The 224258-nt window shown below is 63.4% G+C and overlaps 28 protein-coding genes across 48 annotated transcripts; 15 read left to right on the forward strand and 13 right to left on the reverse strand.

Moving 5' to 3' along the window:
- The first annotated feature begins 6530 nt into the window (after positions 1–6530).
- NUDCD3 (NudC domain containing 3) lies at positions 6531–31253 on the forward strand. The gene is made up of 6 exons (XM_084221826.1): positions 6531–6754; positions 8271–8563; positions 20767–20899; positions 25037–25180; positions 29498–29686; positions 30225–31253. Exons 1-6 carry the CDS (start codon positions 6563–6565, stop codon positions 30333–30335), a joined length of 1062 nt encoding a protein of 353 aa, XP_084077952.1. The 5' UTR covers positions 6531–6562; the 3' UTR covers positions 30336–31253.
- Positions 31254–32735: 1482 nt separating this feature from the next.
- Positions 32736–50663, forward strand: CAMK2B (calcium/calmodulin dependent protein kinase II beta). 11 transcript variants are annotated; one of them, XM_084221675.1, is made up of 20 exons: positions 32736–32842; positions 35492–35586; positions 37164–37223; positions 37372–37426; positions 37507–37572; positions 39491–39563; positions 40178–40280; positions 40571–40654; positions 41112–41206; positions 41404–41526; positions 41607–41690; positions 41952–41994; positions 42434–42508; positions 44755–44795; positions 44876–44947; positions 46331–46375; positions 46599–46647; positions 49227–49302; positions 49386–49480; positions 49859–50663. In XM_084221675.1, exons 1-20 carry the CDS (start codon positions 32778–32780, stop codon positions 50089–50091), a joined length of 1632 nt encoding a protein of 543 aa, XP_084077801.1. In that variant the 5' UTR covers positions 32736–32777; the 3' UTR covers positions 50092–50663. The 11 variants fall into 11 exon arrangements, with proteins under 11 accessions (XP_084077801.1, XP_084077804.1, XP_084077811.1 ...); XM_084221678.1 differs by having other exon boundaries at positions 44758–44795; XM_084221685.1 differs by lacking the exon at positions 44876–44947 and having other exon boundaries at positions 44758–44795; positions 49464–49480.
- A 1399-nt stretch (positions 50664–52062) lies between these two features.
- On the reverse strand, positions 52063–57237 carry YKT6 (YKT6 v-SNARE homolog). Of its 3 annotated transcripts, none has more exons than XM_084221912.1 (8): positions 57170–57237; positions 56398–56519; positions 54478–54560; positions 54064–54164; positions 53505–53609; positions 53278–53343; positions 52887–52988; positions 52063–52463 (listed from the first exon to the last, which is right to left on the reverse strand). In XM_084221912.1, exons 2-8 carry the CDS (start codon positions 56499–56501, stop codon positions 52428–52430), a joined length of 597 nt encoding a protein of 198 aa, XP_084078038.1. In that variant the 5' UTR covers positions 56502–56519; positions 57170–57237; the 3' UTR covers positions 52063–52427. The 3 variants fall into 3 exon arrangements, with proteins under 3 accessions (XP_084078038.1, XP_084078039.1, XP_084078040.1); XM_084221913.1 differs by having other exon boundaries at positions 57174–57231; XM_084221914.1 differs by having other exon boundaries at positions 56398–56468; positions 57170–57219.
- Positions 57238–58725: 1488 nt separating this feature from the next.
- On the forward strand, positions 58726–64248 carry GCK (glucokinase; the record flags this gene model as incomplete). The annotated part of the gene is made up of 10 exons (XM_084221769.1): positions 58726–58770; positions 60789–60951; positions 61057–61211; positions 61513–61632; positions 61721–61816; positions 62092–62191; positions 62629–62812; positions 63025–63180; positions 63779–64012; positions 64104–64248. The coding sequence occupies 10 exons, from the start codon at positions 58726–58728 to the stop codon at positions 64246–64248; spliced, it is 1398 nt and encodes a 465-aa protein (XP_084077895.1).
- A 1555-nt stretch (positions 64249–65803) lies between these two features.
- Positions 65804–67733, reverse strand: LOC311163110 (saposin-C-like). Its single transcript, XM_084221830.1, has 5 exons — positions 67275–67733; positions 66752–66822; positions 66510–66674; positions 66258–66430; positions 65804–65902 (listed from the first exon to the last, which is right to left on the reverse strand). The coding sequence occupies exons 1-4, from the start codon at positions 67309–67311 to the stop codon at positions 66263–66265; spliced, it is 441 nt and encodes a 146-aa protein (XP_084077956.1). The 5' UTR covers positions 67312–67733; the 3' UTR covers positions 65804–65902; positions 66258–66262.
- An 89-nt stretch (positions 67734–67822) lies between these two features.
- On the forward strand, positions 67823–74724 carry POLD2 (DNA polymerase delta 2, accessory subunit). The gene is made up of 11 exons (XM_084221822.1): positions 67823–67947; positions 69627–69866; positions 72028–72149; positions 72665–72788; positions 72864–72978; positions 73143–73341; positions 73446–73526; positions 73797–73954; positions 74060–74187; positions 74263–74364; positions 74442–74724. Exons 2-11 carry the CDS (start codon positions 69647–69649, stop codon positions 74597–74599), a joined length of 1407 nt encoding a protein of 468 aa, XP_084077948.1. The 5' UTR covers positions 67823–67947; positions 69627–69646; the 3' UTR covers positions 74600–74724.
- Positions 74725–75048: 324 nt separating this feature from the next.
- Positions 75049–82958, reverse strand: AEBP1 (AE binding protein 1; the record flags this gene model as incomplete). Its single annotated transcript, XM_084221717.1, has 22 exons — positions 75049–75602; positions 75687–75786; positions 75860–75999; positions 76089–76428; positions 76506–76685; positions 76949–77145; positions 77219–77342; positions 77621–77709; positions 77798–77942; positions 78020–78104; positions 78193–78332; positions 78429–78538; positions 78617–78691; positions 78770–78838; positions 79241–79330; positions 79436–79552; positions 80103–80189; positions 80272–80343; positions 80719–80790; positions 81010–81399; positions 81514–81944; positions 82711–82958. 22 exons carry the CDS (start codon positions 82956–82958, stop codon positions 75055–75057), a joined length of 3849 nt encoding a protein of 1282 aa, XP_084077843.1. The 3' UTR covers positions 75049–75054.
- A 56-nt stretch (positions 82959–83014) lies between these two features.
- On the reverse strand, positions 83015–95306 carry DBNL (drebrin like). 2 transcript variants are annotated; one of them, XM_084221879.1, is made up of 14 exons: positions 95194–95306; positions 94841–94896; positions 93082–93194; positions 92458–92532; positions 92051–92197; positions 91526–91603; positions 90075–90226; positions 89434–89488; positions 88873–88941; positions 88670–88772; positions 86342–86452; positions 85168–85271; positions 84228–84333; positions 83015–83966 (listed from the first exon to the last, which is right to left on the reverse strand). In XM_084221879.1, exons 1-14 carry the CDS (start codon positions 95274–95276, stop codon positions 83827–83829), a joined length of 1392 nt encoding a protein of 463 aa, XP_084078005.1. In that variant the 5' UTR covers positions 95277–95306; the 3' UTR covers positions 83015–83826. The 2 variants fall into 2 exon arrangements, with proteins under 2 accessions (XP_084078005.1, XP_084078006.1); XM_084221880.1 differs by lacking the exon at positions 86342–86452.
- A 3545-nt stretch (positions 95307–98851) lies between these two features.
- On the forward strand, positions 98852–114803 carry TCF7L1 (transcription factor 7 like 1). Of its 3 annotated transcripts, XM_084221813.1 has the most exons (12): positions 98852–99127; positions 99206–99266; positions 100152–100282; positions 109895–109978; positions 110427–110559; positions 111053–111155; positions 111411–111494; positions 112163–112306; positions 112387–112546; positions 113042–113149; positions 113684–113759; positions 113827–114803. In XM_084221813.1, the coding sequence occupies exons 1-12, from the start codon at positions 98927–98929 to the stop codon at positions 114225–114227; spliced, it is 1686 nt and encodes a 561-aa protein (XP_084077939.1). In that variant the 5' UTR covers positions 98852–98926; the 3' UTR covers positions 114228–114803. The 3 variants fall into 3 exon arrangements, with proteins under 3 accessions (XP_084077939.1, XP_084077938.1, XP_084077937.1); XM_084221812.1 differs by having other exon boundaries at positions 98868–99266; XM_084221811.1 differs by having other exon boundaries at positions 98868–99266; positions 113684–114803.
- Positions 114804–120630: 5827 nt separating this feature from the next.
- TGOLN2 (trans-golgi network protein 2) lies at positions 120631–125738 on the forward strand. Its single transcript, XM_084221762.1, has 4 exons — positions 120631–120736; positions 121090–122447; positions 122989–123072; positions 123551–125738. Exons 1-4 carry the CDS (start codon positions 120667–120669, stop codon positions 123554–123556), a joined length of 1518 nt encoding a protein of 505 aa, XP_084077888.1. The 5' UTR covers positions 120631–120666; the 3' UTR covers positions 123557–125738.
- A 2621-nt stretch (positions 125739–128359) lies between these two features.
- Positions 128360–134706, reverse strand: RETSAT (retinol saturase). The gene is made up of 11 exons (XM_084221789.1): positions 134451–134706; positions 133827–134009; positions 133076–133320; positions 132446–132647; positions 131934–132131; positions 131736–131855; positions 131104–131242; positions 130847–130956; positions 130423–130589; positions 129588–129747; positions 128360–129195 (listed from the first exon to the last, which is right to left on the reverse strand). The coding sequence occupies exons 1-11, from the start codon at positions 134623–134625 to the stop codon at positions 129050–129052; spliced, it is 1845 nt and encodes a 614-aa protein (XP_084077915.1). The 5' UTR covers positions 134626–134706; the 3' UTR covers positions 128360–129049.
- A 511-nt stretch (positions 134707–135217) lies between these two features.
- ELMOD3 (ELMO domain containing 3) lies at positions 135218–140666 on the forward strand. Its single transcript, XM_084221767.1, has 11 exons — positions 135218–135260; positions 135395–135466; positions 135743–135812; positions 136098–136160; positions 136344–136435; positions 136539–136662; positions 137273–137395; positions 137961–138091; positions 138512–138588; positions 139089–139216; positions 139671–140666. The coding sequence occupies exons 2-11, from the start codon at positions 135398–135400 to the stop codon at positions 139820–139822; spliced, it is 1029 nt and encodes a 342-aa protein (XP_084077893.1). The 5' UTR covers positions 135218–135260; positions 135395–135397; the 3' UTR covers positions 139823–140666.
- Positions 140667–141545: 879 nt separating this feature from the next.
- LOC311163142 (glycerol-3-phosphate acyltransferase 2, mitochondrial-like) lies at positions 141546–148051 on the forward strand (the record flags this gene model as incomplete). The annotated part of the gene is made up of 21 exons (XM_084221876.1): positions 141546–141756; positions 142280–142396; positions 142468–142541; positions 143409–143519; positions 143651–143779; positions 144404–144503; positions 144575–144708; positions 144785–144884; positions 144968–145174; positions 145387–145497; positions 145690–145775; positions 145863–145957; positions 146066–146136; positions 146235–146478; positions 146830–146978; positions 147061–147138; positions 147219–147344; positions 147423–147543; positions 147644–147694; positions 147802–147857; positions 147935–148051. The coding sequence occupies exons 1-21, from the start codon at positions 141742–141744 to the stop codon at positions 148049–148051; spliced, it is 2292 nt and encodes a 763-aa protein (XP_084078002.1). The 5' UTR covers positions 141546–141741.
- Positions 148052–148062: 11 nt separating this feature from the next.
- Positions 148063–150310, reverse strand: LOC311163143 (oxaloacetate tautomerase FAHD2B, mitochondrial-like). 2 transcript variants are annotated; one of them, XM_084221877.1, is made up of 8 exons: positions 150206–150310; positions 149633–149814; positions 149017–149233; positions 148889–148948; positions 148655–148817; positions 148437–148545; positions 148282–148369; positions 148063–148205 (listed from the first exon to the last, which is right to left on the reverse strand). In XM_084221877.1, the coding sequence occupies exons 2-8, from the start codon at positions 149809–149811 to the stop codon at positions 148143–148145; spliced, it is 879 nt and encodes a 292-aa protein (XP_084078003.1). In that variant the 5' UTR covers positions 149812–149814; positions 150206–150310; the 3' UTR covers positions 148063–148142. The 2 variants fall into 2 exon arrangements, with proteins under 2 accessions (XP_084078003.1, XP_084078004.1); XM_084221878.1 differs by lacking the exon at positions 150206–150310 and adding an exon at positions 150142–150195.
- A 504-nt stretch (positions 150311–150814) lies between these two features.
- On the reverse strand, positions 150815–153497 carry LOC311163137 (calsenilin-like). Its single transcript, XM_084221864.1, has 8 exons — positions 153353–153497; positions 152374–152498; positions 152218–152287; positions 152067–152137; positions 151731–151838; positions 151549–151653; positions 151408–151470; positions 150815–151105 (listed from the first exon to the last, which is right to left on the reverse strand). The coding sequence occupies exons 1-8, from the start codon at positions 153453–153455 to the stop codon at positions 151058–151060; spliced, it is 693 nt and encodes a 230-aa protein (XP_084077990.1). The 5' UTR covers positions 153456–153497; the 3' UTR covers positions 150815–151057.
- Positions 153498–155061: 1564 nt separating this feature from the next.
- COX5B (cytochrome c oxidase subunit 5B) lies at positions 155062–156489 on the forward strand. The gene is made up of 4 exons (XM_084221902.1): positions 155062–155212; positions 155307–155380; positions 155841–155940; positions 156206–156489. Exons 1-4 carry the CDS (start codon positions 155119–155121, stop codon positions 156316–156318), a joined length of 381 nt encoding a protein of 126 aa, XP_084078028.1. The 5' UTR covers positions 155062–155118; the 3' UTR covers positions 156319–156489.
- Positions 156490–157794: 1305 nt separating this feature from the next.
- PURB (purine rich element binding protein B) lies at positions 157795–162648 on the forward strand (the record flags this gene model as incomplete). The annotated part of the gene is made up of 1 exon (XM_084221904.1): positions 157795–162648. One exon carries the CDS (start codon positions 157795–157797, stop codon positions 158797–158799), a length of 1005 nt encoding a protein of 334 aa, XP_084078030.1. The 3' UTR covers positions 158800–162648.
- A 2362-nt stretch (positions 162649–165010) lies between these two features.
- Positions 165011–169561, forward strand: LOC311163149 (histone H2A.V; the record flags this gene model as incomplete). Its single annotated transcript, XM_084221886.1, has 5 exons — positions 165011–165199; positions 167884–167961; positions 168491–168604; positions 168677–168806; positions 169241–169561. The coding sequence occupies 5 exons, from the start codon at positions 165011–165013 to the stop codon at positions 169300–169302; spliced, it is 573 nt and encodes a 190-aa protein (XP_084078012.1). The 3' UTR covers positions 169303–169561.
- A 1212-nt stretch (positions 169562–170773) lies between these two features.
- Positions 170774–175813, forward strand: MAT2A (methionine adenosyltransferase 2A). Its single transcript, XM_084221950.1, has 9 exons — positions 170774–170935; positions 172343–172420; positions 172498–172620; positions 172754–172866; positions 172944–173087; positions 173165–173383; positions 173657–173839; positions 173930–174063; positions 174415–175813. Exons 1-9 carry the CDS (start codon positions 170845–170847, stop codon positions 174515–174517), a joined length of 1188 nt encoding a protein of 395 aa, XP_084078076.1. The 5' UTR covers positions 170774–170844; the 3' UTR covers positions 174518–175813.
- Positions 175814–176194: 381 nt separating this feature from the next.
- Positions 176195–182872, reverse strand: GGCX (gamma-glutamyl carboxylase). Its single transcript, XM_084221949.1, has 15 exons — positions 182844–182872; positions 182545–182757; positions 181823–181981; positions 181182–181347; positions 180711–180789; positions 180531–180637; positions 179904–180067; positions 179424–179683; positions 179097–179228; positions 178288–178439; positions 177811–177980; positions 177422–177552; positions 177089–177236; positions 176513–176702; positions 176195–176437 (listed from the first exon to the last, which is right to left on the reverse strand). Exons 1-15 carry the CDS (start codon positions 182863–182865, stop codon positions 176281–176283), a joined length of 2250 nt encoding a protein of 749 aa, XP_084078075.1. The 5' UTR covers positions 182866–182872; the 3' UTR covers positions 176195–176280.
- A 144-nt stretch (positions 182873–183016) lies between these two features.
- On the forward strand, positions 183017–184785 carry VAMP8 (vesicle associated membrane protein 8). The gene is made up of 3 exons (XM_084221673.1): positions 183017–183215; positions 183691–183870; positions 184585–184785. The coding sequence occupies exons 1-3, from the start codon at positions 183213–183215 to the stop codon at positions 184726–184728; spliced, it is 327 nt and encodes a 108-aa protein (XP_084077799.1). The 5' UTR covers positions 183017–183212; the 3' UTR covers positions 184729–184785.
- A 732-nt stretch (positions 184786–185517) lies between these two features.
- Positions 185518–187899, forward strand: LOC311163192 (uncharacterized protein). 2 transcript variants are annotated; one of them, XR_014616768.1, is made up of 4 exons: positions 185518–185602; positions 186212–186343; positions 187157–187451; positions 187547–187899. XR_014616768.1 is itself a non-coding variant. In XM_084221951.1 (3 exons), exons 1-3 carry the CDS (start codon positions 185600–185602, stop codon positions 187379–187381), a joined length of 360 nt encoding a protein of 119 aa, XP_084078077.1. In that variant the 5' UTR covers positions 185518–185599; the 3' UTR covers positions 187382–187899. The 2 variants fall into 2 exon arrangements, 1 of the variants encoding a protein (XP_084078077.1); XM_084221951.1 differs by having other exon boundaries at positions 187157–187899.
- A 492-nt stretch (positions 187900–188391) lies between these two features.
- On the reverse strand, positions 188392–190347 carry LOC311163009 (UPF0561 protein C2orf68). Its single transcript, XM_084221674.1, has 4 exons — positions 190175–190347; positions 189952–190070; positions 189122–189261; positions 188392–188571 (listed from the first exon to the last, which is right to left on the reverse strand). Exons 1-4 carry the CDS (start codon positions 190285–190287, stop codon positions 188449–188451), a joined length of 495 nt encoding a protein of 164 aa, XP_084077800.1. The 5' UTR covers positions 190288–190347; the 3' UTR covers positions 188392–188448.
- A 114-nt stretch (positions 190348–190461) lies between these two features.
- Positions 190462–195398, forward strand: USP39 (ubiquitin specific peptidase 39). Its single transcript, XM_084221900.1, has 12 exons — positions 190462–190788; positions 191078–191147; positions 191218–191312; positions 191503–191639; positions 192066–192218; positions 192829–193054; positions 193229–193306; positions 193380–193447; positions 193959–194290; positions 194737–194872; positions 194952–195038; positions 195148–195398. Exons 1-12 carry the CDS (start codon positions 190479–190481, stop codon positions 195193–195195), a joined length of 1740 nt encoding a protein of 579 aa, XP_084078026.1. The 5' UTR covers positions 190462–190478; the 3' UTR covers positions 195196–195398.
- Positions 195399–195522: 124 nt separating this feature from the next.
- SFTPB (surfactant protein B) lies at positions 195523–199458 on the reverse strand (the record flags this gene model as incomplete). Its single annotated transcript, XM_084221718.1, has 8 exons — positions 195523–195611; positions 195694–195798; positions 196182–196547; positions 197028–197117; positions 198154–198301; positions 198620–198663; positions 198748–198893; positions 199410–199458. 8 exons carry the CDS (start codon positions 199456–199458, stop codon positions 195576–195578), a joined length of 984 nt encoding a protein of 327 aa, XP_084077844.1. The 3' UTR covers positions 195523–195575.
- An 839-nt stretch (positions 199459–200297) lies between these two features.
- On the reverse strand, positions 200298–208562 carry MXD1 (MAX dimerization protein 1). Of its 4 annotated transcripts, none has more exons than XM_084221747.1 (6): positions 208427–208562; positions 208245–208341; positions 205409–205438; positions 204263–204377; positions 203161–203320; positions 200298–203079 (listed from the first exon to the last, which is right to left on the reverse strand). In XM_084221747.1, the coding sequence occupies exons 1-6, from the start codon at positions 208497–208499 to the stop codon at positions 202895–202897; spliced, it is 660 nt and encodes a 219-aa protein (XP_084077873.1). In that variant the 5' UTR covers positions 208500–208562; the 3' UTR covers positions 200298–202894. The 4 variants fall into 4 exon arrangements, with proteins under 4 accessions (XP_084077873.1, XP_084077872.1, XP_084077871.1 ...); XM_084221746.1 differs by having other exon boundaries at positions 200298–203082; XM_084221745.1 differs by having other exon boundaries at positions 200298–203317.
- An 888-nt stretch (positions 208563–209450) lies between these two features.
- On the reverse strand, positions 209451–212026 carry SNRNP27 (small nuclear ribonucleoprotein U4/U6.U5 subunit 27). Its single transcript, XM_084221756.1, has 6 exons — positions 211792–212026; positions 211032–211152; positions 210598–210707; positions 210402–210481; positions 210255–210319; positions 209451–209766 (listed from the first exon to the last, which is right to left on the reverse strand). Exons 1-6 carry the CDS (start codon positions 211826–211828, stop codon positions 209712–209714), a joined length of 468 nt encoding a protein of 155 aa, XP_084077882.1. The 5' UTR covers positions 211829–212026; the 3' UTR covers positions 209451–209711.
- A 695-nt stretch (positions 212027–212721) lies between these two features.
- On the reverse strand, positions 212722–223076 carry ADD2 (adducin 2). Its single transcript, XM_084221841.1, has 14 exons — positions 222883–223076; positions 222002–222140; positions 221319–221470; positions 220784–220864; positions 220558–220707; positions 219913–220056; positions 219750–219848; positions 219377–219562; positions 218329–218577; positions 217434–217553; positions 217248–217337; positions 216094–216241; positions 215924–216013; positions 212722–215147 (listed from the first exon to the last, which is right to left on the reverse strand). The coding sequence occupies exons 1-14, from the start codon at positions 223054–223056 to the stop codon at positions 214849–214851; spliced, it is 2121 nt and encodes a 706-aa protein (XP_084077967.1). The 5' UTR covers positions 223057–223076; the 3' UTR covers positions 212722–214848.
- Positions 223077–224258: the final 1182 nt, after the last annotated feature.

Below are 224258 nucleotides of genomic sequence, written 5' to 3' on the forward strand. Positions count from 1 at the left end.
CTGAACTGGCACCACACATGGGCCTTGTGCCTGCACCAGCCCAGGGGTCCCCACCGGCCTGAGCAAGGACCACACGTGGGGACTGAAACCCGTTCCCACCAGGATCAACCATGGCACCAGTTGGTGCCGTGGCAGCTCAGGGGATCCTGCAAGGTCCCAGGAGGTTCCCAGGAGGTCCCGCAGGGTCCCCCCAGCCCCTCCAGCCTGGGTGGCACAGGCAGGGGCGAGCCCCTCGGTGTGCAGCGTCTGTGGACAGGTGTGCACACCCAGCCCCACGTGCCCAGGCACACGCTGGGGGCACACGTGTGCCCTGAGCAGGGGGAGCCCCACTCCCATTCCCATCTGGGGTGATCATTGCCCAGCAGGAACCACGGCTCAGTGCTCAGAGGCCACGGGCAGCCCCGGGGCAGGGGTCAGCCGGCACAGGAAGCTGGGGTGTGTGGCCAGGGGCTGTGGGGCTGCATGGGTCAGTGGCTGGAGCTGGCACGGCCAGGCCATTGCACACCACCACGTCATGGGGACAGCAGTGACAGGGGGCTGCAGATGGCCCCTGGTACCGGGGGAAGTGGCCAGGGTGCCCCAGCCCTGCCGCACGGCTGCCCCTGCGTCACCCGGGCAGAGTCCGCCCTGTGTCCCCACGGGCCCTGTGTCCCGGGCGATGTGCACTGAGACACAGCACAGCCCAGGCTGGGCCTGGGGGAGGAGGGACGTGTTCCTGGGGCCTGGGGACCCCCTGCCATTCTCAGCTCGCCAAAGCATTAGCAGGGGTGAGCCCACACCTTTCCCCTGTCCCCACTCCACATTCCTGTAACCACTGGGTGTCCCAATCTGCCCTAGGTGTGCGTGAACTGGGGAGGAAACTGGCAGGAGTCCCTGGATGAAGCTGGTAGGATCCATTTTCTGGGTGCCCAGATCCCATAACCCTGTATCCCCAAAGCTGAGAAGGGATCCTGGTATGTCTACACCCCTGCAGGGGTAGAGGGGAGCAGTACTGAGCAGACAGGTGCAGCCACACGTACATGGGACACAGCAGAAAGTGTGCAGGTGTGGGGCCAAGCGTGGAAGGCTGTAGCCCTGAGCCTTGCAGGGGGTACAGAGGGGTACAGAGCCTTGCACAGATCACAGAACTGAAGAGATGGACTCAGGGCCAAGGATGTGCTGGGAAGGAGCAAGCTGGGTGGCCCCAGGACAATACACTGCAGGTTCCCAGCACTGGGAGGGGATCCTTAGACCTTTGTCAGCTTCATTCCTGCAGTGAGCCCCACCCCTGAGCAGTGGGACTGTGACACTGGAGGCAATTAAGGCAGTGAGGAAGCACTCTGGGAGCTGCTGGGAAACGCCCTGGGAAACACTTCAGCCTGTGGCCATCTCACCTGCAGAGCCAGGGGCTACATCCCCCGTCCCAGTAACACCAGTAAGTCTGTAACTCCTGCGCTGGGAGTCTTTGATGGATGCTGAGTGTGCCCTGAAATCCACCTGCTTGGCATCACCACTCCCAGTCCTGGTGCTGGCTTGGACCTGCAGGTCCCTGGTGTTCAACAGCATCACTGGGCATCCCAGCACTCATTGGCACACTCTGGACCTCTTAGGTGTCGCCAGCAGTCTCCAGAAACCCCCAGCACTGCAGCTGTTTGCATCCCTGCCTACCCGGGCTCCACTCCTGACTGATCCTCTTACTTCACGTTGTCCTACTCGGTTGTTAATTGGTAATAAATTAAAATTAATTTTCCCGAGTCAAGCGTTTTGCCCATGACTTAACTGTTGAATGATCTCTCTCTCCTTACCTCACCCCAGCCGTTGTTCCGTGGCTCTCACCCCTGCCACATGTGCCTCCATGGCCCCTCCCTGTGTCACCAGTTGGGCACTCATGTTCTGTTAGAACTTGATCCAGATTCATTAATAGTTTGGTTTGTTGGAACAACAGGAAAGCAGGTTCAGCATAAATACATGAACCACAGAGTGTTAATATGTCATGACAAAAGGTATAGAACAGAATAGATATAAAATATTCCTGAGTCTGAGAGTTGCTGGAGGCTGGGAGGCACTCAGTGCCTGTTCTGGACAGCAGCCAGACACAGGCAGAGCTCCACAGGGGACACCTGCACAGGCAGCCCACCTTCTCCTGGTGTTCCAGTAAGCTGGGATGGAAAAAGCCCTGCCAAGGTCAGCCCCAGCTCACTCAGCCAGCTCCTCTCCTTGCCATGTATTTGTCCAGGAGATGGTGCCCAAGCATATGAAACAATCTCACCTGCATGGGAGACCCACTCACTGCGTGCTGGCGGATCACTGGCAAAGGCATTAGTGAACACAAACTTGAATTACATTGTGGGTAAGGTTGAAAGCACCAACAGTGGGATCATCTGGTCCCACCTCCCTCCTCAAGCGAGGTCATCCAGAGCACATTGCACAGAATTGTGATCAGACAATCCTGGAATATCACAAGTGGGTGAGACTCCACAGCCTGGGCAATCTCTTCCAGTGTGTGGCCACCTGCACAGAGAAGTTCTTCCTCACGTCCAGCTGGAATTAATATGAATTTGCAAAAACACAACAAAGGGTCATGTCCAGGGTCACTGTATTGCTTACATCATGGATAATACATACAGTGAAAATCAAATTAGAATCAATTAGAATCAGTGGCATTGTGGGGCTCCCCGCACTCCCTCAGCACCCAGGGGACCCGCAGTGGCACCCATGTGAGTTTGCTGCCAGTACAACACAATTGATTGTGCTGCTGCTCTTTATTTATATATACAAATATTCTCCAAACATTCTGCTAGCTCCTGTCTGGCTGCCTGGGCCGTCTGAACTGGCTCAGGCAGCTGCAAGGCTGCAGAGGAAGCTGCTGAGGCGTGCTGGGGCGCAGGGTGGGTGTGAGGGTATGGAGCAGCCTGGGCACCCCTGGGCTGTGGGTGCCCGCTGCACAGGGCACAGAGAGAGCTCTGGGCCAGCTCACAGCACCAATCTCCACTGACTGGGCACTCAGAGCTCGAAACACCTGCTGCCACCCAGTGCTGCCTCAGCAGCTCTCCTCCACCCCACCAAATCACTTTCTCCTCTTCCTCCACACATGGATCGCACAGCACAGCACCATCCCCAGCAGCATGGAGCCGAGGATGGCCACGATGCCTTCGATGCAGTATGTCTGGAAGGAGTTGGCATCCACGGCGTTTGTGTCTGCCCTGCCCAGCACGGTGTTGGACTCTGCCTCGTCGTCCGGCTCGGCCCCGCTGGCTGATCTCCTGCTGACAGCGCTGCTGAGCCTCAGGCTCTTCACACCTGCAGCACCAATGATGCATGTCAGTGTGTCCTGCACACCGCTGGCCATCTCACCAGAGGGCTGACATTGCCAACAAATGTTCTTTGCCACTTTGCTAGCAGCTCTGAGCGAGGGACTATCCTGTGGTGGCAACATTTCCACGGCTTCAGGAGAAACCAAGAGAACTCCCAAAGGCCTTGCAGGTCTCCACTCTTTGCACCCTCCCTCTCCTCTCAGCTTTGCTAACACTTTGGAGTGGCCTTAATCCAGTTCTTCCAGTGTCTGCCTTTGCTCCCTGCTCTTGGGGATTTTTCCCACAATTTCTCTTGTGCTCTGGCCAGGGATGATCTGACTGGGGCAAACACGGTCCCCAGGACTCAGCTGGAGACACAGCTGGCAGTACAGACTCTGCACCACCCTTGCAGCTCACCAGTGCCCACAGGGCATGACATGGAGGGTCCCTTGGTGAGGGTCTGAGTGTGGGTGGGGGCCGATGGTGTGCCCCTACAAGCACCTGAAACCTCAGCTGCCCTACTGTGCTGCTCAGGAATGACCTGTACCCACCTCCTACTATCATCTTCAGCTCCCTCAGGATGTCATGCAGCACTTTGGATGTCTCTGCAGAAGATTGTTGCCTTCCATCTTGATACTCTCGACCTTAATGCAGAGAATAAAGTTGCATTTTGCCCCCAGCAAACCCTGGGAGCAGCCCTCAGGCCGTGCAGTCGGTCAGGACTGATGAGTGACTCTTGCAGTGCCAGGGGAATTCCAGTGCAGGGTCCAGCTGAGAAGTTGGAAAAGCCCTGCCTGTGCCCACAGCTGCAACCAGACTTCCCCAGGGAGCTCCCCTCATAGCCTGGAGCACCATCTGTCCTGATGGAACAGAACAGGGAAGAGGATCATGGAAGAACACAGCACACCCAGGCTGTGCTCCCTGATCCTGGGGATCCTTCACATTTGCCCACAATCCCTCTGGCACTCACCCATCTTTGCTGAAGGATACAGCTGTCCCCATGGTCAGGACTCAAGGGGCTGGACAGAGAGTATGGGGGGAGCACAGAGAGCACAGCTGGACACGGGGAGCACAGCTGGACAGGGGGATCACAGCTGGACAGGGGGATCACAGCTGGACAGGGGGAGCACAGCTGTCTGACCAATCGACCCTTGGAGTGAGATGGACAAAACCCACTGCAGGGTGAAGGAGAGTGCCCCCCTTTGGGCCCCAGCTGTGAGAGGGATCCCCTGTGTTGTGCTGGGGCCCCGGGGGGCTCACAGCCAGGCTGCATAGCTGAAGCACGGCCATCCCCACACACCTGCTGCGTGCACGGTGCTCTCCCCGGGGCCTGCCAGGCCTTCCCCAGGGGCCTCCTCCTCCTCCTCCTGTGCTGCAGAGAGACAGAGAGTCAGGGCATGCCGAGCCCCTGCTGCCCGTGGGGCTCTGCAGAGCAGACCTGGCCTGGCTGCCACCTACCCACGGGCTGTGTTTGCCACGGAGCAGCCCGAGCGGGCAGGGCCAGCAGGAGCAGGCTGAGAGCCAGGGCCCAGCGTGCCTGTGCCATGCTGCAGCTGCTGCTGCAGCTGCTGCTGCCGTGACACCCACCACAGCTCCCTGCACTGCACCCCTGCAGGCCTGGCTCTGGGCTCCACAGGGCCCTTTGTGACCTCAGGGGCTTCTACCAGAAACGTTCTGCCATCTCCACGGCAGTGTCTCCTGTTCTCCATCTCCACCCAAATGTTCCCCAGCTGCTGGAGACAGCTCAGGCAGAGCCACCAGACTCAGCCCTTCCCCAGCACACACAGGCTTCTCTGGAGTTGCTCTAGAAAACTCTGCAGAGACCACGTGGGACTTTACCTGTGTCCAGAGCAAGTCCCAGTGCTCCTGGGAGTGTCTGGGGGTATCAGGCAGCTGCTGGTGTGCACCTGCCCTGAGCAGGGACCAAAGGCTTCTTGGTGCTCCCCTGGAGGAGTCAGGAGCTGGCACCTGGGAGTGATGTCAAACCCTTGGTGCCCACATCAGTCACCAAAAAGGACTGGCAGCTGTCAGCTGGCACAGGAGGCTGTTCACTTATTTGGCCCCTCAGGGAGTAAGGAGCACACTCCAGAAAGCAAAGGAAACAGAACTTGTGGGCTGAGATTAAAACAGTTTAAGAGTTGAAATAGTAATAGTAATAATAATAATAATAAAAAAGGACTTGGTGAGAGGGAGACAACAGACAAGAAAACAAGTGATGCACATTACAACTGCTCAGCACCTGCTAACCAATGCCAAGCCAGTCCCCAGATGTCTGGGGGGCACCATGCAGCTGCTCCTTCACCAACCCACCTCTGCTGGCCACCCCCCTGCTGGGCCACTGCGCCACTGCCCTGGGCTGCTTTCAGCCAGCTCCCTCGACAACTTATAAATGACCTGAAAAGTATCTGCAAAGTTGTAAACACGTGTTTTACAGCACAAAGTATGTTGTTCCGGTGTTACTACAGGCATTAAAATGCTCATGAACAGGATCTACGCCTGACTGAAAAGAAATACCCAGACTCTGGGAACTTCCAGCTCCTCCGGCTCAGCCCTGCGCCGGGGAAGATGAGGGAGCAGATCCCGTTCTGGGGAGCTGCGGGAGCAGATCCCGTTCTGGGGAGCTGCGGGAGCAGATCCCTAAGCTCCTCCTGGGAGCTCTGCCGAGGCCCGGAGGGCACGAGGTGACCCAGGACAGCCAGTGTAGCTTCACCAGGGTCACCGTGGCGGGGGGTCACCCGGCCAGAGAGCGGGACCGGAGCGAGGGGACGGCTCGGGAGCTCCCCCAGTCCCGAACGCAGCCGCTGCGGCCGGAGCCGCCCCCGCCCGCCCCGGCGCCGCTGCCGCGCCCGCCCCGGAGCCGCCCCCGCCCGCCCCGGAGCCGCCCCCGCCCGCCCCGGCGCCGCTGCCGCGCCCGGCCCCGGTCCTGCCCACGAGCGGCATCCGCGGGGCTTGGGCGCCATCTACAGGCGCGGAGCGGAGCTGCAGCCCCGCCCCGCCGCGGGCAGAGCCGGGGGTGGCGAGGGGAGGGGGCGGCCGGGGGCACGGAGGACATGGAGGGTACGGGCAGTGGGACCCCGGGGACACGGGGCCGCGGGGTCTAGGCGCCCGCCGCTGCTGCTGGGAGGCGCCAGGAGGTGCCAGCGGTGCCACCGGGGGCCGGCAATGCCCTGGAACCCTGAGCGGGCGGGAAGGAACTCCCGGGCGGCCGGAATAGATGTGCGCGAGGCGGGTTCCGGGCGGACCGGAAGTGCAGCCGAACCCGTTGCCGTGACAGCGGGCCCGGGGCCGCCATGGAGGCCGCGCTCACTGACATGTACGACCAGGCGCTGCTGGGCATCCTGCAGCATGTCGGCAACGTGGAGGAATTCCTGCGCATCCTCTTCGGCTTCCTCTACCGCAAGACCGACTTCTATCGGCTCCTTCTGCGGCCCGGGGACCGCCTGGGCTTCCCGCCCGGCGCGGCGCAGGCCATGGCCCTGCAGGTACCGGCGGGCCCGGGGGGATGGAGCTGCCCGGCCTTGCCGGCGGCCGGGGCTGGCGCTGCCGCGGGGCCGAGCCGCACGGGCCGTGTCTCCCCGGCTGGGCGGTGTTGGTATCGGGCCGGCCGCGGAGTTAGCTCCGGGCAGAGCGGGGGTCCGGCAGCACAGCAGCCCCCGGGGCACCGGCGCCCGGAGGAGTGCAGACGAAGGCAGGAGAGGTCCCTTGAAGTGGGGAAAGCGTCACCCTCGTAAGAAGACAAGGAGCCCCGGAGGCAGGCGGGGACTGCGAGACCCTGGTGGGAAGAATAGCCAGGCTGTGACATGAGCCCGGACCTCGGCTGAGTTTGGGTTCCTGGCTGGTGTCCCCTCGAGAGCTTCTGGGACCGGGCACAATGCAGGAGGGGTAGCGTTCCTGCCGTGGGAGGGTGTTGGGGCAGCCTCATGACACAACCAGAGGTACCCAGCGTGTGGGGACAGTGTGGAAGGGGCTCGTTCCTCCTCATCTTCACTCAGCTGCTGTTGACACAGTTCTGAGGTGTTGCTTTGCATGATCCATGGAGGGCTGGTACTCACCTCTCCCACACCCTCCCCTGTGCTCACTGCATGGGGAGGAGAGCTGGGCTGAGTGGCACGAGCTTCTGTTGTGGTTGTGCTGACAGGAGCCCTCCTTGGGCCATCCTGCACTTCCTAGGCCCAGAGGAAGACTCAAATCGAGCAGGTGTGCCAGTCCCCTGCTGCAAGCACTAAATTTGCCTCCAGAATGTTCCTGGGAAACGAAGGAGGGCTGTGTTGGATGCTTGCACACTTTTTAGAGCACACACTTTTACAGCCCCAAAGCCCGGCAGTGGGGTGGGAGGACTCGCAGCCCGTCCAAGGAGCAGGTGCAGGGGCTGAGTGGCCATCGCCCCTTGCTGCAGGCGCAGTTGTGGGTCATATCTGACCTCCAGCCTGCACTGGGCAGGCTGGGCAGGATGCCAGCTGAGGGGTAGGATTGCATCTCCTGGGATCACATATTCTCCTGCACCTGTCTGCCTGGGCACAGCCAGTGCCAGCTCAGCTGTCCTGCAGCTTCTCCTGGGGCAGCTCGTCCTGCTTGCCTGTTGGAGATTTTGTCTGAGTCCAGGCTTGCCAATGGTCCCTGGGTGAGCCTGAAATACGGAGTAAGGGGAGGCTTTCTTGGAGCCCCCTCCAGCCAAGAGCTGAATCTCACTGCTCTGCTTTTCCCTGGAGTAACCAGCCCTCTTTCCAGGCTAGGGTGTGGATGGCTCTGAGAACACAACCCTGGAAACAATTCCAAAATGCCCCCAGGGGTTTCTGGGGTGTGCTTGACGTAGCCATTGGACTTTCCAAAGAGTCATCAGCTGCTTTTGTGGTGACTGCAGCAGCGTGGTGCAGAGAGAGGCGGGGCAGGAAGGAGCAGGTGCCCAGGTGTGTGGTGCTGCTCCTGGCCTTGTCTGGCACCAGGCAGAGCTGCAGTGCTGCTCGCTGTGCTGCTCACTGTGTTTGCTGTTCCCCGCAGGCGTTCCGGGTGTTCGAGCGCATGGCCAGGCAGGACGATGAGAAGAGGCGCCGCGAGCTGGAGGCCAAGCTGAGGAGGAAGGAGGAGGAGGAGGAGGCAGCTGCAGCTGCCGAGAGGGTGAAGCTGTGTCCTGCAGCTCAGGAGATCGAGGTGGAGACGACGGAGCACATCCCAGCAGCAGATGCTGGGGAAGCTGCGGGCACGCAGGAACCAGCTGCAGCCCAGGGTGCTGCAGCCCCCAGCCCGCCGCCAGTGGAGCCTCCAGGGGCTGCTGCCCCAGCAGAGCTGCCCACGTAAGGCTCTCTCACTCTCTTCATGCTCCTGGTGGGGGGAGGCAGAACTGTGGACAGGGCATCTACTGTTCCCTGCACAGCCCCTTTTGGGTTTTGGCTTTCCTCTGCAGGCACTCAGCCCTTCGGGGGGCTGTCAGGATTTCCCTTGCAGCCTTCCAAGGCTGGAGGCATTGTGTAATTCCCCACAGGGAAGATCGAGCAAGTGCTGCAGAGTTTTCTCTTTAGCTAGGCTTGGTGGCTTTCCAGCAGTGCCAAGCAGCCTCCATTTGTGCAGAAATGGTTTTCTGTCAAAGTCCTTCCTCACCTTCTGGGACACTTCCAGTCTGGCTCTGCTGAGCAGCAAGCTGTGGACTGCAGAGGGCCAGCATGGCCTCTCTGAACCATGTATGTGAATGCAGGTCCTGTACAGGCTTCACTCATCCTTCCCTGGCATCACCCTGACCCTGAGCCAAGTCAGAGCTGCCCAGCCCTTACTCAGGGCCCTGATGCCTCACTGAGGTTTAGACTCCTGTGTTTCTTTGCTGACCAGGTCAGGGGTGTGATGCTGTGAGCTGGCTGTGCAGACTCCATCTCCTCCATCTCCTCCTCTCCTCCCTGGTGTGTTCTGTGGCCAGACCCGTGTGGTGGCTGCGCTGACCCTCTCTGATGGCTACAATGGTCCTGACCACGTGTGGGGCTTTGCTGTGCCTCGTCCCTGCTGTCCCCTGGTGCTTGGTGAGGAGGGGAGCTTGGGCTGGTGATCCCTCCTCCCAGCCAGTTTTGGACATGTCACTGGGGAGAGCAAGCTGTCAGAAAGGAGTGCACCCCTGGAGGATTCCCAAATCCTGTAAGGACTGGGATGGCTGATGCCCCTGAGGAGATAGAGAATTCAGAGCTCAGACTTTGGGGCATATTCCATATGCCTTGGCATATGGAAGGGATAGTCTGAGGACCAAAATCTTGGGAGCAGGGGAATGATAGGTGGCAGGAGTGGAGAGGTTTGGTTCTTCCCCCATGAGTTGGCTGGGCACTCAAACAGGCTCTGTGGTCACAGCTTCAAGGCTGCCAGAGCTCAAGGAGCAGTTGGACGATGCTCTCGGGCAAATGGTGGCATTGTTGAGGTTGTCCTGTGCAAGGCCAGCAGTTGGACTCGATGATCCTCATAGGTGCCTTCCAGCTCAGGATATTCCATGATTGCATTATTCTGGGACAATGTGGAGTCAGGTTCTGCAGCCTTGGCTGGAGCCGTGTTGGAGAAGAGCCTGAGCTCTGGCTGTGTTGGGGATGGGCCTTGGAGTGGCCACCATTGGGGAGGAGGAAAGGGGACAGGCAAGGTGCCTGCTGAGTCACATGGCCCAGTGGGAGGAGGAGAAAGGGCTGGTGTGTAACTGATGTGCATCCCACGGGGTAAAGGTAATCCAGAAGCCAAAAACAGCATCATCTGCAAGGCCTGTGCTGGAGCTTTCTTGGTAAAGGTGGGTTGTCCCTGGGGTTGCCGGTCTGATCCTGACTCCTGGGCAAAATTAGCAAGTCAAAGAAAGCCCTGCCAGAGTGCACAGCAGAGGCCTGGGTGTGTCCAGCCCAGCTTTCTGCCAGTGGAGAAGAGAGGGAGAGATTGGAGGCCTGTGAGCAGAGGGAGCTGGGCTGGGCTGAGTGCCAGTTGCTCCTGTCCCTGTGCAGGCCACGTCTTCTGTGGTTTGCCCTGAGAAGTTTCACTTCAGGACTTTGGTTGTGGGGCAGCAGCTGGTGTGAGGAGAGTTCAGTTGCCTGAAACAAATGTCAGAGCTGCAGGAAGGAAACTGGAGGGATTGGGGAGGAAGGTGGGGCTCGTGTGAGAGCAGGATTGGTCTGACAGCGAGTGTGGTGGAGCCAAGAGGGATGGTTTCTGCTGTGTCTGGTGAGAGCCTGGTTAAAACTCAACCCTTGCAAGCACCACCCTCTGAGTGTGTCCTGGCACTGCTGCAGCTTGGCCCCTGACAGACCTCACACTCAGGTGCTGTTCTGCAGCCTGCGGCTGTGGCATTGAACACCAAGCCCTGCGTGGCAGCTCTCCCCTGGGTGTTGCCACGAATAGGAGGTGCCTTCTACTGCATAGAGCTGCCACTGCACCTTCTGCCCTCCCCAATGGGCTCTTCTCCCTCTTCTCTTACTGCTCCCACCACCCCAAACTCGCTGGTGGGGTGGAACACCTGCAGCCCCCTCGGCGCCCACCCAGTTTAAACCCGTGGTGGGTGAGACCAGGTGCAGGTGGCCCCGTTCCAGTCGCAGGAGTCTCGTGGTTTCCAGGCCAGGAGAGGGGGGTGCGTGCGGGTTGAGGGAGGGCAGAGGAGCCCGCGGGTTTGTCAGGGCGCTGTAGTTGGTTTCGATGCCTCTGGGGGGCACTGGAGCCCCCGGAAAGGCACTGGGGACGGGCGGGCACCCCCCGACAGACTATTAATAATTTAACCAACTGCTTAATTCTCCACAGCCCCTTCCTTCTGAGCAAAACCCAGAGCTACCAGCCTGGCTACGAGGGGCGCATGAGTAATGCACAACTCTGGCAGCAGGAATGCAGAAAAGAGCTTAAACAAAAATATTTTCCATCTCCCTTCCTTCCCCCCGCCCCTCCAGCCGCTGGTGAAGAAAACCGCTGCCACTAGAATCTATATAAAAACTTGCTCATTCTGTCAACCTGACGGCTCTGGAAATGTAGGGCAGGTACCATCCCAGATCTGCCAGCTCCCATCAGAGCCTCGCGCTGCGCCCGGATGCTGGGAACATCTTACGAAGCACAGTGAGATGGTAGCAGATTTTTCAGGGTCGATCCAGATTAATCCAGCCAGTTTTGCAGGTGTGGAGGTTTTCAGGGCTCAGTCTGGGGCCCAGCCAGGTCTCCCCAACTCCCTCACCTTCCCCGCTTGGGAAAGGCAGGTGAATCAGTTCCTCTTAGCTGCCTTGCATGTTGCTGTGCCAGATGGGCCAGCAGCAGCTGGTGTAAATACACCGAGGACTGAGGTGTCTTTGGGGAGACACCCGTGCCAGGAGCTGTGCCGAGGGGGACAGAGGTCTCTGTGCCACAGAAGAATCCAGGCTCCTCTTGCAGCTGCCCCAGTTGTTGCTGCTCTCTTGCTGTCCTTGCCTTGCCAGGAGGGTAGCAGGGCACAGCCCTCCTCACACCTCGCCATGGGGCTGTTTTTCCTTGCGTTGCAGCTGCACAGTCCCAGCTCTGGCTCTTCCCCCATCTGCTCCCAGAAGCCATCCTTGCCTGAGCTCAGCTCCTAATTTTGAACACCTCTGCTGCCCAGCACCCTCCCCTTCCCCCAGCTTGGATTCCATCCTGCATATATTTGCCACACAGCATTTAAAATAGAGCCTGGCAGCCCACGTGTGGCACTGCGCAGCCCGGCCTGTGCTTGTGCTTTATGACTTTGGTTCCTGGCTTCCCTCTGCTCCTTGCTTTCTCCCAGTGTGAACTGGGGAAGCTCTCATCCCCCTGTCCTGTGAGTCCCTTCTCTTACTCCAGGTATGGGCAGGAGGTAGTGCAGGAGGCTGGGAAGGGCAGTCCTGGAAGCCTGTGCATGGTGGTGAATGTCTCACCTTCATGTGTTTCTCCCTCCAGCTCTTGTGTCTCTCCCAGGTGCTCCAGCTAAGTGTGCTCAGGATGGGGCAGCTCTGGTCTGTACTTTAGTGATCGTCTGGGCAGGTGAGGTCTCTGAGAGGAGGATCTTTGGGTGTGGACAGCACAGCCAGGGCTGGAAGCAGGGCCACTGGGACATGGAACACTGTGCCAGGTGGGGCCAGGAGGATGTGCAAATGCCTCATTCCTGAGGAGGCCTTTGGCTGCTGCTGGGCACAACAACATGCAGGGCAGAATGAAACCTTGGGGTCTCTGTGGCCTCAGCCTTCTGTGGTGTGGAGAGGAAAGGGGGAGTAAGAGGAGTGGGCTGAGGTGAGGAGGGGACTCTTCGTGGCTGCCCACTTTGTGGGGCCTTGAAGGAGACCCTTCAGGGATTGTCACACCTTCTGGAGTCTGTGACTGGGGAAGGGGCTCCACTCACCCTATGCACACAGTGCCATTGTGCCAAGGAGGGGGGCAGACTGGCTGCTGCTGAGCAGCAGAGCCCTGGCCATGCTGAGTGCCCCACTCACCTGGTCCAGGTGAGCCCCCACCGGGCTGGTCTCCCTGGCATTGCTCTGCTGTCCCTGGGAGGGGTGTTGGGGCTCAGCAGTGACTTACAGAAGTCCCTGGGGTACTCCTGGCTGGCTGGACTGAACTGAAGTGCATTAATCTAGTGAGCTGACTCCTGACATTCCAGCTCTCTCCTGAGACCCACCACTCCCATTCCCAGAGCCCCTGGCGACCTGGAGTTAACCCTTTCTGGGCCACACCGGGAGCATCCCTGGGATGACACAGCAGTGCTCTGGGAAATTTCCATGAGGCGCCTGTGTGAATCTAACTCAACTTAGCAACGGCTTGGCTTTGCTGGAAGCCCAGATGGCATTTTGTTGTGAGGTGCCTGCAGGATGGGCTTCCTGGCATGGCTGCATCCTCCTTGAGGTGCTGGGGACAGGAATTTCACTGCTGGTCACCCTCTCTGGGGGAGCAGGGCTATGAAGAGGAGCTGTTGCTGCACACTGCTAACTTCAAGGCTGGTTTTGTTTGTCTCAGAGACTGCATTGTCCCAAGCTTTCTCCTCTCAAGCCTTTTCCATTCAGAAGGGAGGGGAACCCTTAGGTTCCCCAGTTTTGTCTGGGACTGTCCAGACCAGAAGCCAGTTAAACCTGTTTCCTTCCTCACTGCCCCTTTGGGCTTTCCTGATGAGCTCACCTCAGAGTCCGTGCTTGTTTTTCCAGCCTGACCTAGAAAAGAGCTGATCTTGATCCATGTTTAAGGAGAATCTGTCCTGGTTCCGATTCCTCTTATGCACGTGGGGCTGTGCACAGGGAATTCCTCCAGCACGGCCAAGGCCTGTCATGAGCAGGAGTCAGACAGAACTCAGAGAACGGCCTGACCTGATACAGCCGAGCTCCATCTGGCCCCGTATCCTGTCTCCATCAGCAGCAGATGCTGGGGGAAGAGAGAAGAGCAGAATGAGCGGTGCAGTGATACTTTCTCTGTGCTTTCCCCCTACCCTGATACATAGTGGCTCAGAGGCTTTCTAAACACTTGTTCCTTCAGCCCTTTGGGGGGATTATTATTAGATGATGAGGAGCAGTCAGGGTGCAGTTTTCCAGTGTTCCCACGGAGAACCAGGCCCCTCCAGTTGGGTAGCTGAGATCAGCACCAGAGTGCCAGCTTCCCTGTGCTGCACTAAGGCTTTTGGTTGCCCTGCCAAGGTACTGAGCTCCAAAATTAGGTCCTGGGACCAAAAATAACTAAATTAAAACCTATAAATTTTTCTTTCAACAAGCAGAAAATCCCAGGGCTGGAAACCAAGGGACAGCATGTGCCCAATTCTTAGGTAAAAAAGCAATTGCTGTTTGGTTGGTTTAATATTGCAGTGTTCACCAAAAGGGGCCTAACATGGAAAACTACCTGGATTGGGCCAGGTTATGTCGGTGGTGCAGGAGTCTGAGAGGCCACCTTGTCCTGTATTCTCACAGCTCAATCCCCTTGGCTTCCTTTGGCCTTATCCCCCTTCCCCAGGCTGCGTGTAGATCTCTCCCTCAGGAGATCTCTGAAGCCCAAGGCTGTATAAGCTCTGTGCAAACAATAAAGATCCCAGGGGTCTTTTCCAGATGGTGGCATGTCTTGCTGTCCTTGACCTAAATATCCCAGCAGTAGTGAAATTTAGCCCCCTGGTGCCAGCACTCCAGCACTCTCTGCAAGCCGGTGGTGGCATTTCAACTTGCCTAATGTCAGTAAGTTGGCGCTGTGGAACAGCTCTGTAAATAACTTGGGACGCAAAAGGGAAGGCTCAAAGCTCTCCTGAAATGAGTGAGCTTGGAAAAGAGCAAGGCTCTGCCCCAGCAGGGAGGGGGGCAGAGCATCTCGGTGGGGCTGGTGGGGGCTCCAGATGCAGAGGAGGCGGATGGATTTGTTGGTTGGCTGCTGAGTAGAGCAGCAAAGGCATCATGTGGGCACCTGGTACCCAGGAGCCTTGACCCCTTCCCACTGCATCACCCGGGCTTGGTGACACGATGGGATCTAGGGGAATGTGTCTTGATGGGCTTGATTTTTGGTTGTTGGTCCTATCCTGGTGGTAAGTTGAAGCTCTGAGGCTTCCTGAAGGTGAGGTGACCTTTGAAGTACAAGTCATATAATGAGCAGCTGAGAGAGCTGGAGGGGCTTATCCTGGAGAAAAGGAGGCTCAGGAGGAACCTTCTTACTCTTGACAACTGTGTGACAGGAGGGGATCTGGCTCTGCTCCTAGAGAACAAGGGACTGAAGAAAACAAAACAGCCTCAAGTTGTGCCAGGGGATGTTTAGGTTGGATATTGGGAAGATTCCTTTATGGAAAGGGCTGCCCAGCCCTGGCACAGGCTGCCTAGGACCATGATGATGGAGTACTTATCCCTGGGGGATTTGACAAACGTGCAAATTTGGCATTTGGGTACATGAGTTAGTGGTGGCCTTGACGGTGCTGGAGACACAATTGGACTTGATGGTCTCAGAGGGTTTTTCCAACCAAAATAATTCCATGATTCCATGATCCTTGTAAGGCTGATGGTGGGCACTGCAGGCTTGAGCCTGGGCTGCACTTCCTGGCTGGGCTGTGCCTCAGGTTTAAGAGTGAGGGGGAAGCCACTGGTTGCATTTTTCACCTTCTGTTTTTGAAAGTGGGATGACCAAGCTGCACAGTGCAGTCCTGGAGGTGTGTGCGGAGGACCCCAGGGATAATGGGCTGTGGGGAAGTGTTGACAGACCTCTGCCCACTTTGGGGGTGAAGAAGACTTTATAAAATTGGATTTGGGTGATTCTCCCACAAACCAAACACACCTGGGTTGGAAGAAATCCTGAGGATTGGGAGGGCCCTGGACCACTGCTGCTCAGGGCTGGAGCTTGCTGCTGGACAAGGAGTGTCGGAGAGGATCGGGATGGATCAGAGAGGATCCTGAAGCTTATTGACTGCAGTGTGACTTGAACTGTAAAGGAAGGGATTTGGCATTCAGCTTGCTTAGTGCTGTGCCAGGGCCCTCATTAGTTGAAGTGCTGGTACAAAGAAGCCTTTGTGGAGCTCTGGGTGCCTCCTGGACCCCAGCGAAGGTCTGGGAGCTGCAGTCTGCGTTTTCCTACCCTGGCACTTCCCAGGCAGAGCCCAGAGACAGAAAGTGCAACTGTCCTGATGTTTTGATGCCAAAAGATGTTAAATCTGGAGGTGGGGAGGAGGCTCCTTTGCAGCTTGCTTGCAGAAGGAGTGCTAAGCTGGGATTTTCCGTGCACACAGTCCCTGCAGCTTTGGGAATGCAGCTTGCTGATGAGGTTAAACCTCTGGCTTCCCTACCTGTTGCTACAGCACCCACACTGGAACCCCAAGGAGCAGAGGGCACACTTTACCCTCTTCAAAATAATCTTAGAAACTGTTTTTTTTAGCCTTGGCTGAAGCTTGGTAGCAGCTTTTTTGGGGTGCACAGACTTTCCTGTAGCTTGAGGCACTTTTGGTTCTCATCTGAAGGGCTAGTAGGCAGAAATTCTGGAAATCTGTATTCCAGTAAATCTGTATTCTGTTGTGTGTGCTGGTGTCTTTGGGTGAGTGTGGCTTTTCTGCAGTAATGCAGAATGGGCTCTGCCATCCCCCTGCCTGCCTAGCTGGCATTGCTCTGTGGTTTCTGCCCTGCTGGGCTGCATGCAGCCCCTTTAGTGCTGGGAGGGCAGGATGCAGGTGTGGTGCAAGGTCCTTCCCCAGGAGGGAGCAGGGATTTGTGGTAGAGTGAATGCCTGGAGGCTGCCAGGGCTCTGACAGGCCACCCTAGGTGGGTGACCTGAGTGTTGCCACGGCGGGAGGATGGTGGTTGCTGACATGGTGCTGGTTCCCAGCAGCCCTGTGCTACCTGCAGTTGAACTGCTCCAGGCTGAGAGGATCACCTTCACTGAGCTGTTCTCAAAATCCTTGGAATTTTTTCCTTCTTCTTATGGGGGAAAAAAGAGGTCCATTGGCATATGCCATATCAATTCCCTCCCATGACACTTTCCCACCTCTGCTCCTCATACTGCTGTGTCTTTTCCTCAACTTCTGCATGCTTGCTCCAAAACTCCTCAGTGAAGAGGAACTCAGTGAGCTGCGCTGCTTCTTCTCAGCTCAACCAGCCAGATCCTTTGGTGTGTTTGGTTCCTGCTCTTTGTGTCCAGCACTGTGTTCACAGAGTTGGTGCTGCAGCTGTTGAGCTCCAAGGACAGAAATGTGTTCAGCTCACTGTCCACAGAGCAAGGATTGCTGTTGCCATTTCCACATTGCTCAGCTCATCGTGCGTCACCAACCCACGGGGCTGGGAATCCCGGAGTAAGAAATGCCCAGAAATCTGTGTATGGGGCTTGACATCCAGCATGTCGACCGAGGACAACACTGCCACCTCTTAGGGAGTCTTGTCCCCTTGTGTGGCTGCCCAGGGTCTCGCCCGTGTGTGGAGAGGGAGTGGCTCCAGTCCCAGGGGCGCGCAGCGGCTGCGCCATGTGGCTCTGAGGAGTGGGGAACAGATCGGCTGCTTCTCGACGGTGCATTGTTAAAGGTTTCACCTCCCCCAAAATGACACATTGCGAGCAAAAATAGAACAAGACAGAACACATAGACCCACCCCCACCATCCCCACCACCCGGCAGCCAAGTGCACGCAGTGCCAAACCCTTGGGTTTAAAAGCTGGTGCTTTGTCACCCTCCCTCCCCTCAGTCCTGCCACCACCTGCCCCAGCCCAGCAGGCGTTCGGGCAGTGCGGTGAGTGACCGTGGCACCAGGAGCGGCCGTACCGCTGGACAATCGCCACCCAACCCACGCTGTCTGCTGGATCTGACCTCTCTCTCCAGCTGCGGGGTCTGGGGATGGAACCGTGGTGTTGGTGCAGGACGTTCTCTGGCCCCCTGCACAGTGGTGCTGTTGAGACAACATGACGGATGCCTTTGGCCAGGAGAGCCACCTCTGGCGTGGTGGCATGGCTTGGCCCAGCCTGCTGTGAGCCAGAGCTGTCTCCTGTGAATGGTGAGGGAAGCTGCCTCCCAGCCAAGGAGCAGGGTCCAATTCTGGAGTGCCACTGGTGTGTGCTAAGCACAGTTGGACCAGGCAGAGATCTGGTTGGAAAACGTCCAGGAAAGGAAGAGTTGCTCCAGGAGGTGGTAGAGCTGTCAGCCGTTTGTCAGCAGTGCCTAACAAGGCTGCGGCCTGCCTTCACCACCCTGGGTCCTCCATGGCTCCAGAGCTGGCAGTTACACTGGCAGTGAAATTATCCAGCTTCGTGAGTCCTCCAGTCATCCTGTTCAGGGGTACAAAGCCCATTGCATGGATTTTTAACATTGGAAACGGAGCTGAAGCAGAGGTTTGTGTTGTCTTGGGTAAACATCTGGAGGGATTTGGGCTGGGAGTTGTGGAGGAGAGGATTGGAGAAGTGATGGCACTGGAACTCACACCCCCAGGATGAGCAGCCATGGCTGGAGGGAAGTTTAAGCACTCTTCAGGGGGAACTTCTCCCCCTGAAGCTGGATGAGGGGCTGCAGGGCCGAGGCCGTGGGGCTGAGCTTGTCCAGTGAGCTGTGCGTGATGGCAGAGGGCAGTGACATGTCCCTTCTTCAGCTGGCCGTGCTCCAGTTTTGGCACAGTAGCAGCTCTGGAGAATGACAGAGCTGTCCCACAGGGACAGGTGGGCTGGGAGTAAGGCTGCTGTCACCTGCACAGTCCCTGTACTGTGCAGAGAGATTCTGGACAAAGTCCCTGCAGAGCAAGTCCTGCCTCAGTTTCCCTGTTGCACAGTTAACACTGGCTGTGGGGCTGGTGAGTCCACTCATGCCCTCATAGGCAGTGAGATTGCATTTGGTAATCTCCCAGTGGGGCTACAACATCCAGAACTGCCTGGCTGGGATCTGCTCTGCCCCGTGGTCTTCTCCTGAGGAGGAGAAGGCGCATCCAGGGCAGACCTGGTGGCTTTGTGACAGTGAGTGATTGCTGTATTTATCCGTGCTGAGGCTCTGTGGCATTTGCAGCTGGCATCTCACCGTGTGTGCCTTTGTACCAGTGGATTTCTCCCACCTTTGATGATCTGCATCTGGTCTCACAAGCCTTGGCTGGGCATAAGTCCACTGCCTCCTCCTGCTCCCTTTTGAGTTTTTCCCAGGAGGGGTCCAGGGGGAACAGGCCAGGGGAAACAGCTGTTTGGTGGTTCTTGTCTGGTTCTTTTGTGATTGCGGGGAGCCACCGACACTTGGGATGGCAATTCCCAGCTTCCTCCAGGTGACTTGCTGGCAGGTTTGGGAGGAGCCAGGTTGGGCTCTGCCTTGGGTAGCATGGCCACTGAGCCAGAAAGCTGAGCTTGTCATGGAGGGAGGCAGGAGCTGAGGCAGGGTGGTCTCTGAGACAGTTGTGCCTTGAGAGCCAGGCTGGGTGCCACCACTGTGCTGTTCCTAGGTGGGGACCAGGGGACACATGCGGCAGTGCCTGGGGCCATGCCTCTGCATTTCAGCAGGTTTCCTTCCCACGGGGGTGAGCGCTGGGCCCTGCACACCCTGCCAGCACAGCCCCTGGTCGCCTGCAGCGTTCGGCTCCTCGCCCTCCAGCCTGTTCGACTCCTCCAGTCCGGGGGCGGCTGGGAAGCGACAGCTGGAGCCAACGCACCAGCCGGGTGCGCGCTGCCATGCCAACCCTGTTTCCATGGCAATGGGCACCCAATGGGCGACTGCCAGGCAAGGCCAAGATGCCCGAAAAATGATGCGATGCCCCCTGAAATGGCCAGCTGAGGCTGGCAGCCTGTGAGCTGCCAGTCCCAGCAGTGCCTTCAGGGCCTGGGAGCGGATCAGAACCGCCCCGGTGCACAGCTGGACCAGGGCAGGTGAAACCCTTGGTGCACCCGGTGAAGCCATAGAGAAAAAAAATGGGGAGGTGCAGCCCCCTCCGGCTGTCTTAGAGCCTAATTTAATTTAAATTGATGGCTCTTACATAACCCTCAGGGCGCTGTGCTGCTGGAGCCAGCCCCACCCCATACTGGTGAGGGCCCCCCCAGAGTGGGGGGGCCAGGAAGGCAGTGGGGCACAGGAAGATAGGCTCTCCAGGGCTGTCTGTGCCCTGGGGCTGCTCTTCACCCCCTTTATGTAAGTCCCTGAGCCCCATGTTTATCCAGCTCTACATTGAAGCCTTGGTGGATATCAAAACATTTTAAAATAACTCTGCCTTTTGTTAGCACCACAGCTATCTTTAGAAGAGATTTGATTTTATTTGAAAGCCCTCTCTCTGAGGGTTCAGTGGAATAGATCCCCAGCCCAGTGGTTTAAAGGGATATAGGTGTGGTGATCTCCTTTCTTGTCTGGAAACACTGTATTAATTATTGCTTATTGATCTGATAAACTCCACCTTACCCCTGCAGCCATTTCCTCAGCTTTCTGGCATTTCCACAGCTGGAAGGGGCAATGTTGTGCTCAGAGTGATGTGCTCAGAGTGTTGCTCGTGATTCATTTGTCCAGGCACCCTTGTATGGCTCTTGAGGCGTCCCGGTCCCCAGCTCCATCACCTCCCTGTGAACAATTGCCCTGCTCATAAGAGCTGGTGGTTTTCCCAAACGTTAAAATCGGGGTGAGGAGAACCAGTGCTTGCTGTGTTTTCAGGTCACAACCATAGGCCACCACCTCTGCAGCCATGACAGTGGCTTGGGGGACAGCTCACACCCAGCTCGTGCCAGTGTCCCTGCTCCAGCTGTGATGGAAAGTGGAAGGAATTAGGAACTCTGCACTGGAGCAGAGGGGGCCAGGAAGGTGCCCTGAGCCCACTGGGGGCCACTCTGCACCTTTTGGGCAGCCAAACCATCGTGTGTCCTTTCAGCAGCCTGACTGCTGCTGCAGCAGACTGGGGAGACAGGACTGTAAATCACTCACTCTGGGCAGGGTGGCCGTGGTCCCTCTGTCCTGCGGCTGCTTCCTTGGACCTGCTGCCTTCCATACAGCCAGCAGTGAGGGAGAGACCGGGCAGGAGCCCAGCCTTGGAGATGCTGTAGGAGGACCAAGCAGAGGCTATGCCCTCTCTTTTGGTTTCTTGCATCCTGTTCTCAGGCTTCCTGCTCTCTCCAGGCTCTGATCTTTCTGACATTTAACCTGTCTCCCCTTTCTCCCCCCACAGGAGACAGGAGCAGTTCCAGACAAACCCCGACAGCTACAATGGAGCTGTGCGAGAGAATTACACCTGGTCCCAAGATTACAGTGACCTGGAAATTAAAGTGCCTGTGCCCAAGCATATTGTCAAAGGCAAACAGGTAAAGTGATGTGAGTGATGTCTCTTCAGCATTTCCTTTTCCACTGGGGTGCACAGCTTTCCTGGGAGACTGTGTTTTGTATTGAAGGACCAAGATGTGGTTGTGCCTTATTCCACAGTGTGAGTCTTGTGAGGACTGAGATCACAGCCTGTCCGTGTTCTTGTTGTGCTGCAGTGTCCTCTGCTCCATCTCAGCCAGGCTCCCTGGCACTGCCTCATCCCTTCTGTGCTTTTTCTTTCTGCTTCCACTACCTGCATACTCACACGCGTGTTTCGGAGACTGGCTGGGAATGGATGCCCTTCCTCAGTTGTTCCTCTGGCTCTGAGTGTCTTCTGCCTTCTGTTTGGAAGCAGGAGCTGCTGGAATGGCTCCTCTGGCACTGGGGAGCTGGATCAGGCACAGCCCCTGTGTGGCTTGACCTGCTCTAGATGGAAGGGAGCCGGCCTGGGGTGGAGGCTGCGGGCCAGCCCCTCCTCCTGGCTGGCTTCGTGCACAGAGAGGTCTCTCCTCTCTCTTTGGCTCAGGCAGGAACTTCCCTGTTCTGCTTGTGCTCACGTTGTTTTTCCTGCAGCTCTTCTGTTCCCTCCTGGTCAGAGACCCAGAAGGAGCGTGCCCATGGCTGGCCTTAGCTGGAGCTAGAACTCCTTCCCAAGTGCTGCCATTCCCTCTGTATTTTTCCATTTGGGAAGCCTGTGCTCCCCCACCTCCTGCTCTCCTCTGCTTCCAGGGTGGCTGAAAGGAGCACGCTGGAGTTTGTCACTGGCTTCAGCCTACACAGCTCCTCAGCATGCCAAGGAATGTCACTGGCAGCAGCAGCAGCAGCCTGGGCCAGAGGGGTGAGGGGGCACATGGCTGTCACAGGCACAGCAGGGCACCAGGAAGATGCATCCCTCCCAGTGGGTCTCTAAAACAAACCCACTCTGTTTCTTGAAAGGATTCTGGGGTGTCCAGATGGATATTCCATCCCTCTGCATCAAACTTCGATCACGATTCCTCTCCCTGACTAGAGAAGTTTCCTCCATGCCAGGGAAGTTGTATTCTTGCCAAAAACTCCACACAGGGCTCTGTCTGCTCCATCCTTGGCCATGGAGCGGTTCAGGAGCCTGCAGGAGCTCACAGGAGTGGAGACAGGATATGGTTTCCTGACCTTTCCTTGGTTCAAGACTGTGCCATGGCTGTGGAGGAGTCCCTGCACCTCAGAGCGGGCAGAGGGGCTTTAAGACACCCCCTTCCCCTGCCAGTGCCCCTGGCATGGCTCTGCCTACCCTTGCCCCAGTACCTGCCCACGCTGCCCTCTTGAAGCAATTGGTTGTTCAGACGCTGGACTTCCCTTCTCTTGCACTCTTTTTCCTGGTGTTTTGTTCATCCATCCTTGGGCCTCCTCTTGGCAGCTGAGTTTCCATTTCCAAATGATTCTGTGTATTCCCAGCCTTGGGGGAATGAGAACAGACAGGCTGGGTCTTGGGCCAGAGCAGGAGGACTCAGAGCAATTTAAAAGCTCCGTGTACTTTGGACATGTTCATGGGTACTTGCACAAGAGCAGCATTCTCTTGCATTCAGACAACTTCATATTTTAAAAAAATTACCAGGTTTTTGGCTTCTGCCTGCCAAGGCAAGATTAAAAATTTCTCCATTTGGTCCCTGGGTTCAGAGTGCACCCAACTCTAATCCTGCTCACAGTCTTCCTTATGACACTTTCTGGGTTTCAGGCTGTTGCTATGGCATGTTTTGCTCTGGTGAGCTTAATGTTTCCTTGTATGGAGCTCAGGTGTCCTTGGAGCAGGAATGGGGGATTGGGTAGGTGAGAGCATCTTCCTCCATGGTCCCCCCTCTCTGATCTACTTGTGGGCGCAACAGGCCCATGGATCTGAGCACTCAAATAGAGATGATGACTCGCAGGCCTCTCTCTTTGCTGAACTCAAAAGGAGACAAGCTTGATTCCTCTCTCAGTTTGTGTTTGCTTGTTTGAGCTGCGTGGGCGGGCGTGGGCGTGCAGTGTGCACAGAAATCACTGCGGTGAAAAGGCCACAGCACACAATGAGAGCTGGCTTTCCTTGGGGGCCGCCAGGTGTTCTGGGGAGCAGAGGTGCTCACAGGGAGCACATGGGGAGGGCCAAGAAGCTTCAGAGCTGCCAGAGTACTGTGGGTTGCTCTTGCCCTTCCCCAGGTGAGGGCTGTCCACAGGTACCACCTTGTGCACACTTGAGTCCTCTCAGACATGTCCCTCCATGCACAGAGAGGCAGGGCTCTCCAGCAGGGCATGTGCTGCCCCTGTCCCTACTCCTGGGGGGTTGGTGTGCTGAGTGGGACCTTCTTGCTAGGTGCAGGTAGAAACAGGTGTTGCAGTTGCTTCTCGTGTTGTCTTCTTGCACAGCAAAGTGGCCGGGTGAAGTCTTCCCAGATTGTATCTCTTCTTCCATTTGGGTTTCTCTACTCCCTCTCCCAACTCGAGCTACCTAAAAGGTGTCCCTGGTCCCCACCAGATATCTTGTGCAGCCACCTGTGAATAAAACCCTCTCACATTTGGTTGTTCTTGTCCATGCAGAGCCCACAGACACAATGCCTGCCACAGACGTGTGCCTCCCATGTCTCCAGCGTAGGAGTCACCTTGCCTTTTTCCCCTTGGTCCTTTCTGGGCAGGCCCTGTCCCGTGCTGAGAGCCCAGCATCAGTAGCTCTGTCCCTGGACCCAGGAGCAGATGATGGAGGGTGGTGGAGGGCAGAGCCTCATTCCCATGCCTCTCTGCAGTAAGGTGTCATCACTGGGCTGAGGGAGCTGCTCCATGGAGGGAGCACCTCCTTTAGAGGTGTTTTCATCCCAGGACAGCTGCTCTTGCAGAGGCTGTCCACAGCCAGGTGACAGCCTGCTCTCCTCTGCCATCCTCCTGTCCCTTCCCCGGTCCCCTGTGAGCACAGTCCTGCTCCCAGCTCCCACTGGAGCTCAGTCCCTGTACTGTGTGTGCTGGGCCTCCTGTGCCCCTGCCGGAGCACACAGCAGCTTCGGGGGCTGTACCCTGGTGACATCAGTCACACACAGCCGCGTTCCCTCCCTGGCTGGAGCAGCTCTGCCTGTCTTTTGCCTGCGTGGAGCTAGTGAGCTGCTGAAAGTCTCCTAGGTAATGGATAATGTAATAACATTTCAAATGAGATCTGCAGAGCAGGAGGAAGATCTGGGGGAACTCTGGGAGAGAATGCAGGCAAATCTCACTGCAGTCTCCTCCTCTCGGGCCAGCGCAGGGGGCCACAATCCTGCCCCTTCCCAGCCAGGTCCTCCCCACATCCCCTGGCTTGGCGCGGGCTCTGCTGGCAGCACCTCAGGGCTGGAGGGGACAGGAGAGAACATATGGTCTCTACAGAGACCAAGAGAACTGCGTGCCTCTCACAGCCTGCCTCTGTCTCCCTGGGGGACAGCCGTGTCACCTGCATGGCAGGTCGGAGCAGGGTTCCCCATATGGCTGCTGTGGGCGGGAGCTGGCCCCGTTCCTGGGGACGGAGCTGCCCCTGTAGCAGGGAGCCAGGAAAGTGCGCTGCAGCATTCCTCCTGCACACAGCCCCTCCTCACACACCCGATGGGAGGCCTGGGCTGAGCCCAGGGCTAGCTCCAGCAGTAGAAGCAGAGCCAAGGAGCAAGCTTTCAGCACGGTGCAGCAAATAGGGGATGACCTGCTGCAGCCCTAGTGTAGGAACCCCGACACTATCAGCCCCTGCTCAGCTATCAGGATCACACACACTCATGACCAGCTTGGCAGAGTGGCAGACAGGCACACCCCTAAAGTGCTCTCTCACAGCAAGTAGATGTCCAACCTTTGGATGCTGTTTGGAGGCCTGTAGCATTACTGGTCTTCTTTGAGGGGAAACTCCGGCACGGACTAGAACCAGCTGCCTTGAATCCTTCAGGGGTCCCCCCCGATTGCTGGTCTGTACTGCTTTTCTTTCCCTGAAGAGGTTCCCTCTCTCCTCCAAACTGTTGCTCTTTGCTATGAGAGAACAGTGGGATTCTCGCCCTGCTGCTACAGGCAGGGGTGGAAGCTCTTCTCTCTCTCATCCCCTGCAAGTGCACTTGACCCCAAACCCCAGCTTGCACAGTGAGAAGGGAAGCAGGAGCCTTCTGGATTATTGTGTCTGTCTTTGTTTCCAGGTGTCTGTGGATATCAGCAGTGGTGCAATTCGTGTAGCAGTGCTGGAGGGGAGCAGCCAACACGTCCTCATGGAAGGGAAGCTCACCCACAAGATCAACACAGAGAGTTCCCTGTGGAGCTTGGAGCCTGGGAAGTGTATTTTGGTAAGGGTGGTCTACACCAGCTGTGTCTCCTTGGCTTGCAGCTCTGCCATGCTTAACCCAGGAAACTGGAGCAGCTGGAAGTTTGAGCCAGCTTTAGATGTGTCTGGCTTTGCCTGTCCAACGTCTGGCTCATGCTGCCCTTGCCTGTGTGCTGTGCTTTGCCTCCTATTCCTGACTTGCCTGTCAGGGTGTGGGCTGGGCAGCACGACTGTCAGGCTGGGCAGAGGGGTCCCCAGCTCCAGCTGAGAGTGGGCAGCACAGCCATCACTTGAGGGTGGTCTCTGCCCTCAATCCCAGCATGGGGCCCTGCACTGCAGTGCTGCACACCTGGCCTTGCTGACTCTGCCCTCCAATTCTCCTGGCCCCACTCTGACCCCAGCATCTTGGCAGGTGCCTGTTCCCCGCCATTCCTTTCTGTCCTGTCATGGGATTCCTACTTGCCCTGTTTGAGGTGGGCACTGTGGCCCCTCTGCCTCCAGCAGGCCTGTGGTTTGCTGTGGGCCTGTTGTCCCAAATCATCCCTGTCGAGGAGGTCTCAGGGCAGCTGATGCCCAGCTGTGTATTATTGTTGGCTTCCCAGCCCCAAGCCTCAATTCTGAAGTGCTTCAGATGTTCAGGCTGGGGGTGTGAGTTCAGCTGCATTCACAGCTGGAGCTGCTGCAGAAGTTCTGCCCTTCACCCTGGAATCTTGAGTGTCAAACAGTTTCCAAAGTTTATATGCCAGTTTGGGGGCCAGGATTGTGCTAGGAGCAGGATTTTGCTACCTGTGACCATCTTTGCCCTATCTTTTTCCACCCAGAGGCTTTTCCAGGAGAGTTTCAGGAGTCCCAAAACTGTTGTGAGACCCAGGAGGGGACACATGCTGTATTATGGGAGGGAGTGAGGTGGCTCTAAGCCTTTCTCCCTGTGGCACGAGGGTGGCAGCAGATGAGCACCCAAATCCAAGCCCTCACAGTGGAAAATGGAGTGGAAATGTGCTGCCAGAGTCAGGAATCCTGTGAATGGTGTCTGGGGAGGGCCACTTGACCACTGCTGATCCACAGGGGTGTACCTCGAGTCACAGGCTGGTGCCAGAAGGTTGAGTGAGGTCCCTGCAAGGGAGAGGAGCTTCTCTGATGCTGCTAGGCCATTGAAGGGATGTGGTAGTGGCATCCTTAACCTGCATTTTGTAAATATTCATAAACATCTTGAAAATTAGCTTTTATGGGGCAAAGAAACAATCCTGGAAAGGCATGAACCCGTTGAAGAGGAGGTGGCCCAATGAGTGGCTGCTCCACAGTGTGGATGGAAGTCTGGAAGTCCCTGGTGGGTGTTGCCAGCATCAGCAAGGGAGGCAGTGTCTCTTGAGTGCCCGTCAGAGGCTGGGAATGGTGCGGGCGGAGCGAGGTTCGGTGCCTCCCGGAGTGGCCGTGGGGAGCAGAGGGGGCCCATCACCCCAACCCCAGAGCTGGGTCTTGCCTCGAATAGCACGAGCCCAGGCTTGTGAGGATCTCCAGCTGGCTGCCAACATATTGATGGTGGGATGAGCTCTCGCTTGAAGAATTGTAAGGTAACTGGAGCAGAGTGAGTAATCCTCGCCCAAGAGCAGCTCCTTTTTCCATGCGCTGAGTAGCCAGGAGTGGTTTGCGCCTCCTCCCGATTCATTCATCAGGGGACACCCACCCTTGTGGGAAGGCATTGCTTCATTCAGTGCCTGGATGGGGCCGTTGGGGTTCATTTGGAGCTTATGGGGCATATGGACCCTTTCTGTGCCCCAGTTTGTGCATCGCTCCATGTGAGCTCCAAATGCGGCAGTTGGGCTGGCTCCCTCCTGCAAGGTGCTGCCCAGCTTCCCTGTGAGACCCAGGGGTGGCATTCTCTGGCAGGGTGTGGATGTAGCCAAAACTGAACTTACCCACTGCCAGCGCTGGGGTTGTCTGAGGAGATCCTGCCTGCCTTGGGGACTGCTTGGGGCAGCTTGGTGGCCCTGTCCATGCTGCATGTTCATGGTCTGTGAATTGAGGTGATCCCTGCAGCAGAACTTGGTCTTGGTGCCAAAGAGGTGGAATCTCTCTTGCTTGGTCCTGTCTGTCTGAAAAGGGCTCAGTTCTGTGCAGAGAGGCTGTTGAGTCCTGTGTCCTCTTGCAGGGCGTGTCAGGGATCATCAAGATCCCCAGATTCTTCAGGTGGCTGCAGTAACAGCTTTCTCACTGTCCTCAGCCTCCCTGGCCTCCTCCTGGCTCCCTTCTGGGGTGCCACTCGAGGCTGTGCCATGAGCAGACTCCCTTCGCCTCTAGCTCTTATCTTGCCTTACAACCCAACCTAGTTCTGCTTCCCCCATCCTGCCTGGTGTTCTTATTCATATATCATCTTCATTATGTCACTCACACTCCAGCAGCCTCAGAACTCCCCTCACCAGCATTCAGAGACCACTCTGCCTTCCGCCTCCTGCTCCATAGAGCTCTCCCAGCTGGAGCCCAGCCTGACACCAACATGTTTCTCATCTCATCCTTTGGCACACCCGTGTGCACGGCAGCAGAATCCAGCTGGCATTGTTCCGCAGTGCTCTGGTGACGTGGGGTGGGGGCCTGTCCATTCCTCCTGCTCAGGATTTTGTCCCAGGATCGTGCCCCTGCCTGTGGCATGCTGCACGGTACCCTGGTCCTGGGTGTCATCCCTGTGCTCTCCCTTCTCTGTCACACCCGCTTGCTTGTTGAAAGTGAGATTAAAATAACCTCGCTGTTTTTAGCAATCCCCACTGGGTGTTGTGCACAACTCCTTTTGGTATTATTTTCGTTGTGGAGGATTTTTCTCCCATTCCTTCTCTTTTTCTCTTCCTCTCAGCCTTTGTTTTCCACGCTTGGGCTTTTGTCAGCAAGTCCTGCCTTGAACATTTATTGCAGTCGTGGCTTGCCATCCTGTGAGCCATGAGGCTGAGGGGATACAGTTCATGGTGCTCAGCCCTGCCCTCCCCATACTGCTGAGAGCCCTCACTGGGGAAATTCACAGCTTGCCAGCAGCATCACGGGGTCATCCCTCCTGTTCCAAACCTGAAGAGCCTGAAGGGTGCTCCTGCTGCAAGTGTGGACAGTCAGGGCTGCTGCCTCTCAACTTTGCTTTCTGTCTTAGGGTGACGTTCTGGGGGCTCCTCCACTCCCCCACCTGCCCACCCAGGGTTGGGAAGCCCAGGAGCAAACCGTCGGTGGCTCTCCCTCCCCTCCAAAGTGGAACTGTGCAATTAAAAAGAGAACAAGCATGCCTGTCTAGCTGGAAAAACTAACGCCTTCCCCAAGCTGGAATATTTTACCGGCTCTGCTCCCAGAAGGATTAAACCCCAGCCACCCCCTTCCTGTATTAATTGGTTCCTTTTCTTCACACCACGGAGAAGCTTGGCTCCGTAACAGGAATGGCTGTCCGTGTTCTCCCCTCCGGAGCTATTGAGCTTCCTGGGAGGTTTGAGCAAATTGTATTGTCTGCCTTTATTGATGATTTTGCAGAGGCCGACGAATGCCATAAATCTGCCCTGCTGCTGGGATTAGTGCTAAAATAACATGGGAGGAATCAGCCCACTCTTCCTGGAAAAGCTAAAAGCAAGTTGGAGTTCCCATTGCAGGATGCCCCATGCTGGCCTGAGCACAGCCCCTCTGGCCAGCCAGCTCTGTTTGAGGCACTGCCATCAGGATGCCTGTGAATACAGCGGGTGGCTTTTCCCACTGAGGGTGTTGGCTGGAGCAGGGAGGTATCCCCTCTCCTTGTCCATCCCTCCGGGGCTGCTGCTGAGCTGCAGTGCCACGGGAAGCAGGTGCTAGCAGACAGCAGGGGTGGCACAGAGCAGCAGGTGATGTCCTTGCCTCCTTTGCCACCCGTGCTGCCACCCACCAGCCAGAGCCAGGGGAGCTGAGGCCAAGGTTCCTTCTAGGTTAGGGAAAGGTAAGATGGCTGCACTTCCACACCAGGGTCCCTGGCCCCACACTCCACCAGACACAGCCTCCTCATCCCACAGTCCTGGGCTCTGCCACTGCTGGGGGACGCTGGTCCTGACTTTGAGCCATAGCGTGGGCTGAGATTTCACCCTCAGGGTGTGAGCTGGGACTGTGGGGGACCACAGCAGGGTTGTGCAAAGCTTTTGGCCGCTGAGGGAGGGAGGCACAAGCATGCCACCCTTCTGCCAGCTGGATTAGTGTGAGCTTGACTTCCACTGGTGGGCAAGCGCCATGCTGCTGTCAGCCGAGCTCTGCATCCCTGCCATGGAGCTGTGAGGTGGGCAGGGGTACCAGCCATATCCTGGGCAGGACAGGGACTGCTCTCCCCATTCGCTGACCCACAGCTTGTCCCCAGATCAGCCTGAACAAGGGGGATGAGTACTGGTGGAATGCCATCCTGGAGGGCGAGGAGCAAATTGACATTGACAAGATCAACAAGGAGCGCTCCATGGCCACGGTGGATGAGGAGGAGCATGCTGTGCTGGATCGCCTCACCTTTGACTACCACCAGAAGCTGCAGGGCAAGCCCCAGAGCCATGAGCTGGTAGGTGCTGGCTACCTTGTTCCACCTCCCTTTCAAGGGTCCCATCCCCAGGAAAAGGGGCCTCATGGCTCTGCTCCTTCTCAGAGCTCCTCATCATGTGTTCCCCCACACTAACATTTGGGATTTGGGAGGGTGAGGTTCTGCTGATTGATCTTTTGCCATGCACTCCCGCCTTCCCCTTCCTGGCACCCTGGCAGGGGCCTGTAAGCCCACATCCCCTGTACCAGGGATGGGCCCCACATCCCTGAGCCTCTCTCCCCAGCTGGCCCTGCTCAGGGCTGCACCCACATGGGTCTGGGCTCAGCCCGACCCAGGAGCCGCCTGGTGCTGCCCTTTCCCAGGCACAGAAATGGTGTGTGCCCCTGGAAATGACCACTGCCGGCCAGGCAGGAAGGGGCACTGCTGCCCACACCCCTTCCCATGGGTCAGGTGGCCACGCAGCCCCAAGGCCTGTGGGGTGAGCTGCTGGGAGAGCAGGGGGTGTGGGGAGCAGCGTGGCGTCACCCCGGGCTGACAGATGCCTGCGGCCTCTTTGCAGAAGGTGCATGAGATGTTAAAGAAGGGCTGGGACACCGAGGGCTCACCATTCCGCGGCCAGAAATTCGACCCCTCCATGTTCAACATCTCCCCCGGCGCCGTCCAGTTTTGACAGTGGCAAAAACAACTGAAAAATAAAGCAGGGAGAGGCGACCTGCCCGCCCCTGGATGCCCACCAGGATCCTCCCAGCCAGCGCCAGTGCCCGGGACTCTCTGATCCACGCTGCCGGCACCCATCCGTGCTGTGAGGGGAAGCCTGAGGAAGTGGGCAGATTTGCATCCTGTCACCACAGCAACCAGGGCACCAGGACCCCTCTCCTCCCCTCCTCTCCCCTCCCCTCACCTCGAGTTGCCGATGCTCCGTTTTTCTGGAATAGAGGGAGCGTGTTGGGTCGCGTTGGGTGGCATAATTATCGGTTTTGGTGGAGGAGGACACTGCTTTTGGGGTTTCTGGGGATGCGGAGCCCCCCCTGCCCTGGCACAGGGCAGCTTTGACCCTCACAGGTGGAGATGGGTGCTGGGTATGGGCAGTGGGGATGGGGAAGCCTGCCCCTGCCTGCCTCTGCCAGCACCCTGCCCACCTGGCACCCCCATATCCTCTCACCAACCCCCACTCCAAGGGGGCTGTGCTGCCCCTGCCCTCTTCCCAGCCCCGGGAAAGGCTTTCTCCTGGCTTCCTCCTCCTTCACTTCCTCACTGGATGGTTGTCAGGACACCCGGGAGTAGGCAGAGGCCGCAGCCATCCCCTAGGGTTTGCTCCCCGTTTGTCAGGGAGCAGCAGGGGTGATCCCCACAGCACTGGTTTTTGGGGGGGCTGCAGGCCCACCCCTCATGGCCAGCAGCTGGGCAGGAGCCCCTGAAACATACGGGTTTCCCTGGCGTGGTACTTTGGGGTCTGAGAGTGGGGACTGCCTGGGAGAGGAGGCCCCAGCAAGCCCAGCCTGGCTCTCACAGCTTCCCCCCAGCCCTCCCCCTGGGGTCTATGGGCTGGGGGTCCCCGGCCGGTTCCCCACCCCTCACCCCCCCTGCAATAAACACATGTACCGTGGGGCCTGTGAGTGACTCGGTGCCACCCTGGGGAGATGAGTGTGCCCAATTCTCCACCATCACCTTGCTTAGGGGACAAGGATGGGGACACCGAGCCCAGGGTGTCTGTCTGTCTGTCTGTCTGTCAGCACGGGCTCCAGACACCGGGGTGGGTGTTGTGGTGGATATGGGATTCCTGGGGGAGAGTAGAATTTGGGGGTCCTTCGGGGTGTGGGTATAGGATTCCTGGGGGTGGAGGGAGTGAATTCTGAGATCCCTGGGAGGGGCTAGGTGTAGGATACCCTGAGGAGGGCCAGATTTATGGGTTACTTGGGTGCGGGAGTGTTGGAATGTGGGATCCCGGGGGAGGGGGGCTAGATTTTGGACTCCTTGGGGTGCGATATGAGATCCCTGGGGAGAGGTGCCGGATTTTTGTGTGCTCGGGGCAGGGGGCTGGATCTGGGATCCCCAAAGCTGGCTGGGTTTCACATGGTGGGTGCGTTGGGGATACCACCCCCGAGGTGTCACCCACCCCTCTACCCCTCCGCCAGTGCCGGCATCTCCCGGTACTGATGCGCTCACCGGGCCCCCGGCCCCCCCCCGGCCGCCCACGGTCCCCATGGCAACGGCAGCGCCAGCCGCCCGCCGCCCACCCGCGCCCACCCACCCACCCCTCCGGGACGGGGGGGACACCCACTGTCCCCGGGCCCTGCGGCTGCCGCTGCCCTCCAGGGCGGCCCTTTGTGTGTCCCCCGCAGCAAAACCCACCCCCGCATTGTGCTGCTGGCACTGGGGGGCTTCAAGGTGCCCTTGGGGGAAGCAGGGGGGTGATTCTGTCCCGCCCCGACCTCTCCCGGGTGTTTTGCTTGGAAGGGTTGTTTGGGGTGACAGTGGTGCGGGAGGAGGGAGCTCGGTATTGGGGGGAAGAGGGGGGATTCCCCGAGGGGGAAGAGGGGAGGGCATGGATGTGGGGTCTTTGAGCAGGTCGTCTGGATACTGGGGCTGTTTAGGGGGAGAATGTGGGATCCGGAGGGGGCGCGGGTTTGGGGTCCTTTGGGGGGGTTGTGAGATTCTTGAGAGGGGTCTGGATCTGACTCCTATTGCGGGGAGTGTGGCTGTGAGTCTGGATTTGGGGTCCTTGGGGGGATCTGTCGGAGGGAGCCTGGACACAGGGCTATTTAGGGGGGGAATCCCGGGAAGGGGCGTCTGGACATGGGGCCTTTAGGGGTGGGGGCTTGGCATCCCACTGCCGTCGGTAATTTGGGATAAAGGGGTCCCGGGTCGGGGGGTCCGGTTATGGGGCCCTTGTGGAGACCAGGGGGATCCCCCCGGCGTGCGGGGGCAGCTCCGAGGTGGGGGTGCCCGCGGAGGGGGCTGGGGGGATCCCGGGCGGGGGGGCGGCGGGGGCTGTCCCGGGCTGGAGCCTCCCCCGGCCCGGCGCCTCCCCCCGCCCCCCCGCGCCGGGCGGAGCCGGAGCCGAGCGGAGCCGGTGCCGGGGCGGCTCATTGCGGCGCGGCGCGGCGGCAGCATGGCCACCACCGTGCCCTGCACCCGTTTCACCGACGAGTACCAGCTCTACGAGGAGATCGGCAAGTAAGGGCGGCGGCACCGGCCCCGGCCCCGGCTCCGGCCCTGGCCCCGGCCCCGGGGCGCGGCGGGGGCGGGGGGCGCTGCCCGGGGCTCGGGGAGCCGCTCGGTGCAGACGTGACGCATCCCCCCCCCTCCTCCCCCCCCGGGATGGGACACCCGGGACTGGCCCCCCCCGCCCCCCCCGGGACCGGCCCCCCCCAGCCCACCCCCCCGGGACCGGCCCTGCCCAGCTTCCCCCCCCCCCCGGTACTGCCCTCCCCCCGGTATTGGCCCTGCCCCCCCCAATGGCCCCCACCCCTTATACCGCCCCCCTCCTGGGGCCTTCCAGCCCTCCCCGGCAGCCCAGACCCCTCAGCTTCTCTGGGCACCCCCCTCCCCGTAGCCCCCCCTGGTCCCTCCAGCCCCCTTGCTCCCCATCCTTATGGACCCTCACCTTTAGGCTCCCCTGATCTGTCCTCATCCCCCAGCCCTGGTCACCCCAGACCCCTCCTCCATCCCTACAGATTCCCTGCAGTCCCCAATCTCCTGTCCCTAGAGACCCCCACTCAGTTCTTACAGCTGCCCTTGACCCTATGGACACTCCATCCTTACCGACCCCCCAATTCCTCCTCAACCCCCCCAATTTTTACAGATTCCCCCAGCACTCCTAATCCTGCCCCTGCCTCCTGCAGACCCCCTCAGTCCTTAAAGCCCCCTTGCCCCCATCCCCACAGACCCCTCCCCATCCTTACAGACCCCCCAGCCCCCCACATTGCCTGGTCCTTATAGATCCCTGTCCTTCCAGATGCCCCCCAAAGCTCCTACAAACCCCCACCCCCTCCAGTCCTTATAGCCCCCCCGGTCCCTTCCAAATCCTCCACCCTCCTCAATCCCCCCTCCCTAGTCCTTACAGCCCCTATTTGGACGACACCCCCCCCCCCCCCCCATTTTCCAGACCATCCTTGAGTATTTATAGGCACCTGCTCCTTTTAGATCTCCTCCCTTTTCAGGACCCCCTTTGCCCCTTACCCTGATGGATTTTCCCATCCCTCCAGCCCCCCCATTTCCATAGGCACTCCCCCATCTCCAGAGACCCCCCCTTACCCCCCCATCCTTCTCCCCCCTGGTCCTTTTAAACCATATTACCCCCATCTCCTATTAGACCCTTTTGGGCCTTATATAACTCCCCAAATCCACTCCCCCTTTGGGTCCTTACAGATTCCAGCCCTTCTGGGCCCCCCGGGCCTTAACGACTCCCAGGGCCCCTCTGGTGCCCTGAATCCCTCCAGGCCCCCCATCTGTGGCCCCCCATCGTGCCCCCCTCGGGTGGGTGTTGTGGGGAGCAGGAGAGGAGCTGTTTTGGGGGGGTTCATTTGCCCCCAGGGCCATGGGGGGTGCAGTTTCCCCCCCATGCACGGGCAGGGATTGGCTGGGAGTAAAATGAGGGGAGCGGGGAGGGGGTCAGACCCTTGGTGAGGGGGGTGCACCCCCTCGCTAGATGGGGGGAACATTTTGCAGGGGTGGCTGTAGTCCCTTTGGGGGTGCCAGCAGGGGGAACATGGTGCCAATCGGGGGCTGTTCTCTCTCTCTGCCCAAAATCCAGCCCATCCTGGTTGCCATGGCAACGTGGTCCTGTTTCCCCCTTCCCATCTCTTGGTGTAGCCTGCCAGCCATCGCGCATGTGTCCCCCCTCATCGGGGTGGGGGGGTATTGCTCTTGCCGGGGGAAACTGAGGCATGGCTCAGACCAGGACAGTGTGCCCCACTCAGGGACTGGCATCCACCATGTCCCCTGTCCTGGGGGCCACGTGGGGAAGGGTGGGTCAGGGCCCTGGGAGCCCCCCCTTTTCCTTGGTGGTGAGAGGGTCGCCACTGTTCTGGCCAGCTTGGGGCGCTTGGTGCCTGGGGACATAGGGACGTGGGGCGGTGGCAGGAGACAGCCAGGCCCTGCTTCCCTCCCAGGGCACACGTCCCACACGGCTCCCTCTCCGTGGCAGGCCTGGGGTGGTGCTGGTCCCAGCCATGTCCCCAGCCTTCCCGGGGATCTCCTCTGTGTGCCCTGAGGCTGCCTTGGCCCCCCAGCAAGGGACAGGCAGGGGATGTGCAGGGACATGGGTCCTGGAAGGGGGACAGGAGCTGATGGCACTTGAATGGGCTGCCAGTTCTTCTGCCTGGCATGGGCACAACCCTGCTTTTCTCATCTCTGTCCCTGTCCCTGGGGGGGACAGCTGGTGGCTGCCAGCTCCCCATACTCGGAGCTGGGTCCTGTGCCCCCTGCTACCACCACCGCTGTCACCACTGTCACCACCACTACCATCATCACCATCACCACCACCACGGCCACTGCTGCCATCCGGGCCACCCACTGTTCCCATGGCAACGAGCTGCCGGTGCTGGATCCTTCCTACGACCCCCCCCTCCCGCCATGCTGCGTGGCACTGAGCCCCCCCCCCCCCCCCCCATCTCCTTCCCCAGCCACCCCCCGCTGCCCCCCCAGCGCCCCCCCGGCAGGGCCCCCGTTCAGGGCCCTCCCTCCCACCCCCGAGTCGGGGTTCACCCCCTGGTGCTGAGTCACGGCGGGTGCAGCCCCCTGACCCGGGTGCTGAGTCATGGGTGGGGGCCGCCCCCGCGCCCCCCGGGCGCTCGGGGCCGTGCTGAGCCTGTCCCTCCCCAGGGGAGCCTTCTCGGTTGTCCGGCGCTGCGTCAAGCTCTGCACTGGCCATGAGTACGCTGCCAAGATCATCAACACCAAAAAGCTCTCAGCCAGAGGTAGGACCCCCAGGAGCCTGGGGCTGCCCAGCACCCCTCTGCCACCCCCGGGGGGACTCCCAGACGGGCCTGGTGCCTGGGATAGCCCCTGGTGGCCATGGCACTGTGACACCTCTGATGCCCCTGGTGCCCCGACAGCCGGGCTGCCTGTGGTGCCCGTGGCAGGTGTGACAGCTGTGACCCCAGTGGCGCCGGTGGGAGGGAGGGCTGAATGCTCCAGGGGTGGAGTCTGGCCCGGTCCGTCCCCGTTATCCCCCTGCTGCCTCCCCCGGGGCCCCTGAGGGGTGTCCTGCAGGTACACAGGTATAAGCAGATTGGGGGGGCGTGTGCACACAGGTGTGAGCCCTGTGTGTGCAGTGTGAGCTGTGTGTGCACAGGTGTGTCTTCATGGGGGTGTGTGTGATGGTGGGTGTGTGCAGAGTGAGCAGTGGGGGGTACCTGAGTGTGTGTGCACAGGTGTGTGCGTGCTTGGTGTGCAGGCAGGTGTGAGCAGAGCATGTGTCAGCCGAGTGTGCACAACAGTGTGCGAGTGTGCGCTTGCACACGAGGGTGGGCCCTGCTGTGTGTGCACATCTGTGAGCAGAGTGGGAACCTGTGGGGTGGGGTGGGGTGTGCTCACAGCTCAGCAGTGGAGGAGTACAGGTGATGCAGGTGTGGGATGTGTGACAGCGTGCGGGGGTGTGGATGTTTAGGATGTGCACCTGGATAAGAGGCAGCACAGAGTGGCACAGGGGGTGTGTGTGTTGGGTGTGTGCACACCTATGTGTGGCTGTAGCTGTGTGCACAGGTGTGAGCAGTGAGTGGTGCACACACGTGCGTGTGAGCTGTGTGCACATCTGTGCACGTGTCTGTGTGCCGTTGAGTGCAGACACATCCAGAGGTGCAGCTGCACACACAGGTACACGTGTGCACTCATACAGTGGCTGTTGAAGGCACACACACAGCGGCACACCTGCACACACCTGCACATGCAGGAACCACCTCGCACAGGGGAACAGCTGCACACTCCACATCCCATACAAACACAGGTACAGCAATGCACGTGGGGCAGCCACACACACATGTACACCTGTGCACACAGGTACAGCCACGGAGCTGTATGGCACACAGAGGTACACGCAGGTACAGCCACACACAGTCACATTCACCTGTGTGCACAACTGCAGGGCACGGACACCCACCACACGTGCACACCCACACACAGGTACAGCCACAGGTGCTTGCACACGTGCACTCCCATCTGTACCTGTGCACAGGCATGCACAGCCCCACACACAGGCCTACAGATGAACATGCACACCTGTGCACACCTGTGCACACCTGCAGCATGTGCATGCCTGTATCCACATGCACTCCCCACCCATACCTGTATGCACTTGTACACACGTGCGCACCCAGGCACACGTGCACGAGCCCACAGGTGCAGCCCCCAGCCCTGCCCCCAGTGCAAACCTGCACTCCCACAGAGCCACGTGGCTCCCACATGGGCATCTTCAGCTCCTCTGGCTGTGTTGGGCTGGGGGCAGGTGAGGGGGGTGCAGGGCAGGGCAGGTGCCCCCTGACCTCTGCCCCCCCAGACCACCAGAAGCTGGAGCGCGAGGCGCGGATCTGCCGGCTGCTCAAGCACTCCAACATCGGTGAGTGACCGGGGACACCGGGGGTGTCAGCACTGGGGACCTGGCTGGGGACACCCCGAGTGACACCTGCAGCAGCTGGGAGAGGGGACCAGAGGGTTGGTGGCGGGCTGAGACTGAGCCTGTCCCTGGCCCCATCTGGTCCCCACAGTGCGGCTCCACGACAGCATCTCCGAGGAGGGGTTCCATTACCTCGTGTTTGACCTGTGAGTGTGGCAGGAGGGGCTCGGGGGATGCTGGGGCCCCCGGGGCTCTCGGGCTGATGTGGGTTCCGGCTGTGTTTCAGGGTGACGGGCGGCGAGCTCTTTGAGGACATCGTGGCACGGGAGTACTACAGTGAGGCTGATGCCAGGTGAGCCTTCCCCCCCCGTGCACCCCCTAAAGCCCTGGACACCCCCAGCCGCCCTGCCCTGTGCCCTGGGGGCCTGCAGGGATGGGGCAGCTCAGCCAGGCAGGCAGGGGGCACCCAGCGGGAGGGGGGGCGCACCCCCTTGGCCCCTGTGTTATTGTAGCCCCTCCATCCTGCTGCTGGGTGGGGTGGGGCCCCCAGCTGGGGCACCCCCATATTCCACTTCCCCCCCATGCTCCCCCCTCTGACGCTGAGTCCTGGCACTATCGTGACCTGTGCTGGGGGGGCTGGTGGCAAGTGGGGGGCCCCAGGGCCCCTCGTGTGCTGTCCCAGCCCCCCAGTGCCCTGTGTGCCGCCGTGTGCCCCTCCCCGTGGTCTCTGGGCTTTCACAACATTGTTTCTCCCCCTCTCTCGTTCCCCCCATCTCCGCCCCCTCCCCGTCCCTGTGCCCCCCGTGCCCCTCACCTCCTCCATCCATTCCCCCATCCCTCTGTCCCTCTCGTCTCCCATCACACGTTGCTCGGGCTCTGTGCGTGTCCGTGTGTCCATCTGTGTGTCCGTCCGTCCCACCGCTGCCCTCCGCTCGCTGCCCCCACGGCCCTTGCCCTCTGTTTTGCCTCCTACACCCGTCCTTGCCCCCGATATGCCTTCTATCCTCCCATGCCCCTCTCCTGCCTCTTTCTCCCACCCCTCTACCCCCAACTTGTCCTGGCCCTCACTTCTTGCTTCCCACCCCCTTACCTCATCCCACCCTGCCAACCTGCCCCCCATTCCCACCCCCTTTACCTCATCCTGACCCCCATCCTGCCCCTGTCTCCCACCCCCTACCCCTCCATCCTGCACCCCTTCACCCCATCCCGCCCCCCTCCCACCCCCTTTGCCCTCTCCTGCCCCTACCCTGCCCCTCTCCCACCCCTAACCCTCCATCCTGCCCCCGCCCCCGCCCCCCGTTCTGTTTTGCAGTCACTGTGTCCATGAGCTCTTTGCCCGCGTTCCTCCCACCCATCACTTTGCCCCTGAGCAGAGGGAGCCGCAGGTCAGTATCTGGGGGGGGCCGGGGGGGCCATTTCCCCCTCGCTGCCCCCACCCGCGCTGCCCCCGCTTCCCGGCCCCGCTCCGCTCCTCAGGACCCCGCTCTGCTGTGGGGCTTTCTCCTCACTCTTTTTTCTCCCTGACCCCCCTTTTTTGCCCCCCCCCTCACAGGGAGGTTGCCCCCCCACTGCCCCGCTCCCCCAGCTAGCGGGGCCCCCCTTCACCCCCATTTCAGGCTCTCATCCCCTCGCTCCTTCCCTCTTTCTTTCTTGTCTCGTCTCCATCCGCCCCCCCATCCCCTGTTCCCCCCTTCCCCGTGAGTCCTGTCTGGGGGATCCCAGTGTCTGGGCGGCAGCAGGGACGGGGGGCTCCTCTGGGGGACAGGGGTGGACACAGAAGCACCACTGGGGTGGCTCTGTGCCAAGGGTGGAGCTCACCTGGTGGGCGCTGAGGGGTGACCCCCAGGCAGTGACCCCAGGTAGTGACCCCCTTGGAGTGACAACCCTGGGATGATGGCCCAGGGGTGATCCCCAAGGGATGGCTCCCAGACAGGGATGTACCCCCCAGGAAGGAGTGACACCCTCAGGGATGACCCCTCCTCAGGCAGTGACATGCCCACAGGTGTCCCCTAGGCAGTGACCCACCCCAGGTGGGACTCTCCCCAGGGGTAACCCCTCTGTATGACCCCCCCCAGGGGTGATGCCCCAGGGCTGAGCCCCCGGGCAGGGGTACAGAGGGGTTGTCATGCACACAAATCCAAGGTCACCACTTGTTCTTGTCAGTTCCCCCGGGTGCAGAGGGGCAGGGGCTGGTTTGGAGGTGCAGGCTGGGGACAGGGTGAGGCAGGTGGGGGGGCAGCGTACCTCTGACCCCTCCCATTTGCACGCAGCCACTGCATCCAGCAGATCCTGGAGGCTGTCCTGCACTGTCACCAGATGGGGGTGGTCCACAGGGACCTCAAGGTAAGTGTGTCCCCCCCACCCCTCCTCCATCCCTCTGCTCCTCTCCCCCTGCCCAGTTCTTGGGGTCCCCACAACCCGGGGTGGCCCTGCCCGGTGGGTTCTGGGGACTCACTGAGATCTTGCTGGCTTTGGGGATCCTCTCAGCTTTGAGCACTCCCATCCGCCTTTCCTGGGGATGCACACGTGTCCCCCAGTTGTGTCACGGTTCTGTGCTTCTGGGGGGGTCTCACTGCATCCCCTCCAGTTGCCATTGCCCCAGGGGGAGCGTGAGCTGTGGGGATGGGGGCATGGGGGTGGGAGCAGCTGGAGCTTGGCTGGGGGTCAGGGCAGGACATGGGAGGGACTGTGGGACACGGAGGGACAGTGGGACACAGAGGGATGGGGGGATGCTGGGATGAGGCCAGTGAGACAGAGGAAGACCCTGAGCTGGCCAAGGGGCTGTGCCATTGGCACCCTCGGCCATTGGCAGAGGGCACCCACAGCCACAGCCCCACAGCACGGGGGGCGGAGGGGCAGGACCTGGTCAATGGCAGCAGTAAGGTCCCTCTAGTTGCTGCATCCCTCCTCTCTGTCCCCTGCCGTGTCTGTGCCTGGTGCTCCCTGTGCCCCTGCAGCCGGAGAACCTGCTCCTGGCCAGCAAGTGCAAAGGGGCAGCAGTGAAGCTGGCGGACTTTGGCCTGGCCATCGAGGTGCAGGGGGATCAGCAGGCCTGGTTTGGTGAGTGCTGTTGCCCCCCTGTCCCCCACAGCCCCTGCCCACCGTGTCCTGCTCTGGGCCCCTGTGCTGTGTCTGCTGTGTCCCTGCATGTCCCCTGAGTCCCCGCTCAGTTCCTGCTGCGTCTGCCCTGTGCCCACCCCAGCCCTATCCCAAACCCACCGTGTCCCTGCCCCGTGCCCACCCCTGCCCAGCACATCCCTGCCTCGTGTCCCAGTCCCGTGTCCTGTCCTTGTGCCCCTCCCCTTGTGGCTCACCTGTCTCTCCTCACGCTCTCTCTGTCCCTGTCCCAGGATTTGCAGGCACACCTGGCTACCTGTCCCCTGAGGTGCTGCGCAAAGAGGCCTACGGCAAGCCCGTGGACATCTGGGCATGTGGTAAGAGCCAGTCCCTGCCCTGGCCCTTCTCTGCCCCATCCCAGACCTGGACCTGGTACCAATCCTGAACTCTGATCCCTGCCCAGCCCCTGCCCAGTCCCATCCTAATCCCTGCCCCATCACTGCCCAGTCCCTTTCTGATCCCATCCCACTCCCATTCTGGCACTTTCCAGACTCCATTCCAGTCTTATCCCATCTCCATCCTAGTATCACCCTCTTTCCCATCCTATTTCTGTGCCTGTCCCAGTTCCTGTTGCAGCTCTGACCCCATCCTGGGGCCATCCTGTGCCATGTGCCCGGCAGTGCCACACTGTCCCCTGTCTGTGCCATCCTGCCAGCACAGGGGACAGCCCACGCTGGGAATAATAGCTTTGTCATGGGGACACTGCAGGGCTGGAGGGAGCCAGGGGTGGTCTGGGATGCCTGCACTCCCCTGACCCCACTCTCCCTGGCCCAGGGGTCATCCTGTACATCCTGCTGGTGGGCTACCCGCCGTTCTGGGACGAGGACCAGCACAAACTCTACCAACAAATCAAGGCTGGGGCCTACGATGTAAGTGCCCGGTGCCAGGGCCCCTTAACTCCAGAACCTTCTGGGACCTACGGCTGATCTCCAGCAGGCAGAGCCCGGGGGTGGCTGTGGGCTTGTCTTTGGTGGCTAGCAGGGGATATGTGGGCACGTGGAGTCACACAGATGCCGTGGGACTGCCCCTCCTCAGCTGTCACCCCCGTGTCCCTGTGCTCCCCCAGTTCCCTTCACCTGAGTGGGACACGGTCACCCCCGAAGCGAAAAACCTCATCAACCAGATGCTGACCATCAACCCCGCCAAGCGCATCACAGCCCACGAGGCCCTCAAGCACCCGTGGGTCTGCGTAAGTGCAGGGTGTCCCCCCAAGCATGGCACCCAGCCAGTGCCCCTGGCACCTGGTGCTGACCCCCGTGTCCCCCGCAGCAACGTTCCACCGTGGCCTCCATGATGCACAGGCAGGAGACAGTGGAGTGCTTGAAAAAGTTCAATGCCCGGAGGAAGCTCAAGGTGAGGGGGCTGGTGGGGAGCTGTGGGCTGGGGATGCTGCTTATCCTCCCAGCACCACCCTGCCTCTCCATGGGGCTCTCCTGTGGGACCCCTGCCCCCCCCTGCCCCAGCACCCCTCCGTGGGGCACAGTCCCTTCCATCGGGTGTTGCAGTCCCAGTCCTGTGGGTCCCATCCTGTACCACCCCATCTGTCCCCCTCCATCTCGCCCACCCCATCCCACCCCAGCCCCTCTCCCTCGCTCACACCTTCTCTCCCCACAGGGTGCCATCCTCACCACCATGCTGGCCACCAGGAACTTCTCAGGTAAGGGGGGGCTCCCCCTGGCCGGGGGGGCCGGGGGCCGCAGTCCCCCCTCCATGCCCCCCCCCCCGGGCCGGTGCCCCCCTCTCTCTATCTCGCTGTCTTTCTCTCTTTCTCCCCTCCCTTCCTTAACCCCCCCACCCATTTTTTCCCCATCGGTGAGGACGGGGCATGTGGTTGCCAAGGTGGGGCCGGACGCGCCCCCCGCCCCACGCACACGGCAGCAGGTAGAGCCCGGTCCCCGTGTGTCCCCCCCGCCCCGCTGGCTGCGGGGGGCGACACGGGGAGGGGGACGGACAGCACCAGCCCCCCCAGGCCTGGGGCCAGGGTGATGGGCGCCCCGAGAGCTCTCGCTGGGGGGGGGGAAGGCGGGGGTCCCGGCCGCAGCCCCTGCCGCCCCCTAACAGGAGCTCCGCTCCCTCTCTCTCTCTCCGGCCCGCAGTGGGCAGACAGACCACCGCTCCTCCCACCATGTCGGCGGCCGCTGCCGGGGCCCCGCTGGGGCTGGTGGAACAAGGTAGACGCGTCCGCAAAGGGCCCCCCGGCCCCCCGGCCCCGCTTGGTCTCTGTGTGTCCCCGGATCCTTCATCCCCACGTCACCCTCTTCTCCCACCCGTCTTCTTCCCTGCCTCCCACCTCCCCAACGGGTTTCGGGTGCCCTCCTCGGAAATCGGAGCGCATGCATGGCCCCCCGGCACTGCCCCCGCAGCCTCTCCCCCGCCCCCGCTGGCACCAAGAGATGCGACTGTCCCCCTGCTGTCACCCCGCACCCGGCCCCGGGGAGGGGTCCCTGCAGCAGCTCCCACCCCCAAGGCGGGGCTGCTGAGTGCCTGACCCTGGAGGGGACACACTGGTGCCATCCCCAGGTGCACAGTGGTGCCATCCCCAGGTGCCCACAGGTGCCATCCCCAGGTGCACAGTGGTGCCATCCCCAGGTGCACAGTGGTGGCGTCCCCAGGTGCAAGCTGGTGCCATCCCCAGGTGCACACAGGTGCCATCCCCAGGTGCAAGCTGGTGGCATCCCCAGGCGCACAGTGGTGCTGTCACCAGGCACACAGTGGTGCCGTCCCCAAGTGCACACAGGTGCCATCCCCAGGTGCACACAGGTGTGCCATCCCCAGGTGCACAGTGGTGCCATCCCCGGGTGCCTATCTGGGTCAACACGGGGAGCTGGGGTGGGGGGATGATTTTTGGGTGTGCCTCCCCACTGCTCCCACCCCTCCTGCACACAGGGGGGGCACAGCGCTGCATGAAGGGGGGGGCCAACAGGCTGCATGTCCTGTGTCCCCCCGTGCCCCCCCTGCGTCCCCACCCCGCATGTGTCCCCCTGCATGTGTCCCCCCCCGGCATGTGCCTCCCCACGGCTTCTGAGAGCTGCAGCCAGTGTTTGTGGCGCCGCGAAACACTCGGCGGGTCTTAAACCACCCCACACCAAGGGCTACCACTGGCCCCCCTGCCGGGGTCCCCCTCTCCCGCCCCCCAATTTGGCTCTGGTTTAAACCCCCACCTCTCAGCGCCCGCCTGCTTTCAGAGGAGGGACCGGGACCCTTGGGGACACCCTGCTAGGGACTCCTGAGGAGACACAGGGCCACGGGGGAGGGATGTGTGGGTCATCTCCCCCTCCTTTGGTGCCGATGGGTGCCCTGCTGTCACTGGACTTGTCACCACACATCTCCCCCCAGCCTGTGATGCCAACCAGGGGAGGGGTCTCTCAGTGTGGAGGAATGACGAGGCTGCTCGAGGTGACACCCCCTGCCCTCCACACCCCCACAACCACTTGTGCCCCACCACGTCCCCATCACGCCCCATTCCCCCACTGGCCAGAGATCGTGGTAGCAGTGACAGATGCTCATACCCGTGTCCGTCCTTGTCCCCCTCCAGGGAGACAGGGGGGGCACAGGCGGCTGTCCCCGCCCCCTGTACTCAACTCATCTTTTTTATGTTCTTTTTTTATGTTTTTCCCCTTTTCCTCCTTTCCCCCCTCCCCGTTTCTCTCTTGCCCCCCTCCCCACTCCTCTCTCTCGCTTTCCTCTCTGCATTTCTCCAAGGTAAGCCAGCCCTGCCCCCCCACGTGGGGGCCACCAGGATGGGAACCCCCCTCAGCTTGGGGACACCCCCTTCCCCCAGTCTGAGGACCCACTGAGTTTGGGGACCCTTCCCTCCAGGATGGGGACACCCTGCCTGGATGGGGATCTCCATAGGTTGAGGACATCCCTCCCAGGGAGGGGACAGCTCCCCAAGGTTGGGGACCCCCCTGAGTTTGGGAACCTCCCACTAGGAGGGGGACACCTCTCAGGATGGGGATGGTCCCACAAGGTTGGAGAAACCCCTCCCTGGGTGGGGACGCTCTCCTTCCCCAAGATGGGGACCTTCCTGAGACTGGGGACTCCTCCAGGTGGGGGACACCCCTCCCAGCATGGAGAACCCCCTCAAAATGGGGATTCCCTAGGATGGGGACACCCCACCCAGCATGGGGACTCCCTCCTGTAAGGGAACACCCCCAGCATGGGGACACCCCTCAAAATGGAGCCCCCTTAGAATGGGGACACCCCTCCCTGCATGGGGACCACCCCTCTAAAATGGGGACCTCCCCCAGGATGGGGACAGCACCTTTCTGCTGTGTTCCCCCTCTCTGGCACTGGAGTGGCACGTGCTGCCAGCAGCCAGGGTGGGATCAGGCTGGGTGGCTGGGAGGAGTCTGGGTTTGGGGGGTCCTGCAGTGCCCCTCGTGCAGGGGGACACTGACACAGTCTCCCCCCGCAGCAGCTAAGAGCTTACTGAACAAGAAGGCGGACGGCGTCAAGGTGAGGGGCCTGAGGGGCCGGGGGGCCCGGGGGGGCTCCTTCCCCCCAAGGCACTGAGCCCCCCCGTCTGTCCCCTCCAGCCCCAGACCAACAGCACCAAAGGCAGCGCCGGCGTCACCAGCCCCAAGGGGACCCTCCCGCCCACCGCTCTGGTATGTGCCCCCTGCCCTGCGCCCCTAACTCCCCCATCCCATGGGATCCATCCCACAGCCCATCCCATCCCATCCCATCCCATCCCATCCGGCTGCTCCTGGGGAGGGGGTGTCCCGAGGATGGAGAGGGGTGTGCAGGACGGGGGCACAGGGGGACCCCGCCGGACAGAGCAGGTGGGTGAAGGGACAGCCCCGTGTCTCCCTCAGCCGTGGGCACAGTGACGTGGGTGAGGACACGCTCATGCAGGTGTCCCATGTAGGGACAAGGTAGGTCCAGGACACGGACACAGAGATGTTCCTGCCATGGGGACAGCAAGGTGGGTGCAGGATGAGGGCATGAGGATGGGAACAAGGTGGGTGCAGGGTACGGGCACAGGTGCCCCATAATGGGGACAAGACACAGGCAGGAGGAGCCTGGTGACACAGATGGACAGGTGGGTGGAGGGCTGGGGTGGGGACGCCCTGCAATGCCAATGGCAAGGCAGGTGCAGGTCACAAGGATGGGGCTGCTGACCTCGCAGGTGAGGTAAGTGCAGGATCCAGACACGGGACTGCCCAGCTGGCACAGTAAAGTAAAGGCATGGCTGTCTGGAACAGCAGGTGCAGGATTTGGGGGTGCTGTGGCAAGGTAGGTGCAGGATGTGGGTGCAGGTGTGCCCATTGTGATCTTTATGGCACAAGGGGTGCAGCACAAGGTACAGGCAGGGTGATGCCCAGCTGGCACAGAGTGCCATGCACTGGGGAAGGTGTGCCTGGCTGGTCAGTGAGTGCAGGATGTGGAAAAAAGGGTGCCCACATGGTGAGGGTGGGATGGGCAGCAGGAAGCTGTGGACGGAGGTGCTCAGGATGTGGGTGCTGAGATGCTCAGGATCCAGACACAGAGACAGCTGGGATGTAACCCAAGGGATGCTTGGGATGCAGGCACAGCAGTGGCCTGGGTGCCAGCTGAGGGATACGCAGGGATATGGGCAGTGCTCGGGATGCAGGCAGCAGGATGGTTGGGATTCAGGCACAGGGATGCCCAGGATGCTCAGATGCATGGTGAGTGGAGCCCCTTGGCACCGGGATGCAGGACAGGGGCACAGAGCTGCCCCGCAGCCCAGCCCAGCCCAGCCCATCCTTTTGGCCTCACTGCGTCTCTCCCCTGGCTCTGCCCACCTCTTTCCCCCCTTTCTTCCCCCTCCATGTCTGTGAATTAAACCATTTGGCTTTGCTGGACTAATGACTCTCTGCTTCTCTCCCCCCTCTCTATCCCCTTCCCAAACCCGGTCTGGGTCTCTCCTCGCCCCTGTCCACGTGCTGCTCAATCCGTCGTCCCCCCTCGTTGTCCCCTCCGGGCTCTCGCTTCCCCCACCCCGCCTGTCTCTCTCCCTTCTCCTGTAGGAGCCTCAAAGTACCGTAATCCATAACCCCGGGGACGGCGCCAAGGTACCGCTGCCCGCCCTCCGCCTCCATCCCCCCGCATCAGCCATGGCCGGGGGGGTGACAGGAGCGCGGGGGCCGCGGGGACAGCGGGGTCCCCCCGCGGCGTCCGGCACCGCCGGGGTCCTGCCGAGCCCCGGCCGGGCTCGTCCCCCCTCCCCGTCCCCCCCGGGGCCAGGTCTGACCCCCTGTTTGTGTCTCCCCCCCACCGCCGCCGCCCCGCGAGCAGGAGTCCTCTGACAGCACCAACACCACCATCGAGGATGAGGACACCAAAGGTGACGGGCGTGGGGGCGGCTGGGGTGCACTGGGTTGCACTGGGATGCACTGGGAGGGAGCTGGGATGCACCGGGTGGTGCTGGGATGCATTGGGTTGCACTGGAATGGCACTGGGATGCACTGGGAGGGTCTTGGAATGCACTGGGGTGGTGCTAGGATGGCACTAGTATGCATTGGGGTGCACTGGAATGGTACTGGGATCACCTGGGATGGCTTCAGGATGCACTGGGATGGCACTGTGATGGACAGTTGTGGAATGCACTAGGATGGCACTAGGATGCATTGGGATGCACTGGGAATGTGTTAGAATGCACTGGGGTGGAGCTGGGACGTGCTGGGATGACACTAAGATGCACTGGGTGCACTGGAATGGCACTGGGATGGCACTGGCATAGCACCAAGATGCGTTTGGTTCACTGGGATGCACTGGAGCAGCACTGAAATCCATTGGGATGGAGCTGGGGTGGCGCCAGGATGCATTGGGGTGCACTGGAATGGCACTGGGATACACTGGGACGGTGATGGGATGCACTGGGATGGCACTGGAATGCACTGGGATGGCGCCAGGGTGCGTTGGGGTGGCACTGAGGATGCACTGGGAGCGTGCTGGATGGAATGCATTGGAATAGAGCTGGGATGCATTGGCATTAGGATGCCTTGGATTGCGCCAGAATTGCACTGGGATGAACTGGGGTGGACTGGCATGGCACCAAGATGCAGTTGGTGCACTGTGATGTGCTGGGGCAGCACTGGAATGCACTGGGCGGGATTTGGGATGGCAGCAGGATGCATTGGGATGGCACTGGGACATTTCTGGGATGCACTGTGAGAGTGTTCAAACTCACTGGAATTGATCTGGGGTGTGAATTGACTGGGCTGACACCAGGATTCACTGAGGTGGCACCAGGATGCACTGGGAGCATGCTGGGGTGCACTGGGAGGGTACTGGGAGGCGTTGGGGTGCACTTGGATGGAAATGGGATAGATTGGGACATGCTGGAATGGCCTTGGAATGGCAGCTGGGGTTAGTTAAAAGGGCACTGGGATGGCATCAGGATGCACTGCAATGATACTGGGACATACTGGGATGGTACCAAGAGGTGCTCTGGGTAGAACTGGGATGTACTGGGACAGCAGGGAGACAGAGCGTTTGCACTGAGATGTGGTGAGAAGTCACTGACACAAACTGGAGTGTACTGGGACATACTGGGATGGAAATGGGCGGTGTTGGAGTACACAGAGGTGGCACTGGGATCGCTAGGAGGGCACAGGAGTGACGTTGAGATGCACTGGGACAAACTGGGGTGTAGTGGAGTGGCACTGAGGTGGTTGGGGCACATTAGGGTGACAAAAGAATGGACTGGGGAGTGCTGGGATACAGTGGAATGGTACTAAGATTAATTGAGATGCACTGGATGGAACTGGGGGATACTGGAATGGTGCTGGGACGCACTGGGATGCACTAGAATAACACTGGGACACAGAGATTGGCACAGAGATGCAGTGAGATGTTACTGGGATGCACCTGGGCAAACTGGAGTGTACTGATATGCTCTGGAATAGCACTGGGAGATACTGGGATGAACTGGGCTGTGTTGGAATGCACTGAAGTGGCACTGGGATGGAACTGGGGTGAACTGGAATATACTAGAAGGGCATTGGGACACAGTAGGTTGGCACTGGGTTGCACTGAGATGCAGTAGGATGTCTCTGGAGATGTACTGGTGTAAACTGGGATATGTTGGGATGCCCTGGAAAGGTATTGGAACGCTCTGGGATGTGTCTGAGATGTAGTGGAATGGAGCTGGAATGCACTAGAGTGCACTGGGCTGGCACTGGAATGCAGTAGGGTTGAACTGGGGTGTATTGGAATGCACTGGGCTGGCACTGGGATGCACTGGGATTCATCCGAGCACACGAGCAGCTCTGGGATGCACTAGGATTGCACCGGGTTGTATCAGGATGCATGGAACTGGGAAGCTACTGGGGTGCACTGGAATGGCACTGAGACACAGTGGGATGGCACTGGGAAACACCAGTATGAACTGGCTGTTCTGGGATGTGCTAGAATGGCAGTGGGATGTACTGGACTTGAAGGAGTGGTGCTGGGAGGCACTACTGGGACAGGCTGAGCAGGCACTGGGATGCTTGAGCATGCTGGGATGGCCCTGGGATGGCAGGGGTGGCACTGGGCTAGCAATGAGACGTGCTGAGAGGATGATGCCAGTACTGCTGTGGCAGAGCTGTGGGGGTCCTGGGAGCACAGTGGTCCCTATCTGTCCCCAAGGGGTGTCTGTCTGTCCCCATAGTTTCTGTGTCTGTCCTCGAGGTCCCTGTGTCTGTCCCTGTGGTCTGTCCTGTCTGCCCTCATGGTTGGTCTGTCTGTGCCAGGGTCCCTGTGTTTGTCCCCATGGTCCATCCCCATGGTCTGTCTGTCTGTCCCCAAGGTTTTTCTGCCCCCAAGGTCTGTCTGTCTGTCCCTGTGTCTGTCCCCAAGCCTCCCCTCCTGTCCCATGTCCACCCCCCCACGGTGTCGCCAGGGGCTGGGGCGGTGGCGGTGACAGTGGCGTGCCCCCAGCCCGCAAGCAGGAGATCATCAAGATCACGGAGCAGCTCATCGAGGCCGTCAACAACGGCGACTTCGAGGCCTACGCGTGAGTGGGGCGGGGCCGGGCGGGGCGGGGCGGGGCCAAGTGGGGTGGGGCAAGGCGGGGCCACTCTCACCTGCTGCCTGCAGGAAGATCTGCGACCCGGGGCTCACCTCCTTTGAGCCCGAGGCACTGGGCAACCTGGTGGAGGGGATGGACTTCCACCGTTTCTATTTCGAGAACTGTGAGTACCCGAGCTGCCCGTGCCACCTGCCCGTCCTCTCCTGTCCAGCCCAGCCCGATCCCTCCGGCCTCCTTCACTGTCCTGGCTCTTGCCCACTGCCTGCCCATCCTGGTCACCTCGCCTGCGTGTCCCCAGCCCTCCCCTGCTGGGCCATCTGCCCCCACCTCTGCCCCATCTCCTGCCCATTCTCTGTCCCCATCCTAGTCCCCATCCCTGCCTGTTTCCTGCCCCATCCCTGTCCCCATCCCTGCCCCTTCTCTGCCCCTTCCCCTGCCCATTCTCTGTCCCCATCCCTGCCTGTTTCCTGTCCCCATCCCGGTCCCCATCCCTGCCTGTTCCCGTGCCCGTGCCAGCCCCGCTCTCCTCGCCGCCCCGCAGTGCTCTCCAAGAACAACAAGCCGATCCACACGACCATCCTGAACCCGCACGTGCACGTTATCGGCGAGGACGCGGCGTGCATCGCCTACATCCGCCTGACGCAGTACATCGACGCGCAGGGCCGGCCCCGCACCAGCCAGTCCGAGGAGACCCGGGTCTGGCACCGCCGCGACGGCAAGTGGCAGAACGTGCACTTCCACGGCTCGGGGGCCCCCGTGGCCCCGCTGCAGTGAAGGTGAGCCCGGGCTCGGCCTCGGCGGTTCGGGGACCCGTGGCGGTGGCTGACGGCGGTGTCCCCGCAGAGCTGGCGGTGGCTGTCCTGGTTCCAGCCCGATGGAGACGGCGATGGGAGCCGAGGCGGCAGCCGGAGCTGCGGCCCCCCGAGCACGCGTCCGCATGCCTGTCCCCCCTACCCCGGCCCCGCTCCCCCCTCCGGTGCCTGTGTTTGCAGAAAACAAAAAGACAAAAAAAAAAAAAAAAAAAAAAAAAAGCCAAAATGATGAAGACCACAAAAAAAAAAAAAAAAAAGGAGAAAAAAAAAAAAGGGGGAAAACCCACCCCAGTCCCAAACCCCCACCCACACCCCCAAACCCAACCCAGCCGCTCGGCCACAGGCGAGGGCGCTGGGGGGCTCAGCCCCCCCCCTTGGCCCGTCTCTGCTGGGGGGGAAGGGGGGTCCCGGCCCCCCTCCCGGCTGTGCTCGTGGCGTGTTGCTGTCGCTGGTGGTGGATGTTGTTCTTTGGGCTCCGCTTTGCTCTGTCCTGCCCCAGCCCCTGTACATAGAGAGAGCTATTTATTTTTGAATTCCCACGGGGGTCCCCAGCAACGGGGGGCTGCCAGGGGGTGAGTGAGGTGGGGGGGACACGCAGAGACTCTCTCCCCTCCAGCCCAGTCCAGTGCCTCCCCAGGAGTGCTGCCCCTGGGCACTGCTGTGCGGGGAACACGGGGGTGCCTTGGGGAGGGTCCACCAGGGGCACCCCCGTGTCCCCACCCCGCCGCTCCCCACCCCAGCACCCCCTGTCACAGGTGCCAACTCGGGGTGCTGGCAGGTCCTGGCAGGGGGGATGTGGGTGCCACGTCAGGGGGCAGAGGGCAGCTGGGGGGCGTTGGGTTCGGGGTGGGGGGCTCAGGACGATCCAGCCAGCACTGACGCAGCATCGAAAGCACTTTAGACTAAGAGAATGGGTCTCTTAGGGGGCACAGGCTGCTCCGCCGGGCACCCCAGCACGGGGCACCGGCAGCACACCCTGCACCCCCCTCCCACGGCCAGCACCCGGGGGGACCCGGCACCCCCAGCCCCCCAGCCCCGGGGAGGCTCCACTCCACGCCAGGCACTCCCCACCCATTCCCCAGGGCATCCCCACCACGCTGAGGGCTGGTTTTGGCTGGGGGGGGGGGGCGGGGCGGGGGATATTAATTATTTTTTAATTATTCTGATGATTTCTCTGCATGCCCTTTGCGCGGGAGCAACCCTCGGGCGCTAACGCTGTATGTTGAGGAGCTGAGCTGTTCCTGTCCCATGAATGCTGGTGGATCGTTGCCAAATTTTTCTCCTTCCTCCCCTTTTCTCTCATTCTTTTTCTGTCTCCCCCTCCCCAGCATATCCCCCCCATGCCCCTCCCCCCAAAAAAAACCCTTTGTCTTTTCTTTCTGAGCCTTGTAAGTGTAAAAGATGACTCTGATTTCGTTTTTGTCTCGGGAAAACTGCAAATAAATTATGAGGAAAAACCAATGATCATTAAAGTAAGAGATGGAGAGAAGGAAGGCCAGGTGCATCCATCCCTGCTGGGGGGCCCAGGACGTGTCTGTCTGAAACCCCACCCGGGACACCGCAGAGAGGAGCGGGGCTGCAACTGCCAAAGATGAGAGCAACAGGGAACAACTGCCAAAGACACTTTATCCCCTGGCCGTGCAGCCAGGGCACAGAAACAACCCCAGGTACAGCCCAAGCCCAACCTTTCCCTTCCCAGCCAGGAGGAGGACGAGGCAGCGAGGGCTGCTGGGCCCTGGCGGGTGCTGAGCCCCCCACCCTGGCTGAGGGAGCAGGGCAGGGGCTCTCAGCTGCAGGGGGGTGAGCTCCCCCCTCCCCAGCACCAGGACACAGCTCCGGGCTCAGAGTGTGGGGAGGGGCTGCCCAGGGAGGCAAAGAGCACCCCCCACCCAAGAAACCTCCTTCCCTTCCCCCTTGTCCCACCCCCCAGCTCACCCTTAGGACACAAATACATAAAAGCTGCCTGGGCTGGCAGCAGGGGCTCTGCCTGCCCCCTCAGCCCCCCGGCCAGCAGTGGGGGGCTCCTCCAGGCTCAGGGGGCTGTGAAGGCAGGGGAGTGCGTGGCCAGGTGCCCCCTGGTCCCAGCCATCACAGGGACAGCGAGGGTGGGGGGTCTTCGGTGTGACCACCCCCCGGGTGCTGGCCCGGTGCCAGCCTTGGTGTCCCCGCAAGGTGGAGAACAGTCACATCAGCCCAGGGGGCTGAGGACCCCCGGCCCAGCCCCAGGAACAGCCCTGGGGGGGCTGTGGAGGGGGGTGCAGGGCTGGTGGTCCAGAGGTGGAGACCCCGGGCTCCACGTCACATGATTTCACAGCAGGAATTCTGCTTTCGGGCCTAAGAAGAGAAGGAAAACCATCTGTGAAGCTCCCTGGGGTTCTGGGGGTCCCAGGGCCACCCACCTGGGGTCCCACACAGCCCCGAGGAGGCCAAAGCACAGAGGCTGATGGCCCGGAGGCTCCTGCGCTTGTGGCCAGAGCTGGCGCCAGGAGCTGGGCTGGGCAGGGTGCAGGACACCCCAGGGAGGGGCTGGGGGCTCTGGGGCTGGGGCTGGGGGCTCTGCAGCTGGGGCTGGGGGCTCTGCAGCTGGGGGCTCTGCAGCTGGGGCTGGGGGCTCTCCGGCTGGAGCACCAGGCTCCCTCCAGGCCCAAAGCCTGCAGCAGCAGGGGGGATCCCTGCCTGCCCCCCTGAGCTGTGCCCCCCAAGGATGACCACCCTCCCTCCCAGCCCCCTCAGGGAGGGCTCACCCTCCACACCCACCGTTTTGTAGAAGGCTTTGGACTGTGCCCCCAGCACCTCCGACTTGGAGACCAGGTCGTCCAGCTTCTCCCCACGCTCCAGCAGTGATTCCATGGTGTTGTGCTGCCGGGAAAGGTGTGCTCAGCCCCAGCCCCAGCCCCAGAGCGGCCTGCAGCACGAGGTGGAGGTGCCACCACCCCTCACCCCCTTCCTAGAGCCCTGTGCTCGTGTCCTGCCAGCTGGGAAAAGCCCAAGGAGGAAAAAGGGGGGAAGGCAAAAGAGGGAAGAGAAAAGGGAGCTCCCACCCCAGGGAGGTCTCTGGGGAATGGCCTGGGGGGCTCTACCCTGCCCCACAAGGTGCCCCAGGGCCCCCCAGGCCTGCCAGGCACCAGCAGCCAGCCCTGCAGCTCACCAGGATGATTTTGGTCTCGTCCAGCTCGGCCTGCACTCGGGTCATGGGGTCAGCATCACGGGGGTTCTGGGGACAAACAGCACGGTGACAGTGCTGGCACCAACACGGGGACACCAGGGGGGCACAGGGTCCCAGCAGGTGCCAGTGCTGCCCAGATACCTCCCCTGCCATTTCCAGGGCTGGGGCAACACAGGAACCCTGTCCTGTGCCCTGCAGCAGGTCCATACCTGGTATTTGCTGAGGTAGCCATCCAGGGCAGAGTAGCTGATGGTGGCAGGCGACCCTGAGGGCCAGTCCATCTTGCTGACCTGCCTGGAGAACTCCTCCAGCACCTGCCAGGTGAGGAAGCAGCAGTTAGGAGCCACAGCGTGGGGCCACGGTGGCTGGAAGGGTTTTGCTCATCAAAATAGGAGATCTGGAGATTCTGGGGAAGGGACCCCACAGCCCATCCACAGCCCTGCCGTGGCAGGGACAGAGCTGGGGAGTGTGTCCAGAGGGGAACAGAGACAGGAGCAGAGCTGGGGAAGGGGCTGGAGTGTGTCCAGAGACAGGAGCAGAGCTGGGGAAGGGGCTGGAGTGTGTCCAGAGGGGAACAGAGACAGGAGCAGAGCTGGGGAAGGGGCTGGAGTGTGTCCAGAGACAGGAGCAGAGCTGGGGAAGGGGCTGGAGCCCCAGGAGGAGATGTCAACAAACAGTCTTGGCAAGCAATGCCCAGGCCAAGGTGGCCAGCCCTGAGTGCCCAAAAGCCCTTGTGTGCCAGGGCAGGGAGGCTGGAGGAGCCCTCACCTTGTCCAGCAAGGTGAAACAAACCCTCTGGGGATACTCATTGTCCGCAATCACCACTCCAGCCAGCCCGTCGCTCCGCACATACACGTGGCACAGGTACTCTGCCAAGGAAACTCCTGTCAGGGAGGCAGCAGCCCCCCAAACCCTCCCCAGCACCCAAGGAAGCTCCTGTCAGGGTGGGAGCAGCCCCCCAAACCCTCCCCAGCACCCAAGGAAACTCCTGTCAGGGAGGCAGCAGCACCCCAAACCCTCCCCAGCACCCAAGGAAGCTCCTGTCAGGGTGGGAGCAGCCCCCCAAACCCTCCCCAGCAGCCAAGGAAGCTCCTGTCAGGGTGGGAGCAGCCCGCCCAGGCTGTTGCAGCCCCCAGGCTCTGTTTGGGGGTGCCTTTTCCCGGGGGGCAGGGAAGCTCTCACCTTGCTCCTTGACGGAGGCCCTGCTGCCCAGCGCCGAGCGCTCCGCGATCAGCTGGCTGGTGAAGGTCATGAACTCCTGCACGCTGTGGGGACAGGGCAGGGCTGGGGACACTGTGGAGCCAGCTGTGCCACAGCCCCCGCTGTGCTGGCTAACAGACCCTGCCCCTGCCCCCCAGGAGTGGCACCTCCAGGCAGCCAGAGCCCCCCGGCGCAGTGACAGCCTCTGCCCTTGGGCTGAACCTGCTTTTTGGGTATTTAGAAAGCAAAACCAGCACTGAACCTGGCTCTGCCTGGCCAGCACCTGGTGACCAGCTGCAGCGTGGCCCCAGCTGGGCTGGGAGGGCTGTCTGACCCCCCAGGCACTGCGAGTCACAGCTAAGGAACATCCCTAAGCCAAACTTGCTCTAAGTTGGGAACATTCCTGAGCCCAGGCTCAGGCCCGTCCAACAGGCTCCTCAGTGAGCCCTCAGCATCCCACAGCAAGGGAAAGGAGGCCAGAAATAATGAGCAGGAGTCAAATCAAGCTGTTTCCAGGACACCCCATCCTGGGCAGGCTGGGATTATGTGAGGCAACACAGTGCCCAGCCCAGCTGGGAAACCCCAGGAAGGGATTTTCACCGGGGTACAGAGCTCACCAAACCCCAGGGAGGGGGACAGCTCCTGCCTGGGAGGTGATGGGTGCCAAGGAAACCTCCCTGGGCACAGACTGGTGTGGCTGACTGGTTTTCTGACGGCCTCCCACTGCAGGGAGCAGCTCCAGAGGGGAAACTGCCTCCCAGTTTGCATCCCTTGAGGGGTCTGCACTGCTCCCAGCCCAGACACCAGCTGCACAGAGGGGGAGCACAGACAGCTCTCCCCACGTGGAGGGCCCTGCTGCCAGCCCCAGGGTTTCACACACACCATGGAAAAACCATCCAGGACCCTGAGTCCAGCCAGGTGCCAGCTGGGTGCCAGGATGCGTCCCCAAGGGCTGATGATCTCCACTGGGAATTCTGGTTTTATTTCCCAGGGTTCTGGAAGGAAGTGGGCACTCAGTGCCTCCCTCTGCTCCCTGACCCTGCCCAATTCCTTGGCAGGAGCTCAGCCCAGCCCTGTGCTCCTGCCCAGCAGGTTCCACAGCTCTGCTAACCCTAACCCAGACCCAGCTCTCCAAACCCCAGCTGAACACACCCCAGACATCACACCTGGCCCAAGCACCAGACCCCGGGAGCAGCTGCTGTCAGCAGGGCTGACAGGCACTGACCCCCTCCCCAGAATCCCAGAGCTTTCCCTGGGCACAGACACGGCCTGCTGGGGGGAGCCCACGGGGATTTCTGGGGATTTGGGGGAGCAGGAGCTGTGTTTGGGCCTGAGCTGCACATCTGGCCAAGAAAGAGCTTTGTCAGCCAGTCCTGCCCCAGCCCTTCCCCTTCGCCCTGCAATCACAGAGCCCAGCCTGCCTGGGGCTCCACAAAACCTTGGCACGGAGAGTTTGGGTCCCAGAGGAACGTCCCAACTGCTCTGCATGTCCCACAGCTCCAGGGGCTTCTCAGGAGCTGCTGCAGCCCCCTGCCCCCGTGGGCTGGCCCCTGGGGCTCAGCCAGCTCCCCCGGAGCCCCTGGGACAGCCTGAGCAGGGTTCTGGGGGCTGGGGGAGCTCCCTGGGCCCTGACTGCATTGCCTGGCTGCACGGGAGATCCGTGGGGTCACCCTGCTGCCTGTTAGGGTCACCCTAACCCTAACCCTGGGGCCCCAGGAGCTCCACTCCATTCCTGAGGCTGACCCAGCACTCCAAGTGCTGCAGCAGGTCCGGGGAGCAGCTCTGGGGTATTTCCCCCAGGAAAAGCCTCTCCCTGCTGCCCCTGCCGCCCCAGCGGGGCAGAGCCCCCCCTGCCCGAGGGGCTCCCCAGCAGCACCCCCGGGCCAGGCTGCCCAGCCCCACCTGGATCTCTGGAAGAAGTTGAAGGTGGACACGTCGTAGGCAGCTTTGAGCAAGTGCACTTTGGGGTCACCCTTGTAAAGGACACTTAGGCTGTAGAGCCTCATGGCGGCGGCTCGGGGGGCCTGGGGAGAGCAGGGCTTGGGCTGGGGGGGGCCAGGACACCTGGGACCCCCCTGGGGCTCCCCCCGACCCCCCTGGGGCTCCCCCAGACCCCTCTGGGGCTCCCCCAGACCCCCCTGGGGCTCCCCCAGACCCCTCTGGGCTCCCCCAGACCTCCCTGGGGCTCCCCCAGACCCCTCTGGGCTCCCCCAGACCCCCCTGGGGCTCCCCCAGACCCCCTGGAGCACCCCCAGACCCCTCTGGGCTCCCCCAGACCCCTCTGGGCTCCCCCAGACCCCCGTGGGGCTCCCCCAGACCCTCCTGGAGCTCCCCCAGACCCTCCTGGAGCTCCCCCAGACCCCCCTGGAGCTCCCCCAGACCCTCCTGTCCATCCAGGCCCCCAGAGTCCCCCCTGGCTCCTCACCCTGACCCCTGCCCAGCCAGGCCAGCCCAGCCCAGTACAACCCACCCCATTATAACCCAGTATAACCCAGTATAGCCCAGTAAAACCCACGGGTACAGCCCAGTTTAACCCAGTATAACCCACCCCAGTATTAACGCAGCCCCTCCACCCAGAGCATCGTGGCCACTCCCCAGTACAAGCCACTGCAACCCAGCCCTCGGCCCCCGGGAAGCCCAGCTGCCCCCGGGACCCCCCGGGACCCCCCGGTACCGACGCGGCGGTCGCGGCTCAGCGCGGGCGGCGGCCGGGCGGCGATGGGCGCGACCCGGAAGTGGAACACGGCCGCCGGAAGTGCCGGTGCTGCCACGGGACGCTTCCTGCCCTGCGCACGCGCCAAACTCGCTCCGCCCCCTCAGCCTGCTGGCCAATCAGCGCCCGCCTCCCCGCATTCCGGTGTCAGCCGGGCGACCAATCAGCGCCGCCCGAGGAGCGGCGCTCGTTCCTCGGAGCGGACAGCAGGGGGCGCTGTGCCCGGCGGGGCCGCGGGGGCGGGGCCCGCTCGGCTCCGTGGGGCGGGGTCTCTCCGTGGGGCGGGGTCTCGCCGTGGGGCGGGGTCTCTCCATGGGGCGGGGTCTCTCCGTGGGCCGGGGGTCCCTGTGTGGGCCGGGGGTCCCTGTGTGGGCCGGGGGTCCCCTGCGAGGGGCCCTGTCCCCGTGGTGTGGTGACCCTCCCTGAGAAGCGGGAGCAGCCTCCGCCAGGTGCTGGGGGCTGCCCTGGGGAGTGGGGACCCTTCCATGGGGCGGTTCTGCCCCGCGGTGGGGACCCCTCCATGGTGGGGGCGTAGGGGCTGAACCCCCCGCGGGTTTCGGACCCCTCAGAGATGTGGGGAGCCCTCGCGGGTGGTGACACAGGGGCAGGGCTGCCAGGGCCCTCCTGTGACCCCGGAGGGGCAGTGGGGCGCTGTGGGGTGACCCTGCATCCCCCAGGCCCTGCCCTGCCGCCAAAAACCCTGTTCCCGCCCAGGGCCCCCAGGGCTGTCACCGTCCGGGCCTCCCGGGCAGTCCCAGAGCGGCACCAGGAGCTTTTGGGGTCCACCCATCACCGGGGGTGCTCCTCATCCCCCTCGGACCTCCCCTATTTCCGCCACACCGGGAGCATGACGTGGCTGCGGGGCTGCCGGGGTGCCCCATCCCCGTCCCCACACCGGCGCCATCCGGTCCCCGCGGTGCCGGTTCGGGGGCGCTCCCGCCGCCCTCGCCCCCGGCCGTGCCCCGTCTCCATGGGAGCGCGGTTGCCAAGCCGGCCGCTGGAGTGCTTGCCGCCACCATCGAGCCGTTGGCACGGCAACGGGGACACGGGTGACCCGGGGCGGGGTGCGGCGGGGAGGGTCCCGGCCGAGCCCGGCCAGCGCACCAGGGGTCCCCAGGGCTGCCGGAGCCCCCCGCGCTGGGCTGGGACCCCCAGGCAGCCCGGAGTCCCTGAGGGAGCCCCGGAGAGCGCGAGCGGAGCCGCCGGAGCCGAGCAGAGCATGTGGGGCCGCAGGGCTGACCCCGCCGCGGCCCCGGGGCCCGCTCGCTGCCCCTCCGCCTGAGGGGGCCGGGACCGCCTCGCCGGGGCCGCTCGGGCCCTCGGATGAGATAAGGCAGCGAAAGTGGAGCATCCGCGAGGGACGGAGCGAGGGACGCGGCACGGAGCAGCCCAGGGCCCGCCGGACGCGCTCCAGGCCAGGGCAGGGCGCTGCCCCGGGCCGGGCACCACGGTGGGGACGCAGCGGCCGAGGGGGGCACGGCTCGGCCCGCAGCCCGCCCCAGCCCGCGCCTGCCCCCATGCTGGATCACCGAGCCAGGATGGAGAGCAGCAGGAAGGAGAAGGTGAGGTGCTGCCGGGGCCAGGGGGGCCGGGGGTGAGGGATGAGTGCGGAGCCTCACCGGGCTCCAGCCTTCCCTGGGGCGAGCGGCCAGGTGCTCCCAGCAGCTCCCAAGGCTCCAGCCCCGAGGATGGTGGCTGCTGGGGAGGACACCAGGGGCAGCCCTGGGGGTCCCCATCCCTCAGGTCACCCCCCAGCACAACACAACACAGGCTCTACAGCACGGGGGGCTCATGATGGAGCTGGGAGTGTTTGTGGGACATTCTGCTGGTCTGGGATACCCCTGCCCTCCCAGCATCGCCCAGCTGCATCCCCAGGATGAGATGGGGCCTGTCACCTCCTTCAGCTGGCTGTCATCGCTGTCACTGAGACGCCCAGCAGGGTGGCACAGGGCTCATCCCCAGCCAAGAACCAGCTGTTTGTGGGAAGCATCCTCTCCCAGATGGATTGAGCTGAAAGGGTTATGGGTGAGGACAGTGGAGACATCCCCTGCTGCCAGCTGGGACACTGAGCGGACACCGAGGGGACTCATCACATGCTGGACCAGCAGAGATGGGTGTCACTGGCCACTGCAGCCAGCAGCCATAGGGTTCCCAGCTCCATCCCTTTGGTGGGATGTGTTGGAGCACACCATTTCCATGGGAAGCTGAGAGATAATGTCATGTGAGAATAGCCAAATCCTGCCAGGGAAGGGCCAAACCCATGGTTTTGAAGGCGAGTGGGGAGATGAGTAGGGACATGTGGTGCTGAGATGGGAAAAACACTGGAGAAATCAAATTCAGACTCCCAAGTGCCAGCCTTGGGATGAGGACCCTCTGGCTGTGCCAGATTGGGGTTCCCATGCCAAGTGGTGCCATGGGATGGATTGGCACTGAATACCTGCAGCCAACAGCCCAGGAGGGCTGATCAGATCAAGCTCCATGCTTTCCTGGCAGGATTTTGCCAATCGTTCTGGCCAAACACTCTCAGGATCGGGGCAAACCTTGCCACAGTGCTGCCGTGGTGCCCAGCCCCGTTCCGGGGGGCTCCGTGCTGCAGCCACGGCACTGGGGGCCGGGTGATGTGCCAGGGCAGCCAGACTGAGCCACGGCAAGGGGTGCCCCCAGAGCTGGGGCGCTCCAAACCACACCCCAAATGCTTTCCTGAGCTCCCTACCCCAAAACCCGTCAGGAAACAGCAGCAGCCTCCAGGCAAACATCTGCGTGCCGGGAAGAGGCGGTGACTAATGAGCCCTAATGCTGCCGGCTGCAGCTGGCCGAGAGGGAAAGCCGGCCCCGCTCCATCTGACAGCCGGGGCACCTGGCCCCAGCCCTGCCGCCTAATGGAGGCTGCGCCGAGCCCGGGGTTGCTACGGAAAGGATAAACACGGATCCTGCTTGACAGGTGCTTCCCTGGAGTGGGCCCTGCGGCTCTCCCTGGCAGCGAGACAAGGCAGCAATCCCCAGGAGCATTCCTGCCTGCCTGCCCTCTGCCCTATTTTAGCCCCACATTTGTGGGTGAAAAACGGTACCCACGATTCCCAGTGGGACACAGGGAGAGGGATGCTCTCAGGGGAGCAAGGGGGACACACCAGCATCTTCATCATTAAAGAATCCCACATCCTTGGTGGGAGATGCTGTGCTCCTCAAGGGCATGGCCAGGAGCACTCCTTGCTGGGAGTTACTCTGGGATTCATCGGGATGGGAGGTCCCAGGTCACTGCTGGAATGGTGACGGCTTCTACACCCAAACAATTCAGCTGGGTGATGGGGGTGGCAGGAGTCCAGTGCCAACCCCAGCCCCCAGGGACACCAGACCTGACCGTGACACCCTGCAGGCAGCACCAGAAGGGGCCTTGGTGCCTCATGACAGTCCTATGGATGCCCTGCTCAGCGGGAGGAGGACAGCAGAACGATAGGATAAGTCATTTCAAGGTGTCCATGTGAAAACAGGGCTGGGGGAAGGGAAACTTGGCTATTTCTTGTGGTTCAGGCCCCTTGCATCCCAGATTCCTGGTCCCTGGCTGAAGCTGTGCTGTGTGCAGGTGGAGCAGATCCTGTCAGAGTTCCGTCTGAAGGAGGAGGACCTGAAGAAGGTGATGTACCGGATGCAGAAGGAGATGGACCGAGGGCTCAAGCTGGAGACACACGAGGAAGCCTCTGTCAAAATGCTGCCCACCTATGTGCGCTCCACCCCCGAGGGCTCTGGTACGGTGCCACTCCAGTCCCTTGTGTGTCACCCTTCCAGCTCCCTGCGGAAGGCTGAGCCTACCAAGAGCCCATCACCTTCTCCCCCTCTCCCTGGCTTTGCAGAGGTGGGAGATTTCCTGTCTCTGGACCTGGGCGGCACCAATTTCCGTGTGATGCTGGTGAAGGTGGGCGAGGGGGAGGAGGGGCAGTGGAAGGTGAAGACGAAGCACCAGATGTACTCCATCCCAGAGGATGCCATGACGGGGACAGCTGAGATGGTCAGTGGAGCACACAGGGCATCCCATCCCATCCCATCCCATCCCATCCCATCCCATCCCATCCCATCCCATCCCATCCCATCCCATCCCATCCCATCCCATCCCATCCCATCCCATCCCATCCCATCCCATCCCATCCCCTTTCATTGTGTGTGTTTAGAGGGGACACACCCATCCGTCCTGCCAGCAGAAGCTGGGGGTGGCCAGGCCTGGGGAACCCGTGGTGGGGGACAGCATCTGTCCAAGGGCAGTGGGAGGGTGGGGACATCCCTCGGGAAAGGCTGGACCTCCTGTCTTCCAGCTCTTTGACTACATCTCCGAGTGCATCTCTGATTTCCTGGACAAGCACCAGATGAAGCACAAAAAGCTGCCCCTGGGCTTCACCTTCTCCTTCCCTGTGCGTCACGAGGACATCGACAAGGTGAGGGGGTGTCCGGGCAGCACAAGGGCTTAGGGGTCCCCAGGCCTCACCTAAACCACAGCCCCATTTCGGTCTGACCCCATTGCAGGGCATCCTCCTGAACTGGACCAAGGGCTTCAAAGCCTCGGGCGCGGAAGGGAACAACGTGGTGGGGCTGCTGAGGGACGCCATCAAACGGCGAGGGGTGAGAGGATCCCACTGTGCTGGCACCACCCCAGCTGTCCTGCCCGGGGCTCACTGCAGCCTGCTGTGTCCCCAGGAAGGGACCACTGGAACGTAGCTGTCCCCAGATGGGGCTGCTGGAGCCAAGTGTGTCTCTGGGCAGGGCTGTTCCATGTGTGCACACACATGTGCATGACATGTGCCCGGGCCCCTCACCCTTGGGCACTGTCCACCCCAAACCCACCATTTTGGGGACAGCCTGGCCCCCCAGGAGCCCACACTGGTCCCTGTCCCCAGGATTTTGAGATGGACGTGGTGGCAATGGTGAATGACACAGTGGCCACGATGATCTCCTGCTACTACGAAGATCACCGGTGCGAGGTTGGGATGATTGTGGGTAAGATGCCCCTTCTACAGGGACACATGGCTGGGCACAGGGAGCTGTCCATGGGCCCGCTCCCCTGTCCTTCTGGGGAGACACACCAACCACAGGGGGTGGCAGTGGCACTCTGCTGAGGTGTCCGGTGGTTAGGACACCCGATGGCACTGCCTGGCCCCAGCATGGTTGGGGCACTTTGGGAGGAGAAAGGGGGTGGTCATCATAACAGGGACCACCCTTGAAGCAGTTGCATACCACGGTGCCAGTCACCGGGCTGAGGAACATCCCTCAGGCTCCATATGGGTCCCAACCCCTGCCCTGGCATGTCTGGACCCCTCCAGTTCTTCCCCATTGCTCCACAGCACTGTCCCAGTTTTATCCCAGCTGGGATGGAGGGCTGTGGTGGGGGGTGTCAGTGCTGCCCCCTGCCCAGACCCATGCCCAGTTCCTGGCAGGGACGGGCTGCAACGCCTGCTACATGGAGGAGATGCACAACGTGGAGCTGGTGGAGGGCGACGAGGGGCGCATGTGCGTCAACACGGAGTGGGGGGCCTTTGGTGCCTCCGGGGAGCTGGACGAGTTCCTCCTGGAGTACGACCGCGTGGTGGACGAGACCTCCCTTAACCCCGGTCAGCAACTGTAAGGAATAGGAGAGATCCAGTTCCTCTGGGCGTCCCTGCCGTCCCCCTGCCGCGCTGGGCTCAGCCCCCAGCAGGGCATCCTCCGCCCTGGGCCATGCCCACGCACGAGAACACATCCAGCAAGGAGGGGGGAGGAAAGAGGGGGTGCTGTGTGATGTGAGCCCTCAAATCCCAGCTCTGATGCCGCCCCCTGGCCTGTGCCCCCCTCAGGTACGAGAAGATCATTGGGGGAAAGTACATGGGGGAGATTGTGCGGCTGGTGCTGCTGAAGCTGGTGGATGAGAACCTGCTCTTCAACGGGGAGGCCTCTGAGAAGCTCAAGACTCGTGGGACCTTTGAGACCCGCTTCATGTCCCAGATTGAGAGGTACAAGGCTGGGGAGGCACCCCCAAACCGTCTGCCAGGCTGCATGGCACTGGAAGGCCTGTGCTCTCACTCTGCACTGGTCCAGGCACACTGAGGAGTCTGTGCTCTCGCTCTGCACTGGGCTGTCCCACAGGGGTTCCCCCTGTTCCATCATCCCATAGCAGTCTGCTTTGACTGCCTCATTTTGGGGTCCTTTGTCCTGTTACCCCATACCAGCCTATTCTGACTGTCCACCTTGGTGTTCTGCCACCCAAACCACACTGTCCCCTGTCATGGGCCCATCATGATCCCATCACTCTGTACCTGCCTACTCTGTCCCATATTGGGGTCCCCCTGTCCCATCACCCCACATTAGGGGGGCCCACTGCCAGGTCCCTCTGTCCCATCACCCCACACTAGCTAGCCCTCTAGAGCAGTCCCATCACCCCACACCAGCCCACTCTGACTGACCCAGCTGGGGTTCCCCATCCTGGGACCCCATACAGCTGTCCCGTGTGAGGATCCCCCATTCCCTCACTCCCCCATCCCTCTCCACCTGCCTCACCCAGGCTCCCCACCCTTCAGCCTTTGCCGACGCCCTTTTCTCCCCCTACCTCAGCGATTCCGACGACCGCAAGCAGATCTACAACATCCTGTCAGCCTTCGAGCTGCTGCCGTCGCGGACGGACTGCGAGATCGTGCGCCGGGTGTGCGAGAGCGTGTCCACGCGGGCTGCCCAGATGTGCTCGGCCGGGCTGGCCGGCGTCATCAACCGCATGCGCGAGAGCCGCAGCCAGGACACCCTCAAGATCACCGTCGGCGTCGACGGCTCCGTCTACAAGCTCCATCCCAGGTGGGACCCCAGACCCCAGGACACGCCCGTCCCCTCCCTTCTTCCCCCCAAGCCCTGACCCCATGTGTGACCCCGCGTTCCCCCTCCCCAGCTTCAAGGACCACTTCCACGCCACGGTGCGGCAGCTGACGCCCGGCTGCGACATCACCTTCATCCAGTCCGAGGAAGGCAGCGGGCGCGGGGCCGCCCTCATCTCGGCCGTGGCCTGCAAGATGGCCTGCATGATGGGGCAGTGAGCTGGACTCCGGGGGATGGCGGGGCCGGCGCTCCTCGGGGAGCAGACACGGACGCGGGGAGGAGGCGGCTCCGGCCCCCCCAATAAACGGGGTGTGTGTGGACTTCTCTGGGGCCGCTCGGGCCAGTGCTGCTCTCTTCCCGTGCTGGTAGAGACCCCCATGGGGCTGCCCCACACCTATGGGGTGGCCACGGAGTTTCCCGTGCCCTCACCTCCCCCCCTCATCCTCACACAGCTGCAGCAAGGGGGGCTCCAGCACACCCCAGCCCCTTTGCTGGGAGAAAGCCCCCCAAAGGGGGTGGCCTAGAGATAAGGGGCTCTTTGGAGGTACTTTGGGGGGGATGTCAGGGTAGAGGAGCTCCCCACCAGTGATCCCTGGGGTGCAGTGACTGACCAGAGTGCACCAGAAATGGGCCAGATGGAGGGGGGCATACTGGGGGGTCCCCTCCAGCCATGTGCCCACCCATGTCCCCTGAAAGGTCTGGGGCACCCCAGAGACTTGAGTTCACCAGAGGGTCTGGAGCACAATGTTGGGGTCCCTCGGGGGCTCATGGGCGCCCCAGGGTGTGGGTGTTCTTTTAAGGATCTGGCAGTACCAGAGCACATTGTGGTTGGTTCTCTGAAGGCTCTGGAAGCAACCCAGGGTTTTGTGCCACTCTGAGGGTCTGGAGCACCCCAGGCTGGAGGGGTCCTCCTGAGACACCACAGGGTGTTGGGATCCCCTGGGGCGCACTCAGGGTGTTGGGGTCAGCCCAAAGGTATGGTGGTCTGGGGTTACATCTGTGACATTTGGGGCTACTGCAGGGCTCTGGGGGCCCCTGGGACACAGGGACTTCTCAGGGTGCTGGGGCAGCTCTTGGGCATCTGGGACCACCTGCGGGGACTGGATCAGCACAGGGCGTGGGGCTGGGACTGCTGAGGGATCTTGGTGTCCTCACAAAGTGCAGGGTCCCAGGAGTAGCACTGGGATCCCCAGAGCTCCCCATTGCAGGCGGCACTGGGATCCCTCTGCTCTGCAGGGCTGCAGCCCTCAGCCTGCAGGATCCCCTGCATTCTGATTGGCTCACACCAGAAAGACATCCTGGAGCTCTGATTGGTGGCAGCCCTCAGGGAACTGCAGTCTCTCTGTTCTGATTGGCTGGGGGCAATCAGAAGAGATTCCCTGCACTCCAATTGGCTAGAATTAAAGAAAAAAAAAAGTGTGGGATTCCCTGTGCTCTGATTGGCTGGGGCTGAAGCAGGGATGCCCTGTGCTCAGCTGGGACCTTGAGGATGATCCCAAGCCCATGGCAGCACCGGTGACAGTGCCAGGGACAGATGCAGTGCCAGGCATGGGGTGCATGGGGAGGTGACAGTGACAGCCAGGACCACCCAGGAGTGTGAAGGGAACCGCTCACCCCAGCCCACACGGGACACATCCCCACCCTCCCACTGGCACCTCCAGTGTCACCTTGGCCCTGCTGGGAGCAGGCCGGGGCCAGGCTGTCCCCTGCCAGTGCCTGGTGCCATATGCCCTTGTCGCCGTGTTCCCCCAGGGCAGACAAACGAGACCCTGGAGCCAGAGGAGGGACTTTATTGTGGGGGAGGGGGATGGCTGGGCTGTGGGGGCATCGGGGCTGGAGGGGCATCGGATTTGGGGGCACTGGCAGCTCTGCCTGTGGAGAAAGGAGAGTGGGGGGTGTCAGAGGACAGTGGAAGCAGCTCCTCCAGCCCTCCCCCTGCTCCACAATGACCTGGCTCACCCCCACCCTACAGAGTACAGCAGGAAGGGTCAGAAACCCCAAGCACACTCCCACCCCTCTGGCAGGTGTGGGGTGAGGGATGTGGGGTGCAAAGTGTGGGATGCAGAGGAGGGATATGTGATGCAGGAGATAGTGTTCAGGATGCAGGGTGCAAGATCAGGATGCGGGGTGCTGGACACAGGGTATGGGACATGGGGTATGGGATGGGGATGCAGGATGCGAGGTGCAGGACACAGGATGCAGTATCAGGATGCAGGTGGGCACTGACCGTGCTCAGGAGCGGCAGATGCGCATGGCAGTGCAGATGTCCTGGGGCATGTCCCCGTTCTGCAGCCCCTCGGTGATCTGCTCCCGGTACTTGTTCACCAGCTGCTGGCATATCCTGCCCATGTTCCGGCCCAGCGCCCGGCAGCCCTTCCGCAGAGCCGCCTCCACCGCCGACTGCCAAAGCCACCACAGGTCAGGGGGACACAGGGAGAGGCCCCCCAGCCCGGCCCCTCAGGCCCTCATCGCCCCTCACCTCGTCGGGGTCGTCACCTGCCAGCTTCTTGATCTTCTTCAGGACCTTGGTGCACAGCTTGCACTTGATCTTCTTGCCCTGTGCCACCATGTCTCCGTCAGCCACACTGTCCCCATCAGCCACGTCATTCTTGTCAGTCACGCCGTCCTCATCAGCCACATTCTCCTGTGGGGACACAAAGACTCTCAGGGCTGCCTGGACCCCCAGGTGGCCCTAGCAGTGCTTGGGGTTGGGGTGCTCACCAGGGCCAGGCTGTCCTGGAGGTGCTGGCACTGCTGCTGCCAGCCACAGCGCGTGGCCGTGGTCTGCGCTGCTGCATGGGGACAGGACAGTGAGTGTGGCTGCAGGCTGGGTGCCCATCACCGAGGTGCCCAGACCCCAAACCACCAGCCCCAGGTACTCAGCCCCATCCCCACCACCCTTCCCGCCTTTCCCCTTGTCTTCTTTCCCACACCCCTGAGTGCCTGTCCCACACAGACCCCATCCCTGGCGCACACAGCTCCCCACACAGACCCTCCCCACACCCCTGAGTGCCTGTCCCACACAGACCCCATCCCTAGCGCACACAGCTCCCCACACAGACCCTCCCCACACCCCTGAGTGCCTGTCCCACACAGACCCCATCCCTGGTGCACACAGCTCCCCACACAGACCCCAGCCCCCCCAAGTTCAGCCACACAGGCTGCCATCCCCGTTGTCCCCCTGTGTCCTGTCCCCTCCCCTCGGGGTGCCCGTCCCCCCAGGGAGGCAGGAGGGTCCCGGTACCTCCCAGCAGCAGCAGCAGGAGGAGGGTGGCAGCCATGGTGAGCCCGCTGAGCCGGTGACAGCAGGTGACTGACTGGCCGTGGGTGGCTGCCTGCGTCCTGACACCTTTTATAGCGGGGCCGCGGGCTGTGGGGGTGGGGGACCGAAACCCCAAAACCCCAAACCCCTTAAACCCGAGCACGGCTGCTCCCCAGCGCCCTTCCTGCCTCACAGCTCCACCCCGCGGGAACGGGTTCGGGGGGGACACGGGGAGCTCAGCAGCCCCAGCCTCGCCCCTCAGGGACTGGCCGGGCCCCCGAGGGCCTACCGGGGGGGTCTGTCCCGGCTCCTCCCGGGACCCCTCCGGGCTCCGGGCAGCGCCAGGGCTCGGTGTCCCCTCTGGGGGCGGTCACGGAGTGCCCTTCCCCCCATGGGTTCCAAGGGGCCCAGCTCGGTGCCGCTGTCCCGGTCCCCGCCATGTTCTCCCCCCCCCCCGGCGAGGTCTCGCGCCGCCCCCGGCCCACGGCGGTTCTCGCGGCGGCTCTGACGTCACTTCTCCGCGCGGCGCACCGCTTCCGTGTTTGCGGCGTTCGCGCCTTTTCCCACCGCGGCCCCGCCCCCATGGCGGGCCCCGGTACCGGCGGCGACCCTCGGCCTGCGACCCCTGACCCGGCACGGACCGACCCCTGACCCGGTACGGACCGGCGGGAACCCCGGGCCGCGGCTGAGCGGCTGTGCCCGTTTGGGAGCGGGGGAGACCCGGCTGCGGGATCCTGTGAGGTCTGCAGCCTGAGGGGGCTGGGGGGCTGGGGGCTGCTTTGTCCTGGGGCTCCCGGTGCCGCGGGGAGGGGGATCGTGCTAGAGGGGCACGGCCAGGGCGCTGTGCAGGGCCCCTGGGAGGGGGGCCTGCGGGGATCCGGTGTACTTTGTGGGGGCTTCAGGTGTCCTGCTCTGGGGGGGATCGTAGGAGAGGTTGGCGCAGTCACCAGGATGAGTGTGGGGATGCCTGGGGTGGGAGGAAGGGAGGCTGAGGGTCACCAGGATGAGTGTGGGGATGCCCTGGGCAGGAGGAAGGGGGCTGAGGGCCACCAGGATGAGTGTGGGGATGCCTGGGGTGGGAGGAAGGGGGGCTGAGGGCCACCAGGATGAGTGTGGGGATGCCCTGGGCAGGAGGAAGGGGGGCTGAGGGTCACCAGGATGAGTGTGGGGATGCCCTGGGCAGGAGGAAGGGGGGCTGAGGGTCACCAGGATGAGTGTGGGGATGCCCTGGGCAGGAGGAAGGGGGGCTGAGGGCCACCAGGATGAGTGTGGGGATGCCCTGGGCAGGAGAAAGAGGGGCTGAGGGTCACCAGGATGAGTGTGGGGATGCCCTGGGCAGGAGGAAGGGGGGCTGAGGGTCACCAGGATGAGTGTGGGGATGCCTGGGGTGGGAGAAAGGGGGGCTGAGGGCCACCAGGATGAGTGTGGGGATGCCCTGGGCAGGAGAAAGAGGGGCTGAGGGTCACCAGGATGAGTGTGGGGATGCCCTGGGCAGGAGGAAGGGGGGCTGAGGGCCACCAGGATGAGTGTGGGGATGCCTGGGGTGGGAGAAAGGGGGGCTGAGGGTCACCAGGATGAGTGTGGGGATGCCTGGGGTGGGAGGAAGGGGGGCTGAGGGCCACCAGGATGAGTGTGGGGATGCCTGGGGTGGGAGAAAGGGGGGCTGAGGGCCACCAGGATGAGTGAGGGGATGCCCTGGGCAGGAGAAAGAGGGGCTGAGGGTCACCAGGATGAGTGTGGGGATGCCCTGGGCAGGAGGAAGCGGGGTGAGGGTCACCAGGATGAGTGTGGGGATGCCTGGGGTGGGAGGAAGAGGGGCTGAGGGCCACCAGGATGAGTGTGGGGATGCCCTGGGCGGGAGAAAGGGGGGCTGAGGGTCACCAGGATGAGTGTGGGGATGCCTGGGGTGGGAGGAAGGGGGGTGAGGGTCACCAGGATGAGTGTGGGGATGCCTGGGGTGGGAGGAAGGGGGGCTGAGGGCCACCAGGATGAGTGTGGGGATGCCTGGGGTGGGAGGAAGGGGGGCTGAGGGCCACCAGGATGAGTGTGGGGATGCCCTGGGCGGGAGGAAGGGGGGCTGAGGGTCACCAGGATGAGTGTGGGGATGCCCTGGGGTGGGAGGAAGGGGGGCTGAGGGTCACTAGGATGAGTGTGGGGATGCCCTGGGCGGGAGGAAGGGGGGCCGAGGGGTGCAGCATGCACAGGGAGGGTCAGACCCGGACGCGGTTTGTATTTTGGGGGTGGAAGGATGGTTTTCGGGGAGACTGTTGCATCTTGGGGTGACAGCGATGGCCGGGCGGGCCCCAGATCCTCATCCCCCGGTTTGTTTTCCAGAGCCGCGGTTGGACCCCAGGATGTTTTCGGAGCAGGCGGCCCCCACGGCGCAGGGGCTGCTCGCCCCCCCCTCGGGCGAGCCCCCCACCTTCCCCCGGGTGGCGGCGGCGGGCTACTCGGACCTGTCGCAGCCCTTCCGGCTGGGCGAGCGCAGCTTCTCCCGGCAGTACGCCCACGTCTACGCCGTGCGCCTGGCCGGCATGCGGCCCCGCCTGGAGCGGCGCGCCCGCGGCCGCTGGGGTGAGCGGGGAGCACACTGCCGGGGGGGGGGGAAACACTGCCCTGGGGGAAAAACACTGCCCTGGGGGAAAAACACTGCCCTGGGGGAAAAGGGGAGAACACTGGGAAAAACACTGCCCTGGGGGAAAAACACTGCCAGGGGAAAAGGGGAGACACTGAGAAAAACACTGCCCTGGGGGAAAAACACTGCCGGGGGAAAAGGGGAGACACTGAGAAAAACACTGCCCTGGGGGAAAAACACTGCCAGGGGAAAAGGGGAGACACTGAGAAAAACACTGCCCCGGGAGAAACACTGCCCTGGGGGAAAAACACTGCCAGGGGAAAAGGGGAAACATTGAGAAAAACACTGCTCCAGGGAAATACTGCCCAGGGGAGAAGGGGAAACACTGCCCCAGGAGAAACACTGCCAGGGGAAAAGGGGAGAACACTGGGAAAAACAGTTCCCTGAGGAAATACTGCCCAGGGGAGAAGGGGAAACACTGCCCCAGGAGAAACACTGCCCTGGGGGAAAACACTGCCCCAGGGGGAAGAGCACTGCACTAGGGAAATACTGCCCCAGGGAGAAACACTGTCCCAGAGAAAACACTGCCAGGGGGAAGGGGGAAACGCTGCCCCAGGGAAAGGCACTGCCCAGGAGTAAATACTGCCCCAGGGCAGGGAGACCATGATTGTCACATCCCCCCACACGCCTTAGGGAGCAGGAGTTGAGTGTGAGGTTTGTCAGGGTGGGGCTGGGGGGCCCAGGCCAGGAAGTGGGGCACAGGGGGGTGAGAGGTGTTGGGGGGGCTGTTTCCTGTCCTGGGGGGTTGTGGTTCTGCGGGTGGGACCCTCGCTCAGAGTTTCCATCCGCGGGATGAAGCAACACTGCTGGGGCTCTGCCCCCCCTCCCCGGCCTGGGCACGGCCTGAGATCAAATTTCCTTCAGCTTTGCCCTTCTATGGGCAAAAACCCCTTCAGTGGGAGCTTTTGGGCCAGACGCCTGCTCCTGTGCTCTCCCCGGCCCCGTGGGCTGTGTGGAAGCAAAGCCAGTGCTGGTCCCACTGCAGATGTCACTCCTTGGCTGGCCACCCTGGACTTTGCCAAGTGTGACAGGACCCAGTGGTTTGTAAAGCTCCACCTCCTGGAGTCCTGGGATGGGACCAGATTCTGGGGTTTGTCTCCCAGCAGGAAGCGCCTGCAGGCAAAAATCTGGAGAGCACGCCCCCTCCCCCCGAACACACATTTTGGGGAGTTTGAGCCAAAAACAAGAAACTTCAACAGGATTGTTTTTGTTCTGACTCAGAGTGTTTGCATTCCTGGGCTCGGGAATCCATGTTTCCAGTGTGGGGTGCCAGGGATGGCAGCGGGGTGCTTTCCCTGGGAGAAGAGTCACATTCAGCAGCACATGATGAGCAAAGTGAGGTTTTGGGGAGGAGAAATGTCACCCAGAAAGGATGAGGAGCTGGTGCAGGCAGTGTTGCTTTGGGAGAGGAGACCAGGAGCAGGTTCCTTGCTCTTCTCCAGGGCCTCAGGCTCAGGCTGGACTTCACAGGCTGGTTTAAACAGGGAATAACAATCCCACAGCCACATCCTGGAAGGGAGGACACACGCTGGATGGGGTTAGAGCATCTCTGGGTCCCCAGTTTTGGGCTCACCTTGTGGTGAGGGAGATTTTTGCTCCTCTCCCAGCCTACATCCCCTGTGGATCCCTGCCTAAAGCCCAGGGACCTGTCAGCATGCTAGGATCTTCTCTGGAAGTGATGGGGATCCTGAATTCCAGCAGGGATCTGGGGCAGAGGATCTGGCCCTAGCAGAGGCCAGGTTTGGGGGTGTTGAGTGATCTCCTGATGGGTCATCCCCTGGGTGGAGAGCAGGAGCAGCAGCCCCCCATCCCCAGGGTGCATCCTGGGCCCTTCCCAGGCAGAGCTGTTAGTGGGAGCTGAACACAGCCTCGTGACCCAGCTCTCCCCCCAGCAGAGGAAATGCCTGCAGGCTTGCAGGCTCTGGAATGCTCCTTGGCCCCATCTGGCCCACACATGTCTGCTGGGCGCCGTGCCTCGAGGAGAGGCAGGAGGCTCCCAACATTCCCCAGCATTCCCCGGCACCAGGGCCCTTCAGCTGCTCCCCTGCCCTGCCCCTGCCCGCTGCCACCCCGGGGCCACTGACCCCCGTGTCTCCACAGGGAATGACATTGCCCTGCGGAGGCTCTCGGAGCTGCAGGAGGGAGAGAAGTGCTGCGTGGTGGGGACGCTCTTCAAGGCCATGCAGCTCCAGCCCTCCATCCTGCAGGAGATCAGCGAGGAGGTAATGGGCTCACCCCCTCCTCCACACAGCTCGGTGGGGTTGTGCCAGCACACCTGAGAGAGAGCCCACCATGGCTTCCCCGGGCGCCTTGTAGCCAGGGAACTGGCAGAGGTTTGAGCAGGATGGTCTGTCCCTGGATGCCACCTTGGTGCCAACGTGTGTGGACACTTTCCACTAGCCCAGGTTGTTTCAATCCCCATCCAACCTGGCCTTGGACACTTGCAGGGATTCAGGGGCAGCTGCAGCTGCTCTGGGCAACCTGTGCCAGGGCCTCACCACCCTCACATTCCTTCCCCATAATCCAATCTAAACCCACCCCTTGTCCATCTGTTTCCCCCCCACTTGCCACCACTCTTGCTCCGTGAGTGAAACCAGCCCATCCAGGGGGTTCCAGCGGCTGGGGCCCCCAGCTGGGGTGTTGGCTGTACTGGTGATGGGGGGCTGGGGTTGGGGAGGGTCCTTGGGGGCTCCTGGTCCTTGCTGAGGCCATCAGAGCTGTCCCTGTGCCCTCGCAGCACAACCTGGTGCCTCAGCCACCCTTGCCCAAGTACATCCAGCCCTCTGACGAGCTGATGCTGGAGGACGAGCTGCAGCGGATCAAGCTGGAAGGAGCCATTGATGTGCAGAGGCTGGTGACAGGTAAGGGACAGCGCTGGCTCTGGTGGCAGCCACCCTGCAGGGGCTGGCTGGGGCTGAGTGCCTGCTGTGCCGCAGGGACCATCGTGGCTGTGTATGGCTGTGAGCAGGAGGATGGCAGGTTCCTGGTGGAGGATCACTGCCTCGCCGACCTGCCGCCCCCGCTGCCCTGGAGCGGGCCCAGCTCCGACCGGTGAGGCGGCAGCAGCAGGACTGGGGCTGGCCCTGTGTCCCTGCTGCGTCCCTGAGCCCCTTCTGCCAGAGGGGCTGCCGGGGGTCTGGGCCCCCTGCCCTGGCTCTCTGAAGCCCCTGAGTTTGGGAGCGTGGCACACTGCCTGAGCCTCTCCATCCGTGCAGGTTCGTGCTGCTGGCCTCGGGGCTGGGGCTGGGCAGCATGAGTGGGGAGGCCCTGCTGAGCACTCAGCTGCTGGTGGACGAGGTGACGGGGCAGCTGGGTGCAGAGGGCGAGCAGAGCTGCGCTGCCCACATCACCCGTGTCATTCTGGCCGGGAATCTGCTGAGCCAGAACACCCAGAGCCGAGACACCATCAACAAGGTACAGCAAGGAGAGAGCTGCAGCCTCGCCTGAGGCACTGGGAGGGTGTGGGGAGGGGGCAGAGGGGTGCAGGGCTGTCCCTCACTGTCTTCCTACTTACCCAGGCCAAGTACTTGACCAAGAAGACTCAGGCTGCAAGTGTGGAGGCTGTGAAGATGCTGGATGAGATCCTGCTGCAGCTCTGTGTGAGTGCTCAGGGTTGGCCAGGAAGTCGTGTTCCTCTGGGGGAGGGAGCCTTGTTCTTGAGGCGGGGTAGCACTCTGGGGGGCAGGGTGGCAAAACCTCCTTCCCCAGCACCCAGCTTCCCTTTGAGCGCCCCATGGAGAGGCAGCTCCAAATCCTTCTCCTGGGATCCTCTGTGGAGCCAAGCGGGGTGTCCTGGGGAAAAGGAGCAGCAGTGACACCAGGGCTTTGCCCTGAGCCCCCTTGGAGATTTGATCCCACTCTACCCACAGACCTCTGTGCCCGTGGACGTGATGCCCGGCGAGTTTGACCCCACCAACTACACGCTGCCGCAGCAGCCGCTGCACCGCTGCATGCTGCCCCTGGCCAGCGCCTACGCCACGCTGCGCCTCGTCACCAACCCCTACCAGGCCAGCCTGGACGGGGTCAGGTGAGCAAACCTACCAGCTCTGCGGGCTGTCGGTGCCGTGGGACCCAGGGACACATCCCGGCACGTCCAGCATCTAGAGCTGCCCTTCTTTCCTCCATAATGTAGGTTTTTAGGGACATCAGGACAGAACATCAGTGATATCTTCAAGTACAGCAGCATGGACGACTACCTGGAGATCCTGGAGTGGACACTGCTGGCAGGACACATCAGCCCCACAGCTCCAGACACCCTGGGTATGGTGAGGGTTGGGGGGTTGTTGAATGGGGGGCTTTGCCAGGGGCTCCCCCCCTAATTCCCATCTTCCCCAGGCTGTTACCCGTTCTACAAATCTGACCCGTTTATCCTCACCGAGTGCCCTCACGTCTACTTCTGCGGCAACGCGCCCCGCTTCCAGTCCAAGCTGCTCCAAGGTGGGTCTCACAGCACCCCCAGACACTCCTGGGGCTGCTGGGGGGCTCCTCTGCCTGACACCCACCTGTGTTTGCAGGGGAGGAGGGGCAGCGGGTGCTGCTGGTGACGGTGCCGGACTTCAGTGCCACACAGACCGCCTGCCTCGTCAACCTGCGCGACCTCAGCTGCCAGCCCATCACCTTCTCCAGCTTCGGGGCTGACAGTGAGGACGGGGACATGGAAGTTGGACACTGACCACAGGGAGGGCACAGACTGCACAAGCCCCCACCCCTCAAGGGGTCCTGGCACCCACTGTCGCTCTCTGTCATCTGGGAGGGTGACAGAGCTGGGGAAGCACCAGAGGGACCAGATGTTCATACCAATATAACTTGATTTATTTGTGTAACAAAAACTGAATGGAGGGGAGAAAGGCTGTGCCCGCCTCCATGGGCCCTGCCCAGGAGGGCAGTACCACCCCTGCCACCCCACTGGGACACGGACAGTGGGCTGGCACTGCCCGGCTCTGAGGGATGGGGTAGCATGTCCCTGACAGCACCCAGCTGTTGGTGACAATGCCTGCAGTCCTTGGAAGCAGCAAGGTGAGGGGCTGGAGCCCACCTGGAACAGCTGCCTGGGCTCAGGGAAGGTGTTGGAAGCGGATGCCAAAGCGTCCGACCGTGGCTTGAAGCAGAGTGAGGGGTCGTGTGTCCCTAGTCCCCAAAGTTCACGGTGTAGGTTTCGGCCGTGGTCAGCGGCTGCGCCGTGCCCGTGTGCAGCTCCCAGCCCTCCGTCTCTGTCACCAGCTCGGTGACCACCTCTGTCTCGGTGTCCATCTCCCAGGTGCCGGCAGTGGGTGGCTCCTGGCTCCAGGGCGTGTAGGCCGTGCTGCTGAAGGGGAAGGGCAGGGCTGTGCTGGGCGGCGGGGCCGTGGGGCTGCTGGTGGTGGTGGCGTTGAGGCGCCGCAGCCGCAGCTGCTCCCGCAGCCGCATGCGGTGCCGCAGCCGCAGCCGCAGGCGCAGCCGCTCGCGGGGCGTCATGGGCCGGCCCGGCACCACGCGGCGGATCGGCCGGTTCCCGTTCATGGCCATGATCTCCCGGATGCGCTTCCAGTTGGAGCGGGACAGGACGAAGTTGCACTGGGTGGCCCCGATGTCGTAGAGGACGTGGCAGGTCTTGACGCTGGGGTTGTAGCCCTCGGCCCGCGCCGACACGCGGTACTCGCCCGGGTTCAGGATGCGCCAGTAGTCCCCGCCGCTGGCTGCGGATTCGGGGGGCAGCAGGTGGGGTGGGGTGGGGGTGGCACAGTGCTGCCAGCACCCTGCCAGCACCTCACACTACCTACCTGTCCTGACGTTGTGGTTGATGCCCCCCACCACAATGGTGGCGTTGGCGATGGGCTCTCCCTGCTGGTCTGTCACCACACCCTTGATTCCCCGGTGGATCTGGGTGAGGAGGAAGGATGAGTGGAACTGTGTGGGATAGGTGGGGCAGCTGTGGTCACGTCCCACTACACACCTGCTCCATGAAGGTGAGCAGAGACTCCTTGTTATTCTCCCACTCCTGCTGCAGCTCGCTCTCATGGGGGAACTTGTCACAGCCCAGGTAAATGGAGAGCTCCAGGCAGTTGGTGTGCAGGTAGCTGAAGTCATTCATACCTGCAAGAGCACAGACACGCCCACCCAGCCCCTCGCTCACCTGCCAGTGGCCGGGCTGTGGGGCAGGCAGGCCCCTGGCCCCAACTCACTGCCAGCCCGGGGACGCCACTTGGCGCCCTGCACGATGCCCATGGCGTCGGTGACGTCCTGCGTGTGGCAGCCCCCGCGGAAGGTCTCGGCCATGCTCAGGTGTGCCGAGGCGTAGGAGATGGCGAGCCAGCGGAACACGGCGTGGTCGGGGGTCTCCTGCAGCTCGGGGCGCTCGTCCTCGTAGTCCAGCGGGCGAGGGGCAGCCGCCGGCGTTGGGGGGCTGGGCCGGGCCGTGTCGAAGGGGAAGGACACCAGCTTCTCCCCACCCTGCAGGTTGGCTCCCAGCACAAAGGGGTTCTTGTCCATCCACGCTATGACAGCCCGTGTCTCCACTGCCACCTGCGAGGTGGGCACAGGGCATGAGGTGTCACCCCCTGCCACCCTGTCCCCGGCCCTGTGCCCTGTGCCGCACTCACCGCCGCATCCTCAGACAGGTAGTGCTCCGGGATGGGGATGTGGTGGTTGGGGAACTGGTGGGGCACCAGCCGCCTCTCCTCGGCTGCCCACAGCGCCGAGGCCAGGTCGGGGAAGTTCTCAAAGAGGTCAAAGCCTTCCTCTGTCCAGTGGCCCAGTGCCCAGTTGCCCAGTTCAGAGCCCTGTGGGCAGCCCAGTACACTGGTGAGTCCGGGGGGGCTGTGTCCCACCACCCACGTCCCATCCCACTGCTCCCAGTCCTATCCCCTTCCCTGACACATCTCAGGTGCCCAGCTTGGAGCCCTCAGCCAGCCCAGGGCACTGGTGAGCTGTGAGGGGGGGCTGCATCCTACTGCTTTGCCATCCCCTCCCACTGCCCCACAGCCCGCCCCACATCCTCCCCGCTGCTCCGCTGTGCCATCTCACTGCCCCGTGGCCCCCTCACCGCCTCGTGGGCCAGCTCGTAGCCGTCGGGGTTGAGGGAGGGCACCAGGTGGATGCGGGTGTCGCTGACCAGGCCCCGCACGCGGGGGTTCCCGTCCTGGTACTCCTTGCACAGGAACTGCATCAGCAGCAGCAGCAGCTCCCGGCCCAGCGCCTCGTTGCCGTGCAGCCCCGCCGTGTAGCGGAACTCGGGCTCACCTGGAGGGGCCCAGCAGGGTCAGCAAACACCCGGCACCCTGGCTGGGGTCCCGGTCCCTCACACCTCCCTCACCCGTCTCGTGCTCGCCCGGGTTGTCGGAGACCTCCATGGCGTAGATCTTCAGCCCCCGTGAGCTCTTGCCAATGTTGTAGATGCGGGTGATGGTGGGACACTCCTCGTTCACCACCTTCATCAGCTGCAGGGTGAGGAGAATGGGCAGTGCTGGGGGGGGACGAGCCCAGAGCTGCAGAGGACCCCATGCCCATGGAGGGTCCCACCCTATGAAGATGCCCACCAGCATGGAAGTGCCCACAACCACAGAGAACGCCATGCCCCAAAGATGTGCCCACTACCACAGAGGTGCCCACTCCTCATGGAGGATCCCACCACCATGAAGGATCCCACAACCACAGGTGTCCCATCCCCTACAGAGGATCCCAGCCCCTGCCAGATCTGCCCCCCAGCAGTGCCCACCTGCCTCATGTCCTTGTAGGAGTGGTGTCGGAAGTCCAGGTTGTCCGTGGAGGTCACCTCGTTCTGCTGGGTGTAGTAGCTGCTGACGGCTGTGGAGGGGACAGGGGTAGAGCAGCAGGGGATGGCTGCAGAGGTCCCACCCCCGTGGTCCCCAGGCTGCTTTGGGGTGACTGTTACCGGAGAGGGGGCAGCCCAGGACCTCGAGGCGCAGGCAGAGGCTCCCGTTCCAGCGCTGGGGGTAGATGCGGATGTAGCGGGCCACCACCGGCTCGGGGAACTCGCTCAGCACCGGTGTGTCCTTGTCCACATTGCCATAAAACATCTGCCCGGGAGGGAAAGATGTACCCCAGAGGCTCCCTCCCCGTGGCCGCCCTGTCACCCGCCGAGAACGGTCCCCACCATCTCCTCGTAGCCGTTGCTGTACATCACCCAGTGCTGGCTGTCGTTGCTGAAGCCCACGTAGAAGCTGGTGACAAAGTCATCGCTGTGGGAGGACAGGGACAGGCTGGGACGGGGGTGCCCATGCTGCTGCCCCCCGCCAGGTCCCCAGCTGCAGCCCCAGGCGCCCGTACTGGATCTGGGAGTCGCGGCCCTGGGTGATGACCCCGGTGAACAGGGTGACGCGGCGCGTGTCCACCTCCAGCCAGTGCGCGCGGCTGTCGTCCTCGGCGCACCACGCGCCGTCGAAGAAATCCTCCTCGTTGGAGCCCGCCTGGGGAGCAGGGAGGGGGCGAGGGCAGGGGTGGTGTCACCGTGGGGTGGGCACTGGGGGTGTCACCGTGGGGCAGGGGCTGGGGGTGACCCTCACCTGCATGTTGAGGCGGCCGCGCTGGGCGCCCAGCCCGTGGCGCAGCATGGAGGAGGCCAGGATCTGGTCGTCCTCGATGCGGTGGGACTCCAGCCCGATTGGGGGACACCCTGGGGACAGCAGGCGGTGATGAGCTTCCCTCCCTCCCCAGCAGGGTGTCCCTGTCACCCAGGAATGGGGACACTCACTTTTCTTCTCTGCTGGAGGGGCCCATTCCTCCTCATCTGGATCCCACTTCTTTCCTCCTGGTTTTTTGGGTTTTCCTGGCAAAGGAAAAGGCACAGTGAGGGGGCAGGGACAGGGACAGTTGTGAGGGGACAGGAATGGGGGCTGGAACCCACCTTTGCGGTCCTGGCCCTTCTCCTCTGCCCAGCGCTCCTCCTCCTCCTCTTCCTCTTTCTTGGGCTTCGCTGTTGGTGAGGTGACACCAGTCCCAGGAACATGCCACCCACCCCAGGACTGTGCCACTGATGCTAGGGGTGTGACACCCACCCCGGGAACATGCCACCTCCCTCACCATGCAGACATGTCACTCACCCCAGGGACATGCCACCCACTTCAGGGATGTGCCCCCATCCCTGAAGACATGACACCCACCCCGGCGATGTGACATCCACTCCAGGGAGGTGACACTCACCATGCAGATGTGTCACCTATCCCAGGGACCTGCCCTAGTGATGTGCCACCCACCGTGGGGATGGAACCCAGCCTAGGGACATGCCGCCCTCCCTGTGGCGCTGCCATGGACCCTGGGGCACACGTGTCCCCCCCGCCGGGCCCTGCCCACCCCCCAGACCCCCCACCCCTCTCACAGGCTCTGATTTTCTCCTCGTCCGTCTCCATCCCGTCCTCTTTGTCCGGGTGCTCGTGGGGCTTGGTGGGGGGGGGCAGCCCGTAGGACCCTGGGGGGCACAGGGGGGGCTGGGCAGCCTTCTGGAGATGGGGGGGGCAGGGATGGGGATGTTTGGGGTGCTGGGGCTCCCCGTCCCTCCCCGTTCATCACTCACAGTCGTCGTAGTCCGGGGGCTCGAAGCCCTCGCCGTAGTCGCCCTCGGTCACCGGGCCGGGCAGGGGGGGCTGCAGGGGGGGCTGCAGGGGGGGCTGTGGCGGGGGCTCCTCGGGCCCTGCTTGAGGGGGGAAGGGGCTGTGCTGGAATTTGGGACGCAGTGAGGGTCCCCATGTCCCTGCAGGGCTCCCTCTGTCCCCTTTGGGGTCCCTATGGGGCCAGCATGCCCCTCGGGCACCCACATTTCCCTCCTGGGTCCCCATGTCCCCACCAGACCCCTCTGTACCCCGCTGGGGTACCCATGCCCCCAGGAGATCCCCACAAGGGTCCCCCCAAGAGTCCCCCATGCTCCAATGGGACCTCCAAGTCCCTGCAGGGTTCTCCATGCCCCCACAGGGTCCCCATGTCCCTGCGGGGTTCTGTGTGTCTCTACAGGATCCCTCTATGTTCCCACGGGACCCCCGTGCCACCAAGAGACCCCCACACCCCTACAGGGTCCCCGCACCCCTTACACGGTCCCCACATCCACCCCAGCCCAGGCTGCCCCAAAGTGCTGCTTCCCTGGGTTCCCAGGGCTGGTGGGGACTGTCCCCAGGGTCACCCTGGGTTCCCAGGGCTGGGGACTGTCCCCAGGGGTGCCAGTACCCATGTCCCCCCCCCCCACGTACGTGTCTCCTCGGGCTGGGGCCACACCCGCTCAGGTCTCCTCCTGCCCGGGGGCTTGGGGGGCTTCGGCTGCCTCCGGATGAACTCGACTGGGGACAGAGGGTGGCACTGGCTGTGTGCTGAGGGGCAGGGGGACGTGCCCAGCGCCCCCAGCCCAGCCCAGCTCCGTACAGTCCTCGTAGTCCTCCCGCTCCAGCTGCTCGTTGTAGTCCAGGGTCGGGGGCTCCGGCTCCTCGGGGACCTCTGCAGAGAAGGGACACGGGGTGAGGCAGGGGACAGCAGGGAGTGGCACTGGAGGACGGGAGGGAGGCCCTGAGGTGAGGGTGGTGGCCCTGGGGCACACAGGGGGTGACACTTGGGAGCAGGGAATGAGTCCAGGGCAGGGAAGGGACACCAGGGAGGAGGGAGGTGGCCCTGGCGTGCAAGGGGATGGCACTGGGTGCAGGGAGATGGGGCTGGGACAAAGGAAGGTGACACGGGGGTGCAGGAAGGTGGCATTTGGGGACAGGGAGGGAGTGCCAACACAAGGAGAGAGCTCCAGGGAGCGGAGCAGTGGCCCTGGCCTGCAGAGGAGTGTCCCCAGGACAGAGGGTGGTGGCCCTGGGACGGGGCACTCACCTGGCTGGGGCTCAGGGTTCCAGTCCTCCCGGCCCAGCCCCCGGCGCTCATCTGGGGGCTCCTCCAGCTCTCCTGGGGACAGGGACAGAGCGAGGGGGTGGCACAGCCTCCCCGGGCCCTGTCCTGACCCCCTCCCAGCCCCACAGCGGGAAGGAAAGGGGGGGGACAGAGGGGAACCCGAGGGGACGGAGCCCAGCCAGCTGCAAGGTGCTGCCAGGATGGGGGTGAAGCTCTGCTGGGACCTCCCACCCCAGCCCCACCAGGGGCAAGATGGGGGTCCCCAAAACTCACCTCGGACACCTCCATCCTCCTCCTCCTCCTCCTTGTGAGAGGGCTCCAGGAACTCGGGTGTCTCTTCATCCTCCTTGCCCTGTGAGGGCTGTGGGATAGTGGGGGGGCTTGGTGGCACTGGTGGCTTCTTGCCAGAGGGTTTGGTGGCCTTGGGTGGCTTCTCCTTGGGCTTCTTGGAGCCTTTTGGGGGCTTTTCGGAGCCTTTTGGGGTTTTTTCTGAGCCTTTTGGTGGCTTCTCCTTGGGTTTCTTGGGGGGTTTGTTCTTGCCCCGGTCCTTGTCCTTGTCCTTGTCCTTCTTGGGGCCCCGGGGTCTCTCCTTGGGCTTCTTGGGGGGCTTTTCCTTCTTCCCCTTCCTGGGTTTCTCGGGCTCGGGCAGCGGCCCCGCAGCGCCTGCGGGGACAGGAGGGGGAGCGGCCCCCGAGGCGGGGTGAGCGCGGCGGGGCCGGGCCGGGGGAGCCCCCGTCCCGCACCCCCTCCCGGGGGATCCCGGTGCCCATCACTCACCCGTACCGGTACCGGTACCGGTGCCGATGCTGAGGTCGGTGCCGAAGCCCAGCTCAGTGCCGTCCCCGTCTCGGTCCCCGTCCCGGTCCCCGCCGTCCCCGGGTCCGAGGAAGCCCCGCAGAAACTCCTCGATCTCGGCGTCGGAGAGCGCAGGGGGGCCCGGGGCGGCCCCCGGTGCCGGTACCGGCAGCAGCGGCAGCAGCGCGGCCGTCAGCAGGAGGCAGGAGCGGGGCGGCCCCGCCGGGACCATCGCGCTGCGCACCGGCCCCGGTACCGGAGAGCCCCGAGAGCCCCGCAAGGGCGGGCGGGGGGCGGCGCTCGGCCGGGGGCGGGACCCGCTCGGCACCGGCGCTGAACGGGACCGGGACGGCACCGAGCGGGACCGGGACGGCACCGAGCGGGACGGGCACCGACACGGCACTGCACCGGGACTGCTGGGAACCCGCACGGAACCCGCACTGGCACCGGCACCGGCACCGCCTGGGACTGGTACCGAGCCCACACCGGCGCCGTGCGGGGCCAGGCTCGCAGGGGCTGGGGCTGCATCAGCGCTGGCACGGCCTGGGGAGCAGCAGGGCAGCAGTGCCACCAGCACAGTGCCACCAGCCCAGTGCCACCAGCCCAGTGCCACCAGCCCAGTGCCACCAGCCCAGTGCCACCAGCACAGTGCCACCAGCCCGGCCCCGGGGCTGGCACCGGCACCGCGCTCCCAGCACGGGCGGGCACACGGCAGCGCCTGTACGTCTGTGCCCCCAAAGCCGGGACACCCCGCACCCCCAGACCCCTGCGCCCCCAAACCCGGCACACCCTGCACCCCCAGACCCCTGTGCCCCCATCCCTGGCACCATCTGTACCCGGGCACACCCTGTACACACGAGCCCACAGACAGAACACACACAGAACATGAGATCGCGCACACACACTCAACACACGCAGATCACACACGGGAGCCCACCCGGGACACGCACGGGACACACTCTGCACACGGGATCCCCCTCCCACACGGCTCACACGGGGCACACGGACCCTGCACACGCCTGGCACCGCCCGGGGCTCCCCGCACACGCGGGGGATGCAGAGCACAAGGACCCGCACACAGAAGGGTGCGGGGGTGCGGGGCACACTCTGTGCACACACATCACACACGTGTGACCCTCCCCAGCCGGCCGGGCTAGGGTCCAGGCTGGGGGAGCACACCCAGGCAGCCCCGGGATGATGCCGGGGGTGCCCCGGGTGTCCCCCAGCCCGCCGGCCCCGCAGGCTCCCCGGGCCCCGCCGGTGACACGGACACGTGGCAGCTCGGCCGCCAGCCCCGTCACATGCGTAGCCCCCCCCGCACACGCGTGGCCCCCCCAGCCGTGACTCACTGCCCAGCAATGCCGGGGCCTGCCCGGGGCTGGGGGGGCCCACCTGCAGTCTGCACCGCGGCCCCCAGACCCGGGCATTGCTCCCCAGCTCCCACAGGACCCTGCTGCACGCATCACCAAAGAAAAGCCCTTTATTGATGCTGGGGAGGCCCGGGGGCAGCAGGGAGAAGAAGCAGCTCGGGGCAGCACCTGCAGGAGGGGGGTGAGCTGGGACCCCCCCAAGCCTTTCTCTCCTTTTATTCCTAAAGTGGCGGCAGGGCAGGAAGCTCCGAGAGCGAGGGGCTGGGCTGGGCTTTTCCTTGTTCACAGTGAGTTTGGGGTGGGGAGGGGGTCCCACGCGCCTGGCCAGGCTGGATCTGCGCTGCAGGGAGGTTTTTCACTCCCAGTTCAAATCCCAGAGCGTGTTTGGGGCGAGGGAACAGTGGGGAGAGCAGGGAGGAGAGCAGGATCACGCTCAGTGTGCTCAGGGTGCTGGGGAACAGGGCCAGGAGTCGCCTCTCCTGGTCACGTCAGATCCTGCAGATGTCAAAATTACTCTGATGAGCTTTTCCAATGAACGAAATCAGCCTGGGAAAGTGGCTTCTCCAGCGTGGCTGTGGCAGGTCCAAGGTGACGGGGAGGGAGGGAGGGAGCACCAGGGGGGAGGTAATTTGTTCCCTGAAAATTCCCGTGAAAATTCCTCCTTCCCACTCCAGAGCTGGGGGAGGAGGGCTCCGGGTGGGATGGGACCCTTCCTTCCCCCACCCAAGGGCAGCTGGGGGGACAGGGGGGCAGCTCCTGGGGGGCCCCACTGCCGAGGAGCTGGGGAATGGCACTTCACTGAGAGAGAGAGAGACAGAGAAGAAAAAGCCACGAGTGGTTGGAAGAGCCAGGCAGGACTGGGTGGGCTCGGGGTCTGGAGCAGTCCCAGGGGTCTGGGGCCCCCGGCAGCCCCCCAGCAGCCCCCCTACTCGATCAGCTCCACGTAGTTGGCGGGGAACATCCCGAAGTGGCCGTCGGGGCCGTAGCCGCGCCACCAGCCCTCGTCGATCATCTCGATGTTGGTGATGATGTTCTCAGGGTCAAAGGAGATCTCGGTGTCATCAGCTGCGAGGGGACAGAGGGGGCAGCGGGGTCAGAGCACCTGGGCCACCCCAGCCCCGGGGCTCCCGGGGTAACAGGGATGTGGAGCTGCTGCAGCGAGCCCAGAGGGGCCACGGAGCTGCTCCAGGGCTGGAGCCCCTCTGGGAGAGCTGGGAATGCTCCCCTGGAGCAGAGAAAGCTCCAGGGAGACCCTTCCAGGGCCTGAAGGGCTCCAAGAGAGCTGGAGAGGGACTTGGGATGGGGCAGTGGCTCAGAGGGTCTCACCAGCCTGGTAGTCATAGAGGGCCCGGGCACAGAGCCCCTTCCCCGCCAGGTCTGGGGGCTCCTGGTACTCCACCCTGTAGTCATATTTGGCATCGTCAGCTTGCTCCTTCAGGAGGGAGAGGAGAGCAGGAATTAGCAGGAGAACAGTGGGATGAAGAGAACAGCAATGCCCAGGAGTGTCCATCAGCCCCTGAAGCTCGGGGAGCTGGGGCTGGAGGTCTGGGTGCCCCCTGGAATAAAACCTGGGCTCCAGGGGAGCTGTGCCACGCCTGTGCCACGGGAGCAAAGCAGCTCTGAGCCCAAGAGCCAAGGTGGCCATGTGGCTCAACAGCAGTGCCTGTCCCTTGGGACCCCAGCCCAGTGGAAACAGCAGCAGCAGACGGGATCCCCCCACAGACAAGCTCCAGCTTCTGAACCCTTTCTGGCAGAGCCTGAGCTGGCTGAGCGTGCTTTCCTCAGGAAAGGCTGAGGGGATCACGGAGCCCATCTCCTCTGGGGTTCCTCAGAACCTGCTGGGCACCTCCAGAATGAGAAAACGCTTGGAATGCTGATGGTTTGGTGAGCACGGGACAAACCAGAGGGGCAGCACAGCAGGAGCAGCTGGGAGGGTCCAGAGGGGCAGGGAAGCAGGAGGAGGAGGAGGAGGAAGGGCTTTGGAAGAGGCTGATGTGGATCCTCTCCCCACAGTGGCTCTGGGACGTGGCACTGACAGCAGCTGGAGCAGCCCTGGGGTGCAGGGGGGTGCCAGGGACTCGGCACCAGTGTCCCCACTGGGAGGGGACACGGCAGCACCCTCTGCCTCAGGGGTGCACCCTGAGCACCCCTGAGCTCTGGGCTTCCACCATTCCCCATGGTTTTGGCTCAGGGAAGTGTTCCAGGCTCATCCTGGGGATGGGACAAGCCACGCTCCCCCAGCCAGACCCGGGGTCCCCGGACTCACCTGGGGGGGCTCCTCGTAGATGGCCGAGGGCTCCGGGGGCTCCTCGTACAGGTTCTCCTCCCCGTGGGAGCCTGGCACACCAGAATTGTACCCAGAGTCCCGTCCTGGGGAGAAACCAGGGCTCTGTCACCAAAGCCAGGCCCTGTCCCCTCACCTGGCCCAGGCTGGGGGGACACCAGGCGTCCCCTGGGCCCCTGTCCAGCCGGGGATGGAGTGATGAGGGGTCTGGGGGCAGTGGGAAGGACAGAGCAGAGCTGTGCCCCCGGCAGGGAAGGGATGAGCACAGGGAAGGGATGAGCACAGGGAAGGGATGAGCACAGGGAAGGGATAAACTGGCTCCGGATGGAAGAACTGCCACGGAGGGGAGGGGCTGGAGCAGAGCCCTGGCCAAGAGCAGCATCTAGTGGTGACAGTGGCCTGGGGACACCCGAGCTGGAGCCCACGGCAGGGCAGGAGGAGCTGGGCGATCTCTGAGACCCCAGCCCAGCCCAACCAGTGTGTGACTCCGTGACCTGGGGACAAGGCCAGCCCTCAGTGCCACCTGCAGCACAGGGGGAGAGCTCTGGGCACAGCCAGCCCTGCCCTGGGATCAATTCCTCCCCAGAGTGCCACGGCAGGGACACCTCCCAGTGCCCCCAGCCCTGCCCAGCCTGGTGTCACCTGTGTGTCACCCACGGTGTCACCTGTGCCGGGGCTCACCGCCCTCACACCCAGCCTGCAGCAGCACTCCTGGAGTGATGTGGCACTGCAAGGTCCCTCCTGCCACGGCAGGGACACCTCCCAGTGCTGTGCCCAGCCCGGCCTGGGCACCCCGGGGCTCTGCCCACCCTCACAGGGACATTCCTTCCCAATCCCCGGCCATTCCCAATCCCCGGCCATTCCCAATCCCCGGCCATCCCTGGCACAAGGAAAGAGCCCAGCCCAGCTCTGCAGCCCTGCCCAGGGTGCAGCCACCTCAGCCCGGCTGTCACAGCCCTGGGGCAGGTCTGGGGGCTGCACAGAGCCCAATTCCAGCAGGGATACCCCCTCCCCCTGCAGGAACCATCCTCAGCCCCGGCACCGCGCTCATGGGCAGGGCAGCGCCAGCAGAACCTGCAAACAGCGCCCAGAGCTGCGAGTGCAGCTGCAAAGAGGGGGGAAAGGCTCTGGGGAGAGCAGGGAGCCAAGCACCAACCTGCTGCAGGGCCTGGGGAGGCCGGGGGGGACCCCCAGACATCCCTGCTGGGGGAGGCAGGGCTGGGCACCGAGCTCGGCTCCTGCTGCAGGAACGGGCTGCGCAGCTTGCCTGCAGGGGAGAGCAGGGGCTGCTCAGGGAGGGACCCCTGGGCACCCCAGAGAGCAGGGGCTGCTCAGGGAGGGGGTCCTGGGCACCCCAGAGAGCAGGGGCTGCTCAGGGAGGGGGTCCTGGGCACCCCAGAGAGGAGGGGGCTGCTCAGGGAGGGGGTCCTGGGCACCCCTGGGAACCCCAGAGAGCAGGGGCTGCTCAGGGAGGGACCCCGGGGAACCCACAGAGAGCAGGGGGTGCTCAGGGAGGGACCCCTGGGAACCCCTGGGCACCCCAGAGAGGAGGGGGCTGCACAGGGAAGGGGTCCTGGGAACCCACAGAGAGCAGGGGCTGCTCAGGGAGGGGGTCCTGGGCACCCCTGGGAACCCCAGAGAGCAGGGGCTGCTCAGGGAGGGGGTCCTGGGCACCCCAGAGAGCAGGGGCTGCTCAGGGAGGGGGACCCCAGACTGCCTGGGCATCCACAGAGAGCAGGGGCTGCTCAGGGAGGGGGTCCTGGGCACCCCAGAGAGCAGGGGCTGCTCAGGGAGGGGGACCCCAGACTGCCTGGGCATCCACAGAGAGCAGGGGCTGCTCAGGGAGGGACCCCTGGGCACCCCAGAGAGGAGGGGCTGCTCAGGGAGGGACCCCTGGGAACCCCAGAGAGCAGGGGGTGCTCAGGGAGGGGGTCCCAGACTGCCTGGGCACCCACAGAGAGCAGGGGGTGCTCAGGGAGGGGGTCCTGGGCACCCACAGAGAGCAGGGGCTGCACAGGGAGGGCCCCCAGCCCCCCTGGACACCCCCACACTGCTGGCTCACCCTCCCAGGCAGGATTTTCCAGCTCCAATCCTGGCTGTGGAAAACAAGTTTGGCAGCTGGTTGCAGCAGCAGCCAAGGGGAAATTTAAAAAATAAAGGAATGGATGGATTTTGGGGGAGGAGGAAGAGCTGGAGCCCGTGGTGGCTCTGGGAGGGAAGGCCACAGACATCGGACTGGGAGGGGATGATGCAAACTGGTTTCTGCCAGGGCATTTCCTGCTGCTATCTCCTCATCTCCACCTCCAAACCAAACAAGAGCTGAGGAGAGCTCCTGGACAAGCTCTACCAGCACCAAAACTCCTGCCTAGCCTTATCTCAGATCAATTCCAGGGCATTCATCTCCCTTTCCTCCATGAAAACCATCGAATCCTAACGAAACACCTCCAAGTCAGTCTCTCCTCATGATCAAGAAGGACATTTCCAACCACCAAAGCCATCAAAAATGACCTTTTCCCAGTGTGGCATGCCCTGCTCTCCCACCCACGGCTGCCTGCCCAAGGAAGCAGGATTCCTGCTCCTACCAGCAAGTGAAAGTGAAGATTTGAATCAATTCAAGGTGCTTTGGAGGGGGTTGGGCTCAGGAGGATGAGGATGAGGATGAGGAGGCGGCAGAGGCAGTCACCCAGGGGTGTCACGTGCCCCTCACAGCCACTTCCTCAGCTGCTCTCAGCTCTGCCCTGCAAACTTCCCCATTTCTGTCTGAGAGATCAGCCCAGGCCCTCCTGGCAGCACAAGGCTCTGCCTGGCTGGGGCAGGGCAGAAATCTGGGTGAAATTTCATTCAGTGGGGACAGACTGTGACAGTGGAGCTTCCCTGGTCTGAATAGACTGAACTCTAACTAAATGAAAAACAACTTTAAGGCTCAGAAGGGGAATCAGAGTATGGAAATCTGCTGTCTTGGTGATTAAAACTTGGCTGGAGCTGGACACAGCCCAGCAGAGAACAGCAATGTGCTGCTGTGGCCTCGCAGTGCTGCTGCCCCCCGGGACCCTCCAGGTGCAGAGAGACCCAGAGGGGCCTGGGACTGTCCCCAGCCCCTGCCCTGTGCCCAGGCTGTACCTGGCTGTGTCCCAGGCCATACCTGGCTGTGTCCCCAGCCCCTGCCCTGTGCCCAGGCCACACCTGGCTGTGCTGGCAGCCCCTGTCCTGTCCCCAGGCCATACCTGGCTGTGTCCCCAGCCCCTGCCCTGTCCCCTGGCTGTGTCCCCAGCCCCTGCCCTGTCCCCTGGCCATACCTGGCTGTGTCCCAGGCCACACCTGGCTGTGCTGGCAGCCCCTGCCCTGTCCCCTGGCTGTGTCCCCAGCCCCTGCCCTGTCCCCAGGCCATACCTGGCTGTGCTGGCAGCCCCTGCCCTGTCCCCTGGCTGTGTCCCCAGCCCCTGTTCTGTGCCCAGGCCGTACCTGGCTGTGTCCCAGGCCATACCTGGCTGTGCTGGCAGCCCCGTGTCCCCCGGCCCCGCTCTCTCCCTTTGCTTGAAGATGTCGCGGGGGTTGACGGCTCTCTGCGCGATCAGCGTGGCTGCCTCCTGCCCAGGGAGGGGGGCACGGGGTCACTCAGGGCTCAGGAACACGGGGGCAGGGCCCAGGCAGCCCCTCCTGCCCCAGGGGACAGGGGAGGTTCCTCACCTGGGCTTTCTCCACCGACTGGCTCCTCCTGACGCCCCGGCGTGCCTCGCCCTCCTCGGCGTGCTCCTTCTGCACCCGGGACAGGGACAGGGACAGGCTGGGCCACCAGCCACCCCCGCCCTGGCCAGCCCCTGCAGCCCTACAGAGCCCCCTGCCCCCATCCCTGCTGCCCCCCGAGGAGCTGGGATGGAGGGAGGATGAGGAGGGAGATGTGGGAATTCTGGGCTGGGCGCAGGGACTTGGTGTCACGGGATCAGGGAATGATTTTGGGTGGGCAAACCCCTGAGAGCAGAGGCCAGCTGCTCCCCAGCACTGCCACGGCCACCACTGAGCCATGTCCCCAGGTGCCACCTCCCCACAGCAGTGACATCCCCCCCGGGATGCCATCCCTGCCCTGGGCAGCTGTGCCAGGGCTGCACAACCCTTCCCACGAAGGAATTTCCCCAATATCCAACTTAAACCTCCCCTGGGCCACCTGGGGGGACATTTCCACTTGCCCTGTCCCAGTCCCTGTCGCCTCCACCCTGGATAACCCTCGCCTGGGGCCAGCGCACAGCTCACCCACTGCTGCTGCTCCCTGTCCCTGTTCTCAGCCTCCTGCTGCTGCTGGAGTCTCCTGTGGGGATGAATGGGTTAAAACTGAGCATTTGAGACCTCACCCCACTATCCCAGGTCCAGGAGTAGCCCATGGAGCCCATCCCTCGCTTGAGGGCCAGACAAGGTGCTGCAGGAGAGGAGCAGGGTGAGAGGGGCAGGAGCTGCTCCAAGCAGTGGGATCCCTCCAGGGAATTCCAGAATTCCAGGGAAATCTCCTCCCTGGGGACAGGGACACGAGCAGGGCAGGTTTCCCTGGAGCCCTCCATGTGGGGCTTGGAGCTCCCTGGAGCTCTGACAGCCCAAAAATAGGGACATGGGTGCCAGGCAAGAGTTTGGGGAGCAAAACTGGGAGGAGTCCTGGAGCAGGATCCAGGGGCAGGGAGGCTCGGGGTGATGCTGGACCTGCAGCCAGGGAGATGTTCTCTCCTCAGCCGGATCAAGATGCCCTCAAATCTGTTCTCCTGTAGGGGATTTCCTGGGCCCACCGCAGGAATCCCAGCAGTGGGAAATGCACGGAGCCCACCCCTCCCCGAGGAACCAGGTGACAGGGACAGCCAGCACCCCGGGCACGGCGGAGGGGCTGCCCTTCCCCAGACCCCCCTCACTTCTGGGCCTCGATCTCGCTGGCCCTGGCCTTGAACAGCTGCTCCCGTCCCGCCGCCTCCCGCAGCTCCCGCTGGCGCCGCTCCTGCTCCAGCCGCTGCCGCTCCTCCTCCGCCCGCCGCCGCTCCTCCAGCCGCCGGTTCTCCTCGTCCTTCTGCACAGGGCAGGGGGCTCAGGGGCAGGGGGCTTATGGGGCTGGGGGCTTATGGGGCTGGGGGATTATGGGGCTGGGGGCTTATGGGGCTGGGGGCTCACGGGGCTGGGGGCTCACGGGGCTGGGGGCTCACGGGGCTCACGGGGCTGGGGGCTTATGGGGCTGGGGGCTTATGGGGATGGGGGCTCACGGGGATGGGGGCTCACGGGGATGGGGGCCCACGGGGATGGGGGCCCACGGGGATGGGGGCTCACTGGGCTCACGGGGCTGGGGGCTCACTGGGCTCACGGGACTGGGGGCTTATGGGGCTGGGAGCCCACGGGGCTGGGGGCCCACTGGGCTCATGGGGCTGGGGGCTCACGGGGATGGGGGCTCACGGGGATGGGGGCCCACTGGGCTCACGGGGATGGGGGCTCACGGGGCTGGGGGCTCACGGGGCTGGGGGTCCCGCTGCCAGCACTCCGAGCCCCCCAGCCCTCTGCACCCCAGGGCACAGGGCAGGTCTGGGGGGACACAGTGGGTCCCAGGGACACACAGCACATCCCAAGGGGACAGAGGGACATGGCACATCCCAGGGGACACAGTGGGTCCCAAGGACACAGCACATTTCAGAGCACACAGTGAATCCCAGGGGGACAACCAGCGCATGGCACATCCCAGGGGACACAGTGGGTCCCAAGGACACACAGCACATCCCAAGGGGACAGAGGGACATGGCACATCCCAGGGGACACAGTGGGTCCCAAAGACACAGCACATTTCAGAGCACACAGTGAATCCCAGGGGGACAACCAGCGCATGGCACATCCCAGAGCACACAGTGGGTCCCAGGGACACACAGCACATCCCAGGGGACACACGGCACATCCCAGGGGACACACAGCACATCCCAGGGGACACACAGCACACCCTGGGGACCCACGGTGGATCCCAGGACACTTTCCCAACCAGAAGGTTCACACGTTATTGCTTAACCCCACAAAGGCCAAGGTGCAAGGGAAGGGAGCAGGGAGCAGCCCCCAGTCTCCCCACCCAGCTGGGGGTTGCTGGCAGCTGGGATCCAGCCCAGGAGCGCCAGGGCAGCCCAGCTCTGCCTCCCCGAGCCAGACTCCGGTGGGATCGAGGAGATGAAGCAGCACCTGCAGCCCCTCCTCAGGGAGCACCCCAAGGCAGCAGCTCTGCCCTTCCTGATCCCTGACCCCAGGCAGCACTCCCCAGCTCCCAGACACGGGGTAAGAGTGCAGAACAATCTCCAGCTAACCCCAAACACCCTGTGCTCTGAGGCACACGCTCACCCACCTCTGCTTTGGCCCAGAAATTGTCCTTATTGACCCTCTTGATCTCAGACATGGCATTTGTCTTCTGGTACACAGAGCCCTGAGCAGACACAGAAAAAACACCTTTCTTGCATCTTTTGTCACAATTCAGCCCAGTCTGGGACCTCCCTGAGAAGCTCCCATACCCTGGTGCTTTGCCCCACAGTTTGAAGGAGGCCTGGGTGAGGCCAGAATGTGAATGCTGCCAAAAATGGGAATTGCTGGCCCTGGCACAGGCGGCTGCCCCATCCCTGGAGTGTCCAAGGCCAGGCTGGACGGGGCTGGGAGCAGCCTGGGACAGTGGGAGGTGTCCCTGCCATGGCAGGGGTGGCACTGGGTGGGCAGAACCCCTTCAGGCACTCAAGGACCCCCAAGTTCTCCCTGGACCCTTTTATCCCCCTGGCTGAACATTCCACAGAGGGGCCAATGGCCAGGATGCCCCCCCCATTGTGGGATCAAAGGGGTCCCAGACCCTCCCCCCACCCAGAGCCCCCCCTGCCCCACTGACCACGGGAGCCTGGGGCCCCGAGTCCTGGAACTTGCTGCTCTCCTTGTGGAAGCTGTAGTTGGCCCCCGAGGCCTTGGCCACCTTCTCCATGATGAGCTCGGGCTCCACGTCCTCCTCTGCCCGGGCATTGATGGTGACGTGAGCCCCCTGAGCAGGAGGAGCCAGCACAGGCTGAGGGGGCACCCGGGGAGCCCCCAGACCCAGCAGCTGCCCCGGGAGCCCCTGGCTGTGCTCCAGAGCTCCCAGGGGAAGGAAAAGCAGGAGATGCCCAGGGGGGGTTGTTGGGCACGCTGCCCTGCTGGAGATGCCCCTGAGGGTGGCAGGGGGGCAGGGGGGGGTCTGGGGTCCCTCTCCCCCCACCCCAGAGCACTCAGGGGCTGCCTGAGGGAGGCAGAGCAGGCTCAGACCTTCAGGAAGTTGGCCACAGTGCTGACGTGGTTGGCGCAGGCTCCTTTCCTCACGTCATTGACACCTTCACCTGTCTGCAGGAGACACCAGCAGCTCACCTGAGCCCCTCCCCAGCTCACCTGAGCCCCAGGGCTGTCCTCACTGTCCCCAGGGCTGTCCCTGCTGTCCCCAGGGCTCTCCCAGGGCTGTCCCCACTGTCCCCAGGGCTGTCCCAGGGCTGTCCCAGGGCTGTCCCCACTGTCCCCAGGGCTGTCCCTGCTGTCCCCAGGGCTGTCCCTGCTGTCCCCACTGTCCCCAGGGCTGTCCCTGCTGTCCCCAGGGCTCTCCCAGGGCTGTCCTCACTGTCCCCAGGGCTCTCCCTGCTGTCCCCAGGGCTGTCCCTGCTGTCCCCAGGGCTGTCCCCAGGGCTGTCCCTGCTGTCCCCAGGGCTGTCCCTGCTCTCCCAGGGCTGTCCCCACTGTCCCCAGGGCTGTCCCCAGGGCTGTCCCCAGGGCTCTCCCAGGGCTGTCTCCACTGTCCCCACTATCCCCAGGGCTGTCCCTGCTGTCCCCAGGGCTGTCCCTGCTGTCCCCAGGGCTGTCCCTGCTGTCCCCAGGGCTGTCCCCAGGGCTGTCCCCACTCACCCAGTTGACCAGGACGTATTTGGGCAGCCCGGAGTTGGGATCCTTCACGCGGCAGAAGCCGTACATCACCTTCCCGCTGTTGAGCTCCTCCACCATCTCCTCCAGGCCCCCCTCTGCCCGGGAGGGAGGGAGGGCAGGGTGAGCCCAGCCCGCTCTGTGCAGCTGGCAGCAGCCACAGCCCTCCCAGCCCTGCTCCCTGCAGGCTGCCCTGCCAGCCCAGGGGCTGCCCCAGCCTCTCTGTTTGCTCTGAGCATTCCCCACCCAGCCCCAGCCTCCCCACACACCCCTGTCCAGCAGCCTTCATCACCCCGTTCTCCTCCTCCTCCGGCCTCCACAGACCCCACCTGGGTCTGAGATCCTGGACCCCAGCCAGGTGAGGGTGAGGGGGAAGGAGCTGCTCACACCCCCTGATCCATCAGGAGCTTTAATGAGAGCTCAGCCCACAAGAGCAGGCTCAGGAACGCCTCGGGGGGGATGTGGGGCTGGGGAGTGCTGGAGGAACTGGCTGGGCCCTGTTCCTGCTCTGCAAGATGGGAAGTAGAGAAGGAACCAGAAGGGCAGCACGGGGCAAGGTCCTGCTGGAGCACCAGGGAAACTCCTGCCCCACGCCTCCCCCCTGTCCCACCCCACTGGAGTGGGCCCAGAGCTGCTCTGAGGAGTGGGGAGCAAATCCCAGAGGGAAAATCCCACTCAGGACTCAGGCAGGGGCAATGGGAAGGGAACAGCACTGCTCCCACCACACCAATAAACCACCAGGAAAGGAGGAAAACCACCAAAAATGCACACTCTCATCCCAAAAATATCCCCCCAGACCACAGCTCCTCCTGTGCTGGGCTGTCTGAGCCCTGGGAAAAGAGGCACTGGTCCTGACCAGCCCTGGCAGGAGCAGAGAGAGCAGCACAGCTCACCCTGCTCTGCACTATCACCCAGATCAGTTCCTTCTCCCTATTAAATATTTATGGTCTGCCTCTAAATTCGGCTCCAAACCCGGCAGGGAAGTTGAAGGTTGGTGAGGGAATGCTGGGGGGAGCTCGGGGCACACCCTCTGCAGCTCCCCAAAAACCCCCAAAAACCCCCAAACCCCCATTTGGGACCAGAGCCCTCCTCAACAAAACTGCCCAGCACCAAACCCCTGGCTCCATGGGCTCCACCAGACCCTGGGGAGCATCCCAGGAACTCCCACAGGCTGGGAAAAGCTCTTGGAAATTGAGGGGAGGGATGAGAGGATGCAAATTCCCAGCCTGGATGTGCTGCTGCTTCCTGGAGGCTTCAGCTTCCCAGCCAGGGGTGTCTGGGTGGGAATCAGCAGCCAGACAAAAAACAAATGGAAAAGAATGGCAGGAAGGAGGGAAGTGGGCACGAGGGGCTTTAGGAGCATTGAGCAGGCAGCCCTGGCTGAGCGAGGGGCTTTGGAGCAGCACGTGGCCCTGCCTAAATCCGGGCTCTGAAACACCCCAGGGGTGCAGGGAGCAGCCAGGATCCAAACTCGGGATCCTCTGGAAAGGAGGAAAAGGACAAGGAAGGAGAAGCAGAGCTGGCAGAGAGGCTCTGCTCTGTGTTCCTCACTCAAACCCCCCCCGACACCCCGACACAGCCCCCAAGGGCACCCCAAAACACCCTCGGGGATTAAAACCCCCCAACATCTCAGGCAGGTGCAGGGAGGTGAGCCCTGGAGCCCCCCAGACCCCCAAACCGGGGGATGGTCCCCAAAATCAGCCCCCAGACCCCCAAAGCGGGGGATGGTCCCCAAAATCCTCACCTCCAGAGCCGGCCACTCGCAGGTCATTGCTGTTGCCTTCATAGGTGAACAGAGCCCTTAAATTAAGGCGGAAATGGGATTTTCAGCCAGCACAGTGCTCATCGGGGCTGCTCGCACACCCCTGGCACCTTCTGAGGTGCAGAGCCCCCCAAGGACCCCCCGATCCCCCCCACCGCCCCTCTCACCCACCCCACCGTCCCCTGCCACCCCTTGTCCCCCAGAGCCACCGGCGCCGCCGTCCCTGCTCCCCCCGGTTCGCTCCCATCCCCCATCCCCATCCCCATCCCCCACCCCGACACCCCCGAGCCCCCTCCCCGCCCCCGGGCCGCCCCCGGCCCCGCCGCGCCCCGCACCAGTCCGTGCGGCTCCCCGCCGCCACCACGCTCCCGTAGGCCTCCTGCAGCGCCCGCCCGTTCTTGGCCAGGTTCAGCGCCATGGCCGCGCCCGCTCCGCCCGCCGGCAGCGCCGGGCCCGCCCCGCCGGTGCTACCGGGACCGCCCCCGGCCCGCCCCCGGGCACCGCCCCGCCGGTACTGCCGGTACCGCCCCCGGGCACGGCCCCGCCCCGCCCCTCCGGTGCTACCGGGCCCGCCCCCGGACCGCCCCCGGGCACCGCCCCGCCGGTACTGCCGGTACCGCCCCCGGGCACGGCCCCGCCCCGCCCCTCCGGTGCTACCGGGACCGCCCCCGGGCCGCCCCTGGGCACGGCCCCGCCCCGCCCCGCCGGTACTGCCGGTACCGCCCCCGGCCCCGCCCCACCGGTGATACTGGTACCGCCCCCCGATGCTGCCGGCCCCGCCCCGGCACGGCCCCGCCCCGCCGGTATCCCCGGCCCCGCCCCCGGGTCGCCCCGGTGATACACCCCCCGCCCCCTCGACCACGCCCCGGAAGCGCCCGGCCCCGCCCCGGACAGCCCCGCCCCATGAGGCCGCGCCCACGAGACGCTGCACCGCGCCCACTTGCTAGACCACGCCCCTAGATGTATAGTCCACGCCCCTGTACTGATAGACCACGCCCCCGATAGAGAGAGCGCCCCTCAAATACCCGAAAGGGAGACCCCCCCCAAAATAACAGAGATCGCCAGGGAGACCCCCTCCGACAGGGAGACCCCCCTCCAAAATAACGGACCCCGAAAGGGAGACCCCCCCCGAAAGGGAGACCTTCCCGCCCCCCAAAATAACGGACCCCGGCAGAGAGACCCCCACCCCAACAGACGGCCGCCGCCCCCGGAGCAGAAAATCGCCATTTCCGGGGTTTTCCCTCATTTCCCAGCCTGGGGGGACATCGGGGATGTCTGCGGGGAGCGCTTCGGAGCCTGCGGCTTTTGGGGGCGTAAATGCGACTCAGTTTTAGCCCAAATCATCCCAATTCTGCCTCTCAGCCCCCGGGGTGATGACCCTCCCGAAGAGGTGATCTTGGGGGGCAGGAGGAGGCCCCGGGAGGTGACCCGAGGCGGAGGGGCGGCACGGGCGGTGTCCCCAGGACGCGCTAATGGGACATTAGCGGCTCGTTGTCCCCCTGCCCTCCCCCGCTGCCCTGGCACCGCTCGGGGGGTGCCCCTCCATGGGCCCCTTCTCTCCCCCCCGAGCCTTCTCTCACATTCGGGGCTCCCTAAAGCTGGGAGAGCAGCAAGGATGGGGAGATTTGGGGCGGTTACCCCAAAATTCCGGCGGCGTCTCAGCCCCTCTCCACCCTCGGGAGCCACGGGGGGAGCGACTCCTCCACGACCCACGACCTCCAGGAACGGGGAAAATAACGGGGCCCCGAGCTCTCCCCGCCCCGGGAGGGTGCGGTGGGGGTTACCGAGCCCCCCAGACCCCGGTTTGTCCCCAGAGGTAGTGTCGGTCCTCGTGCCCCCAGTTCCAGGGGGAAAAACGTGTCTGGGGGGGTGGGATGGGGTTGGAGATGGAGAACGGAGCGATGGAGGGTCCTGAGGCACCTCAGAGCCCTGGGGGTGCCGGAGGGTCCCGGGGTGTCCGGACTTCCTGGGGTGACCAAGGAACAGCAGGGGGGTCCTGGGGTGGCGGGGGTCCCAGGGTGGCTGAGGGTCCTGGGGTGTCAGATGGTGCCACCTTGCACCCCTCACCCCTCCATCCCACGGCTCCCCCATCCCACGGATCCCCCATCCCACGGATCCCCCATCCCACGGCTCCCCCATCCCACGGCTCCCCCATCCCACGGAACCCCCATCCCACGGAACCCCCATCCCACAGATCCCCCATCCCACAGATCCCCCATCCCACAGATCCCCCATCCCACGGCTCCCCCATCCCACGGCTCCCCCATCCCACGGAACCCCCATCCCACAGATCCCCCATCCCACGGATCCCCCACCCCACAGATCCCCCATCCCACAAATCCCCCATCCCACAGATCCCCCATCCCTTCATCGCCCCCAGAACACCTGGTGTCACCTCCCGGTGGATGAAACCCACTGAGGAGGGTCAGAAACGCACTCTCCCGTGTTTGTAGGACCCACGCAAGTGTTGGGAAACACCCCAAACTGCAGGGCTGCCTTTTTTATGATTTAGGGGGTCATAGGAGGGTGAAGTTTTGGGGCACTGGGTGGCTTGGGGCGTTCACCCCCTCCTGTCCCCTGCTGGGAACCAGCCACCTCCTCACGCCTCGGGGGTTCACCCCGTGTTACTCACGGGAAATATGGGCAAAAATAATGCATAAGGGGATTATTTCTGTTTTTTAGCGTGCTGGGATTCCCACAGACCCCTGGCCACATCCGTACCCCTACTCTACGCGCCCCTAAACCAGGAGCAGTCTGGGAAGAAGGGGCAGATGTGAGCTCCCCATTCAGCACGTGGCTGGAAATGTTAATTAAACACAGGGCAATAAAACATCTGGAGGGCTGGGAGCGGGGAAGGGCCAGCCGGCACGACCCCCCGCAGCTGCCTCCTGCTTTTCCTTGGGAATCTTGGGCAGGGGGGACTGGGGTCACCAGCGATTTCGATGGTACAAAAGCCTTTTCATGAAGTATTTCAGGCAAAGCAACTGAAGAACCTTTGTGGCGCAGAGCGAGGGGCTGCCGGGGGGCGGTGGGGGCTGCCGGCCCCAGGGGTTTGGGGGCTGGAGGTGGCTGAGATTGGGGTTCACGGCCAGGCTGTGGGTGATGGCACAGAGACAATGCTTCGGGGATGATGGATTAAGCCCCGTTTGGTGCCACCCCACCAGCCCCGCAAGCGCCTGCCGTGGGGGAACGAGCCCACCCTGTAAAAAAAAAGAGAAAAAGGTTTTTTTGATGAGTCTGCCCTGCGGGCTGGCCGGTCCCATCGTGGCAGGACCGTGCTCGCAGCGTGGGGAGGGATGGGCATGTCCCCCGGAGCACTCCCTGGGGTGGGGGACACCATGGGGGCTGGGGACACCGTGGGGGCCAGGGTCCCCCCGGCGGGGTGCGGGCTCTCCCGACCCACGGAGCACCAAACGGAATGGTGCAGCGAGGGCACCCCGGGTGGGATGGGGGCGACCCGGGAGCGGGGAGGCGGCTGGACAGGGTGGGGGACAGGGATGGGAGCACCCAGATGCGAGGGGACACCCTGGGACGGATGGATGGACGGATGGGGGGACCCAGGGCACGGCGGGGACACCAGGGCAGGGTGGGAGGAACACGGACGGAAAGGGGGGACCGTGAGTAAGCTGAGAACTCAGAGGTATCACCCCGCGTGGAACGGGGGGACCAGGGGTGGGACGGGAGGTGACACCCCGCATGGGACGGGGCACCCAGCTGGGGCACCCTGGACCAGGAGGGGGAAGCCCGGATGGGATGAGGGCGGCACGGACCGGACGGGGAGAGCCCGGACAGGATGGGGGGGCCCCCGAACGTGCAGAGAGCCCCGGAGGCGGCGGGACCGAGCGTGGCCCCGCGGGCAGCGGGGCCGGTGCGGGGCGGGCGCGGGGCCGGTGCCGGGACCAGTGCGGAGCGGTGCGGGCCCGGCGGGGCGGCGCGAGCCCCTGCCCGGCCCCCGGTGTCGGTTTGCATCCCGGCTCCTCCCCGCCCCGCCGCCCCGCGCATTCCCGACCCTCCGGGCGGTGGCGGCGGCGGCGGCGGGGCCCGGCGGGGCCGGGGCGGGACCCCACGATGCCGCAGCTGGAACCGACGGGGGGTGACGACCTGGGGGCCCCCGACGAGCTCATCGCCTTCCAGGACGAGGGCGAGGAGCAGGACAAGGGCGCGGGGCGCGGCTCGGCCCACGGGGACCTGGACGAGCTCAAGTCCTCGCTGGTCAGCGAGACCGAGAACCGGGGGGGCCCCGGCCCCGTGGTCGGCCCCGGCCCCGAGGTGAGGCGAGGGCCGGCGGGGAGCCGGGGGGAGGCGCCCCCCGCCCGGCCCCGCTCCGCTCACCGCCTCTCCCCGCAGGCGGAGCGGCCCCCGCCGCCCCGGGAAAGTTTCCAGAAGCCGCGGGACTCTCTGGCAGAAGGTACCGGACCCCCCCTCCCGGCGCCCCCCCGCTCCCCGCCGCATCCCCCGGGACCCGCCGACACTTCCCAACTTCTTTGTTTCCGCCCCCGGTGCGGGCGGGACCCCTTGTGTGCCCCCCCGTCTCCGCTCCCCGTGCCCTCCGCTCCTCCCCGCGGTGTCCCCCCGGGCCGTGTCCTCAGCCCTGTGTGTGTCCCCCCCGTGTCCCGCCCGCCGTGTTCCTCTCCCTGGTGTCCTCACCCCCTCCCCCAATTCCCCCCTCCGTGTCCTCGCCCCCCCCGCCGTGTGCCCACCCGCCGTGTCCCCTCTCCCACCCCCCCCCGCCCCGGTAACCGGCCCCGGCCGCTTCCCGGGAATGGATCGGTGCCCCCCGTGGCTCCACGGAGCGGCGGGCTCGGGACGCCCCCGGGGCCAGCTCCGTTCGGGAGTGACCGGCGCCGGGACCCGCCAGCCCCGGGACCCGCAGCCGAGACCCCCCTCCCGCGCTCCCCAGCGGCAGGGACCCCCCCAGAAGAACCAGGGACACCCCCAAGGGACCTGTCCGGGCCCCTCCCCAGCGGGGATCCCCTAAAAGACCCCCCTAAGGGACTTGGGCACCCCCAGAGGGACGTACCCAGGTGTCCCCCAAGTGGGAACCCCTAGAAAATCAAGGACCCCCCCCTCCATCGACTTGCGCTCCCCAGGGGGACCCACCCACCCTCCACCAGAACCAAGGACCCCCCCAAAATTCCTTGGGCGCCCTCCCCCAAGCGGAGACCCCCGGAAGATCCAGGGACCTCCCCCAAGGGACTTGGGCATCCCCAGAGGGACTCCGGGCTCCCCCCCGTCCCCGGCCGTGCGCCCCCCGCCCGCCGCCTCCTGACGCCCCCCTTCCTTCTCTCCCCAGTGGTCAGACGACAGCAAGATGGGGGCTTCTTTAAGGGCCCCCCCTACCCCGGCTACCCCTTCCTGATGCTCCCGGAGCTGGGCAGCCCCTACCTCGCCAACGGAGCCCTCTCCCCCGGCGGAGCCCGCACCGTAAGTGCCCCCCCGGACCCTCCCCAGCCTCTCCTCACCTTTTGCGGGTGCTCAGACCCCCCTAAGCCTCACAGCCCGTCTGCAGGAAAGCGACCACCTGATGCTAAAGAAAAAAACCCGACACATTTGGTTTATTTCTTTTATTTTTGGCTCCCTTTGCCCCTTTTGGGGGGGAGCTTTGAGGGGGGTGGGGAGTTTGGGGGGGCTTCGCTCCGGGGGACCCGCCCCGAAACCTGACCCTGAGCTGCTGCTTTTCTCATTTAAAAGGGTTTTAAAGCCGTTAATGGGCCAACATTGGCCGCGGGGGGAGAAGTGATTAAGCAAATTGAGCGAGAACTGGGGGGGGTGGGAGAGGGGGAGCGACCCCCTCCCCTCAGCAGAATCCCTCGACCCCCAAACCATCCCGCTCAACCTCTTGGGCAGCATCCTAAAGTGATTTGGGGGATGTGAAGGTGTTTTAGGAGCGCAAGGTGTTCCTACGGGGCCATCCCGGGAGGAATTCTCAGCCCTCCCGAGCCTTCGGGGAAGGATGCTGACAGTGGGACCCCCGGGCTGGAGCCCCCCTCGCTCCCGATTGTCCAGGTGTATTTCTGGCTCCGGTGATGCTTTTCCGCGTGATTTCTCCGGATCCATAGGGAACTATGTTCCCATGTGGAACCTGCATGGGATAACAATGTTAGTAATGGTTTGAAATCCCGGCAGCCGGCTGGTTCGCCTGGAGGGTTTTCCGCATTTTCAGGGTTTTCCTACTTTTGCTTTCCTGGAAGCAACTGGTTGGAGCGGTGGTGAAGTGCAAATCCCGGGATGGGGAGGGCAGATCAGCTAATTATCCCGGCGTTTTGCCGGCGGCTGGATAAAGGTTGTATTCCCAATTTGTCACTCTTGGGATTATGAGGTTTTGGGGATGAAGCACGACTGACCCGCGATGCCAAACACTGGCAAGGAATCCGGGATAATGAGAAGGGATTGGGCTTGGGATCCATCACAAGCGGCCACTAACGATGATTTAATGAATCCCAGAAAGGGGATTAATTAACAGGGGCTGGAGCGGGTGTCGCCTCCCGGATGTTTCAGAGGGATGACTGGGGTTGGGAAAGCGTGGATTTGGGCTGAATTCCGACGGGATGGGGCCTCCAGTTAGTGAGGTGTGTGTGGGGGAGCTGGGAGTGCTGGGGGTGGGCTGGGTGAGTTTTGTGATGCTGCTGGATCCCACGGCCACTCGTGCACAGAGCGCAGCTGAGCTCTGTGCCCAGCACCAAGGCCCCTTCCTGCGGCGTGGCAGCACAGGGATCCCCAGATCCCAGGATGGCATCGTGCCCACAGTGTCCCCAGTCCCATATTGGGTCCATCTGGGGGACCCCTGATCCTGTACCGGACCCAGCAAGGCTCAGCATCCTCAATCCAACAGAAGACTGCAGGACAGAGCATCCTTGGTGCAGGTCTGGATCCAGCCGGGCACAGCGCCTGTGATCCCGTGCAGCATCCTCAATCCCACACCAGAGCCTGCTGACACAACATGTTGGATCTCCTGTTGGATCCTGTTCCTGATCCATCCAGGCATCCCTGACCCCGTCCTGAATCCGTCTGGGCACAGATCCTGGATCTGACCCTGGATCCGTGCAGGCTCAGCCTCCTCAATCCACACTGCAGCCTTCAGGGAACAGGATCCTCGCTGGAGCTGGACACAGCACCTGGAAACACCCAGGCACAACCTGGAAACACCCAGGCACAGCTTCCCAGCCTTCTGCTGGACACAGCACCTGGAAACACCCAGGCACAGCTTCCCACCCCTCTGCTGGACACAGCCCCCCTGATCCCTCCTGGAAACACCCAGGCACAGCTTCCCAGCCCTCTGCTGGACACAGCCCCCCTGATCCCTCCTGGATACACCCAGGCACAGCTTCCCAGCCCTCTGTTGGACACAGCCCCCCTGATCCCTCCTGGAAACACCCAGGCACAGCTTCCCAGCCCTCTGCTGGAAGCAGCCTCCCCGTCCCCTCGGGATCCAGCCCTGCAGCATCCCCACACGCAGCACAGCCCCGAACCTCCCACCCTCACCCCCTGGATGAGCCCGGACACGCGGAGCTGCGGGGTGGCAGGAGGCACGGGCTGCCTTGGGAACCACCTTTCCCTTCTTTCCTTCTTGTTTTTGCCCCAGCATTGGAGGGAAGAAGCTGATCTGCAGGGCCCAGCCATCCCGGTGGCCGTGGCACCCAGCCTTGTGTTTCGCAGCCAGGTGCTGTGGATTGAAGGGAGAAGGAAGATTTTAGGAGGAGAAACGCAAGCCCCAAATAATCTCCAGGGCTGGGAGGTGCTCCAAGGAGGTGGTGGATCCTGGGCATGGATGAATCTGCAGGTGCCAGGACTGATCTGACAGACAAACAGCTGGAGGACTTACTTTGGAATACTGGGAATTCTGCATTTCTCCACCTCAAAATCTTTAGAAATCCGGGATGTCTATGGAAATCTGGGAAATATTTAGGATTCTGATTACACAGTGCCTTCCCACACTCCAAACCAGGAGAAGTCACACCCCTGTGCCAACCCACCAAGCACCAAAGGATGGATGCTCCTCCTCTTCAAGCTGTGTGAATTCACTTTGCTCCTGGGCTTACTTCCAAATGGGATCCTGGATTTTGGGAAGTCTCCGTGGTCCCCAGTATCACTTTCCTGGCAGTTTCTGTCCAGGGAGAATTTTTGGGGCTCTGCTCTGCTGGTGAAGGAATTTGTTGGAATCTGACGATGGCATTGTTTGGAGCAGCCTTTCTGCCTGGTTTTCCTCATGGGGAATCAGGAGCTGGGGGCCTGTGAGGCTGTGTTTGGTTCCTTGGGATCGTTCCCAACGGCACAAAGGTCTCCAAGGTGGATGGAGAGGAAATACTCTGGGTGTGCATGAGCTGGATGGATGCAAATCCCCATTTGCGTGATGCGGGATCCGTTCCATCAGGCTGGTGAGGAGTTGATGGCTTTTACCCCAAACCCAGAATGAGAGGGATCCATACGGGGTAAAACCTCATCCCAGCATCTTCCTCCTGCTTGGGAAGAGGATGGGAACCAGGCACGGCACTGCCAGAGCAGCGCAGCCGAGACCATGCACAGGATTGGCACTATTCCCAAAAAAACCAGTTTAACCCCAGGAATTCGAGTCTGGAGGCGAGGATTTAAATAAATCCAAACCTTCCTCAGGCGTGGAATTCCATCCAAACAGCTCTCCCGACGCCATGCCGGTGTAATTAATGCACCTCGGTGTAATTAATGCGCCTCGGCAGGCTGCGATCCCAAAATAAATGAGGGAAAAATCCATAACCTGGACTTATTCCGGCTTTTTTGCGCCACTCCTGCGATGAATTCCCGAGGATACAGAGCCGTATCTGTCTCCTAAAGAAAATAGATCCTTAACTGCGCTGCTGCCAAGGAAAATGATTAAAATACGGATTTTTGGCAGGGAAAAGGGCTGCTCCAAAAACCGGGCGGGTCTTGCTGGCGGTTCTGGCAGAGCCTGGAGGGATTTTGGCATTGGGATGCGGATGGAGGTGTTGGAATGGGGGGATTTTTCTGGCGTGGGGGCTCGCTCGATGCTCAGCATCCTGGGACCACGGCAGCTCCTCCTTCCTGCTGCACTAATTCGGGATTTTCTGGTTTATTTGGGATTTGCCCCCCATCAGCACCGCCTTCCTCCCCCACCTGGTAAATATTAAGGAAAAACCCTGTTTTTTCCCACTTTTTGGCTTGTCCGTGCTGCTCCGTGCAGCTGCTGGGCTGATCCAGTCCTTCCCGGCCCTGAGCCCTCCCCGTGCCTCAGTTTCCCTGCTCCCAGACTCTCCCGCCCGCTCTGCAGAGCCGCTGCACACAATGGCCCCTTTATCCCGCTCCTTAATTATGCTCTTCGGCTAATTACCCTGCGGGCGGAGTTTGTAGACCTACAGGAGGTTTCCACTCCCCCCTCCGCCCCCCAAATCTCCCTCCTCCCTCCTTTTCTAACACGATTCCCAAATTAAAGCGATGAAGTAAGTGCTCGGGGCGCCTCTGCTCAGCCCTGGGATTGTTCCGGGACTGAGGCGCATTCATCATCCTTCTGGAATTCCCAGCAGCTGCTTTTCATTAGTTTTCCTTCCTTGAAGTCGCAGGCGGGAGCTTGGGAGGGAAGAGGAACCCGGGGGGAAGTGCCCGGTGCATCCTGGATGGAGGAAGAGGAGGGAAAAGGGAAGAAGGGTCGGGACCGGGAGCGCTTCTGTTGTGTTCCTCTCTGGGAGCGTGTGGAAAGGGGATGGAGGTGGGAAGGCTCTCCGAGGAGGAGGAGGAGGAGGGCTGATGTGCCCCTTCCCGGTTTGCCTCTTTTCTGGTGTTTTTTGGCAAGGATTTCACCCTGTGTTCAGCCCGGGGATCCCTGGGGATCTTGGGGATGCCTGGGGATGCTGCTCAGGGCTGGGCAGAGGGCAGGGGAGGGGCAGGACAGGAGCTGGCAGTGCTGGTGTGAGCTCCAGGATGAGCTGGGACAGGAGCTGGCTGTGCTGGTGGCAGCCCCAGCTCCAGGATGAGCTGGGACAGGAGCTGGCCGTGCTGGTGTCAGCTCCAGGCTGAGCTGGGACAGGAGCTGGCCGTGCTGGTGCCAGCCCCAGCTCCAGGATGAGCTGGGACAGGAGCTGGCTGTGCTGGTGACAGCCCCAGCTCCAGGATGAGCTGGGACAGGAGCTGGCCGTGCTGGTGCCAGCCCCAGGCTGAGCTGGGAGGGAGCTGGCCGTGCTGGTGTCAGCTCCAGGAGGCTCTGGAGGCTCTGGGACAGGGTGGTTGGTGCCGGGGCAGGCTGAGCCTGCTGCTCCCACTGGGATCCCCAGGAGGATGCAGGACATGAATGGATCCATTGAGGTCTGGGAGCTGCAGACAAAGGCCTGGGCCAGCAGCAGGGTGTGGGGACAGGGAGCAGGGGGCTGGGAGTTGGGGTCCACTATGGGTGGGGGAGGCTCGGGATGCTTGGGGCACCCAGTGTGGACCAGGGCTAGGGCCACCCTGGGCTGGCCCCACTGCTGTCCCCACTGCAGTGCTCCAGCCTCATCCCCAGCATCCCATCCCCAGCATCCCATCCCATCCATCCCATCCCATGGATCCCATCCCCATCCCCATCCCCATCCCCATCCCCATCCCCATCCCCATCCCCATCCCCATCCCCATCCCCATCCCCATCCCCATCCCCATCCCCATCCCATCCCATCCCATCCCATCCCATCCCATCCCATCCCATGGATCCCATCCCCATCCCCATCCCCATCCCCATCCCATCCATCCCATCCCATGGATCCCATCCCATCCCATCCCACCCCACCTTCCTCTGGGACCCAGTTCTCCCTCAGATGCCACCAGTGTCCCCAGGGTGGGCACATGGGATCTGTGGGTGGGGATCAGGTTGCACAAGTGCCACCTCTCCAAGCTCATCCCAAACTGAGGGTTTTTTACTTATTTTTCATCTCCCAGCCACTTTTCCCACCTTCCATCCCAGCCCCGCTGGCATTTCCCATCAGGTGTCTGTGGCTGTGTTATGGGAATGGACAAACCTCTGTTGTTAGGGTGTCACAGACCCTCATTCCCACCCCAAAATCCCTGTCCCCAGCTGGGACACCCTTTGCCTGGCTGGTGTCACCCAAAAATGCCAAAAGGGAACGTGGAGATGTCTCCTGCACCAACCCCATATCAGCCTATGGAAACCCTAAATCCTGAAGTGAAAATAACTCTTATTTTGGGGAATTTTTGGGGTTCTCCCTGGGATGTGGGGGTGCAGGAGACCCTCCCAGAAGTCTCCTGGCTGGAATTTGTCATCCTGGTGTTCGTGGGCAACATCTGGAGGAGATTATTTGGCTGGGAAGCGGATGGATGGCGGGGGTGGGGGAGAGATTTATGTCTCCTTGCCTGGGCTGTAAATCCAGCTGTAATTGGGATTTCTGCCTCCCCAGCTATCCCAGGGAATGCAGCAGCTGTGGGGCTGGGATGCTCCTGGCTTTGCTCCCTGATTGTTGGCATGGGGTGGTTTGTTGGGGTGTGAGGGACACCCCGTCCTGCCTCAGGAGGGTGAGAGACCAGGTCCCGCATTCCCCTCTCCTTTTCCCCCTTCCCATTCCCTTTTTTCCCCAGTTTGGGGCTTCCCCCAGTCCCCACTGGTGCCAATCCCATTGCAGTCCCTGGGTGCAGCCCCAGACCCTTCTGCCAGGGCAGATTTGGGGGTTTTTCTCACCTTTTTATGCCTAAGCACAAAGTTTTAAGGAACTGGATGGTGCATTGAGCCCAGAATCCCCATTTCTCTCACAAATCACATTCCCTGTCACTCCTGGAGCCAAATTCAGGTGTTTTTTCCCCAAACAAGCTGGTGACACAGCTCAAAGCTGGATCTTGGGATGCCATGGGGCTGCAGTGGCCACACCTGGACAAAGATTTTGGGGGCCTCCCTTAAACATCCTGCAAACCCCCATTTTCTGCCCTAATGCTCGACCTGTCCTGTCTGTCCTGGCGTGATTTTGGGATGAATTCTGGGGGAAAGGGGAGCAGAGGCAGGAGGGGGAAGGGCTGTTGGTTATCCTGCAGCTGTGTAAACAGGCTGGGAGAGTCTGGGGGTCTCGGGAGGGGCTCAGGGGACTTTGCAGAGCCCTGGGAATTCAGGCTGGAAGGGGGATTGGTGTGAGGGTGGGTGACCATCCCTGCCTCCTGTTCTGGGACAAGGATGGATGCTTAAGTGCCTGTGGGAATCTCCAGCTCACCTGAGGGGTCTGGGGATGGGGATGAAGCCCTCACATCCTGGGATCACCTGGATCTTCTCCAGGGTGGCTCCTGTGGGATCATCTCTGGGCTGGAGCCTCTGCAGGCAAAGGGAAGAGCCAGCAAAGAGGCTCCTGCCGCAGAGCCTCTGGCAAATGGTCCCAAACAGAGCTTTTTGTCCCAAAATGAGGGCAGTGGTACCAAGGCTGAAGCTTTGATCCCAGCAGAGAGGAGCCTGTGCTGGGGCAGTGATGGGATGTGCAGCACTGGGATGAGCTGGGGAGCCTGGCAAGTGGAGCTGTGCTGGGGGGTGATCCTGGGACGCCTGGAATCCAGCCTGGAAAACCCATTTATTTCCCTCAGAAACCCCTTCTCACCTGCACAGCAGGGCTGGGACAGGACAGGGGGACAGGAGGGGCTGGGACAGGAGGGGCTGGGACCAGGACAGAGGGACAGCAGCAGCTGGGACATGCAGCTGGGTGATGGAACCCTGGGACAGGGTGACAAACCCTGCTGGGACACGGGACATCAGCACGTGGAGCTGCCAGGACCTGCAGCCCTGGGGTGGGACACAGCAGCAGGATGTGACACCTGGGGACCTGCAGCCCAGGGACACGCAGGACAGGCCACACCAGGACCCACAGTGGGACACAGGGCCCCAGGCAGCCCCACCAGGGGCTCTTCCCCTTCCCAGGAAAGCAGCACAGCTGGGTTGGTGCCTGGGCAGAGGAGGAGGAGTGGAAATCCTCTGCTGAATGCCCCCAGTTGGACACCAGGGGATCCCCCAGCCCCTTCTCCTGGGGTCTGGGGGCTCCCAGGGGGATGGGCTCCAGCAGGGAAGGGGTTACCCCTGGTTTTAATTGGCTGGTAAGGAGGACCCAGGACTGGCTCTAATCTCTCTGGAATGTGACCGATTTTCAACTATTTTCCTCTTTTTTTTTTTTCTTTTTTTCTTTTTTTTTTTTCCTGCAGTTTCACAGCTCGGATCCCCCGTGGGGGGACAGTGGGGGCTGTGTCCCAGCTGGAGCCAAGGGATGGGGAGGGGGGGGTCGTTTTTCCACATCACCACTGAACCGTTCACCAGCTCCCCCCGCTTTGTATATTTTGAAAGAGTCCCCCCTCTTCCTCCCCCTCCCTTTCCCTTCCCCAGGCTCCCGAATCGGCCTCGAAATGAGAATCAGCCTTTTATCCCCCAGGCTTCCCCGGTGCCATCCCCCTGCGCCGCCTGTCCCCGTCCCCTCGCGCCTTCTCCGCTTACAGGGCAGCCCAGAAAGCCCCTTGGTGGTGGGAGGGGGCTGGGGGGGCCGGGGAGCCCCCTGAGCTGGGCTGGGGGGCACCTCCTGCCCTGTCCTGGACACGGCCACACAACTGGGGGAGCACCAAGGGTCTCGTCCGGTGCTCGGAGCGCGGGGCCTCGGCTGGGGGTCCCCAGTGCCACCCCAGTGCCACCCCAGTGTGGCTGCAGGGTGACCCTGGAGCTCTTGGGACATCTTGGTTGCCCTGGAGCTGAGGATGAGCTGGATTTGGAGGGTGCAGCAAAGCTGCCCCTGGGGGAACAGCTCCTCATGGCAGGGAGCCCTGGGGGGACAGTGAGCCCTGGGGGGACAATGACAGCTGGGGGGACAGTGAGCATGGAGGGGACAGTGAACATGGGGGGACAGTGAACATGGGGGGACAGTGAGCCCTGGGGGGACAGTGAGCCCTGGGGGGACAGTGAGGATGGAGGGGACAGTGAACATGGGGGGACAGTGAGCCCATGTGTGACAGCGAGCTCAGGTGGGACAGTGATAGCTGGCAGGTCACGGCCAGCCCACGGGGGACAGTGAACCTGAGGGGCAGTGAGCCCACGGGTGGCAGTGAACATAGGGTGGCAGTGAGCCCACAGGTGACAGTGACAGCTGGCAGGTCACAGCCAGCCCACGGGGGACAGTGAACCTGAGGGACAGTGAGCCCACGGGTGGCAGTGAACATAGGGTGGCAGTGAGCCCACAGGTGACAGTGACAGCCAGCAGGTCACAGCCAGCCCACGGGTGATGTGGGGCTGGCAGTCACGGGGAGCTCAGGGTCGTGGGGCCACCCTCATTCCAGGCGTGCTGTGCTCGGGGTGCAGGGGGTCCCAGCTGCCAGCCCCTGCCAGAGGTGCTGCAGGGGACACACGGGACACTTTGGGGGTGACAGGCGGCCGTGTGAGGGGGAGGAACCCCCCAGCCCTGGAAGAGTTAACGCTCCCCCAAACTCCTGCTGGGTTTTCCTTCCAGCTGCCTCAGCTCAGGAAGGTTTGTGTTTGGGGAAATTCCTGCAGGCAGCTGCTCCAGCCACATTCCCACATTCTCCAGCCCTGGCATCTCCAGGGACCCTCCCTCCCTCCTGCTGTCCTCGGGAAATGCCTCTGGCCCCCCAAACGCTGCACAAAGCCCCTTCCTTTGGGGGTGCCAGGGAGACACCCCAGAGTTACAATGAGATGTTAACCCAGAAAGGGAGAAAAACCCCCAAAACCTCTTTGCCCATGGGTTGGGGTGTCCTCAGCTGGCTCTGCAGGCGAGGCCAGGGAATATTCTGGCATCAGTGGGTTGTTTCAGAGCTAGGGAATATTTTGGGATTGGGGGGAAGTTTTGGGGCTGGGGAGTCTTTTGGGAATAGGGTTATTTTGGAGGGTTGTAGGAATGTTTTGGGGCTGAGTGGGACGTTTCAGGGCTGGGGGTGCTTTGGGGCTGGGGATGCTTTGGGGTCACGAGGTGCTTTGGGGCTGGGGGTGTTTTGGGGTTGGAGGGTGTTTGAGGCCAGGGCTGGGGGGTTGTTTCAGGCCTGGGGCAGGGCTTTTGGGGCAGGGGTGTTGAGGTTCCTGGAGGGCAGTGTCCATCCCTCCCGCAGTACCTGCAGATGAAGTGGCCGCTGCTGGACGTGCCGGCCGGGGCCACGCTCAAGGACAGCCGCTCGCCCTCGCCCGCCCACCTGGTGAGAGCAGCCCCCCGCCCCGGGGGTGGGCTCCCAGCACCCCTGCTGTCCTGCTGGGATCCTCTCCCATGCCATGGGGAATTCGGGAGTGGCTTGGGCTGGGGAGGGATCTTAAAGAGCAAAGGGGGCAGGGGCACCTTCTGTGGGGCAGGGACACCGTCACTGTGACACCTTCCCTGGGGCAGGGGCACCTTCCCTGGGGCAGGGGCACCTTCCCTGGGGCAGGGACACCTTCCCTGGGGCAGGGACACCTTCCCTGGGCAGAGACACCTTCCGTGGGGCAGGGACACTGTCACTGGGACACCTTCTGTGGGGCAGGGACACCTTTCCTGGGCAGGGACGCCTTCCGTGGGGCAGTGGCCGGGCTGGTGGGGCGCCGTGGCTGTGCTGCCCCGCTGCCCAGGGGCTGCTCCCGTGGGCTGAGCCCTGCCACACGCTCTGCCCGCAGTCCAACAAGGTGCCCGTGGTGCAGCACGCCCATCACATGCACCCCCTGACGCCGCTCATCACCTACAGCAGCGAGCCCTTCCCGCCGGGGTCACCGCCCGGCCACCTGTCCCCAGAGATCGACCCCAAAACGGGTGAGCGGGGCTGGGGCACACCTGGGGGGGACACCTGGGGGAGCCAGGGGGTGAGTGGGGCTGGGGGATGCCTCTGGGGGAGCAGGGCTGGGGGATCAGAGGGTGAGCAGGGCTGGGGGACACAGCTGGGGGAGCAGGGCGAATGGGCTGGGAACAAGGGGCTCTCCCATGGATGCTGCCTCTGCCTCAGCCCAGTCTGTGGGAGGGGGCTGGGGATGCAGCCAGGGACCAGGGGGGTCCTTGCCCAGTGACAGTTCAGGCTGGGATGGGGGGATCCCCCCAGGGCTCTGCTGGGGCTGTTTCAGCTCTGCCCAGCCTGGGTGAGGGGTGCTGAGGGAGATGGGATGCTCAGAGGGGTCTGGGATGCTCAGAGGGGTCTGGGGTGCTCAGAGGGGTCTGGGGTGCTCAAGGGAAAGGTGCTGGAGGGCACGGGGGGCTCCTTGGCTGCCTGCCCCTGTTGTGACCCCCTCCTTGCTCCCTCTGCCCCTCACAGGGATCCCACGGCCGCCGCACCCCCCCGAGCTGCCCCCCTACTACCCGCTGTCACCTGGAGCCGTGGGGCAGCTGCCACACCCGCTGGGCTGGCTCGTGCCACAGTAAGGATGGGCTGACCCTGGCACGGGGACCCTGGCAGGCTCACTGAGACCCTCCTCCTCCTCCTCCTCCTCCTGCTGCTCTATCCACTTCTCCTGCAGGATGCTGCAGGCTCCTGGCGGGGTGGGAAGGGAGGGACTCCCCGCTGCTGGAAAATTTGGGACTCTTGCAGATGGGAATCAGCTGAAGACCAGTCCAAGGGTGCCCATGAAGCAGGAAGGGGATGTTTTTTCCCCCTGAAACCCGTGCTTTTGTAGGCAAGGACAGCCCGTGTACTCCATCCCTGCTGGTGGCTTCCGGCACCCGTATCCCGCCCTGGCCATGAACGCCTCCATGTCCAGGTGGGTCTCGGCAGGGGAGGGACCCTCAGGGCCACCCCAGAGCTGGCACTGGCTCTGGGACACTTGGCTGCACGCAGAGCAGGGGCACAGAGCAGTCCCAGGAGGCTGAAAATGCCCCTGGAGGGCGTGGCTGGTCCCCAGGGGTGGAGGAGTGGGGACGTCCCATGGGCTCAGGGCGTCGCTGGGGCTGGGCCAGTGTCACCATCTCAGTGCTGGGCTGGGATCTGGGCACTTTCGGGTGGCCTCAGGGTGTCCAGCATGGCTTTGGGGAGTGCAGAGAGGATCTGGGGTCTCGAGGGTGGATTTGGGGTCTCTAGGGTGGGCTGGGGTCTCTGGGGTGGGTTGGGGTCTCTAGGGTAGATTTGGGGTTTCTAGGGTGGGTTGGGGTCTCAAGGGTGGATTTGGGGTTTCTAGGGTGGGCTGGGGTCTCTAGGGTAGATTTGGGGTTTCTAGGGTGGGTTGGGGTCTCAAGGGTGGATTTGGGGTTTCTAGGGTGGGCTGGGGTTCCAGCACGGTTTTGGGGTTTCCAGTGTGCCTTTGGGGTTCCAGCACATTCTCAGCCTTTCCAGCTCAGCCGGGTTGAGGCAGGTGGTCTCTGCACCCAGGAGGTTCTGGGGTGGGGGTCCCTGGCTGCCGTGCCCACCCTGCTGTCCGTGCCCCCCCCGCAGTTTGATGTCCAGCCGCTTCTCCCCGCACATGGTGCCGCCGCCGGCGCACGGGCTGCACCCCTCGGGCATCCCCCACCCCACCATCGTCTCCCCCATCGTCAAGCAGGAGCCCTCCCAGCCCAGCTCCAGCCCTGCAGGCAGCTCGTGAGTGGGGGCCGTGGGGGGGACGGGACGGGGGCTGCTCCGGGGGTCCTGACCCCCCGTCCCGCTCCCTCCCACGGCAGGAAATCCCCCGTGGCCGTCAAGAAGGAGGAGGAGAAGAAGCCCCACATCAAGAAGCCTCTCAACGCCTTCATGCTGTACATGAAGGAGATGAGGGCCAAGGTGGTGGCCGAGTGCACGCTGAAGGAGAGCGCGGCCATCAACCAGATCCTGGGCCGGCGGGTACGGGGGACCCCAGGGACCCTGCAGAGCCCCCACAGCTGGTCACTGCTAGCCCAGGGACCCTGCAGAGCCCCTGAGTCAGCCCCCACAGCTGGGCACTGCCAAGCCAGGGACCCCCGGGGACCCCAGGGACCCTGCAGAGCCCCCACAGCTGGGCACTGCCAGCCCAGGGACCCTGCAGAGCCCCCAGAGTTGGGCACTGCCAGCCCAGGGACCCCAGGGACCCTGCAGAGCCCCCACAGCTGGGCACTGCCAGCCCAGGGAGCTCCTGGTGACCTGGGATGGGGAGGGATGGAGCTCTGCAGCCCAGGGCAGCAGGTGCTCGGGGTGTCCAGTGTGGATCTGGGGGTTCCCAGAGTGGCTCTGGGGTCTCTAGTGTGGCTTTGGGGGTTCCCAGCCTGGTTTTGGGGTCCCTGGTGTGGCTCTGGGGTCCCCAGTGTGGCTCTGGGGGTTCCTGGGGCGGCTCTGGGGTTTCCAGCGTGCTCTGCCCCGCAGTGGCACTCGCTCTCACGGGAGGAACAGGCCAAGTACTACGAGCTGGCGCGGAAGGAGCGGCAGCTGCACTCGCAGCTCTACCCGACCTGGTCGGCGCGGGACAACTACGTACGTGGGAGCCCTGGCCCCCAGCCCCTTCCCGGGCTCTGCCTGCTGGGGAGGGGGCTGGCTGTGCTCTGGGGCAGAGTTTGGGGTGCTGGGAGGGGGCTGGCTGTGCTCCGGGGCAGAGTTTGGGGTGCTGGGAGGGGACTGGTTGTGCTTGGGGGCAGAATTTGGAGTGGTGGGAGGGGGCTGGCTGTGCTTCTCAGGGTCTGCCTGCTGGGGAGGGGGCTGGCTGTGCTCTGGGGCAGAGTTTGGGGTGCTGGGAGGGGGCTGGCTGTGCTCCGGGGCAGAGTTTGGGCTGCTGGGGGAGGGGGCTGGCTGTGCTTCCCGGAGTCTGCCTGCTGGGGAGGGGGCTGGCTGTGCTTCTCAGGGTCTGCCTGCTGGGGAGGGGGCTGGCTGTGCTCTGGGGCAGAGTTTGGGCTGCTGGGGCAGTGGGTGACGGTGCCGAGCCCCTCCACGTGCTCTCCCAGCCGTGTTTCCCACCCCAGCACCCCCGTGGCGGCCCGGAGCCGCGCGAGGAGCTGAGACTCTGTTTTTCAGGGCAAGAAGAAGAAGCGGAAGCGCGAGAAGCTGGCGCAGCAGCAGCAGCAGCAGCAGCAGAGCCACGAGGCCGACGGTGAGTGTCCCCCGGCCGCGTCCCCCCGCGCCGCGCCGCGCCCCTCACGCCGCGCCTGTCCCCCCAGGCTCGCTGCCCGCCAAGAGCAAGAAGCCCTGCGTGCCCTACCTGCCGGCCGAGAAGCCGTGCCCCAGCCCGGCCTCGTCCCACGGCAGCATGCTGGACTCGCCGGCCACGCCGTCGGCCGCGCTGGCCTCGCCGGCCGCGCCGGCCGCCACGCACTCGGAGCAGGCACAGCCGCTCTCGCTCACCACCAAGCCCGAGGCCAGGGCCCAGCTCGCCGTGCTCGCCAGCAAAGCCTCCTCCTCCTCCTCTTCCTCCTCCTCCTCCTCCTCGCTGCTCTCCAGGCCCGTCCCCTTTGCCTCGGGGACCCCCCCGGCCCTGCTGGCCGCCCCCGGCGCGGTGCCGGCCGCCCTGGCCGTGCTGCAGACGCAGCCGCTGTCCCTGGTCACCAAACCTGCCGACTGAGGGACACACCTGGCCCTCCCGTCCTCCTCCCCGCCCCGTGCCCTCCCCGCTGTACATTGCAGAAGCCACAATCAAGATTCAAACGCAGCCAAAACCATTATTGGTCAATATTTGACCCTTTCTGAACTCTTTGGAAGCAGGCTCTGGAGGAAGGGGCTTTCTGCTCAGAGCTGCTGCCTGCAGTCAACCTAAAGACTGTTTTTATTAAAAAAAAGGAGAAAAAAAAAAAAAAGGAAAAAAAAAATAATGGAATAGACCCTGCAGAAGGTGCTGCCAGTGGGGATCTCTGAGGGAGGAACGGAGTGCCCATCGCTGCCGTGGGGCACGGGGACGGAGCCTCGCGGTGGTGCCAGCGCCGGACACGGCAGGTGTGGACTGGAACTGGCACCCCATCCCGGATCCAGGAGCAGGAACGCCTCCAGCTGCTCCCAGATCCCGTCCTGGCACGGAGCTGGTCCTGCCCCGGGGGTGCTGCTGGGCCGGGCAGGGTCTGGGGCTGAGCCCTGGGAGGGGTTGTGTTTTTATCACCTCAGAATCCTGTTATTTTTCACAAAAGGAAATAAAACTACAGCTGCAGCTGGCGGTGTGAGTGTGGTCTGTGTGGGAAGCGCTCGCCACTTTTCCTCTGCCACCTCCCTGGGAAGTGCCTCGGGATGGGATCCCAGTCCTGCTCCCGAGGTCCAGCATCCCTGAACGCCTCTGGCACTGGGCTCTGGGGGATTTCGGGGGGTCCACCAGCAGTGTGCACCTTGCTGGAGTTCCCCAGCACCAGGACACGGGGTTGGGTGAACCAGTGCCCCAGCAGCCGGGGACTGGGAGCTGCTGGTGTGCACTGGGTGCTCTGGGCCTGCTTCTTCCAAAGCAGGCATGAAAAAGGACCCCCAGGAAACCAGCCCGTGGATTTTCAGCCCATTTGGAGTCCTCAGCCAGCTCAGTACTTGGGCGGATCAGGACTCTTGCCTCTCCTTGTATTTCAGCAGGAAAAACCCCAGTGTCCCCCCTGGAACTCACAATCTTGTCTCTCTTGCAGACTGACCTGGAGCTGCACCTGCCTGGAGTTAATTTATGGGGTTCACAGCCCTGTTCCATCCCCCCTGGAACTTCCTGCCCTGCTCCTGTCTCCCAGGCCCAGCCTGGCTGCTCACCTTTATTTTGGGGACCACGGTGTCCCCCAGCTCCCAGGCGTGGTGGTGACAGCATCGATGGTGGGTGAGCCCATCCCATGGCTGCTGGGTCTGGGGGACTTTGGTGCACTTGGGGGATGGGGGACACGTTTTCCTCCTGCTGTGACATTTCTCCTTTCCAGTGCTGAGAAGCCACCAGGGGAGTATTTGTAAGGAGGTGGAGGAGCACCACGCACCTGTCTGCAGGTAGAGGGGAAAGGGAACTTCACAGGGACTGAGGAGGGTCTGTCTGTGTTTTCCAGATGTGCGAGATGTTGGCATCCATATCTGCAGCAGAAAACACCTGGATTTGAGGATTTTGATACCAGAGCTGGGCAGAACTACAGAAACTCACACCTGAACCAGACCCCAGCCACGGGCACTGACGTGAGCCCTGGGGACAGACTGGGGACCAGCTCCAAAGCCTTGTGAAAGCTCCTGATGCCTTTGCAAGCTCCAGCAGGAGCGTGGCTGCTCTGTCCAGCTCAGGACCGCCGTGTGGACAGCTGGAATGGCCAGCTTGGAGCATCCCCCAGCAACCAGAGCCAAGCTGGGAGCCGTGAGCAGCCGTGGGTGCCACCAAATCCCCCGAGCACCCTCGCTGTGGCCACAGCCAGATTTGGGAGGTGCTGCCGTTCCACAGCTCCAAATTATTTAAATTTCTTCCTTTCAAAGAGAAAAAGCTGTGTGAATTCTGGCCTGGAGCAGGATTGCTGCAGGGGAGGAGCAGCCACGTGTCACGCAGCCAGGGCTGAGGGGATTAGGGTGTCACCCAGAACGTGCGTGGCCGTCGCCTGAAAAGAGCCAAAACGGAGCTTTTTTGAGAGAAACTGTTCCAAGAAAGTGGTTTTTGGTGACGAGGACACTGAGCCCCACTCTCCCCAGCACCAGGAGCAGGCTGTGGACAAGCAGCCCCTTGAATTGGATTTCATGGGACATTAGAGGCATGGAGAGACCTGTCACAAGGATTAAACCCCAGCCAGAGCCAGACAGCTTCAAACAGATGTTGGGCTTCAGCAGGAGAATATTCCTTTGTTTGACTCAGTGCTTTCCCATACGGAAGAGGAACATCTGTTCCAAGCCCTCGTGGTGCTCTGGGGCTGGGGCAGGCTGGGATTATCCCTGCCAGGAGCATTTGGTCCCCAAGAGGTGACACCAGGGCTGCAGTGCCCAGCCCTGGGTGCCCCACTGGGACAGAGCAGGGATCCTCACACCTGCAGCTGGGTGAGAGTGCTGGGTTCAGAGTGGCTGCCCATGAAAATGGGTCCTTTTGGGGTTTATTGTATTGATTGAATATTTTATTTAACGCTTCCCTTCCACAGGAGGTGTGTCTGCCCACGGAGGGGGCTGGAGCATGTTGCTCTTTAAGGTCCCTTCCAACCTAAACCATTCTGTGGTTCTAGAAGAGGGAAACTCTGGGGTTTATTTTTGCTGTAGGAAAAAAACTGAAAAAACCCAGCCTATTTCCATTTGGGATGGTGTGACCAAGAGGTCTGGTGGCTCCACTGCTCAGCTTTGGACAGGCTTTAGGTGAAGCTCCTCACGATTTAACTTGTTCTCAGAGCTGGGAGGTGAAATGGAGCTGGCAGCCCAGGATGTGGGAGCCTGGGATAGTCCCCAGCAGTGTTTGGCTCTCTGGATGTGCCTCAAGGGGCTCCAGGAGAGCTGGAGAGGGACTGGGGACAAGGGATGGAGGGACAGGACACAGGGAATAGCTCCCACTGCCATGGATGGGATATTGGGGAGAAATCCTTCCCTGGGAGGGTGGTGAGCCCTGGCACAGGGTGCCCAGAGCAGCTGGGGCTGCCCCTGGATCCCTGGAATGCCCAAGGCCAGGCTGGACCTGGGGCTGGGAGCAGCCTGGGACAGGGGAAGGTGTCCCTGCCATGGCAGGGGGGTGGAACACGGCGACCTTTAGGATTCCACCCAGCCCAAACCATTCCCTGATCGCATGAAAAGGTCAGAAACCTTCTAGAGCTGTGCCAGGCCCCCTTGGGCACTGCCCTGTGGGGTTCATGGCCAGGGGCTGCCCACCAGAGCCTGGCCAGGGGCTCCTGGGAGCACCTGGGGCTGGCCCAGGGCTCCCCTGGCTCTCTCTGGACACCTTGGGAGCACTTGGGGCCAGCCCAGAGCTCTCCCAGTCCTCTCTGGACACCTTGGGAGCACCTGGGGAGCACCTGGGGCCAGCCCAGGGCTCTCCCAGTCCTTCCTGGACACCTTGGGAGCACCTGGGGCCAGCCCAGAGCTCTCCCAGTCCTTCCTGGACACCTTGGGAGCACCTGGGGCCAGCCTGGAGCTCTCTCTGGACACCTTGGGAGCACCTGGGGAGCACCTGAGGCCAGCCCAGAGCTCTCCCAGTCCTTCCTGGACACCTTGGGAGCACCTGGGGCCAGCCCAGAGCTCTCCCAGTCCTTTCTGGACACCTTGGGAGCACCTGGGGCCAGCCTGGAGCTCTCTCTGGACACCTTGGGAGCACCTGGGGCCAGCCAGGAGCTCTCCCAGTCCTTTCTGGACACCTTGGGAGCACCTGGGGCCAGCCTGGAGCTCTCTCTGGACACCTTGGGAGCACCTGGGGCCAGCCTGGAGCTCTCCCAGTCCTTTCTGGACACCTTGGGAGCACCTGGGGCCAGCCCAGGGCTCTCTCTGGACACCTTGGGAGCACCTGGGGCCAGCCCGGAGCTCTCCCAGTCCTTTCTGGACACCTTGGGAGCACCTGGGGCCAGCCCAGAGCTCTCCCAGCCCTTTCTGGACACGGGGCTCCTCCTGTCACCCCCTCCCCATTAACGGCAGCCCCCCCTCCCCGCCCCAGCCCTCCCCCCCCGCAGGCTGGCCAGGCACTAATTGAAAAGCCTAATGAGGTCCCGGGGGTCTCCTGCAGAGATGGAGCTAATTAGGGGCTCCAGCACGAGCTCCGGGGTTTTTTCAAAGCTCCTTTTTTCGGGGGCTGGAGGGGAGGGCGCGCCAGATGTCCGGGGTAAGGCTGCTGCTCCCGTCCTCAGCGCTCCTGCCAAAGCAGCTGCTGCAGAGGCAGTGGCTACACTTAATACATTTTAATTAGCATCATTAAATTCTTCCATTTGCTAATTGTTTCTCCTTTTGATCCTTTATCCTGCCCAGATTAGCCCTCGGGGGAAGGGGCGGGATGGGGGATGCAGACATGTCGGGCGAGGTGAGGACTTTATTATCCTGACACCAGACCTCGGGACAGCGCGTGAAAACGCCCCAATTAGTGCTAATTGAGGCCAGATCCGTGTGTCCAGCCTGCTCCTGGAAAGAGCCATCCCCAAAATGTGAACTCGAAGGGACTGTTGAGAGCAGAGGCGCCAGGAACACCCAAACCTGACGGCGGGGTGGAGCTCTGCCCAGGTGAGAAGGGGCTCAGGTGTTGGGGTGTCCAGGAGCTGCCCCCCGTGCTCCTGGGGGTCCCTCCCAGCCTGGATTTCCATGATCCATGGCCAGGAGGTGAGGGGAGGACACTGGTGCTCCTGTCCTGTTTGATGCCAGGGAATGCTGGATCCTGTTTGATCCCAGGGAATGCTGGATCCTGTTTGATCCCAGGGAAATGCTGGATCCTGTTTGATCCCAGGGAATGCTGGATCCTGTTTGATCCCAAGAATGCTGGATCCTGTTTGATCCCAGAGGAATGCTGGATCCTGTTTGATCCCAGCAGAAAGGCTGGATCCTGTTTGATCCCAGGGAATGCTGGATCCTGTTTGATCCCTGGGAATGCTGGATCCTGTTTGATCCCAGAGGAATGCTGGATCCTGTTTGATCCCAGCAGAAAGGCTGGATCCTGTTTGATCCCAGGGAATGCTGGATCCTGTTTGATCCCAGGGAATGCTGGATCCTGTTTGATCCCTGGGAATGCTGGATCCTGTTTGATCCCAGAGGAATGCAGGATCCTGTTTGATCCCAGAGAAATGCAGGATCCTGTTTGATCCCAGCAGAAGTGCTGGATCCTGTTTGATCCCAGGGAATGCTGGATCCTGTTTGATCCCAGGGAATGCAGGATCCTGTGCTAGCCACGGGCTGCTGCCAGCCACAATCCCATTCCCAGAGGCACAAACTTGGCCTCTGCTCAGCCACTCTTGGCTCCCAGAGGGTGGGGGGAAGCCGAGCATGAGAAACAGCCTCGTTTTTCTGTTTAAATCCCAAAAAAACGCTGGGCCAACTGCTCTGGTCTCCCTGGAAAGGCTGGCACGGGCAGAGCCGAGCAGCAGGGATTGCTGGAATGTGCTGAATGGAGCTGAGATTCCCCAGAGGCCGGGAAAAAGAAACCATGAGAGGAGAGATTCAGCCACATCTTCCGCCACACTCCCAGGCAGGATTATTTCCCGTCACCGTGTTGGTTTCCATGTGATGTTTTTCCTGTGTTTTAGGGTTAAATGGAGCGTCTTGAGCGGGCTGTGGACCCGTGGAAGATTGTGATTCCTGCTGGAGACAGATTCCTGGATATTCAGCCTGGAGAAGGGAGATTTAACAGTCTAAACCAGATAAACTGAAAGAAGTGAACAGTCCTGGGTGCCTGCTGACAGGCACAGCCAGTTTCCTGCTCCCCTGGGAATCACTGCTCTGCCTGCTCGGGCCAAAAGAGAAAAAACAACAGGTTATCCAAAAAACGAAACAGCATCTGAAAAATAACAGGTATCCAAGAAATTTTAAAAATCCGAAAAATAACAGGATATTAAAAAAAATAAAAATAATACCCGAAAAATAGCTGGTTATCCAAAACCAGTAGGTTCTCCAGAGCTGTCCTGGAGCAAAGGAAAGGAAAGGATAAAGGGGAAAGGGGAAAGGGAAAGGAAAGCAGCCCTGATTTCCTGCCAGCTGTCCCCCAGCCTTGCCCACTCCCAGCGCCTGCCTGGGGCTGCAGTCACTGCCTTCCTCACTGACTGCCCGCTCTGGGCTCTCAGGGCCGGGAAAGAGACCCCGAACCGGCGGGTTTCGCCCCGAACCGGCGGGTTTTGCCCCAAACCGGCGGGTTTCACCCCAAAATGCGGCTGTGCCCGCACAGGGCTGGGCTGCGTCCGCCAGGGGGCGCCAATCGCCTCCCAAAGGGGATCCTCAAGCCCCGCCCCCAGCCGGAACACGCTCCGCCCATCCGCGGACCCGCCCACAACCCCACCCTTTATCAAGCCCCGCCCCGCGCACATAGGCACCGCCCACATATGCAAATCTAGTTCCGTCTCCGCCCCCTTGGTGCCATTCTCGCTCCCTCCCCGCTCTCGCGAGAGCCGTGCCCGGAAGCGGCCGAGCCGGGCTGAGGGCCGCCCGCCATGGAGGCCCCGCGGGCGCTGCCGCTGCTGCTCCCGCTGCTCCTGCTGCTCCTGGGGCTCTGCGCCGCCGGTACGCCGCGCCGGGGCACCGCGGCAGGGGCGGGAGAGGGTTCCGAAGCCCTTGGGCTGGGGAGGGTCAGGCACCGCGCTTGGTTTGGGGGGCTCCTCTGCCCTTGGGGTTCCGCCGCGTTCGGTCACCGGGGGTTCCCCCTCCGCCCTTGGCAACCCCCGCTCCCCCGAGGTTCAGCGGGGCTCACCGGGGTTCCCCTCCGCCCTCGGTAACCCCGCTCCCCCGAGGTTCCGCTCTGCTCCCCGGCTCCTGTGGCGTGTCCCCCCTCCCGCAGGGGTCCCGCCGCCCCTCTGGGGGTCTCCCCTCTGCCCCCCGGTGCCCACTGACCGGGCTCCCCGTGTTTGCCGCTGCAGACGGCTCACAGACCGACACCAGCAGATCTTCCACGGTGCCCGGGGGAGCCGGAGGAGGTGCCAACGGGGAGCACACGAACGCAGCCACAGGGGACGGAAACGAGCAGAATAACAATGGTAACTCCAACAAAAACGACCCCAAAACACCAGACACGGGCGGCGGGACCGACGCGGATGAGAACACGACAAACAGACAGCAGAACAACAACCCGACTGGAAACGGCAGCAACGACGACGAGGAGAAGAAGAAAAAGGAGTCACAGGAAGGCAGCAACACAGAGACTGCTCAGGAGAGCCAAGGTGGAAATGGCAATGGTGTAAGCAATGAGGGAGGAGGTGGGGGAAAAGGACCTGAAAGCCAGAGCAGCGGCAGTGGTAGCACAGGTAAGACAGGCAGTGATGGCCAGGCCAACCCAGGCAGTGCCCCTGGTAGCCAGGGCAATTCAGGGACCAGCAGTGCTAGCCAGGGCAACACAGGCAGTGGCACTGATGGCCAGGGCGGTAAAGAGTCCAGCACTGCAGACACAGGCAACCAGAGCAGTGGCAGTGGTGGCCAGGGCAATTCAGGGACCAGCACTAATGGTGAGAGTGGCAGCCAGAACAGCAAAAACAATCAGCAGAACAGTGTCAGCAACAACGGCCAGGATGGCAGCCAGGCAGGGGGCAGTGAGGACGGGGGCAGCAAGGATGGCAAGACCAAGAGCAGCAGTGACAAGGAGAGCAATGGCCAGGGCACTGAGAACACAAATGATAGCACCAACCAGAGCAACAACCAGAACAGCGACAAGGATGAGGCCAACAGCAACAAGGAGAAGGCCAACAACAGCAAGGGCACTGATAGCAAGGACAGCAAGAACACAAAAGACAGCACCAACCAGGACAGCACCAACCAGGACCAGGGCAACACCCAGAGTGGCACCAACCAGGACCAGGGCAACACCCAGGGTGGCACCAACCAGGACAACGGTGACAGGAGCAGGGCTGGCGGCGAGGGCAGCACAAACGGGGCCGGCAGCCCAGGCGGGCAGCAGGCCCAGGCTGAGAGCCAGGGCAGTGCTGCTGGCGAGCAGCCTCACGGCCAGGACAGCGCTCAGAACTCCCAGGAGGAGCAGAGCCCCGTGTCCCACTCGGCTGCCCCTGCTGGGGACGGTGACAGCTCACTGGAGAATGAAGAGGGCGCCGTGGAGGACGTGGCCAAGGCTGAGGAGGGCAGTGACACCTCCCCGGAGCAGGATGGGGACAGGAGTGCTCCCTCCCTGCCCAGGGCCCGCTCGGAGAGCAGCCACTTCTTTGCCTACCTGGTGACCACCGCTGTCATTGTCGCAGCCCTGTACGTGGCCTACCACAACAAACGCAAGGTGAGCACCCTGCTCGAGCCCCCGGGCTGGGCTGGGACCTGCCAGCCCTCTCCCCTCCTCCTCCTGACTGGTTTCTCACCAGTATCTCCCAGTTTGGTCCACGTTCCTGTGGTCCCACAGCAGTGGGAGGGTTGTGGCCAGGAAAGGGGTTGGTTCTGGTGGGAGCTGGGTGTTCCAGCTCTGCTGCTGATTTTCAGCTGAGAGGTGAAACCACAAAGGGGTGTGGATCCCTCCATCTTATCTCTGACAGTTTCCTACTGACAGTTTTCTGTAGCAGCATCACGAGATTGGGGTTGTTTTTCCTCACATAAAGCGGGTTTTGAGGGAGGACAAAAAAAAAAAAGCAAATCCTTACTGTTTTCTGCTTGTTGAGCAAACCTCATAATCCATCTTAGGAATGGTTGAGTACTGGTTTTTACATGTTTCAAGTGCTTGGTCACAGGAAAAGGGTTGTGGGAGCAGGAAAATGAAAAGCCAGAGGTGAGCCTGTGTTGGAAGCTGCTGTTCCACTCACCCTGTCTCCATTTTTCTCTCTCCAAAGATCATTGCTTTTGCTCTGGAAGGAAAAAGATCAAAAACTGGTCGACGGCCCAAATCTGGTGATTATCAGAGACTGGATCAGAAGGTGAGAGCCAGCCCATAGTGGGGGTTGGAGTGGAAACACAAAATATTGCCCCTTTTCATTGGGAAGGGTCCCAAAGCCCCAGCTCAGGCAGTTTGGAAAGCACAGTTTGATGTAGAAGCAGGGTTTTGCCAGGAAATGGAGAAAGTGAGACTGAGGAGTGCTGGCAGAGCTGCCCCAGGGCACAGATGGCACAGTCTTGAGCTGGGCTGTGCTGGATGACTTTGTCACTGATCCAAATGACTTGTCAGAGAGGATTTTAGTGGGAGAGAGGTAGGATTTGTGGAGAAATCCCTTTCTTCTGCCCCTCGAGACCTTATTCCACCTCTTGCCCTTCAGGGCAGATGTGCCTGTAGGAGGAGGGAAGTTAGGAAAGCAAGAGCTTTCGTGTTTGCTTTGGGAGCTTCTCAGCCCACTCTGCTTCTCAGCAGAGTAATTCTGAGCTTTGGGTCAGTCCCAACCTTTCCTTTTGCCTTTCCAGATCTAGATTCCTCCTCAGATGATGGCGGGGATGCAGTGCTGCCACAGTTGGATTCCAGTCCACGGGAAGGAGGGGAAGCGCTTTTTGTTTTGCACCTGCACCTTGATAAAACCTCTCACTTCCCTAAACTGCTCCTTTCCCAGCTGCCTTGTTTTCCCCCTGGGCTGCTGGAAAGGCCAGGCCCAGGACTTGTGTGTCCCACTGCAATGGAATTTGCCATCTGCTGGACTGAGCCCTCCTTTTGGGGGGAAATGAAGCATCTGCTGCACAATGAGCCACGGGACTGTCCCTTGCCTGGGAACGAAGCTGCCCTGGCCTCCTCCTGCCCCTCCTCCTCCACCTGCTGGCTTTGGATGCTCAGGCTGGGAGCACCTGAGTTCTCTTGTTTGGAATTGACCCAGCACAGACACAGATTTGGGTTTTCTCTGCCTGATCGGTCTCACACCCAGATTCCCTTTTCCACACACGCCTTTGGCCATGCTGAAGCAGTTTTTGTAGCTCAAACCCTCTGTGCTCCATGCAGGTCTCCTCCCTCCCAGTGCTCCCAGTTGTGCCATTTGCACTGGGGGTGTTGGTAGTGGTGGGTGGTGGAGGAGGGGGCCAGGCTGGGGAATCCATGCCCTGTCAGGTCAGGGATTCAGATGGGAAGATTGCTTCCTGCCCTTGTCAGGTGTAGGAAGGAAGGAAGGTAAATCCCTGAGGAGTTTGGGAGGAGGGAAGCTCCCAGTCTCCCCAGTGCTGGACTGGTACTGCTCAGCCTGGGGGCTGGTGCACCCCCTGGAAGTTGGTTTTCATTCCTGCAGCTCCACTCCCCAGAGGTTTCTTCAAGCTGGGATGTTTCTGGAGAGGGCACAAAGTACCTGCTTGGCTCCTGCTTTGGGTTTTTCCAGAAAAAAAAAAGGATTTGAGGAGCCCAGAGCTCCTCAGGTGGGCACCCAGCTGCACCACATCAGGTGCCAGGCGTGTGCCAGTCCTGCACTGACTGCACAGGAAGAGTCCCAGGACGGTTAAATTCCCTCCTAGGGGCTTTTCCTGGCCTTGCCAGGCTTGGGAACAATCAGCTCCTTGCCCTGTGGTCACCTTGGACAAGGGCAGAGCTGTTTCCTGGTCACTGTGAAAGCTGCAGCTCTAGTTTTGATTTCTTAATGGTTTATTCCAAGAGGGGGAGGGAGGGCTTGGCCTTCTCCAAACCCTAAAACCATCCTTTCCCTTTTTGCTGGCTCTTGGCAAGCATCAGAGTCCCTCTTGGCTTTGAAGAGTTCTCAGGGTTTCCCTAGGAAACATCTAGGATGCTGAAAGGACTTCCAGGAGTTGTTTGGAGAGCAGGAGGGTGGAGGGAAGGGAAGGGGAAGCAGGGCTGGGAATGCAGCTCTGGAGAAGAAGGGTGGGAGCCTCCTGGCCCAGCCCAGCCTGCTGCAGAGCCCCCAGGGATCAGCCAGGCTGGGGAGGGGGCACTCCTGGCTCTCCAGGCACAGCGGGGAGACAAACCCTGCTCCAGTGTGTGGGACCCATGGGCTGCTCTGGCCAGGGCTCTGGAGTGAGTGTGTGTGCTGTCTGGAGTGAGAGTGCTCTACGCTGGCTTTGTCCTGGTTTGTCTTTTTTTAAATTGAATAATAATTTAGAAAGGCTTTCTATTTTTTCACCATCTGCTTACTTTTCTGTCCTGCAGCTGTTTCAAACCCTCTCTTGCCCCAGGCTGTGGGAATCCCACCCTGCTGCCAGCAGGGGAGGGATATTTTGGACCTCAAGCACCTGGATCCCAGGCTGGGCCAGGCATTCCTTAGGGTGATGAGGACACCCCTCAGGGCTCTCACCAGGCTGAATTGTGGGGTTTTCCCCCAAAATCTCCCCACCAGCACTTCCCGAGGCTGGCGTGTTCTGCCAACAGTCTGGGCTGCCCCAAACCTCTGGGATTGCTCCCAGTTTGTTGAGTTTTATGGTGTTTATGCTACGTGTCCCACAGGGATCAAGGTGCACAGAACCTTTTCCCTTTGGATACACGTGTTTTCCATGGATGCTGTCTGTTGGTACAGAGGGGTTTTTTGCCAAATATTCCTACTTTCTAGGCTCGAACCAGCACGTGATTTGTTTTCTGCTGCAGTGCAATGCACCTTGCTTGGAAGGATCAGAATTTTTTACAGTTCTTTGTACTGTTTTTTTATTTTCTGTGTGGTGAAATCAGTAAACGGATTAAAAAAGACACAAAAGGTTGAGTTTTCACTTCTCTCTTGGTCTTGTTTTTTTCACGTTCTTTGCATGGTTTTCATTGACACCTGGCACCAAAGGTGCAGGCTGGCTCCTCTTTATGCAAAACCACTTGATTTTGATGAAAACCCCTGGTTTTGTGGAGCTGTCTGTGCTCAGAGCTCCGTGTGCAGCCGGAAGGAGCCCAGACAGGCCCGGGCCAGAGCGGATTTGAAGTTTCCAGTCTGCTTTCCAGGGCCCAGTATCAGCCCAGCTCCACTGGGTGCTGTGAGGTCAGGGCCCAAGAGGAGATTAAACTGCTCTGGACACAGTTTAGCGGTGAGCTCTCCTCTTGGATTTCTTCTTCCTCCTGCAGAGAGCCCCAGAGGGCAGTGCCAGGGTGTCCCAGCTGGCTGGAGGCTGGGGAGGAGAGGTGTGGAAGGGGAGGAGAAGGTGCCCGGTGCACGCTGAGGGCACTCTGGGGAGGGTTTCCTGCCAGGAATGGGAGAAAGTCCCTCCTTTCCCCTGCCTCCTTTCCCTCCCAGGAGGAAATCCTGCCTTCCACCCTCTCCTCCAGTCCCGGCTGCGAGCAGGGAGGGCCCCTGGTTTTCCTGGGGGTGGGTTACTCACAGCTTATAGGAGGAAAAATGGGTGGAAATGGGGGATCAAAGGAAGCTTCCCATGGGGAGAGACCTTACAGACCCCCCAGCTCCCAGCCTTGCTGCCAGGGGCTCAAAGCACTGCTCTGCTCTGTGTCCTCAGGGTGATTTCCCAAAAAAATCACTGCATTGTGCTGCCAGAGCTCATGAACCCCCTGCCTGCTCCCGTCCTGATCTGATAGGGCTGGAAAGGCCCCAAAATACTTTGGCAGGCAGGGCAGGTCCTGTCCCTGGTGCAGGAAGCAGAGGGGGCATCCCAGGGGTGGGGAGTGCCCGTGGGGTCATGTGGGGGTGACTGCCCTGGAGCCAAAGTCCATGAGTGGAAATAATGTCAAATAAAATCAGAAATCTTTGCCAGCTGGGTTGGGCTCTGCTTATCGGGGCAGGATTGAGGCATTCTGATAGAGGCAGCTCAGCAGAGAGGCCCTGAGGGTGGAGGAGCTTTCATGCATGAGAAACTGGGTGAAACTGGGCACAGGGCTGGGGCTGTGCCCTTCAACCCTCCTGCTGCTCTGGAGAGTGCAGCTCTCCCCCAGCTGGGGCCTGGGCTCTGCTAACAGGGGACAGCGTGAGAGGAAATGGCCTCAAGCTGTGCCAGGAGAGGTTCAGGTTGGATTTTGGGAAGATTCCCCTATGGAAACAGCAGTCCAGGCCCTGAGCAGGGGTGGAGACCCCATCCCTGGGGGGATTTAGCAGCTGTGTGGATGTGGCACCTGGGGACATGGGTCAGTGGTGGCCTTGGCAGTTGGACTTGGTGTTCTCGGGGCTTTCCCAACCCAGATGGTTCCAGGGTTCTGTGAAATGCTGCTACAGCCCCTCCCTGGCCTCCACTCTGCACCCAGTGAGCCCAGCCTGCAAACCCATTAACCTCCCCGGGTTTGTTTGATCTCTTCTTCTTCTCCTGAAAGCTTTGAGTCCTGCACGGCCTCCTGAGCAAACAGGTGAACCCGAGCTGATCTCACTGCAGGTATTTTCCTTATGGGCAGGGCAGCAGCCAAGCAAACACATCAGCTTTGCCTCTGCATGACAGATTCCGTGGCCTGGGACTGTTTGTGTGGATTAAAAAACCACCAGCATGACTGAGATGGCATTTGCAAAGTTGGAGCTCTTTGGGGTGAGAAAAGCAGCAGGAGAGGCAGGTTTGGGTCTCCTCAGAGCTGCTGGGGGAAGGTTGGGTGAAGGAAGGTTGGATGTCACTGCACTGTTCTGGGCCCAAATCAGATGTTTCTGCTCTCCAGAGGGTCCCTGGGAAGAGGACCTGGCTCTTCTGCCAGGGATCCAGGGGCAGCCCCAGCTGCTCTGGGCACCCTGTGCCAGGGCCTGCCCACCCTCCCCGGGAACAATTCCCAATTCCCAATCTCCCATCCATCCCTGCCCTCTGGCACTGGCAGCCATTCCCTGTGTCATGTCCCTCCATCCCTTGCCCCCAGTCCCTCTCCAGCTCTCCTGGAGCCCCTTTAGGCCCTGAAGGGGCTCTGAGCTCTGCCTGGAGCCTTCTCCAGGTGAGCACCCCCGTTTTTCCCATCCTGGCTCCATGGCAGAGGGGCTCCAGCCCTGGAGCAGCTCCATGGCCTCCTCTGGACTCGCTCCAGAAGCTCCACATCCCTCTGGTGTTGGAGCCAGAGCTGGGGAAGCTCTGCAGGTGGGATCTCACCTGCTGTGCCCCTGGATTCCTCAAGGGGCTGACTCTGGGTGATCTCTCCGGGCAGAGCTCACCTTCTCTGCAAATTCCATCCCATCACCGAATTATCTCTCTGCTCAGTGATCTAATCCTCTTTGCCAGATCAGCCTTCAAGCCTCTTTCCAGGGCTCCTTTCCAGCACGGTCACACTGCTCCCTGCTCAGCAGCTGGCTCTGGCCTCTGTTTTTCTCCTGCTCCATCAGCACGTTCCATTCTGCTCTCCCTTCCCCTTCTCCCTCACAACCGCCAGCCCCACTGGCCCATCATGAGGCACAAATCCCAGGATCATGATCACTATTTTATTACTTCCAGTCTCACATGCTTCCCTTCCCATCTGGAGACAACTTTCATCCTGTTCCCAAGCTTTTTTACCAGCAGACAGAAGGACTTTGTTGCTGCTAAAAGAGTGTGAGCTTGTGCCACAGATGCCTTGGGGCAACGGGGGGAGAGCAGCACCCAAACACTGGGAATACTGGGAGTTGGGGTCCTGCTGCTCCCAGGAATGACTCTGGAAGCACTGGACAGCCTGCAAGCTCTCAGACAGCTCCAGGGCTGCAGGTGGAGGTGGCTTTGGCTGGGGGCTGCAGGTGGAGGTGGCTTTGGCTGGGGGCTTTGGCTGGGGTCAGTGATCCTGATGGGATCAACAGCCACGGGAGCTGCTGGTGGCACCTGTTTTGGGGTTATTTTGACTTCTCTCCTGGGGTTATTTTGACTTCTCTCCTGGCCACAGCAGCTCCTGGGGACGCCCCTCATGGCCAGGAACCAGCACTGGACATGATGGTGGAAGGGGATGCATGTTTTGGGCATTTGGGGGTGAGGTCCAACACAATCTGTCTGGGAATGGGAACGGCATCGTCCTGGATGAAATCCCTCAGCTTGGCATAGAGACGGGTCTGCTACAGGCGTGTGACAGCTGAGAGTGAGGTGGGGTGGTGTGCTGGGGAGCAGGGGTCCCTGCTGGGGGGATGGCAGCCTTTAGTCTCCCTTCTTGGAGCTGGTGGCCTGCAGGCGCATCTTCAGCCACGCCACGTCCGCGTACAGGTTGCGCTTGAGGATGGTGCTGGCGCAGATGATGGCTCCTTGCAGGGCTCCCATGAAACCCCCCAGGCACAAATCCTGCCCTGAAAGGAGGGAGCAGCAGATGAGGTCCCCTGTGAGCAGCCCTCAGTCCCCACTGCGTCCCAGCCAACCATCAGTGGTGGTTTGGGCATCACCTTCCAGCTGCCCCCCACCATCCCTGGGGTCTGAGCCCACAGCCCCCTCCTCGTCTGACCTTCCCTTGTCTGCAGCAGGAAATCCCTGCCGTGCCCTGGGCAGGGAGACACCCTCCCAGAGCTGGGGGAGCACAGCCCTTCCCTCCTCCCTGGGACCACGGAACTCTGCTTTTCCAGGCGTTATCCCATTGCCCCACAGCGGCTCTTCCCTTTATTCCCTTTCAGGACTGCAGGTTTTCCCTGCCCCATCCCGCTCCCCCGGAGCTGTCCTGCTCTGAGCACGCTGGTGGCCCTGTCACCTGTCAGGTAGAGGTTGGGCACGGCCGTGTCTGCCCGCAGGGTGGCAATGGCCTCGGCCTGCAGGCGGGGGATGCCGTGGTCAGCGCCGTAGAACTCGCCGTGGGGACTGGCAATGTAGTGCTGGTTGGTGAGGGGAGTGCCACCCGACAGGTACTCGATCTGCAGGGGACAGGGACAGGGACAGGGTGAGTGCTGGCTGGTGAGGGGAGTGCCACCCGACAGGTACTCGATCTGCAGGGGACACGGGACAAGGACAGGGACAGGGTGAGTGCTGGCTGGTGAGGGGAGTGCCACCCGACAGGTACTTGATCTGCAGGGGACATGGGACAAGGACAGGGACAGGGACAGGGTGAGTGCTGGCTGGTGAGGGGAGTGCCACCCGACAGGTGCTCAATCTGCAGGGGACACGGGACAAGGACAAGGACAGGGACAGGGTGAGTGCTGGCTGGTGAGGGGAGTGCCACCCGACAGGTACTCGATCTGCAGGGGACAGGGACAGGGTGGTCTGCAGGGCAGCAGCACAGGGGGCTTCTGCAGGAACCTGGCTGTGGGGGTACAGCCTAGGATGGGTTTCCTGGCAGAGCCTGGGCTGGTGGTTCTGGCCAGGTTTCATCCCAGGATGGTTCTGGAGGATCATCCTGGGATGGTCATCCAGATCTGCCCAGGCTGGATGGGGATTGGAGCAAGCTGGTCTGGGGGAGGGTGTCCCTGCTCACGATGGGGGGGAACTGGATGAGCTTTAAGGTCTTTTCCAACCCAAACCATTCCATGACTCCACGGTCATTGGGTAAGTAGAGAGGAGCTGGAGGACCCCTGAGCCCCGAGTTTCCTCACCCGGCCCTCGATGCGAGGGTAGAGCTTGGAGACAGTCTGCATGATGGCATCCACAAAAGTCTTCTTCAGGTCCTCATAGTCATCCCCCCGCTTGTGGACCTGCTTGTCCTTCCACTCCTCGAACCACTCGTACCTGGCGAAGGTGACGATGGCCAGCGTGGATTTACCTGCAGGAGGACAAGGCTGGGGGATTGTCCCTCTGCCCACCCTCATCCCACCCTGTCGCTGCCCCAAACCCGGGGGATGTCCCCAGATCTTTGGGGTTCCGTGTCCTTCCTCCAGGCATCCCAAAGACTGCTTTCCATGAGCCCTGCCCAGCTCTGGCCATGGACAGCTGAGTGGAAACTCCTTGTTTGAGATCACCAAACCCCAACAGGAGTCTTGAAACCCCTCACAAGCATTTGTGGCTGGGTGCCAGCCTCACCTGGGTGCCTCATTTCCCAGGTGGGGTCCTTGGCTGATGGCGAGGTGACAAAGAGCACAGGGATGTTGTTGGCAGCTTCCTCTCTGGTCGAAGCCAGGTAGCGCTGCATGCTGCACGAGAGGGAAAGGCTGAGCTGGGGTTCAGGGCACAGCTCCCCCTGAATCCTCCTTTGGCCAAACCCCCATTTGCTGAGTCACTGCCCAGGAATCCATCTCCTTACGCTCCACCAAGCACATCCAAGGTGAAGCCAAACCTACATTCCATCCAGGTCGTTCCCTGGGAAGATGAAGTAGTTGGTGGGCTCCAGCCCCAGCTCTTCCCTCGAGCCGCTGAGGCCGACGAAGACGGTGAAGCCCCCCTCACCAGGGCTCAGCATGTGGAGCTGGGACTGGATCTCTGCAGCGTGGAGGGAAAAAGGGCACTTAGTCTGTTCTGGGGGAAAGCAGGCTTTTCTAGGACCCTCGGATACAAAGAAGTGGTTTCTCTAGTCCTGGTCCTTTCCCACCAAACCCTGCCCCTTCCCACCCACACAAACCATCCCCTGTGCCCCTTCCTCCCAACTGTGCCCCTTCTCCCCATCCTTGCCCCTTCCAGAAGATTTTCTAGGACATTCCACCAACTCCCACCAATTCTGGGGCCCTGCACTGTGTTTTTTAGGGAATCCTCGCACCAATCCAGGACTTTCCCCAACCACAGCCAATTTGGGCCAATTAATTTAAGCTGAATGAAACCACCGTGAAGAAAGGAGCGGGCCAGGTCTGGGTTTTGAGGGCTGTGGCACAGGAGCGACAGGGGGCTTGCCAGTGTTAATTGGTAAATCGGCTTTCCCCCGGGGCTCAGGGCGGGATTAACGCCGCAACCCCGGCGGAGCCCGGCGCTGACGCCGCACCCGGCAGAGCCCGCGCCTCCGCCGGCAGCAGCCTCTCGTAGGTGTTGAAGATGCCGGCATCCGAAATGATCACGGGCGCAAAGATATCCACCGAATCCTGGCCTTTTCTGACGCTCACACCTGGAATCCGGAGGGGGAAGAATGAGGTGCTGCTGAAAGGAACCCCGCTTTGGGAGCAGCCCCGCGCCCGGTGCTCACCGCAGGCTCTGCCCTGGGCGTCCAGCAGGATCCTCTGCACCGGCGCCTTCCCAAAGACGTTTCCTCCGGCCCTCCGGATCACGGGGATGGTGTGGAAGGCGATCTCCCCCGCCCCGCCCTTGGGGTACCAGGCGCCGTGCAGGAAGTGGTTCACCAGGATGCTGTGCATGGAGAAGCTGGCCTTGGAGGGGAGCACACCTGGGAAAAGGGGGGGCCGAGGTGGGTTTGGGCAAATCACGGGCTTGGAGCTTATCCTAAATGTTTTAGGACGAGGAACACTTTGTACGTCCCCTTGTGCAGGAATGATGTCACCCCATGGGGAAGATGAAGAACGCAGAGGGAAAGGGATGGAGATGAGCTGTGGGGACATGTCGCCTGCCAGTGACCTGGGGACAAGGATGCTGGCGAAGCATCCACAGAATGTTCCTGCAAACCTTCCAAAAAAGGGGGTTCTTACCTTTGTTCTGTTTCTAAAGGGTCAAACGTCATCCCAGGGCCTCCTGGTCACCTACCATAGGTGGGGAAGATGTAGCTGAGCACAGCCCGGAGCTCAGGGTTGGGGGTGAGACCATCCACCACCTCCTTGAGGCTGCGTGAGGCCAGGTGGGAGAAGGAGCAGAGGCGTGGGAGCAGCCTGGAGCGGGTCAGGAGCCTGGCCAGGAACCTGGGGAGCATCTTCAGGACCCCCAGCAGCACAGCCCCCCGGCCGGCACTCTGCAGGGAGAGTCAGGGGCTCAGACACGCCCCAGAGGCGCCCCAAAGCCGTTTTTCCCCTTAAATTCACTGCTGGGGAGCTGTGGGCACGGGGAGTACTGGCTCCCTCAAAAACCTTCCCTCAAAAACCTCCTTCAAGAGAAGCTTCCACCAAAAAGCTTCCCCATCGAAACTCCTCCAGAGAGCTCCTCCCAAAAAACTTCCCCAAAAAGATGAGAAAAGCTTCCTTAAAGACCTCTGCCCCAACTCCTTAAAGAAACCTCCCCCAAAACATCCGTGATGGTGCATTTTTGAGGCAGAAAGGGGCGATTTTGCCCGATTTAGCTGACTGGTGTGTTTCCCAACGCTTTTGGGGTGCTGCCATCATTCCCTGGGGGTGCCCCTCGCTGTGTGACCCCCAGATCCAGGCTCCCCTGCTGTTACCCCACCTTCACCAGCCGCTGGAACTCGTCGATGGCCGCTGCCTCCCCGGGGAACTGCTCCTTCAGCCTCTGGAAATATTCCCTCTCCCCAGAATGGATGTGGAAGGTCTTGCCAGCGCCCTGGGGGTCCCCCAAAACCACGGTATCGTAGGTGGGCGGCAGCGGGGCCCACTCCAGCTGCCCATCTGTCAGCTGGTCCACCAGGAACCGCGTCAGGGAGCCCTCCTGCATCTGCCCCACATAGTGGATCCCTAAAATAGACATTTTTTCCTTTATTTTCCTCTTTTTTTCCCTTCATTTTCCCACCCCAGGACACACCAAACCCACCATCCCTACCCCATCAGCTCCATGTGGAAGAGAAAGGGAAAATCTGGGATACAGCCGCCTCCCAGCTGGGGTGAATGGCACTGACCACCGTGTTTTTAGCCGGTAATTTTGAGTTTTGTTACACTTCGCTATCCATCTCTGCTGTAAATAATCAATCCCGGAGGTTCGGGGACACGCAGAGCCGGACTTTGTCTTGCCACAAGAAGTTTTCCAGCAAGACGTGTCCTGAGGTGACATCCCCCGTGCTGGGAACCACGCAGGGGCGGGCTGTGGGCAATTGGGGGGTTTGGTATCCTGCACCCAGAGGGTTTTGGGGTGAAGAGCAGCAGAATGGTTTGTGTAACACGAGCTGCGTGCAGGGAGCTCCCGCCCTGAGGGTGTCCCACGCCCCTCCCTCGGCTCCGGGGGGAACTGGGGCCCCGAACGGTACCGGTGTCAAACTCGAAGCCCTTCTCGGTGAAGGTGTGGCAGCAGCCCCCCAGCTTGCCGTGCTGCTCCAGCACCAGCACACGCCAGCCCGCCTTGGCCAGCAGCGCCGCGGCCGCCAGCCCGCCGATGCCGCTGCCCACCACGATGGCATCGAGCTCCGCGGGCACCTTCTCTGCCGAGAACACTGCGGGCAACGGGGGGCGTCACTGCGGGGGCTCCCCACGGCACCCGGGACCCCCGGAACCGCCCTGAGAGGGTGGCACCGCGGGGGTGACACTGCCATGTCCGTGACAGCCGGCGCGGTGCCACCCTGGGGGTGACAATGCCACCCCCGTGACACCCGGGGTGGCACCGCGGGGGTGACACTGGGGGGAACAATGCCACCCCAGGGGGCCCGTCACAGCCCGGGGTGGTACCGCCCTGGGGGTGACAGTGCCATCCCGGGGGTGTCCGTGACACGCGGGGCGGTGCCACCCCGGGGGGACGTCGCTCCGGGGAGTTAATGGCAGGCCGGGGTGGTGCTGTCCCGGGGATGAGCCTCCCTGGGGGCGATGGCGCCCTGGGCTGGTGATGCCACGCCGGGTCTCATCCCGCCCGGGGGTTGGTGGCCCCGGGGGTCCCGTACCTGTCTTGACGACGGTCCTGCGCACAGCCTTGTCGGTGACGAGCGGGGCGGGCGGGCGGCGGCTGTCGGTGGCGAAGGGGTTGCGGCTGCCCGAGCCCCGCAGGAGCATGAGGGAGAGGAGGACGAGGAGGAGGAGGAGAAGAGGGGCGAGGAAGAGCAGCGCCTGCAGCCACATGGTGCTGCGGGAACAGCGCCGTTCCGGGAGCCGGGAACAGCGGCGGGGACGGCACGACCGGGAACAGCGGGCACGGGGGTGGCTCCGGCACGGGGCGGGGGGACCGCGGGGAGGAGCAGGGGCGGGCACTGGGAGCCGGGCCTGGGAAGTGGCATTGGGCACCGGGAGCTGGCCCTGGGCACCGGGGGCTGGCCCTGGGCACTGGGAGCAGGGACAGGGAAGTGAGAGCTGACACTGGGCACTGGGAGCTGGCGACACAGGGAGGTGACACTGCGATCTGGGAGCTGGGACTGGCATACTGGGAGCTGGCACTGGCAGCTGGCACTGGTGTCGCCAGGACTGGTCGCCCCTCTGCTGGCTCCGGAAGCCCCGAGTCCCGTTCCGGGCACTGGCCCCGTTCCAGCTCCGCCGCTTGGGCCCCGCCCTGCCCCACCCATTCTCGCCCCGCCCCGTTTGCGCCACGCCCACAGAGCCACGCCTCCGCCCCGTGCGCCTCTTTCCGCCTCGCGCGATGCACGCTGGGAATTGTAGTCGCGCATGTCCTCTCTAGCGGGCGGAGGTGCGGACTACAACTCCCGGCGTGCAGCGCGGCTGCGCCTGCGCAGTGCGGCGGCCTCGGGCGGGGGGCGCTGAGGGTCAGAGGGCTCTGAGGGGCTGGAACGGGCTCTGAGGGGCTGCGGGCGCCGAGGGCAGCAGCAGGCTCCTGAGGGGCTGAGCGGGGTGGCAGGTGCCGGGACACCCCCGTTCCCATCAGCCTTCTCTCCCGCAGGCCATGAGCGGCGCCGGGGGCTCGGAGCAGCCGGAGGAGCGGCCGGAGGAGCGGCAGAGCGTTGTGCCCCCGGCAAGTCCCGTCCCGAGCGTGTCCGACAGGAGCCCCCCCAGCCGAGACCCGCAGGGCCCCCGCCTCAGGGCTGCCAGCCCCCCGCTTCCCCCCATTGCTCCATTTCTACCGTTCCAACCACATAAAATCCTCCTGAGGGTATAGACCCTCCCTGAAGGGTCCCGAGCCGCCTTCCCGGGGCTGTTCCCTGGGGGGAGAGCTTGGGATAGGGGGTGGGCTGGAGTCTGGGGTCTGCCGGGGGAGTGACGCTGTGTTTGTTCCCTCTGTCCCCCTCAGATTCCAGCTCTGGGGCAGGGAGGTGTCCTGCAGGAGCTGGTGCTCGGAGAGGGGCAGCCCCCGGAGCCTGGTGAGCTTTTCCTGCTTCCCTTGGATGAGCCGTGGCGTTTCCTGGTGGGAAAGTCACCTGCGAGCCCCCAGGGATCAAACACGGGGGGATGTCTCAGTCAAATCCGTCTGGTCCCAGATCATTCCCCAAACTCACCCAAGACAAACCTTGTGGGGTGATTCCGGTTGGGATTTCCCTTGGAAAAGAGGAAACGCAGCCGCAGGGTGTACTGAGCGGGGCTGGGGGCAGCCCCCCACTCCGTGTCTGCCCCCCAGACCTGACTCCGGTCCCCCTTCCCTCGGGCAGGGCCCAGCGAGGAGCAGCGCCAGGCCCAGGAGGAGTGGGAGGCTCTGGAAGAGATCCAGTCAGGTACGGGGACTAACAGGGAAGGGGGAAAGGAGGTGGGGGCGTTATTTGGGGTGGAGGGGAGGGAGGGGGCGGCCGGTTCCTTTCTCCTCTTGTTCCCCACGGCTTCGTTCTCCTGGAACTGGGATCATTCTGGGGGCAGTCAGGGCTCCGTGGGGGTCTGACCCGCTCCCTGCCTCCCTGCAGGGCTGGGGGACACCTCGGGCGCGGCCCCCCCTCCGATTTCCTTCACTGAGGCGCTGCAGCACTTCCAGAGCGCGGAGCTCCCGTCCAGCCGGGTACGGCCGGGCTCCGGCTCCGCTCCCTGCCGGGAGAGGGGCACCAGCCCCTGCCCCGCCTCCGGCCGCGCTCCCTGAGCGCTCCGGGCTCTTTCTCCTGCAGGGCAAGGCCCGGGCTCCGAGGCGCCGCGGCTTCCTGGCTGCCCTGCTCCGCTGCCTCCGCGGGCCCCCGCGGCTCCGCCCGCAGCTCCGCGGAGAGCAGGAGCTGGCGCTGGCCATGGCACAGTGTGAGTGGTGCCCTTCGTGCCCTGCTGGAGCGCATCCCTGCTCCCTACGGGCACAGCTCCGGGTGGGAGCTCTGGCTCCACCGCCCTTCTGCCCCTCAGTCCAGGGGGAATGGGGTGGGAATCACCCGGTCCCTTGGCATGAGGGGGGCATACACACATGGGAACCCTGGGTCTGGGGGGTGAGTGGCCTTTTCTGGGCACCGAGGGGGGTTTTAAGGTCCCAAGGTGTGATTTTTAGGTGCTGTGAGGGTGTGGGTTTGGTTTTGGGCACTGAGAGACGTTTTCTGGGCACTGTGGGTTTTTGAGGGTGTTGAGGGGTGAGTTTGGGGTCTTTTGAGCACCAAGAGACATCTTTTGGGTGCTGTGCGGTGTTTTTGAGAAACAGGGGGGGGATTTTTAAGGTGCCATGGGGCATGGGTTTGGCTGCTGAGGGTTTTACAATGCCAAGGGGCGTTTTTAGGTAACAAAGGGGTTTGGGGAGGATGTGAGGTGTTTTTTTAGGTGCCAAGGAATGTTTTTGGGTGCCAAGGGGTGTTCTTGGGGCACTGGGGGATGCTTTTCAGATGCCAGGGGTGTTGTGAGCAGCTGGGTGCTGGCTCCCTCCCCGCAGGTGCCCTGGATGACTCGGAGCGGGTGCACATGCGGATCCTGCAGACCATCTACCGGCAGCTGACGCGCTCCAGGCTGGGCTGCCCGCGCTACGGGGCGCACTGGGAGGAGCTGGGCTTCCAGGGTGGGACAGGGAGCAGCCCTCTGCCTGGGGGCATCCCCAGAATCCATTCAAACCTCCCCTGGAACCTCCCCGTTCCATCCCAGCTCCCTCAGCCGCTCCCTGTGCTCCAGAGCCAGCTCCACCGACCTCCCTTGGGCCTGCTCCAGCACCTCAATGTCCTCCTTGGACCCCAAAACTGATCCCAGGCTTTGATCACCCCAATCCTCCCTCTCTTCTCCATATCCCTACAAAATTCCCAGGGTGCTCTCAGTCCCTTTGTCCATAGAAGAATTAAACCAAACTGGCCCCAGTACAACATCTGGACTGGTTGGCTGGGTCATCCCAGTACCGTGTTCCTAAAAAAGCTGGTAATTCCTGGAAAGGTGTGGGAGTGGTGGGGTGGAGCAGCTGGTTAATGCCCAGATGAGCAAGGTGATGGCCCCACTAGGGAAAGCTTTCCCTCAGGAAAGGGAATCCCAGGATTGTTGGGCTCTGGAAGTGCAGTGACAGGGAATACAGGGAATAAACAGCCCATGGAGGTGGGAAGGTGGCAGGGGTGACTCCAGGCTGTCTCTCACCCTCCCAGGTGCAGATCCCGGGACTGACCTGCGTGGGACAGGAATGCTGGGGCTGATGCAGATGCTGTTCTTTGTCCTGGATTCCCGGATGCTGCCGCTGGCACGGGAGATTTTCCAGCTCTCCCAGCATGAAACCCAGGCATGACCTTCCCCCTCCTCCCTGCCAGGGGGTCTCCCTTGGAATTCCCCTGGTCTGGGAGAGGGAAGAACAAAAAGCTTCTGAGTTTTTTTGTGATGCTGAACCACCTCATGCTCGTGAGGGGAAGAAGGTGGTGCCCAACAGCCCTGACCCAGGCTGGAACAGAGCTCCAAGTGCTGCATTTAAGCTGGGAACAGGATTTTAGGGATTTGATACTGGCTTGGAGCGGGATAAACAGGCTGGAGAGTTGGGCAAGAGGAAAATGGGAGTAAGTAGAGACATTAGAGTCCGGGTTTAAGCCTGGGTACAAGATAGGCTCAACCCTCAGCATTGATGTAGTGTCAAAGGGCAGGAGGTGCCGCGGGGAGGAGAGTTTTCCATCTGAGCTTCCATAATGCTGGAATTGTGGTTGTTTTCCAGAATTTTCCCTTCTGCATCATGTCTGTGAACATCACCCGGATCGTCATCCAGGCGCTGCAGGAGGAGCGGCTCTCCCGGTGAGCAGGCTTGGGTTCGGGGTCCAAAGCTGCATCCCAGCTTTTGTTCCCCTGCCCAGAAGCTGGCTGAGCCCTCTCCTGCTGTAATTATCAGAGGGGACTCAGTTTCTTCATGCAGAAAATCCAATTCTTTATTCACAGAATTCATTTTATGCAGTTTTCACAGACCTCGTGTGTAACTCCAGCTGGCTGGTAGTTTTCTTGCCAGTCAGTTCATTGGTTTAAAAGTGCCTGTGTGTGTAAGACTCTCTCCATCCAAGTGTTTACACATTTCCTTAGTGGATTCTCATGGGACAGACCTATTGTTTATGCAGGTGCAGATTTCTGTTTCTCTCCAAGAGTAGGTGTCTGTGTTAACAGACTCTTCACTCCCAACATCGTTCCGCATGGGAACTTCCAACCTATTGCTAGCTTAGCTAGACTAGCAGGGCCTAAACCACATTTTTTAAAGACTTTGCCAATAATTTGACTTGTCAGTAATATCTGTAGTCCCCCTGCAGGGAGTGCAACCGGCGGCAGCAGGTGATCGGGGTGCTCAACGACCTCTACGCCGCCGCCTTCCTGCACCTCTCCCGCCTCTGGGAGCAGCAGCACGGCACCGTGGCCAACGCTGGCTTCTTCCTCAAGGGTTTGTCTTCACAGCTTCTCCTTCCCCAGCCCAGTGACACATGGGGGCAGTCCAGACATTCCCAGTTTAATCCCCACACTGAGGTTTTTCCAGTTTTCCCTTTCCCAGGGGTTTTTACTCCCATTTTCCACCCCAGGGGGATACTCGAGGTGGGTGACACATGGGGGCATTCCCTGCTCCACAGGCAGGGAGCCATAGCTTAGCCCCTGTCCATGAATTACATATTCCAGAGAGGAATGCTGTCAGTGGGACTAGTGTATCCCTCAGAAACCAGGATCCAGGCACTGCTGGGCTCCAGCTTCACCCCATCTCCCCTGCACTCCGATTTTAGGGTGCTTAAGCTGGCACTCTGCTGTCTCATCCCAAGGGAAAATGTCAGGACACCGGATGTATTGGACCCTTGACACCATCCAGGCCTGCTCCCCTCAACCTCTTCCCCCTCTGATCTTTCCAGAGCTGGAATTATCCACCAAAAAGAAGCCGAGGCAGCTGCTGAAATCCCTGGAAGCCTACCTGAGCCATGGCCTTCGGCCTCCCTCCCCTCCCTCCCAGATCCACTTCACCAGCATTTGTGACCCTGGGGTGGAGCAGGAGGGAGATTCCTGACTGCTCTGGCACGGAGTGGGAACTGCACAGGGAATTCTGCTGGTGGATCAGCCCTTGGAGGGACACACACCGGTGTTCCCCTGGTTTTGGGGGCTCAGGAAGGGCCAGCAGAGCTCACGGAGCTGGGATTTTGCTTGCTCCAGATGGAACTTTCTGGAAGCAAAGGAGGAGGAGGTGGTAGAGCAGGGGATTCCGTGAGCCACCCAGCCTGGTGCTGGGATAGTCACTCTCCCCACCCCAAATACAGGGTCCCACCTAGGTCCTTACCCTCCCCAGGTGGAGCTGGAAGGTGCTGCTGCATTCCTGGGTCCCATCCCAGCCCCAGCAGTGCCTGGAATGGGTAACCCCCACTTTGGGGGGCTGTGTCTGACCCCCAGAGTCACTGTGGGCTGTCAGCACCCCAAGAAGCTACTGAAGGGGGAGGTGAGGGATCTGGTGGGAAAGAGAGTTTTGGATTTTTCACTGGACTCTCTGTCTGGGAGAAGGAAAGGCGAGCTGGGGTGCCCAGAGTCCACTTTGGGGTGATAAAGGTGCTTTGGAGGAGAGGAACAAGGGTTGAGAGCTCCAAGGAGGAGGGCAAGGGTTGTTCCCTCTGGGAGCAGCTCAGGGTCAGTGCTTGGGAATGTCCCCAGGCCCCTAAAAATGGGGGGGAAAGCAGCCCCCAAAGCCCAAATCTGGAGAGAAATGAGGGAGAAGTGGGAGCTGGGGGAGAATGGAACGTTGTGGCCCCAGCCCCCCTGAGAGGGTGATGATTCCTAGGGGCTGGGAATGCTCCTGGATGGGAAAAAATAAATAAATAAATGGAGAAAAAAGGAGCCTGGCGTTGGGGTTTGCTGTCCTGATCTTGAGTTATTGTGGAAATTGGAGGGGGAATCCTTTTCAGGTGTTTTGGGGGAACAAATATGTGGTAGGGGGTCAGGGCAGTCTTGCACCTGTGGGAACACATTTGGGAATGGTATCTGAGATCTGGGATGGGGGGGGGGGGGATAGAAAAGACAAGAGAAAAAGGAAAATGGATGGTATGAAAGGAAAATAAAAGCAAAGAAACAAGAAAAAAGAAGGGAGAAAAAAACCCCATGAAATAGAAAGGACAAGGAAAAAAGGAGGGAGAAAAAGCTGAGGAAAAAAGACAAGAAGGGAAACAGGCTCCACCACCCTTTTCCTTGTTTGTTTGTTTGCCTTTTTCCTCTTTTCCTTTCCCCCCTCCTTTCTCCTTTTTCCCCCTTTTCCAGGGTGGTCGCGGAGGTGCGAGGCCGCCGCCCCTCCGCAGGTGAACCGGGGCCGTTCTGGCCTCTCCAGGCCGCTGCAGCCCCGTGGGTTCGGAGGCGAGGGACGGACAGAGCTGGGCACCGGACGGGGCTGGCGGCCCCGGGGGGACAGGGACGGGCCGGGAGCGACGGCGGGGCTGGGGAGCCCGGGGGCGGCGGGGACCCGGGGGCCGTGGTGGGGCCGGGGGCTGTCCCGGGCCCGGGGCTGTCCCGGGCCGGTTCCGCCGGGGCCGGTTCCGGCCGGGCCGCCGGGGGCGGAGCGGAGCGGGGCCGGGCCGGGCCGGAGCGCGGGGCCTGCGGTGAGCGGCGCCGGGGCCGTGACCCCCAAAGGCCGCGGGGCGGTGGGGCCGAGCCCCCCGGGCTGGGCTGAGCCCCCCGGGCTGAGCGGGGCGTGCGGCCGGGCCGGGCCGGGCCGGGGGACCCGGGGGCTGCGGGGCTGTGCGCGGGAGCCGCCCCCACACCCGGGCCTGGCGGGCCGTGAGGGTGCGCAGGGGCGAATCCTCAAACTCCTCAAACCCTGCAGGGGATGTGGGGTGAGAGGGCTGAGTGTGCGGTGTGGAACCCCTCAAACGCCCCCGTTCCATAGGGGTTTGTTTGTGTCTGCAGGATTTTCCCCTGGACCCTCGAGCAGAGCCAGGACCTGGAGCAGCCATGACGCCCCCCAGGGTATGTGACAACACCGCACTGTGCCACCAGCCTGCCCCTCGTGAGTCCCCTCCAAATCGTACCAGGGTCTCCTCCTTTTCCCCTTCTTTGTCAGCCCCACTCCTCAGAAAGCGAAGGGGGATCCCAATTTGGGGGCCAAGGAATTGGACTCCCAGTGTTCCAGGGTGCCCTCTGACTCTGGAGGTGGGGATGGAAAGGGCTGATGAGGGGTCTGGGGTCTCCCCAGATCCCACTGAGCCCCCTCAGGCCCATGTTTCCCAGCTGATCCCACTGGATCTGTGTCTCTGAGGGAGGGAAAACCCAGTGCCAGGGTGCTGATCCCCCAGAACCAAATTAATTCCCCTGCGTCCAGGTTGATCCACGTCCACACAATCACCAAAAACTGCCACCAGCTTGTCCCAGCTAAAATTCCTTTATTCCTTGCCATTACCGAAAGCCCCCTCATCCCAAGCACGTTTTGGGGTGTATCCACCCAGATTTGGCATTCCCAGGCGCCCCTTCCCAGTTTTCCTTCCCCACTCAGGTTCAGACGTGGGTCAGCCCCTCGGGCCCGAAGCTGGACGTGTTCATCCCCTTCCTGGGCAAGTACCACCGGCCGGTGTCGAGGCGCTGCTGCCAGACCTGCACCCCCAGGAGCTGGGTAGGAGAGTCTGGGGTCCCGGGGCGCCGGGGGTCTGCTCCTGCAGGCGTTTATTCCGTTTTTCCTGCCAGGATGGATTCTACCCCGAGGACCTGGCGGCTCTGGGGTTCCGCGACGCCAGCCGCCTGACGGAGGCAGACACGCGGTGAGGAGAGAGGAGCTCTGTGCACAACACACCTGCACAAACACTTTCCCCCCGTGTTTCACCAAAGTGCCTGTGGGAGCCCCTCTCCATCCTCCCCCGTTCCTTGTTAGCACAAACTGAGCTCGTTCATGAGTTTTGGGGGGCTGGAAGCAGTGGCTCCAAGGGTCTGGGCTGTGCTGCAGTCGTGGGATTGGGGATTTGGGGTCATGCCTTTATTTGGAGTCTTGGTGGGAAGAATGGGGAGGTGGAGGGTTGTTCTTCTCTGTGGTTCATAGGGAAAAGGGAAAACACTTCCCCCACTTCCCCTGAGAAGGAAAAATACCAGGAAAGGCAAAACTGTGGTTATCCCCCGTTTTCCTCTGGGCAGGAGCTGCCACAGAGCCATTTCCAGGTATTTTCATTTTTGAGGTGCCAGATTGCTTTAGCCCCACTCCCCTTTAGGGAGTAATCCCTGGATTATCCATTTTTTGCTTTTCTCCTTCCCAAGTCAGGTCATTATCCTCCATTCAGTTCCAAATGTTTCCAGCTTCAGCTTTGGAACATTTGGAAGAATCCATTGGGATCACAGGGAATGCAGTTCCCCTATCCCACTCCAGCCCTTCCTGCATGCTCTGGGATGTCCCAAAGCTCCCTCCCAGTGCAGATTTGGGGATAGATTGGGAAATTTCCGTGATTTGGGAATCCCAGGTTTCAATCCCAGTTTCCTTCCTGCTGGGCACCCTGAAGCATCAATTCATCAGTGCCTCAACATTTCCAGCTGCGAAATGAGGAGAAACATCCTGAATCTGGCAGAGAGGCAGGCTGGGGGGGCTCTGATCCTGGTGGGAAAGCCTCCCCAGCCAGGATGTCACCGTGTGTCCCCTCCAGGTTCCGTGGCTGGCTGGTCAGGAGGGTCTGTGGATTCCTGGCAGCCTGGGAGTGGAAAATTCCAGCAGAGAGCCCCGGGGAGCTCCTGGAGCGGATCTGCAGCAGCAGGAGGTGGGTGGGAGCAGCTGGGGCCATCCAGGCGGGGCAGGCCCCCAGTCCTGGGCATCCTTTTGGAACCCAGCGAGGCTCCCTGCACCCCAGCACGTGGATGCTGGGTGCTCCCCCTGCCCTGCTCTCCCCAGGGTGCAGGAGGCTGCCTCCAGCCCGGAGCCTGGCTCTGGAGGGGAGGAGGGATCCCAGCGGCGCTGGAAGGAGCAGATCTGCCAGATCCTGGGGGAAATCCAGGCCCCGCTCTCCCCTCTGCTGCTGAGGTCAGGGGCTTGTGGGGAAATTCTCTGGGGGATGGATACAGATCCTTCTGGGGGTGGTCTGGGATTTTGGGGTGATGCACATGGATCTGCTGGGTGATTTCCATGGACCCTTCTTGGGGGATGTGCTGGCATATTTCAGGAGATTATTTTGGGACCCTTTGGCTGGCTGCCTTCAGGGTCCTCTCTAGCTCCTGGGGCCATTCCCCCAATTCCTTCTGAAGAGCTGGAGTGGGAAAATCCAAACCCCACAGGAGGGAGGGAAGCAGAGAAAACTTTTCTTTTCCCTTTCTCATCCCGTCACTGACAGCTGGGAATCCGGGGCTTCATTGCTTGTCTGATCCAATGAGAATAAGGAGTACTTTTGAGGTGTTAAAGGGCAGGTATTCCCCTGGGAATGAGGGCATTTGGGGATCCCAGAGTGGGACAGGAAGATGGAGGGAATGCAGGATTCCCAGGGGCAGCTCTGGTTGCCAATGGAAAGGAGGATGTCTCATCACACACAGCCTTTCACGTGTGATAAAAGTGTGAATTTTGAGCAGGGATGGGTTGGGTTGGGGAAGGAAGGGTTTGTGGGTTTGGGGAAGCCCTGTCCTGGCAGAGTTCTCATTCCCAGTTTCCCCACAGGCTGTGCCACTGGCTGCTCCCCAAGCTCCTGACCCGTGTGTTCCTGGGCGTGCAGCTGCACCGGGGGCAGCTGGAGATGGTGCTGCGAGCCGCCAGGACGGTAGGGAGCCCAGCTGAGCCCTGCCAGCCCCTGGAATGCCAGGGACTCACCCCAGGATGCCTCCCCTGCAGCCCGAGGTGCCGCTGGTGTTCCTGTGCAGCCACCAGTCCCCGGTGGACGGGCCACTGCTGTCCTTCCTGCTGCTGTCCCAGGGCATCGGGCTGCCCCGGGTGGCTGTGAGCACCGGCACCAGCCCTCGCCTGCGGTAAGGCAGCGCCCCGGCATGCTCCCAGAGGATCCAGGGCCATGCAGGGGTGCCCACGGTGCCCTTCCCTCGCCAGAGCCCTGCTCCAACACCTGGGAGGGATTTTCCTGCCTTCAGGAATGGCGCCGACATGGAGTGACCGGGGTGAGGGGCTCCCGGGGGCTGTGCTGGACGCGGTAGGTGCAGTTTGGGCTGAGGAATCCCTCTGGAGGGCTCGGGGAGGTGCTGGCGGCTCCCAGTACCCCCAGTGTCTCCCCAGTACGTCCAGGAGGTGCTGCGGAGCCGCCAGCCCCTGGTCCTGTTCCTGGAGGAGCCCTCGGCGTTCCTGCGGCTGGCAGACCCCGCCCGGTGCTGGCTGCTCCGCCTGCTCCGGGCGCTGCGGGACGGGGCCGTGCCCGACGTCCTGCTGGTCCCGGTGGGAATCGCCTACGACGTGGCTCCTGGCAGGGTGGAGCAGGATGGAGCGGTGAGAGGGGCTCAGGGGGGTCAGGAGTGCTCCCCCAACTCGCTGGCACTGTCCCTGGGGATCAGTGTTCCCCAAAACCTCCGGGAAGCACTGTTCCCCTCAATCCCTGGGAAGATCCCTAGGGAGGGGCATAGCCCAGATCTGTGGGAGCATGGCTGGGGAGTGGCATCCCCCCAGTGTGCCACTGAGCCCTCGATGCCCTGTCCTGGCAGCCCCCTGAGCCCCTGGGGCTGGGCTCGTGTCTCCGGGCAGCGTTCCAGGCCCTGTGCTGCCGGCGCCGTGGCTGTGCCCAGGTGGATTTCTCTCAGCCCTTCTCCTTACGGGTATGCACATCCATCCCCTGCACCCACCCCGCACTGGGAGACCCTTCCTGGGATGTTGGTGGGGTTTGGGCTGCCTGGGGGGATCTAGAATCCATCCTGGGGAAATCTGTGCTCCTCCCAGCCCTGGGGATCCAGGGTGGGCTCCTGGTGCTGGGGGCTGTGAGCACCCACAGGCTCCTTCATCCTTGCCAGGAATTTGTGGACAGCAACCTCGTGGGGCCAGTCCTCACAGGGAGCCACCCGGAGCAGCTGCTGCTGCCCACCATCCTGGGCAGGCGGTGAGGAGCCAGCCCTGGCACTGCTCCCCTTTCCCCTTGGATCTCTGCCCCCGGCGCTCCCCTCACTCCCCTCATCCTGAATTCCAGCCCGCTGGATGTGGGGAGCGTGGGCACCTCGGGCCCCGCTGTGGGGGCTGAAGAGGAGATTTTGGTGACGGCGCTGGGGCTGCACGCACTGAGCGGTGAGGGGGGCCAGGGGGTCCCTGCATCCCTTGGGATGGCATTCCCTGCTCGGGAATGGGGGGGAGGTTAATCCCCCCTGGATAACGAGTGCCCCTCTCCCCCTGCAGATTCCAGAGCCTGCTCTGCTGTCACAGCCGTGGGAATCACTGCGGCACTGCTGCTCCACAGGCACCAGGAGGTGGAGAAGGGTTCCACCCTCCCTGCCCTCAGAGCAGCATTCCCAGTGGGAATCCCCCTCGGAGCAGCATTCCCAGTGGGCATCCCCTGTGTCCCCAGGTGGTGCTGCTGCCCCGGCTGATGTGGGATTTCTCGGAGCTGCTGGAGCAGCTGCTGCTGCGGGGCCGGGCCGTGGGCTTCTCGGGGCAGCTGCGGGCGCTGCTGGGGCACAGCCTGCGGCTGCTGCAGCCCCCCCTGGGCCCCCCCAGGGCCGCCCTGGGGCCCCCCCAGGCCTCGGCCCGGGCACACCTGGGCTGGCTGGCGGGGGGCGTCCGGCACCACCTGGCCGGGGAGGCCGTGGGCGGTGAGTGGGGACACCAGGAGTGGGGACAGGGTGGCACCAGGGAGCAGGGGGGCTGTGGGCAGGGGTGACACCGGGAAGGGGTGATGGCTGCAGTCTGGAGAACACCAGGGGTGTTGTTTATGTGGTGGGGGTCGGTGACAGCAGGATTTGGGACAGCAGGGATTGGTGATGCCGGGGAGATTGGTGATATTGGGGGATTTGGTGTCACCAGGGTAAGGGGCACTGGGGAAATTGGGCATGCAGGGGATTATTGACACTGGGGAATGGGCATGGGGGGATTGGGGATGCCAGGGGTCAGGGACACTGGGGTGTTCAGTGACCCTAGGAGTGGTGACACCCCTGTCCCCTCAGCCTGTGCCATCCGTGCCTTGCTGCTGGAGGTGCTGCCAATCCTGGGGCCGCCCTCCAGCCTCACCAGGATCGTGCTGACCCGGGACGAGCTGCTCCACAAGATCCTGGAGCTGCTGCAGCTGCTTCCCCCCACCCTGCTGGGTCTCCAGGTGGGGACACGGGGCTGGCCTGGCATCCCCAGCCCAGGTGAGGACACGGGGCTGGCCCGTCACCCCTTTGCTGTGTCCCCAGCCCTGCCGGCCTCCTGACTGCCACAGCCTGGACATCCTGGACAAGCTCATCCTTGGGGGGCTGCTGGAGGAGGAGGAGGTGGGTGACCCCCCAGGACCTCTCCTGGGGCCCAGGGGCGGGGTGGCTGCGAGGTGAGGTGACAGCTGCTGTCCCTGCAGGCGGAGGGCGAGCGCTGGGGCTGTGACGTGGCCCCGCGGCACTTCGGGCGGGGACAGTCCCTGGGGTTCTTCACCGATGACAGCGACAGTGACAGCGAGCACGGCGTCCCCAAGCAGTGCTACAGGGTACTGGGGGGTCCCCGCGCTGCCCCCCGGGCTGGGGGCAGGGTGGTGTCCCCCAGACGTGGCCGTGTGCCCCCACAGCTCCGAGAGCCCCAGGGCTTCCCCGGCTTCCTGCTGTTCCTGTGCCGCCTGCTGAGCCCCGTCCTGCGGAGCTACGGCCGCGCCGTGGAGTTCCTGCAGAGACCCCCCTGGCCCCAGCCCGGTAGGACCCCCAGCGTGGGGAACCCCTTGGCACTCCCTGGGGCCACTGAGGCACGGCTGCAGCCCCAGGAGGTGGGATCTGAGACCCCTCCCCACTGCAGAGGCAGACTACGTGGAGGCACTGCTGGAATTCCTGGCCGAGGATGAGGATGGTGAGTCAGAGTGGGGCAGGGTCTTGCTTTTAGTGACCCCCCAGCCAGGCTGAGGGTTCTTGAGAGGTGGCATTTGGGGGTTCCCCGGGGGATCTCTCTCCCCACAGGGTATCCCTACAGGAGCCTGGCCCTGAGCTCCCTGCAGAGTTTCAAGAACATGGGGGTAAGCACAGCTCCCCCAGCCCCCCAACCTTTTGCTGCCCCCTCCCTCCCCTCATGCCCTCCCTGTTGCCCCCCCAGGTGCTGGAGGAGCTGCAGACCCCCACGGGACCCGCCCTGCAGCTCTCCCAGCCTTTCCAGTCTGCTTCCAACCGGGAGAAGCTGGCAGCCTTCATCCAGCAGTTCACCCAGCTGTAGCCCCCAGACCCATAAACAGGGCACAGAGACCCAGTGGCTCGTGGATTTATTGATCTGGGGGGGAGGTGGGACCCGGGGCTCCTCTCCACCATCACACCACCCTGTTGCAGATGGTGCCCAGCTCCTCAATCTCACACTGCACCTCGTCCCCGGGCTGCAAGGGGGGACACGGTGGCACCTGTCCCCGGTGGGGTGCCCCATGTCCCCCCCGAGCCCCCATTTCCCCTCACCTTAAGGAAAACGGGTGGTTTCCGAAAGACCCCCACTCCTGCAGGGGTCCCCGTCAGCAGGATGTCCCCAGGGACCAGTGTCACAAACCTGGGGGCACAGGGGCTGTCAGCCGTGGCCCCCTGGGCTTTGGGGGTCCCCAGGCCCCCCCTCCTACCGGGACACCCAGGCGACGAGGGCGGGCACCCCGAAGATGAGGTGCCGGGTGCTGCTGTCCTGCATGCGCTGCCCGTTGACGCTGCAGCGGATCCACAGGTTGTGCACATCTGCAGGTGACACGGGGACATGGGGACAGCGCCACCGCCACCCCACCGCGGGGCGGGGAAACACGGGGGGACGGGGCTGCGCTGGGTCAAGGTCCCGTCCCTGCCGCACCTGGCACCGCCTCCCTGGTGACAATGGCCGGCCCCAGGGGACAGAAGGTGTCGAAGGTTTTCCCCAGCAGCCACTGCCGCCCGTTGCGCCGCATCTGCCAGTCCCGGGCGCTCACGTCGTTGGCCACCGTGAAGCCCAGCACGTGCTCCATGGCCGCCGCCTCCTGGGGACAGCGGGGACAGTCACAGGGGACCCTCCCGGGGGACCCCCGAGGCGGGGAGGGGCTGGGGGTACCTCGATGTGCCGCCCCCTCTTCCCGATGACGGCGGCCAGCTCCACCTCCCAGTCCAGCTCCTGCGGGGACAGAGGGGCTGGGAGGGCCATCCCCGGGGGCTGTCCCGGGGGGGACACCGGGTACCCACGCTGGTGTCCTGGGGGTGCACGATGTCATCGAAGGGCCCGGCGATGGCGCTGGGGAACTTGCTGAAGATGAGGGGCTCCCGGGGCACCTTGGCCGCCTGCTCCTGGCAGTGGTCGTGGTAGTTGAGCCCCACGCAGATCACCTTCTGGGGGTCGCCCACGGGGGCCAGCAGCCGTGCGGCCGCGCGGGGCACGCGGTGCTGCCCCGACTGCAGCGCCCTGCGGGGACACGGCGGCCCGGGGGACACGTTGGGGCACCCCCTGACCGGGGGACACGCTGCTGGGGCTCTTCAGAAGGGCCAGCTGTGCTTCAGGGACTCAGGGACCCACTCGCTGGGGTCAGGCTCTCTTGGAGGTCACACATCATGGGGGGGTCACCCGTGATTTGGAGCGCCCCCCACCTTTTTGGGGGGCCAGGTAACCCACCTTGGGGTTATCCAAAGCAGCACGCGGATTTGGGTGGCCACTCCTGTTGGGATCCATGAGGGTGTCCCCCCATTTTTGGGCTCCCTCTCCTTTTGGTGGCTCCCCCAGCGCTGGGGGGGGGAGCCGGTTTGTGCAGCACCCACCTTTGGGGGTCCCCCACCTTCTTTGGGGGTCGCCCTTGGCCTCACCCACCTCTGGGCGAGCTCCAGCCCGCGGGGGCCGATCTCCAGGAACTCCCGCATGGATCGGGGCAGCTCCGGCTCCGCCGCGCTCAGATCCACCAGGTCCCCGCCGGGCGCCTCCTCCAGCCCGAGCCGGGGCCCGCCGCCCGCGGCGCCCCGGAACCGCACCAGCCGCAGCACCCCGCGCATCCCCTGCGGCACCGGGCTCGGGGTGAGCCGCGGCCCCGGGGGTCCCACACAACCCCCGCAGCCCCGGGGATGCGCTCCCGGCCCCTGGACGTTCCCGCAGCCCCGATTCCGCTCAATCCCAGGGATCCCCCTGGTCCTGCCCAAACCCGGACCCGGGGGATCCCCCCCGTTCCTCGCCCGCTCTGTCCGATCCCAAGGGATTCTCCACCGGCCCCACAATGCCCCCAGCCCCGAGTTCCGCACAGCCCCGATCCCGGCCATTCCCGATCCAGGGGAGCCCCCCAGTCCCAGATCCCCCCATCCCGGGCATTCCCCCGTTTTTAGGGATACCCCCGTTCCCGTTCCCGTTCCCGTCCCCGTCCCCGTTCCCGGCCCGTCCCGGGGTCTCACGCACGGCTGCTGCCCCGCTCCGCCAGGGGGCGCTGCGGGCCCCGGCACCGCCCCCTCACGTGACGCTCCCGCCCCTTCGGTCCGCCCAATGGGATGGCGCAAGAGGCGGGGCCTCATTTTCAATGAGAGCCAATGAGAGGAGAGGGCGGAGGGGCGGGGCCGGGGGACCGGGAACGGGAACGGGAGAAGGAATGGGAATAAGAACGGGAACGGGAATGGGAATAAGAACGGGAATAGGAATAGGAACCGGAGAAGGAATGGGAACGGGAACGGGACCTGAAATGAGAACGGGAACGGGACTGGGAATGAGGCTGAGAACGGAACCGGGAGTGGGAACAGGAATGGGAGAGGCACGGGGAATGGGAACGGGACTGGGAATAGGAGAAGGGACCGGGCCACGGGCAGGGCCCGAGGGCAGGACAGGGACCACCGGGACACCGCGCGTCCCTCACGTCCCCCTTGACTCCGTTTTGCCCCTAAATCGTCGCCGTTTGGTTTATTTATAAAATCCTCCCTCCCCACACTGCTGGGGAGGAGGTGCTGTGCTTTGGGTCGGTGTTTAGGGGCTCCATCTCACGGCTGCCACGTGGAGACCCCCACAGCCGGGGTCCCATCTCGAGGGTCCCCAAGTCCCTGGGGTCGGGTTTGTGCCGTCCCCCACCGCCGGGGGGGTCCGTGTCGAGGGGGGCTCAGCCCCCCAAAACGGGTCTGTCTGGCGGGAGGCAGCGCCGTGCCCGGGGGGCTCTGGTGGCAATGTCATCCTTGTCCTTGTCCCGTCCCGTCTCTGGGAGCCACATGCTGGACTTCTGCCTCTTGTTCGTCTGAAACAGCAGAAAAACTCCGGGGGGAGCAGGGTCTAGAGCACGTTGTGGAAGATCTGCATGGAGCTCATGATGTCCTTGTCCTGGGGAGGAGAGAGCAGAGACCCCGCAGCCCCCTCCTGAGCCCCCTTTTGCCGCCTCCCTCCTGTCCCCTCCTGTCCCCAGCATCCCACGCTTCCCATCCCAACCCTCCCGCCTCCCCAAATCCCTCTCCCAGCCCCAACTCCCGTGCCTCTCCTCCTGTCCCTCCTCTCCTGCCCCCCTCCCACCATGTCCCTCTCTCTCCTGATGTCCCCAGCGCCTCATTTCAGGACAGAACAAGGAGGATGAGGATGAGGATGAGGATGAGGATGAGGATGAGGATGGTGCCCCCGGAGCCCCTCACCTCCTGGCACGTGGCCAGGAACTCCTCGAAGGTCACCACGCCGTCCCCGTTCCTGTCCATCTTCTGCAAGGGAGCGGCCGCGGCTCAGCGGGGCGGGGCGGCCCCGGAGGTGGCCTGGGGGACACTTGGGGACATTCTCACCTGGAAGAAGAGCTCCACGTGCTGGGCGGGCGCGCTGGCCCCCGGGGAGGGCTCGGTGCAGCGGCCCATCATGGCATAGATGGACTTCATGATCTCCAGCATGTCCTGGGGGACACAGGGCGCTGGCAGCCCCCGGTCTGCCTGTCCCCTCCCCGCCACCCCCCGGTGTCCCCCACTGTCACCTCCTTGCTGACGTAGCCGTCCTTGTTCACGTCGTAGAGGTCAAACGTCCACTTCAGCTTCTGCTGCTCGGTGCCCCGCAGCAGCACCGAGAGCCCCACGGCGAAATCCTGCCGGGGGCGGCGGGAGGGACCCTCACCCCGGCCCTGCCGCCCTCCCCGCCGCCGCCACATCGATCCCGGGCCGCCCCGGGGATTTCAGCCCTATTGATCCCGTTATTTTTACCGGCACCCGGCGGGGAGAGCTCGGCCACAGCCGGGAGGGGAGAGGAGGAGGAGGAGGGGGAGGATGTGATGAATCACGGCGCTGGCACGGCCGTTCCCTCCCGGAATTCCCACCTGGAAGCACAGAGCCCCGTTGCGGTCCGCGTCGAAGGCGTCGAACAAGAAGTGGGCGTAGGAGCTGGCGTCTGCAGGAGCGGACGGTGACTCCCGGTACCGCGCCCGGGAGTGCCCCGGCCCCCCCGGGGGCTCGGGACCCCCGACTCACCGCCTCGGGGGAAGAACCGCGAGTAGATGAGCGTGAAGGTCTCCTCATCCACGAGGCCGCTGGGACATTCCTGGCGGGGGGAGCGGCGCCGGTGACCCCGAGGGACGCGGGGCCGCGCGGATTTGGGGGGCTCGGGGCTCGGTCCCCCGGACTCACGTTCTTGAAGCCGCGGTAGAGCGACTGGAGCTCCGTCTTGGTGAACTTGGTGCGAGCCAGCAGCTGCTCCAGCCCCTCGGGCTGGTGCCGGGCCGTCGGCAGCTCCACGTCGGCATCGCCGCTGTCTGCGGGGAGACCCCGGGCAAAGACCCCTTAGGGTCCCCCCAAACCCACCCCGGGCAAACCCCCCCTTAGGGACACCCCTTTCCCCCCAGACCCGCGGCCCCGGAGCTCCCGAGCGCCGCGGGTGTCGCGTCCCGGGGGTTTCCCCGTTCCCGAGGCTCCGAACGTTCCCGAGCCGCCTCTTGGCCGCCGCGGCTCCCGCCCGGCCCAGCGGAAGGTAATTAATAAATGATGCTTCATTAATAATTCCAGCCCGGGAAGCCCCTGGGGGCCGTTCAGCAATTTTGGGATGGGGTTGGGAGCCCGGAACGTTCCCGGGCGCTGTCAGAGGGGGGGAACCCCCAGCTCGGGGTGTGAGGGGTCTCGGGGACCTGGGGGGGCCTTGGGGGTCCCTGTGTCCGATCTCAGGGGGGTTTGGGGGTCACTGTGGGGCCGTGACCCCCACCTCGAGGGGCTTGTTGGGGTCGGCGCCAGCTCAGAGCCCTCCCGGCCTCCTCGGGAAGGTTTGGGGGTGACTGGGGGTCCCCATTGCCCGCTCCTGGGGGTTAACGGGGCAGGAGGAGGGCTCTGGGGTGGGGTCCCCTTCCCCCCGGGTGTTTGGGGAGGCGGTCCCCATCCCGGGTGTTTGGGGAGGCTCTGGGGGTCCCCCCAGGCCGGGGCACGGCTGAGGGTTTGGGGGCCCTGCCCGCTCCCCCCCAGTCCCAAACCCTCATCTTTCCCCCCAAACCCTCCTGAGGGGACCCCAGACCCAAACCCGGTTCTGCCCCGGGGGCAGGGAGGTCACTGAGCGCTGGGGACAGCCGGGCTGAGCCCTCATTAATTCATTAATTAGGGTTAATTTGGGCTCGGGGGGTACCTTCGGCGGAGATGGGCTCCAGGATGCCGAACTGCTTGAGCACGGCGATGAAGAGGAGGATGACCACGGCCACGGCGCACAGCTCCATGCCCTGGATGCCCATGGCCCCGGGGCGCGGGGGGCGCCGGGGACCCCCAGAGCCTGCGGGGCTCCGCCGGAGCTGCGGCAGCGCGGGGCGGGTGCTGCCCGTGCCCGCCGGCCCGTCCTGCCCCCCTTCCTCCTCCTCCTCCTCCTCCTCCTCCTCCTCCCCCCGGCACCCGCCCCCCCCCCGCTCTCCCGCGGCTTTTTGCGCTTTCCCAAAGAAAGTTTGCGGGTTTTTGGGGAGGGGGTCCAGGGACGCTTCCCCCGCTGCCCGCAGCCCCCCGGGTGTTGGGGTCACCGCCGGGAGGGTCCCGCCGGAGCGGGCCTCGAAACCGGGGGGAAAGGTCCCCGAGTGCCCCCCCGGCCCCGCGGGATCGATGGGATCGATGGCGATGAGTAAGCAGCCACGGGAGGGGAAACTGAGGCACGGAGGGCGCGGGGCTGTCCCTGTTCCCGCAGCTGTCCCCACCCCTCGATGGGGGTCCCGCAGCCCTGGGGACATCGGCCCCGTGCCCCTCGGCGTGTCCCTGTCCCCAGACTGTTCTTGTCCCCACAGTGTCCCTGTCCCCAATGTGTCCCCAGGGCTGTCCCTGTCCCCAGGGCTGTCTCTGTCCCCCACAGTGTCCCTGTCCCCAGTGTGTCCCTGTCCCCCAGGGCTGTCCCTGTCCCCAGTGTGTCCCTGTCCCCCAGGGCTGTCCCTGTCCCCAGTGTGACCCTGTCCCCAGACTGTCCCTGTCCCCACAGTGTCCCTGTCCCCAGGGCTGTCCCTGTCCCCAGGGCTGTCCCTGTCACCAGGGCTGTCCCTGTCCCCAGGGCTGTCTCTGTCCCCACAGTGTCCCTGTCCCCAGTGTGTCCCTGTCCCCACAGTGTCCCTGTCCCCAGGGCTTTCCCTGTCCCAAGTGTGTCCCTGTCCTCAGTGTGTCCCCAGGGCTTTCCCTGTCCCCACAGTGTCCCTGTCCCCACAGTGTCCCTGTCCCCAGGGCTGTCCCCCACAGTGTCCCTGTCCCCAGTGTGATCCTGTACCCAGTGTGTCCCTGTCCCCAGGGCTGTCCCTGTCCCCCAGACTGTCCCTGTCCCCACAGTGTCCCTGTCCCCAGTGTGACCCTGTCCCCAGACTGTCCCTGTCCCCACAGTGTCCCTGTCCCCAGGGCTGTCCCTGTCCCCAGTGTGTCCCTGTCCCCACAGTGTCCCTGTCCCCAGGGCTGTCCCTCTCCCCAGGGCTGTCCCCCACAGTGTCCCTGTCCCCACAGTGTCCCCAGGGCTGTCCCTGTCCCTGTCCCCAGTGTGTCCCTGTCCCCACAGTGTCCCTGTCCCCACAGTGTCCCTGTCCCCAGTGTGTCCCCAGGGCTGTCCCTGTCCCCACAGTGTCCCCACAGTGTCCCTGTCCCCAGACTGTCCCTGTCCCCAGTGTGTCCCTGTCCCCTCGGGGGTCCCATCTCCCATCCAAAATCTCAGCCCCGCCCCCCGGGACCATCGGGCCCGCACCGGGGGCGGGGCCACCACAGGGCGTGGCCATCACGAGGGCGGGGTCACCCGCAGGGGCGGGATCTCCCACAAGGGGGCGGGGCTCTGTGTTTGTGGGCGTGGCTCCGGTGGTGGCGCGCCGCTCCATCTGGCGGTCCCGCCGTCCCGCCCAACGTCACTTCCGCTTCCGCCCGTGCCGGAAGTGCCGCTTTCTCGCCGCCATGGCCTCAAGGTTACTGCGGGTGAGCGCGGCCCTGCGGCTCCTGCCCGCGGCCTCTGCCCGCGCCGCGCCCGCCCGCCAGCTCGGCGTGCCCGGTGAGCGGGGACGGGGGAGCGGGGGGGACGGCGGGGGAGGAGCGGGGGGGAGCGGTAGGGGTGTGTGCAGCCCCGGTGTGACGGCGCCCCGCAGGGAACCTGGCCAGCGATGAGGAGCAGGCGACCGGGATGGAGCGGAAGGTGATGGAGGCCGTGAACAAGGGGCTGGTGAGTGCCGGGGAGCCCGCGCTGGGACTGGGGTCGGGGTCAGCCGGAGGGTGGGGTGGCTCAAGGGCTGCCGGGGGGCTCCGGGGCGATTTCGGGGTTCGGCTGGCCGTGGCGGGGCAGAGATTGGCGGGTCGGTGTTCTGGGGGTGGCGAGGAGCCCGGGTTATTTCAGGGTTCCGGTGCCCTTGGCGGGGGTGGGGTCAGAGGGGTCGGGAATGAGGAGATCTGGGGGTCCCGGCGGGTTTGGGGGGTGCTGGGGTGGTGGCGGGGTCATCTGGGGGGATGTTCCCGTTTTGGTGCCCTTGGAGGGCTGCAGGGGCTGGGGTCCCAGATTTGGGGGGTCTCGGGGACAGGGGGTCTCGGGGTGGTCGGTTTGGGGTTCCCGGGGCCAGGCTGCCCTCGGGGGGATTCTGGGGGGGTTCTGGGGGTCTCACAGCCCGGGGTGCCCCCCCTGCCCGCAGGACCCGTACAGCATGTTCCGGCCCAAGCGCTACGCGGGCACCAAGCAGGACCCCAACCTCGTGCCCTCCGTGTCCAGCAAGCGCATCGTGGGCTGCGTCTGTGAGTGCCCCTGTCCGTGTGTCCGTCCTGCCCCGTGTCCCTGTGTCTGACCATCCCCGTGTCTCTGTGTCCATCCTTCCACCCGTGCCTGCCCACGGTGTTTGTGTGTCCATTCCTGTCCCTTGTCCATTTGTCCATCCCCTTCTGTCCTTGTGCTCTGTCCCACACTGTGTCCCACACTGTCCCCCTGTCCCCATCCCACGCTGTCCCTGTCGTTCTGTCTCTGTCCCCCTGTCCCCATCCCACGCTGTCCCTGTCCCCCCAGGTGAGGAGGACAACAGCTACGTGGTTTGGTTCTGGCTGCACAAGGGCGAGGCCCAGCGCTGCCCCTCCTGCGGCGCCCACTACAAACTGATCCCCCACGAGCTGCCCCACTGAGGGGCTGGGGGACCCCCAAACTGATCCCCCTCTGAGGGGCTGGGGGACCCCCAGCCCCCCCAGACTGATCCCCCCCGAGCTGCCCCACTGTGGGGCTGGGGGACCCCTCCCTGCCCTCGCCGGGGCTCTGTTGGACCCCCCGGATCCCCCCATAAAGAGGTTGTGTGGAGAGCCTGGCTGTGTCTGTGCTGGGGTCGGGCCGTGGGGTGTCACCGTGGGTGGGGAGGGGACGGGGGGCTCTGAGGGGGACACTGTGGCCTAGGGGCAGTGTTTAGGGTGGGGGGCCCCGTCTCATTGTCCCTCTGTCCTGTGACTGGGGGCGGGGGGGAAACACCGAGTGGGTCCTGTGGTGCTCCCAAAGGAGCCCCTGAGCACTGAGGGAGGCTGGGTGGGTCCCACAGCCTCCTGGACAGACCCCAGCCCCCTCCCCACACACACAGGGGACCCCCCAGTGCCCCCGGGGCTGTTTGTCCACTGGGGCTGTGCTGGCCTGTCCCACGGGTGTCACCCCTGAGGGCTGGCAGGGTCCCAGGACCCCCGTCCTGCTGGCACCGGGGGCTGCGTCTGCCGGGGGGGACTCGGGAGAGCCACCAGGGGCCAGGAGGGCCCTGAAGGTTCCCAGGTGAGCCCAGGGACCCTGCGTGGCCCCAGGGTGTCCCTTGGGGGGGGCCATGGACTGGACTCGGACGCCCCTGGGCAATTCATCCCGACCTGGGGGCAGGGCGGGTTCTGGCGGGTTCTGCCGGGTTCTGCCGGGTTCTGGTGGGTTCTGGCGGGTTCTGCCCTCCAGCCCCGCCTCAGGGCTGAGGTTGGAGTTTGCCCATCCAAAGTGTGGCCCCAGTGCCACTGCACAGCCATGATGTCATCGATGATGTCACGCTGACTGGCTATGACATCATGCATCCCCAGCAGGAGGGGGCGGAGCTGAGAGCCTCGCTGGCCAATTGGAGCTTTGCTAACGGCGAGAGACTGCTGGGGGTGGAGCTTTGGGCACCACGGGCCAATGGGGGCTGCGGGAGGCTGTGATTGACAGCAGGGAAGGCGGGAATCTGCACTCAATGAAGGGAGGAGCTGGGGGCGTGGCTTAAGAGACCAATAGGAAAGGCAGGCGCCCGTGACTGACACGGTCCCTGAGCCGCATTGACCAATAGGAGCCAGCGGTGGCCGTGACTGACAGCCGGGCAGTCGAGCGCTTCTCTCAATGGAGGGGAGGGGGCTGCGGGGCGGGGCCCGGGCCCAGCGACCAATGGGAGGCGTGGCCCTGGTGACTGACAGCTGGGGGCAGGACTCGGAGCGATCGAATTGGAGGGGAGGGGGCTTCGGGGCGGGGCCTAGAGGGGGGCGGAGCTTCGCCGGGGGCGCGCGGGGACGCGGTGGGCGGGGGCCCGGGCGCACGTGACGGCGGCGGTGCGGCGGTGACGTCAGCGGTGTCGCAGCGGGGCCGGAAGCGGGCGGCGCGCGGGGCGGGCGGACAAGATGGCGGACGGGGACAGCGGCAGCGAGCGCGGCGGCGGCGGCGGGTTCGGGACCGCCCGCGGCGGGGCGGGGGGGGCCGGCCCGGCCGCGGGGCCCGGCGGCGGCGGCGCGGCCGGCCCCGAGCAGGAGACGCAGGAGCTGGCGTCCAAGCGGCTGGACATCCAGAACAAGCGCTTCTACCTGGACGTGAAGCAGAACGCCAAGGGCCGCTTCCTCAAGATCGCCGAGGTGGGCGCGGGCGGCTCCAAGAGCCGCCTCACGCTCTCCATGGCCGTGGCCGCCGAGTTCCGCGACTACCTGGGCGACTTCATCGAGCACTACGCGCAGCTGGGCCCGTCCAGCCCCGAGCAGCTGGCCCAGGCCGCGGGGCCGCCGGGCGAGGACGGCGCCGGGCCCCGCCGCGCCCTCAAGAGCGAGTTCCTGGTGCGGGAGAACCGCAAGTACTACCTGGACCTGAAGGAGAACCAGCGCGGGCGCTTCCTGCGCATCCGCCAGACCGTGAACCGCGGCCCCGGCGGCCCGGGGGGGTTCGCGGGAGGCCCCCCCGGGCTGCAGAGCGGCCAGACCATCGCGCTGCCCGCCCAGGGCCTCATCGAGTTCCGCGACGCCCTGGCCAAGCTCATCGACGACTACGGCGGCGAGGAGGACGAGCTGGGCGGCCCCGGCGGCGGCGGCCCGGGCGGCGGGGGGCTCTACGGGGAGCTGCCCGAGGGCACGTCCATCACCGTGGACTCCAAGCGCTTCTTCTTCGATGTGGGCTGCAACAAGTACGGGGTGTTCCTGCGGGTCAGCGAGGTGAAGCCGTCCTACCGCAACGCCATCACCGTCCCCTACAAGGCCTGGGCCAAGTTCGGCGGCGCCTTCTGCCGCTACGCCGAGGAGATGCGCGACATCCAGGAGCGCCAGCGGGACAAGCTCTACGACCGGCGCGCCGGCCCGCCGGGACCCGGCAGCGGCAGCGGCGCCGGTGACGACTCCGACGGCGACGACGTGGACGACGACTGAGCCGATCCCCCCAGCCCTCGACCCCGACGCCGGCCCCCCATCACCCCCTCCGAGCCCCGGGGCGAACGGGTCCCCAATCCCCCCTCCCAGTGACGGGGCAGAGGGGTCCCTGAGCCCCCCTTCCCCCTCCCAGCGACGGGGTGAAGGGGTCCCCAAACCCCCCGGGTCCCCGCTCCCAGCAACGGGACGAAGGGGTCCCCGAGCCCCCCCCTCAGCAGCGGTGGGGCGCGGGGGTCCCCGAGCCCCCGAGCCCCCCCTCCTGCCGCCACCGGAGAGAGAGAAACCGGCCCGACCGTGCCGCGGTCCCCCCGCCCCCTCCCCGGCTCCCACCACGGGACCCCCGGACCCCAGGACTCGCTGCTTTGGGGGGGGACGGGGGTCACCCGCAGCCCCCTCCCCTCCCGGTGCCCCCCCCCTTCAAAACCAGCACGCGAGGGCTCCAGAGCCGAGCGGCGGCGGCAGTGCCGGGGGCGGGGGGGGCAGCGGAGGCACCTTGGACCAACGGCCCTTCCCTCGGCTTGTGATTTTCCTTCATTTTCCTTTTTTTTTTCCCCTTTCCTCTTTCCACGTTTTTTTTTTTTTTTTGTTTTGTTTTGGTTTTGGGATTTTTTTTTTGTGGGGGGGGGTTCTTTTTGGTGTTATGGTTGGTTTTTTTTTTTTTCGGGATGCAAACTCCAGGCGCCCGAACTGGAACCCGCCCCGAGCTGGCGGCTCTCTGACAGTTAGGGAAGATTTCCTCGGTTTTGCCGATTTCTGACCGTTTTTCCCCCCCTCCCCGTTTCCCGCCGGGAAGGGGGAGGCGCCGGCACAAAGCACAAGGAAAAACTCGACGGGGCGAACCATCTTCCCCTTCTCTCCAAATAAGGCGCCTCCGGCCCCGTCTCACCAGGACGCGCCGGAATCCGCCCCTTGGCTTCACCCAAATTGGATTTTCCGGCCCCAAATCCGTGGCCACGCCCGGCCCGGCACCTTGGGGGTGGATTTTGGAGGTTTATTGTTATTTTTTGCCTCCTTTTGTCTTTTTTTGCCCCCCTGGGCCCGGCCCTGGCGCCGCCTGGTCCCTGCAGCCACCTCCTATTAAACACATTTTTCCACTCTCAAATAGTCTTTTTTTTTTAATTCTTTTTCACTCCCTCGGCTCAGTCCTGCCCTGTACAGAATTCCGGTTTTTCACCCCGTTTTCCCATAACTCTGAATTCCATCGCTCTCATTCCAAAGTTTTGCCTCTTCTTCTCCAACGGTTTCACCACTTCTAGGACTTTTCTTTTTTTTTTTCCTTTTAATCCATTTTTGGGAGCCCAATCAGCTGCCTCCTTAATTTATTACCACGGATCCGGCATCTCCCTCTCTCCATATTTATTAGGAAGTGAGGAACAGCCGCAGACCCCTGGGGGACCCCCCACGCCGCTGTCCATCCGTCCGTCCAGCCGGCCCCCGGCCCCATCCCGCCGCTCCCGCCGCTCCCGCTGCCGTCGCTCTTTTTAAAGGGATTTTTAAAGCAAATTTCTTCAGTTTATCCCGTTTTTAAGCCTTCTCCGTCGCAAAGGACCTGGATCCCTCACTCACTCACTCGGGAGCAATAGTCCTTCCTCGATGGCCGATGTGTCCTGTACTGTATTTTGTACCCTCAGGCAGCTCTTTCCGGTGAATTCCTGCTGTATCCACCCATCCTCCTGGTCCTGTGTTCTTTGCCACGGAGAAAATCCATAAACCACGATGGCGACGACGGATTTGGGGGGAAGAACGCTCCCAGCTCCGCGGGACTCACCGGCGTCCAGCCGCGGGACCTCTCCTTTTATTTTTGAAGAGGATGAGATATATATATATATATATATATATATATAAAAATATATATATATTCCTTTGGGTTTCTTTCTTTTGGCTGAATTGCGGTGATTTAGCCTTATTTCTACCCTTGGGAGAGCGGCGGAATCGCTGCCGGCCCGGCCCGGCTCTGAGGAGCTGGCTAGAAATACATGGAAGAGGAAACAAAAAAAAGGCAAAACCACCAAAATCCAGTAATAAACCCAAAAAAGCAGCTCCCGGCGTTGGCCCGGGGAGCCTTTCCTGGCCAGAGAAGCGCTGGATCCATGGACACAACCTCCCACAGCTCCCTTTGGGTGGGAAGAGCAGAACACGTCGGGGGATGACAGCGGACAAAACAGCCAAAATGAGATAAAATAGGGAAAAAGGGGATTTGAGGTGCCGGCTGGAGCGAGGGGAGCGGCCATGGGAGAGGGGATTTTGGGGGGCAGTTTTGGGGTTTCTTTTCTCTTGGAGCCCCCCAGGAGGCGTTGGGTGTTTCCCAGGAAAGTGGGACAACGCCGGCATCTCCCCGGAGCCCCCTCCCCATCTCTGTCTGTATAGGCCTGGCTGTGTGTACATAGCTCAGATTCGGTTGAGTTTTGGGTTGAATTCTGTAGAAAATGGGCAAATTGCTTTTTTTTTTTTTTTTTAATTTTTATTTTTAAACCACAAATAGGGGGAAAAATATCCCAAATTCCTGGTACTTCCAGCTTTGCTGCCCCAGAGGGGCTGATGGAGAACGCGATGATGGCTGTACAGACAGAATACTGGAAGTCTTGTACAGTGCCCCAAAACCCACTGGAAAATACCCCAAATGGCTGGGTCCGGAGCGGGTGGTGCTTCCAGGGCAAGTTCAAACAGCTTCAATTCTTTTTGCCCTAAAAAAATCAGAAGAAAATTGGGATTTTCCTGCCTTGTTTCCAGGTGATTTGGGGGCAGTGGGGGATGGTTTGAGGGGCTGTGCCAGTGGCGGCTCCTCGTGTTGGTGACAAAACCAACCCCTCACTGGCTTCGTAAAAAAAGTAAAATGTGGAAAAAAATTGCAAAAAAACTGGAAAAGATTTTAAAAGAGCAGCTGAGGGAGCACTGGGGGTGTGCAGGGTGGTGCACCACGGAGCTCAGCAGGCATTCCCAGTGGGAAATCCCGTGGGCTCCGTGGATGCTCCCAGATGTTCCTGCAGGGCGAGGCCATCGCCCTCCTCATCCTCGCGGAGCCGGTAGAGCCAGCGGCGCCGGGGCAAGCCACGCGGAGCCGGGGTTGGGCGTTGGCGGGAGCAGCCAGATCCGGGCGGGACGGCCGGGGAGGAGCACGGCACGGCCTGGAGCCCCATCCCACCCCGGGGGCTCTGGCCTTAGAGCAGCGGCTGAGAGCGGCTCCAAACACGGGGCAGCCCAGCCATGGGGCTGGGACAGCATCGGGGGAGAGCACTGGATCCTCCTCCAAGAGGCAGGTGCTCCCAGAGTTGGATTCGCTGACAGCTGGGTCCTCCAAGAATTGCATCCTCTGAGTGCCCGATCCTCCTTTGAGAGCTGGATCCTCCAAGAGCTGGATCCTCTGAGAGCTGGATCCTCCAAACACTAGACCCTCCTCTTCGAGCTGGGTTCTCCTCCAAGCAGCAGATCCTCCTCGGAGAGTTGGATCCTCTGAGAACTGGATCCTATGAATGTTGGATCCTCCTCCGAGCGCCGGATCCTCCTCGGAGCAGCAGATCCCGGGAGCGCCGCCTCCCTCCCCGAGCGCTCGCCATGACGTCCCTTTGCCGAAAAGAGAAAAAAAAAGAAAGTTTTATTCCTGTTATTTTTTTAATGAAAGAAAAACAAAAACTAAAGCAAACCTGCACTTTAGGCGGCCGGGGGGGCCGGGGCCCCCGTGTCCCTTCCCTGCGGCCGGCGGGGCGGCTCCAGGGGCCGGAGGCAGGTCCTGGGTGTTACCACTAGCGCAGACGAGGCCGACGCGACGAACTCCTCCTGCTCCGAGCACTCCTGACGTAGCAGATTTTTGCAAATGGAGTTTTACAGTCTATATTTAAAGAATTGTATGTTTGTAACAAATAAAGTATGCGGAAAAGTGAATGAAAACCAGCCCGGGCCCGACTTGGTCCTTGGGGATGTCGTGGGGGGCCCTGCAGGGTGGAGCTGGTGCCACGGTTGTGGTGAGGGGTAGGACGGTCACCCTGCAGCCTTACAGGGGCATGCAGGATGTCCTGAAGGCACAAACAGAACGTGGGGTGTCCTGAGGGGATCGCCTGACTCAGGGGAGCTGGGGGTGTGAGGTACCAGCAGGAGGGGAGGAGGGGGTTTGGCGTGGCCCAGGCATGGTGCGTCACAGCTCAGGCTGGTGTGTGCAGAGTAAAACGTGTGTGTGGGTGTGTGTGAGGTGTGCGTGCCACCACACGGCTCCATGTGTAAGGTGTGTGTAAAGCGAGTATACGGCATTGTGCCATCACATGGCTGCCTGCTGTGTGCGGTGTGAGGCCGGCAGGGTTTGGCGTGGCCCGTGTGTGGTGTGTGTGCCGTGGCTCAGGCAGGTGCGTGCGCAGGTGTGTGTGCACGGATGTGAAAGCCTTGCACGTCACGCACACGACGCGTGCAGTGTGTCAGGTGCGTGTGCCATCTCACGGCTGCGCCACGCGTGCAGGCGTGTGCACAGGCACGGTGCCGTGCCCAGGGCGGTGTGCCGTGTCCCCGCTGTGCCCGTGCCGTGTCCCCACCGGCGGTGCCGCAGCCCCCGCCCCCCGCGCTGCGGCTCCCTGCGGGCTCGGGCTCATCTGAGGACACGCGGGGACCCGCCTGCGCATGAGCCGCCGCCGCCGTCACCGCCATCACTGTCACCGCCACCGGGGCCCGCTGCGACCCCCGACCGCCCCGCGGCTCCTCCCCATGCCGAGCCCGCGGCCCGCATATCCCCGGGCCAGGGGAGCAGCTCCTCCGGCCCCATCCCCGGCCCCATCGCACCCCGCAGCTGCTCCGGCCCCTCCCCGGCTGGCCCCGGGGTCGGGGGAGCTAGGGACAGCTGGAGGGGCCCCGGGGGGGCCCTGGATAGAGCCCGGGGGGGCGCAGCCCGCGGCAGTTGCTGCCCGGGGCAGGTGCGGCACTCCCGGGGTGCCGGGAGCAGCTGCGGCATGAGGGGTGGGCGCACCCTGAGCCTCCCCGGCAGCTGCAGCGAGGGCCGGGGGATGCGCGGTGCCCCCCTGCCCGGTGCCGGGGGGGAACTGACGGGGCAGGGCAGGCACCCCGGGGAGGGCCTTCGTCATCCTCCTCCTCCTCGTCCTGCTGCTCCTCCCAGCTCGCGCCTCGGCCACGGTGCAGCCGGGGTAGGGAGGGGGACTGGGGGCCGCCCTGAACCCCCCGGCAGCTGCACCGACGGCGCGGGCCGCACGGGCCACCTCGGCCCTGCCCGGTGCGGGAAAACTGGCACCGAGGCCGGGACAGCCGGGGGGACCAGGAACAGGTGCCGCCTCCCCCGGGCCGGAGCAGGGGGGCCGCCCGTAGCCCCCCGGCAGTGCTGCGAGGAGCGGGCACAGTGCGGGGCCCTCCACCCTGCCCGCTGCTGGAGGGAAGCTGAGGCCCGGCCGGCAGGACACCGCATGGCCGTGGGGGCAGCCGGGCCGAGGGGTCCGGGCTCGGGCCCCGGCAGGGCTGCGCTCTGCAGGGCCCACCATCTCCGAACCGCTGCCCTGTCGCCGACCCTCTCTGGCGAATCTCCGGTTCCATTTACGAGCTCAGCTCGCCCCACAGCCAGGTTCCATTTGGCACTGAACGGGGCCCGTCATGAGGAACTGAGGTTTTATTCGCTGTAACATGTTTGCTCGGAAAAGGGGCCTTCTTCCCCCCAACAGTGCCGTGAATTTTTGGGCTTTTTGGCCACATTTGACCGCTGCCGTCACCACTGACACACCCTCCGGCCTCTCAAGGTCCGCCCCAGCCCCCTGTCCGGCCCGGGGGCAGCGGGGTCCGTGTTACCTCAGGACCGCTGCCCTCCTCACTCATCCTACGGGGCAGCGCCGGGCTATGTCTGTACTGCCCCAGAGACACCCACGGAGGGCCAGAGGCACCGGAGGCTGGATGTCCCCTCTCAGGCCCGAGCAGCGCCGGGCCACAGCAGGAGCGAAGCCCCCGGAGCCGCCAAAGCCCCGCGCTCCCCTCACGGTCCAGCCCCCCCCCGCGGCTCCCTCACACAAACACGACCCGGGGCGGAGCCATAGAATGGGCGGGAAACAACACCCGCTTTCTATTGGCTCAGTCACCTGTCCATCATTATAACCCCGCCTCGCGTCGCGGTGCTCTTTTTTGCTATTCGCCGGACGGTGACGTCACCGACGCGAGCGCACCCCGCCCTCATCCCGCTGCGTGCCGTGTGCAAAGGCAACACAGCCGTTAAACGAGCCGCGGGGCGGAGCCAGTGATGGACGGGAAAAGAAGCGGCTCGCCCATTGGGCACGGCGGGATGTTCAAACTAGTATGGGAGGCGGTGATTGGTGGCGACGCGGCGCGGCCCGCCGCCCCCGCCCGGGCGGGTCATTGTCTGGCGGCTCCTGAGGCGGGTCGGGCGCGGCGGTGGCTTTGGGGTTCGGACGGCGGCGGCGGCACCATGGTGAGAGCAGGGGCAGCAGTGCGGCTCGGGACTCGGGGGGCCAGCCAGGACAGGGCGGCCGGGCAGAGCCGGGCCCCGTGGGGCCGCCAATGGGCGCCGCTGTCAGCGCAGGCCGGGCGGGGGGAGGGGGCCGGGCCCCGGTCCGTGACCTTGGGTCCGGCCCGGCGCTCCCCCGGTGCCCCGTGCCCGCTGCCGCCTGGTTCCCGGGGAGGGGGTTTGTCCTGCCCTCCAAACCTGGCCCCGCCGGTGCCCTCCTGCGCTGTCAGAGCGGTGCGGTGTCGGCCGGTGTCTCCTCGGCCGCTGTTTGTGCCGGTTGCGCGCCGGTTGGACGGGAGAAAGAAGCTGTCGTGGGGGAAACGTCGATCGAGGGGCCCGAGCTTGCTCTGTCAACCGCCCGGCGCCTCCTCCGGGGTTACGCAGATATATCTCAGCCCGCTTCCCGGGGAAACGGCCCGGTCCGGGGGAGAGAAACGGGGGGTTCGTTCTGCCCGGTGCCCCGTTCCTGTGGGCCCGTAGGGGGAGTGGGGGCAGCCGGGTGTGGAGCTGTCAGCGAAGGCGGGCAGGGGGATGTGGGTTACGGGGTTCCGTGGATCGGCGGGATCGCTGGCGGGGTTCCGCGGCTCCGCGGGAGCGTTCTGTGGTTCCACAGGCGGGTTCTGTGGGTTTGTCGCGGGTTCGGGCGGTTCTGTGCAGCCGCGGGGGTTCTGTCGTTCTCCGAAGATCTACGGGAGAGGCTCTGTGGGTCCGCAGGGAGCTTGGGGGGTTCTGGGGATCCACAGGTGGGCTCGGGGGTTCACTGGGGGGGTCCGGAGCCGGCGGTGAGGGTCCCGGTCCCTCCGCGGTAATGGAAACACCGTTGGGTTATGCAACTCCTGCTGCCGCCAAGAACTTGTGCTCGGGGATGTCTGGGAATGTGCGGCACGAGATAAGAAGTTGCTGCTTGCAGGGTTTTATCCTGTTTGAAGCAATAAGAACGAAAAAAAAAAAAGTTTGCCTGCCGTGAAGGAGCCAGCGGGTGAGAGCCAGGGAGGATCTAGCAATGTGGTCCCAGCGAGGGGCTGTGGTGGAGGGGAGGGATGGAGATGCCACAAGGGTTGTCCCAACCCGGAGGGCGAGGAGAGAATTCCTGGGGATTGCCCCCTCAGGAGGGAGGAGTCCAGGAGCCCGCACTCCCAGCACGGAGTGCCATGATCCCCATAGGGAGCTGGACGCACTGGGCTGGGGAAGCTTCCCAGCGGGACAAACCTCGGGATTTCCATGGCCAGACCTTTCTTGCTCTTCGTAGTCAGCCCCGCCGTGAAGATGTCTCAGGCAGGCAGCTCGGAGCTGGAAAACCTGCTGGGGCAGTGGGAAAGTTCACAGCTGCCTGATAAAAGCCCGCAGTGGGAACAGCCAGTGCTTTTCCCAACGCTGCTTGTTATTCCTAGAGCAAGGAAATATCCACAAATCCCCCTTGCCTCCCCCTTCCTTTCCCATAAATCTCCCTTTCCACCCCTCGAATCCACCCCCCAAAACACCCTCCTTGAGTTCAGCAGTTTGATGGAGCAATGTTTTCTCCTGATGAAAGTAACTCCTACAGAGGGGATTTGCTGGGTCCCCCATGGCCTCAGCCAGCGCCCTCTGCTTGCTTTAATCACCTCGGGATTAATTAATGCCCCCTTGTGACTAATTTTTTTCCCAATGTTTAAACTGAACCTTTTGTTAACTCCCACCTGGCTGGGATGGGACCCAGATCTTGGACATTCCCAGGTTAACCAGTATCTTCTTTTAAGGATTAATGAGCTCCACTTGCTCTCCTGGCATGTCTGAATCCCTTCAGCTCCCTCTCCATGAGCAAAATTCCTCCTTTTTAGAGGGGGTGGGGGCTGTGGGATCAATATATTCTAGAAGAACAGGGATTGTGAATATCCAGGGTGTTTACAGGCTTCCTTGTCTTTCTGTGGGCCTTTTGGGGATTATTATCCCTGTTTTTTTTTTACCTGGAGCAGATTTTGGGCTGCTGACGTCTTTCCCACGGGGAGGGCGCAGCCCCCTCTGCTTTCCTGCGTCACCCAGGGCTCTCACCTTCATTAGGAACAGCTCTCATTAGTGATTAATGACGTCATAGGGGCTTCCCATATCCCTGGAATCCGTGGATTTCCTGACAGCGGATGGGAGAGCCCGTGTTCTCTCTTCCTTGTTACTCAGCAACTCCCAAACTCTTGGCTTTGGCACTTCCACCCCTTCCAACATGGCTTTCATTAAATCTACCATTTCTGGGGCTCCTGGTGATTTCCCACTCTGGAGCAGGAGGGGAATTACCCCTGAATCCCACAGGATTCACATTCCCATGTGCAGGAACAGTGCTCTGCCCAGTGCTAGTGTGTGGAGAAATCGAATCTGAAAACAAACTGGGCTCACAGCTGCTGAAAAAAACCTCAACAATGGGATTTTGGGCCGTTTCTCCCCCATTTGGCATTTTCTGGAAAATACTGGGAATAGTGGCAGCAGGATGAGACCCCTGGGTGAGGGAGCAGCTGCTGCACCCTGAAAACCTCCCTTGTTTATCCGCGTGGTTTGAGAGGCCCTGAGTTGCCAGGGAGCTGCCAGCTTATCCTGCAGCAGGTCCCTCTGGCTTAGAATTAACGAGATTGTTTGGATTCAGGGAGTGATTAGATTAATTAACGGGCCCCTTTCTCCCCCAGGCTGGCGGCAAGGCGGGCAAGGACAGCGGCAAGGCCAAGGCCAAGGCCGTGTCGCGCTCCCAGAGGGCCGGGCTGCAGGTATGCTCAGGGGGCTGGGCACCCCACACCTCTGCTGTGGGCTCAGAACCGAGGGGCTTGCAGAGGGGGTGTGCTGTCAGGTGGGACAGGGGGCGTGGGAGGATTAATTGGGAGATATATTATTATATTTTGTTATTATAATATTTTCTATTATAAAATTTTATAGTATACATTTTATTATACTTCATAGTGTATATATTTATTATTATATTGTATATTTATTTTACTATTATTATATTTAAAATTAATAATTATTGTAATTTAAATAAATTGTTTTATGCTATACAAGATAAAACTGCATTTTACTAAATTATATTTTTATGATATACAATATATGTCATGACAATATCATTACAATATATGTCATGACACGTGTTATTATAATATGTTAATATTAGCTATTAACTAGTAATAAATAAATTGGCTAGTGATCTGTTTGGAGCGTTGCAGCCCAAACCGGCAGTGCGGGCTGTAAACATGCACACTGTGGGGGCTGTGGGTGTTAACGAGGTTGCTAATTGCCCCCCAGTTCCCAGTGGGCCGCATCCACAGGCACCTGAAGACTCGGACCACCAGCCACGGGCGCGTGGGAGCCACGGCAGCCGTGTACAGCGCGGCCATCCTCGAGTACCTGACCGCTGAGGTAGGGCCCCCTCCCTCTGCAGCCCCCTGCCCTGCCCCCCGGGCATTCCCACCGACTCCTGCCCTCCTGCAGGTGCTGGAGCTGGCCGGGAACGCGTCCAAGGATCTCAAGGTGAAGCGGATCACGCCCCGGCACCTGCAGCTGGCCATCCGCGGCGATGAGGAGCTGGACTCGCTGATCAAAGCCACCATCGCTGGAGGAGGTGGGCCTGGCCCCTGCTCCCTGCTGGGCTGGGGCTGGGAGGGGAGTGTGGGGAACCAGACAGGGACTGGGGCAAGGAGGGGGGATGTGGGAAACCGGGCAGGGATTGGGGCAAGGAGGGGAGTGTGGGAAACCGGGCAGGGATTGGGGCAAGGAGGGGATGTGGGAAACCAGACAGGGATTGGGGCAAGGAGGGGGATGTGGGAAACGAGACAGCAATTGGGGCAAGGAGGGGATGTGGGAAATCAGACAGGGATTGGGGCAAGGAGGGGATGTGGGAAATCAGACAGGGATTTGGCATAAGCACCTGGGCTCGCTGCTTCCCTCGATTCACACTGAGGGGGGATCTGCCTGACATTGACAAAATGGGGAATTGAGGGTTTTCTTGGGAATTCTGCAGGTGGCTTCACAGGATTTCTCGCCCTCTCTCTGCAGGTGTCATTCCCCACATCCACAAGTCTCTGATTGGAAAGAAGGGACAGCAGAAAACGGCGTAGAGGCAGTGCGGCACCGGATCCCCCCGTCATTGTACTGTACCTGGGCACAGGAACATCTCGGGGATACGAGGGATTTTTTTTAAGGAATAGTTGAAGGGAAGAGCATAGAGGATTGACTGTAGAGGAAGCATTGGGATGGGTTTAGATTCTGAGTAGGACACACCGCGGGCTGTGGGGCGGCGGCTGGGGGTGGGCGAGTGGCTCGGCTGCCCCCACGTTTTATACAAAAATGGAACCCATAAACCATTTTTTACAAAAATCCACACCGTCTCCAGTGGTGGGAGGGGAGGGGAGGGGGGTTTGGGAGGGGGCGTCGGGACCTCCCCGGTACCGGAGACATACAAGCACCGCCCACTATGCAATAGCTCGGTGGGTGGGGCGTGTCCCAAGGCCCCGCCTCCCGGGAGCACATGGCCGGCTCTGTCTGTCTGGCCAGCCATGGAGGTGTCTGTCTGTCCTGGCCCAGCACAGCAGTGTTTGTGTCCGTCCTGGCCATGGGGTGTCCATCTGTCCCTGGGCCGGGGGTGCCAGCGGGCAGCAAATGGGAGTGTGCGTGTTTGTCAGACAGGCCAGGCTGTGTGCGGGCCTCATCTCCGTCACTCCCAGCCGTCTGTCTGTCTGTCTGTCTGTGACTGCCAGGCTCTGTCAGTCCTGGCTGTCCCTCTGTCCCGGCCACATGGGGCCTGCCCAAGATCCCGCCGAGCCCCGGATGTAGCAGCTGGATACGGGGGCGCTCGCAGCCGGGCCCGGAGGCGGTGGCGGGAGGAGCCGCAGCCGGGCCGGCTCCTGCACTGGCAACACCGGGCGCCGGTTGCATCAGGCGTCAAGTGGCCCTGACGGCCGACGGCACCGTCCGAACCGTGCCCGGGCTCAGGCCCGCCTCGCCGGACCGCAGCGCATGGGGCAGCCGCGGGACCGATTGTGACCGGGGCAGGGGCCGGGGCGGGGCCGGGCCAGGCCGGGCCGGGGTCGGTGGCGGCGGGCCCGAGGTCGCACAATGGCGACGCCGGTCCGCGCAAGATGGCGGCGGGGGGCGGGGCCGTCTTCGCTGCCCGCGGCCCGAGCACTGCGCATGCGCGCTCCGTGCCATCGCCGGGCGCATGCGTGTGCTGCCGCGCGCCTCAAGCTGCCGGGCCGCGCGGGAGGCACCGTTCGGACGCCACGGGGGTGTACGGCAGGGGCATCGGTGTCCGACCGCAACGCTGCGCCGTGCGGCGTAGAGGAGATGGCATAGCCAGCGGTTTAGCTCCAGTAATTGCCCGGCTGGCAGTGGGGCGCTGCGGGCTGCCGCGGAGATTGATCCCAAGCTCCGCGTTACGTAACGTGCTCCCCCTGCCCGACTGCAGTGGTTCTGGCCCCCCTCCCCCGTGGCCCGTATGACGCTCGCCATTGGCTGGAGTAGCAGCGGGGCGGGGCGAGGAGGCTATAACTAGAGGCGGCGCCGTAGGGGCCGCGTTCAGTCTCTCGCCGCCGCAGTTGGGCTTTGCTGCTCGTGTGCTTTCCCGCTCTCCCCTTCCGCCTGTCGCCGCCCATCGCGCCGCCATGAACGGGCAACTGAACGGTTTCCACGAGGTGTTCATCGAGGAGGGCACCTTCCTCTTCACCTCCGAATCCGTGGGCGAGGGGCACCCAGGTGCGGGCCGAGCGGGGCTGGGCGGGGCGGCGATCGCGCAGGCGCGGCCGGGGGCGGGAGGGGGAGAGGAGGAGGAGGATGGTGAGGATGAAGATGAAGGTGAAGGAAGTGAGGATGAGGATGGAGGGGAATGAGGGTGGGGAGGGGGGAAGGGGCGGGCGGTGACGCGGGCGCGCGCGCAGTGTGAGGCGGGCGCGCGCTCGCCGCATTGCGGGCCCGGCGCGCACGTGCGGCCCGCGTGGGGCGGGACACGGGGGTGACGGTGGGGCGGGAGCGGGGGGGGCGAACCGGTGCCGCCGTGACTCAGCCGTGACTAAGCAGCTCCCGGTGCCCCCGCACCCCACGGGACCATCGCCGTGGGCTCCGTCCCCGCGTGGCTGCCGGCGGTATGACGGGCCCGGTGACCCCGACAGACGCACACACCGGCCCCCCCGGTGGGCTGGAGTGTCGCCTTCAGCCCACCCCGCGCCCCCCAACGGTGCCGCCAGCGTCCCCCGGCCGGTGATGAAGTCCCGTGGGTCTCCCCGGATGTGCCCTCCCGCTGCAGCGGGGCGGTGGTTGGAGCTCCCCAAGCTCGGTACCAACCGGTGCCGGTCTCTCGGTCTTTGTCCTTGCCGTTTTGGGGCACATGACCGTTAATCTGCGGAGGCGGCTCCCAACGCCCAGTGCCCGCTGCCTGGGCACACCCAGTACCCCTGAACCATCTCAGCTCCGGCCAGTCTGGCATGCAGAGCACGCTCACAGCTCCCGAGTTCCCATCAGTTCCGGATCCCACTCGGGCCCCACAGCGCCCCACAGCTCTGCTCCTTCTGGCTCGAGCCCCCCCAGCACGATGCCACAACCTGTGCCTGCTCTGGGGCTCTCCCCACGCTTGCTGAGGGAGGAGGCGGGGAGATCCGATTCCTCCCTCTTTCCCACCAAAAAGCATCCGGGGGATCCTCCTCCCCTCACCCAGCTGGGCGCTGCCTTGTCCTCGCCCAGATCCTGCCCGGAAGGTCGCTGCCAAGGACACCCGCAGTCCTGGGAACACGGGTGGCCCTTGGGACACCTTCCACCCACACAAAGCACCCCGGGAGCAGGAGGGAGCTGGTGTCTGGGCGGGTATGGCTAGAGCAGTTTTTGCTAGAGGCAGAGCTGCTGGGAGCTGGCATGCTGCGGATTTGGGAAGCTGGCAAACGGGTCTGATCCCCTCAGTGGTGCCACAGGGCTCAGCCTTAGTTGGAGCTGGAGCTTAACTGGGACATGCTTGGAATTCCAGACAGGGGACAAGGCGAGGGCTGGGTGCACCCTGGGGGGCTCCTGGATTATGGGGCTCCGATCCCTGTGCTGGAGGCTCCGGAAGGAAGGGCTGTGCTCTGTTGGGCTGTCCCACGCCACCGTGACGCCTCCTGCTCTCCATGTCCCCAGATAAAATCTGCGACCAGATCAGCGATGCTGTCCTGGATGCCCACCTCAAGCAGGACCCCGATGCCAAGGTGGCCTGTGGTGAGTAAGGGTACCAGGGGACAGCCAGTGGATGAGGTGGAGGTGACACCATGCTGACGTCACCCTTGTCCCCACAGAGACGGTTGCCAAAACCGGGATGATCCTCCTGGCGGGGGAGATCACCTCCCGGGCCAACGTGGACTACCAGAAGGTGGTCCGGGACACCATCCGGCACATCGGCTACGACGACTCCTCCAAAGGTGTGTCCCGGGCTGCCACCGCCTCAGTGACGGCACGAGGTGGCATCGGGCTCGCCAGAACCGCCTTTGTCCTCCCAGGCAGTGACAGCATGGGATGGCACCAGGCTCACCAGAGCCAACTTTTTCCCCCCAGGTTTTGACTACAAGACGTGCAACGTGCTGGTGGCCCTGGAGCAGCAGTCCCCGGACATCGCCCAGGGCGTGCACCTGGACCGCAGCGAGGAGGACATCGGTGCTGGCGACCAGGTGAGCTCCGGGGCCGTGGGTGCCTGTGGAGTGACCAGGGCTGGGCGTGGTGTGACCCCCTCGTCCCTGTGCCACAGGGGCTGATGTTCGGCTACGCCACGGACGAGACGGAGGAGTGCATGCCCCTCACCATCGTGCTGGCACACAAGCTCAACGCCAAGCTGGCCGAGCTGCGCCGCAGCGGAGCCCTGCCCTGGCTGCGCCCCGACTCCAAGACACAGGTGAGGAACCGCTGGCTCCACAGAGCCCCCGGGAGCCCCGTGTCCCCCACCTGGCCTCTGACTGGTGTCCCCCACAGGTGACAGTGCAGTACATGCAGGACCGCGGGGCCGTGATCCCCATCCGGGTGCACACCATCGTGATTTCGGTGCAGCATGATGAGGACGTGTGCCTGGACGAGATGCGTGACGCTCTCAAGGAGAAGGTCATCAAGGCCGTGGTGCCCCCCAAGTACCTGGACGATGACACCATCTACCACCTGCAGCCCAGCGGCCGCTTCGTCATCGGCGGGCCCCAGGTGCAGCCTGGGGCGCTGTGGGGGCAGCAGTGACACTGTGGTGGTGACAGTTGTGATGGCGTGGTGGTGGTGGTGGCACCTGGTGACAACATGGTGACAGTGCTGATGTGGTGATGGTGGCACAGTGGTGGCAGTTACAATGGTTGGATGGTGGTGAGAATAGCAGAGGTGGCGTGGTTATGGTGGCACTGGTAACATGGTAGCGGTCACAGCTTGGTGATGATGACGCTGGTGACGACGTGGGTAGGGTTGTGACGCTGCTGTCCCCACCAGGGTGACGCGGGGCTCACCGGCCGCAAGATCATCGTGGACACGTACGGGGGCTGGGGCGCGCACGGCGGCGGCGCCTTCTCGGGCAAGGACTACACCAAGGTGGATCGCTCGGCCGCCTACGCCGCGCGCTGGGTGGCCAAGTCCCTGGTGAAGGCCGGGCTGTGCCGCAGGGTGCTGGTCCAGGTGGGTGCTGCTCTGGGGCCAGGTGGGCGCCGGGCCCCCCCTCAGGCTCCTGGGGTCCGGCCTCACCCGCAGCCCCGTTGTGCCCCGCAGGTGTCGTACGCCATCGGGGTCTCGCACCCCTTGTCCATCTCCATCTTCCACTACGGCACCTCGCAGAAGAGCGAGCGCGAGCTGCTGGAGATCGTCAAGAAGAACTTCGATCTGCGCCCCGGGGTCATCGTCAGGTAACGGGCGCGGGGGGCTGTGCCGGGGGGCGGGGCGGGCGGGGGTCCCTCCCGGAGCAGCCCGGGGACCGCCTGGCGCCTGGACCCGGCGCGGAGCCGCTCGGCCGGACGGAGAAGGCGCGCTCGGGGCGCGGACGGGGTAAGTATCCGCCGGAGCCGAGCGCTTGGAGCTTCCCCGGCTCCCGCGGGAGCTGCCGGTGCTCCGGGGGCGCGGCCGGGGAAGCTCCAACCGCCCCGCGGGGCGGGGAGGGGGCGGAGGCGCCGCTGCGGAACCCCCGGCCAGGCAGGGAAGGAAGGGGCGAAGGCAGGAGCCCGGGGCCGCCTCACTGAGTCGGGAATTGTGTATTCCAGGGATCTGGATCTGAAGAAGCCCCTCTATCAGAGGACCGCAGCCTATGGCCACTTTGGTAGGGACAGTTTCCCTTGGGAAGTGCCCAAAAAACTAAAATACTGAGGAGAAAAGAGCATTGTTAGGGCTTTTCCCCCCACTCCCGCGGGCGTAGATTACAGAGAAGCCCGTGGGCTCTGGGGGAAAGAGCTCCCGGCACCCCCCCAGGCTCCCCGGCCCCCCCATTGTCTCTCACCATCGTTTTGGTTGTGTGGGGACCACGTGCCTCTCCTGGAGCCCCCCTCGTGTCCCCCCAGTTCCCTCTGGATGGTTTTTAACAAATGTCTCTTCACTCCGAGCTGTGAGATGGGGAAAAAGGCCCAAGTGCCCTCTCTCACCCTCCCCATGCCCCCACAGTCCCTCTGTGGCAAGGGCCACTCCGTTTTGGGTCCCAGCAGTCCTGCTGTGGGGCGATACCCCGTTTTATCACTCCCCTTTTTCTCCAAATTCCACTACATCAGGGGGACCCCCCATTTTGGCTCCCGCTGTCCCCCCCATCCTGCTGCAGGGGGGGGCACACAAACCCCCCGTTCTGCCTCCCTGTGTGTCCCCCCCACAGTCCCCATTCCACTGGGAGGATTCTCCTTTTGGCTCCCCCAGTCCCGCTGGTGGGGAAGACACTTCCCATTCCACCTCCCCACCCCCCTGGGACCTCGCTGGTGCTGGGTTTGGTTCTTAACCCTCATTTTTAACCTCTTTTTGTTCCAAAAATGCACATTTCGGGGGGGACACGCTAAAACCGACCCCCAAATCCCCCCTGAGGGTTCGGTACCAGAGGAAAACATTTTACATTCTTTTTTTTTTTGGTTTTTTTTTTTTTTTTTGGTTTTAATCCAAAAGCTGAAGCAACTCCCCAACTGCACAACCTCTCCACCCCCCCAACTTTGTCCGGATTTTGGGGGGAAAGGGGGGGCATTTGGCGCTTGATACTTGAAGGTTTGGTGTATTTATTGTGCGCCGAGGCGGGGGCGTGAGTACAGAGAAGTCCCCGCGCTCAGCCGGCAGCTCCTGATCCCTGAAAGCCCCCCCTTCCCCTCCCCCCGCCCTCCCCCCAGCCCCCAGCGATTTGGGGTGAAACAGGGGGGGATTGGGTTTGTTGGAGCGCCGGGGGTGCCCGGGCGCGGCGCTGGTGGCCGGTGTGGTACAGAGAAGCCGGCTTGTTTACTGCCCGCCCGGGCTCCGGCCCCCAGAGTGCCTTGGGGGGGGCAGGGGGGGCTTTCTCCTGCCCTTGAGGATATATATTTTTTTTTTCTTCTTGGTTTTACTATTTTTGGGAGGTTTCGTCCGAATGTTTTGATCCACTGAATCCAAAAATGAACTCAAAAAGAAAAGAATCTCAATAAAAGCGATGGGTTAGACAGAGCCACCTCGAGTGTGTGGGGGGCACGGGTGCAGGGGGCAGCTGAGGGATGTTGGGAACTGAGGCACTGGAGATGGAGAAATTGGGGTGCAGGGGAAAGAGGGATGAGGGATATGGGGGAGGAGATCGGGAGAAAGTGTGTGTGGGGGAACAGGTACTGGAATGGGGGAAATAGGGTGGGGGAAGCGGAGTGCAAGGCAGCAATGAGCAGTGGGGCAACAGGTATGGGGGAAATTGGGGTTTGGGGAGCTACTGAGGAATGAGGAAACAGATTTGGGGGAACTGGGGTATGGGGGGGGGATGGGATGGAGGAACCAGGACGGGAATGTGGCTGAGGGATGGGGGGAAAGGGGCACAGTGGGGAAGGGACAGGGAAGGGGGGGATGGTTATGGGGAGAATCTGGGGCAGCGGGAGAAACTGAGGCACGGGAGGATTTCTGGCTTACAAAACTGCATTTATTTGGGGTGTTCAGAGCTCGGGGCCCCTCGGGGCCCCCCCGTCGGTCTCGGGCCGAGCCTCCTCCTCCTCCCCGCGCCAGCTGGCGAAGGCCACCTCCTGTGCCAGGCGCTCCGGGGCCGGGCGGCCCAGCGCCAGGTTCCGCAGGGCAATCAGCGTCATCAGGGCACTGCGGGGACAGCCGTGGGCACCGGGGGGCACAGGGACGAGGGGACACGAGGGGACAGGGGGGCGTGGGACTGACCTGCGGCGGAAGAGGAAGAACTTCCTGCGGAGGAAGCGGCGCAGGCGCTGGGCCAGGCTGGACTGGCGCTCCCGGCGCTGCTGGCGCTGCTCCCGCCGCAGGAACAGCGACACCAGCGGGTCCAGAGGGGCCCCCGCGGGCAGGGGCTCCCCCAGCAGGGGCCGCAGCTCGGGGGGCAGCGGGGCCTGTTCTGGGGGACAGAGGGCGTGCGGGTTGTGGGGCGCTGTGAGCCCCCCTGCTCAGCACCGGGGATTCTGGGGGTCCCCATGATTGCCCCAGTCCGGTGATGGGAACTGGGCATGTTGCTGTGATCTCCCCACCCGAGTGACAGCCTGGCTGTCCCCGTCATCCTGCCGTGCTATTGCTCACCAGAGAATGAGGTGACTCAGTTTGGGAACCCTGCTGTCCCCCTGCCCCGGGGAGGGTCTGGGGTCCCCCAGTGCTACCCAGGGCGTGAGGTGATGGGGATTTTGGGGTCCCAGGAAGCAAGGCCTCAAGGATTTTGAGGCTCCCAGGTGTGAGGTGCCAGGGGTGCCCAGGGTGAGGCGTTGGTGTTTGGGGGTGCCCCGGACTCACCGGTGCCGTTGCGCACGCGCTCCCGCAGCTCCTGCAGCCGCGTCAGGTTCTGCTCCAGCTCCAGCGCCGTGGTGTTCACGTACAGGTACATGTAGCACGAGGGCTCGGGGGACACCGTGTGCACCTTGTGGTACTGCCCCGCCGGCAGCTGGGGGAACGGGGCATCAGCACCCCCCGGCACCCCCAAACCCCCCCAGGGTCCTCCCCAGCCTCACCTGCATTCCATCACCCTCCTGCAGAGAGTGGTTCTGCTGCTGCTCCCCTCCAGCCTCACCTGCATGCCCTCACCCTCCTGCAGAGAGTGGTTCTGCTGCTGCTCCCCCCCAGCCTCACCTGCATGCCCTGACCCTCCTGCAGAGAGTGGTTCTGCTGCTGCTCCACCAGCTCCACCAGCACCTGCCCCCGCAGCACCCGCAGGCTCGTGTTCCCCAGGTCCTCGCTCACAAAGTTCTCCAGGTGCAGGCCTGGAACACAGCTGGCTCTGTACCCCCACCCCAAACCCCGGACCCCCCTGTGCCCCCGCATCCCTCCAAGCCTCAGGTACCCGCCGTGTCCTCTGCTCCACCCTCCCATGAACTGCAGGGACACCCCTGTACCCCAAACCCCCCCTCAACCAAAGGATTCCCCCACGCCCTGTACCCAGCCCATGAACCCCTGTGCCCCCCACTGACCCCTCCATGCTCCATGACCTCTGAACCCCCCCCAGAACCCCCGGGCTGTACCCGGGAAGTCTGCAATGAACACAGTGTCCGTGTGTCCGTCCAGCTGCGCCTCCAGCTCCTGCAGCCGCTGGCGCCACGGCGACAGATCCACGAGCAGCGGCAGCAGCCACGGCGTGGGGGTCCAGGGGGACCAGGGGGCACGCACCAGGTCCACACGGGGGTCCACGAGCCTGAGGGGACAAGGGCTCAAAACCCTGCAACGCCCCCAAATCCCTGGTGTGCCCCCAAACCACTGCTGGAAGTGACAGTGCCCATAGCACGGGGAACCCTAACAGCACACAGGATCCGCCACAGTCCAGCTGTGGGGACAAGCCACCCCTTGTGGCACCCCCATGTCCCTGTGTTCCCCCAAACCCTGTGTCCTCCCTAACCTCAGCTGAAAGGAGCAGCAGCACCCCCAGCTCCCAGCCCTGACCCACGCACGGGTCCCTCCTGTCCCCTGTCCCCCGTGTCCCCCGTGTCCCCCGTGTGTGCCACCTCTGCTGGAAGCGCTCGTTGATGGACACCCAGACGTCGAAGTAGATCTGGGGCTGGCTGACGTTGTAGCGCGGCAGCAGCCGGCTCAGGCAGGCCGAGTACTGCTTCAGCATGTCGGCGTGGTCCCGCCAGCGCCGGCTCTGCGTGAACGCCTGCGGCACGGGGACACTGAGGGACAGGGCAGAGCCACCTGGGCGTGGGGACACTGAGGGACACTGGGGCACGGGGAAACTGGGGCACGGGTCAGCGCTGCCTGGACACCGGGGCACTGAGGGACACTGGGGCACGGGGACACTGAGGGACACTGCGGCACGGGGACACTGAGGCACGGGGAAACTGTGGGACACGGGGACACTGAGGGACACTGAGGGACACTGGGGCATGGGGACACTGAGGCACGGGGCAGCGCCGCCCGGACACTGGGGACACTGAGGGACACTGCGGCACGGGGACACTGAGGCACGGGGAAACTGTGGGACACGGGGACACTGAGGGACACTGAGGGACACTGGGGCACGGGGACACTGAGGGACACTGAGGGACACTGGGGCACGGGGACACTGAGGGACACTGAGGGACACTGAGGGACACTGGGGCATGGGGACACTGAGGCACGGGGACACTGAGGGACACTGGGGCACGGGGAGCAGTGGCACAGGGAAACTGAAGCTGTGAGGGATGGGGAAACTGAGGCACACGAACAGTGGCTTGGGGAAACAGGCAATGAGGGATGGGGGAAACTGGGGGATAGGGGAAACTGAGGCCGACGGGGGCCGTGCCCATATCTGGGAGCTTTGGGGGTCACTCACCCCCGGTTTGAGGTAGCCCACCTCCCCGGTGAGCCCGTCCCTGTAGGTGATCTTGACGTGCTGGTGGAAGCGGGAGTGCACCATCATGTCCCACGAGTAGCCGTAGAGCCCGTTGGTCCAGTTGTTGTAGCCCTGGGGAGACGTGGGGGGGTCACAGAGCACAGGGCCGTGCCCCCCCAGGGGACAAGGAGGCCACAGGGACCCCAAACCCACCACCATTCCCCTTTTAGCACCCTAAACGCCCCCCAAATGCCATCCACATCCCCCAGTCCCCTCCCAAACCCCTCCTCAGCCCCCCTGGTGCCCCCAGTCCCTGCCCGTGCCCACCTGGGTGATGAAGTGGGAGTAGGGCAGGAAGAGCTGCTCCAGCACGTAGAGGATGGTGAAGGCTGCGGCCAAGTGCTGGCGAGGCCGAAGGCCCCCCCGGCCCCTGCGGCCCCCGTAGTGGCAGTCGGGGCTGGGCTGGGGGGGCTCTGTGCTGGGCAGCCAGGCCTGCAGCCGGGGCGGGCAGCGGGCCACGAGCCCCCGGGGCCACTCGGGCCGGCAGAAGAGCCCGTTGGTGGCCAGCATGGTGTAGGAGAACATGCCTGGGGGGAGGACTCTTAGGGACCCCCGCTGCACCCGGGGCTGGGGGGGTCCCTGCACAGGGCCGGGGTGTTTTGGGGTGTCTGGGCACCCCTGTTCAGGACTGGCGGGGGTTTGGGGGCTGTGGAGGGGGGAGCTCGCCCTGGTTTAGGGGTATTTGGGGGTGCCCAGGGGTGCCCTGGGCACACTGGGGGGGTCTGGGGGTGCCTTTTCCCCCCTCACCGATGCTGAAGAGCTGGGAGTTCATGCAGTGGAAGTAGGTGACGAAGACGAGGGCCAGGGGCCGCGTGGCGTCGAAGAAGAGCAGGAAGCCGGCGGAGAGGTCGAGCACCAGCCCGCCCCCGTGCACCACCAGCCGGCTGGTCAGCTCCTCCGACAGCACCAGCCTGGCCACGGAGCCTTCCTCGGCATCGGCCCCGCCCTCAGCCTCCCCTGCCCCTCCTCCTCCTCCTCAGCCCCATCCCACCACCGCCCTCACCTTCCTCCTCAACCCCAACCCATCCCCCTGGACCCCTCCTCATCCCATCCCCATCCTAATCCAGCCCAGCAGCCCCCTCCCTTCCCCATCATCATCATCATCATCAGACCTCCTTAACCTCATCCTCCAACCCCATAACCCTTCCCAATCCCACCCCAATTCCATCCCCACCCCATCCCAGCCCCACCTTCACCCTCTTCCCCTCCCTGTCATCCCCTCTCCCTCCTCACTGTGCCCCCTCCCCATCCTCACCTTGGACCCCTCAATTCCTCTGCACCCTCATCAACCCCCTTCACCCTCCTCATCCTCACCCCTCACCCTCCTGACCCCCCGTGCCCCCCCGTGCCCCCCAGCCCCTGCCCTGCCCTCACTTGAAGGGTGCAAAGAGCCAGTGCCGGGCCAGGGTCCCCATGGAGAAGCCCCCGACCCAGTCGGCGTCCAGCTTCTTCAGCCCCGCGATGAAGTACACGATGAACACCTGGGGGGGCAGGGTCAGGGGGGCCCGGGGGGTCCCAGGGGGTCCCGGGGGGTCCCGGGGCAGGGACACCCACCTGGGCACGCAGCAGGGTGTAGTTCCACAGCGGCACGTGGGCGTTGCGCTTCTGGGGCCGGAAGAGCCCGTCCACGGAGCTGGGGGGACACGGGGGGACACTGCCACTGTCCCAGTGTGTCACCACTGCCACAGCCCTGGGGACACACTGCGGACACAGAGCCAGGCCTGGCACATGGACCTGTCCCACCAGGCGGGTACACAGCGCCACAGGGATGTGCCCTGGGGACACAGCACCATGGGGACACCAGGACCTGTGCCACCCACTGGGGACACCATGGCCTGTGCCACCCCATGCCACAGGGGTCCCCAGGACCTGTGCCACCCCCTGAGGACCCAGTGCCACGGGGACCTCGGCCACCCCATGGGAACCCCAGCCCCATGTCACCACCCTGCTGCCCCCCAGCTGGGACTCCCCGTGTCCCCAGGGGCTGCCCGTGCCCGGGGGTCCCCGCAGCCCCCCGGTGCCCACCCGTAGCGGTCAGCGCCCAGCAGTGCCAGCTGGAAGCCCAGCAGCCCGTAGAGGTAGGAGTGGTTGTTCCAGGAGGTTTTGTCCAGCAGCAGCAGGTACCAGTAGGGGCACAGGAACGCCACGCAGCTCAGCCGGTAGCAGCAGCCCAGCATGATGCCCAGCGCTCCTGTGGGCAGGGGACACCCAGTGTGTCCCCTGTCCCCTCCTGCTGCCTGTCCCCAGCCTCCCTCAGCTCCCCTGCCAGCCCCAGTGCCCATCCCAGCACCCACTCCTACCCCAATGCCAGCCCCAGTGCCCGTTCCCACCCCAATGCCAGCCCCTGCCGTGTTTCCTACTCCAGTGCCACCCCCATTCCTGACCCCATGTCACCCCTATTCCTGTCCCAGTGCCACCCCCATTCCTGACCGCATGTCACCCCTATTCCTGTCCCAGTGCCACCCCCATTCCTGACCCCATGTCACTCCTCTTCCTGCCCTGGTGCCATCCCTGTTCCTGTCCCAGTGCCACCCCCATTCCTGACCCCATGTCACCCCTATTCCTGACCCCATGTCACCCCTGTTCCCGCCCCCGTGCCATCCCCATTCCTGTCCCCAGTGCCACCCCTGCCTCCCGCAGTGCCACCCCCAGTGTCACCCCCGTACCCAGGAACATGACGGTGTAGAGCAGGTACATCCAGTCCAGGGGCAGCGGCACCAGGAAGGGCAGCAGGGGGAAGCGGCACACCTCCAGCCCGTCCAGGTACCGCTGGTCCAGGTGGCCCAGCCCGCGCTCCTGCGGCACGTCCAGGGCCATCAGCAGCCCTGGGGGCACGGGGGGCACGGGGGGCACGGGTCAGCGGGCACCCGGTCACTGACCGCTCCGCCCGGGCCACCGCGGACCTTTGCTCCGGTGCTGACGTGTCACGGCCGGACACCGCCGGCCCCCGGGGATGGGGGACCCCCGGATCCCGGCCCCTCTCCCCACGCCCCCTGTGCCCCCCAAGGTCCCGGTGCCCCCGAGCCCCCCAAGGTCCCGGTGCCCCGGCATCCCCGAGCCCCCCAGCCCCATCCTCCCTGTGCCCCCCGAGTCCCCGCGGAGCGCTCCGGAGCTCCCCCATGCCTGCCGAGCCCTCCCAGCCCCCCGGTCTCCCCGAGCCCGTGCTTGCTCCATCCCCCCGTGTCCCCCGGTGTTCCCCCGGTGTCCCCCCGTGCGCGGTCTCCTTGTCCCAGTGCCCCTCAGAGCCCCTCGGTCCCCCTAGCCGCCGGTCTCCCTGTGTCCCCGAAGCAGCTCCGGCCCTCCCGGTCCCTCCCGGTCCCTCCCGGTCCCTCCCGGCCCGTCCCATTCCCGGTTTCCCCGGAGCCCCCGGTGCCCCGTCCCCGCTGACCGAAGGCAGCGCGGAAAGCGCCGAGCGCGGCGGGGTCCTCCGGCCGGTGCAGCAGCCGCACGAAGCGGTTCCATCGCGTCAGGTCCCGCAGCTCGAACCCCAACAGCCGCCGCGCCAGCCCGGGCCCGGTACCGGGGGACTTGGGGGACGCGCTGGGGCTCGGGGGGGGCTCCGCCGCCTCCGCCCGCTCCGGCCGCCGCCGCCGCGCCGGGCCTGCCGGGGGTCACAGGTCAGGGGTCGGGGGTCCCGGGGGTCCCGGGGGTCCCGCGCCCCCCGCCCCGCCCCGCTCCGCTCCGCACCCGCCGCCGCCGCCGCCGCCATCGCCGCGGCCCCGCCCCGCCACCGCCCGCCGCACGTGACGGGCCCGACAGCCAATCAGCGGCGAGGAGGGCGGGGCAATAGGACCACACCCCGCTAAGCCCTGCCCCCTCCCCGCGTTAAGCCCCACCCCCGGTACCCCCGAACCGGGACCCGAACCGGGACCCCCGGGCCCGCCCCAACCCCCCGGGCCCGCCGGGACCCCCGCCCTGACCCCGCCCTGACCCCGCCGCGCCCCCGGCCCGCCCCGGGCCCGCCCCCCGGCGCTGCCGCCGCTCCCGGAAGCCCCGGGCGGGCGGGGCGGGTCCGGGGCCGCCGCGGGAGCGGAGCCGAGCGGGACCGGACGGACCATGGTGGGGCCGGGGCACCGGAGGGCAACGGGGGGCGCGGGGGGCACCGGAGGGGGGCACGGGTGGGGCACCGAGTGGGGTACGGGGGTCCCCGGGATGTGTGGGGGCTCCGGGGTGCGCGTGGCGGAGCAGCCGGGGGTGGTCCCGGGTGTCTGTGGGGTGCAAGGGGGTGTCCATAAGGGGTGGGGGGCGCCCCTGGGGTGCTCGGGGGTCTCTTTGGGCTTTCTGGGGTGCGGGTGGGGTGGACATGGGGCGCTTGGGGTGCCTTGTGGGGGCACCTTTGGGGTACCTGTGGGGAGTCTGTGGGGTGTGGGGAGCGCTCAGGGGGTGTATGGGGCGCCCACGGGATGCTGGGGTGCCCGTGGGGGGCTTGGTGGGCTCCTTTGGGGTGCTGGGGTGTCTGTAGGGTGCTGTGGGGTGTTTATGGGGTGCCGTGGGGGGGTCCGGGGGTGCCCCTGAGCCCTGTCCCGTGCTGCAGGCGGGGGTCCCGGGGGCGTCCCCCGAGGCAGACGGCGCGGGGGGCTCGGGGCGCGTGCGGGCGCTGCAGCAGGAGGTGCAGGGGGTCACCAGCATCATGAGCCAGAACCTGGAGAGGATCCTGGCCCGGGGCGAGAACCTGGAGCAGCTGCACAGCAAGAGCCAGGACCTGGAGGCCACGGTGAGGGGGCACGGGGGGCGTGAGGGGGCACGGGGCACCTGCACTGGGCAGGGGGTCACCGGGGTGGGCAGGGGGCTGCCAGGGTGGGCAGGGGGTCACCGGGGTGGGCAGGGGGCTGCCAGGGTGGGCACAGGGCTGCCAGGGTGGGCAGGGGGTCACCAGGGTGGGCACAGGGCTGCCAGGGTGGGCAGGGGGTCACTGGGGTGGGCACAAGGTACCCACATTGGGCAGGGTGGGCAGGATTGTCCCCAGGGTGTCAGGGCTGTCCCCAGGGTGTCAGGGTGTCCCCAGGGTGTCAGGGCTGTCCCCAGGGTGTCAGGGCTGTCCCTGGGGTTTCAGGGCTGTCCCCAGGGTGTCAGGGCTGTCCCCAGGGTGTCAGGGCTCTCCCCAGGGTGTCAGGGCTGTCCCCGGGGTGTCAGGGCTGTCCCCAGGGTGTCAGGGCTGTCCCTGGGGTGTCAGGGCTGTCCCCGGGGTTTCAGGGGTGTCCCCAGGGTGTCAGGGCTGTCCCCGGGGTGTCAGGGCTGTCCCCAGGTTGTCAGGGGTGTCCCCGGGGTGTCAGGGCTGTCCCTGGGGTGTCAGGGCTGTCCCCCGGGTGTCAGGGCTGTCCCCGGGGTGTCAGGGCTGTCCCTGGGGTTTCAGGGGTGTCCCCAGGGTGTCAGGGGTGTCCCCAGGGTGTCAGGGCTGTCCCCACGTCCCTGAGCACTGTCCCTGCAGTCGGAGCACTTCCGCACCACGTCGCAGAAGATGGCCCGGCGCTACTGGTGGAAGAACGTGAAGCTGCTCATCATCCTCGGCCTCGTGGGCGTCATCGTCCTCATCCTCATCATCCTCCTGGCCACCGGCACCATCCCCACCTAGAGCCACTGTCCCCACGGGGACACGGCCACCCCAGGGCCCAAATACAGACGGGGGAGAGCCAGGGGGACTTGTGTGTGTGTGTGTGTGTGGGGTGGGGGACACAGGGGGACATGGGGGGGACACGGGTGGTGAGAGGGGCATGGGGACATGGGGGGGGACACGGGTGGTGAGAGGGGCATGGGGACGTGGGGGGATGCAGGGGGACATGGAGAGACACACGGGGACATGGGGGGGGACACGGGTGGTGAGAGGGGCATGGGGACAGGGTGGGGACAGGCCCCAGGGATGTGGGGACACTCACGTGGGGTCAAGAGGGGGACACGTGTGGGGACGCTGGCATGAGGGGATGCGTGGGGGGGGGGTGGGGGCCGTGCCAGGGCGCCGGGGGCCGTGCCAGGCACCGAGGGACAAAGGACACTGTGGTGGCACTGCCACCCTCAGAGGCTGGGGGGGAGGGGGGGGAGGGGCGGGGAGAGGGACATGGGGGGTCCCTAGGGACTCGGACACGGGGTCCTGGTGTGGCCCCATATCTGCAGGGACCCGGGGACACCCACACGTGTGGGGCTGTGGGGCCCTTTCCTGGGGACAGGGCAGTGCCAAGGACACGTGTCCGGGGGTCCTGGGGACAGGGGGGCTGCAGGGACAGGGGGACAGGGGGACATGGGGACATGGGGAGGGGGAGTGGGGTCCCGGTGAGCCCCGTCCGGGGGGCGGCCGCGGTGTCCCGGACTGTGGCCACTCGAGGGTGGCGGGGGGGCGGTCCCGGTCCCTCCCGGCGGGGGCGGCCGCTGGGGCCCGAGGCGGGACGGGTACAGGAACGGGCGCACCGGTACCGGCACCGAGCCCGACCCCGGCCCGCGGAACCGGGACCATGGTGAGTCCCGGCCGCCGCTGGCACCGCTTTCGCTTTCGCTTTCGCTCGGGGCCACGGGAGCCGCCGGACTCGGGATCCCCCGGTGCCGGTGCCTGTCCCGGTGCCTGTCCCGGTGCCGGTGCCGGGCCGCCCCCGGGCTCTCCCTGCCGAAGGGACGGACGCGGTCCCCGGGGCGGTGGGAGGTGGCCCGCGCGGGACTTTCCGTGTCCCTGAGTGTCCCCGAGTGTCCCTGCGTGTCCCGGCCCTGCGTGTCCCCTGCGGTCCCGGTGTCCCCGTGCGTGCCCCTGTCCCCCGGTCCCCATCCTCCGGTGGCCCCGACCGTGCCCGCGTCCCCGCGGTTTCCTGTCCCCCCTCGCGGTGCCATTGTCCCTGCGGTGCCCGTGTCCCCACGGCCAGGCTTTGTCCCCAGGGTGGTCCCCGGTGTGCCCCGGTCCCCGCAGGGCCCGTCCCCGCGGTTTGGTGTCCCCACGTTCCCCAGTCCCCGTTCTCCCGGTGCCCGTGCCCTCGGTGTCCCTGCCTGTCCCCGTGTCCCCTTGGCCGCAGTGCCCACATCCCCGGTGCTCTCCCCGTGTCCCCACGGGGTGCCCACATTGTCCCCCGTGTCCCCAGGCGGGGCTGGCGCGGTGCCAGCGCGAGGCCGAGGAGGTGGCGGAGCTGATGCGACAGAACGTGGCGAAGGCGCTGGAGCGGGAGGGACACCTGGAGCAGCTGCAGAGCCGGGCCCAGGACCTGCGACAGGCGGTGGGACACGGGGACAGCCCGGGACAGGGGGGTGGCACTGCGGGGACACCTGGAGCAGCTGCAGAGCCGGTGGGGCCTGGGGACACACATGGGTGGGGTGTGGCACTACAGGGACACACGGGGGGACACTGGGGACACAGGGACCGCAGGGAGGGGGAGCGGGGCTTTATGGGGACACGTAAACCCGGGGACACAGAGCCCAGGGGACACTGCAGAGGTGTGAAGGGAGGACCTGTCACAGGAACAGAGCCTGGGGTGACAGTCCAGGGACACCGAGCCCTGTGGGGGGACATAGAGAGTTCCAGGAGGGACAAATCATTGGGACATAGAGCCCTGGGGTGACCTAGAGTCCTGGGGGACACTGTGGGGACACCCAGGGGCTGGGGGACACTGTGGGGACACCCAGCCTGAGGAGGAGAGGCACCGGGGCCGCAGAAGGGCTGGGGGGTGTCTGTCTGTCCCCACATGTTCCCCCAGCCCCTGTGCAGCCCGTGGCAGTGTCCCCTGTCCCCTGTCTGTCCCCTGTCTGTCCCCCAGCCCCTGTGCAGCCCGTGGCGCTGTCCCCTGTCTGTCCCCCAGCCCCTGTGCAGCCCTTGGCGCTGTCCCCTGTCCCCGTCTGTCCCCCCAGCCCCTGTGCAGCCCGTGGCACTGTCCCCTGTCTGTCCCCTGTCTGTCCCCTGCTGTCCCCCAGCCCCTGTGCAGCCCGTGGCGCTGTCCCCTGTCTGTCCCCTGTCTGTCCCCTGCTGTCCCCCAGCCCCTGTGCAGCCCGTGGCACTGTCCCCTGGTGTTTATTTGTCCCCTCTGTCCCCCCAGAGCGAAGCCTTCACCCGCACCACGCGCACGGTGACGCGGCGCCAGCGCAGGCGACACCGGCGGTGGCAGCTGGTGGCCCTCGGCCTCGGCCTCCTCCTCCTCTTCATCCTGGGGCTGGCACTGGCGCTGGCCCTGGCACGGTCGTCCCCCGGGACTGTCACCAGCACTGTCCCCACCCCGCAGGGGGGGACCAAGCCCCCCCCCAGCACTGCGGGGACCCTGTGAGGACCTGAGGGACCACGATGAACAAATAAATGACAAACAAACACCAGGGCTTTTGGGGACAATGACAACAGTGAGTACTGTCACCCTGCAACGACACTAACCAACCAGTGGGACACCCTCAAGGAGATCCCACAACCAATAAACTGCAAAATCTGCTCTGGAGAGACCCCACAGCAAAAACCCAGCCAGCCCCACTGGAGGGAAACACCACAGCGAGCACCAGGAGCGAGACCCTGCACCCCCAGACCAGGAGGACGGACTGTGGGGACACCCTACAACAAGGAAACACCAGGGTCCAGGTTGGGATGACCCTACAAGATCTAGGAATCCAGAATCTGATATGAACATACCCCACAACAACAAACCAGCAGGACGGACTCTTGGGGAGACCCTACAATGAATAAACACCAGGTTCTGTTCTGGAGAGACCCTACAATAAATAAATAACAGGATTTGTTTGGGAGAATCCCTACAATAAATAAATAACAGGATTTGTTTGGGAGAGACCCTACAATAAATAAATACTAAGAGCTCTTTGGGAAGACCCTACAAAAACAGAGCAGTGGGATGAGCTCCAGGGTAACCCCACAAAAACGGAGCAGTGGGGGGAGCCCCAGGGTGACCCCACAACAACAAAAGGCCCTGAAATAACAAATAAACCCCCCAACCCACCTTGGGGACACCCTGCAACACACAGGAGCCACCCTGGGGACACCCTGGGCACACCTGGCCTCGGCCCCAGGTGCCACCAAGCTGGGCCAGGGGCAGGAGGGGACACAGAGGGGCCCTGGGGACACAGTGGCACCTGAGGAGAGCATGGGCACTGCAGGGAGGGGACATGGTGGCACCTGGGAAGGACCTGGCAGCCAGTGTCACTGCACGGGGCCACCCCACCTGGGCTGCTGGAGGGGACAGGTGGCAATGTGACACGTGGGGACCCAGGAGCTGTGCCACTTCCCTCCTGCCCGTGCCTCAGTTTCCCCGAGCAGTGAAGGACACCGGAGCCTCGCAGCACCTTTATTGACACCGGGGGGGTGGCAGTGTCCGGGCAGAGTGTGACACCAGCGTCACCCGGTGCCCCGGCGCTTGCTGAGCTCGTCCTGCACGCGCTGGCACAGGGCCCTGCGCAGGGGGGGCTCCAGGGGGCTGCGGGCACACACCCGCCGGGTCACCTCCTCGGCGCTGTCCCCCTGCCAGAGCCACCGTGTCACCCGTGGGGGAAGGGGCCAGCCCCCGGGGAGCCCCAGGGTAACCCCACTGCCCCCGGGGCACCCCCACTGCCCCCGGGACCCCCCCCAGGGCACCCCCACTGTCCCACGGACCCCCAGGGCATCCCCACTGCCCCAGGGACCCCCCCCAGGGCACCCCCACTGCCCCAGGGACCCTCGAGGACAGCCCCACTGCCCCACAGAACCCACCCACGGCACCCCCACTGCCCCACGGACCCCCCCCACGGACCCCCAGGACACCCCCACTGTCCCACGGACCCCCAGGGCATCCCCACTGCCCCCGGGGCACCCCCACTGCCCCATGGACCCCCCCCCACGGACCCCCAGGACAGCCCCACTGCCCGATGGCACCCTCCGGGGTACCCCCACTGTCCCCGGGTCACCCCCACTGTCCCACGACCCCCCCCCACGATGTCCCCTGTCCCGCCGGACCCCCACCAGCAGCGCCCCGCGGCACCCCCGGGCGCCCCCCGGCCCCCCCCGCCGGTGTCCCCGGTGCCCCGTCCCGCACCTGGTGCACGATCACGGCCGTGACCCGCCCGTCGTCCCCCTCGTACTCGAGGCAGAAGAGCCGCGGCCCGCGGGCCGGGTCCGGGGGGGCCCCGCGGCTCTCGGGGGGCGGCCCCGCGCTGGCATCGCCCCCGGGCCCGCCTGCGGCACCGGCCCGGCTCAGCGGGGACACCGGCACCACCGGGGGGCAAACCGCGGGCACCCCACCCCGGGCACCCCCACCCCGGGCACCCCCACCCCGGGCACCCCCATCCCGGGCACCCCCACCCCGGGCACCCCCATCCCCGGGTACCCCAATTCCCGGTGTCCCCATCCCCGGGCACCCCCATCCCGGGCACCCCCACCCCGGGCACCCCCACCCCGGGCACCCCCAGCCCCGGTGTCCCCATCCCCGGTGTCCCCATCCCCACCCCGGGCACCCCCACCCCGGGTGTCCCCATCCCCGGGTACCCCCATCCCCGGTGTCTCCATCCCCGGTGTCCCCATCCCCGGTGTCCCCATCCCCACCCCGGTGTCCCCCGGGCTGTCGCCCCCTCCCCTCCCCACCCCGAGCTCCCCCAGCCCCGCTCCCTCCCGCACTCCCGGCCCCGTTCCGCAGCCGCCCCGGTCCCCCCGGTCCCCGCTCACCGCCGCCCCGGTGCGGCCGGTACACCTGCTGGTCCCCCCGTTCCCCCGTCCCCCCGGTCCCCGCTCACCGCCGCCCCGGTGCGGCCGGTACACCTGCTGGTCCCCCCGTTCCCCGGTCCCCCCGGTCCCCGCTCACCGCCGCCCCGGTGCGGCCGGTACACCTGCTGGTCCCCCCGTTCCCCGGTCCCCCCGGTCCCCGCTCACCGCCGCCCCGGTGCGGCCGGTACACCTGCTGGTCGGGCCGCCGGGGCCGCGCCGGGCCCGGTGTCAGCCGCGTCCGCGCTCGGCCCCGCGCCTGCCGCACCGCGCGGTCGTACGCGTCCCTGGGACCGGCGGGACAGCGGGGTTAGCGGCTGAGGGGGACCCGGGGCACCGGCGACGGGGATCCCGGGGGGGGGGGGGGGCGGGCCGTTGCCGGTGCCGGTACCTGGCGAGCTGGTTGCGGCGGATGTGCCGCACGAAGCCGTGGCTCATGTCCAGCCGTCCCCCCGGCCGGCAGCGCCAGCCCGGGGCCGCCGCTGCGGGCGCCGCCGCCTCCATCCCGGTACCGGCGGCGGGGTCGGTACCGGGGCGCGGCGCCTTTAAGAGCCCCGCGGGCCCGGCGCGCCGCCGCCAGGGGGCGCCGCAGCGCGCAGGCGCGGTAGCGCCTCTTCCCGGAGCGGCGGCCGCGCATGCGCGGGGTAGCGCAGACGGTTTGACCCCGCGCCGCGCATGCGCACAGCGCCGCCGCCATGTCGAGCCGCGGGCGGCGGGACCGCGACCCCCGCGACCCCCGGGAGCCCCGCGGGGCCTCCTCCCGCAGCCGCCGCGACGCCGACGGAGAGCGACCGCGGGGCCGGCGGGACTCGGAGCGGGAGCGCGCGCGGCGGGAGGCGGCGGAGGCGCTGCCGGTGGATCTCGCGCGCGTCAAGCGGGAACCGGGCACCGGCACCGGCAGCAGCGTTTGGGGGGGCTCCGGTACTGCCGGCCCCGCCGCGCCCGTGCGGGTGAAGAGGGAGCGGGAGCCGGATGGAGACTCCGACCCTGAGCCCGAGCCCGCCGGTGGGAACCGGGAGGAAGGGATGGGACCGGAGGGCTGAGGGGACACGGGGCTGTGAGGGGGGTCTGGGGTGTCCCGGGATGGGAGTGGGGTGTCTGGGGGGGTTCTGGGACTGGGGGTCACCAGGGTCGCTGGTCTGGGGTGCTGAGCTCAGCTCCGGGCAGGGTTTGGAGGCACCGGGGGCAGCTGGGGCTCAGCCCCGGGGAGGTGTCGCGGAGGGGGGCTGGGGGGGATCATCCTCGTGCTTTTGGGGTCCCGTGCCCCCCTTTTCACGCCCTGCCTCCTCCCCAGTGCGTTACGGGCGCTTCGACCCCGAGGACCAGCGCAGCCGGCACTGCCCCTACCTGGACACCATCAACAAGTGGGTGACGGGGCTGCTTTGGGGTGCCCCCCTGCTGCCCCCCAGCCCCCTGACACCGCTGTCCCCCCAGGAGCGTCCTGGACTTCGACTTTGAGAAGCTCTGCTCCATCTCCCTGTCCCACATCAACGTCTACGCCTGCCTCGTCTGCGGGAAGTACTTCCAGGGTGAGACCCCGCTCTGGGGCTGCTGGGGCATGGGGACAGCGGGGACAGGGGGGCTGCTGGGGAGCCTCCAGAGGGCAGAGCCCCTGTTTGTGCCCGGGGGATCCTTTCTGTGCCCCTGCCCCTGGCACGGTGCTTGGTGCTGTGCCTGGTGCCATCCCCGGTGCCATCCCCGGTGCCCGTGTCCCCGCAGGCCGTGGGCTGAAGTCACACGCCTACATCCACAGCGTGCAGCTGAGCCACCACGTGTTCCTCAACCTGCACACGCTCAAGTTCTACTGCCTGCCCGACAACTACGAGATCATCGACTCCTCCCTCGAGGACATCACGGTCAGGGGCCCAGAGCTGAGGGGTTTGGGGGGGATCACCCCAGAACTGAGGGGTTTGGGGCGGGAACTGCCCCAGAGCTGAGGGGTTTGGGGGGGATCACCCCAGAACTGAGGGGTTTGGGGCGGGAACTGCCCCAGAGCTGAGGGGTTTGGGGGGGATCACCCCCAGAGCTGAGGGGTTTGGGTGGGGGCACCCCATCTCTGAGGGGTTCAGGTTGGGTTCCCCATCTCTGAGGGGTTCAGGTTGGGTTCCCCATCTCTGAGGGGTTCAGGGTGGGGTCCCCAGCTCTGAGGGGTTCAGATTGGGGTCCCCATCTCTGAGGGGTTCAGGTTGGGGTGCCCAGCTCTGAGGGGTTCAGGTTGGGGTCCCCATCTCTGAGGGGCTCAGGTTGGGGTGCCCATCTCTGAGGGCTCTGTCCCCCCACAGTACGTGCTGAAGCCCACCTTCACAGCCCAGCACATCGCCCACCTGGACAAGCAGGCCAAGCTGTCCCGGGCCTACGATGGCACCACGTACCTGCCTGGCATCGTGGGGCTCAACAACATCAAGGCCAACGACTACGCCAACGCTGTGCTGCAGGTGACTCCGGGGTGAAGCTTCCTTTTGGGGTGAACCCCCCAAAACATCGCTGTGGGTCTCGCAGGGAGCAGCCACACCTGCTGAGCGTGTCCAGGCTTCATTCTGGGCTGAAACCCTCCCAAAATCCTGCTTGCTCTGGGGGTCTCAGGCATGAGTCCCACCTCTTTTCCCACAGCATGTGCACGTGGGGGATGCTGCCTTCATTTTGGGCTGGATCTCTTCTGAAATCCTCCTAAAATCCCACTCTGGGGGTCCTGAGGGTGAATCCCACCCTCTCTTCTACCGGCATTACACTGGGGGGGGTGCAGCTGGCCTTTTAGGGTGAAAGCCCCCCAAAACCCCACCCAAACCCCTCTGTGGGGCTGACAGGGATCATCCCCACTTCTGGATCTTTTCCAGCTCAGGCTGTTCTGGGATTTTGCACCCACAGCAGTGCAGGGTCTGCCCCAAACTCCTCTGTGGGGCCACAGGCATCATCCCCACCTCTGGATCCTTTCCAGCTCTGACTGTTTGAGATCCCTCACCCACAGCAGTGCAGGGTCTGCCCCAAAGCCCCCCAGATCCCCCCCCATGGGGGTCCCGGGGCTGAACCCCCCTGCTCTGTCCCCAGGCCCTGTCCAACGTGCCTCCCCTGAGGAATTATTTCCTGGAGGAGGAGAACTACCGGCGCATCCAGCGCCCGCCCGGCGACATCATGTTCCTGCTGGTGCAGCGCTTCGGGGAGCTCATGAGGAAGCTCTGGAACCCCCGCAACTTCAAGGCACACGTGTCCCCCCACGAGATGCTGCAGGCCGTGGTGCTCTGCAGCAAGAAGAACTTCCAGATCACCAAGCAGGGTGGGGTTTGGGGCTGCAGGGCTGGGGGGCAGTGCTGGCTTTGAGGGGAAGAGCTGGGGGTGCAGGGCTGGGCCTGGGGGCTCTGGATTTGGGGTGCAGGGCTGGGCCTGGGGGCTCTGGATTCAGGGGCAGACCCAGCAGGATCCAGGCTCAGCCCCAGCTCTGCTGTTGCAGGGGATGGGGTGGAGTTCCTGTCCTGGTTCCTGAACGCTCTGCACGCGGCGCTGGGCGGCACCAAGAGGAAGAAGAAGAGTGAGTGCAGGGAGGTTCTGGGGGGGCCCTCGGGGGCTGCTGTGCCCCCACTGAGCCCCCCTTGTCCCCCCAGCCATCGTCACCGACGTGTTCCAGGGCTCCATGCGCATCTTCACCAAGAAGCTGCCACACCCTGACCTGGTGGGCCTGGGGGGAATGGGGGTGTTGGGGTGCAGTGGGGGGTGCCAGGGTGTGGTGGGCAGTGCTGGGTGTTGGGGTGCAGTGGGAATGGCAGGGTCAGAAAAAGGGGTGTTGGGGTCAGATGGGGGTGGTGAGGGCTGGTTTGGGAGCGGTGGGGTTCTGACAGGGACTTTGGGTCAAATGAGGAGTGGGATGGGGTTAAATGAGGAATGGGGGGGTTATTGGGGTATGGTGGGGGGTCTTTGCATACAACAGAGGGGTATTGGGGTCCAGTGGGGGTGGAAAGGTCAAATGAGTGGTGGGAGGGTCCAGTGGGGTGATGGGTCCAATGGGGGGTGATGGATCCAACGGGGGCTGATGGATCCAAGGGGGGATGTTGGATCCAAGGGGGGTGTTGGGTCTGTTTGGGGTGTGAGGGATCCAGCAGGGCTGATGTGTGCAGTGGGGCTGTGGGGTCCGGGGGGCTGATGTGCCCCTCGGGGCTGCCCTGTGCCCCACGGGGTGCCCCCAGCCCGCGGAGGAGAAGGCGCAGCTGCTGCAGAACAGCGAGTACCAGGAGCGCATGGTGGAGTCCACCTTCCTGTACCTGACCCTGGACCTGCCCACGGCGCCGCTCTACAAGGACGAGAAGGAGCAGCTCATCATCCCCCAGGTGCCCCTGTTCAGCATCCTGGCCAAGTTCAACGGCAGCACCGAGAAGGAGTACAAGACCTACAAGGAGAACTTCCTGAAGCGCTTCCAGCTGACGCGCCTGCCACCCTACCTCATCTTCTGCATCAAGCGCTTCACCAAGAACAACTTCTTCGTGGAGAAGAACCCCACCATCGTCAACTTCCCCATCACGTGAGCCCTGGGGAGGGGGCTCGGGGGCTGGGAGCTCCTGGGGAGGGTCACAAGTGTCTAAGGGGAGATTGGGGGTATTGGGGGGGTTGGAGGCATCTGGAGGGGGTTGTAAATGCCTGTGCGGTGCTGGAAACATCGTGAGGAGCTTTGGAAGCACCTGGGCCAGAGGAGTAGAAGAACCCAGGAATTTGAAGGTGTTAGGGGAATATGTGGGTGTCTGGGGGTCTTCTTAGGCGTCCATGTGGGCTTTGAGTGGCTTTTAGACATCAAAAAGGTGTCTGAAGGCACCTGGGGGGCGTTTCTGGGCACCTGGGGGTGTTGGGGAGTTTGTAACACTTGGGAGGGGGATGTAGGTGGGTGAGGGGGCGTGGTGGGCATCTGGGGGGCACTGCAGCAGTCCAGGAGGGACGGTGAGCCCCGTGTGTGAGGGTGCCCTGGGTGCCCAGGAACGTGGACCTGCGGGAATACCTGTCGGAGGAGGTGCAGGCCGCGCACTCCCACACCACCTACGACCTCATCGCCAACATCGTGCACGACGGGAAGCCCTCGGAGGGCTCCTACCGCATCCACGTCCTGCACCACGTGAGTGTCCCCTCCCCGGGGGGCTCGGGGGGCCACGGGGACCCCCTGAGTCACCCCGTCCCCTCCCGGGTCCTGGCAGGGCACAGGGAAGTGGTACGAGCTGCAGGACCTGCAGGTGACCGACATCCTGCCCCAGATGATCACCCTGTCCGAGGCCTACATCCAGGTGAGGGGGGACAGGGGTACCCCCAGAACGTCCCCTGACACCCCCTCAATGTCCCCTGACACCCCCAACCCTCTCCTGTGCCCCCCAACCCCCTCCTGCTCTCCTGCAGATCTGGAAGCGACGCGAGGAGGACGAGACGAACCAACAAGGAGCCTGAGAGCCTTGGGGACAGCCAGAAACCCCCTTGGGGACACCCCCAGCTCCCCCTCAGGGGCATCCCCAGCCCCCTAGGGGTACCCTGAGACCCCTTTAGGAGCACCCCAAGCTCCCCCGTGGACACCCAGAGACGGGCAGGCGCACCCAGTGCCCCATGGGGACCCCCCCAGTCCCCCCAGAGATGTGTGCATCCCAGTAAATGCCACCCCCTATTTTTGTAACTCATTTTCACCTCTTCTCTGCTTTGGGTTTGGGGGGGTTTGTGGTTTCTGCTGCTTCCCGTGACACCCCCAGCACCCTGTGAGCCCCAAAACCCCCAAACGCTGAGGCAGAGCTGCATCCAAGCTTTATTGGGCAAAGCTGGGGGGTCCCGGTGCCCCCCTACAGCCAGACGTGCTCCTGGCAGTGCTGCAGGGCCTGCAAGGGGGGCGGGGGTCAGTGGGGGCCGCAGGGGGTGGCAGCCCCCCGTGCCCCCCGTGCCCCCCGTGTCCCCACTCACCTGGCAGCGCCGTGCAGCCTCCGGGCCCGAGCACCAGAAGATGGGGCCCAGGGCACAGGGCCCCAGGGACAGGGACAGCGCAGGGACAGGGACATCTTTGGGCTCCTGGGGAGGGGACACGGCCGTGAGGGGCTCCCCCAAGGGTGGGGGCACCCCAGGACCCCCCAGGCCCCCTCCCCAGGGTGTGCTTGTGGACTCTGGCACTGTTCTCTGCAGGGAGGGTGGCACTGGCTGGGTACTCGCTGTGTCCCCAGGGGTGACAGGACTGTGACAGCCCAGGATGTGTCCCCAAGGACTGTGGCACTCAGGATGTGTCCCTTTGGGGCTGCACCAGCATTTGTGTCCCTGGCGTGGCTCCTGGGGATCGTGACACTCAGGGGTGTGTCCTCGGGGCTGTGACATGTCCCCTCAGTGTCGTGTCACCCTGGGGTGCCCTGTCTCCTCCTGGGGGCCATCCCCCCGGCCGTCCCCCTCGTGGTCCCCCTCACCTCCTCCCTGACACAGTCGGCCAGCCGCACCACGATGGCCTCCAGCACCCAGGGCGGTGGCAGCGTCCCCGCCTGCTGGATGTCGCCGCCGTCGCCGCTGTCGCCGCTGCGGCAGGCCAGGAACAGGCGGCAGAGCAGGCGCGGCCCCAGCCGGCCCAGCAGCCCCTCGAGCGCCAGAGCCGCGTAGCGCTCGGCCAGGCACTGGCAGGCCCCGGCCACCGGCAGCGGCAGCGCCCGGCACAGCCCGGCCACCGCCGCGGCCACCGAGCCCACCGGGACCGCGGCCTCGGCCCGCGCCACCAGCGAGCGGCACAGCCAGCACAGCGGCAGCGGCAGCGGCAGCGCCCTCGGGGACAGCGCGGGGCCCTGCGGGACAGGGGACACTGCGGGGGACACTGCAGGGGACAGGGGATACTGCGGGGGACAGGGACACTGCACGGGAGAGGGGACACTGCACGGGAGAGGGGACACTGCAGGGGACACTGCAGGGCACAGGGGACACTGCAGGGGAGAGGGGATACTGCGGGGGACAGGGGACACTGCGGGGGACAGGGACACTGCGGGGGACACTGCATGGGAGAGGGGACACTGCAGGGGACACTGCAGGGCACAGGGACACTGCATGGGGAGAGGGGACACTGCAGGGGACACTGCAGGGGGACAGGGGACACTGCACGGGAGAGGGACACTGCACGGGAGAGGGGACACTGTGGGGGACACTGCAGGGGACAGGGGACACTGCATGGGGAGAGGGGACACTGCACGGGAGAGGGGACACTGGTGCTGGGGACTCTGTGTGGCTGTGTCCCCTTGCCCCCCAGCCCCACTGTCCCCCTGTCCCCATACCTGCAGGGGGGCACTGGGCCCCTCAAGGACGGGCAGGGCCAGCTCAGGCTCCCAAAGACACATCTGCAGCTTGGTACAGACCCGGGGATTCTGTGGGGCACACAGTGTCACTCGGCTGTCCCCAAGGCCCTCGGGGTGGCCCTGGGTGCCACGCTGTGCCCCCTGCCCCCACGTCCCTGGCGGCCACAGCGTCCCCAAAGCCCCTCCCGTGCGCCCCAGTGCCACTCACGAGGTGCTGAGCTTCCGAGAGGAGCTGATGGACGAGCAAGTGAACCAGGCTCTTGCACGTCATCTCCACAAAAGGGACATGAGGGCACACCAACCCCACCGCCTCCTCTAGCACCGTCTGCACCAGGGCACCGACGGGGACAGCGACAGCGACAGCGACAGCGACAGGGACAGGGACAGGGAAAGCTACAGTGACACCCACAGTGACACACCCACAGTGACACCCAGAATGACACCCACTATGACACCCCCACAGTGACACAGTGACACCCACCATGACACCCCACAGTGACACCCCCACAGTGACACCCACAGTGACACAGTGACACCCACAGTGACACCCACCATGACACCCCCACAGTGACACCCCCACAGTGACACCCACAGTGACACAGTGACACCCACAGTGACACCCACCATGACACCCCCACAGTGACACCCCCACAGTGACACCCACAGTGACACCCACAGTGACACCCACCGTGACACCCCCACAGTGACATCCACAGAGACCCCACAGTGATAACCCCCACAGTGACACAGTGACACCCACAGTGACACAGTGACACCCACAGTGACACCCCCACAGTGACTGCCACCACTGCCGCACTCACCGCCACCACACCCCAGCCACTCCTGTCACCACTGGTGCCCATGGGGGGTGCCTGGGGCCTGGCACCCATGCCCATGGCACACACCATGGCACCCACCCTGTCACCTCACCACCGTGGCACCCAGTGACACCTGCCACCACTTCACCCACCGTTCCAGCACCTACAGTGACACGCAGGGTGGCATCTGGGACCGTGGCACCCTCAGTGGCAGCCACCACCTCATCAGCCACAGTGGCACTCCCCGTGGCACCTCCCTGCACTCAGTGGCACTTGCTGGCACCCACCATGACACCCAGTGACACCTGTGCCCGTGGCCCCCACGGTGACACCCCCAGGGGTGCCTGTCCCCACCCCCTGTGGCACCTCCACAGGTGACAGGCTGGAGATTTGGCGGAGGACGCGAACGACCTTCTGGCACACGTCACAGGTGTCCTGCGGGAGAGGACAGGGGGACATGGGGACACAGGGACATGGGGGAATGGCCACAGAGGAGGACAGGGACATGGGGAGCATGAGGACATGGGGATGTGGTGGCACAGGAATGTTGGGAGGTGGGACATGGGGATGTGGGGGAATGGGGACGTCAGGACATGGGGACCTGAAGGAAGGGGGACACGGGGACATGCGGATGTGAGACATGGGGACATGGGGACGTGGGACATGGGGACACGGGGACGTGCGGACGTGGGACATGGGGACGTGGGACATGGGGACACGGGGACGTGGGGACCAAGGGGGATGCGTGCGGACCTGGTGTGGGACCATGGTGGGAGGACTGGGACCCCTGTGGAGTTCTGGGGACATACAGGGGGCACAGGGAAGGAGGGAAGGGTGGAGGGACATCAGAGGGGTGCTGGGGACACGGGGGGGTCTCTCACCAGGTCGGGGGCGTCTTTCACCCCGTCGGGGGGTCCCTGGGTGAGGATGGGGCAGCGCCCCAGGGCCCCACAGCGCAGCGCCGTCACCCAGTCCTGGCACCAGGCAGAGGGGGGCACCCCACAGCCCCCCCCCGGCGCCCCCAAACCTGTGGGCACGGTCAGCACCCGGCCGGGGGGACCTGGCAACCCAGGACCCCCCAGAACACCCCCCTCAAGCCACCCCACCCAACAGCAGCCCTCCCGGGGGCACCCGGTATTGGGGACCCCCTGAATGAACCCTCCCCCTCCCGCACCCCCTCCCGGGGGGCGCTGGCACCGTGAGCCCCCCTCTAACCCCTCAGCACCCCCAAACCCCACTCCCGCCCTCCTGGGGGCACCCGGGTGGAAGGGACCCCCCCAGTGACACCCCCATACCGCATCCCATGCCCCAAGAGGGCTCCAGACCCCCACCCAAGGGCCCCCTTCGGCCCTTGCCAGGGTCTGTGCCCCCTTCACTTCAGCACAGGGTCCTTGAGGGGTCACCCGGCTCTGGGGACACCCAGCTTTGGGGGCACCCGGCTCTGGGGACACCCAGCTTTGGGGACACCCGGCTCTGGGGGTGCCCAGCCCTGCAGGCTCCCCCAGCTCCAGGCTCCCCCAGGTGTGGGGGGCACGGGCCGTACCTGGCGTGGTCCCGAGCAGGGCGAGGAGCAGCGGCAGCGCCAGGGCCATGGCTGGGGACAGGGCTGAGCGCGGGGACAGCGCGGGCAGGGCCGAGCCCGAGGGCTCTTAAAGCCCCGCGGGGCAGGCGGGATGTGGCCGCTGGGGCCGTGCCAGCTCACGGGAACAGGTGTGTCACACCCACGGGGACACTGCGGGGCCGCCACCCCCGCCCGGCCACTCTGCTGCTGGCCCCACGCCCGGGTCCCCATTCAAGGGCCCCGTGATCCCAGCAGGGACCCCTTGTAGTGTCCCCATGTCCCCACTGAGTCCCCACTGCTGTCCCCAAGTTCCCTGTTGGGGTCCCCTGTTCCCTTTTGGGTTCACATTGGGGTCCCCAAGTCCCCCTGTCCCCTCAGCCCCCCGTGTCCCCCCATCCCATCCCGTCCCATCCCATCCCATCCCATCCCATCCCATCCCATCCCATCCCATCCCATCCCATCCCATCCCCCTCCCCTCTGTCGTGTCCCCTTTGTGCCACCACGGTCCCACACCCCAATATTCTCCCCATGTCCCTCCTGTCCCCCTCCAATCCCCCCAGCCCCCTCTGCTGCCCTTCATGTCCCCCTGTGTCCCCCCACAATCCCCAATGTCCCCATGGCTCCAAACCCTCACGTCCCCCCCTTTTCCTGTGTCCCCCCAAGTCCCCAGCCCCGTGCCCTGCCACCCCCCGGCTGTGCCCCCCGTCCCTTCCCGGCAGGTCCCGCCCCGGTCCCCCCTGACCCCACTCGTCCCTCGAGAGCCCTCAGGGCAGGTGTGGCCCCGCGGGAGGGGCACCTGGCCCAGGTGAGGCACTGGGATGGCTCCCAGGTGGCCTCTGTCACCCTGTGCACCCCCCACGTCCCTCTGTCACCTGTGTGCCACCCCCAGTGCCACCCTCCCCCCTGTCCTTGCGCCACCTCCACCCTCGGCGTCCCCTCCCCTCCCGCAGCACTCCCGGCTCTTTCGTAACCAAATAATTTATTTCCTAACAATCAAACAAGACAGAAATATCCATGGACACAGCAAAGACCTCCTAAACCACGGAATTCCTAAGAAAAAGGGGAAAAAAAAAAAAAGAAAAAAAAAAAGGAAAAAAGGAAAAAGCACCATTCTATTGGCTTGCCACGGGGGTTCAGCCCTGCAGTGGGATATTTACAGCAGGAACGGCTGGAATCGGGAGCTGTGCCCCTCCCAGGCTGGGCTGGAGCCGCTGCTGGGGGAGCAGAAAGAACAGAAAAAAGGAGGGGAAAAAGCACAAATCAGAGGTGTCCCAAAGAGTAACAAAGGAAAGCTAGAGTGGGGACGGGGTGGCTCCGCTGGAAAAATCGAGGATGAAAAGAACATTTTGGTGCTTCCTGGGAGCTGGCGGTTTGGGATCTGCATTCCAAAAGGAAAAAGAAAGGAAAACCAGCCCCAAAAATGGGGGGTTCTGGTTCCCACCCCTCCGTGCCCCATCCAACTCCCCCCACTCCCTGGATTTTTTTTTTTTTTTTTGTCACAACCTATAAAAAAGTCCTTCCTGCAGCTTATTTGATAGGAATGCTGGTGGATCAGTGAATTCCAGGAAAAGGCTGGCACCACCCCTGGGGACCCGGGCAGGATTCCAGGTCAGTGCAGTTTTGGGGTTCCTGGAGCACAGCCCCACAGTGCAAAGGGCTGGGAAGGGTCAGGCTGGGGTAGGAGGGGGAAAAAGGGGGAAAAAGGGGGAAAAAAGGCATTGGGAACTCAGAAAGGCACAGACCTGCCAGAACCCCTCTTCTGTGCTGAGGCCAAACCTTCAGGATGTCCAAAACCAACCAAAAATCAACGTTTGGTACCTCTGGAAGGGCCCTGCCAGTGCTGGGAACCACCTGCCCACAGGTGGGATTCCCCAGGTGAAGGCAAAGCCACCTGAGCCAGGGCTCCCAGCAGCTGCTATTCCTCTTTTTCCCTGTGTTTTCCATCTTTTTGCCTTTTTTCCCCCTCTTTTTGGCCGTGCAGGGGGTTGAGCTCAGGTGCCCAGGGTCTGTGACAATGCCAGAGGGTGGAAAATTCCAGCAGCTTTAAAGGAAAATTCCTTGTGGTTTGGGTTTGTTGCCTTTTTTTGGTTTTTTTTTTTTCTCTCTTATGAGCCAGCACATGGAAAAAAGAGCCAGAACCTGGGGGATTTGGGCAGCTTGTGGGGCCTGTGGGTGGCTTCCCACTTCCCCATGTGAGCCAGGAATGGGACTGGGGGGAAATGAGAAAGGGGGAAAAGGGGAACAGAAAAGGAGAAAAGAAGGGAAGGAAAAGAAGGAGAAAAGGGAAAAAAGAAAAGGAAGAGAGGAAAGGGATAAGGGGAAAAGGAAAAAAAAAGGGGAAAGAAAAAAGGCAAGGACAAAGGAAAGGAAAAAGCACTGTGGTCTCCTGCTGCTCGTCCATCCCCTTGCACTCCACGGAGCACCCGACGCCTTTCAGCACCTGCATTTCCTGAGAGGCACCGGCGGAGCTCGGGGCTCCTCCCGGCCCTGCGAGGGCTCCTCGGCCCGGCCCGGCCCGGGTGGCCCCGGGGGCCGGGATAGCCCCGGACCAGCCCCGGGGAAAAGGAAGGTGCTGGAAGCAGAGCGCTCCCGTCTCCAAAAGCAGGACGGGGCGGGAATGCTCCCTCCAGTGCGCTGGGAAACGAATCCACACCACGGCCGGGGACCCCCGGGCTGCCCTCCCTCCCTCCCTGCGGGGGCTTCTGGAACCTTCCAGGAGCCTGGAGCGATCCCGGGCGGATGGAGACGGACAATCCCGCGGGGTTATTGCTGAGCAGAGGCATCATCTTTGTGCTGAAGGGGTGGAGAGAGGCCCGGGGCTCCCTCCGAGGTAGAAAAAGCTGTCCCCGAGAGGATGGGAAGGGAATTCCAGGAGTCGGGAAGGCCGTGCCACGCACCAGGAGCGGCTCACGGAGCCCGGCCGGGCACGGCTCTGAGCCTGCTGGGTCCCTGAAGGTTTAGAGTCGGGCACAAAGCCCCGACTGAGGCCGAGCCCTGCGCCCCACACGGATGGAGACCCCGCAAAGCACCGGCTCCACCTGCGGCTCTGCTCCAAAACACCTCAGCTCTCCGGGTCCTGAGGAGGGGCAGCGTGCCGGGGCCGAGGGGACGGGGAGCACCGGGCAGTGACGGCCGGGGGAGAGCCCGGGAGGCTCCTGAGGTCGCGGTTATTGCCGGGACATTCCCGGGGGCTCCAGCGCCGGGCAGAGAGGCGGCGGTGCCGACGGAGCCCCGGAGCAAACGGAGCCCCGGGAGCAATCGGAGCCCCGGGAGCGGGCGGTGCCGGCGGTGCCCCGGGAGCGGGCGGTGCCCCGGGAGCGGGCGGTGCCCCGGGAGCAATCGGAGCCCCGGGAGCAATCGGAGCCCCGGGAGCGGGCGGGCCGGCGGGGGTTTCCGTGCAGGGAATGCTGGCGGGGTCGCTGTGCTGGCTAACGGGATCCCGAGGGGTCGGCGGTGGGAAGAGCTCCCTAAATGCCCACGGGAAGCTTCCTGCTGCCGGCCAGCGTGGCCCTGGTCCCGCCGGAGCTGGAGTAGCCCTCGTCGCTGCCCAGGCTCTGCAGGCTGCCGCGCTCGTCCGAGTCGCTGGGGCTGCTGCTGCTCCAGTCCAGGTCGGCCGGGAGGTCGTCCGTGCTCTCCACATCCACGTCCATCTCTTCTGGCGGGGCAACGGGAAGGGTCGGGGCTCGGGCAGGGCCAGGCCTCCGTCCGGCCGCGCCCCGGGGCGGGCTCTCACCTTGGTCCGAGTCGGAGCGCTCGGAGGACAGGCTGGAGCCGATGCTGTCTATCCTGACCCGCTCCATGCCCAGCTTCTCCAGCTGCCGCTGCAGGTGCCGCTGCTCCCGCTGCAGCTGCTCGATCTGGTGCAGGGCACGGCGCTCCTGGTCCTCCAGCTTCTGCGGGGACAGGGCACCCTGAGCCCGGGATTCCCACAAAACCACCCGGGACACGGCACCCTGAGCATCCGGGATTCCCTCAGAGCCACCCGGGACACGGCACCCTGAGCCCGGGATTCCCTCAAAACCACCCGGGACAGGGCACCCTGAGCCCGGCATTCCCTCAGAGCCACCCGGGACAGGGCACCCTGAGCCCGGGATTCCCTCAAAACCACCCGGGACAGGGCACCCTGAGCCCGGGATTCCCTCAAAACCACCCGGGACACGGCACCCTGAGCCCGGGATTCCCTTGGCACAACCTGGCATTCCCACCCAATCCACCCTGGCTCCCACCTTCAGCACATTTCGGATGTGAAGCTGTCGGGATTCCAACCCTCCCAGTCATCCCAGCTCAATTCACAACTCCCCCAGTTACCCCAGCCCCATCCCAGTGCTCCCCCAGCTGCCCCAGCCCCATCCCAGTGCTCTCCCAGTTACCCCAGCCCCCTCCCAGTGCTCTCCCAGCTGCCCCAGCCCCCTCCCAGTGCTCTCCCATTTACCCCAGCCCCCTCCCAGTGCTCTCCCATTTACCCCAGCCCCCTCCCAGTGCTCTCCCAGCTCCCCCAGCCCCCTCCCAGTGCTCTCCCATTTACCCCAGCCCCCTCCCAGTGCTCTCCCAGTTACCCCAGCCCCATCCCAGTGCTCTCCCATTTATCCCAGCCCCATCCCAGTGCTCTCCCATTTACCCCAGCCCCCTCCCAGTGCTCCCCCAGCTGCCCCAGCTCCCTCCCAGTGCTCTCCCATTTACCCCAGCCCCATCCCAGTGCTCTCCCAGCTGCCCCAGCCCCCTCCCAGTGCTCTCCCATTTACCCCAGCTCCCTCCCAGTGCTCTCCCAGCTGCCCCAGCCCCCTCCCAGTGCTGTCCCAGCTGCCCCCCGGTGCTGGGTGCCGTTTTGGGCTCACCTGGATGTGGAGGCGGGCCCTGGTGAGCAGGCTGAGCGTGGTGTGCCGCCCGGCCGCCGCCCCCAGGGGCACCAGCCCCTTCAGCCTCTCCAGGCACAGCCGGAGCTGGGCACGCCTGCAAGGAGCACACGGCTGGGGCAGCTCCCCAGGGCCATTCCCACCCCACTGCTGGGCAAAAACGGGGTGCTGGGAGCTAAACCCCCCCAGGAGCCCTCCCAGCCTCCACGGGCTCCCAGAAACGGGGAGAGAACTGCAGCCAGGCAAAAGGAAAAGCTGCTGGATAAATAAACCCTGCTGGCTGCTGGGGGGATCCCAGGCAACCAACTGCCAATGACCTCGGGATTCTGGGTGAGAATATCCACTTTTGGTCATTCTCTCCCACCTCAGGAGGGCTGTGTGGCTCCTGCTGAGAGCTGAGGCTGCCCAGGCTAACACCCAGCTGCAAATCCCTTGGGAGTGCTTCCTTTCCCTATTTTTAGTAGGAACAGGGTGGTTTTGGATACAAAACCCCCAGATCCCTGCAGGAGCACTGGCTGTTCTCCAGGAATCCTCCCTTTTCCTGTAACAGCTGGGTTTTCTCTGCTTTAACAGGTTGATGCAGGAGGGAAACTCCAGCTCCTTGAGGAAATCCCTTTTTCTGCTGCAAAAACCAGCAGATCCCAGTTTCCCTGTGCTCCCAGCAGATCCCAGTTTCCCTGTGTCCATTCCCAACCCCAACATGTAGGTCAGGTCCTTGGGAAGGGGTTGGAACACCCATCCCTGAACCACCTGATCCCGGGCAGCTCCAAAGGGATTTTGCAACGACCTGCTGGTCTTGTTTGGGATATGCTGGGAGGGAACAGGGATTTCCTCACCCAAAGGGCCTCGGGATGACAACACAGCCAAAAAAAGTGGGATTTACTCAGGGTAAATCCCAAACTCCAGCTGGCTCAAAGATGAGCCTGTGAAAGATAATTTTCCTGAATAAGCAAGGCTGTGGAGATGGAGATGATTCCCAACAACCAAGGATGGGGAATGCCTTAATCCTTGGTGTCCTTTATCCCCTTCCTTCCCTCCCAAGCCATCTCAGGATGGTGGAACACCCCTGGAAAAACAGTAAAGCATTAATTCCCCCCAGCCCAGCTCCTGACACCCTCTGGCACTCACCTGTTCTTTTCCATCTCATTGTGTGTCGACCTGGAAGAGAAGGAAGAAGTAATTAACTCCCCTGGCTGATTAGGGATTAGCAGTTGGGATTAACGTGGGAATTAGCAAAGGCTCCCTGCAGAAGCTGCAGGCCTGGGGGGCTTCCAGAGCTCCACACCCAGGGATGGTGAGTGCCAATAAAAGGGGCAGGAAAACCATAAAATGGGATTTTAAACCAGAGACCCAAGTTCTGGAGCTGGGGTTGGGATCAAGAGCTCATCCCTGTCCCTCAGCCCAGGAACACAAATTGGAAAAAGCATTTCCTGTGTCCACAGCACAGAGCAGCTCTGGAGGAGACCCCAAACACATGGAGCCCCCAGCAAATCCCCCCGAGGCTCCCAAATCCCACGGAGCTGGGAAAAGGTGGAAAACAAGCTACAATCCCAGGGAAGAGCTGCTTCCCTGCCCTGGCTTCCCACCAGCTCCAGAGGCCTCAGGAAGCTCCACTCCAGTTTGGGGGAAAGTGTTGTTGTGTGCCTGAAAACATAAATTGGGAACAACCCAGAGGCTGCTTGGATGGGGATTCCTACTGGGATGGCCCTGTGGGGTCTGGAGGGCTGGAAAAACAGGGATGGCACCAAAGGGAAGGGCAGGGATGTCACCAAAAGGAAAACCAGGGATGTCATCAAAGGGAAGGGCAGGGATGTCACCAAAGGGAAAGCAGGGATGTCACCAAAGGGAAAAACAAGGATGTCACCAAAGGGAAAGGCAGGGATGGCACCAAAGGGAAGGGCAGGGATGTCACCAAAGGGAAGGGCAGGGATGTCACCAAAGGGAAAACCAGGGATGGCACCAAAAGGAAAACCAGGGATGGCACCAAAGGGAAGGGCAGGGATGTCACCAAAGGGAAAGCAGGGATGTCACCAAAGGGAAAAACAAGGATGTCACCAAAGGGAAAGCAGGGATGTCACCAAAGGGAAAGCAGGGATGTCACCAAAGGGAAAAACAAGGATGTCACCAAAGGAAAACCAGGATGTCACCAAAGGGAAAGGCAGGATGTCACCACCGTGGCAGTGGGAGATGCTCTCCAAGGTCTCCTTCCCTTTTCCAGCCTTTCCTGATGGATCACCCTGCTCCAGTGATTTTGGGCCACATCTCCCACGTCCCCAGAAATGTCCCATGCCAGCAGAGGATCCCCCACTCCAGGGGGATTCTCCTGGCACACTGGAAGGGCTCAGCTCCTGGGCAGTGTCTCCCTTCCATTTCTCCCTGGATAAATGTTTCACACCCAGCCCTTTACCAAGGGGCTGCCTTGGGCTGCAGCTTTATGAATTTTTTCCTTAATTCTAAATATCCAAACATTTCCTGAGCACGGGTACAGGCAGGGGTGAAGCTCCATCACCTCCACAACCCTGAATTACAAACCCATCCTCTTTTCTGCCTGGACCCTTCCTGGAATGGCTGTTCTCTCCTCAGGACTTGTATTCACCATCACCAATATTTAGAGGGGAAAAAAAGGACTGAATTGATGGATTTTAATTCTGAATAAAACAAACAGGGACAGAGGGGATGGCAGCTCCCACATCCTCTCCAGAGCCACCTCATGCCCTGGTTTGGATTCCCACCAGTCTGAACCTCAGCTGATCACCAGCTTTCCCTTCAGAATCTGCTTTTTTACTCCTGAAAACCCCAAAGCAAACCAGATATTCCCAGAAGGAAACCCGGAGTGAGTCCGGGCAGGACAAACCCCCGGATTCCCCCGGAGCCCGTCTGATTCTGCCCCCCGAGGGGCTCCGGAGCCCCGGCACGGCCGCGCGGGAGCCGCCCCGGCCCCGGGGCACCGGGGAATCGCCAGCGCGGGCGGCTCGGTCCCGGCGGCTGCCAAAGGTCGGGGCGGTGGCGTCGCGCAGACGGGATCGCTCCCGAGCAGGAAAAGGGTGACAGATGTGCTGCCACCAGCACCTGGCTCCTCCCTGGCACCTGGGGACGGGTCGGGATGGAGCCGGGGGACACGGCCCGGAGCCAAGGGCAGCGGAGGGGCGGGAGGAAGGCTCCGGGGCTGGGATGAAGGCTCCGGGGTGTGGGATGAAGGCTCCGGGGCTGGGATGAAGGCTCCGGGGCGTGGGGTTTTCCCCGGCATTCAGTGCGGGTTCCTCAGCTTGGAGAAAAGGTGGGTCAGGGTTTAAAAGCAGCGAGGAGCAAGCACGGAGGGGCACGGTGGGTTTGGGGTGGGGAATCAGGAGGTGACAGGAGGGTCCCCTCCAGCCCTGCCAGGCTCTGTGACAGGGACAGGAAGGTGCCACCCACGGTGTCACACCCGCTGACAGGTGGACTTTGGTGACAGCAGAGCCCCACCCAGGGCTGTCACACACCCAGTGACAACAGGACCTCCCCGAGCCGGGTCACCCGCTGGCAGCAGGGTCCCCGGTTTGTCACACAGCCCGCGACAGGAGGAGCACCTGGGGACAGGAGGGTGACCCCGGCTTTGTGACACCCCGGGGACGGCGGGGGGGCCCCCCAGAGCCCGGGCACCGGGGAACCGGCGCGGCCCGGTGTCAGCGGGGCCTCCCCGAGCCGGGACAGCTGGGGACAGGAGCCCCTGAACCTGTCGCACCCCCGGTGACAACGGGGCCCCGTCAGCGCCCGGGGAGCGGGGCGGTGACCCCGGCCCGGCGGAGGCCCGGGAGCAGCGGCCTCACCGGACACGGAGCCCCGCGGGCCTGTCCCCCCGCCCGGTGACAGCGGGGGCTCCCAGGGCCGGGCCGGGCCGCGCGGGGCCGGAGCTGCCCCGGCCGGGCCGCACAACGGCCGGGCCCCTCCGGGCCGGTCCCCCCGCCCCGCCCGGTGCTGCCGTCACCTGCCGCCGCCGCCGCTCCTCCGGGCCTTGGCGCGGCGCCGCGGGGCCTCGCCGTCCTTCCCGCCGGGCCACAGCGAGGCGTAACCGTGCTCGGCTTCTGCGGAGACACAACGGCGGGCGCGGGTCACCGCGGGGCCCGGCCGGGGGCGCCGCCGGGGGCACCGCGGGGGGCGCGGCGGTACCTCGCTCCCGCCGCTCCAGGAACTCGGCGGCCTCCAGCAGCATCTGGATGCCGAGGCGGGGGGGGGCGGCCATGGCGGGGCCGGGACGGGCCGCGACCGGCGGCGCGGGGGGAGCGGCGGCCTCTGCCCGCCCCGAGCGCCGCTCCGCCAGACCCCGCGCGCGCCACGCCCCCGCCGCCGCTCATTGGCCCCGGCCGGGACCGGCCCCGCCCCGCCCCGCCGCTGATTGGAGGATGAGGGGGAGGCCCCGCCCAGCGCCTCCACGAGCGGCGGAGAGGGAGCGTGGCCGCCCCTGAGGACACGCCCCCCGCTCGATGCTATTGGACGAGAGCACCACGCCCTCCTGCCATTGGCCCGACCCCCCCCCCCGGGTGGCGCTCCGCCCACACAACCGGCCCCGCCCCGCTGCCGCACGCTCTGCCCTGACTCACTTCCTGCCGCTCAGCCAATGGCGAGGGCGGACGGGGGAGGGGGCGGGGCCTCGGCTACGTCGGGCAACGTAAGCACCGACAGGGACAGCGACAGGGACCGGGACCCACGGGATGGGGACAGGGACGGCGACAGGGACCCCCGGGATGGGGACAGGGACAGCGACAGGGACCGGGACCCACGGGATGGGGACAGGGACAGCGACAGGGACCGGGACCCCCGGGATGGGGACAGGGACCACCAGACAGGGACCCCCGGACAGGGACCCCCAGGACGGGGACAGACACCCCCCCAGAGCCAGGACCCTCAGCCTCCCCCCTCCAAGCAGCCACCCACCCTCCTTGGGAGGGACCCCACGCCAGGGCAGTGACACCCCTGGGCAGGGTCCCCCTCTGCAGGGAGCACCTTGGGCCCCCCAAATCGAGAACCATCCCAACCCCGGGCAGGGCTCAGAGCACCCAAATCCCCTCCCAAAACTGGGAGCACCCCAGATCCCACTGCCCCCCTGGGGGCTGCCAGCCCCAAAATCTGTGTCAACCCCAAGGATCTGTGGTAGGAGGCATGGACGCCTGTCTTTATCTCTGAATGATAAAAATTAAAGGAAAAAATACATCTGGGGTTTTATTAACAGGGAAACAAACCAAAACCAGGGAGAACACAGCAAAATCCCAGCCAGAAACTGACCTTTGTGGTAAAAAAACCCAAACAAACAAATATCTGGGAAACGGGAACTCGTGGCGGCTCTGGGTGTGGGATTTGTTGGGAATAACCCAAATTCCACAGGAATCCAGCACGGGAGCCCCCCGGGAGAGTGCAGGGAAAGGAGATCCTTCCATGGTGGGAGCCTGTGCCAGCGTCAGGCGATGAAATCCAGGGGCCTGTTGAATCCTCCTTTTCTGTTCATGTATTGCCTGGGGGAGGATGGAGCCAGAGTCAGCCCCAAATCCGGGGAAATCAGGACAAAAACACCCAGGGGAGGTGGGAACGGGGGCCACAGGGAACCCAATTCCCCAGGGATTTGAGCAAAAGAAGGGCAGGAAGGCTCCCAGTGAGTGAGGAGCTGCTGCAGAGGAGCCCAGGTGCCATCAGAAAGGAGCAGAATTGACAATCTGGGTGTTTTTGGGGACAAACCAGGTGAGCACCGTCACTTCCCACTGCTCTGGTCCTGTCCAGGCCTCACTGGGCATATCCCAGCTGTTCCTAAGGTGCTTCTCACTCCTCATCCTCCTGATTTCCCCATTCCCAGGGGATCTGGAGAGCTCTCACCTCTGCTTTTGAGTCTAAACCTCACCAAATTTCCGTTTTCCCCAGGCCTGGAAGCCGGATCAGGGTGAGAGCATGGCCACAGTTACCTCACCAAACAAACTCCTCTCTCCATCCCAGAGCAGGGGGGACACACCTGTACTTCCTCTTCTGGGACACGTTGATGGCGTAGGCATTGGCAGCACCATCCACCTTCTTCCCCTGAGGAGAAACGCCCCAAAATCCCATGGATTACCCCCAAACAGGGCGGCCAACACCGCAGAGCCCCTGGAGTGGCGCTCACCTTGGTGGTGTCGAAGGAGGCAAAACCCATCATCTTCATCATCTCGATCTCCTCCTCTGTCTTGCCCTGCAAATCCTCCTCTGAGGGAGGAAAACTGGGGGCTGAGCAAACACGGATGTTGGGATTCCCAAAAATCCAGGTGTCCCTGGGCTGGTCCTGGCAGCTGGGGGTGCTCCAAGAGGGAAACCCCCCTCACCTGTGATCTGCCGCTCCTTCTTGGAGTCCTTGAGCTCCTTCTTCTCCTCATCCCGGCGCTCCTTGGGCCGTGCTGGTGACGAGGAGCTGGAGCGGTGCCGGCGTGGGGACCTGCTGGGGCACAGAGCTGGGGCTGCAATGCCCACCTGGAGGTCCTGCTGTCCCCAGACCACCCAGGGCACCCTCACCTAGCTGTGCCCACCCCATGCTGGTGTCCCTGCCCTCACCTGGATCATCCCTGCCCTCACCTGGATGTCTCTTCCCTCACCTGGACAGTTCCCACCCTCACTTGGATGGTCCCTGCCCTCACCTGGATTATCCCCACCCTCACCTGGATCATCCCTAACATCACCTGGAAGATCCCTGCCCTCACCTGGATGTCCCTGCTCTCACCTGGACAGTCCCCACCCTCACCTGGACGGTCCCCGCCCTCACCTGGATCGTCTCCGGTGCGGGGAGCGGGAGCGGCTCCTCCTCCTGTCCCTGTCCCGGGACCGCGATCGCTCCCGCCGCCGCCTGTCCCTGTCCCGGGAGGTGGAACGCGAGCGCCGCCGCTCTGCCCGGGGAAGGCTCAGCTGCTGCTCCCTGCCCGCTTCCCGAAGGAAATCCCACAAAAACCCCAGCGCAGCCCGGGACTGCCCTTCCCACCCCGCCGGGACAGGCCTGGGCTCAGGGACCCCGCTGGGCACCCCCAGGAGGGAAGGAGGAGCAGGAAAAGTCTCCAGCTGGAGCGGGGGGAATGATCCAGGGGGGAATCACCCGAGGGGATCAGCCAGGAGGGGAGGATGGTCCCCAAAACCTGGGCAAAGTGGAGCGGGGTGGGAGGAAAGGAAGAGAAGGAGAGGAGGAGGAGATAAGGATGGGGAGGGGGAGAAGAAGAAAAAGGAGAGGAGGAAGAGAAAGAATAGAGAAGGATGGGGAGGGGATGAATGAAGAAAAGGAGAGGAGAAAGAAGTGGAGGAGAAGAAGAGAAGGAATAGAGAAGGATGGGGAGGAAGAAGAGGAGGATGAGGGAGGCAGTCCCTGCCCTCCCCCACAGCGAGGAACCGGGGCCTCCCCGCCCTGAGGGTCCCAGTCCCCCGTACCCCCGGCCCTTCCGCCCCGATCTCCAGCGCCCCGTCCCCCGGGCTCCCCCTGACCTCCCCGGCGTCCCCGTCCCTCCCTGGCTCCCCCCGGTGCCCCGGTGCCTCCTCACCCCGCCGCGGCGGTGACCGGGAGCGGCTGCGGCCCATGGCCGCCCCTCAGCCCCGCGCTGCTGCTCCCACGGCGCCGCCGGCCCGAGGGGACCGGGCTGAGGGGAGCCGGCCCGAGGGAACCCGGCCTGAACGGACCGGGCTGAGGGGAGCGGGCCGGCGGGGCCGGTCAGCGCCGCACCGGGACGCAGCGGGCCGGTCCCGCCGCTCGCCCCGAGAGCCCGCCCAGGCCGGATGCGAGGGGAGGGCCGGGAGGAAGAGGAGGGCTGGAAAGAGGCGAGGGCAGGAAGGGGAGGGGAGCAAAGCGGGGCCGTCACCGGCACCGTCGCCTTCCGCGGGCCGCGGCTCGCCCTGCCCGCCCGGCCCGGCCCGGCCCGGCCCCGGCCCTCTCCCGAACGTGCTGCGGCTGTGAGGGGTTCAGTAGGGGCTCCTGTGAGAAACTGCTGGAACCTTCCCGGTGTCCGGCACACCCAGCGCCAGCGGCTCCGGGGGGAGTCCTGTTCCTGAATCATGGCACCGTGCCATCCTCAGCCTGAGCCCCACCATGTCCCATCCCCATCATCATCCCCTTCCCATTCCCACCTCCACCCCTGTCCCATCCCCATCATCATCCCCTTCCCATTCCCACCTCCATCCCCATCATTATCCCATTCCCACCTCCATCCCTGTCCCACATCCCCATCATCCCCTTCCCACTTCCACCCCTGTCCCATCCCCATCATCATCCCCTTCCCATTCCCACCTCCACCCCTGTCCCATCCCCATCATCATCCCCTTCCCATTCCCACCTCCATCCCCATCATTATCCCATTCCCACCTCCATCCCTGTCCCACATCCCCATCATCCCCTTCCCACCTCCATCCCTGTCCCATCCCCATCACATTCCCACCTCCACCTCCATTCCCATCCCCATCCCTCAGGCTCCGAGCGCTGCCGGGTGCCAAACACGGGGTTTATTTATTTACACCGGCGTTCCGCGCGCTCCCGGCCGCGATTGTCACACGCGGGGGGACACGCCACCCCCCGGCCCCCTCCCGGTGCCGTTCCAGGGCTCCAAACCCGCTCGCAGCACCGGCAGCCCCGGCTGGGAGAGGTGCCGAGCCCGGCGGGACTCGCCCTTCCCCGCTGCCACGGTGGGATCAGTTTTCCAGCGGAGGAGCGGGTGTGGATCGGGGGTCTGCCCCCACCCTGAGCCTTGCTGGGGCGAGCGGAGGGGCAGCCAGGGAGCGGGCCTGGGGGAGTTACCCGAGGGGTGGTCCTGGGCTGTGATCTTGGCTCTGTTTACCTCTGTCGTGATGATGATGGTGGCACTGGAGCCTTCATCCCTTTCTACCTGGAATTTCATGGATGGGGAGGTCAGTCCCAGGTTCCCCTGCAAAGCCAGTGGCCCTTGGGAAAAGGGGTGACAGAGCCCCCCAGGGACAGACCCTTGGGGAGAAAAGGGGTGACAGAGCCCCCCAGGGACAGACCCTTGGGGAGAGAAGGGTGACAAAGGCCCTGGGGACAGACCCTTGGGGAGAGAAGGGGTGACAAAGGCCCTGGGGACACACCTTCAGGGACAAAACCCCTGGGGGAGCCCCCGGGTTGGTCTGGGGGTGTGGCAGTGCTGTCATTCAGGAATTGCCCCCAGGTGTGACAGTGCTACCCCAGGGAGGTGACACGGCTGTCTCTGCAGGCTCTGCTGCCCCGAGTCACCCAGGTGACAAAAGTGGCCTCAAAGAGCCTCAGAATCGGTGGCAGTGAGGAGCAGCCCCCCCAGTGACAGGGGTTAGGGGCTCAGAGTGTCCCCTGGGTGGCCCCCATCCTGCAGGAGTGGGGTGGGGACCTCTGGGGGGACACTGGGCAGGGCAAAGGCTCTTCCCAAACTCCAGGCTGGGGTCGGGGCTCTGGCAGATCCCTGCCTGGGGTCTCCCTGCTGTTTCCTGCACTCCCCATTCCATGGGCTGCCTGCCCTTCCCGAGGGGATCCAAGCCCCAGGAGCTGTCTCGCAGCAGGGAAAGGGTTTGAAACCACAGTGATGGCACGTGGGAAAGCCCTGCTGGGCCGGGGGCACCCCAAACAGGGGGTCCAGGGCCATTCCAGACCTCCTGGGCAGGGCTCCATGGACACAGCAAGGCTCAGGACGAGGGAAGGGAGAGGATTTGGGGCTGATCCCGGTGACTTATCCCCAGATCCCAGCCCTGGAAGGGGACACGGGCAGGGCTGGGGCTCTTCCCAGGCAGGGGGTGGCCAGGGGGTTGTAACGCTGGGAGGGAAGGGAACGCCAGGAAGGACGGAAGGTGTGCTGGGAATTCCAGAGCTGGGAAAAGCAGGGGGCCGGCGTGGCCGGGTCGCTGTGAGCTGGCAGCGTGTGTTCATCCCGAAGTAGCACTTAGTGAGTGAGTTCTGCTCAGTTTTAAACAACACAGACAATTCCCGGAGGGGTGGGTTTTTTCCCTATTTTCCCAGGTGCGGGTCGTGCAGTGAGGTGGGGGCTTTTCCAGCGGTGGGAAATCCTGCTGCTCTTCCTTGGGTGGGGAAAACACGGGCTGGGAGTACCAGGAGAAGGGGATGAAGTGGTTCTTGAGCCCACGGAGAGGAAGGTTACAATCCAGGGAGGAAAAACCTCAGCTCCTCCCTCAGGAGAAACGATGCCTTCAGCTCGATCCCGTTGCCCTGGCAAAGCGATGGACAGTTTTCCCTGGGGATGAAGCCAGCGCCATTCCAGCAGAGCTTGAAACAGAAGGTGAAGAAAATGACCACGAAACACCCTTTTCTTCCTCAAATCAAGCAGATCTGGGCTCTGGTGGAGAAAATCCAACCCTCGGCCCACGGTGGTGGGAAGGGGCCGGAGCCCAGGAGGGACGGGGGGAGGGAGGTGCAGCGGGAGTTTCCCCGACGGGGACCACGGTCTCTCTAAGCTCGGTGACAGCCCCCAGAGGCGGGTGACAAGGGGACGAGGTGCCTCGTGCCAGGAGGGCCCGGGAAGCAGCCGGGCTCTGGGGGTTTGGGGCCGTGCCTCGGGGTCTCAGCGATCCCGGGGGTCCCCGGGGAGGCCACGCGCGAGGCCTCGGGACACTCAGGACTCGATCTTTTCCTTCTTTTTGCCTTTTTTCAGGAAAGACGGGGTCCGGAATTTCTTCTTCTTTTTGGAGGGTGATTTGGAGGGTGAACCGTCGGGGGACACGGGGTTGCTGGTCACTGTCTCCTTCTCCTTGGGGGCGTCCTGGTCGGCGTTGGTGGTTGTCCGGTCTGTCCCCCCTTTGCCGAGGTTTTCCTCGGTGCTTTGCTCCTCGTCCTTCCCGTTCACCACGGCCGGTGGCTCCTTCTTGGCAGTGGAATCGGGGGGGGCTTGGCCACCATCGGCCTTCTTATCACCTTGGGGAGAGGGAACAGGGAATTGGGGCAGCAGCGCTGCTGTTACGGGGGGTTTATCCCCCCAGATGTGCAGCGGGGCCCGGGCAGGAGCAGGATTTGGCCTCCACGAGTGGAGAACGTTGGGATTTGATCCTGTCCTGCCGCAGGCGCCGCTCCCCCGAGCCCCCCGAGCCGCCCCCTCCCTGCGGGACAAGCGATGTGGGATGGAGAGCCGGGAAGAGGCAGCAGGAGAAGCAGGAAGCAACACCAAGGAGGGAGGGATTCCCCAGGGGATTTCCTAAGGGATTTCCACGGAGACCGAAGATCCCCCCGAGCCCCTGTCCCTCGTCCGTCCGGGGTGGCCTCTCCGTACTTACTACGGCGCCAGGGATTCAGGGATAACTCCTTGGGTGACAGGCACACGGGGAGGAAAGAGAAAGGAGACGTTGTGGAGACACACAGACAGACAGACGGACACCACGAGACACCATGGCAGAGCCAGCAGCCCCGAGCCGCGCCCCGGCACCCGCTGTGGGTGGGAACAGTGGGAACGGAGCGTGGGGACTGGGCTGGGGGACAGGGCTGTCCCCTGCACCCCACAAAGCCACCACAAAGGCAGAGCTCACGTCCTCCTGCCACGCTCCCATGGCCCCTCGGAGCGGGGTGACAGCACGAGGTGACACGAGGTGACAGCGGGCTGCCTCTCAGCGCCCTTTGGCCACAGCCGCCCCTGTCCCCGCTCCTGCTGCTCACTGGGACCCCGGCGCTCGTGTTGGGGTGCTCGTCACCCCACTCACCCTCCGTGGGCTCCGCGGGCGCCGGGGGCTCCGGAGGGGGCGGCTCGGGGGGGGGAGCCCCGCTCTCCTCTGCCGCCGCGTCCTTCTCACCTGCCGCAGAGAGACACGCTGGCCTGGGTCCCCTCAGTGCCACCCGGGGCTCTGGGGGGCTTTGGGGGGGTCTCTCCTACCCTGCAGGCGCTTCTTCCTCTCCACCTCCTGCTTGTACTCCTCCAGCTCCTGGTCTGTCAGCTGGCTGAAGGGGTTGGGGGGCTCTGGCTCGGGGGGAGCCTCTTCCCCCTCCTTGGCCTCTGCATCCCCCAGGTGGCTCTCGGTGGACTGAAACAGACCCCCAGAGCGGTGTCACCCCCCCTGGGCACCCCCAGAGCAGTGTCACCCCCCCGGGACAGTGTCAAACCCCCCAGGAGAGGTGGGGACACGGGGTGTCACAGGGGGACATGGGCTGGGGACAGGGGGTGTCATGGGGTTGGGGATGCAGGGTGACACAGGTGCCATACTGGGCTGCAGCTGGTCTCGGTGATGACACCGGCCAGCAGCTGTGACTGGGGACATGGGGTGACCCAGGGCTGGGGACAGGGGGTGACCCAGGGCTGGGGACACGGGGTGACACAGGTGACACAGATGCCATACAGGGCTGCGGCTGGTCTCGGCGATGACGCTGGCCAGCAGCTGTGACTGGGGACATGGGGTGACCCAGGGCTGAGGACACGGGGTGACACAGGGCTGGGGACATGGGGTGACACAGATGCCATACAGGGCTGCAGCTGGTCTCGGCAATGACACCAGCCAGCAGCTGTGACTGGGGACATGGGGTGACCCAGGGCTGGGGACACAGGGTGATGCAGGGCTGGGGACATGGGGTGACACAGGTGACACAGGGGACACAGATGCCATACTGGGCTGCGGCTGGTCTCGGCGATGACACCGGCCAGCAGCTGTGACTGAGGACATGGGGTGACCCAGGGCTGGGGACACGGGGTGACACAGGGCTGGGGACACGGGGTGACACAGGTGACAGGGGTGCCATACTGGGCTGCAGCTGGTCTCGGCGATGACGCTGGCCAGCAGCTGTGACTGGGGACACGGGATGACACAGGGCTGGGGACACGGGGTGACACAGGGCTGGGGACACGGGGTGACACAGGGCTGGGGACACGGGGTGACACAGGTGCCATACTGGGCTGCGGCTGGTCTCGGCAATGACACCGGCCAGCAGCTGTGACTGGGGACACGGGGTGACACAGGGCTGGGGACACAGGGTGACACAGGGCTGAGGACACAGGGTGACACAGGGCTGAGGACACAGGGGACACAAATGCCATACAGGGCTGCGGCTGGTCTCGGCGATGACGCTGGCCAGCAGCTGTGACTGGGGCCCGGCTGATTTCACGTCCTGGCGGTTTTGCTCGCGGATCTGCGGGGGAGGACAGGACTGAATCCCCTCCAAGGACAGGGCTGAGCCCCCCCAGCCCCCCCAGACCCCACTATCCCCCAGCCCAGCCCTGCCCACCTTGTTGCGCATCTCCAGCACCTCCTGCGGGTCCGTGTAGAGCGGCACGAACTGGTTGGGGTTCTCGATGCGGATGGGGGTCCCGCTGCTGCCCTTCTCCACCTCGTCTGCCCGCAGCCACTGCAAACCCAGGAACGGCGTTTGGGGAAGGGGAGACCCCCAGGATGGAGGGGGGACCCCGACAAATGCAGCTTGTATAGAGGGAACACCCCGATGGTAGAGGGGAAACACCATAAATGCAGGGAGACCCCAATAAACTCTCCTTGCACAGAACGAAGAACTGACTGAATGCATCACACATAGAAGGAGGACCCCAATAACAGAGGAAGACCCCAATAGATGCATCTTGCATGAGGGAGAGACCCCAATAATAGAGGGGAGACCCTTATAAATAGCCCCTTGTGTAGAAGGGGGACCCCCCCCATAAAGAGGAGACCCCAATAAAAGCATTTTATGTAGAGGGGAGATCCCAAACAACGCAGCTTGTGTAGAGGGGAGACTGCAATAAATACATCTTATGTAGAGACCCTGATAATAAAGCAGAGAGCCCAATATATGTAACATAGAGGGAGACCCCAATAAAGGAGGAGACCACAATAAATGTGTCTTGCATAGAGGGAGACCCCAATAAATGTGTCTTGCATAGAAGGAAGGCCCCAGTAAATGAGGAGACCCCAATAAATGTATCTTGGACAGAGGGAAGACCCCAATAAAGCCAATGGCACTCAGCCCCACAAGAACGGGGTGCTGGGATCTCAAAATATTCATTATTACACGATGCAGGTGGTGCCCAGGCCTCCCTACAGCCCCGATTTCCGCGGGGTCCGTACCAGGACCCCCAGGACCTCCCTGGCCGTCGATCCCCAAGCCCCCTGTGCCCCCTGTGCCCCCTGACCGTGGTCTTTGTCCTCTGGCTGCCCTGCGCCTCCTCGGCCAGGCTGACCCTGGTGTAGGTGTTGGGGGTGTTGAGCCAGCGCGTCTTCTCCTTCTGCTGCTTGTGGGCGTGCTGGCGCAGGGCGGGGGTCCCGGCGGGCTCCTCCTCGAACACGAAGGCCGTGACGGTGGCGGGGATCAGCACGTCGCTCTTGGGCTTGCTCTTCTCCTGCACGAAGGGGTAGCGGTACGTGTAGCCCGTGCGGTAGCCCTGGGGAGGCACAGACAGGGGGTCAGGGACAGACGGACAGACGGAGCGCCTGAGCACGTTTCTGTCACAGACAGGGAGAGACGTTATACAGAAAAGGATTTACGAGTTCTCATAGAGAAGAATTAGAGGAAATTACAGCTAGCACAGTAACCTATTTTAGTGAAAGAACCTTCTGCACCTGTATAAACTATAGGTCAGTGAACAAGATATGTAAACACATCTAAAAAGAGAAAATATTATTATATTCACTAGCCCTTACCAAGCACTGAACTGGGTTTCACTGTGCTGCTGGCCAGTTAGGTTTAACCCAGTGCACTCCGATATTTATATATAAATATATAAATATATAAAATTTATAAATATAAATATAAATATAAATATTTATACATCCTTATATTTATATATAATATAAATATATCTTTATATAAATATAAAAATATAATATAAATAAACATATATCTATATATAATATATAAATATTTAAACTCTGATATTTATATATATCAGAGTATAATAATTTATATTATTTATATATAAATATATTTCTATATAAACAATATAAATATATAGTTAATGAAATATAAATATAAATTTATATATAAACACAAATATATCTTAATATAAATTTATATAAAATTACAAATATATATATATATATATATATATTTATTTATTTATTTATTTATTTATTTATTTATTTACTCTGAATAGAGCAGGGGCCTTTCCTGCACGAAGAAACCAAGCCCCTGATAAAATCTGCTTTATCGCCGCCCCTTTTGGGGCGGGTTTTGGCGCTCACCAGGTTGTCCAGCATCCTCATGAGCGCCTCGAACTCGTGCTCGCCCAGGCGGCTCTTGTGCAGGGGCCCGAAGGTGGCTCCGGCGCGGCGCACGGCGCTCAGCCCCTGCGGGCCGCGCTGCTGCTGCGCCCCCCGCTCCAGCACGATCAGGTTCTCCGCGCCCCCCGCGCTCGCCAGCGCCGACACCTGCGGGCACCGGGCACCGCTGGGCGGGGGACAGCGGGGGACAGCCCCGCCGCCACCGCCGGAGCTGGCACACGGCCCGGAGCGGGGCTGGGGCTGGCACAGCCCGGGGCACGGAGGGGAAATGAGGGGCCGAGACTGGCCCAGCTCAGTGCGTGTCCGGCCCCAGCCCAGCCCAGCCCGCACTCACCTGCACCTCGCAGGCCGCCTGCAGGTGGAAGATGCTGTAGAAAGCCTCCTCGGCCGTGTCCCCCAGCGCCAGCACGCCGTGGTTCCGCAGCACCAGGATCTGCCGCGGGATGTCAGCGGGGCACGGCGGGGCCCCCCCCGCGTCCCCCCAGGTGTCCCCTCACCTTGCAGGTGGGCCCGAGGCACTTCTGGAGCTCCACGCGATCGGCCTCGTCCTCCACCTCCCCGCGGAAGTCGAAGTAGGCGACGTCCCCCAGGAGCAGCGCGGCGCGGGAGATGGGCAGGAGCCCGCAGCGCATGGCCGACACCTGGGCACGGGGGGACACAGGGCAGGGGCCGAGGGACGCCCAACACCCCCAGGAACACCCCCAGCCCAAAAAACCACCAACGACCAAAAACCCGCCAACAGCCCCAAAAAAACCCCAACCCTTCCACCCTCCCAAATCCCCCCAGACCCAACCTCCCCCAAAAGTCCCCAAGTTCCCCTAATTCCCAAGCCCCTAATCCCCCCAAACCCAACCTCCACAAAGGCCCCCTTGTACCCCCCAAATCCCCCAACCCTTCCAAAACACCCTTCCACCCTCCTAAATTCCTCCCCAACCCAACCTCCCCCAAACGCCCCCACATTCCCCTACCTCCCAGGCCCCCCAAATCCCCCCCAACCCAACCCAACCTCCCCTAAAAACCTCCTCATTCCCCTAACTCCCAGGCCCCCAAACCCAGCCGCCCCCAAACGCCGCCGCGTTCCCTTGCCTCCCGAGCCCCCGAATCCCCCCGAGCCGCTCTCCCCGGCCCCGTTCCCCGCGTACGGCGGCCGCGGCCGGGGTGTGCAGCCGCACGATGCAGCGGATGTCGGGGCGCGCCGCGTAGATCGCGGCGTGGAGGCTGAAGCTGCGAGCGTCGGGGGCGAAGCCGGTGCTGCCCTGCTCCACCACGGCCCCCAGCACGTTCACCTTCACCTGGGGGGCACGGGGGGCTCAGGGGGCTGCTCCCCACCGCGGGCAGCCCCGGGAGGGAGGGAGGCGGGGGGCTCACCAGGCTGGCCGCTGTCACCTCGCTGCACGCCAGCCCCTGCGGGGCCACCAAGAAGTGCTCCTGCTCCTTGCTGACCCGCAGCTGCCGCAGGGGAAAGGGTGGGGTGAGAAACAGCCCGGAAAAATCCCCAAATGATCATCCCCCGAAAGCCCCACACCCCTCTGACCGCCCCTAAACCACGACAAACCCTCCAAAACTCCCCCCCCAAACCAACACCCTGAAGGAACCCAACGACAACCCCAAATCCCCCCAAAATAACAGCCCCAAAACCCTCAAAGTCCCAACCCACCTCAGAGGTCCAGAACCCCTTAGACCCCCCCAAAATAACAACCCACAAACCCTCAAGGCAACCCCAAATCCCCCCAAAACAACCCCAAATGCCCCTGTTTTGTGGGGGGCTCACAGTGCCAGCAGTGTGTCCAAGCTGTGCCAAGCCTGTACCAGTCCAGCAGGTACCAAAAGCCCCCCAAACCAACCCCAAATCCCCCCAAAACCACCCCAAACCTCCCTATTTTTTGTTTTTTGTGGTGCTCACAGTGACAGCGGCGTGTCCCAGCTGTGCCCAGCCGTACAGGTCCAGCAGCCGGTGGATGCTGCCCACCTTGCAGCGCATCAGCCGCTCGCCCTTGGCCAGGGCTGGCCCCTCTGTCCCGTGCAGGTCATTGATGGGGGTGACCGACGCCAGCCCTGGGCATTGGGGACCCCCTGTCAGCCGTGGCACCCCCAAATCACGGGGGGTCCAGCAGGGATAGAGGGTTGTAGGATGGGTTTGGTGGCTGGCAAGGTTTGGTGGACCCAAAGGTTCGCTGGACATCAAGGCTTGGTCGCCAGAAAAGATTTGGGGGTCCTCGAGGCATCAAAGGTTTGGTGGTACCCCAGGTTTGATGGCCTCAAGGATTTGGTGGGCCTCAAAGGGTTTGTGGGATCCCAGGGGTTGGGTGGCACCCCAAGATCCCAAAGAGTTGATGATTCCAAAGGTTTGGGAGTCCCCAGGATCTCAAAAGCTCAGGGCCCCCCACACCTCAAAGGTTTGATGACCCCAAATGTTTTTGGGGTCCTCGAGGTCCCAGAGTTTTGGTGGTCCCAAAGCACTTGAGGCCCCTGAAGATCCCAAAGGTTTTTGTGAGATTTGGAGGTTCCAAGTTGCAAAGGTTTGGTGTCCCCCAGGTTTTGGGGCTTTTCCCACCCTGCCCCTGGTCCCCGAAGGGCCCCACGTACCCATGGGGGAGGTGGGCAGGGTGGCAGGGGACGTGGTGGCCATGAAGTCGGCGATCTGCCGCAGCGCCCACACGTGTGACGAGTTGTTCCCCTTCTTCATCTGCTCCTGGATCAGGCTCTCCAGCTCCTCCCGGAAGGACTGTGGCACGGGGACAGGGTGACAACGGGCTGGGTGGCACCGCTGGGGACATCGGGGCAGCACGGCGGTGGCAGTGGGGACAGCATCGCCAGCTTGGTGCCACAGCGGTGATGGTGGCACCACCAGAGTGGTGGCACGGTGCAGGTGGCACTGGCAGTTTGGTGTCAGGGACAGCATTGCCTTGGTGGCGTGGCAGTGGTGGCACCGCCAGCTCGGTGACACGGCGAGGGTGGCACTGCTGGCTTGGTGTCAGTGGTACCCAGGGTTTGGTGGCTCACTGGTGCTGCCAGCATCGCCAGCTTGGTGGCAGCAACGTTGTGTGCCACAGAGGTGATGGCGGCACCGTGACGGTGGCATTACCATCCTGGTGTCAGTGACACCGCTGCCTTGCTGGCACAGTGGCCCTGGCAGCTCGGTGGCAGTGGCACTGCCAGGTGGGGACACCATGTGGTGACATCCATCAGCTTGGGGACAGGAGCGATGGGGCGGGGACAGCAAAGGATGGGGCCAGCGACAAGAAGGGGTTGGCGACAGGAGGGACGGGATTTGGGCCGGGTGGGGTGGGGGACAGAAGTGAGGAGGTGGGGGACACGAAGAAGGGGTTTGGGGACAGGCGGGACGGGGTCGGGGACAGAAGAGAAGAGGTTGGGGACAAGCGGGACGGGGCTGGGACAGGCGGATGGGGTTGGGGACACACGGGACGGGGCTGGGGACACACGGGACAGGGCCAGCGCGGGCTCACCGGGCTCTGCAGGATCATTGTCACCCGCTTCTTCTGCTCCATCAGGTTGAAGTCCTGGCGCAGGTCCCCGGCCCCGCTCCGCGCCCGCAGGAACTCGGGGTCCTCCTGGGGGGGACAGCGCGGCCCGGGGGCGGGGGGCTCGGGCAGGGGCTCGGGGCTGGCGGCCGTGCTCATCCTGGGGACACGCGGGGACACGCGGCGTCAGCACCCCCGGTACAGATTGGGGAGAAAGCACCGAAAACACGGAGCGGCTGCGGCCCGCTGATAAGGGCGGCGGGGACACGCCCTGCCCGGGACGAGGGGACAGCCGGGGGACACCGGGGAGGGGACACTGCCCGGGGAGGGCGGCACGGCCGGGAACGGGCAGGGACGGGGCTGAGAACGGGCACAGCTCGGGGCACCCATGGGCGCTCCCCCAAATTGGGGTCACCCACTGTGGGGGGCTCGGCCCCACTCTGCCGTCACACGGAGGGAGGTCCCGCCCCACCGACCCCCAGAGGACCCCAAAGCGGCCCCAGTAAGACCCCCAGAGGACCCCAAAGCGGCCCCAGTAAGACCCCCAGAGGACCCTCCCCTCCCGGTCACCGTCCCCAAACGCTGTGGGGATGCTGCCGCCGAGCCCCCCCAAACACAGGGCGGGGCCGCTGCCCCACACCCAGGGGTGCCCCCCATTCCCCCCCCAGGGCAGAAGGGAACCCCCAGATTTGGCGGCTCGGAGCGCACCTGCCTCACCGGGCGGGGGGGCCGCGGTGACCCCCGGCCGCAGGGCCCGGGCGGCCCGCGGAGAAGGCGGGGGGGGCTCTGGGGGGCTGGGCCAGGACCCCCTCCCCCGTTCCCCCTCCCAGCATCCCCCCCCATCCCCGCCTCCACCCGCGCCGCGCCCAGCGCCGCTGCGGCAGCCGCAGGGCGGGGGGGGAGCGAGAACCGGGCTGGAACCGGGCTGGAACCGGGCTGGAACCGGGCTGGAACCGGGGGGGCCGCAGCATCGCCCCCGCTCCGGGGGGAGGATGGGCGCGGGTACCACCCGGGGATGAAGGCCCAGCACGGGGGGAGGGGTGGGATGCAGCCCCCCCCCCCCCCACCTGCATGCGGCCAGCTGGGGGGGGGGGCGAGGAAAAGGGGGGGTCACCCAGGCTGCCCCCAGGCCCCCCAAATCCCCCCTCCCGCGAGGGATGCTGCGGCCGGGGGCTGCTGCCATCACCCACCTTCCTCCTCCTCCTCCTCCTCCTCAGAGCATCCTGACAAAGGGCCGCCCCCCCCGCACAGCACGCGTGTCCCCGCACCTCCCCCCGCCCCGCCCTCTCCCCGCACCCCCCCGGAACCCAACCCCTGCCAGTAAACACGGGGGGACCCCCAAACCCCGCGCTCCCACAATC

This window comes from Fringilla coelebs, assembly GCF_963513975.1.
Source record: "Fringilla coelebs genome assembly, chromosome: 26".
Lineage (NCBI taxonomy): Eukaryota > Metazoa > Chordata > Aves > Passeriformes > Fringillidae > Fringilla > Fringilla coelebs.

Bases quoted from the DNA above. Each gene is read 5' to 3' on its own strand.
- LOC311163009 (XM_084221674.1), bottom strand. From the start codon at position 190,287: ATGGAGGCGGCGGCGCCCGCAGCGGCGGCCCCGGGCTGGCGCTGCCGG. The intron at 190,071-190,174 runs GTACCGGCACCG...CGCCGGTCCCAG, and splicing joins CGCCGCAACCAGCTCGCCAG to GGACGCGTACGACCGCGCGG. The intron at 189,262-189,951 runs GTGAGCGGGGAC...CCGGTGCCGCAG, and splicing joins CCGGCCGCACCGGGGCGGCG to GCGGGCCCGGGGGCGATGCC.
- TCF7L1 (XM_084221811.1), top strand. From the start codon at position 98,927: ATGCCGCAGCTGGAACCGACGGGGGGTGACGACCTGGGGGCCCCCGAC. The intron at 99,267-100,151 runs GTACCGGACCCC...TTCTCTCCCCAG, and splicing joins GCGGGACTCTCTGGCAGAAG to TGGTCAGACGACAGCAAGAT. The intron at 112,307-112,386 runs GTGAGTGGGGGC...CTCCCACGGCAG, and splicing joins TCCAGCCCTGCAGGCAGCTC to GAAATCCCCCGTGGCCGTCA.
- ELMOD3 (XM_084221767.1), top strand. From the start codon at position 135,398: ATGAGCGGCGCCGGGGGCTCGGAGCAGCCGGAGGAGCGGCCGGAGGAG. The intron at 136,161-136,343 runs GTACGGGGACTA...GCCTCCCTGCAG, and splicing joins TCTGGAAGAGATCCAGTCAG to GGCTGGGGGACACCTCGGGC. The intron at 136,436-136,538 runs GTACGGCCGGGC...TTTCTCCTGCAG, and splicing joins CGGAGCTCCCGTCCAGCCGG to GGCAAGGCCCGGGCTCCGAG.
- YKT6 (XM_084221912.1), bottom strand. From the start codon at position 56,501: ATGAGGCTCTACAGCCTAAGTGTCCTTTACAAGGGTGACCCCAAAGTG. The intron at 53,610-54,063 runs GTGAGGGCTCCT...CTCACCTGGCAG, and splicing joins GTTTCACCTTGCTGGACAAG to GTGCTGGAGGAGTTCTCCAG. The intron at 52,989-53,277 runs GTGAGCTGCAGG...CTTTCCCGGCAG, and splicing joins ACGAGACCAAAATCATCCTG to CACAACACCATGGAATCACT.
- LOC311163143 (XM_084221877.1), bottom strand. From the start codon at position 149,811: ATGCGCGGGGTGCTGCGGCTGGTGCGGTTCCGGGGCGCCGCGGGCGGC. The intron at 148,370-148,436 runs GTAGGAGGGGGG...CTGTGCCCCCAG, and splicing joins CTCGTCGCCTGGGTGTCCCG to GTTTGTGACACTGGTCCCTG. The intron at 148,206-148,281 runs GTGAGGGGAAAT...CCCCCCTTGCAG, and splicing joins AACCACCCGTTTTCCTTAAG to CCCGGGGACGAGGTGCAGTG.
- LOC311163137 (XM_084221864.1), bottom strand. From the start codon at position 153,455: ATGGGCATCCAGGGCATGGAGCTGTGCGCCGTGGCCGTGGTCATCCTC. The intron at 151,654-151,730 runs GTGACAGTGGGG...TGTGTCCCCCAG, and splicing joins ACGGCTACGTCAGCAAGGAG to GACATGCTGGAGATCATGAA. The intron at 151,106-151,407 runs GTGAGGGGCTCC...TCTCCTCCCCAG, and splicing joins TCCTGGCCACGTGCCAGGAG to GACAAGGACATCATGAGCTC.
- ADD2 (XM_084221841.1), bottom strand. From the start codon at position 223,056: ATGAGCACGGCCGCCAGCCCCGAGCCCCTGCCCGAGCCCCCCGCCCCC. The intron at 221,471-222,001 runs GTACGTGGGGCC...CCCAATGCCCAG, and splicing joins CCTGCCCACCTCCCCCATGG to GGCTGGCGTCGGTCACCCCC. The intron at 215,148-215,923 runs GTGAGTGGGGTG...CCTCTCCCCAAG, and splicing joins GCCCGCGGAGCCCACGGAGG to GTGATAAGAAGGCCGATGGT.
- VAMP8 (XM_084221673.1), top strand. The intron at 183,871-184,584 runs GTGAGGGGGCAC...CTGTCCCTGCAG, and splicing joins GCCAGGACCTGGAGGCCACG to TCGGAGCACTTCCGCACCAC.
- MAT2A (XM_084221950.1), top strand. From the start codon at position 170,845: ATGAACGGGCAACTGAACGGTTTCCACGAGGTGTTCATCGAGGAGGGC. The intron at 173,088-173,164 runs GTGAGGAACCGC...TGTCCCCCACAG, and splicing joins GCCCCGACTCCAAGACACAG to GTGACAGTGCAGTACATGCA. The intron at 173,384-173,656 runs GTGCAGCCTGGG...TGTCCCCACCAG, and splicing joins TCGTCATCGGCGGGCCCCAG to GGTGACGCGGGGCTCACCGG.
- POLD2 (XM_084221822.1), top strand. From the start codon at position 69,647: ATGTTTTCGGAGCAGGCGGCCCCCACGGCGCAGGGGCTGCTCGCCCCC. The intron at 72,150-72,664 runs GTAATGGGCTCA...GTGCCCTCGCAG, and splicing joins TGCAGGAGATCAGCGAGGAG to CACAACCTGGTGCCTCAGCC. The intron at 74,365-74,441 runs GTGGGTCTCACA...CTGTGTTTGCAG, and splicing joins CCAGTCCAAGCTGCTCCAAG to GGGAGGAGGGGCAGCGGGTG.
- CAMK2B (XM_084221675.1), top strand. From the start codon at position 32,778: ATGGCCACCACCGTGCCCTGCACCCGTTTCACCGACGAGTACCAGCTC. The intron at 44,796-44,875 runs GTGAGGGGCCTG...TGTCCCCTCCAG, and splicing joins AGAAGGCGGACGGCGTCAAG to CCCCAGACCAACAGCACCAA. The intron at 46,648-49,226 runs GTGACGGGCGTG...GCGTGCCCCCAG, and splicing joins CGAGGATGAGGACACCAAAG to CCCGCAAGCAGGAGATCATC.
- COX5B (XM_084221902.1), top strand. From the start codon at position 155,119: ATGGCCTCAAGGTTACTGCGGGTGAGCGCGGCCCTGCGGCTCCTGCCC. The intron at 155,381-155,840 runs GTGAGTGCCGGG...CCCTGCCCGCAG, and splicing joins AGGCCGTGAACAAGGGGCTG to GACCCGTACAGCATGTTCCG. The intron at 155,941-156,205 runs GTGAGTGCCCCT...CTGTCCCCCCAG, and splicing joins GCGCATCGTGGGCTGCGTCT to GTGAGGAGGACAACAGCTAC.
- SNRNP27 (XM_084221756.1), bottom strand. From the start codon at position 211,828: ATGGGCCGCAGCCGCTCCCGGTCACCGCCGCGGCGGG. The intron at 210,708-211,031 runs GTGAGGGCGGGG...GTGCCCCAGCAG, and splicing joins CCGCACCGGAGACGATCCAG to GTCCCCACGCCGGCACCGCT. The intron at 210,482-210,597 runs GTGAGGGGGGTT...TTCCTCCCTCAG, and splicing joins GAAGGAGCGGCAGATCACAG to AGGAGGATTTGCAGGGCAAG.
- MXD1 (XM_084221744.1), bottom strand. From the start codon at position 208,499: ATGGCCGCCCCCCCCCGCCTCGGCATCCAGATGCTGCTGGAGGCCGCC. The intron at 208,342-208,426 runs GTACCGCCGCGC...GTGTCTCCGCAG, and splicing joins CCTGGAGCGGCGGGAGCGAG to AAGCCGAGCACGGTTACGCC. The intron at 203,321-204,262 runs GTGAGCCCAAAA...CTGTCCCCGCAG, and splicing joins GGGCCCGCCTCCACATCCAG to AAGCTGGAGGACCAGGAGCG.
- DBNL (XM_084221879.1), bottom strand. From the start codon at position 95,276: ATGGCGCTGAACCTGGCCAAGAACGGGCGGGCGCTGCAGGAGGCCTAC. The intron at 91,604-92,050 runs GTCAGTGGGGCA...GTGTCTGCTCAG, and splicing joins CGGGGCCCCAGGCTCCCGTG to GGCTCTGTGTACCAGAAGAC. The intron at 85,272-86,341 runs GTTGGTGCTTGG...GTTTCTCCCCAG, and splicing joins CTCCCCAGGCCCTGCAGCAG to GACGGGACTCTGGGTACAAT.
- RETSAT (XM_084221789.1), bottom strand. From the start codon at position 134,625: ATGTGGCTGCAGGCGCTGCTCTTCCTCGCCCCTCTTCTCCTCCTCCTC. The intron at 133,321-133,826 runs GTACCGTTCGGG...TGTCTATTTTAG, and splicing joins GGGCTTCGAGTTTGACACCG to GGATCCACTATGTGGGGCAG. The intron at 131,243-131,735 runs GTGCGGCGTCAG...TCCACGCTGCAG, and splicing joins GGAGGCGCGGGCTCTGCCGG to AGATCCAGTCCCAGCTCCAC.
- TGOLN2 (XM_084221762.1), top strand. From the start codon at position 120,667: ATGGAGGCCCCGCGGGCGCTGCCGCTGCTGCTCCCGCTGCTCCTGCTG. The intron at 120,737-121,089 runs GTACGCCGCGCC...TTGCCGCTGCAG, and splicing joins CCTGGGGCTCTGCGCCGCCG to ACGGCTCACAGACCGACACC. The intron at 122,448-122,988 runs GTGAGCACCCTG...CTCTCTCCAAAG, and splicing joins CCTACCACAACAAACGCAAG to ATCATTGCTTTTGCTCTGGA.
- USP39 (XM_084221900.1), top strand. From the start codon at position 190,479: ATGTCGAGCCGCGGGCGGCGGGACCGCGACCCCCGCGACCCCCGGGAG. The intron at 191,148-191,217 runs GTGGGTGACGGG...CTGTCCCCCCAG, and splicing joins TACCTGGACACCATCAACAA to GAGCGTCCTGGACTTCGACT. The intron at 191,640-192,065 runs GTCAGGGGCCCA...GTCCCCCCACAG, and splicing joins CCTCCCTCGAGGACATCACG to TACGTGCTGAAGCCCACCTT.
- LOC311163192 (XM_084221951.1), top strand. The intron at 186,344-187,156 runs GTGGGACACGGG...CTGTCCCCCCAG, and splicing joins CCCAGGACCTGCGACAGGCG to AGCGAAGCCTTCACCCGCAC.
- GGCX (XM_084221949.1), bottom strand. From the start codon at position 182,865: ATGGCGGCGGCGGCGGCGGCGG. The intron at 180,790-181,181 runs GTGGGCACCGGG...GTGTCCCCCCAG, and splicing joins CTGGGCGCTGACCGCTACGG to CTCCGTGGACGGGCTCTTCC. The intron at 177,981-178,287 runs GTGGCACACACG...TTGTCCCCTCAG, and splicing joins AACGAGCGCTTCCAGCAGAG to GCTCGTGGACCCCCGTGTGG.
- NUDCD3 (XM_084221826.1), top strand. From the start codon at position 6,563: ATGGAGGCCGCGCTCACTGACATGTACGACCAGGCGCTGCTGGGCATC. The intron at 6,755-8,270 runs GTACCGGCGGGC...TGTTCCCCGCAG, and splicing joins CGCAGGCCATGGCCCTGCAG to GCGTTCCGGGTGTTCGAGCG. The intron at 8,564-20,766 runs GTAAGGCTCTCT...CTCCCCCCACAG, and splicing joins GCCCCAGCAGAGCTGCCCAC to GAGACAGGAGCAGTTCCAGA.
- LOC311163110 (XM_084221830.1), bottom strand. From the start codon at position 67,311: ATGGCTGCCACCCTCCTCCTGCTGCTGCTGCTGGGAG. The intron at 66,823-67,274 runs GTACCGGGACCC...GTCCCCATGCAG, and splicing joins CCTGCTGCTGCTGCTGGGAG to CAGCGCAGACCACGGCCACG. The intron at 66,431-66,509 runs GTGAGGGGCGAT...TGGCTTTGGCAG, and splicing joins CAGGTGACGACCCCGACGAG to TCGGCGGTGGAGGCGGCTCT.